General features: G+C 41.7%; 17 protein-coding genes and 1 long non-coding RNA gene across 40 annotated transcripts; 11 read left to right on the forward strand and 7 right to left on the reverse strand.

Annotated features, from left to right (window-relative positions):
• Positions 1 to 2,219: 2,219 nt before the first annotated feature.
• On the forward strand, positions 2,220 to 24,948 carry dtx2 (deltex 2, E3 ubiquitin ligase). Of its 7 annotated transcripts, none has more exons than XM_015367812.2 (11): positions 2,220 to 2,385; positions 2,845 to 3,302; positions 6,254 to 6,827; positions 10,356 to 10,417; positions 11,960 to 12,007; positions 15,706 to 15,843; positions 19,083 to 19,150; positions 21,150 to 21,308; positions 22,031 to 22,192; positions 22,735 to 22,824; positions 23,747 to 24,948. In XM_015367812.2, the coding sequence occupies exons 2-11, from the start codon at positions 3,020 to 3,022 to the stop codon at positions 23,972 to 23,974; spliced, it is 1,812 nt and encodes a 603-aa protein (XP_015223298.1). In that variant the 5' UTR covers positions 2,220 to 2,385; positions 2,845 to 3,019; the 3' UTR covers positions 23,975 to 24,948. The 7 variants fall into 7 exon arrangements, with proteins under 7 accessions (XP_015223298.1, XP_015223301.1, XP_015223299.1 ...); XM_015367815.2 differs by having other exon boundaries at positions 10,359 to 10,417; XM_015367813.2 differs by having other exon boundaries at positions 2,941 to 3,302.
• A 4,095-nt stretch (positions 24,949 to 29,043) lies between these two features.
• LOC107075324 (uroplakin-3b-like) lies at positions 29,044 to 33,851 on the forward strand. The gene is made up of 6 exons (XM_015367386.2): positions 29,044 to 29,282; positions 30,286 to 30,444; positions 30,981 to 31,212; positions 31,694 to 31,776; positions 32,263 to 32,392; positions 32,571 to 33,851. The coding sequence occupies exons 1-6, from the start codon at positions 29,216 to 29,218 to the stop codon at positions 32,716 to 32,718; spliced, it is 819 nt and encodes a 272-aa protein (XP_015222872.1). The 5' UTR covers positions 29,044 to 29,215; the 3' UTR covers positions 32,719 to 33,851.
• Positions 33,852 to 38,945: 5,094 nt separating this feature from the next.
• LOC102684290 (uroplakin-3b-like protein 1) lies at positions 38,946 to 56,539 on the forward strand. Of its 5 annotated transcripts, none has more exons than XM_015367278.2 (7): positions 45,428 to 45,518; positions 45,974 to 46,111; positions 50,985 to 51,155; positions 52,750 to 52,981; positions 53,149 to 53,231; positions 54,408 to 54,534; positions 54,924 to 56,539. In XM_015367278.2, the coding sequence occupies exons 1-7, from the start codon at positions 45,512 to 45,514 to the stop codon at positions 55,051 to 55,053; spliced, it is 888 nt and encodes a 295-aa protein (XP_015222764.1). In that variant the 5' UTR covers positions 45,428 to 45,511; the 3' UTR covers positions 55,054 to 56,539. The 5 variants fall into 5 exon arrangements, with proteins under 5 accessions (XP_015222763.2, XP_015222764.1, XP_015222765.1 ...); XM_015367279.2 differs by having other exon boundaries at positions 52,753 to 52,981; XM_015367277.2 differs by lacking the exons at positions 50,985 to 51,155; positions 52,750 to 52,981; positions 53,149 to 53,231; positions 54,408 to 54,534; positions 54,924 to 56,539 and adding exons at positions 38,946 to 39,092; positions 42,770 to 42,937; positions 43,977 to 44,208; positions 44,886 to 44,968 and having other exon boundaries at positions 45,389 to 45,518; positions 45,974 to 48,116.
• Positions 56,540 to 59,135: 2,596 nt separating this feature from the next.
• Positions 59,136 to 91,547, forward strand: rasa4 (RAS p21 protein activator 4). Of its 2 annotated transcripts, none has more exons than XM_015367850.2 (21): positions 59,136 to 59,490; positions 65,103 to 65,159; positions 67,010 to 67,123; positions 67,485 to 67,546; positions 73,021 to 73,150; positions 77,162 to 77,243; positions 77,373 to 77,507; positions 79,764 to 79,855; positions 82,556 to 82,673; positions 83,145 to 83,298; positions 83,392 to 83,456; positions 83,712 to 83,824; positions 84,653 to 84,845; positions 85,051 to 85,188; positions 85,843 to 85,987; positions 86,698 to 86,870; positions 87,006 to 87,146; positions 88,092 to 88,227; positions 88,498 to 88,618; positions 88,751 to 88,809; positions 89,121 to 91,547. In XM_015367850.2, exons 1-21 carry the CDS (start codon positions 59,426 to 59,428, stop codon positions 89,246 to 89,248), a joined length of 2,421 nt encoding a protein of 806 aa, XP_015223336.2. In that variant the 5' UTR covers positions 59,136 to 59,425; the 3' UTR covers positions 89,249 to 91,547. The 2 variants fall into 2 exon arrangements, with proteins under 2 accessions (XP_015223336.2, XP_006641032.2); XM_006640969.3 differs by having other exon boundaries at positions 59,137 to 59,490; positions 87,009 to 87,146.
• A 461-nt stretch (positions 91,548 to 92,008) lies between these two features.
• On the reverse strand, positions 92,009 to 95,387 carry prkrip1 (PRKR interacting protein 1). Its single transcript, XM_006640970.3, has 6 exons — positions 95,225 to 95,387; positions 94,773 to 94,851; positions 93,706 to 93,806; positions 93,377 to 93,462; positions 93,022 to 93,086; positions 92,009 to 92,731 (listed from the first exon to the last, which is right to left on the reverse strand). The coding sequence occupies exons 1-6, from the start codon at positions 95,351 to 95,353 to the stop codon at positions 92,628 to 92,630; spliced, it is 564 nt and encodes a 187-aa protein (XP_006641033.1). The 5' UTR covers positions 95,354 to 95,387; the 3' UTR covers positions 92,009 to 92,627.
• Positions 95,388 to 101,562: 6,175 nt separating this feature from the next.
• On the reverse strand, positions 101,563 to 120,822 carry vps37d (VPS37D subunit of ESCRT-I). 2 transcript variants are annotated; one of them, XM_015367268.2, is made up of 4 exons: positions 120,500 to 120,822; positions 114,057 to 114,222; positions 105,784 to 105,866; positions 101,563 to 104,312 (listed from the first exon to the last, which is right to left on the reverse strand). In XM_015367268.2, exons 1-4 carry the CDS (start codon positions 120,623 to 120,625, stop codon positions 103,806 to 103,808), a joined length of 882 nt encoding a protein of 293 aa, XP_015222754.1. In that variant the 5' UTR covers positions 120,626 to 120,822; the 3' UTR covers positions 101,563 to 103,805. The 2 variants fall into 2 exon arrangements, with proteins under 2 accessions (XP_015222754.1, XP_006641034.1); XM_006640971.3 differs by having other exon boundaries at positions 114,057 to 114,228; positions 120,500 to 120,817.
• A 745-nt stretch (positions 120,823 to 121,567) lies between these two features.
• Positions 121,568 to 133,619, forward strand: nup88 (nucleoporin 88). The gene is made up of 17 exons (XM_006640823.2): positions 121,568 to 121,826; positions 122,506 to 122,675; positions 124,667 to 124,792; positions 125,763 to 125,849; positions 126,118 to 126,294; positions 126,588 to 126,774; positions 127,594 to 127,747; positions 128,499 to 128,597; positions 128,739 to 128,829; positions 129,010 to 129,114; positions 129,564 to 129,716; positions 130,600 to 130,725; positions 131,320 to 131,385; positions 131,811 to 131,891; positions 132,120 to 132,246; positions 132,537 to 132,655; positions 133,190 to 133,619. Exons 1-17 carry the CDS (start codon positions 121,599 to 121,601, stop codon positions 133,251 to 133,253), a joined length of 2,160 nt encoding a protein of 719 aa, XP_006640886.1. The 5' UTR covers positions 121,568 to 121,598; the 3' UTR covers positions 133,254 to 133,619.
• On the reverse strand, positions 123,495 to 126,159 carry LOC107079943 (uncharacterized). Its single transcript, XR_001480835.2, has 3 exons — positions 126,007 to 126,159; positions 123,823 to 123,912; positions 123,495 to 123,667 (listed from the first exon to the last, which is right to left on the reverse strand). It is a non-coding gene; the product is annotated as an uncharacterized lncRNA (long non-coding RNA).
• Positions 133,620 to 134,647: 1,028 nt separating the features above from the next.
• On the reverse strand, positions 134,648 to 159,782 carry rabep1 (rabaptin, RAB GTPase binding effector protein 1). 2 transcript variants are annotated; one of them, XM_015367615.2, is made up of 19 exons: positions 159,608 to 159,782; positions 153,289 to 153,408; positions 152,518 to 152,721; positions 151,311 to 151,471; positions 150,919 to 151,038; positions 150,093 to 150,228; positions 149,100 to 149,278; positions 148,524 to 148,628; positions 147,310 to 147,771; positions 146,892 to 146,996; positions 146,118 to 146,234; positions 145,521 to 145,619; positions 145,067 to 145,207; positions 144,523 to 144,712; positions 144,064 to 144,075; positions 142,516 to 142,571; positions 142,034 to 142,132; positions 141,339 to 141,455; positions 134,648 to 141,144 (listed from the first exon to the last, which is right to left on the reverse strand). In XM_015367615.2, exons 1-19 carry the CDS (start codon positions 159,651 to 159,653, stop codon positions 141,043 to 141,045), a joined length of 2,571 nt encoding a protein of 856 aa, XP_015223101.2. In that variant the 5' UTR covers positions 159,654 to 159,782; the 3' UTR covers positions 134,648 to 141,042. The 2 variants fall into 2 exon arrangements, with proteins under 2 accessions (XP_015223101.2, XP_015223102.2); XM_015367616.2 differs by lacking the exon at positions 144,064 to 144,075.
• Positions 159,783 to 161,701: 1,919 nt separating this feature from the next.
• On the forward strand, positions 161,702 to 170,525 carry LOC138225135 (uncharacterized). Of its 5 annotated transcripts, none has more exons than XM_069184286.1 (7): positions 161,706 to 161,851; positions 163,400 to 163,486; positions 164,898 to 164,982; positions 166,286 to 166,397; positions 167,078 to 167,126; positions 167,291 to 167,412; positions 167,734 to 170,525. In XM_069184286.1, the coding sequence occupies exons 4-7, from the start codon at positions 166,286 to 166,288 to the stop codon at positions 167,940 to 167,942; spliced, it is 492 nt and encodes a 163-aa protein (XP_069040387.1). In that variant the 5' UTR covers positions 161,706 to 161,851; positions 163,400 to 163,486; positions 164,898 to 164,982; the 3' UTR covers positions 167,943 to 170,525. The 5 variants fall into 5 exon arrangements, with proteins under 5 accessions (XP_069040391.1, XP_069040389.1, XP_069040387.1 ...); XM_069184287.1 differs by lacking the exon at positions 161,706 to 161,851 and adding an exon at positions 161,879 to 161,900; XM_069184288.1 differs by lacking the exon at positions 164,898 to 164,982 and having other exon boundaries at positions 161,703 to 161,851.
• Positions 170,526 to 170,726: 201 nt separating this feature from the next.
• Positions 170,727 to 175,335, reverse strand: derl2 (derlin 2). Its single transcript, XM_006640824.3, has 7 exons — positions 175,198 to 175,335; positions 174,474 to 174,539; positions 173,923 to 173,996; positions 173,509 to 173,602; positions 172,384 to 172,579; positions 172,002 to 172,092; positions 170,727 to 171,440 (listed from the first exon to the last, which is right to left on the reverse strand). The coding sequence occupies exons 1-7, from the start codon at positions 175,288 to 175,290 to the stop codon at positions 171,335 to 171,337; spliced, it is 720 nt and encodes a 239-aa protein (XP_006640887.2). The 5' UTR covers positions 175,291 to 175,335; the 3' UTR covers positions 170,727 to 171,334.
• Positions 175,336 to 175,586: 251 nt separating this feature from the next.
• On the forward strand, positions 175,587 to 177,350 carry mis12 (MIS12 kinetochore complex component). Of its 2 annotated transcripts, none has more exons than XM_006640973.3 (2): positions 175,587 to 175,667; positions 176,449 to 177,350. In XM_006640973.3, the coding sequence occupies exons 1-2, from the start codon at positions 175,649 to 175,651 to the stop codon at positions 177,087 to 177,089; spliced, it is 660 nt and encodes a 219-aa protein (XP_006641036.2). In that variant the 5' UTR covers positions 175,587 to 175,648; the 3' UTR covers positions 177,090 to 177,350. The 2 variants fall into 2 exon arrangements, with proteins under 2 accessions (XP_006641036.2, XP_015222873.2); XM_015367387.2 differs by lacking the exon at positions 175,587 to 175,667 and adding an exon at positions 175,690 to 175,864.
• Positions 177,351 to 177,703: 353 nt separating this feature from the next.
• Positions 177,704 to 181,479, reverse strand: ift22 (intraflagellar transport 22 homolog (Chlamydomonas)). Of its 2 annotated transcripts, none has more exons than XM_006640825.3 (5): positions 181,181 to 181,479; positions 180,847 to 180,929; positions 180,174 to 180,263; positions 178,989 to 179,191; positions 177,704 to 178,434 (listed from the first exon to the last, which is right to left on the reverse strand). In XM_006640825.3, exons 1-5 carry the CDS (start codon positions 181,217 to 181,219, stop codon positions 178,286 to 178,288), a joined length of 564 nt encoding a protein of 187 aa, XP_006640888.1. In that variant the 5' UTR covers positions 181,220 to 181,479; the 3' UTR covers positions 177,704 to 178,285. The 2 variants fall into 2 exon arrangements, with proteins under 2 accessions (XP_006640888.1, XP_015222760.1); XM_015367274.2 differs by having other exon boundaries at positions 181,384 to 181,469.
• Positions 181,480 to 181,740: 261 nt separating this feature from the next.
• LOC102685481 (gastrula zinc finger protein XlCGF57.1-like) lies at positions 181,741 to 187,450 on the forward strand. Of its 3 annotated transcripts, none has more exons than XM_015367271.2 (2): positions 181,741 to 182,206; positions 185,277 to 187,450. In XM_015367271.2, the coding sequence occupies exon 2, from the start codon at positions 185,311 to 185,313 to the stop codon at positions 186,415 to 186,417; it is 1,107 nt and encodes a 368-aa protein (XP_015222757.1). In that variant the 5' UTR covers positions 181,741 to 182,206; positions 185,277 to 185,310; the 3' UTR covers positions 186,418 to 187,450. The 3 variants fall into 3 exon arrangements, with proteins under 3 accessions (XP_015222757.1, XP_015222759.1, XP_015222758.1); XM_015367273.2 differs by lacking the exon at positions 181,741 to 182,206 and adding an exon at positions 182,245 to 182,387; XM_015367272.2 differs by lacking the exon at positions 181,741 to 182,206 and adding an exon at positions 183,944 to 183,974.
• An 801-nt stretch (positions 187,451 to 188,251) lies between these two features.
• ftr82 (finTRIM family, member 82) lies at positions 188,252 to 212,888 on the reverse strand. Its single transcript, XM_006640975.3, has 9 exons — positions 212,691 to 212,888; positions 204,377 to 204,456; positions 194,896 to 195,530; positions 192,591 to 192,686; positions 191,558 to 191,791; positions 191,276 to 191,435; positions 190,386 to 190,442; positions 190,057 to 190,122; positions 188,252 to 189,547 (listed from the first exon to the last, which is right to left on the reverse strand). Exons 3-9 carry the CDS (start codon positions 195,472 to 195,474, stop codon positions 189,027 to 189,029), a joined length of 1,713 nt encoding a protein of 570 aa, XP_006641038.3. The 5' UTR covers positions 195,475 to 195,530; positions 204,377 to 204,456; positions 212,691 to 212,888; the 3' UTR covers positions 188,252 to 189,026.
• Positions 200,904 to 209,970, forward strand: ftr83 (finTRIM family, member 83). Its single transcript, XM_006640827.3, has 8 exons — positions 200,904 to 200,996; positions 201,500 to 202,285; positions 203,721 to 203,816; positions 204,179 to 204,412; positions 204,941 to 205,100; positions 205,205 to 205,261; positions 205,789 to 205,854; positions 208,332 to 209,970. The coding sequence occupies exons 2-8, from the start codon at positions 201,707 to 201,709 to the stop codon at positions 208,856 to 208,858; spliced, it is 1,719 nt and encodes a 572-aa protein (XP_006640890.2). The 5' UTR covers positions 200,904 to 200,996; positions 201,500 to 201,706; the 3' UTR covers positions 208,859 to 209,970.
• Positions 212,889 to 214,202: 1,314 nt separating the features above from the next.
• Positions 214,203 to 222,634, forward strand: ruvbl2 (RuvB-like AAA ATPase 2). 2 transcript variants are annotated; one of them, XM_006640828.3, is made up of 15 exons: positions 214,203 to 214,308; positions 215,831 to 215,885; positions 216,836 to 216,891; positions 217,273 to 217,414; positions 217,630 to 217,759; positions 218,030 to 218,096; positions 218,409 to 218,515; positions 218,705 to 218,798; positions 218,920 to 219,043; positions 219,161 to 219,255; positions 219,743 to 219,861; positions 220,494 to 220,613; positions 220,900 to 221,029; positions 222,023 to 222,137; positions 222,439 to 222,634. In XM_006640828.3, exons 1-15 carry the CDS (start codon positions 214,297 to 214,299, stop codon positions 222,462 to 222,464), a joined length of 1,392 nt encoding a protein of 463 aa, XP_006640891.1. In that variant the 5' UTR covers positions 214,203 to 214,296; the 3' UTR covers positions 222,465 to 222,634. The 2 variants fall into 2 exon arrangements, with proteins under 2 accessions (XP_006640891.1, XP_015223160.1); XM_015367674.2 differs by having other exon boundaries at positions 222,442 to 222,634.
• A 1,636-nt stretch (positions 222,635 to 224,270) lies between these two features.
• Positions 224,271 to 231,488, forward strand: LOC102685892 (taste receptor type 1 member 1-like). Its single transcript, XM_015367308.2, has 6 exons — positions 224,271 to 224,307; positions 225,611 to 225,894; positions 226,529 to 227,278; positions 227,917 to 228,126; positions 229,111 to 229,231; positions 229,777 to 231,488. Exons 1-6 carry the CDS (start codon positions 224,271 to 224,273, stop codon positions 230,709 to 230,711), a joined length of 2,337 nt encoding a protein of 778 aa, XP_015222794.2. The 3' UTR covers positions 230,712 to 231,488.
• The last annotated feature ends 8,394 nt before the right edge of the window (positions 231,489 to 239,882 follow it).

Raw genomic sequence — 239,882 nt, forward strand, 5'->3', positions numbered from 1 at the left:
AGGTGATATAAGCAAGCAAACCACAGGGAATTGTAGTGCTGTATCACAGAGCAGTTGCCATATGTACAGTAGATACAACCCATGTCAGAGCATCCCTAGGGTTTTCAGTCAAATGTCAGATAAAAAAACACCCTGAGGTGTAAGGAATTTAATTCAACATTTAAAGCTCAGCTACATCAGTCTTTATGTAAAAACCTCTTTCGTAGCTGAGACTGGAGGCTGTAAATAAAAATAAAGCACTAATACAGGTAAAGAAACTATTTTTACCACCTAGTTAAAAGTCCTTGATAATAATATCACTGTCTGCCATACACATGAATAATTTATGCATTCTCCCACCTTTCATGTTTTTCCTTTTTTTCCTGTTTTTTAAAATTTGTGGATCGCTCAGAGACAGACACTCCAGTTTCTCAAGCTAATGTAACAAAAGTGTGAGGTTTTCTAAAGTTACTGATATAACTGAAGTAGTCATTTGGGTTGATACCATTGAGAACTGTACAATTGTGGATTAAAATCAGTTTATCTTCTGTTTTCAGAGCTAACAAGATATCCCACTAACCTCTGTGCCATTGCTCACTTTTCCCAGCAGGCATTATTCCTGCATTTTCGTATCTTTCAAGTTCCCATCCCAGTGTTTTATTTCCTGTACACCTCAGTGCTTGCTTTTCCTGATTTTTGCATGAACATTTTGTCCTTTATGCAATACTCCTTGGAGAGCAGCCATGCATGTGTCCTGAGATTCCCAATACAATAGGGTTTAGTTATTTGCTCTGTCTGTTAGATTTTGAAAATGCAACATTTGACCTGAAATCTCTGAGGCAGGAATCTGCAGAAATAGGTTAGACCATCCATGAAAGAATGCGTTTGTCCAGGTTTTCCATATATAGATATAGATATTAGTAGTTCAGGTGGGTAGCTGCGTCAGCATGCGTAGGCTGCAAAGGAACAAGTAATAGGTTTATTCCATGCTGAAAAAAAGAAGAAAGAGAACACAACGTTTCAGCCGTGGAGCCTGCTCGCCTGAAGTTCATACCTGAAGAAGGCTCCACGGCCGAAACGCTGTGTTCTCTTTCTTCTTTTTTTCAGCATGGAATAAACCTGTTACTTGTTCCTAGATATAGATATGCCTAGAATAAGCCTTTCAGAAAGAGATGATTGTGAAGACACACTGAAATGTGGGAATTAGTGCGCAGTTACAGTATATTCCTTACCTTAGCCCTGTATCTGATACGTGTGGGTTCACAGAACTGTGCTGCAGTCTGTGGAAGCAAATGAAGTGGACAGAGTGTGGCTTGCACAGTGAGTGCTATTCAATCGTCCATCCAGGGCAGGGAAACAAGTTCAGGAACTGCAGACAGACGTGGACAGAGCGAGCCCATGTCTGGGACTGACGCCTGCTTGAATGGAGCCTTATTCACAGATGTCATTTAATCTGCGCCAGAAACCCAGACACACCGAACACTCAATGAGAATGAATGTGGAAAGGCTTGTTTCAAGACCGCAGGATGATTTTTTATGCACTGTTTTATGACATAAGCTGATACAGTGTTTGAAATCATGGAGGTACTGACAAAACATCTGTAAATACTACAATCTTCTTAAACTGATTAGATTAGATTAACAAATAGATGCAACAAGGTTTTTTACATCTAAACTCACTGGATTGAGCATATACTCTCCTTGTTTACCCTGTAGCTGTCAATCTGTTTGCTGATGTATCCAAACATGGCCTTAACAAGTTGCAGCATGTTAAGATCTCACCTGCCTGGGTCTTAACTAAAATTAAAATGCATTTTTTCAATGGAAAATTGAATTCAATTCTGTTTAATTTGCATGTTGTTCTGTTTAGTCTACACTAATTAATTGATATGTTAATTAGTGTACACTTGTCTCTGTAGTTGTAATTTTATCTTGTTATATTGTAAATTCGTTTCCATGATGTTACAAAACACACTTGATTGAATGAAAACTCTTATTCTAACACTATTTTTCTTTTGGTAGCAGATGTTAATGTCTCTCATAGTGGGGACAAGAAAAGACAAAAGGGTTCTGAAATAACTACAGCAAATAAAGATATGTAATTTATCATTGGAAACACCAGAGCCTAATTTATCATGATTCCTCATACCGCTGTCCTGGGGGTAACACAGCAGTGACGTACTTTTCCTGCGCCGTTGCGACTACAGTCGACTACAGTTCTACGACTACAGTTCCCAGAAACCTCTGTCTGCAGCTCGGACGGGTGTTTCCGATATGAGATCCGTGAGAAAACTGGAAACGAGTTTAGTACAGCTGTCGGAAGAGCTCGCAAAACGACGCGTGTGTTTATTCCTTGAAATCAGCCTTGTGTTGGAAGCTGTAGTTTTGCATTTCGTTTTATTAATGGTATATTTGTGTTGTTTTTTTTAGTTAAGGGGGAGACTTCCTATGATACTGCCTGTGTAAATTGTTTACATAGCTACAGCGCTACAGAGACAGGAGCTCAGAATGGATAGCATTGAAGTTGGGTATTGGGTGTTTAAATTGTTGTAGCAAGTTTAAATCTAGGTATACGTGCTGTAATAGTTTCTATTATTTTCCGGCTGTGGCGTGCTTGAGTCACTCGAGTGATGACAGCCGTTCAGGACGTGTAGGGTAACTTGCTGTTTCCATTTAAATTGAGTTTCGGTTCGGTTCGCTTGTGGACAGCACAGGCGACAGGGCAGAGGTGTCGTGAATAGCGCACTGGCTATTTTATCGCATGCATTCGACTGAAAGGGCAATACACGATTAACCCGGTGAACAGTTCTAAATGACGTTTTATCCTAAACGATTAACCAGGCTGTTTTTTTTTTAATCTGCCAGTGAGCTACGCGAAGGATGAGCAGTTTCGGACGCGTTGACGGTGTCGCAAGTTGGGTCTGGTCTCGGTGATCTGCGACTCCTGTTTCATGATTGCAGCGCGTAGTCCAGCTCAGCGAGTCTTGCACGGCCGAGGAGGAGAAGTTGCCGTCTGTACCGCAGCCCGGCTCGGGTGGAGATGGCGGCGGCTTCCGCTCCGGGCGGTAGCGGGTCGGGACCCCCAGCCGACCGGGGCTCGGCGGCGCAGCTGCAGCCGACGGTGGCTGTCTGGGAGTGGGCGGACGACCTGGGGTACTGGCGCCCGTACAGTGGCCAAGTGAGCGGGTACATTGAGCGGTGCCTCCTGACCCAGCGGGGCGGGGGGCCGGCGAACACCAGCATCTCCCTGGGACAGGCTGACCCTGCCCTGGCGCCCTACATCATCGACATCCCCAGTCTGAAACAGTTTCGCCAAGACACGGGTAAGTGGCTGTGGTTCTTCATTTAGAAGCGTTGGTTAGTGCCCCTGCGCCTCTGGGTTGCGCCGGAATGTGACCAACCTTTCTCTTGGCAATTCGTGTAATTTGGAATTGACTGAGTCTCCTGGGATTCCCCGTCCTTTTTCTTCTCAACGTTACTGAGTAATCGTCAGTGACGTAATGACTCTGTCAATGTCTTTTAGCTCTGTAGACGTTCAGTGTGTTTTTTTTTTAAATTTCCAGTGTTTAATCTTACAAATCTAGCACTTCATCAGCAATGGTGCCCGTCTGTAGGTACAGCAGCGTCAGTGTATACAAGGAAGCAGGATCCTTTACTAAGTTTTCAGCTCAGTTGAGAAAATAGTGCAGTTAGTTCGGCAGGCTATACAATATAGGCCTACTGAGTGGTGTTTGTCAGTTTTAACTTTTGCCCATCAAAGAGCCAACTGCAAGCTGAAAGACGGATGGAAATTAAAAAATAATAAACCAGTCGTATTTCTCAGCTATAAAATCTATTTCAGCTGAGATTCCTGTGACATCGGTAACTTTCAGGATGGCAAGAGATCACCAGACTGCAGTCTCATCAGTGGGGAAGAGCTCAAGAGTGCATATTTCACACACATCACTGGAGGGACCCCAGCTGTTCAAACAGATCAGTTACTATGGTGTCCAAATCTGATGGCCCAATTTCTTTGTTTTTCTAAATGGTGAAGATTGCTTAAGGTGCTGACTTGTTCTCATCTTGTGCATGTACTGTATGTTTCTTGTTAATGCTTTCATGTTGTGTTAAGTGTATTGTGTGTTGTTATATTATGTCTTCTACCTACCCCCAGAGCATATTTCCTATCTGGGACAACAAAGGAAGTATGTAAGCAAATGTGTTAATTAGTTAAGATTCCTTAGCAAAAGAAAAAAAAGTCCCAGAATGTTTAGTTCACCACTGAATGGGTGGAGGTATGATGGAAACTGCAGTAAATGCACAGAGGACCTGAAACAAAGAGGCCTGCGTGTGCTGGCGAGGAGGCAGTGTGCAGCACTGGAGTGCGTCTTTGTTCTGAGGGCTTGTTACTGGCACACGAGTGGCTTGGAGCAGGGTGCTTGCTGCCACCTGCTTGGTGCAGACGGGAAGCTACAGAAAAACCGCAGGAAATCCAAACTACATTAACTTCAGCATCTGAACATAGCAGGAAGCCCAAAACAGTCTATTGGTGGGGATCAGCAGCCTTTCGCACACTAGAAAGAGACGATTCTGCAAGCACAGGCAGCTTGTATTGATGGAAGTGTAGATTTTGCAGCCTAGGAAAAGACTCCCTCTGACCCCAACATTTATGCCATCAAGTTTACTTTTTGCTGCAGCATTGGTCTTGGTAATTTCTGCTTTCCTTAGGTTGAAACAGGATTACAACCAATGTCCTTTGATTTTTCTAATCAGTGCCATGATTGCAGAGGATTAGTGTTGTGGCTTGTTTTAGTCCTATTGAACACAGCACTTGTCCAAAAAGACCATCAGCTTATACCAATGGTCAGTCCTGCTTGATCTGACCATGTGGCTCTTTCTGAGTAGAAGCAGAAATTTGTGAGGCAGTTGACCTCTGATTAGATAATAAGAGTTTCAAAGATTGTGTGGGTGGAAAAAACCTAGTAGCAGGTAACTTTTGACTGGGACCGATAGGTGATGCACAATAGTGACAGTGCTCAGAGCAGATAATTGCATGGGTCTTAATGTAACACAACAGATAAGTTCCCTAAGCCTTTTAGATATAGAAAACCATTTCTGATATGCCTAAAAAAAGTGAAAAATGTCTTCAAAAACAGAAGATAGCATTTTTATCATCTTTTGAAAGGTCATTTTTTGGTTGGTTTCTTGTTCCTGAAATTTGAAATCATTAATATGAGGAAAGAAAAACAAACAAACTGCATGCTTCATTTTTTAAATTCTCATTAGATTATTAAACATTTAATATCCATCCACTTTTTTTTCTTTTGCCTTATCCAATACAGCGTCTAGGGGTGTACAGTAGCAGAGCCTAACCTGGCAAACAAGGGTCACAAGGCAGGATACATCCTGGATGAGATGCCAGTCCACCGTAACACACACATTCACACCAGGGCCAGTTTTCCCAGAAGCCAGTTAACCTACCTCTGTGTCTTTGGACTGTGGGAGGAAACCCACACAAACACAGGCAGAACATACAGTACAAACTCCATGCTGAATTTACCCCAGGTCCAGAATTGAGCCCATGGGCCCCTAAACTGCAAGGCCGCACTGCACGCATTTATTAGCAGATCATTTAATAATGACAAATCAATGAAAATAAGGTTTGTGATGGCCTTATAGATGTACACTAAAGAATCAAGAAGGGCTGTCCACTTAACTGAAGGGTGAATGACTGTCTCACACCCTGCATGCAGGCGTAACGGGCAGAGATGGTACAGCTGGGGAGGTCAGCTGTCGTCATGGGGCACCTGGATTCCTCTGGGAAATGAGTGGGGAATCTTGGTGCCCAGCCAGTGTGAACAATATTACCTTCAGAAGGGTGTTCATTATTGGGTTTGAGCCCAGGATCCCTGGTGTTAACAGGCAACGATCACGAGCATAACGTGCCACTCTGTCACCTGTTTTGAGTAAAGTAAAACGTCTTAGGCTATATGCCACTATTTCTGAATTAAGAAGAAAGATGAGAAAGGTGTGTGTTGAGAGGACTGTCTGTTAGCTCACAATTCAGGTTTGCTGCTCTTGAAAGGGAATACTTTCTTCAGAAAGGTGTACTCCTCTTCAGTGCTAGGAATGGCATGGGGACAAGGCCAGAGATTCAACAACTAATAAAAGGTGTTTTTTTATCAGGCTTGGTATGCTCTTCTTAAGTGCCAGTATTGCTCTTTGTGCTTTCAGTTGGGGATTATTTCCAAAAGGTCTAGTTAGCCTTAAGGATCTTTTCTGTTCTCTGTCCCAGGGAAGATGCGGTCAGTGCGGAGGAGCCTGTTCCCCCAGTGTGGAGCTCTGGGGAGCGGGGTGTCCTGGGAGTGGGCTAATGACGAGGGCGGCTGGACCCCCTACGAGATGCAAACAACCATCCTGCTGGAGCAGAGCTACCAGGCCCGACAGCCCTCCGCGGACCTGGGCCAGCAGGGCTACAGCTACGTCGTAAACCTTGCGGCACTCGTGCAGGTCAACAAGACCACCGGCTTCAGGCGCCAGATCCGCAGGAAGACCTCCGCGCCCTACCCGGCCGTGGGCTCTGTTATCCACTCGGGCCCGGCCTGCTCCTGCCTCCAATGCATGGCTAACAGCGGCACCGGCCCGATGCCCAGCCGCACGCGCCACTCCTTCTCCGCAGCTCAGAGCAGCAAACCCAGTCTGCAGGTCTATGGCAGGGCTCCGGCTGCCAGCCCCACCCCTGCCTACTCCCCCTACCCCAAGCGGCCCCTCTCTGTGGGTAATATGTCCTGGGGTGGCCCCTGGCACCCAGTGCCCCCTGGGGGCCAACCCGCAAGAGCCTATCAGCCCAACGTCTCCAATGGCTTAAGGTAAGCATCCCACTTTGTTTTCTCTGCTAGCGCAACTGCTGTATAATATGAACATCAAAAGAAAAGCTCTGTAGGGGTTCCCTAGTGGGTCAGTCACTAAAGTTGCTGACTTGGATCTCATCCCAGTACTCTATGATCCAGACCTCGCTAGACTGAGCATGGGTCTGTCTGCTAAGCAGCTGGGTTCAGGACTCGCCAAGCCAATAGTTTTGGTGAGCTGGTATTCATTGAGTAGAGCTTGGTTCTAGCTAGCTGCAGGTTCTGTAGCAGGTTAGATGCTTGCAGGTTTGCACTGACATCTGCGAGAGAAGCTGCACTACCTCCCCTATCGGGTATTGTAATGGTTCTGCACGTTGGTATATAGTAGGAGCATGGCCACATGCCTCGTTCTTTCAGAATCACTACCACACCAGAGAGCCAAATGTTAAAAAGCATTTGGCCTTTCCAAAATATTGTAAAAAGCGTGCATTTTACACCAGGTACAAGAGTCTTTCAGTCACAAAGTCTGTACTTAGTTTTTCAATACTTAAAGTTGTCCAAATTGAAATAAACCTAAGCATCATCAGACCATATGATAAGGAGGAGAAGAGCAAGGTATTACCAGGGAGAGCTTTACAAAGACATAAAAAGCTACTTCCTGTCAATGTCCATTTTGCAAAAAAACTTAATGCTTTCTCATTGTAACTATATATAGATGTGTAAATGTTTCAAAGCTTTATTTGATTATTTTAAATATAATTTTTTAAAATGGCTATTGGACCAGTATTCTCATTTGGACAGTTTCTTCATCATTCATAAAAAGTCCTACTGTACATATACCTCAGAATTGGAATACAAGTGTATTGTCCCAATTGTTTGCATTATCTGCATCTCAAGAAGAGTTCATCTGTTATCTTTCAATGTATCTAGGCCATCGCGATCTGTCATCTGTCAAGCAGCGTGCTCTAACTGACCACTGCATGCCCACACGTTTCCTGTTCTTTTGAGAGACAGCACACCGTGCACGCACAGCTGAATATACTGTTTGAGCTGCTTAGTACCTTTAGTTTCGGACATCAGAAATTTGAGAGACGAGCTACACTAGCTTCCTTTCAAACCGGTTGTTTGTAGTGTTACTGGAAGTGTTCAGCCTGAAATCTGTGTGTTTTCCTGCACTTTAATCTCATGTTCTTTTGGAATAAATGTCTGATTTATAACTAAATGCTGAAGGGTTCCAAAGGCAATCCTTGTTTATCTCTTAAGTGATTTGTGCCCATTTGTCACAAATTATAAAGCAAAGCATAAACATTACACTGGCAAGTTTAATACTGAGTTTAACGATACGTACTTGACTCATATCTGTATAGCTCGGTTACGCTGATACCCCATTTTTCACGGTAATGAATAAAAGGAAGATTTAAAAACACTAGTTACATCACCATTTGACCTTGCAGTGCCTGCATACAAATCTCCCTGCATCAAGGTTTTGTTTTAGGGTGGAAGAAACGGAAAGTCCCAGATTTGTAGTGTCCATATTGAGGTAAAATTATAAATCTTTTAATAATGCAAATCCGGGATTCCCTGCTTTTTGTGTTCTGTTACACGTTATTTGTGTGGGTTGTCTGAAGCTGGCAGCACTCCAATGCCTACAGGCTGAAGTGTGCAGACGTTTTCCAAACAATTTCCCTAAAAGATAGTCGCAGAAAAACCCCTATCATGGGACAGAATGAAAATCAGTAAACCATTTGTTCATGCTGTGGGGGAAGAAAGTATTTTTTTTTTCGTGTGAGCAAATACAAAGATATGCACATTCCAATATTGATAGTGGGAGAGAAACCATATTGCTTGGAATATAAAGTGCTTTCAATGGTGATTTAAAGCTCAATGAGAGTAATTGGGACAGTTTCAAAGCTTTTTTCGATTACAAGTGGAAGAAAGACTTGATTCCCTGTAAAACAATGGAAGTTTTGCCTGACTGTTGTGTCTGTGGCGCAGTGGTAATCTGCAGTACAGTCCTTGAGTGCAGCTCTCTAACCTTGTCTTCTTGCTGCCACTGCTGGCTGATAATTCCAGGAAATGAGGAGGACTGAGACAAACAGGGACCGCGCCATTGTTTCAAGTGGAAGAGGAAGGGGTGATTTAGGGTCCCATTGTTCTCTTTTCTGTTTATACTGAACTCTGAACCAGGAACAGCCCATTTTCGCCTGGCCTACGGGGCGACAAATCAGTCAGCAGTTGGTCCAGCAGAGAGCAGGGTTGACAGCTCGGATCCCTGTGGCCAATATTAATCCGGGAGTCCCTGTCCCAGATTCCCAAGACCTGACACAGGTGTACACAAAAGGCATGAGAAAAAAAGTCTGTTTTTCCCAAGGGTGTTAATGATATGCTATGCAGAAACCTGTAAAATATTGTACAGTTCTATCTAAAATAGATCTTAATTTCAGAGTGATTAAATATTTATTCAAAAAAACATTGTAGCCTACGTACTAATGATAAAAATAAAGGTGACTAATCTAAGGCTTACTAAGAAACTCATCCTAATTCTATTGTTCAGATTGAAACAAAAAGCAAAGTGACGTAAAACACAGTGAAGATTTTTTTTAGTTATAAATGCATCCTTGTTATTTCTCAAGCTCAGGCTGGCATTGCTCACAGTCTCCTGCAGTGCTAAGCACAGCAGTTTTGTGTGTTTCCCCGTGCTTGACGAATAAGTTGTGCTGATGTGGCTTTATTTTGATTTTGAGCTCATCGACGGCAATATCACCTGTAGTACAATTTTCGCTTTTGTTAACCTGAAATCAGAATAGTGGGCTGAAAGCCACAGGAAAATCTCTGTGTTTGTACCGGATCACTTTGCAGGAGTAGTGTCTTGATTGGCCACAGCTTTCTTTATCTACCTCTGTTCAGAGTGCCACTATATCAAAACTGTAAAGAAACCTCTTTTCTAAGTGCAGCAACCACATAAAATGTTAAGCCCCATTGGTGAGAAACAAGAATGCTTGAGTACCTTCTCTTTATTCTCTTCATTTATTTCAACATGATTGTTTGCTTATACTTTTTGTTTATGCTTGTTTATGGCCTTCGTGGAAATTAAGCAGGACACTTCATTTGGCCGCTTGCAGTAGGCACTGGTTTTGAGTCAGTAAGCATGCTGAAATGAGCAGCCTCAACACAAGCTTAATTTTCTGGCTAACTGCCAAAAAAGTGAACTGTTTGTGTGCTAATAAACTGTTAAGAAAATGATTATTATGCCCCAAAGTGCCCCTTCTTTTTGATTACCTTACAGATAACTCCATAATGAAGTAAATTGTGCATTGCATAGTCCAGTTCTAAGATCATGTGGTCTTCATCATAAATCATGCTGAAGCCATGATCACAATATTCTTTTGTGCTTTACTGTATCCAGCCTAGTCTAATCTAATCTTGGTATTCTTCCAATATCAAGTGTTTCATTGCTATATCACAAAATGGCCTCTTCCTTGCCTTAACAAAAGGGAGACCTCTTCCCCCTTACACTTGTGTTTTTCTAAAAGAGCCCTTGTTTTTCAGCAGTATTCCTTCTGTTCCCGTGCAGCTGAATGGACCCAGTGGCATCAACTCAGCCTTGGCAGGTAAATTCATCACTTCCATTCTAGCAATTGCGAAGCGGATTAGAAGTCGAATCATTCACGCTAACGGCATCAACGTCTGCGATGCTCTTGATGCCCAGTCACAGTGGGTTGTTCTGCAGAGTGTGCCATATAGTAGTCATTTTGGCAAGGGCAGATATGTCCTCGGCTAAGTATATGATGGAGAAACATATGAAAATTGATACGTACAAATACACAGCAAAGCATGCTATTGCAGCATTGGTGAAAAACAATTTCAGTGCCAGTCTGTCTGAAGCTGGAGGAAACTGTCTGGTTTTGCACTTCATTCTCTCAGCAAAGCTGTCAATAAGCATTTGGCCCACCTCTTTCTTTAGGATGGTCTGTCTCACACTTGTTCCTGCTACATTTTCTTCTGTCTAGTTGCAAGTTTCTGAAGAAATTTGTTTTCTCTTCCAACCTTGCCATCCTTCCAAGATGGCCTTTACCAGAACAATTGACAAATAAAACGTTGTTACAGCTTGCATGTAGTGAAGAAAAAAAGAAAATGCCATGCTTAATAGTGCGTAGGGTCATTCCAGCGTGTATGCACTGCAGTACACAGCCTGCAAGCATCTGGCACTTTGTAGGGGGGGATGCAGCTTCATTTTTCCATGGAAAAAGTCAGTCGTCTCATGGCAGGCTGAAGGCTGAAGGTTGAAGGTGGTGGAAAGCCCTGTCTCAGGTGTTGTTCCACAATATCCCAGAAATGCTCAAATTGTTTTTAGACATTGTGACTGAAAAGAGAAATCACACTCCTTACGCCATGGGATGACCACATGTGCTTTATGGACGGGGACATTGTCATTCAGTAGCTCACCTTTATCGCTTAGTAACATGACACAACATGACATGACAACGTAACATGATAGCTATTAATATCGATCTTATCTTAGGAGAGAATGAGTGCACCCAAATTCTGTCAGGAAAAAGCACTCACCAGCATTAGAGAACCACCAGAGCCCTTCACAGTTGGAAACACATGCACTGTTTGTGGAGAACATGGGGAGGGATGATTCCTACCCATATCGTATTTCTCCACTGCTCAGTAGTCCATTGCCTGAGTCCATTCCACCACTGGACTCGCAAACATGCTTTTCCAAGTATGATGAGCACCGCAATCCGACTATGATGTCCTGCCCTGTGAAGTTTTTTGCTGTCCTTTTTAATGACGCTGGCTGCCTCAGTTTAAAATGTGCAGTTAATTGACCTGCAGTCGTCCTGTGCCATCAATGTGATATCTGTGCAGTGGGCGCTTCTGCCAAATGTTATTTGTGAATGATGTCTTGCCCTCCGAGTTCCATGCTGACATCACTTTAATCACCGGTGGTGGCGAAACTTCAGCAGGTGGAGTAGTCGTGATCACTGAAATTTCAACCACATGCTCTTCACCAATCTCCCCTATTTCACTAAGGTCTGTTCTTTCTAGCCTGTAAGTAACAAAATGGGCAGCAAGGCCTGTCTAGCATTTTTATATGCAACCTGAAGTATGTTGGGATGTCTGCTTAATTATCGTATACTCCACAGGTGTGTGGAAGCCATTGCTTCCATATACTGGGCGACTCATTTATCCAGGTATTTCCAGTTTTTTTCCCCACTACTGTATCTATATGTTTCGCACTGTAATGTAAGCTTAGAACACCATCTGTGAATGCAGTAACAGGAAGGTTCTGTAACTGAAGATAAATGCTGAAGTCCTGCTTTGTCACAGTTCTGACCTCCCCAGAGATCGCCAGTGTCTGTGGACCCAGAGCCATGTCCTTTGTTGATTCTACTGGGATTCTGGATCATCTCTATGATCTGCCTTTCTTCTCTATCCTTTTCCAATTGAATTTTCTTTCAAAGAATATTAAATCATATAAAGAATTGTAAAGACCTTAGTAGGAAGTTGTCGAAGTGTTCTTCATAACATCCCTGCAAGTTCATATTTCATTTTAATTAAGATGGATATGATTAAGAGTATGACTTTGCAGTTCTTTTAAAGGCCTGTTTATGAGATTTTAAATTTATTTGAGTATAAGATGCTGAACAAAGTGGTTCACCATTAAATAGACTCGCTTTAGTCATGACAGTACTTTAGAAATCGAGGACTCAAAAGTCTGTTTTTCTGTTGTGTAATGGTTTTGGTTTTAGAGATATCAAGGATCGTGGAGAACATACTAGGAGAGACTTGGAATATCTTCAGACAAATATTTTTCTTGAGTAATTTCTAAAGTAAGAGTGGAACTTTAGGGAAACTTTAGTTTCTCACCAGAGCTCTGTAGTCATGAGCTGTTACAATAGCATGTGTTAATATAGCTTTAACATTAAATTAACACATTTTCTGATTTAATCTGTTAACACCTTTCTGAAAATAATGTTTTGGTATAAGACAAAATGAGGAGAAAAGAGGTGATAAGCAGTTTATTTTTAACACAAACATATCTTATCAAAAGACTGTATGCCTCTGTAGTGACTGATTTATTCATGAGTATACAATGAGTTATAATTAGATAAGGTGTTTTTTCATTAAAGCATTCAAGTAATATTTTTAACCATTTGACCGAACTCGGGATTACTTGAGTTATTAAGTTGTAATGGCAATTTCCTGAGGGGCATTTCCTGCATTTCTAAAAGTAGCTCATATCTCTCCTTTTCCGGAGAATAAAGGTAAGAAGTTAAAATAAAAGCTTCAGAGATTTCCAAGGAAGTCATTCTGTTGAGGACTTTACAGCAGCTGCTTTGGTGAGGTGGTGTAAAAATCATGGAGCCCCAAATGGCATTCGTGTTTATCTGATTTTTCATTTCTATTTTTAGTTGAATAGTTGTTTAAACCATTATTTACCTTGCTGTGATGTTGCATTTTGTTGGCCTTAAACTGGTGTTTAAATTCAAAATTAGTAATTACGCCATTGTAATAAGTCAGACAGAGGCATAGTGGAGAGTGTGTGCAGTTTTTTTTTAATCAGCTATAAATGTTGAGTCTTCGGGATCGCAAATTCCATGTTTCTTTGCTTGCAGATTTATTTCTATAAACCTCTTAACTGTCTGTCATCTTAAGTAACACTAGAATGTTTTCTTTTATTGTGAATTACGTTGTAACTTAGTAATCAGCACATGCAATGTAGATAGTATTAGAGAGTTTCTTTACTTTTCCAGCAGTATGGAGTGGCCAGTATCAGTCAACAACCCCTGTCTTTATAGTAGCTCAGTCTTGGCAGATAGCTTGATGGGACGTGAGCTCTTTTGTTTCCAGGGTCTCTGGGGGTGTAGGGTGAAAAGTTGTTTTAAGCTTTCTGGTGCTTTCGGCAGATAACTGAGGACAGGAAGGAAGGAACAGGCTGACGGTCAGATTCCAGTCTGATACTCTGCAATTGGGCGTTTGACCAATTTGATCATCTTCTATTTTTCGGAGTCTGTCACATATCTTGATCTATTATTTCACATCCTGTTGTCTATATCTTCTTCTCTTTCATCGGATTGTTTTTGTAGCCTTTTTTATAATGTACCTCTGGTGGAGCTGAGCAAACTGGAAAGAAACATTTGGACTTGGTTTATTTTGAGCAGAGGTTTGGTAGTGAGATAGGTGGAGTGTATTTGTATAACAATGATACATTAGTACCTGCCTTCTAGCACATCCTCAGGAATTGCTGAGAGAATCTTGTAAAAATTAAACATTAAATGGGCTGAAAGCCAGCTAATTGGTGCTCCAAATGAATTTAGCAAGCAAAAGATGTGATGTCCCCTTGTTTCCCGAGATGTCAGGAGTGCAATTGCAAAAATCAGTCATCAGGTTGTTTGCTGTATCAACAAAGGTGTTTGAATTTGTACAATTGAATTTTATGATGACCGTCTTTTAGGAATAGCTTATGCTTTGGACAACTGTGAGAACAGATAAAACAGAGCAGGTCATATACACATTAGTACGAAGGAAGGTAAGGATTGTACATGCCCTGGCATTAGCATCTCCCTCATCTGTTCTTATTTTGCATAACTTAATACTTTGGCAAAGGTCCCTTGTTATGCCTTCATCTATGTATAAAATGCTGTATGATTAGTCTTTGTAACTCCTGGAAGATTGTACATGCATGTTTGAGGCACCTGAGGGGGATTTCTTTGGGTTTGTTTTCATTTACTCTTCTCACGGTTTCTAAGTTGTTCACAACCTTTGGAAGCATTTTGGTGCACGTGTAATGAGTGTGTGTCTGGGAGTTGAACCACAAGGTGGGAAGAGGGAGATCACATTTGTGCCTGTACAGCCATTACACTGATCTGCATTTCTCAGGCAATCTCTGTAGCTGTAAATCACAGTGACTCTTAATAAGATGGTCTTACCACATGAAGACTTTGTTTTTTAGTGAGAAATATTCTAAATACTTTAGCTTGTAAAGGGAGCTCCTGTATCATACATTTCGTGTTTAACTATAGCTGCATCAAGTGTAGTCTGTCTATTGTGGCCCTGCAAATCTATTAACAGAAGTAGTTGCTTCCTAATCACGTTTTAACATTAAGAAAGTTTACAGGAGAGAGAAGGCTATTGTATCCAGTTTTCTGCCCTAGGATGTTTGTTTTTCATTTTTTTTCTAATAAAGTTATGACAGTAGTTTCCATTCTTCACTGATGTGAGAATTGATAAAATGGTGACTGGGGTTAATCAAGCAGCAGTGCAGAACTGTTTTAGCTCCTCCGAAGGTGAGGTAGAATCAGTCAACCGGGGCTCTCAACTGGCTGACCCCTGTGGCTTCCCAGGTGCTTACAGGCACATGGTGCCGTCAGTGCGAGACACTCCCCTCTCAGTAAAGGGTTGTGTTGCCTTTGTGTTACAGATGAATGGGTCCAAAGTGGGCAGGACTCTGCCTACACTTCCTGTTTCTCCCCGTGCGCTGTCTGAACTGAGAACTGAAAAACACAAAATATGTTGTTCCAAATAAATAATTGGCCGTTCTAAATTACTAACCCACTCGTTATTCCTAGTAATTTTCCAGGAATGTCTGGTCCATGAATGATCTATGTACACGCGTGCTAAAGATTTGAAAAGGCCAAAGGTGAAGCACTCCCAGTCTCCCAGTCTGTTACTCCTAAGCTTCACAGGTTGTATAGCCAAGACATCCTAGACACGCAGGGAAATAGAGTATCTAATGTACTGCAACAGGGATGAGATTCACCTCACTCCCCCCAACACCCCCCTGCTCAGTTGTAACACATCCCGTTTTATTCATTTGTTTTTCCTCTTCCCTTCCTCTCCATTCCACCTCTCATCCTGCATGGCTCCCCCCCGGCACTGCCCGCTCCAGGCATGGCGTCCATTTTGATGTCGGCAGCTGGACTCCGCGTTCGCCTCACGAGCGCACCGCCACCCCAGCACCCCTCCTCTGGCAAGGCCAGCAAATCTCACAGCGCCTTTAGGAAGGCAAAGAGTCAGCCCGAGACAGGTAGCTACTCCACTCTGCGCTCCGGTCCAGCCCTCTGGGCTTTCTGTCGCTCTGCTGCTGTGGGAACCCGGGCACTGGCACATGATCACTCCACAGCAGCCCGAGCTCCTTCCTGTAGGCCCTGTTCTGTTGAGGCTGCTCCTTAGCTTATTCCTCCTAGAGCTGAATGTCAGCGTTGGTGCCTTTTCTGATTCTGCTGCAGTTTTGCTGCATGGAATGCCAATCTTGTGACTCTGTGAGAGGCAGACTCTTTAGCTATTTTTAAATGTAGACTTAACATCTATGGTTGTCCTACAGTTTGTCTTGTGTTTTCTTGTTTTCGTTTTTTTTTTTATTGGATTTTTACCATTGTGTACAGTGTCCTTGGGGTTGGAATGGCTCTATATAAAAAAAAATATAATTTATTTTTGCTCATTTCCAGCTCTGCAGTATTAATAAACCAGGGTGCAAAAGATACTTCAGAGTCTGCACGTCTTACTGTCACTGTACCTTAGGGTGTTGTCTAATCCCAAAGTCTTCACACTGAACGCCAATACTTTATTCCCAGCAGTCCTGAATTTTGAATATGAAACATTGCATCTTATGCTCATCAGGGATAGGTTTTATTGAATTTAGTGTTTGGTAACAAATATATTGCCTCCCATCTCCTACAGTGGTTTGACACTGAGTAAGACAGAGATGCAGAGTTTTTTCTTTGAGCTTTCTACATTTGGCATTTAGTTCTGAAATATTAAGAAGTTTTAAACAAAGGTAACTGGTATGTTTTGGATGTTGGAAGTAACCCAATTTGAGATGATGTCAACTATTTTATGAATGAGCCAAAGTGTCTTGAAGTTGAACCCGAACAAAATATATTAGCCATGATCTGTACTTATCCTACATTTCTTCTTTGTTCACTGTGATAAAATGCTTCACAAATTACAGTATGCAAAAGGGGGAAGTCCTACACCATTATTCAAGTATGAATGATTGAGGATCACCATTTTTCAGTCTCTTAGTAAGTTTTAGTTTTTTAATGTTTTAAAAACAACTTCTGCCTAACCTTATTTGGCAACATCTATTGTATTTGCAACCCTACATTTAGGTGCATTTAAATGAAACATGATGCACAATTCACTTTAGAAGAAATGCTGATAGTAACTGTAGCTTCTGAAAAATCATCAAGATTCACCTACAGTACCCCATCCTGCTCTTTTTAATTGCTAGCTTCCTTGTTCACTAGGGTATCTCACAGACAGCACAGTTTCCCCCTCCAAATGCAGAAGACAATAATCCAGTCCTGAGAATATCCAGTGTTGCCCTTGTCTGATGTCTACCCAGTTTTTTTACCTTCTCTTAATGTAAGAGCAATCTTGTGTTGCATGCCCCTGTACAAAGCTTTTGACCTTTGCTTTTATTTAGCTGCCTACTTATGTTAGTTGCAGCATATTCAGGCAATACAGGTTAACTGCGGCCAAGTTTTTTTCCTTTATTATCCTACTTGTCCTGGTTCTGTCTAGCTGTACCAGTTATTCTAACTCTGCTTTTTATTTTTCAAATATGTAGTGGTTTCACCATGTAGGTATACTAGGTATTCAAGTGTATATTAGAACCGCTGTAGATTGCATGAGCTACATTTAGTTAGAAATAAGTTTCTACTTGTCTAGTATATTCTCTCTGATTTTACATCCTTTTCTAAAAGGGGATTTCCTTTTATGGAGCACCTGTTAAGAGGATTTAAGCAGTTTGCAAACCCTTACATGAGAATGTTTTAAAATCTTTACATACAGTCATTTAGCAATAAGCATTTGAATAATTGGCCATTAAAAGCACAAGATAATGTTATGTCAAGTTTATTCGGTACTTAGAAAATATCCATGGAATTTAAGATGACATAGTGCCAATTGTTTTAATTTGTCATGGATAATTTCATGGTTTCTTTCTGAAGGTATGGAACATTTGTACACTCTGATGGAGAGTGACAAGGGGAGTAAGGAAGATTTTGGTTAAAGGCTGAGCTTCAGTGTGTAGCAGAATTATTATATGTGGGTCATTTTGTGATGGTCCTACCCTTCTTTAAATTCATCTTGACTATGATTGGATGTTATCAGTTGTATATGGCTTCTCTTTTGTAACGTGGCATGTTGTTTTTGATGAATAGGTAGAAACAGGACAGCTATAGTAAGAAACACCTTACTCCCACCACTAGTATTTAGTTCACTCTTTTTTGATAATCCTTTTTAGAAGCTTACTCACTGCTAATGTTTTTCAGTCTAATCATGTTGGTTACTGTGAATTTACAACACTTTGCCCTGGTTCCTCGCTGTTTGGATGCTTTATTTATCTCTTTGCCTTGCTGTGCTTTTGTCTTAATTGTACAGTGCTTGATTACACTTAATTGTGCTTTACTATGGTATTCCACAGTAAACAATTGTAGTGCAGGTGTTGCTAGAATAAGCAGAAGTAACATGAAATAAGATGTGGAAACAATTCAAACAATTTAGAGAAGTTCCCTGTGCTGCAAATGAGCTTGTTTTAGTCTCGTTAATGGAAAACAGACTGCTTAACAGCTGTCTCTAAAGAATGATTTATTTTTTAAATAATGCTGAAGTCTTAATTATACCTCGTTACTCTTCCTCCTGCCCTGTGTGTCAATGTCTTTTGCTGCACTGAAGTAAGTCAGGTCACCTATTTCAGGCATTAAGCAACGTATAACAAACAAGAAAGCTAACATCGGCGAGTTTATTTTAAATTGTTGAGCATCTTCCCTGCTACTCCGTTTTTTGCTATTACTATTAAAAAAACTTTACTATTAAAAAAACAAACTCCATTTATTTTTTTTATTTCACTGTAGGCATGCATTTATTATAAAATGCAGATATAAAGTATGGATTTTATTTTATGCAGTTTTATTAAACTGCCTGTGAGTTTGCATGCAGATCTCTTTGTGTTATTTCAGTTGGTGTAGGCTGAACTGTGATTGTCTGTTGTGCATTTTCATAAAATATTTACTGCCTAGCTATTTGTACATTCATTTTTCTCAAGGTTAAAAAGAAATGGTGAGGTGGCATGGTGTGACACAAATCTTTCAAATTGTCGGTTTAGGAGCCCTTCCAGGCCAACAGTGCACAAAACAGAACCTAAAGGGATGCCAGTTAATTACCACATACCAAATTTGCCTACGCAAGTCAAGTTGTTAGATCCTTTCAGCCATCGGATGTGTTTAAATTATATTCAAGTTTTATGCGGTCTTTTCACAGCTCCGGAGCAGAAACCAGAGGATGTCATCCAGAAATATATGGAGAAAGTTGATGTGCCCCCAGAAGAGGTGAGATTGCAGAGGGTCTAATTTAACATTTACAGCTAAAAAAAAAGCTTAGCCAAAGTTATTCAGAGCCTTCTTGTTCAGTTTAAAAAAGTGCGTCATTTTGTAATTTTATTTGGTTTGGAGGGATGACTGTAGACTGTGCTCTCAGGGATATTCGGAAATTTCAATAATTCTTGTATCCATCTCCCGATCTTTGTTTTTCAGTGATTTTATACCTGACTTGCTTCGAAAACTTAATTGTCATTATGGTTAAGTCTTTGTCAGGTTCCTTGGTCTGTTAGTAAGTTTGAAACAGGAAATCAGAAAAACCACTCTTATTGTATAAGGAGACTAGACAGCTGTTTGTGTGGCTCATTAAGTTACTTTTGTGGGCCAGAATTTAATTTGAGTATTTATGCGATCATGCCTTTAACATTTTTCAATCATAATTTTGTATTTAATTTTTTTGTATTTTAATTTGAAAGTGTGGAGTGTGTATAAGAAAGTAAAAATTAACTTCTTCAAAGTATTATGGGCACACAGTGAAAATCTATATACTTTTCCAAGGCCCTGTATGTAAATCATAGGCTCAAACCCTCACCACGTCTGAAGCTTGCATTCTTGTCATACTCTAATCTAAGTGATTGTAGCATCCTAGCCTCCAGTGTAGCTTGGTAGTTTTTCTGCATTATTCCATTTAAAATTTGGTGTGAGACAGACTAATTTCCATAAATCTCAGCTGCTGTAAAAATAGAACATTTGTCTGTAAAGCTCCTATTTTGGGAGCACCTTACCCTCCCCCCCCCACGCTACAGAGTCTCAAGTCTTTTTAAGTTTTCTACCTAAAATAGGAGCATATGTGTGAAGACACAGCAGTCTCGCACTCTGTCAGCTGTCTATCCAGTCTCTCAGTGACGATACACCATCTGGTTCAGTTACAGAGAAGGAGGCGTTTTCTGTGGCCTCAGTGAGGGCAGATCTTACTTCACCTTAGGCCTGGGCCATCACTGACTTCGGAGATTGTGACCCCATATTTCCTTCGCAAGCAGTGAAGAGTTGTGCTCAGCAGAGCATTGTGCTCAGTCTGCATTTCCTCTTGCTCATCACACATACTGTAGACTGCATCTGTAGTGATACTTTTTTGTGTCCTTGCCAAACTAGGCTTTTTGGCATTTGTACTCATAGCAGCCTGAGTTGGTTTGCCTTATTGTAGTGGGTAGGTTTTTTTTTTACAAAATTAGGTGGAAATGTTCTGGTTGGGCTTAGTTTTTCTTGGTTCAATATTGGTAAAGCTCTGTTGATTGGGTTCACCCACATGGTCGTTTCAAAGTCTCATAGTCCCCTCCAAGAAAAATGTCTCATAGTGGCCTTTTTCCACCTACTATTGTTTACCTGCCTGTGTTTCCATCTGTGTAGCCTGTGAACTTACTGACTTGGGTGGATGGTTAGAGTTCAGTGTCAATGTTGAGCACAAGACTTTATAACCAGCCTGTAGTTGGAGAGGTTTGAGGTTGGGATGCATTTGTACATGCTTTGTGAGATAATCACTTCTAAAGTTGTTTAAAAAACCCAAAGAAACTGCTTTTAAGTATGTCTGTGAAAAGGTGTAAAGGCTTTATGAGGGTTTCGAAAACAGGGAATCATGAAGATCTACTGTTAATACTGTAGGTGTCATGAATGTGAAAACTCATATGAAAGAGGACACTTAAAGGACATTTTATGATGCTTTTCTTGGCACATTTGTCTCCATGTACCTGCCCTTAATATTCGTTTGTTATTCTTTTAATGATCTAATAAGCAGGCTGTGTACATTGGTTGCAGTTTATTAAGCAGGTTGTTTTTAAAGCAGGTATTTCCTGCAGTCCAATCTCTGTTGTGCGGATGGCCGCAGTTGGTGGCCATCGCACTGGGGGAACAGCTGTCACAGCACCGTGCCGTGGGACCAGTCTTTCTGCACAACTTCCTTGTTCTCCAGCCCTTTCCTCTGGGGTTTCTCAAGCCCGTCCCTTCTCGGTTTCAGGACTGTCTCATCTGTATGGAGCGGCTGAGCTGTGCTTCGGGCTACGACGGGGTGTCGGAGAGCCCATCGGTGTCACCCGGCGCCGTGGGCAAGTTCACCAAGTGTGGGCACTTCCTGCACCTGCTCTGCATGCTTGCTATGTATAACACTGGAACCAAGGTGCGCTACTGAAATGCTGCTGTTAAATAAGAATATGCCTCTGATCGGACAGTTTGGTCAAAGCTTGCTGCCCGCTTCTCCGGTTGATGCATTTTGTTTCCAGCTGTGGTCCAGCCTGTTTGGCGATGTCCCCATGATAATTTGTTTAAGCTGTTTTTTGCCAGAAATAGCTAAATAGCTTGGTATACTTGAAGCTGAGATAATGAGGAAATAGTGTGTGAAATGTCATTAATATAGTGTACTGCTCTTTTAACCTTATTAAAACACGGGTATTGTTGAAGCAGTGATCTAATACTAAACCGTAGTAAGTGGGTGCATTAATATACCTTAGGAACAAGTAATAGGTTTATTCCATGCTGAAAAAAAGAAGAAAGAGAACACAACGTTTCGGCCGTGGAGCCTTCTTCAGGTGTCACACCTGAAGAAGGCTCCACGGCCGAAACGTTGTGTTCTCTTTCTTCTTTTTTTCAGCATGGAATAAACCTATTACTTGTTCCTTTGCAGCCTATGCATGCTGACGCAGCTACCCACCTTAATATATCTTAGCTGTCTTTGGTCGTGATCAGTAATTGGGAACTAAATATAAAAAAAGATAATGTATTGAACTTTAATGGAATTGTACTGGAGATCTTTTCACATTCCACATTCATTTTGCTTCATTACTGGCTTTTGGAGACAAAGAAGCTGGATTAATGTTGTGATATTTTGTTAATGGGCATCAGGATGGCAGCCTGCAGTGCCCATCGTGCAAGACAATCTATGGAGAGAAGACAGGGACGCAACCAAAGGGCAAGATGGAAATCTACCGGATCCCCCAGTCGCTCCCAGGCCACCCTGATTGTGGTACCATACAGATCATCTACAACATCCCACCAGGAATACAGGTAAGCAGGGCGGTTCTGGAGAGCCAGGTGGAAATACGTCTTGCATGTGTAGAAAAGTAAAGTTGCTTTTCTTTTTAATGTGAGTAAGCATAGACTTATAAATAAAAGACCTCCTGATCTTAAATTTAAGGAAAAAACTTCATTGGAAGCACTTCTAAGCAACACCTCTGGTATTTGCTGCTGGGGTGCAGTAATTATTTCAAGGTTTCATTATAAATATGGAATGAATCAGAGATGAGAAATTACATTTCTTTCAGTGGTAGGATTAACACAGCTATTGATAGGGTAGCACTCCACAGACAGGTCAGAGTTAACCAAGAATCTCCCAGGCAGCTCTTCTATGTCTTGGCAGGGCTGATGCACCTTAGGGGTGCATTACCCTGTTGGTAAGAAATTCAGTCTGGACCTCTGAGCTGTATGACTCACCTGCACTCCAAGTGGAGCTGTCCAGCTCCCGAGTGACTCTCTTATTCCCTTGCTGTGCAGGCTATTCCTTTGTCACTGTTTGTTTAAAGGATTGTCCTTCCACTTCTCTGCTCTAGGGGCCGGAGCACCCCAACCCAGGCAAGCCGTACTCCTGCAGAGGGTTTCCTCGCCTGTGCTTCCTCCCCGACAGCGACAAGGGCAGAAAGGTGAGGCCTCGGGGGTCTGCCTGGGGGTGCAGCGCTGCCCGTCCAGTCACCTCCCTTCAAATCATCGGAACAGCTGTGTCAGGAGGGCATGCTGACAAAATTAAAAAAGGTCATTGATCACGAGTTTGGACTGTATCTAAACTTCAGGCAAATTTTCCTTGCTTCTCAAGGCACTAAGTGCCTTATCAAGCCCGCTGTTGGAACGAAGTTCTTAATGTCGTATTTTTAAATTAGGAGCCACAAAAGACTTAATTTATAGGCAGGAAAGTTCTGAAATTAGATTATTCCAAACTTACTCCCTTTCGTACAGTATGTACCAACAAATCAAAACTCTGCATGCATGGGTTTTGTGTGATGAACTGGATCCCACGATTGCCACCTTTTTTCCACGTTTCTTACTAGAGGTGCTAATTGCTGTGAAGGTTCACAGCCTTTCTTCAGTGTAGAGTGTGAAATCGCCCAGCTCAGCATTGTTCTTATCCCTGCTCTTCTTCCTGTGTAAGAGCTCATCACCCCAGCTGTGACTCACCCAAACATGCAGTTTTTCTTCCTGATGTTTCCGCCTTCGGGGATTATATTGTAATGTGGAATCCTTTTCAGATCTAAATTGCATTCTTCAACTTTGTCCTGGTCTCTTTCTTTTTTCTTTAAGAAATCCAAGCTTCCATTTGAATACCAGTATACTAAGCAACTGATTTGCTCCTCAATTAATCTGAAGAGATTTGCAGGAGCTGCTATAATTTTCTGTCCTTGGCTTTTAACCAATTCTGATTCCCGTTAATGATAGTCGGAGTCCATCACTGACTCCAGCTTTTCTCTAGGCTTGTCGTTGCTGTTTCTCTGTTGGCATCACAGCCATTGTCTCTCCATACCCCCAGCAGGGGAGACGGCCCTCCTCTGTAAAGCTCCTCTGTGCCCACAGGTCCTGGAGCTGCTGAAAGTGGCATGGACTCGTCGGCTCATTTTCACAGTGGGCACCTCCAACACCACTGGGGAGCCGGACACTGTAGTGTGGAACGAGATCCACCACAAGACGGAGATGATGTCCAATGTTTCGGGCCATGGCTACCCTGACCCCAACTACCTGGACAATGTCCTGGCTGAGCTGGCAGCCCAGGGCGTCACCGAGGCCTGTCTGAAGCAACCGTGATCCACTGGGCGGACAGAGGTCATGGGGTTGATGGCTGTGAACTGATAGGAAAGGACACGCGTGGACAGGGAATACCGCCACTGCTGACCTATCCTGCTATTTGCAACCACGTCTTTTGTCTCCAAATCAGGACTTTCTTTAAGAAATGAGCCAGTGAGAAAGAAGTTTAGATTACTGATGAAACCTGTTGTTCACAACTGTTCAACTAATAAATGTAAAAATGTTCGTGGAACACATCTTCAGTAGGTAAAATATAAATGCATATATGGGTTGCCTTACAATGTTATTAGGTTTTATAGATATGTACATTATAGTGTGTGTTCCATGTTTTTATACAGCTGTCACGTGTTGAACTTCTAGAATGGCTCTCCTCCTACCTATGCATTTTAACCAAATGTTTCCCCCCCCCGGACTCCTTAAACTATTTTATTTTCATTAGAGAAAAGGGGGCTTTTTATGCTATCCTCAGAATGTTTCCGTCACTTGAGATGCTGCTTCACGGAAAGTTGGGCTTGACTAGGGTCTTTTCCTCTATTGCTCAGAGGTTCATAGTTCTCTCAGTCAAAGAGCACTTTGTCTTCAGCTACTGTGTCTTGGGCTGATTCAATTTGCTCTGGCTCTTATAAATGTTTTGCCTTTTCCCTTGTTCAGTCTTGTTTGTGCTGCAAACCCAACTGAGCAAATTAATCCCAGCGGCAGTGCATTCTGTATGACCTTGTAAAGTAGACAATGTGTATAAGTGATTGGCAGAGTGGAGTGCTGATTTTGGATGTGGATTGGTGAATTGTCAGTCACTACTGATAGATATAAAAAAACCAAGTGCCGATACACTGAATTCAGACAGGGTGTTGAATAGTCACAGACACATAGAGGTACAGATACATAAATGTTGTGAACTACTGCAGAAGATGATGTATAATGAAAAAGCTTTTTTGGAATATAAGATAATAAAGATGAAAAGAATATAAAATGGATCTCCACTGTTGCTTGTGTTTGTAGTAGGGCACCATATGTCTGTAGGTCTCTGGTAGTGACTTGTGTGGAGTTAATGAGATTTTACTTGGTGGTGCCAATTTCATTTTTCTCCTTGTACCATGATTGTAAAACTGGAATGACCAGACCTAGTGCTGAATGGCCAAGTCAGAGTTGACTTCAGTTGATCAGAAAGCGCAAGAGTCATGAAAAAGGCAGTGAATGACCACTCATCTTGATACCTGGCCAATGTTCCCTTCCCTGGTATCATTGGAAAAAATAAGTAAGCTGCACTTCCTCATTTAGAGCTCTCTACTCGTCTGAGCCATGGTGTTGGGGGATATGGTGTGGGTTTGGAGTTCTACTGCTGATGTGATCAATTACTGGACAGCATTTCTTGCGTGGTTGGCTGACTTTATTTTAGGAGTCTTAAATTATTGTGCATCTGAATCCCAGACAATGTAAACCGGTCTCTTCATATATAAGAGAATATGGGCAAAATGCATCTTTAAAATCTGACAATAAACACAAGACAATTTGGAAGATTGTAGCAGGGGGATGTGTGTCCAGCTGCACTCATTTCTACTACTTCTTTTTTCACAAGTTGTTTAGCCAGGGGGAGCTTGGTGCAAGCATGGTTCTGCATCAGTTACATCACTGTCTTGCCTGAAAACCGGAAAATTGTGGCCACAACCAACAAGTCATAGAGAGTTCATCATCATTCCAAAGAGTCCATTCTTCAGCTTGTGGGTGAAAAAGGACTGCTTCTCACCTGTAGCTGAAGGACTTCCAGATATCAGTGCAGACTTTACCGATAAGACAATGTGGAAAAAGGGCTCAGGAGTAAATGTGAATTGCTTGCCACAGTGCCTGGGGGACATCCCTTTCTCCAAAAGATCATCTTCTAGAAAGGGAATTGTAACCAACATTGTTATGTTTCAGTGATCAGCATGGATTTGAATCCTACATGATCTAACTGGCCTTACTGTACCCAGATAAGTGTAGCACTTAATTATTGTGGCACTAAGCTTGGTACACGTATGGCAGCATTGTTTTAATCTTTTACAAGCTGACAGTGTCAATTTTCTTTAATTGCACACACTTTTCAATTTCAATATTCACTTGAAGTGGTGTTGCAGAATTCCCAGTGTCCTCTAGGTGGTACCCCATCATCAGACTACACTGAGGCACTTGCTCACATTCCTCATCTGCCTGTCAGTGTGGAGAACATAGTCAAACATTAATCTTGAATGTTAATTAACCCTGGAAAGGATCCTATGCGTGAAATTCAGAGCAGAAACAATAAATGCTGAACTAATCATATGGGTAATTAAATTATGGAGCATAATGGATCGTAATTTCATGTTTTCCCATGGTTAGCAGCCTTTTAAGTCATTCCCAATTTTAACTCTTGTCATTCAGTGATATGCATGTTAAATAAGGCTGAATAAAGAGCCATACAGGTGGAAGTAAAATACTAAAAGGCCTTGAACACAAATCTACATTGTTGGGGGCTTACTGCCCTTTTAAGTAACATGTTGAAACTGTGAACTTCAGATCTGAGCTTTCCACAAACACCATTGCAATACGGTGAGCAAACAAATACTGAGACAAGATCAAGGAGAGTGATTTCTTACTTGGCCTGTGCAATGCTTGAGCTGACCGCCTTTGCACAAAAAGAAATATAATCTGTTGCTTCTGCTCTAGCTAGCATTCCATCTACTCGACAGAGACAAATTGTCTCTGAAACGGCCTCTGAGGGCTGAATAAACTGCAGAGCCCTCGTCATGCTTTACAAATAGACACAGAGCCTTGTTCAATGTTGAACTGTACAAAATCAGGCAAGAGAATCACGCTGAAAGCTTCATGTTGAGGCTTGTTAATCTCCAGGAACCATCTCAAAATCATATAACGCCTTCTCTTACTACCTTGAGATTGGTTCCAAATACAGTATCTCATTACTGTCTGCAGTAGAAGCATTAACATATTGTAGCTAGTTCAATTCTTGCAGTAAAGTGTTTCTAGTACTAAGTATTACTTGTCTCTTTGTGCTGTCAAAAACCTCTACAATAGGGTGAAAAGCCTGCCTGGTAGATCTGAGTGCATGTTCTGCATCAGGTTGCCAGGATGACTATTACAAGAGCAAAGTAAAGGACATTTATGTCTTTTGTGTGTGGTGTCTGTTTATGCCCTTTGTCTGCGTGTTTAGATTGTTCTTCCTCTGAGCTCCATGCTTGTGGTTACACGCCTCTGGTTGAAGATCTATGCCACCAGGTAAGATAAGGTTTGCCTGTTTGTGCAAGAGCCCCACCTTTTAGTGAATGTTCCAGTTGTGGTCATATGAACACTGTACCTGTTTTTCTACATGCTGTCTAGCTGGATAATTGTGGCCAAGATTCAGGTTTCTGATCTCTGATTTTCCTAAGCTTTTTTATGAATTTGCTTTTAATTTTTGAACAGCCATATAATGTGAAGAACCTAGAATTGTGTTGATATTCTAACACAGATAACACCCTTCAGACTCTTTGTAAAGTGTGAAAGGCATAAATAAAAGCAGATTCCTAACACTCAACAGAACACTGTAGCCTCACAATCTCCAAAGTGATGAAGATTCCCACTTGACCCTGAAAGAGAAAGCATTCACACTTTTGAGCTGGAAATACAATTTATTGACAAATTATTGACAAGTTTTTTTTCTGAAGTGGGCTGTGATTGTACAATGGACATCGATAACAGAGCACTTGTCCTTAACTCTCCTTAACTGATGTACAAATGGGTGGTACCTTAAAATTAATAGAAAAAAATGTGCAAAAGAAAGAAGTTAGTGCTTCAATTCCATGGCACCCAGTAACACAACACTTCTCAGCTGATTCCTCGCTGACATACCCAGTTATGGCTGGCACTCGTGGTGTTGGGAACAATGATAGACCTGAATACCACTCCATACCTTGGCTGACGCTGAATGGCTCTGCTCAGTTTCGGCAAGGAGATTAAGTGTATAACCCAAACATGGAGTGAGTCACGTCCTGGAAAGAGCTTCAGCTCATTGTTTCAGTTGTTTTGCAGTCAGTTTTTATTCAGAGTGGGATAGGTAAAGGAGAAGTAGTAACCTAGATCTTTTTTCATTTCTTTCATGTGGGGCATGATTTCTAGGACTGCAAGTGTTTTTAACCATGTTTGTTTCACAGACCGCAGGATGCAGACAAGATGAGGAAGTCCTCCCCATACAGTTTTATGTGCAGAAGATCACGGTTTCATTATATTAGTGCGGGTGATAATTTCTGCATTTGTTGCCTAAAACATTTACTTATCTGGACCACAAAATCTGTCTCCAATGCTAAAGGACACCTATAGAACTGGAGATTTGGGTTTAGAAGAATGGAGGGTTAAGGCAGTGAAATAAAAGCATTAGGAATGAGCAGGTATTTAGCTTGATTGCTTAAAGTATTAAAGTGCTTTTTTACATCATCAGTAAACTTCTGCAGCTTCTTCAATCTCACCTGGATGGGGTCTTTTTAGATGTACTAACCATACTAACAGCAGTGGATGATAAGTGTTGTTTTTATTTCATTGTTCTTTGAGTAATATTGTGAAAATATTGAACTTTTTAAATGGGTTGTGAGTCATAACATCTAAAGAACGCTAAAATCTAATGTGTAAATATGAAATTGAATGTATCAAAAGAAAAGGGATACTGGCTAAAAATCTCAAATATGTATATATCATGTGTATATATACATAGTATTACTTGATCTTTGTGGCAAGGCTAAGCAAATATCTTCAAGTACTGCTGTTCTAGAAATACTAGGTTTCTCTAAATAAATACACTACAAATGTAAATGTGTAAATTTTAAATAATTTAAATATTATTATATAATTAAATATTAGTTTCGTATTGGGTTTTAAAAAGAACTGGAATGTATTGCTAACTTGAAAAGGGCGATTGTCCAAAAGCTTCCTAACAAATTTCAGGTACAAGCCTCCTTAGATGAATTTTCCTGCATTTAAAGAGGTTAAAACTCGAATTATGTGACTTGAAATATTCAAACACATATCACAACTTTTCCAAGAAGAACCTGTTCTGTGAGGTTTGCTGTCCCGCCTTCGGGTTCGACGCCTCAGCTAAAACATCCACCACATCGCGAATGAGCGACACCCCACCCTGTCTTTTCAACCGCTCCTATTTGCACCCTCTCGGACTGATCTACCGGATTAACAACAATTAATCAAATTGATTTATTGTCTATCCAGTCTGCAGCTACCGAAGCCATGAGCTCTGTCCTTGTGGTCACCTTTATGTCCGTCTGGTTTAGAGTGGCAAAAGGTCTAAGTACAGGTAAGGTTGTCACTTTAAAATTAATATCAGTTTAAAGTTTAGTTTGTGCTGTTATTTTCACTTAGTTTTCTGTTTTCCTACAGGAAAACTAAAAATGTTAACGCAGGTGGCGTCAGTGAAAATTAATTTACACTGTACTGAATGGCGCTAATTTAACTTAAAAGCCGTAAGTAATGCATGCGTATCTGGTAAAGGACTTTCCTTTTATGGTGCTCAATTTAACAATATGTTTTATGCACCGTTATCTAAATGCATTCGAAATAACATTTGCACCGGTCGCCGAAGGGGTAGGTACAAACAGTAGAAATTGGCATTCTCATATGAGGGATTTTAACTCTTTCAGTAGTATGTCGCTATTTTAGCAGAAAATGCACTGGGCATCTGTTTGTGCAATCATGCTTTCTCGTTATGACGATTAAGTCAGAACCGCCAGAGAAAAAGTTAAACCTGAAAGAATCTAGGGGGAAGTTTACATAAGATTTGACATATTAATAGATTTTTATAACTGGTTTAACGTGACAAACTCACGAGGAAGCGCCGTAAACCTACGTTTTGTAAATAGACAGTCCACTGCCTGTATTCATTTATCCCAACACTGAAATTCTGCGTCAGACTTGATTTTTCTGTACTTATGGTTGCCTTACGGGAGATGCATTGTATATTCAATGTTACAAAGAGAAATTGAAAGGTCACACATAAGGGGCACCATCCATTTCTCCATTTTCTGTGTTGGACAGTTTATTGCTGTGTTTAAAGTTCTTAATTTTACATGTCATTTATCTCAGTTTTCCAGCTAATTTATGCATTGTTCAGAGGCTAATAAATGTCTATTTGATAGCAATCAGAGAAGACCTTACCTCATTTCCTTTATCCCCTCCTATAACTGGCTTTTTCTTTGGTGTCTCTCTGGAATGTCACGATGAACAAGAAGCGGGAGGTGAATTAGCCAATCTAAAGTACAGAACATATTCCTAAAGATGACTTCCTTCTCTCTTGCTCTCAGTGCCGTATGCCCCAGAAGTCACTCCCCACAATCTGCTGGGCAGAGTCACCAGCACAACCCTCACACTGCAACAGCCTGTGTGTTTCTTCAACAACCTCAGTGGCCTCCCCTGTGCTCCAGATAACTGTGAAATCTGGCTGGTCATTGCTAGAGGTGATGGTGAGTAAAAGCCAGTCTGAGATTTCCTTTCTTGTTTGTATGACATAGAAATGCTTCTGGCTTAGCATCCTTAGTTGGCCAGTCACTGCTGGTCCAGTGTCTTTGGCGAAACACTGCTTGTGTGGTCATATCTGCAATGAGCCGGAGCCATTCATGATATGAGGACAGTTACAGTTAGTGCAGAATTCAGGGAAAAGGAGCTGTCTGGGAAGGTGGCGGTGGGGCTTCAGTTATCTTCAGACTCTGCACAGCAGGAACTAGTCTGGGTGACACGGTAACTTACAGTATCATTTGCCGGGTTTATAAAACAAGTAAATGTTTGCCCCTGATTATTTGTGGTCTGTGAAAAAGGAAATAAATGAGCAACATTCTGTGGATTACGTTTTGAAAATCTCCCCACAGAAGCAAAAGATCATGAAAACATGTGGTTCAGGTTTCTTCTTCTACAGTGTTAAGTTATCAAGTCCAGTATAAGGGTTGTTCCACTGGGGTTGTGGGCAGTAAAATGACGTTAGATACTTGTTTCTCAAATACAGGAGTCCCAAAATTTGAAGCCATTAAAGGAAACACCAGTGTCTTGATGAGCTCCCCCTATCCAGATGCCTTCAGAAATAACTCCTCACCTAATTACTTCTTGACCAAGCTGGGTGTTCAGAATGCGTTTCCCTGTGCTGAGTCCACAGGCTTCAGGTTTTTCAGAGTTGGGGATGAGGGCTTGTGCTCCACCAGCAACTGCAATGGGATCTTGCCTGCTGGCTCCACTGTCAGGTAACGAGACAAGGTCACTTTCGTCTGCTGTGACGTATCTCTTAAAAATGGTCGTCCTGAGGTTATAAAGCACAAATTAAGATAAAAGATAAAAGGTAATTCCTTCTGCTTCATTCAATTGCAAATATTCTGCCACTGTGTGCATGTGAGGGCTCAACCATATAATTACAATCAGAGAACCCTGTCTTTTTGCTTACTCCAGCCTCCTCCCCTCCTTACCCAAAAGTTTAACATCATGAGCAAAAGCCTATACTTTTTAAAGGAAATCCAAGCCTACTATTTTTATTAAATGAGATACAGAAATCAGTTAGAAATGATAAATTATGTTTAACTAGTTATTCAGACTTAATATTTCAAAGCTAGTGGACCTCAGCTCCTTGGTATAACACTAATATAGGATAATTAAAATGTTCCCTGAAGTATCCTAATGTTCTTCATTATTTAATGTGGTAAAAAGTGCTGTTTCTCCTTTTTGTTTCAGAGCAAAGTATGTTCTCCTGGATCCTGGTTCAAAACAGGTGGTATCTGAGTCACAGTGGTCCAGTCCCATCTCTCTGATAGCGTGTAAGTATCAGTCCATGTAGGGTTATGTCCCCATGATCCACATTTAGGTTTGTGTGAATGCTCCCTGCTCTTTACAGTCTGATTTAGTTTAGTTTATTTCTTTTAGTTTATTGTAGGTAGCAGGGATAGCTCACCAAACTTTGCTAAAAAGCTCATTTACATGTGCCCCTGGGCAACACACAACTAACAAGATACAAGATCGACACATAAAAAATCTACAAAATGCATACTAAAATAGAAAATGGATATTCCATATGGTGAGGAGTACAAAAATAACAGCATGATACAATGTATGATGTGCTTGAAAAGGGTGTGAGTAATTTAAGAATAGCATATGTTTATTTGCATTTCTTCTTAATCTGAAACTTTATGAAAAGATGGCTGCTTCTTTCACATAATAAACACATGCAAGTCATTGGCAAACCCTTTAGCACAAAGTCATGCTTGGGTCTGATGTTCTACTGGGCTTCATGTGTCTCTTCTCAGTGAGCGACTCTGCTGGTATTGATGAGTGGATCGGAAAGCGATCGGGAGGAATGATCGTGGTGACGTCCATCCTGTCCTCTCTGCTTGCCATCCTGCTGCTCTTTCTGCTCACGGCCTTTGTCCTGAGATGGTAAGATATCCAGTAAGGTTAAGATCAGACAGCTGCTATATCAACCTGCAATTCACAACTGGCAGCCTGCTGAAGCTCAGCTTTATCATTCCTCTGTCTAGTATTATTGATTTATTGAATTCTTCAGTCTAGGTCTGATACTTTGTTGATCCCCCTCCAACGATCTATTGTTTTGCAGTACTGGCTTCCAAAAAGTGAAGCAGGATGTGACGATGCCACCTGCTCTGGGCTCTGTTCGTGTTAAGAAGTACAGCACCCATAACGTGAGAAACGCAGAGGCTGTCCACAGTCCGGGAGTGACTCACACTGTGACCACTCGTACATGAGCCCCTCAAGTCCTTCAGCCTAGTCCAGCTGCCCCCATGTCCCTCCCTTCTTCCAAGCTGCTGCTCAGCACTGGAGAGAGTGTGGCATTAAGCAGCCACATGCAGTTCGCTACGCGCTTGAGGTGTGATTTTTTTTCTTCATTTTCTTTTTGCTCCTGAGGACTCAAAATGCACATCAAAACCCATCGAAACTGGGCAGCTGAAAGCTAAGAGGAGGAAATTGGTTTGTGCTGCACAAAGCCATGGAAACTCTCAGCAAACTGTTGTGATTTATAACTGGAACCTTAACATTGCCCCATAAATTGATCAATATTTGTATCATGATTTTTATTCTCTTATCTCTTTCACTCTTGGGTTGTGAGATCTTTTCTCAGCATGTAGTGTATGTTTATATTAAGCATTTCAAAAGTCATACTCATTTCATTCTTTGTGGCAGAATATTTATTATAAAATTCCTTGTATTTTCTGTTTTTTGTTTTCATTTTCATTGACAACCGGGGATATAAACAGAGGTGGTGGGGAACGTGTACACATCTAAGTGGATTTGTCATGATGGAATAATGATATACAGTAGCAGAGGAAGCAGTGTTTATCCTGCATTGAGAATTCTCCACCTTGTCGTGCAGAATTCACCTCCATCCTTTCCCATAACAGCTTTATCCTCCAGCAGGATGTCCTAGCTCTGGCTCGAGGGACCCCTCACTGATTGGATTTTGTTCCAGTCAAGCCGACAAGGAACAAAACCCACCAAAATCTTGGGGTCCCCAGGAGTAAAACTGGGACCCCCTGTTCTAGAGGATCACAGTGGGTCAGAACCTGAACAGGGTGCAAGGTGGAACCACAGGGGTTCCACACGCAGGTCTCACACACGCATATAGGAGACAATCCAGAGACACCAGTTCACCTAGACAGGATACGTGTAGATAGCGAGAGGAATCAGGCCGGCCAGGTAAACCCCAAGCAAACACAGGGTGGACACGCACACACTACACACCCAGAAACCGGTAGCTGTGAAATGACACCGCTGCTCACTGTGCCACTGCAGAATATCAGGATGTTGATTTACTGATATTGTTTCAAGCAATGGCAATAACCAATTCATTCTAATGTAATAAACAAATCTTTGTATGAAATGTGTGTGTACATATGTAATATTTATGTTGTTTAAATAGCCACAGTTGTTTGTTGTTAAAGACAACTGAGACTGAATGTTTAACATACACTGATGGGCAAAATTCTTATAAACCCATTTATAAAAGAAAGGGATTTTTTCTGGGCCTCCTGAAATCATTCCTCATGAAAAAGCTCTGTCCTTGTGGGATGAGTTCAGGCTTGCATTTGCCCTTACCAGGAAAATTGACTTTCTGGAGACATTAGCTGATTAGGAGTGATCTAAAGAGATCCAGAAAACATGAACAAGAACGTGGTCACACCTGTGCTGATGCACAGACAGCAGCAATGCCAGTGACATCTTAATAAATACGTCCACAGTTGTGCTTGCGTCTGTTGTCACACACACAGGGCCGTTGTGACCAGGGCGCTGTGGACTGCCTCAGCTGTTTGGCTTTGTTTTTGTTTTTCCTGCACTCACACCTGTGAAGCCCTGGGACTCAGATAATCCTCCCAGCAGATCTGCCGTATCTCTCCCTTTGAGCTGGTTCCTCCGGTTCTGTGACTGCTGTGGAAGATTGGTTAGTCAGGGCTGGGCAGAAACACCTGACATAGCGGGTACATTCCGGGGAAACTGGCAATTCTTCCGTTAGAATTGTCAGCCGGATTCCAGGCTTCATAATTCATGACAAGACCTTCCAGGGACAACTGGAACAGCCAAGCATTCCACAGCCACTGCTGTTGTTCTCAGTGTCTTGGCCACACGTCAGTGATGAGGGTAAGTAGAGATTTTTTTCCTCCTAGTTCGTTTTCTGGGAGGATTCCACTTGTGCTGTGTAATCATCATTAAAGGCATTATTATTTTGTTTTAATGGTATTATAATAGTAGTGCAGAATGGTGGCACAGGGGTTAGCATTGCTGCCTCTCAGCGCTGGAACCCTGGATTTAATTCTACTCCTGGGGTGTTGATCTGCATGAAGTTTGTATGTTCTCCCCCACGTTCACAGGGGTTTTCTCCAGGTGCTCCTGTTTCTTCCCACCGTTCAGAGACATACTGGTACTGTAGGTTAACTGGCCTCGGGGGAAATTGTTTCTAGGTGTGAGTGTGCTCATGCCTCTGTCTGCACTGTGATGGGCTGGCATCCCATCCAGACTGTATCCTGCCTTGCACCCATTGCTGGTTGGAACAGGCTCTGGCTCCCGGCGATCCTGAATTGGGTGAAGCACTTAGAAAATAGGTGTATAGATGGTTTTCATAATAGAGCGAGACCATTTTATTTCCATAGCAGCTATATTGTTTCGCTTGAAAAGCCCATTATGTCTACAAAACTGGTGTTTAAGTACATTATTCTCACTGCAGTTAAGGTGGTGCTGAAGCAACTGGAGGCTCAGCTAGAAGATACACATGCCCCATGACCAGGACCGGAAAGAGCTTGGCTTTGCGTATTGGAAGTGTGTTTCCAAATTACAAGAGAGAGGATTGCAAAGACCTTTCGCAATCCGGTTCTAGGAATTATTCAGCTTGTAGGCTATTAGATATAGTCATGCAAAAAGTCTTACTTTTCAGCGAATTTCTTTCAGTTTTTTAATTGAAACCAACCAACATTTCAACTAACAGAAATCTTTTATCACTGTTGCTACCCCAGTCTCAACTTGTGTAAAATACCTCTTATCTCCTGAAACACCGCTGCGCTGTATTCTTTCTTGGTGGTGTTTGTTTTTGTTGTACAGATGTGTTGGACTCTGCTGTAAAACACATTTCCCCCAGAGGATAAGAAAGCCTGAATGGATTTGAAATCTTCATCAGTATAACAGGGGCTGAGTAACTGTTTGACTTCATCTGTTCTTTAGGAAATCTTGTGATACAGATGTGGAACTCTTCATCCAAATACATTCATCCAGAATGAAAGCGTGCAGACCTAATAAACATCCTTGCAAAATTAGTGTGCTTGATATACTGATATAGTCACAAAGCATCCAAGAATCCAAGTAGCTCATAGTCCCAGGTTGGTACAGGTTGACAGCAGCCCTGTGCCATGTTGACTGATACCCAGCATATACTGTACAGTGCATATCACTGGTATCACTGGTTTCTCCAGCATCATTATATACCTACTCAGCTTGCAGGCGTTGGCTATCTATCGTAGCCAGCTTCATAATTACTAAACTGTATAGAGTGGATCAACAGGACCATCTTTTTGGAGGTGTAGTTGTATTAAAGCAAGTTGAAAGGTTTACGTGTTGAGTTATCGTGTTGTAACGTGTGAGGAGAAGTAAAATAATGATGTAACACAGCGTCAAGTGACCTCAACATGAGGTGTGTTCACTTTAGGGTTGGGATCGAATGTACTGCACCCTGATGTGTGAAAATGTTGCTTTCTGTTGGTGACAATGAAGGGTGCAGCAAAGGTAGGGCTTCCTATGGTGTTTCCCAAGAATTATGCTGTACAAGAAAGTACTGTAACATACATGCTGTACATTCTATCGCTCAGAATTATGTCTTAAATAAGAGCTTTAAACTGGGATAGTGAAGCATATGTAAATCCTGTTATTTTACATCCCTGAGGCTCAATTTAGAATATCGATTTCTAATCAATCAAATTCAGTCTTAAAATAAATGGTGTCAATTAGCCATGTATTTTGTCACTCCTTGATTGCTGTTTCGTCTCTGCTTTTTAGCATTTAGCATTAATAACACAGAAAAAAATTTAACCCAATTCCAGGTGAAGAAGGCTCCAAGGCCGAAACATTGTGTTTTCTTTCTTCTCTTTTCAACATGGAGTAAACCTATTATTTGTTCCTTTAAAGGATAATAATACCTGTACTGAGCTCCCAGGAATGGATATTTCCAAATGGGACCTGAACACAGCTGCATCACCACCAACGGCAATGCAGTACTGCTCAGAGGTTCCCGTCAGGTAAAATTGTGACAGCTGTAAGCTCATATGACTAGATGTCATATATCTGATTGCTTTTACTATTGGGGTGTTCTATCAGCTAGGTTGTCTTTTAAGAGGAGTATTTGGTACTGTAACAAAAATGTAATCCTAGATTTAAAAAAAATCTTTTTGTGTAATTGAGCAGTTGCTAATTTCTTGATTTCCTGATTTCAGGGTGAAGTATGTACTGATGAGCCCAAGTACGAGGCTGCTGGTGCTGTTTGTTTTGTACAGTATTTATATCACAGCTTCAGCAGGACACTTTTTAGGTCCTGTATTCAATACCCTTTCACTAAATTCTAAAGGCAGGGCTGGGCACAGACTGCCCTCTATTGTTTCTTTCTGTGTTGTTTTTAAATAATGTCAGAAGGCAGGGCAACCAATCAATGTTAAAAAAGGAAGTTTTCTCATTTCACATCACAGAACAGGTCAATCGTCACAACCAGATAAGGTCCAACTTCAAAAAACACAGCCATACTGTGCTGTTTGATTGCAGGGAAAAATAACCACTGCCATGGACTGTACACACGTTTAATGTGCCAACATCACAGTCTTTGCTGGTGTGGTGCAAGAACCATTATCCTGCCTATTACACATGCTAATAAATGTCACGCTTTTGTCTGTGATGGGCTGCTTTAAAATAATTACATTCTCTTTTTCTTTTGTAAATCATAAATAGCCAGTTTGTTTTGTTCCCTCCCTTAGAGATGAGACATTTATTGTTCAACCCCACCTATCTCTAAAGTGCTGGGTACGTGTGAAACAGGTCTTTGACCTCTGAAGATAAATACATGTGCTCGTATGATCACTGCATCAGATATCTGTCTGTAGTCTCAGTGGCTTGCGAGTACCTTAAGTCCACATTCTTACTCCATTGACTTGTTCTGTATGATCATGAAATCCACCTGTTATGCCAGTGTCAGATAACTGGTTTAGACTCGGAGATCACTCACAATGTGTGACCAGCAGTTCCTATATAATTCCTGGGTGCTCTGCAGGTGGGTCTGGTTTCCTCAGAACAGTGTTGGTACCCCCCTACATCATTAAGTTGATGTAACTCCGCAGCACTCCGGCCCCTGGGGTGTTATCTTCATGGAGTTTGTATGGTCCGTCTGTGTTCGTGTGGGTTTCCTCTGGGTGCTCTAGTTTCCTTCCACAGTCCAAAGACATGCTGGTAGGTCAATTAGCTTCTGGACAATTTTGGCCCTGGTGTGGGTGCGTGCGTGTCTGAGTCTGTTCGTGCCCTTCGAAGGAGTGGCGTTCCACCCAGGGTGTACCCCGCCTTGTGCCCATTTCAGCTGAGATGGGCTCCTGCCCCCCTTCAACCCTAAATTGTTAAAAGTGGTTAGAAAATGGATGGATGTAGTGCTAAGCTATAAAGGAACAGTAATAGTTTTATTCCATGCTGAAAAGAGAAGAAAGGGAACAACATTTCGGCTGTGGTGTCTTCTTCGGGTGTCCTTGTTCCTTTCCAGCCTACACATGCTCCCCACCTGAACTACCTGAACGTGTTAAGCCCTAGTTCTGCTATATGGTGGCTGAGCATGGAAACTGAAGATTGCTTGTCGAATTTTGGCACTTTTAGGAACCATTTTTTGTTCACTTGCATTTAATAAATTCAATTTTTGTAGTGTAGTCTTTAATAATGAATTGTCACAGTGATTTCACAAATTGTTCATCCATCCATCAGTATATCCAGGTAGGCAGGAAAGCCCCTAGGCACAGAGGAGAGAAAAATGAAATAGCCCCGGAGGAGTTACTCATCACCAGTCAGAGGGACCAAGGAGAGGGCTGAGGTATTGGGAGATGGGCAGAAGTGTGTGTTTGCTGGATAAGTGAGGATATATTGTGAAATTGAAACACAAGGCATCAGGTTTCGGTCCTCATGTATTAACCTAAATTATCATCATCAAGAATTAGGAACTTTAAAATCTGTCATTTATCATACTGGGAGCCAGGGAAGAGACACCAGTATGGGTGTATCTGATGGGATGTTTTAGCTGGGACCACAGGCTGACTGAAACTTCTGAGAAAGGTATTGACTTTGATGTCACCCAAGGCAGTTCTCAGAGCGTGTTTGCCACACCCACCTTTTATTATTTTCATCATTCCCCCAGAGAAGTAAGGGTTAAGGAAAAAGGGAGGGGATGCCCTGTTTTAAAGAAGGCAGCTGGGAGTCTGTGCATTTTCTCTGTCAGGACGGCTGGCTGTGTTCAGGGAGCCAGGACCTCGAGGGAATAGGGGTTTCCGTTGCTTCCCAGCGATGGCTTTGCTGACAGCAGCTGTGCTCTACTGTGTGTCGGTCTGGACCGTAGCAGGAAAAGGTAGGTCTAGTCCCTCTCTCAGGCTGACCTCCCTGTGCCCTCAATATCGTCGCTAAAACAAAAAAAGCAGTGTGATTTTTTAAAAGTTGGGTAAGAATCTATATTTGTATGAACCTGCTGAGCAGCATAAGATACCTACTTTCCAGGGCAAAGCAGAGCTGGAATTCTGTATCTTTTGTTTCATCTCTCCTAGGGTTCGACGTGTGCATCGATCTCTGAATAGGATATAGCTTTTGTGAGCAGCCTTTGTTATTAACAGAAACTAGAAGAGGAACAAGTGCTAAGCGATGTGGTACAAAAAAAAGTTTCAATTACAGACTCTGATTTTTAGATCTAAAATCAATTTTTTTTGTGTGGCAATAACCTGGAAACCGATATGCACATCTTCATTTGGATTTCACTCTTGCTTAACATCTTTGTCAAATGAGAAATGAAACAGAGTAATGGACAATTATTAGGCACACTGGAATAATTACATTCCATTTCATCTGATGTGTGAAGATTGAAATGTGTCTCCTGGTAATGTATTATTTCTACTACTTTGTTTTAACCTGATGTCTGTCAGAAGGACATTATTGTGTCTCTGAGAAGTGTTTTTCAGAAATCTGGAAAACAGGTTTAGATTTGCAGTGCAAAGAAACAGAATAAAGACTGAATATGGAAAGCCAGTTTGGAGTCAACAATATTATTTATTTTTTCTTATTCTGCTGATGCTTTTACTTGAACTGAGCTGTAAAAAATAACGTTACAATGTGTATCATTCAGCATGTGTGGCATAAAAAGAATCCAACAGTATACAACATGAAAATAATTTAAAAATATGTGGTACGACACCTGCAGTATAACAAATACACAAAAGGATAATAGAACAGCAGTATGAGGAGGTGAGTCTCAAGCAGACCTGATGTGTGTCTGCAGTTCCATCAGGGGTGAGAATGAGGACAATGAGCAGATAAGAGTGATGGAACAGTGAAGGTGAGGAACAGTTATTATTGCTGGAATCTGGATGGGATTTAACCTAAGTTAGAATAAGGAATGCAAAAGGTCTGATAACTGTGAAAGGGTGACTGTTCTTAAACTGTCCATGGTTCTCTATTTGCAAGGACAGGAATAAGTGGTGAAAAGACGCTTGGGCAAAGGTTTTTCTTATTAGAAGTTTGATAGATAGGGTTCAGTGGTTTAGTGGGGTTCTGTGGCAAAGGCATTCATTGTTGTCAGGCTGCATCAAGCCATCAGTTTTCGCAGTGAAAGAAAAGTTTCAGAGAAAGATCAGTTTGGCACAGAAGATCTGGGAGTGGGCAGAAGGAAATAACGTGAGACTGGACTCACACCTTACACCTGCCTGCACATGTCTCATATAACAAAGAGGCAGCCCAACCCTATACTATGTGCAGATTATTTTAAACATTATATTCTCTCCAATGACATCCTCAACTCTGATGATGTATCTGAAAAGGTCATCAGAAAATTACTACTACTCACACCCTGATTAATCTTGCATTCCTTCTTCCTTTCTAAGCATGGGTGGAGATGGTACACTAAAGCAAAATCATTTTTAAGCCCTATTGTGATGCAGTTTTGAGCAAAACATAATGCACAATGAAAAGCTAGGTGTACCCTCAACAATTTACTTTAGTTTATCTCCTTGTTGTATTTTCTGTTCAAACTGATCTTCCACCTTGAAGCTTGATCACATTATTGTTATTTTGTATCACTCAAAACACAGACAATGCCATCCCCTGCATTTCAATGGTTTGGCGGTTGAGAAAAAGTCTGTGGGTCACTAATACACAGGTAATACCCTGTTTCTCTCAGATGTCTCCCAGTCCCTAGAATTCATGGCGAATCAGATTTGATATCCTCAACATTTTACACTTGGTCCTATATATTTGCACTGGGTCCTGGGGAGGTTTAGATGTGATAGAATAACAAAAACTGTGGTTTGCATGTGCATTGTGCCACCCCAGACGATTCCCCTTTTTATAACGATGCACAGCAATCATTCTGCAAGAACAGCCCCACCACATAGTTGGTCAGGTGAAGAAGTGATAAATCATGTCAGCCGTTGAATTAAAGAAGAAATTTCTGTGGAGGCATGCCAGAATGCACAAGCCCAAACAGGAATTTAGTCAGTTCACCTCAGTTTACACCTCTACTTACCTTAAGGAAAGTAGATTGTGTTGAGTTGTATTTGTTAAATAAATGCAGTCTTATTTGTGACTGCGAGCAGACAGGACAAGCTCCTCTGTGACCCCTTGTCCTCTCACACACACACTTCTCTGACACTAGGTGTTTTTTGCCATAGTGTTTGTTTTTTTTGCTGTAGTTTTGCTGTTTCTCACATCTCTCTCGCAACAGTCTCTCTAACATGACTGTACGCGCTACTGCAGCACCTGTCGGTCCTGTGGCGCACCCACTAACTAACACACCTGTGTATTGTGAGCTGCACCTGTGTGAAGACACTGATCGATAATTACTCTGTGAGTGGAGTTACACATGTCCTGTTTAACAACAATTCTTAAATGGTGTGGTTGCCTATGGCTCACAACAAAAACAGACAGAAACAAGTAACAGAAAAGTACAATTTTACCGATCATACAGGTTTATCAACAATCTAGTTATAGAATCCAAAGAGCATAACATATTTTCATTTGAACTTCATATATTCATTTATCTTTCTTTTACCAGCGGAGTTTAAGGAGTTTCTCTCTCAGACATAAGGCCAGGCTGGATTCAATGACTTTCAAAGAGTTTTCAGAGTTAACATTTAGATACATCATCATACACAGAATCCTGTTTTCTTTACAACTCAATAGCCAAGATGCATGATTTATGCTATATAGTAAAAAAAAAACTTTTCCCTTTGTTTTTCTGTGATACTGAATGATAATGGGCTCAAATTCAGATTAATGATTTGTGGCCCAGCTGTGTTCACGTGTTAAAGCCCTTCCAATTAACTCAGTGGAATTTATCTGAGCTGAGCCTAATTAATCATATGTATCTAAAATCATTTTTGTTCTTTGACTAATATACAACTTTCAATACTCCCCATTGTGCATCTACACAAAGACAATTTCTGTTTGTCAGTCTGTCTGTCTGTTCATCCACCCTCTGACCAGATAAAATCAAATTAAAGGTAGGTTAACGTTAGGATAGCTCAACATTGTTAGTTATTGCTTGGTATGGTAATTAAATCTGAAATCTAATTGTAGAGTGAGTCATGTAATTGTTAAGTGTTGTCTGTTTTGTATTAGCCTTCAGAACCTCATTAATTCACTTCAGTTAAAATGAGGTTACACTCTGATTAAAGGGTCTTTTCTGATTTACCTGGCAAGAGCTGTCAATCTTCTATGGAAACACGGTAATTGTCTATTTCCTACGGTTTTGGGTGGGACATAGTGGATCCCACGTCCATGTCCTCTGATACAATCACCATTATTTGTAGGCAAGGAACCGCTGCTAAGATTTTTCACAGTTGTCTATATGAGATACTCAGTTATTGGCCTTCTTGTATCTATACTGTGTCTGTTGTAGAATGCCCATCACCTTCTCCCATATCGCAGTGTGAGAAGGTGGAAGTGCCAGCAAATGTAAATGGATCATTGAAGGCACGGAAATTAAACACACAATGAGAATTAACTCAGTATGCAAGCTGCTTAAATCTCTGATCTTTGCAGTGACTTCAGTGGAGTACACCCCAGAGATCACCGCCTACAACATGGCTGGAAGGGTTACTGGCACCACGATGGTAATGAAACAGCCCAGGTGCTACTTTGACAACCAGCTCCTTCTGCCCTGCACCCCAGATAAATGTGAGATATGGCTGGTGGCCGCTGTAGGCTCAGGTGAGTAGCGATCCTGCTTAATTTAATCTCTTGAGTATTCCAGAGGAATGAAAAAATTGAGTGTCCACCAAGTTAGAGCAAGCACTCGCCATGTAAAAGACACTCTTCACGAAATGTGTGTGGATTTTGCTGCTGCAGGAAACTCCCAGGGCCAGCATAGACTAAGGATGAATGGGAAAGGTTGCCATTTCAGAAAAAAAAACACATGTAATGGTCTGTTTAATCTGACATGGACACAGGCTGTGCAGTCAGACCACCTGAATGAACGGGTAGCACCCAGAACTGGTTCACTACCATACAGTTTCTAAATTTCTAGAGGATTACTGTTTGTGTTTGGGAGTAGAGTTCTGCCCCAGTGGGCAGAAATCGGAGTTTGGAGTTATAGTTAGGATAACGGTAAGGATGTATGTGGCCTGTGAAATAGTATTTCCTTGTACCGAGTGTCAAAGTCTCCCTTTCACAGAGCAGTAGGAAGGATGGAACTCGGCTTGAAAAATCAAAAGAAAATGGATCTAAACTTATAAACAGGGGAGGAACAAAAGAAAAGATGAGCATAAAATAGGCAGCAAAAAACTCTTTTTTGCGATTCTGGTACTCATGCGAAGTGAAACTACAATTTCCTCCAGGAGTTTATTAAAAAGATCCAGAGTCTGGCCCGCTACAGCTTGGTGGGGAAGCCTGTGCCAGTTACCAGCAACTCTTTGTGCAAAGAAGTGTTTCGGATTGTTTATAATAAACAAATTCCCTTTTAGTTTCCAATTGTGACCTGTGTCCCCCTCGCACTCCTGACTTTGAAACAGTCCCCTGGGTTGTCTGTCTCTGCATCACTTGGTATTTTGCATCTACATAAAATCTCTTTTCAATCACCTTTGCTCACCAGATTTTACACCTCTAGCCTGTCCATGTATGACAATGGCAGACGTTCCGCCCAGGAATCATTGTCCCATATACATTACTGTTGTTATTATTAATGTTCAGTCTGTAATAATTAGATGCCACATATTCACACAAGTACCTCTTTTTATCTTTTGGGAAGCAGGAATCCAAAACTTCGATGCAGACAAGGGAAAATCCACCATCCTCAGTGAATCTCCCTATCCCACTGCTTTCACCGGCAGCCCCCCCAAGAACTACTACCTGACGAAGGTGGGACGTCAGCAGGTATTCCCCTGTCAGCAGTCCCGTGGGATTGTATATTTCAGAGTCGGGGATGAAGGAAACTGCACCTCGGCCAACTGCAATGGAATATTGCCGGCTGGCTCCACTGTCAGGTAATCTGCTCACTGGGCTCCAGTCAATCCTTCAAACCCCTATTCCAATCCAGACACAGAACGGCTCAGTAAAGCTCTCTTACTGTATCTCCGCTCACTCTATCTGGTAAGCAGCATCCCTGTGGTGCTGCCAAGCTTCATGTCTATAATGCATCACAACAACACTGAGCTCATCATATATCAATCAAAGCAATAGATTCCACATGTTGTGCTTGTTAGCGGTGGTATTGATCTCTTTCGGGGCCCACCATGATTTATGTGAGTAAAACCATGGATGCACGGTGCTTTAATGTGCCACAAGTAGGTTTCTTGTCATTGATACTAAAAATAAAGATTAAGTAGTATACTTAAGTGAATGAAATGTAAACTAGAAGACTGCACGGCACCTTCTGGTCATTATATGACAAACTCTGCCCCCTAATGGGATCTAAGTAAATTGCTTTTACTCGAGGTTAGAGTGAAAAAGAACACTTTGGTCTGGTATTCATTTTGAAACTTTTTCATTTTGGTTTTCGCCCCATGAGGTAGTGTATTAATATTTGTGTGTGGAAGAGTAAATGGATCTTGCTTTAGAATTTAATGTCTCTCTCTGTACAAGACAGCCAAGTTCAAGAGTCTTTTAAAATCATTAAGCAAAGCTGAAAAGAACTAAACCATTACTCCTTTGTCGTTTCCAGGGTGAAGTATGTTCTCGTTGACCCAGCGAGCAGAAATGTGACCACAGAAACCTATTGGTCTCAAAATATTACTCTTTACAGCTGTAAGTCCTTTTTGGTCTTTTTCTTATTCATGTAAATACATCTTTTAAAGCTACATATGTATCTGTGCTGAATACAGAGCAGGGAGTGGACTGTGTTTGTGATTTCTGCTGTGCTAAGACATTGTTTTATTGGAAGAGTAAAATAGTTGCAATTAAAGCCCATTTAGTTTCATTCTTTTTCTGTTTTTTTTTAAGAATTTAAAACAAATGTTGTTGTCATGTCAATTTAGCTTTTTGACAGACCTATTTCAGTTGAACTGAACCAGTTCAACACACAGTTGTACTGCAAGACAGATTCTGCTCTCGATGTAGCCAGGCAGTCACTCTAGAAATTAAGTGAGGTCATTCATAACCACAAAACCCAACACCAACAGGGTAAATGTGCACAATCACTGAATCCTGGCCTTCATTTCTCGGCAGCGACGGATCCAGTGGTCATCTTTGATGGAATCAGGCAACGCTCTGCAGGGATGATTGTCATCACCTCTATCTTGAGTGTCCTTCTCTTCCTGCTGCTGCTGCTGCTCATTGCAGGCTTGATCTATGCCAAGTAAGTTGGATAAATCGCAGATCTTTGAAAAGTCTTTCATTTGCAAAGTCCACATTCTAGTTTTATTGCCTAAGAGTTAATCAGGCCGTTATTCCTTGCACCAGTCTTAGGGCTGCGGTTATAAGATGATAAAATAATTAATTAAAGGAAAAATGTACTCCAGTACTAGGAAGGAAACTGATGAGTGATAGTTCTCCAGTTTCTAGAGTCATATTAAACCCTAATGAAAAGAAAACATCTGTTTTTTTTAAAGAGGCTTAGCACTAATTATTAATCAAAATCCAACAATCAGCATAATATGACCTGATGTACAGTATGCATAGAGGACAACATTGGCCAAAAACATCACTAACCCATTGCAGAGAAAATGAAAGATGTCTTTTTTCAAAAACTAAAAGCACCTGTAAAAGTATAGCCCAAGCACTAGCTTAACTCTTCTGTCTCTATCTTTGCAGCAGACACAGGTGTTGGAAGCAGCACAAAGAAGGTATCCCAGCCAAACTGGGCTCCTTACGGATCAAGAAGTATGACACACACAACTTACAAAGAACCCAGCCCCAAGAGTCCCAGAAAGTACAGGATGGAGTTAAAAGGTACATTGAACCTGGCATGCCCAACCAATACTCCTTCCCCGAAGACATTCCAGAGCTTCAGGACTCCAACAGCATCCAGAACTATCAGACACATAACTTGCAAAATGATGGCCTTTATGCCAACCCTATTTAAACCAGCCGACAAACAACTCGCAGAGGTGTCGTTTTGAGAGGTTGCCTTGATTCCGCACAAATGCCGTTGAATTTTCAAATTGATAAATTTGTAATTATTTTTACCCATTTACCACCCCATGTCTGACCATCTAGCTGTAACAGATTTCTAAGTCACTCACAAAACAGCCTCTGAAATGAAAGTCTGAAGACACAGAAGCCCTAGATGAGTATGATACAATGAGGCATATATGCCACCCAGAGGACACATCTCACAAAGTACCGGTCAGTCTATGGTTTACAACCAGTGTAAGAGCACGTCCCACTGACAGACAGTCCAGCCTGAACTGGAACCCATCTCTGTGAGCAATCCAGCAATCTGTGAGATTGGAGAACATGGAGAACATGAGCAAGCAAATAATGTTTACGACTTGAAAATGAGTTCTTTCACTTTGTAAATCTTAAGGAACTAAAGGGTAAACTGGTTGTGCGATCTTTTATATTATGAAGGATGGGCAGTGAGAGGTTTTTTGTATTAACCTTCGACTGGAAATCTGTATAAATATCATTATTGAGTTGTGCGTTATTGTTGCAGTGGGAAAATATTTAATCTCACAGTGAAAAAACTGACATGTGCACTGAACATAATATACATTGTTAAAATCCCCACTTGAGGGTTCCATTGTCCCACAGAAACATTAGCATCATACAAAGCATTACACTGAATAGTTTAAAATAAACCTGGGGCACATCATTTGAAAATATTTTTCACACCTTGATCCATTATTGATTGTTTTTGTATTTAAGGGGTTGTTCTGGGATTCTGGGATTTTTATTTACTCCACTCTCAGCTGTCTCATTATTTATTCAGTATTTAAACCTTGTTGTCTACTGTAGGGAGCTATGCTGAATTTAAGTTAAAACCTATGTGTATTTTAGTATTTTCTCCACATCGGGTATAGGTTTATATAAATGTAAATGCACACTCGGACTACTTGATATGCCATAATACAGTGTATATCAATATAAGATAAAAAAATGTGTCCTGTGTTTGTGTGTCCCTTCGATTGTGTAGAGAATATGTCTCACTACAAACTAAAAGTTGATACTCTGGCATCTTGAAATGTAATTGCTGGAAGAGATCCTTGGATCAATTAAGTATTAATTACCAAACAGGCTTGTTCCTTTGCTGGACCACATACTGTATAGTCATACCTGTGTTCAAAACATCTGCTTTTTGCATCTTCCAAAAACTTGCTTAATGCATTAGCATTACATTTCACGTTTATTCACAGGGCCCATGCTACTCCTCTTAGGAGAGTTCGGATGAGGTTATAAACAGATCCTGGCTGTCAGCTCTGTAAGTCCAGGTAACGGGAACAGGTTTACACGTTTTTAGGAGCGTCTCAAAATTAATACATTTTGAAAATATGCGGGATCTGTGTAGAGCTATAACTTAGGTATTAGTCACCTGACTGTTACGCTCTGATCTCAGTTAACGATAATCCAAGCGAGTTCTCTTAGCAGGGATGATTGCAGCAAAGACTATTCAGAGAGGGTGGATACAGCCTGCTATTAATTGTCTTGTGTTTGGATGGGAATTAAAATTCTATTTTGCTTGGGCCACAGCTCGTCAGCTCTCTGTCTCTATCAGTACTCGGGCGATTTGGGACCCTCGTAAAGATGCGATAGTGGTGTCTGGCGACTAAGTTTCTTATTCCCCTTGTTTATTTTTCATACTTTTGTTTTGACTGAAACACTGTAATATACATTGTATCTCTGGAAGAAGTGTATGTTTTTTTAATTATGTAATTGTCTTTGTTTCCTCCCCCGTGGGCTTGGGGTAGAAATAAATCAAAATAAATTAATCGCTAAAAAACATGTGGCTTTCACCCCCTCCGCCACCCTGTCCTGTTGTACTGTACTCAGGTGACGCTGCAAAGCAGTCAGGTAGAAAAGAAATTCTAGAAGAAGGCGAGGCCAAGCATAGTTTAACGGATACGGTGCGTAACAAGTGTTACTTCAGGTGTCGCCTGTCTAACGGAACTGTCATTTTAAAAGAAGACCTGCGACATTATCCTGTACCTGACTTTCCTGGAGAGAAAGTTAAAAAAAAGTGATTGTCATGCTTCTCCTGGAGTTGTGTTTTATCGCCGTGCTTTTTGGCAGCCAAGCTCAAAGTAAGTAGTTCATCAGCTCCAGCTGCGTCTTTGTGTCTTGATTACCGGTTATATTAGTGTAGTTATTCAGTACCTAAATACTGTACCACTGCTTGACGTCAGTCGGTTGCCTTTGGTTGGTATATTTAAGAACTACAAACATAACGACTTGGACCCTGTTTATAATTGCTTTTTAATTCCTCATGGACTTACAGTATGAAGTCGTGGCAGGATAGACGAGGTTCGGGGGGGAGCTTATTTTAGTCTTTATCCGAGAATAGTGTTGTTAACAGACTACAACGGAATGTGTTCTTTATGGATGACTAGCGATGTCCTGTTTTATTCCTGCCATACCAGGGACGTTGTAACTAAAGCACACTTCTCAACAGTGGAAAGAGATACAGTAGCTATGGTGGTATGTACGGGAGGACTGCGTCTAAAAGAGTAACTTTACCATACAGTACCTTATTAATTCTGCCTGAATGGTGTCTTCTGAATTGAGAGGTATATAGATACCATGAGTTATAAGCTCTAGAGAAATAGAGCAGAGGACTTGCTGAATACACTTCACAGTGTTGTAGAGTATACTGTACTGAAGGAGCAGGACACTCTGAAGGTTTGCTATGCTAAGCTGGTGTGCAAGACACAGTTGTTCTAATTTAAACGAACATGTCTGTTTGATGTAGAGGGCGGGGTATGTACACTGCCCAGAGCACTAGGCCATGTTATGGTCAGTACAACAGAGAGCATTATTGCAGAAACTGAAACTCTCAGCGCAGCTATTCCTGTAGTCAGCCAAAATGCCCAATTCAATGATGGTCACAGCATAACACACGCATTGAAATCTAACAGTTGGTTATATTAAAATGTTACAGCTACTTCTGTGAAGCTCAGTCTTGACATTGTTTTAATGCCACAGATCAGTGTTCAGTCAGTATTAAAGTAGCAACAGAATGCCAGTTAAAACATTGCTGTAACGTGAGATTTAATAAGGAAAAGGGCCTCCTGTATAATTAAATCAGCCGCTGCTCCTCACAGCAACCTGAGAAGAGTATTGTTCTGAGCTGACCGAATGCAGGACAAGCCACACTGAGTTTCTGTGAAAGACAGTCTCCGAGGACGTGTGATTGGAGTCTGTGTGTTGGATTAGGGAAGACAGTTCTCGGAAAGAGCTTGGAGGAAAACAAAAAAAAAAGGGCAAACTGGTTTTTCCGGCCTAGACAGTCGTTTCTTTCTTTTTTGTGTCCTTCAGACAGAAGCTAAGCCCAAATTCAGTACAACACTAGCACAAATAAACACCCAAGAATCATAGGATTCAGGTAATTAATTTCAAGATTTGTTAGTAAAAATGCAGTTCATCATAATTTATTTACCCTCAAGAAATGTATGTATGTCTTTGGTTCCTCATAGTCTTGTTAGGTCATAAATCATGAAGTAGTTTCTTTATACCTTATCTGAAGGAATTGGAATACTTAGTCTTTTTCAAAATCTGTGTTGAAAAGAGAAAACAATGGTTAACTCAAGTTACCATTACCAAACAGTATCTGTGTCAGAACTGGCAATGTGTTAGATTTGTCCTAATGCTTTATAGCTCATTCGTACAGCATTAACAATAGATCCTGAAACATAACAAACATGGTTTCAAGATCTTGTGTTGTATAAAACAAGAAAGGTAGTTATCTTGTAGCTAGGATTCAGGAAGTTAAAGCTGAAATAATGTAACTGATTGAGGCAATGTCAAAACCCTCATTAGAAATCGTTCATTCACAATATTTTATTGTCATGAGCAAATCCTTCCTTCTGTTTAAATCTTCAAAACAGTTACTGACAGATCTGCAAAAATGTAAGTGACAAAAAACAAAATTGAATCTGATATTAGTGTTAAGGCTTCAAAATGTTTTATCAATGTGCTGCAAAGCGTTGTGCATCATAAATTTAATTTCTCCTTTCTCGCCCCAACACCTTCAAGGAGTCTGTTCAGAATCGTACCAGTCCTGTGTGATGCTTTTGCCCTGATCATGCATTGTGCTCACCTACTCGCCAGTTGCTCCAGCAATAATCATTTCTGACAATATTCCCCGAGGTATAAGTGGGAGAAAACGTGACAGGAAACTGAAAGACAGCGCAGTGCTTTGTGGCCCACTGCTGAAGCGCTGAAGCCAATATGTGCAACAGAGAGATATATCTCCTGTCTAATTAACTTACGGTAATTCAGCACTGAGGAGTCTTTTCATATATTTGTTTTATAGGATAGAAATGTCACAGAAAAATCCACGCAGGAAGATCAATATAGGTCCTATATTCCCTCATATTAATAGCATTGTAATGTGTAGTGAAATTATGCTGAGATGGCAAAGCACAGAGTAGTGCGATAAACCCGAATTAAACTATGGGAAACCATACTAAAGCAAACTTGAGCTGGTGAACACCTGCAAACATAGCCAAAAGACCATGTCAGGAGATAAACATGTAAGAAGCAATGGACAGAGTAGGTGGCACAAATATCCTTTTCAAGTGAGGTCTGTTTGTTTTCTGAGTGGCCCATATCACAGACTATCGTCACGTGCGAACTCAGGTCTGACTGTTCCTGCCTCTTACTGCAGCAGTCCCCTCAGTGGACTATGTGCCAGAGATCATTCCCATGAAACTGGCTGGCAGGCTCACCGGTACAACCTTCCTGCTGAGGCAGCCCCTGTGCTACTTCAGCAACCAGCAGGGCCTGAACTGCAGCCTCAGCACCTGTGAGATATGGCTAGCTGTTGCCAGAGAAGCAGGTAAGTGTTACCTCAAATTACACTTTTTGGCAGAAATAACCCAAAGAGCGCGAGTTCCTTGCCTGGATTAATCTGAATCCCCTCCCCCATCCCTTTAAAACAATTCTGCTTATATCCAATTGGATTTGTTTCATTTCTTTTTGATACCTGCAGAACAGGGGCTCAGAAGTGCCAAGTATTATCCAATATAAATGTTTATTCTGTTACACCATGGAAAGTGTAACAAATGATCCTGTAAGCCATGTGGTAAAGATATAGTGAAACACGGAAGTATGGCAAAACTGTGTGAAGAGTTATCTGGGAGAGTTATCTGGTAAAAGAATGCTAAACCTGGGAAACACCCTGGGGAATTGGGAAAAACTGAGATGTTTTATTGTGCTTAACATTTGCAAGGAGTTTTGCATTTGATGATAGGTGAACAGCTATCTCCAATGAATTTTGAGACCATTTAAAAACCAACTCCAACTACGTGGTTCACTGCCACAGAACCGTGACTTTTATAATTAACTAATACCATGCCTTTACCTGATTGAACTGTCAAGATAGCAGAACTAATTTCAGTGGGTTCTCATGAAATAAATTTGCTCTCTATATCCATGGTTACAGCGAATGTCTCATTTTACTGATAAGGCAAAGGACATGGGTTCCTGTTCAAGATGCGTGCTTGTTGTTCATGGATAGCCCAAAGCAAAATATTTAATAATAAACACCCCTCTGAACGATATTGTTATGAAACAAGATTTCATCAGGAGAAGTGTGTAGGCTGGAGTGTACCCTGGTTGTTAGAGTACGAAGCGCACAGAGTGTGTGTACAACAGGGCTCAGTACACTGATCGAGTTACAGAAGTGATGTCACTCCTTTTGAAATAAGGACAGTGTGAATTTCTGCTAAAGCAAAGGACCTGGTTTATTGGTATGGCACGGAGTAATCTGCTGTCCAGGAAGTGGCTCTGTGCATACTCGGAGACGACAAGGAACGGGGATCAAATGCCAGCAGGGTCAGAGGGAGCTGTGGGATTGAATGCTAGTGTATTGCAAGGTTGGTACCAAGCAATGCAGTTGGAAGGAATGGAGCAAGCAGAATCAGATGCAGAATATCAATAGTGAGAGCTTGAGTTCAAAACCCCCTGGTTTGGGTGTCTAGATCCTTAATTACTACTTTGTGCCGAACTAATTCTGATTTAACAGTAGAGTAATCATTGGTCTGGGTGATAAATTGGCATTCTGTCCAGTATGTAGTTTTGCTTTTCTCAATATGTTTCCAAAACAGGTTTTGGGTTATAATCCCCGTCTTCTGGAATAACCAGCCTGTTTCCTTGATCTAGAGACTATAAAGGACCCTCATTGAAAGAAAACTGTAAAGGTTTAAGTAATGTCTCTGATTTGTGTGTGAAAGAGCACAGAGCCAGGCTGCCAACACAATAAAGTACCCCTCTCTGGAAATAAGTAAAATAAACTGTCTTCTTTTATGTGAATCTCATACACAACAACTATGAAACTAGCAAAAAAAATGTTTTGGACTGTTTAACAAAGCGACTTCACCTGGGGCTATTGGCTTTCCGCACAGCTTGTGTTTGCTCTCTGCGTCCTTAAGCAGGAGTTAACAATTTCGATACGGACAAGGTCCAGCCCTCGTTCGACATCGTCAGCGCTTCTCCATATCCCGAGGCCTTCCAGAACAAGAACTACTACGTCACCAGACTGGGGGTCCAGAACAACTTCCTCTGTGCTGAGCTCCCCGGCATCAGGTATTTCCGAGTGGGAGCTGAAGGCAACTGCAGCACTCCCACCTGCAATGGAATTCTGCCTGCTGGCTCCACTGCCAGGTAAAATCCGTGTGGGATATTTCCAGTGTCACCCAAGAAGGGAGCACTGTTGTGGCTGTTGTGGTTAACTGTTCTCTTGTTAGCAGACCAAAATCAGGTCTGAAAAAAGTTAACCACACAGCCACAAGAGTCAGTAAGCTCATATGTGAATTTCTTTGTGTTTTCAGAGTGAAGTATCTTCTCATTGACCCAGAAAACAGGAGAGTGTCCTACGAGACAAAATGGTCCTTTCCTATCACTCTCATATCATGTAACTACCTTTTTCACCTTATCCTACCTGTATGGTTGTTTTTTACCTCAGTGCCTCTCCAGTATTCCGTGCACTAGATACACCTTGACTTGTTGTGGCCACTGAGACACAGTGTTTCCGAAATAGCAAATGAATTCTTCCAGTCTCTTACAGGTCGCCTTTTGCTGTAGAGCAATTCGCAGAGTACCAGCAAAGCCACAGTGTGTCAAAAGTACAGTAGGACAACCACTAGATGGAACCGATGAGCAGTATTTAGTCTTTCTTTACATTCTGTCCAAGCCTATACATCCACATGGCAAATAATTCCGTATATCAGGAATCTCTAAACGGCTACAAAGAGCTTTATTGGCATGACTGATGAGATACATTGCTGCCAAAGCATATACCGTACATTTAGCACAACATTTGCTGTAAAATTACATTAAAACAGACTGTAAGCATCCAGAAATATTTTAATCCACAGGAAACATTTTTGTCCAAAAAAGTAGATTTTCATTTGTGTTAAAAGTCCTTCTTGGTCTTTCAGATTTATGTACTGTACAAACATGCTCGGTTACACTAAGACCAGACACAGACAGTGTCTTTTCCAGAGGCTGTGACAGTAGATCACATACTGGGCTGCAGTTTCCTCTCCCCTCCCCTGGTAGGACTGGAAGTTGTTCTGGGTTTAGATTTGTTATTTTAGGAAAGAATGTTTGTCTAATGCCAAAGTATTTCTTGCAGTGTAGCAGAAAGTGCATCTCTGTTTATGCTTCTCCCTGTTGGCAGTGGGAGCACAGTCTGTCCTCTCTGGGCAGCCATGTCTGTCTGTCGCCCAATTTCTATGGCCAGACTGTGGTCACTGAGCTTGTAGTTCGTCAGGGTCTGTTTCTCTCTGCTGTCTCTTAGCCTGGTCAGATACTCAGCTAACATGTATTGTCTTTTCTTGGTCCTAAAGCATTCCAGTTGTGTGTTGTGTTTGTGTGTGTGTGCGTCCCAGTAGGTAAGGCACTGTTGTTTGGCTTAAGCCCGGATTTGGTTAACGTTCATTTGTGTTGTTGCAGCTGTGCTGTCCTGGGGTTGGCTGTTGTCAGTCAGCTTCAGGATCAGCTGGTTAAAGGGGCTCTTCTCTGGGCTCAGCAGGGCCTTGTGGTGGTAGATGGTCATCTCTCAGCAATGTGTCTGTGTCTACCACAGTGATGCCCAGCTCCTCCATTGATGATTGGACATGGAAGCGCTCTGGAGGGATGGTGGTCATCACAGTCATCACTTCCTGCCTGCTGGCCATCCTGCTGCTGCTGGTGGCAGCGCTGCTGCTGGGCGGGTGAGTCTTCAAGCTCCACTGCTCAAATGCTCACCCTGGTCTGGTGACTCAGCCCCGGGCTTGACCTGAATCTTTATGGTTTGAAACCAGCTATGTACTTTCAACAAGTCCTCATCATTTTTTACACAATTCCATTCAAGTACGCACCACTTTTTAGGGTGGAGCTTGTCGTTGTAACAACTGTCTGATGATGTGATACTTGCTCATCTATTTTCAGGTCTGTATTTCTGCTGCATCTGAACTCCTAATATCTGCAATGTGCCTGGCTCTCGTAGTGACACCATTTTTTTTTATCCAGGTTTACTAGTGTCTGGCTTTAGGATTTAGATGTGAACTTCACTTTTCAATGTGCTGATCGTACTCAAACTTCACACAATCTGTCCCCACAGTTCAAGCGTCTTCAGCAAGAAGCAGGACATCACAACAGACCTGGTTCCTGGCTCATTCAGTGTCAGGAGGTACAGCACCCAACATAACGTCTACTCACAAGCATCTGGTATCTCTCCTCATCTCATCTGAACCCATCGCCTCATCCCCCAGGGAAGAATGGTGTGGTCCTCCAGCCTCCATTGGAAAGATGAGCTGTGTTCCATGGGATCACTGATCTTGTTTGGTTTAGTTAATCTTTGACTGGACAGTATTGACTGAAGATCATTCCCTGCCCACACTACATTATGTTAAATAGACAGTAGTTTATAAACATTTCCTTTAGCTGAACAACACTGCTGAACAACTCAATTGACATTTATCTTTCTCAGTCTATTCTGTAATGAACTTTCACCCCACTGAGTGACAGGGTGAACACTGACATTAAGTCACCATCAGTCATTGCTTATCAAAGCAGTTTTGGAAGTCTTGAAGCATGCTTTTAGCACATGCATTATTTGCTAACTATGTCAACTATGTTGCCAGTTTCTCAGTCTGTTGAGTTTCTGTCGTCACATGAAAGCACAAAAGATTGTGATGAGCAGGAACACACAGCAACGCTGCTCTTGATGGAGGAGTTTCCATGGTAACGAGAGCAGCAACTCTTGCTTCTTTTCCCAGCAAAATCCTGAGACTGAACCTGAGGGTTGTCAGCGTTTATCCCCTCACAATCTTATCTGCAGCCCTTGTAAAGTAGCTGCTTAGTGCCACTGGTTTCCAGTAATTTTCATTATTTTACTCCACTTACTCAAAAAAGAACCAGAACAAACAAGGCTAATGACAACAACCAACAGCTGAAGACATTTTGGCGCAAGACAGTTCTGAGTTGGACCAGTGATGTTAATGGAGCTCTAACAAACATCTGGGAGGGACGAGGGCAGCCAGATTAATTCAACTCCCGCAGCCACACGTCACCCTCTCCTCTTCCTCACTCATTTTGCAAAACTCCTCCACCTCATCTCCATCTTGCAGATACCCACTGGGGCATGGGGGTCCCGTGCTATAGCCGGCTAGTCGGCCCTCAGCCAAGCTGGTTAAACCAAGCTTCCACAAACTCAATAAACGATTGTACTTTCACACAATTTACGGCTGCTCTCATTCCTCGTGAACACAAAGTTATTCCACATATCGGATAAGACTCCTCTATGCACTACAGATACATGCATATTTAAGTATGCTGTTGCCTATCTCAGCTTTCTTCCTCTTTGGGTATCTTCAGAACTCAACTTCTTGCCTAAGACAACCTTGGAAGACATTCCATTGCTGTTTCTGGATTGCCAACTGTTTTCCTAAGGCCTCTAATATAAAAAAAGGTTTTTAGGAATGGGTGAGTGATTTTAATCAGTGCATGTATCAATCAATCCTGTTGTTTATCTAAGTACTAGTCTATACCAAGTACCATCTCAGGCAGAAATTGTATCCGGTTGTAGATAGAGTACTTTGAGGTTGCCAGTCAGACCATGTGTTCCAATGCCAGGTGGTCACATGCTTACAGATAACATTCAGATGCTTTATATTGTTTATTTTAGGAGCTGTAAATAATGTCCTTTTAAATGTGAATAAATATTTTTCAGATTTATCTAGTGTGACTGTTATTCAAGGCAGAATGTTTCGGCTTAGGATATTTCCTGATTCCTGTTTTAATATCTTCGCCAGGCGTCATTTCGAAATCCCGTCCTTCAATCAGCAAAAGAGGGCAAGATTTATAAACCCGTGTATAATGAGAAAAGAAAGCTCTCCCTCCCAGTATTTAAATTAAGCCCTTTAAAGTCTCAATACCCTCATCTACCGTATCACTTCTTGTAAAGTACTAGGGAAAGATTTTAATTCTCATTAGAAAAGAAATGACTAGACTACCTAAAAGATACCTACTGAATGTACAGTAGCCCAGACTTTTAAAATAATAGTTTTACATTGAAACGAATCACTTTGGGGGTGGGGAAAGGTAAAGTTGCAGGTAAATGTTGATTTTTATTATTTCTATGTATTTTTATGTGAAGCCGGCAAAATGTTTTTCTTCTTTTCCAATCCGGAATCGCCAATTGTTAATCTCTTTACTCTCTGGCAAGGAAGATGTTTCAAAATGCAAACCCATTTCATTCATTCAGATGTGCACCGCAGTGAGCACCCCCTGGAAAAATGGCCAGCAGTTTGCTCCAATAACCCAGCCCACCTTGAGCTTGCTTTCCTTCCAGATCTCATTTTGTTGCGAGCATTTCCTATTGGTCCCATTTGTTCAGGCACCTTATCTCTGCATTCACATGGGCTCTGTGTAATGAAACTGTCTGAGCCTTAGAAATTCAAACACTCACAGCCTCCCTAAGGCTTCCCCAACAGGGCTTTGCTGGAGTGACTGAGGCCTTTTTTTAGTGTTAATGAGTCTCCTGTCTTGACAGATAGACCTCAGGAAATCACATGTTTTTTTTTTTTGTCATGATTAAATTGTGTACAACAGTGAGACGTGAAGGACATAAAACTCTGTGTTAGCAGCCCCACTGAACAACATAAGTAGGCTGTTTCTGTAGGACTGAGATAACTGTCCTGTAAATTTGTAGTGACTCTTGATTTGGAAAATGGGTTACTTGTGAGTCTGCCCTGATCTGCAGTAAAAACCATATTACAAATCCAAAATAAAGCATTTTTCAGCAAATAAAAGGTGTACTCAACAATTTTTTATAACAAGGAATAAAGCAGGAGATATCTCCAGAATTCTACACCCCAGGGCAAAATACTTTGGAAAACGCTATACTTTCAAATAGCTGTGACTCATTTCCCAGAACTCCAGAAACCTTCAGGATGACATACAGTACAGACGTTGTCTGAGAAACGGTCCGCGAAGAAAGGCAAGACTCCACCCAAAAGGCTGCCTTCCCTTCGGAGAGACACGCCCGTGCGTATTTGTAATCGTGCTTGCGGCTGGAGAGTGGAGGTTGAACCGGCGGCTGCGGTCTGCTGTGCTCTCCTCCTTCCCCGGAGCAGTCTCACAGCAGCCTCGGCTCGCGGTTTGTGTGGTAGAGCGAAAGGTCATGCTTTTGGCACCGAGCTGTGCTCTGCAGTTCCAGAACGCCCTGGCCCGGAACACTGGAAATCCTGGCAGACCCTCTGCCTCCCTTCATGGGATCAGCGCATATACAATTGCTCACCTGTTGAAAAACATTAAATAGCACAAACCTCCTCTTATCACAGAAAAGCACACGAGCAGGTTGGCTTGACAATAAGGTAGCTCCTGGTATTTATTTTTTTTTACTAATGAGACCTGTAGCCCATGTCCTGTTGTACATTTGAAGTTTGGGATTATCAGTATAAAATCAGCTTTGTCTTGGCGCGGATACCTTCCCCTGTCCATTTCCAGTCTGCTCGTCCTTGCAAAGAGAGCTGAGCTGTTGGATGAAGGACTGTTGGACACGGCTACCTCTGGATCCGTTTGTCCCCTGGTCCCCCAGTAGAAGGAGCTGGCCTTAGCAACTCTAAACGATGCACACAACACAGAGAGGTCAGCCAAGGAGGGAAGGATCTCTCGCAGTTCGCGAGAAGCGCCGAGTTCAAGTGCGGACATTTAAGACTGAGCAGAGGCCGCGACACAGGTGCGCCTCAACACTGCTTGTCAGATTGTGCTTGCAATTAAAATCGAGAAAAGCGACAGGCTGTCACTGGGTTCCTGTCCGAACTCGTGTGATAGACCGACAGTATTGTTCAAAAATGAGTGTACCGTTCAGTGGGAGAGCCCTCTGTATGAATTTGAAGTATAATACTATCCATGTAATCTATGATCTTGTTGTGAAAACTGTTTTAGAAAATATACTGTAGTCACACTTTGCCATTCTCTACTTAAGACAAAATGAACAAACAGGCTTTTGCGATTTACTTAATTTTGTACGATTTTATGTAGATTTGACTCAATTACAGTTTTACAAAGGGCAACAAATATATTCAACTAGATAATTTCTTAAATGTACTGTACTTTTAATCGAGACATTCTCCTACATTGAACAAAATTGTTACCTTGACTAACGGGATTTTTATTCTGAAAGGTTTTCCTCCTGTGAAATAGGAATCGTCAAGGCTTGAAACGTCAGGGAAATGGCAGAACTACAAATCCCAGCATGACCAGCGCCAACGTCAGAGCCGGCCAATCAGATTTCTCACAGGCAGAGCGGTTGTGCTGCGATTGGAATATTTCAATGTTTCCTCTGGGCATCAGCCGCAGTGCTAGTGGAATGAAAATAATTTGACACATTGAGCAGTATAGTCCCAGCACAGCAAATCGCTACAGTGCGAGAGTACGGAGAGGACCTGTTTCTGGAAGACAGCATCCCATTAGCAAAGCTGTTGTTTCTCTTGTCTTTATAAAGGGGTGCACTGCAGCCCTGATATCGTTCCACAAACCGCACCAGACGCACCAAAAAAGTAGTATTTCCCCCCAGGTAGTGAATTTCGGCTGCACGACCATACCGGATTAGTACAAATGGCAAAACGCAGTACTTTATTTATCCGAATTGTGGAAGGGAAGAATTTACCTGTGAAGGACATGTAAGTAAATGACGTCCGTTCTTCTTTTGAAAATTAGTTTGCGTAGTCAAATGTTATTTGACATGGAAGCTAAACCAATTTATGTCGTTTTTGTCTACCCCAGAGTGCGTTTTATTGACACACCTTCTATAGTGAAATGCACGGGACACGTACAATGAATAAGGTTTGCTGAGACAAGGGTCAAGGTGCAGATTTGCGGGTTTATATCGTTAAATCGCACTTTTCATCAGGAGAAAATCATGTACTGTAGGTATTATCCCGTACATGTTATCCTAAGGTAAAGGCGTGATTTAGTGCAGGGAATCTTGCACTTTTCGTGCATAGCAGAATTTATTTCCACGTTAGTGCACCTAGGCAAAATGATAATAACAGAAACAAAGGCTTTATTTGATCTTAGAAGACGAGCTGTATTACATACGAAACACGACAAAAACCTATAGGTTTCTAATAGACAACGAGGACATCTAGGATATTCTCTTAAGGGCAGTAGAACACGGAATATAGAAATACGTCGAATACGTGCTGTAAGTTTGTTTCAGGCACTATAATGTATGGTGATTTGGTATGGAATAAGTACGTATATATTGATTTTCTCGTGCTGTAACTTTACATCTGGGTTATTTTACCGTTATTGCGATTCTGTCTTCAATGTCATGCGAGATGAGGGGCGCGCTGCCGTTTCACTGTTCTTTCCCAGTTTCATGTTTGTCCGTGTGCATGTCGGGGTGTCTTGGACATTTCTTTTGAGAACAGGTGTACTCTCCCAAGACACCCCGATTTTCGTTTGCTAAGGGAACCACAGTCAGTGGGTGAACATTTAACGTCTCAGCAATAACGCTGAAAGTTCAATGGATTGGATTTACAGTAGGTGACGTCCGTATGTGGCGCTGTACTGTATAGTACCTTTTTTATAATAAAATAGCCAAGTCTGTTACCATTGCTAGTTTTTTTGTTGCTTCCTTGTGTCTAATCAAATTACAGACACTCCTGTAAGTACTACAAAGCATGAGGTTGCTTTTAGCTTTCGTCTTGCGTTCTACGTACACAAAGGTGGCTCAGTGAGGTGTTGGGGCACGGCAGGTTTCGTACTGGTTCACATACTGCACTGAGAAGTACTGAAACAAAGCAGTTCGTGTTTTTGACGTCCTGTTGACTATATTCTTTAACTCTCCCTATTCTTTAGGTGAAAGTGTTGGCTTCCACCGCTGTTTGTGTGTGGAGGTGGGGTATCTGATTATGCAGCAAAACATGAAAACTGCTATGCTCTTGATTATGTTTTTTTATATGTTAAACAAAGGCCTTTTTGCTTTTGGTGCCACAAAAATCTTTCTGTATGTACAGTATTAATCCAGTCTTAATTAGTCCCTTTATTGGAGTCTTTTGTATGCTGTGTTGCAGCAGTACGAAAGGGAGTCACCTGATTACATAGGACACCAATTGTGGGGTTTCTGGGAAAGATTCCTCCATGATCAAGCCTTAACATCTGTATAGCAAAAGCATGTATCTTTACTCAGTGTGACTCAGTAGCACTGATCAAACAGAGATTCAGTCTCACTGTTTTTTCACACTCTTGCAGGATTACAAATACCACTAAAATGTGCCAGTATCTTCACAATGTGCTCACTAAACTAAACATCACCCTCAGTTTCTAAACCATACCTTTGTTTTGACCACTGAAGCAGGTGAGTTGTTCAGTCAGGTAGTTTAGAGATACACAGCAATTCCCAAGAACCCCACAAGGTCATTCCAGCCTTAATTGAACAAATTAACTTACTAAATTGAACTCACACAAACCCAAACCTTTACACATTGATGATTAAGGGTGACTTGGTGTTTGTGTCCCCTAGTCTGTGAATATGTTCACAGCAGAGGTGGTAACCTAGTCATTACATGCTATTATATTGGGCATTTGTGAGAAGAGATGTGGGCATAATGATTTTCACTCCACATTCCCTTGGCACATCGTTTGTCCCTCTCCTGGGAGCATAGTCTGGTGCGGCATTTCCCGACGTCCTCCAATCTTTGTTAAAGAAACAATTAGCGCAGCGAGTTCTCTGTGAATCACCAGGCTAATTTATGTGTGCTTTATTACTGTCAGGGTGAACCATGGAAATGAGGTTATAAATCCTTCTAATGACTCCCACAGTGCACATCCCAGAAGAATAAGATTTCACTTGGGGAGAAACGCGGCATTTACAATCCCTCTCCCAGACTCTTCAACAGACATGGAATGAGACGTAGGGAGGTTCTTCCCCTACTTCTATGAGGCTGTGCTTCAGGCAGTCTGTGTGCAGGCGAGTCAGGTTATGTGGAAGCATGTCATCACTTCCAAGGTACTGATAAGCAAAATCATCCTTTTCATCAGAAATACTGTCTTATTACTTGGAAGTGCTAAGATGCTGTGTTTTTTATGATGTGGAATCCTGTGAAACTGACATTTTCCAGGGAAAACAAGGGACACCTTTGTTTTAAACCGGAATAAGTTTAGGTAACTGAGTTCGTTATTCGGAAAAAATCCTTTACCATTTTAACTGTGGAGTTAATGAAAAACTGTCATCATGAATAAGGTCATACATTTTCAAGGGGTGGAAGTGGTAACGATTTATTTTCAAATGTTTCCATAAAAAAAAGAACATCAGCTGTTTGCTTTCCTTTGGACTCTCGGGGCCTTACACCAAAGTGCCTGAAGTATGTCAGTGAGCTGTTGGTGAAAGGATGTGTCTAAATCAGCACTACTTGCTTGGTGTGTCATTTTACACTACTTTTCATATCCTGTTTTGCATGTCCTGTTTGATTTATTTGTCCATTTCCTTCCTCAAACATAATTTGCTCCCATTAAATAATAGTCTTAACTATTATTTGAAGTTTAGGAGATAAAGAAAGTAAAGATATTAAACAGCTCCATACAGATCTTGCAGACCCAAAAGTGGAGAGTAACGTAGGGAGCTCTACGTAGGTGTAGAGCATAGCATAAGTGTTAAGCACCATTTAAAGGTTTGATTCCTGGCCGATAAACTTGCTCTGTTTGAGACATGTTGTCTTCTTTGTCAGCTGCTGTACGTATGTGCAAATCACCTGTTCTGGTTTCCTCTTGTAGTCCAAAGGCAAACTGGTAGGTTAATTGGCTCCTGGGAAAGTTGTCTCTGGTATGAGTGTCTGCGTGCCCTGCAGTGGACAGGCATCCCATCCAGGGGGTATGTCACCTTGCACCAGTTGCTTGCCGGATTAGGCTCCGGCTCCCCCAGCACACACACCTGTACTGGGTTAATGGATGGTTGGATTTATGTGTTGTGATATGGGGACAAGAAAGAGAACCAGCCAGGAATAAGGTGCATGTGGAACTGTGAATGCTAATGAGCTGCTCCTTTAATTAAGAGATTCATTCAGAAAACAGCACAGCAAACTCTTGGAGTTTATGACTGCAGACCCAAGGGCAGTGCCTGCGATTTTTTCACCCGAGTTTGATGTATAAACACATGATGCAGTCTGCCTTTTTCTGTGCAGCCAGGGGAAAGCGGGGGTAGGGGAAGAAAAGAGGAGACAGGGGGAGAGAGCTGAAAGAGCCTGCCTCCCTGGGCTGACCTTTCTGGGGCTTTAGAGGAGCAGTGTCTGGTGTCCTGGGTGTGGCTGTGAAGTTCAGCAGCGTCCAGGTCTGACTTTGAACTGCCAGGCTGCAAAGGCCGCTCTGATTCCCACTGCTCAGAGTGGAGACACGTACTGTACAGTCGGTGCCAGGTGCCCTTTCCGCACATTCCCGGAAAGTGAGATCCATACAATACCGTCACTTTGTTCCTGGGAGATCTGAGAAGTAGCCTTTTCTCCAGATATTAACTTCGCCATCATCTCACTGGTAGCAACACCCTCCAGAAAATCCCTGGCAGAAAAGACAACTCACCTTTCCTTCACTGCTGTTGAGCCAGTGAGCAAGAAGGGTCATTTGTAAGAACGGTTCAGTTTATGTGTTAAAGAGGGTTGAAAGCAGAGACTGGCTGAGCTGAGCCCAGTGCCCATGGGGCTTACCACATCTGGAGACTCAGTTACCAGTATATTGGAAACCAACATATCTGCTGAAAAACTATTCTTGAATTAAGTAATTAACTGCAAAACCGTTTTCTCGTTCATATTGGCTATGAGTTTTGTAGATGAAGTCCACCCACACCTACAGTGTAGCATCTGTTTATAACAGTTCCTGTTATTTTTACCTATGTAATATTATACTCATGCTTAACTACTACTGGAGGGTAGAATCTTATATACATTTTAAAAGTAGTTTTTGGCATGATTAAAACCTATGGGTACAGAAAGGAAATGTTGCCTTTTCTGGTGTTACTTTATTAAAAATGCTTTAGTGTACTGTTTATTTCTATTGTTTATGTATTAATATTTTTACACAAATACAAAATACTAATAAATTAGATATAGGTATTTATAAATTAAATGTGTTACTACTCTATCAATATTGAATGTTCTATTGATTTGAATAGCTGATAGAAGTCTGGAAAGAGTGAACTGTGTGGAGTTGTGGGGCAGTACATTGGACTTGCCCCACCCATTCATTGGAAACTATTCACACAGATAGCATTGCGTGTCTTCACTGAGATGAGGGGTTATTAGGGGTTATCAGGGATACTCACTCCAGTACAGCCCTGACATCATTGGTGAGCTCAGCCTCATAACAAGGGTGCGTTTAGGGACCTGGAGAGGTATAAAAGAGCTATTTGATTGGTTAATTGATGAATTAGCCGATCGTTTGGTTGGGTGGTTGGTTGGTTAAATTGTGAAAATATATTATATTATATGATTTATATAATCATATTCTCTAATATGTTCATTTACAACCACCTTGCTGTGTATATGCCCAGAGCCTAACATTGCCTTAAATAGCGTTAAGTGTCACTAGAACTATTTTCTGCTGAGATCTGAAACCTTATGCTTGATTCTTGACAATAAGGCAGGAAACTTGACGGAGTGTCAGAAAATGAGTATTTTCATGTGTGTTGTGAGCTCTGGAAGTAGGCACCTCTTCTCTTTGGAAGGCTGACTCAGAATACTGTCTCACAGTTGTGCTCCCAGCTGTCTGAACACCAGTTATAGTGTTGCTAAGTTGCTTTCAGTCAGAAGTGATTCATGTCATCAGCCATTTGACTGTGAGGTCTAAATGAAAAAGCAGAAATCAAACAGGAATAACAAAAACCTATCCATTTCATTTTGTTCTCCATCAGTTCCTCTTAGTTTTTTTGTGCAGTTGTATTAGCTCGAAATTAGCACTTGGTGGAAGCCATCAGACAGTCATAAATAAAAGTTCAGTTCCATTAAGTGAGAAAAATATGTATCATTCTTTAAATAAATCCACTTTTAAATCTACTAGATGGATCTCTGTGTTTTGCCCTGTGTTTCATTTGATAGCTGTAGTCAAAATTAGCTGCTTTGCTTGCTCTTCCCTAGGCAAGATAAGTACCAACCAGATTTTAATACTTTGGCAAAAACTGATACAACATTTTTGAGCTGATTATTGGACTGTGAGTGTCCCCCACTGGAACTGGATTTTCACGAAAGACAATGACGAGACTGACCATTGACCAGTTTCTCATTAAAGTCTGTTTTCTCTGTAGCACTGGGAGCAGTGATCCCTACTGTGTTGTACGGATCGATAATGAGGCCATTATAAGGTAAGTGTAAGACAGGGGATGTGGTTTGTGTGTATTGTTGTGATGCCTAAACTCACCATTTCCTTGGTTTTCGTGATGTGGTGAATCTAGTTGCACAATACAGTTCTCACATAGAATTTCCTGTGCCTTTAATTAGATCTGAATTAAGGGTAGCAACTTAATCAATGAAAAGCATTTCCTAAATGAAATAAAACAATATATTTAAAAGATCTATCAGAGTTCATCAGCTTTTGAATATTTCATTTAAGAATTAATGTAAGAAGGTAAAGCTGTGTGATGGTGCAGTGGTAAGCATTGCAGTGGTGGGATCATGGATTCAGTTCTGGCCCTGGGGTGCTGTCTGAGGTTATTTTCTAGCCCTTTATTATTGAGCTCTACTAGACTATTTCTACTATTCTGTTCTACTCTATGCTTCTGGTTTTCACACTTTACACTGTACTTGGGTCAATTAATAAATAAAATATTTCACCTGCTGAGAATGTTTCCCTAGAGGTGTGCTCTTAGGTCAATGAAGCTATGAGCACACACTCAACAATGAAAAACACTAATTCAGCAGTTTGTGCTGATTAAACTTTGAGCCAAACAAAGTAAGCAAAAAAAACACACTCCCTCTTCATTAATGGTTAACTTATGACCTCTCTAGGCATTACTTGTGTTGTTTGCTAATGTTAACTAGAGTGTGCTGGTAGATTCCGTACTAAATGGTTTAATAACATTTTGACTTTTCCATTCATGCTCTTTTCCACATTGATCCTGTTTATGATGAAAGTTTACGAGTAGACATTAATTCCTTAATGAAAAAGCTGCTTGGAATGTAGTTTCAAGCTGCATCTGTGCATTTTGAGTTGCCATGGCTTGAACAAACAGATAATAAAAACATTTCAACCACTGCTTTCTTGGAAAGGGGTGAAGATGTTGTTTAAATGCCAAATACAACATAGTGCGGTTGTTAATAACTTATCGGCATAGATTAAAGATATGTCATGTCCTTTTCTGACCTCCCCACAGCAAAGATTGAAAACCAGAATTTTTCCATTGGCATGTTCACTTGAGTGGAAAACTGGATAAATGCGCTCAGGCTTCCCAAAGTTTTCCAACTTGTGGCTGCGACTGTTAGTGTTATTTCTGGGATTCGTCCATTGACAAGGTCCTTCCATAGCTCTGCATGGATCCCACAGCTGCTTGGGAAAATCGCAGGTTCAAAGCCAGGCTGTGCCACCAGACAACAGGAGCCCCCATGACAGGCCAAGGACTATGTGTGGCAGGTACAGTGTAGAGTTGACGAAGAGGTCTGAACCACAGTTGTCCACCTAGGCCAACTTCTGTGAGTCAGATGTTCTCCCCTTTATTCCAAGCTTTGTGCCGTCAAGGCTCACACTGGGAAGAAAACCATGGTTTAGTAATCAAAGGCATTTGTTATTCTCTTTGATATTTTATCCATCCATTTTCTAAACTGTTTTATTCAGTACAGGGTCAGGGGCGAGCCAGAGCCTAACCTGGAAAACAAAGGGCACAAGGCAGGGTACACCCTGGACAGGAGGCCAGTCCATCACAGGACAGAGAGACACCCCCAACCAGGTCCAACTTTGCAGAAGCCACTTATCCTGCCAGTACAGTATGTCTTTGGACTGTGAGAGGAAACTGGAGCACCCAAAGGAAACCCACAGGAACACAGGGAGAACATACAAACTCCACACAGACAACACCCCAGAAATGGAACCCAGGGCTGTAGGGCAGCAGTGCTGACCACTGTGCCACTGCGACACCATTTCATATTTCATGTGGAATTTTGCCATTGCAGGCGGTTTCTCAAATTTGCCAACCAGCTTCATTCTCTCTCTTCCTTACAGGACGGCAACGATTTGGAAGACACTCTCTCCGTTTTGGGGCGAGGAATATAATGTGCACCTTCCTCCATCCTTTCACACAGTGTCCTTCCACGTTCTGGATGAGGATTCCCTCAGGTACGGCCTCCACCCCTGGCCACCGATTCCTCGGATTTAGCCGAGCGTTGTACCAGAGGGCATTTGAGCAGGGTTTTTGTGATGTAACCTGTCAAATAACGATGGAGGCCATAAACAATAAAAGAAAACCACTGCAGTGTGGTAGTTTATGGAGTATCTTACCATTAGGGAGGATTCTGACTTAGAGGTGTTCAGGATTAGTCCCACAGACAGCAGCTTCACAATTAACCTACTGTTTTGCCTTTTTTTTAAATTAGTGTAGTGACACTTTAATTTAACATAGCAATAGTTATTTAATAAACATTAAATTAGAGGTACCCAGACTGTGATAGTTAAACATCTGATTCATTTTGTCTTCCAGCCGAGATGATGTCATTGGAAAGGTGTCCATCACAAAGGAAGCTCTGGCCGCCAAGCCGCAAGGTGAGGATGTCCTGACAAAGAAACTTAAGACGCTTAGAAAAGGCCACTGGGTCAGCCTGTATTTTTGACTGCTTATTGACCCAAGAGCCTCATTAAGATGTACCTTCACCTGTGTCATTAAGCTATCCTGTGGATTATGGAGGATGACTCAGTAGCTCCAGAATCTGCCTCTCCGTGCTCGTGCCCACCATGCGATTTGCTTTGTTCCAGTTTCCAAATGTGAGTTTTGTGTTGGTCACCAGTGTGGCGCAGTGATTAGCATTGCAGCTCTGCGGCTCTGGATTCTATTCCTGGGGTGTTGTCCCACAGTCCAAAAACACACAAGTAGATAAATTGGATCGGGGAAATTGGCCCTAGTGTGAGTGTCTGCATGCTTGTGTGTGTGTGCGTGCCGTGTGGTGGACTGGTGTCCCGATCAGGGTGTGTCCTGCCCTGCTCCTATTGCTTGCCGGGATAGGGTCCAGCTCACCCATTAGCCAAAATTGGAAGAAGCAGTAAGCATATGGCTGGAGATTTGTGTTGTTATTTTGGAGGCTGGCAGGCTGAATTATTTGAAACTTTTCTGGAGTATTTTGTTGGCTTCATTTAGCCCCATTCCAAGCAAAATCATCCAGTTTCTCTGAGTCTGAAGCATATAATTAGGATTGATAACCTACTGAAGACCTTAAGGTAATAGAAGTATAGTGATCCATTTTCCCTGAATCATCCTGTGTGGTACAGGGCAATAATTGAAGAGACTGTTCTAAATTCGGCATGACCTTTCCTTAACTCGGTTCAGTGCCTTGAGCCACTTACTGTATGTCTCTGTTATGCAGAGTCTGTATTATTCCAACAGTTGTCTTTAAAAATCTGGTATCATTTGAGAAAATCTGACAGAAGGTTTTCTTATGCACCCAGGTGCACATTTTTCAGGCAGATATCTGCTCCAGCCGCTTCTTGAAGGAACCCAGGGAGTCGACTTCAGCAGCATGGCTGTCTAGGTTGTTTCATACTCCCACAACCCTTTGGGTTAAGAGGTTCCTCCTGTTTGCAGTTTTAAATGCACTTCTGCTGGTTATCCTTTTGTTGGTGTTTCACTGTTTGTTCTGAACAAATCCATGTTGTTGATTTTGCCCACACTTTTGAGGATTTGAGGATGTGAGAGGCCCACATTTGATTCAGTGTTGAAGGTTTTGAACTGTAATACACAGCTAGTCATTTTACACCCTTGTGGTTTATTATAAGGTCACTTCAATTAGGGGACTATCTTGGGTGATACTGAATGCACATAACGGTGCTCATACTTCGTCAGAAAAACAACAACAGTTTTACTAAATCTGTTCGCGTTTACCTCTGAGTGAGTAACCGTCGCTGACAAGGCTAGGAAGTGGTGACTCACTGGGATTAAGGAAGCAGCAGTGTCAGATCTTGACCTAACGATTCCTGCACGCTGGGACTGACATACCGACTGACTCAGGCCACAGTGGGGACATCCAATATCGTGACGAGTTTGGAAAGAGAAGAATTAGGGCATGCTCACAGCTATCCCTCTGGTGCTGACTGGAAGTGTGAATGTGTCTCTGGCTGGGATAAATGTTTGTTTTTCCCCTAATTTAATCCGATTTGTGCCACATATGTCATTAACACTATGTGCTATGTACCTCTAATGCATCAGCTCTTCCAGTTTAACTAAAGACACTTGTTTACACATAAGAATAAGATTATGCGCTAATCTGAAAAATTAACTCTTTGACTTTGCTGTTTTATCTGAAATTACAGGGTCCTCACTGTGCTGACTTGCCTGTAGTGTTAAAAACACTCTCCTGTTCATACAGTAAATGTCTACATTTGTTTGAAACAGTAAACTACTGTATGAAAGTCACCCTTTTGAGCTGGGTCATATTAGCAGGGTATCCAGCTGTTACCACAAGCGCCGGTTGCGAACGGAGATGGTGGAGCTGCAGGTGTGCCCTTTTGAAGGGCACCCAGCTGGGGATAGCTGGCGCTCATAGTTACCAAAGGTCATACCCAGTGTGCGTGAGTGGGCGAAGTTGCTCATTTCATTTGAACATTTTTAATGGAAGACTCAGACAACTCTGAAACTCCGATCACCCCACCCATGTACAGAGCCTGTTCATTATTATTTTTTAATTTATTTGGCTGATGCTTTTCTGTAAGGTGACAAAGCATTAGAGTAACCAAAACACATTATTTATACGAGGTAGAGCAGAATGGTGGTGAGGTTGTTTGCTCTGCTGTCATAGATCTTGGATCCTAAATGGAAGTTATTAACTATTTTCTGGAGGGATAACAACGACAAGTCAGTCTTACCTAGCTGCACCTAATCACCAGTATCACCAAACTATGTAGACTGATCTCAAATGCCCCCTTTCGCATTCGTCTCAAGCATCTCTCCTCTGTCCCATCTCCACCCAGCTGGTTCTCTCAGTCTGAATGGGTTCAAGCCTCCTTGTGCTGTGGCCATTAGGCTGCCCATTAACCAAGGGGGTTAAGACAAGCTTTTCTCACAAATTAATCCAGCCATTCAGAAAGCATTCAATCCTTGAATGTTGTTGTCCCTCGTGAAGATTTGGTCTCCCTGTATTCAAGTGGGTTATTGCCACTGACGTTCGAACATGTAAATGTCGCACATCTCCAGCATTACAATATTACCACTTAACCACATTGTGGAAGGTGTTGCTGGGGTATTTCAATTTAGCCTTCAACAAAAATTATGCTAGGATGCAAAAAAAATGACTAGCTTTAGCAACTCCAGCGATGTAACGCTAGATAACAAAGGGCAGATCCAACACCCATAAACATGCTGTACCATAAGCAGGATTAAGCAGATCAATGTCTGCTTTATTCTGACCCTATGTAAGTGTTGGGAAGCCCTTGCAGTGTGTGTTCTGTAGGGCAGACACAGCGCATGTTGCTGTCTTTATTGAGCTCAATAAAACTGAATCTGCACAAGACTGTTTTCTGCTCCTCTGAGGAAGAATTTCCTACAACACCAGGAGATCAAGTTGCCTCTCACCCTCCACAGACATGCTAGCTCATTTTAATGCTGTGCCTCAATGTGTTTGTGTGTTTCCCTTGCAATGAACTGGAAAAAGCAGAACAAAGAGTAGTGTACTCGTGTCTAATTTCACAGGGATTTTGTGCACCAGTTTACTGAGATTTTTAAAACGCTATACTTCACAGTACTCGCTAATTAACACTGGACCCATTTTTCCCAGTAGCTACTTAAACTGCTGTAAAACCTGCGGTCATTTACATTTTATTGTTATGTGGTCCAGCAGGTGACCCTGCAAGGCACAAAAAAGCGAGAGAAAAGGGAATCCACATGACACTCCCTCATTAAAAGTGGATAAAATATTGTTTTCTGGAGTAGGATAAATTTGGAATTAAATACTGTTCCCACATTTAAAATGTGAATGAATGTTGTGATGCATAGGGATTTTTTCTTCTGGCTTCATTTTGTGCAGTGATTGCATACAGATTTTATGACGCATAGTTCATTAATCTCCTAGAATCCCATCTCTTTGCCTTTTGATGACAAGGCGATCTGATCATCCCATTTGCCTTTGACTTGTTCTTTGCCTCGTCACAGGCTTGTCGCTAAAAAGTGACCCATTCAAATCGTTAATCTGGAAAGAAATGCTTCTCGGGAGAAACAGAGTGTGGCAGATCAACACAAGCTGCTGCAAGTTAAAACCCCCATTGAGATCAGACGTTGTGCGCATTCTTTATTGCATAAAGGAACATGGAAATGGCATTGCGGGAATCAATTTCATTTTCTTTGTAATGGAATGATACCAATCAGCTGCGATCACACACAGTTAATAAGGTGATCTTCAAGTGCAGCCTTTAAAATCAGCATACACACAGAGGACTTAAATAAAGTCCAGTTCTGCAGAGAAATAGCCCTTTCATATTAATCCATATCGTGTTCATTTACTTTAAGACCAAGGACCAGGGTTCAGGGTGGTTCACCAGTTCAGGTCAATGTCCATATTCTGCCTCTGTGGTCACAACAGAAGCTTGAATCATCTCTGTTGGATTCTGCCCTACAGCACAGGGCGGGCTGAAGGCTTTGTACAGTTTTTCCACTTACATGGTGGAAAGTCAACTTGTATCTGTAGACTCATAAATAACTAACTTTGAAGCGATTTATGTCTTTTACACGCAAGTCCATGGAAAAACACTGTTTGTTTTCCAGTCGAGTTTTCCAAATAAGACGTAGCCTGACAGGCTTCCAGGTTGAGGCTCACAAGCATTTATTTCACTGTGGGCATTCCATAAAGAGAACAGGTGGCTGATCTCCCACTGGAATAGACGATCAATCTATTTACGGCTTCACTTAAAAGAGTAAGGAGGTGTGACAAATGTGGGTTAATTTTTGTTTTAAACATGACTTTATCTTAATATACTTCTCATTTGTTAATGTATTTTTTCTTGACCACAGGTAGCTTTTGGTATAGATTTCTTGGGTGCATTTTTTTTGGATTTAATAACCAGTCAGTGGGATTGTTAGCCAATTCTGAATATTATGACAAATATAGACAGTAAAATTATTTATACTGGTCTTCTTTTTTATTTCTGAATGCACATAAATTGAGTAATACAAAAATATGTTTATAGCAGACTGTGAAAAATGTACAGTGAAAAGCATAAGGTTTGGGACAGTGAAGTAAAATTTGTCAGTTTTGCTGTGTTGTTGAAATTTGTATTTCAGATCTCAAATGACAAATGAGGCAAAATTACAGAATGTCAGCTTTTATTTCTGGATATTTCTGTGCCTACATGTTTATCCATTTTAGAACAGTGTTATTTGAAGTGTTTATTCCCCCCGTTTCAAAATTCAGGTGAGCATAGGTATTGGGACAAATAGGTAAATGGTGTTGCAAAATAATACCTCATAATAATCTTTTTAACTGAAATACAAGCTTCAGTGTCATCCATCCATTCGATTGCTAAACACTTAACCCAAAAAAATGTGAATGGGGAGAACATACAACCCCCACACAGATAGCACCCTAGGTCTGGATTTGAACCCAGGGCCACACTGCTGTAAGGCAGCAATTGTATTAATAATAATAATAATAATAATAATAATAATAATAATAATAATAATAATGCTTACACTTATATTGTGGTTTTCTGGACACTCCACTCAAAGCACTTTACAGGTAATGGGGATCCCCTCCACCAACACCAGTGTGCAGCCCCACCTGGATGATGCGACAGCAGCCATAGTGCGCCACTCTGCTCATCACACATCAGCTCACCAGCTAACCACAATTGTAACCACTGTGCTATCATGCCACCCCTCTAGATTTATCTTCCGTACATTTAGTATTATAGTTTCAGTGTTATTATTAGTACACAGCAAAAATCACAAACCCTTTCACTTCCCCCAATACTTGTGCTTTTCACAGATTCATACTCATCGCAAGCTTAGTGTTTGTGTCCTAACTGTGTTTTGATCTCAGGGCTGGACGGCTGGGTGAGTCTGACTGAGATCGACCCGGATGAGGAGGTGCAAGGGGAGATCCACTTGCAAATTGCAGTGCTGGGGGACCAGGGAGCCCGAAAACTTCGCTGTCAGGTCTTCGAGGCCAGGTTTGACCTCCCTGACCCCTTAAAATAAAGCATTTTAGCAAACCAAGGTAGAATTAAATATAGCATATCTTAACAGAGAATGTCTATTTTGAGAATTCAGTGTTAATTTCTTATGAATTATACATTTTGTAATAGTTATCAGTATATCACTGTTCCTGCCTACAGAACTGGGGCATAGTGCTTTAATATTTTTCCTATGTTTTATATTATATATTGTTGGTCCAATAAATGTTCAGATATTTCCAAATAGTCTGAGGAGCTACCCTGGACTAAACTAGTTGTGGAATCTGATATACACTAAAAAGGCACACTAAAAAGCAATAATGTACTGATTGTGCGTTATGATTCTGTGTACTGTTTGGTGTAATTGTATGGTTCTCCACTTGTGTTACCTCACACGGGGATTTTCAGAGATTTTGCCCTCCTAAAAGCTTTCTGCGTTTTCCTAAAAGCTGAAGTTAAAAATGGGCTGCATACTGTATCTACCAGGAGAAAACAGAGTCAATGGGGAAAAGGGACTTTTTCCTCCTGGACTGCCGTGTTGGTAACCTTACCTGGAGTTCATGTAGAGTCAGTTATAGTGGAGCAATCAAGTGCTGGAGGCCCTTTCCTACTGTTGAGGCTGAAGTCGCACTTACTGTTGCTGCTGGAGTGTAGCGGTGAGAGCTAGTGTAGGAGTGGGCTGCTGTGCGGTCTCTGTACCCTTCCTGGCAGGGAAGCTCTCCACCTCAGTGCGATCAGTTGCGCGTGGGAGTCGCTGCCCTGCTCAGTTTCCCTCAGAGACTGAGAAACGTTACTGCTGTGGATTTCTGACCCAGCTGTAGCGACTCAAAATGTTTTGCCCTCTGCCATTTACTAGATTCAGATGATCAGCCAACTGATACATTTGTGTTCATCTTAAATTTCACATTACAACAGATATTTCAAACTGCAGGGAAACAGGAAATGTATGCATAGTGTAGAAGCTCAAAACACTTCAGGTTTAATGAGTTGCAGATTGTGCTGATAAAGCAGAAAAACATTGTGTTGGAAATAACTTAAAATCTTCCTATCTGCTTATGCACATTTCCTCAAAGGAAGCTTTAAAGCATGTGTTGCTATGCAGAAGGTGTCTTAATTGTTTTCCCTGAACAGGAATACTCATGCACTTTGTTCCAAGGAATTTTTCAAAACTTTGAAAAGAGAATTTTCTAAATGGACTCCCAACTTTTACTTCAGACACAACAAAGAGAAAAGCTGGGATATTCTGTGGAAATTACTTCCAAGTATTTTAGGGACTGAAAATAAGTGACGTTTCTTTTAAGTAGTATAACTTAATTATGTGTGCTGTTGGGTTAGGACTCCTAAAGAAACAGCACAATAAGTTTCCTCTGTGAATAAGCTGGTACCGATGATACCTTATGTACATAAGCCAATTATCTCATATTTTGACATCATGATAATTTTTTTCTGTCCCATGCAGGTTGCATATTGTTCTTTGTGACTTTGTTACAATAGATCATTTTTATCTGTCCATATGTTAAACTATGGACAGTATTCTGTATATAACTGATTGAGCTCATGTCTTGCCTTCTGCTTAAGGTCTTGGCTAGCGGTTATTATTTTGATAGCCCCATAGATCTGAGTAAGGATACAGAATTCCTCCCTGAGAGAAATGGCCTGGGAATCTCATAGCTCATCCACTATTTCAGTCAGTGCTACGGGGTTTTAAAACCATCTGCTGCATCTGGGGAGTTAAACAGCTTTGTGGTTGTGTAACCACTAGAAACATGGGCTGTTAATGGAAATTCATAGTGTGGCTCCCTCCTCTCTCACACAGGCCTCCAACTTTCTCCTTTAAATCTCAGTTTACGGTTGAGACAGATTGTTTTAAATTTATTTTTGCTACTTTTGTTCCTTGTCTGTCCAGGAAGCTTACAGAAATATGTTTTGATAGAACATCATGGAAGTCTGAGCTCCTGAAGCTAGCTTGTACCATAACTCCTTGTTTCTTCTTGCAGAAACCTTTCCTTCAACCTTTATTTGGTTTCATATTCGAAAGCTCAAACCATCTACGAAAACACTTTGCCAAGTTTTGAGTTTGGCTAATGAACTCTCAAGGCAAAGGAGGCCTTAAAAGGTTTTGTTTCCATTTGAAATACAAGTAGCTCAAGCCAATAAACTCTCAACATAAGAGACACAATTTATGAGACCTGGGTTCAAAGAGCAACCAGTTGCCAGTGTTAATAAGTACACATTTAAGCACTACATTCGGATAATTTGACATCAATCTCTGAACTGATCATCTTATACTGTACATAAAGGAATGAATAAGTATTCACGCCTACTGTATTTTGCCTTGTTCCCTGATTACTTTTGGTGGGTGGAAATAAAATTCTAAAGCAAATACATTTAACATTTAATACATCCTTATCAGATGCAAATGACTGTTAATGGTTATGTACATTGTTTAAGTTATTCTAGTTTGCATATTACACTGGGACTGACTGTCTTACAGCTATACACTTATTGAATGGTTTTTGGCAGATATGTGACTAACCACTGTGTCTAGATCTTAAAACACACCTTGAGACAAATGCTCAGGCTTGAAACGTTGGGTGAGATGGCAATGCTGTATAGGAACAAACAGCAAAGAAAAACAAATACAGGAAACCCAGTGGTTATGCAAACCCACTCCCAGCTGAGATAAGAGCCCTTGTTTGTGGCTACTGGAAAAGAGTTTCACTTTCACAGCAGAGGGCTGGGAGTCCACTGAGCCAAAGAAGAATATCTCCAGCGCCATCTTGCGCCATACAGATCCGCACTCTGACTGCCAGGCTCCCAGCCACTGGAGGGGATGCGGTTCTCCCTTCTCTCAATCGATTGCTCAGCGGTTGGCAGAGGAGGCTGCCTAGTGAATGACTCACTCAGGCACTGATTGCCATTATCAGGCGAGCCCTAATGAGATCAGATGACTCTCTTTTTAATGTAAAGTCGGTTCACCTTAGCGGCTGTAAACAGGAAGAGGCGATACACTGATGAGCTCTTGCAGTAGTTGGTTGCCCACCAATCTGGGAACAGGACCTCAGAGGCTGCTTGTTTTCTTCTTTCTCTGCTCTTCTTTCTGTCTTTGGCTGGTATGCACTTCTAAACCCAAGGCCTGCACTGGGGCTGCTCTTCTCCTTCCTGTGTTTCTCCATCTAATCCCCAGAAGGGGATGTTAGCTTGGCACCAAATTCAGAATATACTCACAACACTGATTATAGAATATAGAAATCCAGGCACTTAAGATGAACCCCCCATCCGAGAGACTCAAGAAGAAATGTCAATTACCTGCAAGTGTCTCATAGTTTTCCACCACTGCTGTGGTTGGATTGCCTTGTGTGTCTCTGGAATTCTTTTAATCTCCTGTTTTCACTTGCCAGACACTCTGGTCTGAAAGCCAGCCCACAGATCTGTGCAGCATCAGGCTTCCTGACAGGACGAACAAACTCTGATCACCCGACTGCATTTCTCAGAGAGTGTTTGCTTCGTTCTCGCTCTGGTATCACGTCATAGTACACAAAGTAAAGCTTAGGTGCCATCTGTGCTTACTCCTCTTGTGAAGTTAAAGAGATTTGGGGACCTTGTTTTAAAAAATAAATGAGTTTGTTGAAAAAGAATAAAGCTGTACTCAGAAATCTGCAAGCTGTTCGTCTTTAGAAAGAATCACAGACACTTGATACATCCATCCATTCTATCCCAGCGAACAGCAGGTGCGGCGCAGGGTATTAATGTATGTACACCCACTCCTTTTCGTTGTTTTTTTGTAAAGCATCATGATGTATCAAGATACTATAGAAGAAAAGTATGATTTTAATTATCATAATACATACCAGTGGACAGTAGGTAAGAATATAATAAAAGTATAGGAAGTAAGATTGTTAGAGTTACAGAGCTGTTGAAAAACATTCTTTATTACATGTAAGGTGCTTTATTTTCCAATCTCATCCATCCTCTAATGTGTGGGTACATATTCCTCTCTTCCAACAGAGACCTGGCCAGAAAGGATCGCAACGGAGCCTCTGACCCCTTTGTAAGAGTTCGTTACAATGGCAAAACACATGAGAGCACGGTAAGTTAGCACTCCTGAGATAGCCTCCCGTCTTGTAGAGCAGCCCAGGGCAGAAGATCTGCTGAAAAGACATTGATGGTTGTTAATATTGAGGCCTACGGTGTGCTTGTGGTGTGGTGTACCTTGCAGGTTGTGAAGAAGTCCTGCTACCCTCGCTGGAACGAGAGCTTCGAGTTTGACCTGGACGAGGCAAGTGCTGACACCCCTCTGAGCGTGGAAGTGTGGGACTGGGATCTGGTCAGCAAGAATGACTTCCTGGGCAAGGTGAGGCAGAGTCTCGATGGATCTAGTGTGCTGTGTTTTACTGGTCCTCTGTTCCTTCTACTGTTGGTTCTGTAGAACAGCACTGATTTTACTTTAATACCTTGCAGGATTGTGAATATGTCAATCAAATACAAACATTGCCAAGAATGAGTTCTTTTAGCCTGATGCATACAGTGCCCTCAGAATGTATTAATATTCTCATAGCTATTGGAATTAACTATTGAAGTGTCTTTAAGAATCTAGATATAATGATTTACCCTGTCCAGGGTAAACATGTGATGTTCTAGGAGGTGCAAAGCAAAGGAAAGAACTATGGTGTTTACTTAGTTGTGGCACATGCTAGTTTATTTTGGTTAATTAAGTTCTGGGTAAATGATTAAGTGTCAATCAGGATCACAGGGTAAAACAGGCAGGTATAGAGAGAGCAGGGGAAGACAGAGGAACACAGACAGAAGGACAGAGAGCTCCTTGTTCTGATGAGCCTTTAAAACTGGATTCAAGATCAATATTTGAACCTTGTTACTCGTGAGCTTTATACAGCCACTGTATATATTTAAATAAATATATTGGATGAATCATTACATTCTGCAGTTCAATGTTTACAATATTCTGCAGCTCGTAGCACTTAAAGTGAATCCAACTGTTGTGCAAAGGGAGACATTTACTTCCATTACTGCATTTCCTATTGTTTGTGTGATTCATGGTTTCTCAATTGCCGTTTCTCTTTGCTTTCTTATTTTCTGTGCTAGCCAGCAATTGCATGAAAAGAAAAAGCTTTTTGAAATGGCCTGTTGAAGATCTGGGGCAGTGATGCACAGCATGTGTTGTTAAAGCTCTTTTTCAGCAAGGTGTCCTGTTCGCCTGTATATTTCTCATTGGATACATCTTTTCAGAAGCTGCAGATCCCAGAACAGATAGAATAAAGAATTGCTTATAATACGAAAACAGGGGCTTCCCCAAGTGGTCCAACCATACCAGGTTGAACTCTATGAGCTTGAGCCAGGCTCATGTCACTAGCTGAGTGTGGCTGGGATCCCCTAAGCAGGGACATAAAATTGGTTGAGCGTCCCTAAAGATAGGGTGTGATCAAACTCTCACAGCTCTCAGCGTTACAGTAGGCCTTACAGCTTCCTGGGCTCTTCTTTATTCATAACAGTGATGTAGGTTCTGGTACTGGCAAACTAGTCAAGTCTGCAGATGATACCAAATTAAGATGGCTAGTGAACACTGTAAAAACCGTAAAAGAATTTCCAAAAACATTTAGATAAAAATCAGGACTGAGCAAACACCTGGTAGATTATATTATGTAGATAAGTTCAGGATTTTGCATGCAAGTAGAAAACACATAAACTATAAAAATAAAATGGAAATCATTTGAGACTGAAGAGGCAGTAATGCCGAGACATCGCATACATCTTCCAGAATATGTGGCGAAGCAATAATAAAGGCAAATATAGAGGATTTTAGGTTCAAGTGCATATTCCACACACTGCTGCTAGAACTTTCAGCAAGGTACTTTACACTAATTGTTGAGGACATACTAACAGCTACCAGCATTGCTAGAGGGTAGCCTTGTGATTCAGGGTCTTTGTAACATTACAGAAACCAGAACACACTCCGATGAGCCTCGAAGTAAAGTATGGACACGAGGATTTTACTGCTCTCTCTGTGTAAATAAATCAAGTTTATTGGAGCCTAATTTGCACCCTCATCAATAAAGAATGAGTAGCAGCCAGCATGCCTGCAGAATTTTGAAATATGCATGGGTAGGGGATTCCCATCTGCAAGCTACCATCAGAATGTGTCAGAATGTGTCATTGTATAAGGCCAGAGCAGTTTGAATGTATATACCTACAGTAGATGTTTTTGGAGGGGTAACACATGTTTCAAAACCTTTACAGTGCTTTAAGAAGGAGGTTTCAGACTGCAGTGTTCACTTGTTATTGTGGGATTCTGTAGCCTTCTGTGAAGAGAGCAATGTGTATAAAACATCAAGATCTGGCTATAACATTACATTTGAAGATCTGAAATACTCTAACAGTGGCCTTCTAGTAACCTAGGACAAACCTTGCTAATGTGTGTTGTGTAACATAAAACCACAACCTTTCAGTTATATTTAAGAGTAATAAGAGATAATAGCAGAGTGCAAAACTTTAGCAGAGCTCCAGCTGGAAGAGGGGGATGTCCTAAAAAGCTAGTCTTCCTCTGAGTTGGTGTTATTTGAGCATGACTCTGTGTTACTCTCCCTTGGATCAGGTGCTGTTCAACATCAACAGGCTTCAGTCCGCGGAGCAGGTGGAGGGCTGGTTCCGTCTGAGCCCAGACAAACCCAAGCACAGCCAGTACGAGTGAGTCCTCGGACTGCCTGCACATCACACCTCTGACTTGGGCAACAGCTCCCTGTCGGAGTTAATCACATGACCCAACATGACCCAACATTTAAGGGAAGACACCAGCTCATCCCCCTTTCCTCTCTCTTTCTGGCTATCTGTGCATTTCCACATGCTAACAGGAAGAGCAAATCCATTTCACCAGCTCTAAAATCCCCCTTTTCCCTCCCACAGAAGATCATGTGGTAATGTGGATGCTCAGAAGAGATTAGTGTTCAACAGCAAAGGGGGCGAGTTATGTAACAGGTGAGGGTTCTTACAGTCGACCCTGTAGGTTTAGTGATAAAAGGGACCGCCCACTTCAAAATACAGCAAAAAACGAGGAATATAGTCAAGTGCAGAAGAGATTGGAGTGGTGTCATCCTCACTGTTAAAGCTATGATATGATTGATACAGAGCTGGATGCAGATACAGACTTTTGGATGGATAACAGCATACAATCATTAGGGATGTGCCAACTCCAGCTATTCCAAATAGTTTTGGAATGACGTTTTTATCAAACCTAGTTTCAATTTTGAGTGTCGCCATATTGAATTCAAAAGTATATTCAGTACGAAAGGAAATTACTTGTTACAGCTGGATTAGATTAGACTACTAATTAATATATAACTGGAATAAAGGAAGCTTTACTCTTGAGCAAAGCCTTAGAAAGTCATCTTGTTATTTCCTGGATCTTCTCCTTTTTTTTGACTGGAAAATTTGGTCACATCATGGTTCAATCGAAAAGCCAGTCATGGTCATTTAAAGAAAAGCGCTGCTACACATTATACATGAGTCATATACTGATTGCTATCCAGACAAGGAGTATGGAGTCTAATTTCCTGTTAGGAAAGTCTGAGTGGAGGTTCCTAAATCACAGGCCGTGTTCTTGAAATGACAATTACAAGGGAATGGCTGATAAAACGTTCCTTTTCAAACAAAATAAATAGTTCATCTCTTGAGTGGGAGGTCTTATGAGTTATAAACAAGAGGCTTAAAATATTATGTTAAAAAAGGAGAGACAGAAAGGAATTTTCTTTCCATAATCATAATGCCAGGCAGGGGTCCATGTATTATATTTAGAGCTTACAATGGTAGAAAATCCTGAGGATTGAAAGATTAAGTGGAGAGCATCTTTTCTTTATTAGGAACCTGGGCCTTTGCTTCTGTATTCAAAGTAGGACTTGAACCAACAAATCAGTTCAATTTCTGATATTTTGTATCCACAGTCATTTTTAGTTGGGCCTTTTTAATGGAAACAAAAGGTCTACAAGCACTTTAACATAGTCAGATAACTACAGGGCACAGTAATAATACATTAGAAGTGCTCAGGACATTATTAAAAACACCACTATGCTCCAGCTTTGTGTGTGTCCTAGGTTTTAAGGGGAGGCTGTCAATATTAATAATTATTTCTAAACTCCTTTCTCCAAAAAATATATTAAATTTTAAAATGTTGTTTTACAAATGAGTAATACATTTCCGACTACCGAATGGCATCCTCTCACTTGCAGTCTTTCTGACAAAAAATGCTACAAGGAAAGTATGCAACTACATCTCAACTCGTGAAGTAGGAAATGCTCCTTCCAGAGGTGGAGAGGCAGTTGCTGACTATTAGTTAATTAGTACTGTGCTGCAGAGAGAAGGCACAATCATGCTGGAGATGTAAATAGCAAACCATTTAAAGACCAGCATTTAAAGACCAGCAGCAATGTACGAAGCATTGAAAGACCTAGGTCAACCAAGACCAACTATCAGGTGGTTATTTAAAAAAACAAAAGTATGCACCACATAATGTGTTCTACTGTAAATGCATTAGAAAAGGAGAGTGTGACTGTTGTAAACATCCCCTTATACTGAACAGTGAAAGTAATGTTGGGGAAACTCAAGTACAGTAGCTGGAGGGAGAAGAAAATAGACTTGTTCTTGCTTTTAGACTTTCCTGGCTGGAGGCTTTCACTTTGATTGAGCAAGGCATTCCTTCCTCTGTGGGTCCGAGCCTCATTCTCCTTGTTTGAAATCCGAACAATCCAACTGCTTTGTTTGTGGTTCGCTTTGTTTTGCGTTTTATCTCCTGTACCGGGAGTTTTACAACAGCTTCCCATCTGTCGCTGTGTGTCTGTCGATTCACTGCTGCTTTTTTGCCAAAGAAATGCTGCCTTCTCTTAGAACACACTACCCCTTAAAACCAAGGACATCTGCATGTTATGTAGTAATTGCAATACAAATTCTAGTGTCTAATCAGTGAGGCATCTTTTTAATATTTATTTTTAAACTATGGGAATTCATTGAACTATGATCACTTCAAAGCTTTTCATGTGTGACTCTTTGAGGTGAAGTGAGAGAGACAAGAAAAAGGTATTTTTGGACACATTGACAGGAATGTACTCGAAATTGACAGGAACTTTTACAGCGCTGGCTATTTTACATTGCTTGGCCTTACTTGTGTGACTCATACACATGGTTAGGTAAAAGTACTCTACTCTCATGGGAATATACGAAGCAGTGCATTACTTTGTAGTGTAGCTGTGTGTAAAAAAACGTAGAACTTGGCTCTAGCAACCAGTTTATTTCCCTTTTAACCCACTTGGCTATAAACAGTAGTCAGCAGTTGTCCCGTATCAGAGCACACCGAGCGAAACTAGTGATTTCTGGTGTGTAATGCAGTGCCTCTTACAGAGGGACTCTGGGATCGCTGAGACTGCAGCTGAGGCTCCGAGATGAGACTGTCCTGCCCTCCAGCCACTACCAGCCTCTCACCGAGCTGATGTGCCAGTCTGTGGGCACAAACCTCAATGTGAGTGCCCAGTCCTACACACTGCCCACTTGGCACTCTGCTTATTTATGGCCCAGTACAGGTCATCTGGTTTGTGCCAGATCTGGTCATATTATCAGTGTCATTACTGATGAAAATAAATGTTGTTTGCTTTAGGATTTACTATATAGCTTGGAAAAACGGGTGACAGAAAGGCATACTTTTCTTACTCGCCATTCCAGGCTTAACTTATTAGTCTTCTCAGCTTTAATGTTGTTAGTTTGATTTCTGTTCACCCCCTCCTGAGAATTAAACTAAGGTGTAGTTTGAGAAGTAACTCTTGTTGGAATAGTAAGTCAGTGTAACAAATTATGTTCCTGTGACAGAAAACTTACTTCCAGCAGCCAGGCTGGGGCATCTGTAGCCTTGGCTTGGCCCAGCCAGTTGTGTACATCATCATCTTTCTAGTTATTTGTCTTTACCATTCAGCGGTTTCTCACTTTTGTTACCCAGGGCAACCGGTCAGATTTGATCATGCTCATTGACGAGACGACCACAGCTGAGGGTCGACAGGAAGTGGCCACCAACCTTGTCAAGCTCTTTCTGGGCCAGGGCTTAGCCCTGGAGTTCTTGGACGTTCTGTTCACCCTGGAGCTGGAGAAGACCAGTAAGACAGTAGTTCATACCATGGAGTCAAATAAAAATGTCCACCCAATTGTCTGACCTCTCCTTTTTGCTGTTATTATGCTATTCTTTGCAGGTGAACCAAACACCTTGTTTCGTAGCAACTCACTGGCTTCCAAGTCTATGGAGTCTTTTTTAAAGGTAAGGAGGGCTTTTTTTTTCTTGGTATTAATGTTGGCTTTAGTGTAGCACTTAAAGGTATATATGTATAGTAGAGGTCTCATTTACTTAACTGAAGTAATATATTCCCCAGTAAACGAATTAAAACTTTGCTTTCTGTTGTCCTGAATTGGAAGACGTGATGAGAGGGTGGCAGAATGGATGAGTGGAAGAGTAGCCAGGTGCACCTGCAGACTTCCTCTGCAGCCCTGGGTAACTCTCTGTTGTGTCCACTAGGTGGCGGGGATGCAGTATCTGCACAGGGTTCTGGGCCCCACCGTGAACAGGGTCTTTGAGGAGAAAAAGTACGTGGAACTGGACCCCAACAAGGTGGAGCTGAAGGAGGCAGGGTGAGCAGCTTCTACCAGCAAAACAAACGTGGAAGACAGGCGGGATGGGCTCCTGTCAGTCAGAACACTCCTCATGTTGTTATGTAGAGAATGAAGATCAGCGGTGCCATTTGTAGTTAGGGATACACACCTAGGAAGTACTTTCCCATCCTTTGTCTTGTCTTTTTTCTACCTTAATCTACTTTTTTTTACTTTCATCTGGAATTTTTTTGAGAAGCTGTTTTTTTTTCCCCATCAGTCTTCGCCACAGTGCTTGGCAAATTATTTTGAAAAAGCAGAACGGCCTGTTGTGGACCTGAAAGAACGATCACATAAAGTTTCAGACGGACTTTCACAAACCTGACTAAGGCACAGTCTCTGAGCTAAGAATATTAAGCCAGTGCAGGTCTCTTTCTTTTTTTAACTAGCTAACTGTCAGTTGGTATTAAAAGGGGGGGTGGGGGGGTTGAGCCAGCTGATCTGTGTCGGTGTGTGTCGGTGTGCATTTTTGTGTGTTTGCTTGTCTGATTGTGTTTCTGGCAGGGTGTGTGTGATGGTGTGCATTTTTATGTGTTTGGCTGTCTGTGCTTCTGGCTGTGAGTGCAGCACTCATAGCGCTAGAGACAACACTTTGGGTGCCAGTGAGAATAGATTGCCAAAAGAGTTATTTTGGTGATCCCACATGAATTCATGAATGTGTTGTGGATTCGATTCAGTTTGAACCATCTGGACATTTATTCATTGAGGTTTCATGATTATTAGAATAGTCAGGCCTTCCAGCTGAACTCAGATCTCGGAGCAGTTTGAATGTGCACGTGTCTGTGTCTCTGACTGTTTGACTGCGTGCAGGTGCACGGGGCTGCACCGTCTCCAGACAGAGGCTGACGTGATCCAGCAGAGCACCACCCACCTGCAGTCCTACCTGACCGAGCTGCTCCATGCCATCATGCTGTCTGCCAGCCACTGCCCCCCTGCCCTGCGCCACGCCTTCCGCCAGCTGTACCAGCGCGTTCAGGCGCACTTCCCCGAGAAGGAGTACCGGGTGAGTGCAGCTGGGTAGATGGGCTCTCTGTCACGTACCAATCCTAGATATCTACCAGATCCCTCTGTACTTCTTTGAAGTCCAGTTACCATCAGCTCTGTTATGTTATGTCATACTGTTATGTCGAAGGAGGAGTGTAGGACTAGTCTCTCCGCTGGCACAACTGAGCTCTGACGTATTTATCCTCTGCCTGCTGTCCCCACAGAAAGTGAAGTTCATCGCGGTGACTAGTTTCCTCTGCCTGCGCTTCTTCTCGCCGGCCATCATGTCCCCCAAGCTCTTCCACCTGAGGGAGAAGCACCCCGACGCCCGTACGAGTCGCACGCTGCTGCTGCTGGCCAAGGTGCAGCTCTCCTTCTCTGGCTCCGGGACGGAGCCCGCCAGCTCTTATCTACCGACACTGTCCTCCGATCGACTGGAGCCACATTGGCTGGCCTGGTTTAAGAGCCTTCTGTTCCATACACTTCACCCTGATGAAGGCAGTCGCTGGGTTGTGGTTATAGCATGCACTTTTTTGGCACCCACTTCCTTCATGCAAGCTTGCTTGCAGCAAAACTTAACATTTTTAACATGTACTGTAAGTAGTAGTATTACTACTGAGTTTATACAGTTTTATTTTTGTAATAATTATTATTATTTAAGGGCTGGCGTGGTGGTGCAGTGGTTAGCATCAGGTTAATTGAGCTCAGGGGAAATTGGCCCTGATGTGAGTGTGAGCGGGTCTGACTGTCTGAACCCTGTAAAGGATTGGCATCCCATCTAGGGTGTATCCCGTTATTTGCCAGGCAACCCTCAACTGGATGAAGTGGTTAGAAAATGGATAGATATTTCATTATTCTATAAAATACACACAATGGGAAAAATATTACCAGATACCTGTTGCACGGGAATCTAGCAGAAGAATTATTTCCTACTGGATGTGATTGGTGGGTTTTTGGAAGTATCTGGGAAGTATCTGGTGAGGGAATGACTGCTGTGCTCTGTGCCAATCCTGCAGGCTGTTCAGAACATTGGCAACCTTGACACCCTGGCCTGCCGTTCCAAGGAGCCTTGGATGGTGCCCCTGCAGCCTGCCATCCAGCAGGGCATCTCCCAGCTCAAGGACTTCATCACCCAGCTGGTCAGCTGTGAAGAAGGGGACGGTGAGCACAGCTGGAGAAGCACAGAAAAAACTGTCCTAATACTGGGACCTTCTTCTCTTACCACTATTGATCAGGAATCTCCAAGCCTTGCCCCCAGAGCTCCAATTAAGCAAGTGATTTAATCAATTAAATAATTTACTTGTGATACACTTCAGCATTCAAAGGCCAGAGCTCTCTTAATTGAAAAGATTCCTTTCCTTAATTTAGCAATTAAGTTACAGATGTTGCTAATCATCAGAAACAGGTGACTATCACAGCCCACTGCGTCAAGAGGCCATGTGGGCTGTGCTATAATTTAATTTCCTCCCAAAAACCAAGCGTAGACTCCAAGAAAAGACAGGCATGCCTTCAATTTAAGAAAACCATCTGCTACTCCCTTTCTGTCAGTAAGGGTCAGTAAAGGGTAGGTGGTTGGAAAAGCTCACAGGTTCAGGTTCAGTAGCATTAACTCCACTGGAAGAGACAAACACCCTCCCTGCAAAATTTAAGCAAACTAATGGCCTCCACCAACACCACTGGCTCTAGACCTTCATCTTTCCAGGGCGATTCTCATTTATGATCTCACCTACATCTTACCTGACAGTGTTCCTGTCACTGTAGCTTATAAAACTATCTGGACTGGGGTTCTCCAGAACCAGGGCTGGAGATAATCTGTCCAGAACTGTTGAGACTCTATCTTTATGACGTACATCTCTGTGGCTGTGTTTCAGACCCGGACCTGCAGCACAGCCTGAGTCTTCAGAGTAGCGTCATTCTCAAAGAGGGCTTCCTCTTCCTGCACAAGACCAAAGACAAGAGCATGCTCATCGCCTCACCGTTCAAAAAGTACTACGTCAGCCTTGCCAGGGACACCCTGTCCTACACCAGGACGCAAAACTCCAAGGTCTGCCCATGTACCCATGTCCACTCCACCTCTCAGCCGTGTGCCACTTCATGTGTGGGCGATGTTCTACAGCAATGTGGAGATGGAGACCTTGGTGCTTTAATATCAAAGCCTATGTCTGTTTCATCTCTCAAGCAGAAGATCTCGTTCATCACCCTACAGAAGATCAGGGCTGTGGAGAAGGTGGAAGAGAAGAGCTTTGGCAGCTCCAATGTCATGCAGATCATCTCCAGTGAGGACAATGGCCAGCTAGAGACACTCTACCTTATGTGCAAGGTCAGCAGAATTATTGATCCCTATACCTCATCAGTACACTGTTTAAAGGATCTTAATGAATCGGCATCCAAGATGAAATTTAGGCCGTTTTTTTTCTTTTATACAAATGTCTAAGAAAATGTGCCACTTACTTTTGGTCCAGAAATACATTAGAATATTTAAATTTAACAAATGTATCTTCCAGATTACCCACTTACTGTTTTTGACTTTTGAATTGAATGCACAGATTTGTCCTTTGTTAGGAATTTGACGATTTAGGACTGCAATTTGATGGCATGTTAAAGGTAGAAAGAATGAGTTAAAGTAGTCTAGGTAGTTTTTAGCATTTATATTTGTACTGTGCATGAAATATGGCAAAAGAGTCCTCTTAAAATCGATAATTTTCTTAAAACTGACTTTGAAATTTGTTAAAAGTTGTTTTAATTTAAATCTAATCAGAGTCTCAATTTAATGTAATAACTTGTTTATTTTTGTAAGTCTTTATGAGACCTTGAATTGCTTGATCTTGTCACAGAAGAAGGGGATAAGGGTGTTTCTGGTCTTTGGAGTAGAAGAGGGGCATAGCAAAAACAGAAATGTCAATCTGTGCTTATTAACTAATCTCCAGAATGGCTCCATCTGCTAGAATGCTTGAGGTCCCTTTTTGCTGGATCGATGTAGACTGGATAGATTCTTCAAATATATTAATTTTCTACTCATATTGCTCAAGTCACCACCTTCGTGCATCCTGAACATTGAACAGAATCGTCATATCTGGAAAATGTGCAAGGAAAGGACTTTTGGTGAAGATTTAGATGTATTTGTTCCTGCTTTTCTACAGAGGTGGAAACTAGTTTTTTTCACCAGCTGAGCACAATATGAACACAGCACAGAAAATAGCCTTAGGAGCAAGAAGCTCAAGCTTGTGCCAGTTCTTTCCTGATGCATCTCTCTTTGTCTTGTCAGAGTGTTAATGAGCTGAACCAATGGCTCTCTGCCCTAAGGAAGGCCTGCATTCACAATACAGAGACCATGAGCTCCTACCACCCTGGAATTTATAAGGGAGACAAGTGGAGCTGCTGCCACCAAAAGGACAAAACAGGTACTGCACCATATAAGCACTATAAGATATATACATGGTTTGTGAAGGTGGTATTACTCAATCAAGTGGATTTCTAGAAAGGATTAACCCCCGGTACTCATTCGGAAAGCAGGCTGAGTGGAACAGGCAATAGAGATGTATGAAATACTTGGACATCTACCAGACGGTATAATTACTTTTCTCTCAGCCTCTGGTCTCTATTCTTTCTGTATTTCTTTTCCTTTTTCTGTCTTCCTCACTGGGTCTTTCTGCGTTATCTCCCCTTTCCAGCTGTGGGCTGTGACAAGACCCGACATGGAGTCACTCTGCAGGAGTGGAATGACCCTTTAGACCCTGACCTGGAATCCCAGCTCATATTCCGGCACCTGATGAGTGTCCAGCAGGCCATGAGGTAGCTTTCACTTCCTGGGTCCTTGAGATCCCCTCCTTCGAACCACCACAAGGAAAATCGAATTGTGAATTTGCAACGCTAATTGCGGCAATTGAATCAAAAACAAAGACCTGTTTTATTTCTGTCTTTAAGAGAAAAGCACCAGGAGAGGATCCAGCAAGAGAAGAGTAATGATCAGGGTTCTACATCAGGTGAGGGTTTCTAGGTATTTATGAGAGACTTTGAGCACTACAATGTGTACTTGCATTTTGTACATTATACCTACATATTGTCGGGCTCACTAATACAGATGAATCACAACTATTAAGAACTTAGATTTAATTGCAACGCACCTGCACCGTAGAGCAGGCAAGGAGTATAAATCTTAAACATTTAAGTTTTTAACAGACTTTGCAAGTGTTTAAAAGCTGAAGTGTTAAATTGATGAGCAGCTGGGCACAGAGATTGCACCAGACAGATCACCAGGGTTGCTAACAGGGCCTGTGTTTGTCCCTCTGTGCAGAACTGGAGAAGCAGGATGTGGCAACCAGGCTCTTCAAGGTCCTGCAGGACCTGCAGGAAGCCCATGCAGCCGTGGAGCGTGCAGAGCAATCCAAAAACAAAAACTTCCTCCTGGAACTACAAACATAATGGGTCTAATCACAGTGGAAAATGTGATGGGATCTCTCCAGACATTTCATTTTAATCTGCCAGAAAGAGCTGCTCACTGTGCACATACAAATGGCTCTCACAGGAGCCGATGACATTGTCCATCCTCCCATCTTCATTTGGCTTTCAGACCCAAAGGACTGAAGAGGCCAGGGCTTTCAATTTTAGCTGACAAAGGGCTCCAGCGTGGAAGTCTCGCCTCGAACCACCCCACTCACCTCATCTCAGCTGAATGTTAAACACTCCCCAGGACAGATCGCTGGAACTTCCCATGGGCGTCAGATCTGCTGGCAGGTTTCCTCCTCACACCAGGGCAAATAAAATGACTGGAGAAGACAACTTTTCTATGAGAGGGTAACTGGTGCTGCACTGGAAAGAAAAGTGTATGCTAGAAAGTGTAAGAACACCTCAGTGTTATATATAGATGATGATACATATAATTTTATATTTACTGGACTTTATTGGGTTTCTTTTAATATCTATGACTGACAGTTCTGTGCACGGTGTAAAAGTGGGGCTTTTGCTCAAATATTTCTGTCCTTTCCACTGCTCCTAACAGCGAACAATGTTTTGTACCAGCTTGCCAGCAGTTCCTGTCTGTGATTATACTGAGGCTCCTGTTCACAAAGGCACCTATGTCTGGTCATGTGGGCAAAATATGAAGAAGGAAGGCCAAAGGGAAACTGTCTTGGATGACATAAGGTTTATGCGGTTTTCTCACTTTATAGAAGTACGTAAACACAGGTGGCAAGGGGATGCTTTGCAAAAGCTTTTTACAATTTTTAGGAAAATGCTGAACAAACTTTTGAAATAACTTAAATCATGTCGAAATCATTTATAGACAATCTCGATTACAATCACAACAAGAAGGGAGGGTTGAGCACAAAATGGAATTGGTCCTTACAGTTCCTTTCCTAGCCCTTATGACTCAGTCTTTTCAGCCGGCCAGACTTCATCTGTTCTGTTACTGGGCTACTGTTGTATTGACTCCTGGCCATTTTAGAAGCGTGTAGGAATCTTTTCACTCAGTGCTGAATGAGTGGTATGCATAGTATATGGAATGATGTGTCCAACATCACAAATCAGCTTATTCCAGGTGATGGTCATGGCAGCTTGGAACCTTTCCCAATATCACAGGGCACAAGGCAGGACATCCTGGATGGCAAGCCAGTCTACCATACGAGATTCAGATGGGAACAATTGAACGGGGCAGCATAATAGAGCATAACATCATAAACATTTCAGCAAACTGGCACACAAATATCCCATGAAATCAGTCAGCTATACCTTTGTACTGTGCTGTTTTTTCCAGCCATTTTACATGGTTGGTTTGTGTTTAGTAGGTGTGAGGAAACCAGAGCACCCAGAAACACACCAAGCAAACGCAGAGGGAACATGCAAACTCCATATAGAAGCTACTCACACACAGCAGCTGATGTGTGGGGAGCGTTCTGGCGCACTATGGCTGCCGTCGCATCATCCAGGTGGGGCTGCACACTGGTGATGGTGGAGGGGAGTCCCCATTACCTGTAAAGCGCTTTGAGTGGAGTGTCCAGAACAGTGCTATATTAAGTTTAAGCAATTATTAATTATTATTATTATTATTATTATTACTCAAGAGCTGCGCCAACCACCACACTGTGCCACCCCTCTATGGAATTATTTTAGAAAAACAGGCAAGCTGCATTTTTAAACAAAAACTAAAGTAAACTATATGTGTATACAGACAGACATCACATGAAACTTGAGTGTGGCAACAATTAAAGGTAAGAAGTTGTTCCTCTGCACTTGAACTGCAACTGGAGGCTCAGGAGGGATAGCAAAGAGACACCGGCAGATCTGTGTGTTGATAACGAACCTTATGCTCGGCTGAAGAGACCCACAGAAGACAGGTTAGGGTTGCTGCCCCAGATTTCTCTTTAAAAAATAAAAATATTTTAAAAAATAGGTCCATGCCTAGAACTAGTGACTGGTGTTGAAGATTGATGTAGCAGTACAGGGCAGGAAAAAAGGCAAAATAATATGAAAAATCATGCAAATGGTGCCCAGGTAAGTACTTAACATTCAGAAGTACAGAGAATATTTCAGGGAAGTGTCCCTGGGAATGTGTCCATGTCCTGTGTTCATCCTAGCATCACACCGCTTTGTTTTGTATCCTGATTCAAGTGTATTGTCTTGTGCATATACATCCTGCAGTGTAATTCAGCCATCGACTGCTTTCTGTATGTTGCCAATTAATGTTACCCAATGGCCAATAAAAGCTACTGGAAATTGAATTTTATTACCAGGGTTTAGCAGCAATTTTGCCAGCTCTCTGCAGTGTTTCTCTCTGATCAGTAGGCAGGTAGGGAGAAGAAGTTGGTTTAACAACTATATAGTAGCACAAGCGGGCACGGACAGACTGGCATGAAGTCCTCCTATACATTGTCACATGTTAGAGAACAGATTACAATTGTAGATTAAAAAAAGGGAATTATTTTAAAGCTTGAACATTTCTCTTCAAATGTGAATTGCAGAGTAACCCAAGCAGAGCAATCAACAGTTTGCCATGAAACCATATTTTCCTAATCCATGCAACTGGACTATGATCTCATACATTGAGTGTTAAATAACACTAACAATATCTCGGGTGGAGTCCTAGAATATTAAAGAGGACTTAAAAAAACTTCTGCAGCTGAAGAGGTCTGACAGAGGAATTGAGCCATTACTGGCACAATGGATGGTCTTTTCAAAAAGCAACCCTTTGTTTAAAAAACTTTTTTACAAATCTTTATTTTAAAAATATATATACAATTTGGGGAGGAAAAACCAAGGACAAGTGATTTTATTAGGAAAACCCTCCATTAAGCTAGGCTATCTGGACCACAGCAAGACTAAGTGTTGTTGGTATGCAGTGCATCAATACCAAAATAAGTAATGTTCAGATTCCTTCATAATAACCAATTAGCCCAATTAGTCTGTCACTGTTCATGTTTGATTGGCAGCCACTTCCCATGTATCTACAAGATGCATCTCACACATTTAATTGGACTGTTTCCTTCTTGCTGGTAGATTAACTGTGACAGTGCTGCCCTCCCAGTTCCATGCGAGCAAAAACTTAATTTTTTTAAAGCATTAAAGCAACATGACCTTTCTAAATGAGTGTAGGTTTAAATTGGCATATCCCCCTAGCTCATATTCCACTACCCCAGATACAGGAAAACTTGAAATTATATTTTATGAACAGGGTTTCTGAACCTCCACACATTTTCCATTCCACATTTTTCTGGTTACCACGTTATTTGTTCCTTGAATAAAGAGTCTCAATGTCACTGCATGTTATAAATCCAGTCCTCATCCCCCCTTGCACAAGTGCAGTGTTTCACCTTCCTCCCATTACAAAGCTGGGGACTTCAGCATCATCTTCAGCCTGTCCTGCCTGCTCCTTGTTCCCCTCATCACTGCTGGAGGATGTCTTTTCAGAGTCTGACAATAAAGAACGTCACAATGATGAGATCACGGGCGCTCATCAAATTTGTCCTCACATGTTAGGGAGCTTTCACTGTGATCCTCCTTGCTGTACAAGGCTAGGATGGAGGAGACTGCACTTGGGTGTTCAGGTGTTTATGCTCAAGCACACTTCTGTGCAAACAGCTTTGTAAACTCAGGACAAACTACACTTAAATCTATGCCAACCACCCAAATGTAAACTCATTACACAGAATACGCAAATATCCTTAGAGAATTAGATCACATTATTTCAAAGAATATCTTACCTTCATCTTTGTCATTCTCCAGTTTAGCTTTCTTGGCCATTTGTTTCTTTTCCTTTAGCTTTTGTCTGGGAAGAGAGATACATCTTGAAATTCTTACATTTGCCTTGATGCAATATTTCTTCACTTGATTTATTGTATCATCTGGCACAGTCTTTATCTGGCAAACTGCATGGTCAGATAAGCTTTTAAGAGACAGGTACTTGGTAAAAGGATTATATACACAGCAGTGGATAAGAATCTAAACTACACACCTCTGAAGATACCCGTACTAATGTGTAAGGTCTCTCACAGAGTTTCTCTCTTCAGAAACTCTGAACTACTGCACTTTGTGTCTGACAATCTGTCACCCCCTCACCTTTTCTTCCTGCGTTTCGCTGTCCTCTCCTCTGCCATGTGTCTGTTTTGTTCCAGCTTCCACTGATATTCCATGTCCTGCTTTTGCTGTAAAGGTAAAGACAATTGTCACAGCACTGGAAATAAACTCTACTCATTTCTAGTACAATATTAGACTCCTGACAGTGAACAGGAGAGCAACTGGGATCAGAAGGCACTTCTCCACTTCAAGGATTGTGGGAGAATGTAACAGGCTACTTGTTATTGAAGTCAATACCCTGGCTATTAATTTAACACCATCTGCTATGGTTCCTGAAGAGTTCTATAATGAAAGGATGAGACTATACAGACCTTTTCAGACATGCGGTCCAGGAAGTCCTGTCTCTGGTATTCTCTGCGCCGGAGGTGTCTGTAGACATGGAACTCCCCACTGCCTGCCCCAGCACTGGAACCTAAATAAAACAGCAGCATTATCACCTTGTAGCTTGATCTAGTCAAATCTCAGAAGCTCAGCAGGGTTGGAACCCGTCGTTACCGAGACAGCAGAGTTCTAAAGAAAACCAGCTTGCTGCTATAAATAAGTGTGATGGAACAGAAGGTGGTGCTCTTCCTTCTGGACCACACTGTCCAACCAATATCCCATCATAGTGACAACAGACACCGTGCTGCAGGAGGTGCTGTCCCTCAAACGACACGTTAGAGACCAAGATCCCACAACTCTCTTTGCAAAAGTAGTATTTAGCTCCCTTCCGATGTTTCTACTGAAGGACCCCCCAAAACACAGCCAGCTATAATATTGCAACAGCATTCCAAGCCTCCACCACCAGCCCTAACAGTCAAAGCCCTTTATAATATTTCTTATGAATACTTATAGGAGCTTCATCTGCTGCTCTGTGAGCACCACAGCGGCGCAGTGTTTAGCATTGCTTCCTCACAGCACTGTGCCCATGGCTTCAAGTTTGCATGATCTCCCTGTGTTCATGAGGGTTTCCTCCACCTGCTCTGCTGTACACCCACAGTCCAAAAGCATACTGGTAGGTGGCAAAGGAACAAGTAATAGGATTAATTCCATGCTGAAAAGAGAAGAAAGAAAACACAACGTTTCGGCCATGGAGCCCTCTTCAGGTATGAGCTTCGGGTGAGCAGGCTCCACGGCTGAAATGTTGTGTTTCCTTACTTCTCTTTTCAGCAGGAATAAACCTATTACTTGTTCCTTTGCAGCCTACGCATGCTGACGCAGCTCCCCACCTGAAATACTTGTAGGTGTGTGTATGTGTGTGTGTGTGTCTGGGTCTGGGTCTGGGTCTGCTCTGCAACAGACTGGTGTCCCATCCAAGGTGCACCCCACCTACTTGCCGAGACAGACTCCAGCTCCCCACGACCCTGGATTGGAGGAAGAGGTCAGAAAGCGGTCTCACCCATGACATCTCGCACAAACTCCGGGGCAGCTCGGGGTTTCCATTCCTTGGGTCTCTCTGGGATCGGGGCAGGTTTGTCCTGCATCACAAATCAACACAAACAAAAAGTCAGGGGTCTCCAACACTGGTTTCTCGGCTCTCGTACTCTTGAAAACAAAAACATGGCTTGTACATGAAACAGGACCAGGTAACAACATCAGCGTTGCATGATGTTACAGTGCGTTAGATTTTCAGACGTTCTGCTCAAACGCATGCTTAACGTCTAAAAAATAATAATAATAACTATTAACGATATGAATTATTGCAATAATTAATAATGCAAAGCAGAATGTAAGTAAGTTCGATCGTTTTCTATTATATACCGGTAGGTGTTGTTATTGAAAAGGTAACTCTTTCATGGCGTTTTACACCCGACCCTTAAAAACGTCAAGCATTGGATTTCACAAACTTACGGGATTTCGCATTAATCTTTCCAGCTTGAGCCGCTGCTCCTCAGCCGGGGTCTTAGCTATGACGAGGGGCTGGGTCTCCTTACCCATTCCTTTACCCGGCCGGGAGTCGCTCTGCTTGGCGTCCGCCATCTTTCGTCTCCGCCACAACAACCCCAGCGGAAGTGCAGCTCTGGAAAGTGTTCTCTGTGGTGGCTCGAAATGAGCCTGGCGGACGATCTCCCCCTACTGGTGAGGCGTTGTTTATGCAGTTCTGTTAATCTATAACTTAAAAGTCCCGTAATTCAGAGAAAAAAAATCAATATGATGTTACGCTGAATTTGTACTATTTAAAGAATACTGATATCATACTAAACAATTCAGGAAACTGATGATACAATATTGGGTCTTCAATTTTTACATACAATAACAATCATTTAGGGAACTGGGAATTCTAGACTTCAGGGAATTCTCAGGCAAATACAACCTTTCACATTCGTATTTTATATTCACTGCAAAAACTTCCCCTTGAAGAAAAGCTGACATATTTGATCCTTTTGATCTCTTCTCTCAAATACACCCTGGACTTGACTATGCTGTAGGCAGAGACAGTGCTTACAGGGAACAGCAGTGTTAATGGAAAAACAACACACACCCTAGGATTACCTGTTGGTGTACACGCACTGGTAAATTCTTGACAAGCACCAAAACAGCTGCAATTTTTGTGCTAGGAACACAAAAATAACCTACTCGAAAATAATGAAAACAGCATCAACATGTTCCACCACCCTTGCAACGAAAACAACATTCAAGCACAGTCGACTAACAATGTCTGGTTATGCAAAAACTATGTTTTTTAAGAAGATAAGCATTAGCACATCCGATGTTCTGCAAAGCATGCTTAATTTGTGTTTTTCCCGAGACTGCTAACTCACGTGTACACTAATGCATATGTGTGCTGCACAAAATTTATGAGCACACAATTACGCTCAGCGATGCAAGTCAACCCCGCCCTCCCCACAATCATACACGTGCTTGTTACTTCAAACATACAGAAATTCACATGGACATGCACAGCCATGGACACACACATGTGCACACAAGCTCTAAATGCATGCTCCCGCCCACACATGAAGAGTCCCACTGGTGCCAGTTGAGTGGCACAGTCTTGCCAGGAGTACTCTATATGTGAGCTGGACTAAGCTGGCTTGATTCTGCTGCAACCAGAGCTGGTGGGGGGGAGAGGCCTGGGAGAGTGGGGGTTGTTTCTTCAGCAGACTGTTTCCAGGCTGCCCGAATGCACCTGCAGGCTGTCTTCATTAATGCGGTCTCACGTCTTAATAGGCCCTGGCAGCTCGCTGGCTGCCAGTGACCTTACTGCATGTAGGCTGAGGTCTGCGGGTGCTTCTGCCTAGTGAACATGAGATTGTGTGACACTGGCTCCACACGAAAGGCTTTAGTGAAATTTATCATTCACACGATTGTCTCTTTCTGCTCTTAAACACACATACTCCACAGACACAGCAGCACCAACATCCTGTAAGTTCATTTCAGACCGGCTAGAAACTCACAGATCTGTACTGTCCAGTCATTGTGGGACGGACTATATAATTCTGAACTCAGATTACAGATTAGGGGTAGCTAAATTTAGAAGTTTAATGTTTGGATGGAATTTTTCAAAGTTCAAAGTGTCATCTGCTATTGTACACCTACAGTGCCTTGCGAAAGTATTCGGCCCCCTTGAACTTTTCAACCTTTTGCCACATTTCAGGCTTCAAACATAAAGATATAAATTTTTTATTTTATGTGAAGAATCACCAACAAGTGGGACACAATTGTGAAGTGGAACGAAATCTATTGGATATTTGAAACTTTTTTAACTAATAAAAAAATGAAAAGTGGGGCGTGCAAAATTATTCGGCCCCTTTACTTTCAGTGCAGCAAACTCACTCCAGAAGTTCAGCGAGGATCTCTGAATGATCCAAAGTTGTCCTAAATGACTGATGGTGATAAATAGAATCCACCTGTGTGTAATCAAGTCTCTGTATAAATGCACCTGCTCTGTGATAGTCTCAAGGTTCTGTTGAAAGCGCAGAGAGCATCATGAAGACCAAGGAACACACCAGGCAGGTCCGTAATACTGTTGTGGAGAAGTTTAAAGCCGGATTTGGATACAAAAAGATTTCCCAAGCTTCAAACATCCCAAGGAGCACTGTGCAAGCGATCATCTTGAAATGGAAGGAGTATCAGACCACTGCAAATCTACCAAGACCTGGCCGTCCCTCTAAACTTTCAGCTCAGACAAGGAGAAGACTGATCAGAGATGCAGCCAAGAGGCCCATGATCACTCTGGATGAACTGCAGAGAACTACAGCTGAGGTGGGAGAGTCTGTCCATAGGACAACAATCAGTCTTACACTGCACAAATCTGGCCTTTATGGAAGAGTGGCAAGAAGAAAGCCATTTCTCAAAGATATCCATAAAAAGTCTCGTCTAAAGTTTGCCACAAGCCACCTGGGAGACACCCCAAACATGTGGAAGAAGGTGCTCTGGTCAGATGAAACCAAAATCGAACTTTTTGGCCACAATGCAAAACGATATGTTTGGCGTAAAAGCAACACAGCTCATCACCCTCAACACACCATCCCCACTGTCAAACATGGTGGTGGCAGCATCATGGTTTGGGCCTGCTTCTCTTCAGCAGGGACAGGGAAGATGGTTAAAATTGAGGGGAAGATGGATGCAGCCAAATACAGGACCATTCTGGATGAAAACCTGTTGGAGTCTGCAAAAGACCTGAAACTGGGATGGAGATTTATCTTCCAACAAGACAATGATCCCAAACATACAGCAAAATCTACAAAGGAATGGTTCACAAATAAACGTATCCAGGTGTTTGAATGGCCAAGTCAAAGTCCAGACCTGAATCCAATCGAGAATCTGTGGAAAGAGCTGAAAACTGCTGTTCACAAACGCTCTCCATCCAACCTCACTGAGCTCGAGCTGTTTTGCAAGGAAGAATGGGCAAGAATTTCAGTCTCTCGATGTGCAAAACTGATAGAGACATACCCCAAGCGACTTGCAGCTGTAATCGCAGCAAAAGGTGGCTCTACAAAGTATTAACGCAAGGGGGCCGAATAATTTTGCACGCCCCACTTTTCATTTTTGTATTAGTTAAAAAAGTTTCAAAAATCCAATAGATTTCGTTCCACTTCACAATTGTGTCCCACTTGTTGGTGATTCTTCACATAAAATAAAAAATTTATATCTTTATGTTTGAAGCCTGAAAAGTGGCAAAAGGTTGAAAAGTTCAAGGGGGCCGAATACTTTCGCAAGGCACTGTAATTGATTTGCATTCCATCCTGAGGTTTACATCCTTCTGATCTGACATGTATGTTTCTTTCTTAAATATACAGGTACAGCATGAGCTGTTGTTATAGTTCAGTACTATAAATTAATATTTATATTTCAATACTATAAATATATCAATAGAAAATAAATATAAATCCCCATCCATGTCATATACTAAAGTGGTTTGCATTGCACACTGTGGTTAAATGTTATATTCACATAAAATATGGTATTGTTTTTGTGTACTGGTACAGCATGAGCTGTTTTATAGCTCAATAACTGTGCTGCTCAGAGACATCTAGCTCAAAGGCACTTAATGACCCGCTGACGGAAGAGAAAATTGCCTAATTTGAGCCGCTGGTGACAATGGTTGGTGTTGACACTGATGTAACAGAAGTCTGTTTCAGGGACAAAAAGGCCTGCTGCCTCACAAAGCCTCTCGTGTCGCCCTTTTTCTTTGCCCTTTCTGTCTGGCTACTGTCCACTCTCCCAGGGCTAATTAGGGCGATGGGTTTAACTAGAAGAGCACACCCTCGGCTGACCTCTTGGGGTATCAGATGAATCCAGCAGGGGTTCTGATGCAGATCTGTAGATACTCCATGACACACAGTAGACAAGGGCTAAAAAATGATCGCGCAAAGATTTTGCCGAGTGTGGGTTAATAGTTAATAATCTCCATTTACATGTTATCATTATTTCTTTCTCTGTTAGAAGACAAATGACAACATGACATTTTGGAACGTCCATGTCAAAATTAATTTGAAGACAGGAAATTAATACTGTGCATACACAGCCATATTATAGTTGCTGCTGTTACCATCGTTGTTGCTAAAATATTTGAAAAATATGTGATGCCTTAATTGAATCATTATGTCATTCTGGGCTCTTGAGCTTCAGAATTTTATGAAGTAAATACACTACAGTCAGGTCACTTGCTCTCGGGGAAACTTGCTAGTTCACATTTCTATTAAGCAACATTTGTCTGTAAGTGGAATGTTTTCGAGAGAGGCGAGAGAGGTAGAATATGTACATGTATAAGGCAATTTAGCTAAGGAAGCTAAATGACATTCTGAAATGGGATACACTGCCCAAACCAGGGATTTTGCTGCATGGCGCAGACTTGGAGGGGGAAAGCACCAGAGACAAGCGAAACAAAATCCCGGGTGCGAGGTTTATATGCGTAGGCAAGCGGAAGTGTGCGAGATTAGGATCTAACCCCCTTTCTGAATTTTTATTATAACTTCACTATAATTTCATTTACAATTCTGTGGTCTCAAGATTACATCTCTCCTTTTTACCGACCAATTCCTAATTTGATAGTGAAGCATTTGTACGCAATCTTTTTTTTACAGTCGAGCTAACTTCCTTTCTGCTGTTCTCTTCATACATTTGTCACAGAAAATAAAAGCAAACAGTCTGAATAATAGTTCCACCAGATTTAGAGTTAGTGTACCACAGAACAGATCCTGGCTGGCAGTGTAAGGAAGTCAACGTCAGGAAGGAAGACAAAAAGATAACATTTAGCGTGTGCTGTTTGGACAATTAAACAAGGGTCTTTTTTTCCTGTTCATTGCCAATACTCTTCCTACCTCCCCTGATGACTACAGGGCTTGATAAAATAAAAATAATGTCTCTGGACACATCGAAACAGCATTTTAGCAGAAATGTTGAGGTCTTTTTTTAAAATACATTAAGGCAGCTGTGGGTTTCGGATGGTCACTCTTATTACTCTACAGCAGATATTAGGGGCATGGATGTTCTGCCTCTATTTATTATCACTGCTACAGGAGATGACCTGTGTCATGACAACCTCCGAGGCTGCTGTCCTGCCAATAAAGTGACTATCACTCCAGAAGCAAAAACACTTTACATAAATACAAAAATCCAAAGCATTCTTATTCGGCCTGAGTAAACCACAGTCAAATATCATTTTTTATGACAAAAGGCAGCCCAATTACACTTTGCTGGTGGCATGCCATTTGATGGAAAATTAAACACAACCTCCTGGTGAAAAAGTGTTTTTCTCTGCATCTCAAATAACACAGATCATATACGTGGACTTCCATAACTGTCTGTTGTGTGTTCCTGGGAGGTCTTCTTAATGACACTGCTGCTATATTCTACGGCATCGGCTTGGCTCATCTGGTTGCATGATTTTGGTCAGGACTGGCGATTTCAAGGTTAATTTGTGAGGCTTCGCCAAGAGTAGCAGAGGGCACTCAGTGGTGTGACTCAGTTGGCCTCAAAGCTATCCTGACATTTGCATAATGTGCAATTTATTTGGCTGTGGGAGTCCTCATCTGGTTTCCTAGCGTTGATTCCTTCGCCATGTGGCGAGAGTCATGTGAGCGCTAACAGCACTTCTGCTCTCTTGTTTCAACCCAAAGGAGCTTCACCCAAACACCAAGGTTTGGAAGATAATCCCTGTTTAGCTTTGGCAGTGTTTCAGGCAAAACAGTGGTCAGTTCTTCCATATCATGGATGTTATGAGGAATACTGATTCTTGATCTTTTATGAATGCATTATGTGTACATTTCTGAGAAGTACCCTTCAGGATTACACACTGTTTCCCATCAGCCGACTGACCATATGATATATATGGCTTGAAATGTAGTATCCTTGTTACATATGAAATACATGTAGTGCCTAGATCTTCAATTGGGAGGGGTGCAGAGAGGAGGCAAGATGAGGAATATTACATCTGCCATCTGATGATGTAATATTCATCAGATGAGTTTGAGGTGTGAATACACTATAAATACAATATACCGTAATATACCTACACATAAAATATAATACCAATATACTGGAAATATACCTTCCTGGGACTTGGGACTTGAACAAATGGGGTTTCAATAATATACTCTATAGTTATAATATAACAAGTAGTATAGTTACCAGCAAACTGTTTTTTGTTTTACAAAAAAAAGGCCAAAACTACTGTTTAAGATGACACACTGACACAGCACTGTGTGAGAAGATAGAAACAAAGAGCCACACCCAAACAGAGCTCAGTACTGGAAAAAGTGTCTCATTTATTAAATACAAATGTTTTTAAACTGAACCCGCACTATTGCAAGAACAACTTTAGCCACAAAAATGAAAATCACAGATTGATGCGATTTGAAACCCTACACAACAATGCTGTTTCTTCAACAAAGTTTCTTTGAATCGCTCTCAAGTATGTTTCTGTGTTGAACAAAGAAATGAACACAGAGATCCAAAATAACTATTAATTTTATACTTGAGCCACAACACATTGAGTGAATTAGCATGTTTTGCATCAACAGACCTAGCTATTTAATCATTTTTATTAGGTATCAGTATTATTCATTCTAATTCAGTTCTCCCTCCATATATTATCGGTCTGTGGCCACAGCGTGGTATGAGAGGCATTAAGGAGGAATAAAGAGACGTAGCTATACAGTGCTGAAGATGAGCATGTGAGACTTACAGCACAAAGGATGCCAGACTATAGTGACTGTTACATCCTTCTGTCCATCCATTTCCTAACTCCTTCATCCAACACAGGGTCAGAGGGCAGCCTACCCCTGAGGCAGGGTCCACCCTGGACGGGACACCAGACCATCGTAGGGCACACAAAGACACAGACACACCTTTCAATTTTCTCAGAAGCCAATTAACCCACCCGCATGTCTTTGGACTGTGGAAGGGAACCGGAGCACCTGGAGGAAACCCATTGGCTCACGAGGAGAACATGCAGACTCCACACAGACAGCACCCCAGGGCCCCAGAACTGCGAGGCAGCAATCCCAACCACTGCACCACTCCACCACCACAACATTTTATATATTATAAATACTTCAACAACCCACTGTACAAGATGTACAGTAGGATGCACATCACATTTTGAATTCCCAGTTCTGTAGCTCACATTTTCCCCTTTTCATATTTAATATCTTATTGAAATTTAGACGATTTGTGGTTTCTCATTACTTTCCTTATGCAGTCTTCATCAGGAGCATAAACCACAGGAGTGACTACATATTTCTTCTCACAAGAGACTTCTCTTAAGAGCATTGTGCATCTGCACACAGACAGCACTGCAAACCAACACAATTACTATGTGTAGACAGCTTGCAGTGCCTTTATTTGATTAGCAAATGTCAAAGATTCCACGGGCACCTGTTCTTGATTGTGGGTAGAAAACATTTTTTTCTTCATTCATTATTGCAAAGGGTACTTGTGAACACAGCTTGGGAGTCTTTGCTATATTATGTCTATGCTGTGGAACCTGATAAATCCTCAGAAAGTGAAATAGGGCAGAATGGAAAGATCTGAAAAGGCTTTGCCAAATTTAACAGAAGCATTGAAATGGTCCAGACATGAAAAAGACTGATTGTGTGAAATAGAATTGAAATCCAGAATGGACTGAGTAGCTTTGCCAAGCCAGGAGGTGATACAGGCTCAAAAAATTACATCAAGGCAGTGCATTGTGTGCAAACGCTAGTTAACTTGTCTAGAATATACATTAAGACATGTAGCTTGTTATCTTCTGATCCAATGAAGACATACATACCAGTTGTTAGAGTTCACTTCTAATTGCAACCAAAACAAAATCCTGACGCTTCCAAACCAAAGCTCTTCTCAAATCACACCAAGACACAATCACACGCTTCTGACAAAATACAGCCCCCGCCTAATATGAAAGACTATTAGTTATACTATCTGTGGCACACACAAGGGCTTGATGAAGTACTTTTCAAGTCAAAAGGTCATAGCGTCATTCAAAGAATATAGGAATAAATAGATGAATGATGTCTAGTTTTCATTCTTCACAGTTCAGTGGTGAATTTTATACCTATAGGTAAACCACTTCTATGGCTTCCATATGAGTTTACACCTTTTTGTGTTTCTTCATATGCTATTGGGACAAATGTATCATTGAAACCCTAGGTTTTAGACTACCAGGTGATTAATTGGCTAGAATTTGTTGGAAAAATGATTATGGGTAAATCAAATACACATAAGCACATTATTTCAAATGTTAGATCTTGTTTTCACTTTCAACAAAAACCCTTTATGAACAATTTAATGAAATTCAACTTAATTTATTAACTTCATTAGTGCCAGCTGTGGAAGAATATAAAAGTTCGGAAAAAACCTTTTCTGTCAAAACCTTGCCGATAACAGGAATCCTTCAAGCTCCTGAAAGTGTCTGTTATAAACCTGCGAGTCTCAATGTGGCGACTATGGCAGTATACTGTAAGTCCAGAGTGGGGTTGCTAAAACATTATCGGTATGGGGGCTCTGGCTGGTGGTGGTTGTGTTGCCGACAGATCTGTTGCAAACGCACAGGCCTGGCAGGCCACCCAGGAAGCTGTCCAATCACTCTCAGGCCCACTGGCTGGCCAGGGATAGAATGGGGAGCACTAGGCCCCAAAGCCTGGGTCTGGCCTGGCTGAGAGTCCAGAGGAGGTAGGCTTGCAGCATGGGCTATGGCTGAGGTGGAGGGGAGCGGGAAATGGGGCAGCAATATGGCCGGGGTGAGGCCGTAACGCAGTTGGAAAACTCGGGGTGGCCCCTGAGCAGAAAACCCATTGGAAGGGGGCTCCTGCTGGGCTGTTTTTTTCTCTTCTCCAGAGTTTTTGGGTTTCCTGAGATTCTGGTTGGGTTTCAGCAGCTCCTGGATTTTCTCAGCCTGAGCACGGCGGATGTGGCAGATCTTCCGGATGCTTTGGAAAGAATCCAGAAACCCTTCAAGGGGCAGGCTGCCTTCCATGAACTTCTCTAGAAGGTCCTGTGGAAACAAACACAAAAAAATAAAAAGACATTAAGAGATCAAGTTAAAGATTGCACTCATGATCTAAGAACACTCTGAAACAGGGCATCAACTAAAGATGAAAATATACAACACAGGAACAAAGTGTATGATCCTTACCACTGATTTAAAAGTTGATCTCCAGGAAGGAAAAGCAAAGACGCCTTGCAGGTATTGACTTTTAATTTACTAAATTATACAAATATTTATCATTTAAACGACAAAGTGCAATGCAATTATAGGCAGGATATGCCTTTGATAAGGCAGTTTCTCTAAAGCCATGAAGAAAAACCTGGCAAATTAAGCAATAAGAATTCAAATCAGTTAATCAGTGATTTACCTCCACATACAAAAAAAGATGATCCATAGATTCTCCCAGCTGAGTGGGACTTAGAAATAGATCTAGTCTAGGGCCCCATTATGGGAGAGAGCACATGACTTATAGCATTCTCTTCTGTGCTGTGTTGCGCCTCAGTGCACAATGAGTACTGCACTGCTCAGATGTTTAAAAGCCATAAATTAACACTCTGTATTAGACATGGACCACCTGGCTTTATAATCAGTGCTTTCCAGCTCAGCCCCACCATATCTCAGATGTCAGCCTGATATCCATCCATCCATTTCTGAAAGCTGATTGCTCCTGGTAAGGTTTGCAGAAACCTGGAGCCAACTTGGAACCACAGGGGAGTAAAGCATTCTTACTTGAATATAACCCAACACCAAAACCAAGTGTCAAACGATTGTTCAGAAATTTTAAAATTACTCTTGACTATTAGATTTACACTCTTTGATGGAATTTACACCAATTAACTTTAATTTAATCACTTCAATCAGTTAAATCCATTACATATGTGTGGAAAAAGGGGAAATAAGCTAACAAGAAAGCTAACAAGAATATTTAACTCGTGCAGCAATTTTCTTATTCGTAGTTTGCATTTCGTGTTTTTGTTGGGGTTTTTTTTTAATGCAGGGTGTAAAAGTACAACCTGTAATGAAAGGTCAGAGAGAGAAAGATAATGATGTGTCAGAAAGCTTCTTGTGACAGCCCATGCTGGCACTCAGTGGAAATGCTTGGCTGTTGTTATTTGCTGGATGTCAGCCTTGGGCTTGTGCTGTTTTATAACTGAAACATGGTTTTGCATCTACATTTGTAAAAATAAATAACATATGTTGCAGATTATACCCTAAATGTAATAATGCCAGGCAAATGTTGACACAACTTCACTAGTTATGTTCCTGACATTTGGTTTATAAGACAATGCTGGATATGTGTTACTGTGCCAAAGCTCCTCTCAAGTGGCAACATGAAAGTAGTTTAAAAGTGTTGAAGTGTCCAAGTGGTCTGGCAGAGCCCGTGCAAGCTCAACATAGTTTGTTTATCAAGGGGGTTTCACCTCTGGAGCAAGTTTGAACAGGAGGCCAAAAGAGGCCTCCCGGACCACACACTCACCTCAGATTCCTCCTCAGCTCGGGACACCTCTTCCTGCAGAAGAGTCCGGGCCACCTGGGGGCTCCGCTTCTGTATGTAGGCCTCTGGAAGCAAAGAAAACAGCAAAGCTTAAAAAAAATTAAATCTGATACTGTGGAATGCAATTAATCATTATCCGATCAGAGGCCAGTGAGCTATGAAATTTGAAAGAGAAAATACATGGAATTACGATTTTAGCAAGTCTGCAGGCAATATCAGGCCAGTATAGTATTGCATACACCGTATACTACATAATTATAATAAACGGATATATCTCTTAGAGCATTTGGCTCCTTATTATTTTCCCTTATTTTCTCTAACTCTGTAAACCTGAAGACATTACTCTCAACACATACAGATGTAAAAGAAGAAAAAGATCTAAAGAGAGAATCTTAAAAGTTGTTTTTTCTATAGAAAAACAGCCATTCGTGGAGGGCAAAATTGATACGAGGTAGTTCCACAATGAACCATTGCTGGTACAACAGTTTCAGAGCTCTTCAGTCCTGGGTGGACTCCGAACTGGGGTGCCTTCTGTGTGAATGCTGGATGTTCTCTCTGTATTTGTGGGGATTTTCCACAGATGCTCTGGTTCCCTTCCACCTTCCAAAGGCAAATGCTGTCTAGGTTTGATTGGCTGTCCTAAACTGTCCCTTCCTCGATGACCCTGCGATGGCCTAGCACACTGTCCACGGACAGAGCAGTCTGGGCTAGGCTCCAGGCCACCATGACTCTCTCCAGCACAAACCGCTTTCTGATCATGGATGGATGGAGATGAAAAATAGGGACATTTCCCAATGCAAATGCCCTCTCTTTGTGCTACATAAAGTGTCTACAGTGTCATTAGTGAGCCTGAGGGAAGGATGGAGAGCAGTCAGTTTCTATCAGCTTAATCCATCTGGAAAAAAATGGCTTTGTCCCTTTAAGAGTCGCACCCTTGTAGCTATGGAAACATGTGTCATTAAGCTAATCAGTGACCCTGTGTGTGTCTGAGGCTGGCTGGAGGGCAGCATTTCATTAAAGGCCTCTGTTCATTTACAACAGGGAAACACTTTGACAGTGACACCACTGCAGCTGCAATAAAGGCAGTTGTGCTTCTCAAACACAAAGCCTACAGAGCCAAAATAGTGGACACCAAGTCACTGCAGAAGCCCCAATACCACTGTAAATACTTCAAGTCAATCACACGTCATAATTGCCACCTTGTTCTAGTCTCTTTTCATTTTTAGAGTTAAATAAACCACAAACTCCATCCGTTTCAGTCTTATTCACTCCCCTTATCACTCACATTCACAAATGTTCTGCTTGATTTAAAGCTATTATCTTCTCTCCTCACCTGTAGAAAGCACTACACTTACAAGAAATGCTTGCAAATCTTCTTAAGTCTCTCATACCTATTTTACATAGCTGTGGCTGAATGCCATTTTGCCTCACCTTTCCATGCACCAAATGAAAACCACCAGCTCAGCCCCTTTGACAAAACAGGTACCGGTATCACCACCTGTCTTTCTAATCCCTGCCCCTTGAATCTTAATAAAAAGGGTGTGCCCCACAAGTGAGCCAAAACCCAGGCATTTGGAGAATAATGGGAGGAGACAGGCGGCAAAAACACAAAACACTTTGGGGACAACAGCAAGTGACCTACATTTGGGAAAGAAATAATTCAGGAGCTCAGGAGCCACAGACACCAGCAAGAGAGCACCCTGGGGAATCAGTGGCGCAGTGGGCTGGGGCACTAGTTTCCAGGAATGAAAGGGTATCCTGGCGCTTTCTGCATCAGAGCTCACAAGGCACAGAGCAACGCCACACAAATTTATGAGGCTCCGCGCAATTTCTGTAAGTGGCACAAGGAAGCTGTTTGCTGTATTAACACATGCCACACAACCAAATGGACTAACTTGATTTCCAGACGGTATGAAAAAAAAATAGCTGTAACCATAGTTCAGAGCCAGAAAGCAACATATTTCTTGACTATGCTTATTGTTTGTGGTGGGGGAAGGGTGGGCTTTGTGGTTTGTTACCATGACTGCAGTATAGCATTGCCAACGAAGGCCTGACTGTGATCAGTATTGCTCTACAGCCTTTCAGTTCACAAACTCAAAACAGATGGTGTGCGTAACCAAAAAGAGAAATCTGCTCAAACCAGTCTTCGCTCTGCCTAGCTCCTATCAGGTGTGCTTGTGGTTTTTTGGTTGCTTGTCTACGGGGCTGGACAGGGTTATTTAGTGGTTGCCCTGAGAGAAGCTTCTCTGATTAACAGACCGACACAGTGGCTAATTGACTGACAGCACAGTGCAGGAAGTCAAAAAAAAAATGGCACCACATTGCTCGTCTGTCAGAGACAACACACACTTCACACACATCTGAAGAAGGCACCAAAGCAGAAACACGTTGTCTTTCCTCGTCCTTTCTTAATTTCTATCTGTTCCTTGTCACCATCTACAATCTGCATAGAGGTTTCCACCACTAAGTAGCTCACAGCATTTCACAATGGTGGCAGAGCAAAGTGTGAAGGCAGGTAGTGGGAAAAGTAAGCAAACCGAACAATGCCTACAAGGGACACAACATCTCACACCTGGGCCTGTTTATTTGGAATAACATGGGAAATGCAGGCAAAATAAGATACACCTCTGAACCCTGTTCAAATGGTTTTGCTAAAAAAATATTTTGTGGAATTATCTCACATGATCTCTCTGGTCTAACAATACATGGCAAATGCCAGCCAGAGAATCAACTTAAAAGTAGCTGACAATAAGCTACTGTCAGACACTGTTTCTCAGTGTTTCTCAGCTGACAGTGTTCAACGGTGTTTCTCTGTCTGGGGATTTCACAGAGATGACAGGAGGTAGCAGGTACTGCGTGGAAATGTCACGAGTGCTGAGTGGATGAAAACAATGTCCTCAGCTCAAACTTGGCTAAATACTTTGGATTTGAGGAAGAAAAATGGCTTTCATACCGCATGTGTTTTGTTTTTCCATTCCTGACAATTTTTCTCTTTTTTTTTACAACCCTTCTTGAAGCATCACTTTAGTTTGGGAGAAGGACATGGAGGAGATGTGACTGAGGTCTGAAAATCCCCACAGGAGGTGAGGAAGTCAATATCAATACCAAAACCAGCACTTCAAACTCAACCCACAGACCAGTATCAAAGAACTTAAGTTAAGTGCAAACAGATTGAGAACAGAGAACAGACCTTTTTATAGATTTAAAAAAAAAAATAAAATGAAGTGAGAAGTTTCGCAGAAAACAAGATGAATTTCTGTGGTCAATGTCTGGTAAAGAGGTTTAGATGCTAGGTTATTTAAATTGTGTTTCTAATTTAAATATTTACAATTTTCTGTTTATACATACATATTATTTGCAGTGTGTTTGTTCCTCTATTAAATATCATCATATTATAGAGCAGCATGAACAAATATCACAGCCCCTTTCAGAATCTGTTTTAGAAGGTGGCTAAAGAGGTGCATTTGTACATTCATAAAACACTGACAGTGCTAAAAACCAAACATGTCTTCCCAGATAAAGACTGACTTCTAGGTCATGAATTAGGTTTCTTTGTTGGTCAAAGGCGTCTGCTAGACAAAGAGCCAAATGCTGGTTCATGCTTGACTAACAGACTTTCCATTTATAGCATAAAACAGTAAGACAATGCACTTTGACCCAATTCCACGTGAAGCACAGGGCAGGTGTTGCACCAGTCATTAGTGTGTCAGTGTAGAACAGATGTTGCTTCATCAGTAGAGTTCTGATGCACAATATCATGCTGGATTAGATCTAACAAACCAAGAGAATATGAGGTGCAACAGGATGTGGTAAAGGCACTGAGCGGCATTCCCGCAGATGAAGTCAGGTTAACGGAGGATACATGAGCACAGTCTGCAACAAGTGCAAAACCACACACTACTGAGGCACTGGGGGACAACTGCAAACACCTTGAGACCCACACTGAGAGAAGCACTGAACTTGTCTCAGCGTGGCCCTGTCTACTCTAACTACTAACTACTGCATATTACACTTTTTACTAGCATTCTTCCTCTTCTACCTATTATTAAACCTGTACACGTTGCTTGTTTCATGCATTGTCAATGCACTGCTGTAAATATAAGCATGTTCATAAACAGTATTCCCACATTCCAGTTTTTAACCCATTCAGAGCGTGAACATCATTTCTTCATCCCCTTATTTCTGCACAAGCGTTTCATTTGCTTTAGTGAGCAAACTACACAGCCCTTTGCAAAATACCTGCATCTCCAAAAACCTGCATCTTCATCTACATCTGAGTAAAAAATCCTCAAATATCAGATATGTACAGTATGTGAATGCTGTGCAAACTTGAATTCATAATGATTGAAGGTGCCCCTCTATGATCACTCTATTCTCATGATTTTTTTTTTGCTCACGGTTTCCTTCAGATTTTACTGCAGCAGCTGACAAGGAATGTACATCGACACCTCTTAAAAATAGAAGTAGTTGTAATCAGTTGCACTTGTCAGGACATCTCACACGCCGCAAGCATGATGTCTCTAATTAGCAAGTAGTAATTGTTCCTTGAAATGCTGTGTACATTAAATTATCTGTATAGCACTGTCTCTGAACTGCTGTATACATAGACTCCCGGACAGGGTCACCTAAAAATGTTGAGTCATATTTGTGTTGTATCTTAATTATTAACAAAGCGACTCCCAATAACTCAAATGACAACAGTTTCTTATTTCACTATTGTTGCACAGATGTCAAAGCAGTGAAGGAAAGAAATCAACAAACAACTTAAAATTTAGTAGCACTGTGGCGCAGTGGTTAGCATTGCTGCAATGCAGTGCTGGGCCACTGGGTTCAATTCTGGACTTGGGGTGCTATCTGTAATGATCCTGGAAGATTCTGCTGCAATTAGGTTTCACAGAAATTAAATACCAACACCTTAAGAACAGGAGAATGCTACAAATTGTTCTAACTAGGCCAATAATGTGCAAATCTGGGTCATGAAGAACATTAGAGCCAGATGTTTGATGCATGTTTGTGTTGGAAAGTCTAGTCTGGAGGCCCGTGTTCAAACACAGATACCTACCCCCCAACACCCTTTTCACCAGCGTAAGAGGAAATGCAGTGAGAACTGTTCCAGACCAGTCAAATTCACACACAAGCCCCGTCTTGGCTACAAGTCAGTCAGCAGTAATTGAAAACAAATGCCAGCAATTCTTTTTCATTTCAAAGAAAGGCCAGCAAATACATTTTTTTTTTGTTTCGTTCTTCGTGTGGCCAAATCTCCCCACCCACCACCCTGTCATTGTTGTGGCTCCAGATGGTGACATAAACGGGGCTCACGGCTCGCCTGCTCCGCAGGCAGGAAGGGTTTCTCTCTCGGCAGGGGGTCCTGTTTCCTGTCAGCCCGCAGCTGTCCAGGTTGCTCAAGCCCGCGTGGGAGGACGGCCTGTCCACACTTTCTCAGGGCTCTCCAGAGAGGGGCCGTGCAGATGAAAGGCTGCAAGATATTTGTCCACAGCTTCGACCGAGGGGCTTTTCTTTTGGATCAGCTTCCTCTGTTGTTTTTATTTATACCCTGGAACAAATCGCCATGAAGACACTCATCTAGATAAAAGGCTCCAGAAGAGAACAGTGTGCTGCGAATTATTATTTTTTAAACTCTGCCTGTACATTAAAAACTGAACTGGGAATTGATCTTTTATGCTTTGGCATTCTTCAAAAGCTCCAGTCCATTACTTTTTGACCAAAGTGTAAAGATTCCTCTTGTCTTGTTTATAATAGTGCAGTGTGATTATTGTCATCCATCCACTTTATAACTATTTTATGCAACGCAGGGTCGTGGGGTAGCCGGAGTCTATCCTGGCAAGCAACAGGTGCAGGCAGGATACACCCTGGATGGGACAACAGTCCATCACAGGGGACACAGATACGAACACACTCACACCAGAAGCCAATTAATCTACCAATATGTCTTTAGACTGTGGGAGGAAACAACAGCACCCAGAGGAAACCCACGTGAACACAGGTAGAACACACATACTTGACGCAGATAGCATCCCAGATACAGAATTGATCCCACGGCCTCAGAGCTGTGTGGCAGCAATGCTAACAACTGTGCCATCATGCTGCCCTGTGATGCTTTTCATGTCCGTGGAAAAATAAAGTTGAAAGACTTTGCTCACAAGCAAAGGATGATTACAGGACTCTAGGCTTTGCGTTATTATCCTGAAGCAAACCTGACTTACACGGTAAGGTTCAACAATTTAAAAAATATATAAACCATATAACAGCGAATTACGAGATAATGTGGAGTAATTAATATTTGTTTTGCACCACTCTCTACATTTTTAAATCATCTACATACAGCAAGTTCATTCAGAATCTATTCGACGGCTGACCGAGGAGATAACACTGGCAGACGGGACGGTGACGCAGCTAGGTGTCCGGGTCCACTTGCAGTCTGGCGCAGGCTGCGGGTGTGGGGATGGGGTACGATGAGTGGACAGGACACCGTAAGGACCTCCCTGCAGCGGGGCGCTGGCAGGACTCTGCCTGAACGTGCCTGCACACTCACAGCAAAAGGAATTGCACAACACCTCGCTGAGCGGGGCCAGGGTATGTACCGCCAGCACTGCGCCTTCCCGATTCCCAGAGCCGAGAGGCGTGCGGAAGGGGGTTCTGTTTTTCCCAATACTTGTTTCCCACCTTTTTCTAAAATGAGAATCAGATGTGCGGCGAGGAAGGAACTCACGCCCATCCTGTCTGACAGTGCAGCGGGGTGCCTGTGCTGTTTGACAGGATGGCCGATAGTCCTCCCACTTTCCATCAGCGAACATCTGCTTTATCCATAGAAAGAGCAGCACGTACTGTAGGTCCCAGCTGCAGAGACACACTCATCCCTGCAAAGCGCAGGGCTGGGCTGTGTCACCTACAGCCTGATCTCTCAGTCTCAAGTCAGCCTGCTCTCTTACCCCAGTCTTCTTTTGTTGGGCAGGTTAAAGCTGCATTTTTAGGGAAGCCGTAAGCTGGTTTAAATTTTTGTTTGCATCTCATTCATTTATTGATCCTCCACTAGAAGAGGATCTTTATGAGTGGCAGGATCAGGTCTCCATTGGGAAAAAAAAAGGATTGAAGGATTTTTCGCATCAAAAACAGCTAAATGATTTTATTCTGACTCTGGGTCGAAATAGCTTGATCTTGCCAAGCAGTGAGCCAAACTATTTCTACTGCGTGGAATGCATATATACTCTTCCTGACCCACAGTTAATCAATCAGGTCAATTACAATTTTAGATTCATAGCTATCCATTAAGTTTACTTTTCTACCAAACTTTACTTTTCTACTTTCTGCAGGTGTTCACTGCGTGGACAGGCCCAGGCCACAGCAAAACAAGCCGATTATAAACACAATCCTAGGTTTTCCAAATAAAAATGATAACATGGAAATCCAGAAAATCACATATACCCCCGTTATTTTTTCAAAAGCAACATGTCTGCTGCTGAGAAAGTTTCTGGACATTGCCATTGTGGGAAAATGGCACCACATGTGCTTTTCGTAAACCACAATGTAAACGGAAGGCAGTCTGGGAGTCACTGTTTGCAGCTTTGAATAGAAAACTTTGTTACAAAGAAACAAATTCTAATTCCAGCGTTCCCTTATTCAGCCCTTTGAGACTGTGGAATAGTGCTCACCAAAGATGACTTGTTCTTCAGAAAGTGTGACTAAGAATAAAAAGTTCAGAGACATTCAGAACAAAGTCTGAACGATCATTTTCCAGAATTACATAAATAATCTAATTTCTTTCTTTAAAATATCTACTTGGCTTCTACAGTCTTTTATACTCTTGCCTTCTATACATAAAAGAGCCAGCTGTTTTTCAAGCTTTAAGCTGCACCCCTCAGCACATGCCTGGAAGAAGAGAAGACTATGCAGCCAAAAAACCCAGGATATGAAGCCAGAAATGGCCTAGAACCTAGAAAGGAATTCATTCTGGAGAGGAGACAGGAAACACATCTTTACACAAAGATGTGGATGTCTGGAACAGGCTTCTCAGGCAAGTGGTGGAAACTCTGGACGCCCTCAAGAAGTGACAGGACAAATTCACTCAGCTACTCCACGACTCAATCAGCAAGATGAGCCAGATGACTGAGCTGGTTGCAATCACCCTTTCTTATCGTCTGATGTATACCAAGCTGTGAGCGTGATGTTTTGGGCTTTTTTATCAACAAAGCATGTCTACATGATGAAATAACAGTAGTGGAAAAGCCAGGACTCACCCAGACGTCTCTGCTTCTCCTGGCACACTGTGGCCAAGTGCTCCAGTTTCCGGTACTTGTCTGCCAGCTGTAGTTTGCCGTTCTGAAGTCCTGGCTGGCGGGACAGGCTCTCCTCAGCCAAGCTGCGGTTGGTAGTCAGCATGGTCTCTCTGTCCACCTGCAGCTCCTGAAACTGGACGCAGTGCGATGCTGAGAGAGGCCAGTTTTGTGTGAAAAGGCTGTTTTTTGTCATGTAAACCTTTTCTAAAACTCCTTTCCATGGGGAACCTTGTCTATACAGAGTCATTGGTGTGAATAAGTGTCACCTCAGACTGAAATAGAAGCTTCAACTGAGTTTCAAAGGACAATACACCTAACTTAACTTTAAATGTTCTGACACTTGCACACAATGCACACAAAGGCTGAAAACGTTTATATTTGAAAACACAAAAAATAAGGACGGTTGACAAAGAATTTTATTTCTTATTATTTAACAGTTTGTGGGCAATGCAAATGTGGGCATTGGGAATCTCAATTGAATTTTAAATAGGTTTATAGGATTATCTGATGGAAACACTTCCGGAATTGTTTTTATTTTATTGTGTCTTTTCCCTGATGCTGATTTTTTTTTCTTTTAGGTGAATAAAAAGTCAAGGACAATAATAAATCTCTAACCAAAGAAATTTGAAAACTAAATTATCGAGATTTCATGTCTAAAGCTCAGCAAACCTGGATTGACTGTCACCTTTTAATTACAAATCTTATATGCCACCACTCTTTTTATATAGCACAGAGCTACAAATGCCTTGGCATTAGTGGTCAAGTTTGGGAGGAGGGCAAATTCTTATCTCACCCACTTCCTCTCTCCCACACATAAATACCTCTCCTGCTGAGCCCCTCCCCCCTGTGCTACTTTCTCACACTCCTCTCTCCACCTCATATTCACTCTTGCAGCAGCTCCCTGACTCTTTCCTTGTGAAGAAAGAGGGGGTCCTGTCAGCTTGTCCTCTCAGGAATATTTTTTTAATTTATTTTGTATATCTTGTTTAAAATGTTTGTCATTGCAACACTTTAATTACGATGTGGCTGAGCTACTGAAACTATACCAGCCCAAGTATTCATATGTTTTACAACATAGTTACATAAAACATCAGAACACTGCTATCAAGAGGAGCTAGTTACTACGGTAAACAGGAATCTAAGTATAAAATGAGAGCAGAGAATTATGGAGAGCTTATAACAGGCCTTTACGAGCATGAAATCAGAAATGCCAGAAGGATGCATTTAAAACACACTGCTTCTTTAACTTCATTTTAGTATTCCTTACAATTTCATCCAAATTTCTGGAGGGATCTGCCATCTACTGTGAGGAACGGAGACTTTTGAAAACGTTTTTAAGAGTTTCTAACTTGCGTCTGTGGTTAGCTTCTTTATAAAAATATGCACGGTTCTTTTAATATTTCCTTTTTACTTCCTTTTGACATTCTTCAGTGATCAAAGGGGACCACCGAAGTGTTAAGGGCCCGGCAGTTAGAATGAGCAGGAAGGGGAAAAAGAGAAATTGAACAAAAAAGGACTAACGTGGCAGGTCTGCAGACTCTGGCTCCACATCACAGCCTGTTTGTTGTTATGGTTGTCAGAGAGCACAAGAGCCAGTGTAGTTATCCACCCTGTCCTATCTACGTATCACACATGCACTCGCCTTGTGTGGAGCGCTGATTAGGGCTCAGGACTCATTCTCAGAAGGTTATGGGCTCAAGTCTGACTAACTTTGCCATGGCTGCTGTATCTCTGAGTAACATCATTAGAAAAAAGTAGGAGTCTCGCAGGAGAGGTTGACACAGAGCTGCAGAAACTGCAATACGCCTCTGCTCTGTTATCCATTTTGATCACGGAGGACTTGTTTCACAGCAAAAATTAAAGATGGTTGCACTGAACCAAGCAAGGCAATTAAATGAACACGATGTAAACAATATTAGAGCGATCAATTAAGATGCTCACTTAAAATATGCATTTTAAAAAGTAGTTTTCTGCAAAAGCCTAATTCTAGCCATGGCTAACAAAACTTCCCAGAGTATGACATCAAGAGAGGTGAAATCGGCATTAGGAATCCTCCTTGGTCGAACATAATGCAAAAAGAAGACGGACAAACCAGTGATAATAAAACAGACAGTCCGCAAGCCACAAACTGCAGCTCAGCAGTGGAGAGAAACCCGAGTCAATGAGTAAGAGTTTCTGTCGGGCTTCTCTCAGCTTTGCCATGTACTCCAGATGAAAAGAAGATCTTTTCTTCTGAGACATTTTTAATGCGTTGGTTAAAAAGTTGTGGTCAAAGAAGAGAGAGGCTTCCAAAAATGCTTAATGGCAAGCTTTAGCGCCATTCCAACGTCACACAAAACCACAGAATCAAATGTTGACTTTGTATGTAATTGTCAAAAATCCCACAGCATCTTCTCTGCTATAACGGAATTCAGCGGCAATCCAGATTTTTTCTGCCTCCCAGGCTCAGTGTCAGGGAGATTTCTGAATTACTGCAATACTGTGTGAGACTCAAGAACTTGGCAAGAACGACTCTGCATAGCTGTTGATGCACAGCATGAAAACACAACACTGATGTTCCAGGCTGCTGGCTTTGGAAGGTTATCCCTTCCGAAATGATGTCTTTAGATGCCAAAATAACTCGATTAACAACAAAATCGACTTCAGAAGAAAATAATATCTCAGCCTGTATCCATAGTGTGCACTGACAGCAATTGGATTTCCACCCGTTGGTGAAGAAACAAAATAAATGTTTTCATTACCTCTTGTGTTTTATCATTATAATTATTATCATTGGCAATAGCCCTTGGATGTCAGTCACCTTCTTTATACAGATTTATTGGTATAAGAAACCGCAGCAAAAGAAATGTAAATTTTAGAAAACAGTGATAAAAGCAATCAAAATAATAAGATATATAGTTAAAAGCACATAATTTTTATCAAGGGATTTTATGTTAAAAATGGTATAATATGCTTGCAAAGCTTCGTTTAGAATCCTGTGAACAATTTTGGTCACCGTGTTCCAAAAAAAGATAGTATTGCCCTGGAGTGTGTCTGGAGAAGAGGAACCAGATACACTATGAGGTTTCAGGAAATGTCCTACACTGACAGACAGAAGGAAATTAATATTTTTGCTTTGAACAGAGAGGATTTCAAGAGGACATGACTCAAGTATTCAAAACACCTAAAGGCATCCACAGTCACCCCAGTGAATTTCTTGAGAATGCACAGCGAAACACGAACCAGGAGACTCAAGTGGGATTACATGGAAGTGCATTTAAAACTGGGTAAAGAACTGACTTCTGCTCTCAAAGAGTTGTGGGGGTGTTGAACAGGCTACCCAGCTATTTGGTTGAAGTCTCTTAAAAAACACATGGATGAGTTCTTTAGACCAATTAGCTACTAACTACCAAACTGTAGCTGTTTTATGTTCTTAATTCATTAAACAGTATGACCATGGTATAACCACTGCAAAACTGCAAAAATACCATAGACTAGCTGTGGCAAAGTTGCACATGGATCAGAGGATGGACTTCAAACCACTTCTCTGTGTTTTAATTAGCCTGGAACAAACCATTGACCGCTGATAATTATCACATCATTGGTTTTCCAAAATGTGCTTAAAATGTCTTAAGAGCAATTGACATTACTATATAAGAGTTCATCTTAGTGTTGCATTTTTAAATATTAAAGACACATTTTAAAAAAGAACAGGGACCTCAAATATTCCAGGGCCATGAGCCAAACAGATTTATAAATTCTGAATTGCTTACATTCCCCCAGCCTGAATTACAAAATGTCCATTTCCTGACCCATTCCCTCTCCCAGCTGTTCCTGCTATTGTTTACCCAAAAGGTTTTTTTTACAAACCCCTCTCGGGGATTTTGATCTTTGATTGCAATGAAAAGCCCTTCATAAACCAGAGTTGATACTGTTTGACAGCCCTGGACAAACATCTTGAACATCCTGTGTAAAACAAACACTTGAGCATATTTCTAACCCTTGAAGAAAAGACAACTGTGCTTTGAAGAGGCTGCTTTGCATTGCAGGAATGGCTGTAAATTCATTCTCAGTCTCTCCGCTCGGAACCCTAGCAGATCGGCCTCCTGGACAATTCGTTTTCATGGGAAGTGTGAAATGTGTGAAGACAGGAACTGCGCAAAGAAGCTGACAAACCTCTGCGGTGGTTAATGGCCACTTTTTTTCCCCCTTTAATCTGTATTGAAAAGATAATTCCAGAGAAATCGATTAGCGTCCTGAATCAATCTTTCTCTGCATTTCAAAGGACAAGCCCTGAAGAGGTGTTAGACAGCCGTACAAATACGCAGCAATAAAGAATAGAAGATTATAACTGAATCCTCCCAATCTGAAAGGCTTCCAGTCTTACATCCTATTCAACCAGCAAATGTCTATGTCTCTCCAGCTTCCACCACATTGTTTTGTGTGCTGAGAATTACATTAAAAGTTAATTAAATGTGATTTTTAAAGGCGACAGTTCTCACAGAGGGATATGTCACTCACACCTATGCTTCGCACAACTGACTGAATTACAGCTCTTTCAGCGGCGCCCCTGAAAACTGAAAACCACACTAGCCCTCATATTGTGCCACAGTCACATCCTGTGACATCTCTTGGAGGATTCTTGATCTGTGCACAATTGTAGGCTGATTACCAGTAATAACCTTCATTCGACGCAGAATGCCTGGATGTTTCTAAGAGACATGGACACAAAGCTCCATTGACTTTCTGTGAGCGGTTTTTGAACCAGACTAAGCGTTCAGAACTGAGCACTGGGTCTCACACAAGCATCACCGCACGGCTGCTGTTGGACTGCGAGAGCAATGATTGGATATTCCACATGTCTCTGGACCGAATCTGATCTTTTAGGGTTTTGGAATTTCTGCACCTGAGCCTAAAGAGACTGTAGGACTGCGCCATTCTGTGAATATTGTTTCGTCCGCTAAAACAGACTGACAAAGCAAAAATGTGCAGTAAAACTAAATAAAACTTGTGTGAAAGGAGCTTGGTAATACCTACAGGGGTGTGGCTCTGTCTGGGCTGTCTTCTCTGTGGATAATAGGAGGACAATAATACAAGGACAATGATTTTCTCTATGGAGTCTGCATGTTCTGCCTGTGGTTTCCTCCCTCGGTCCAGAAACATTCTGTCTCCATTTAGTCATCTTTAAATACTGTGTGTGCCAATGATGGGATGGTATCGCGTCCAGTTAGGTAACATTATTAAAATCCCTATTGCATGTCTATGTCCTTGTCAAGAGTATTTATTTTTCGCGTTGGCCTCCATGTGAGACATAAAACAGACTTCCGAATTGTTCTACATATCTTGAAGATCGGGTACTTCACTGCTTCCTGGTCCAGACCTGGTGCTAGCGTGCTAGAAACAAAGGTGGCCAATGACTGAGGTCACAGGAGCTTGACATTGGCCCCGAAATACACTCTTCTCACGCTCGCCTGGCATTAATGTAATACTTCCTACCCCGACAGAATCGGTTTTACCTACAGTGAACGCATTCTACCAGCGCTGTGGCGGTTACAATATTACAGTCTGCACAGTACTTCACACGGTCCAGCGCAAAACCGAAACCCTCACTGTCTGACCCTCCTCATCACCGTGCGATTCGAGGCTGCAGCCGTTTCCTCTGCACATTTTGCAGGTCACCATTACTGCACCTGCTAGTTCTTGCAAGAAAACCGCACCATCAACGACCGGCCCCGTGTCGTCTTCTCACAACTTCTGTTGTGAAATCTACACAGACGGCCAGCTAACCCTTTGAAACCCTTTTGAGCTCGGAGCGCTCTGCCCGTGAAGGTTCTGCTTAATCCACACAGCAAGGTGTAGCTACGTTAGTCAGCCGCTGTGTGCCAATAATACGAGGACAATGACTTTGAGCTCAATACTTTCGAAAACTCCTGAAATTTTCTCACACTTGTTAAATAAATGCATTTGCGTTTTCAGATATTGCGAATGCTTCAGCGTTTTTCCATCTGTTCCATTATGTAGTCTTGTGTTTTTGGGACACGCTCATAAAACACATCCGAAGTGTGACTAGGAGACATGCAAACCACTGATCAGCTGACAAACCATATTTGAACATGCACGGTTCAAATGTTGAGCTGTTTAGTTCTACTTCGTGATACACCTGGACATCCATGAGATACGAGAGTGATTGAATCATGCTGTGGGATTACATTATTTAAAACGTCAGGCTCCCCGCATGTGGTATAAAACCCGAAGAAGGCTCCACAGCCGAAACGTTGTGTTTCGTTTCTTCTCTTTTTAGCCTGGAATAAACCTATGGCTCCTAAAAGACTGTATAACCCATAATTAAAATAGAAACATATAATAATAATAATAATAATAATAATAATAATAATAATAATAATAATAATAATAATAATAATAACCTTTGCGCTGAGCCGGACAATCTGGTGCATTTTGTCTTCATCGTCTAACAGATCCCGGAGCTCACTGGTGCCGAGAACCAGAAACCCGTCAGGGTTCGAGTTCTGCTCCCGTGTGCCGCGCGACATAGTGCTCCTGGACGGGTGGGTCAGATGATCCGGCGGGCTAGTCCGTCCGGGTCCATGCCGAGCGCGGCGGACAGCTGCTCATTGTGCCGGCGCTGGGAGCAAGTGAGCTCGGCACGCCACTCTCCGCTCCAGACAATGCGAGTTGGTGTGACACGGTGAATGAAGCCGAACTGCCGCTCACGGCCACACGGGGGCGCGGTGTCCTGTTAACCCTCCAAGAACCGGACATTTTTTTTTTAACTTAATTAGATCCTATTGAAAAACTATGGAGGCTTTGCTATTACATTAACATTTCAAGACCGTCATTGACATCGGTGAATTCAGAGACGTCTGCTTCAAGATTAATTGTCTAAATGAATTAGTACTGAGACACAAGCTGCTTTTAGTGGAGGAAAACCCAATGGATTGTGCTGCTATACCACCACGTGTTAGTCAGAAAGGTTTTTGTCTAGGGCTAAAATGGTCACTCGCCTAATTCAAACTGCTGCAAAGACTTAACGGAGAATAACACCCCCATTCAATGCAGAGCAGTGCGGACAGAGAAACGGGCAAAACCGTTAAATGCTTGAACTTTAAGTGACATTATATACATTAGGAACTACTGAGGTTTTCGATGTAAAGTATTAGAAAAAAAAGACTCATGAATTTGCTTTTCTGAGCCACATATCTGGAAAAATAAAAACGCAAAAAAAAATTCTACGTCTTCTAACACAAGTTCTATGCCAAACAGTCACGAAATACACACTTATGCAGCGCTTTCAGACAACCCAGCCATACTATGCTGAAATAAATAGTTGCCGCTCCTATTGGTCGGCGCGTAGGATGACGTTTCCAATAAGCCATTTCTTATTGGTGAGATTAATTTCGAAAGGACCCCGCCTTTAGCGTGCAGCTGGCTTTCATTGGTGCTTTCAATCAAAACGTCATAACCCTGAGACGAACTGTAGGGGGGTACATTTTGACAGTAGTAGAGATGGCGACGTTCGTAGGAGAGCGTTGGAGGAGCGAGTTGCCTGGACATGATTTATTCACCAAACTCCGTGAAAACCTCGATCGTGACTTTAGAGGAAGCGGTAGGACGCCAGCCAAGAACCTGGCCTTCTGCTTAAATGGAGATTTATTTGTGTGGGACGAAGCCAACAGCGTTTTTTATACGACGAACCTGCGACAGCTAGATGTTTCGGATGGAGCAAATTATCAGGTTCGGCTTGGATGGGAATGTCTTCACTGTAGTTATCGATGACATCTTTTAGTTGCTTTATGTAAACATAAAGTTATTTTAAAAAGCTACGATAAGACCAATGCAACAGGTTTCTTCCAAGTACTCGGGGCTTCATAAACGACACAATGAGCTAGCTGCAGTAGTTCATCTTTCCGTTACGTTACGATGCCTGTTTTCCTCGGTGGATTCAAGTTTACTCCCTCATCACTCTAGTTAAGATATCATTGCACGTTTTTGTAATGATGTTGTAAGCTGCAATCCTTACAACACATTTTAACGACTGAACTGTGGGTTTTAGCAAAAAAATTCACAGTGTGAATCAGGGTAATATCATTGCTGTATTTTACAGCCTGTTGGTATTACACTGTGTAACTTTTGTACATGTGGAACTTTGTGAGTTTATACCATTCCTCTTATTTTGTGATGTTGAATTATAAACAGCTGGTTGCACCGTGTAACTACATCTATCAGATTATTGTATTGACATCATGTACATCCATGATGCCTATTACTCACAGAGTAAGTAGCTGTATTTGCTGATATTTAGCACAGAGAATCAGTGATGCATGAGGGCGGAATGTAGTGGCAGAGATGTTGTACCTAGCAGTGCTGGGCAGGATGTATCTCATTGCGGTTAGTTCCCTCTTTTCCTCTGCAGACCCTGATGTGTATCAACCCACCGCTGTTTGAAGTCTACCAGGTGCTGCTGAGCCCCACGCAGTACCATGTGGCTCTGATCGGGCGCCGGGGAGCCAGTGTGCTGGAGCTGCCCCAGCGATGGGGAAAGAGATCGGAGTTTGAGGGGGGCCGTCCACGGATTAACTGCAAGTGGGTACTCCTTAGTTTGACAAGAGTACAGCTGAGGGGTCGTTTTCAAATTAGGTGATGTAATTAATGGTGTACCGCAAGGACCTGTACTAGGATCACTGCTCTTCCTAATTTATAGAATTGATCTACATTCTAATACAGTTAGTAAAGGTGTCAAGTTTTCTGATGATACCAAATTAGGAAGATTAGTAAACATTCTAGAAGAGGGAATTACAATTCAAAAAGATTTAGATAAAATTCAAGACTGCTGAACACCCTACAGCTGACATTTAATATAGATGAATGCATGCAGGTCACAAAAACGTAATCTTTAAATAGAAATTGGGGAAATGTGGAGCTAGGAGAGGCTAGGAAAAAACTTGGGTGTTGATGGTGACACATTCGCTTACATCTTCTGGACAATGTGGGAAAGCAATAAGAAAGGCAAATGGAATGTTAGGCTGTATTGTGAAAAGTGTAGAATTCAAATCAATGGATGTCAAGGTGAAATTGTATAATGCACTAGACAGGTTAAAAACTAGATAGTTTAAAATACTGTGTACAATTTTGTTTGTCACAATACAAAAGTTGCTGCTATTCTGAAATCCATCCAAAGAAGAGCAACCATATACATTGAATGTCCTGCACTGACAGGATGAAAGAACTGAACCCTACTGAAGACTACCAGAGTACACGATGAAAGCATCACAATTCTCAAAGGCGTTGACAGGCAGCCCGTAAGACATTTTCAAAATGGAGTTTTCACAAGTGGAAGCTACATGAAAGTGCATTTAAAAGCAAAAATAGAAGGCACTTCTTTACCTTAAGGCATAAAGACTGTGGAACAAGCTTCCCAGCCATGTGGTTGATGTTGATACTTGGCTTCATTCAAGAAACAGCTGGATGAGATCGTTGGATCAAGTAACTACTTCTGATCAAGATGTGTTGTGACCAGCAGGGTTAGATGGTCCGTGAGGTCACAACACAGCTTCTGCAGAAAGAGCTGTACTGGGCTGCAGGGAAGCAAACAACAATATTCAATGAGGCCACTATTAATTTATTGTATTTTACAGTTCGCAATTCAGCTACTTATAGATGGGGGCTTGGAAATGTATAGGGGTATAACACAAATCATCATGGAGAAACACAACATCTTGAAGGTCCTGACCTGTGCATCACCCTGTCGGGTTCCATCCGCAGTGTCTTGCAGCTGCGCTTCAGAGTTGTGAGAATCTGCTGAAATAGCTGCTTGACAGCCCTGCAAAAATGCAAAACTGCATGGAGTTGTGGCAATCTGTACTACAGAACAACCAATCAGACTGAAAATCATGTATGAACAGCAGCACTTTAAATTTTCTCACAAGTAATTCAGTGGTTGTCCAGTTTCTACAGGTGCAGTTTTTCATTTCAGTAAAATTTAAATTTAGCAGCATCCAAAAAGTATATAACCACAAATGCTATATATCTCACTCTCAGCACACGATAAAAACTTTCAGAAGAGGGTTTTCAGTGTTGGGCAATCTTTTTGTGACCTGACATGCCTCAATGACCAAGAATGAGCCTGTGGCTGTAATAATGGATTAATTATAAACTGCAAAATTCCTCATGTTTGTACATAACACTGACCATCAAGACCTAAAGAGCCATGCAGTGCCTCTGGAGGAGCTGCCCAAGGCTAGTCAGGCTAGCTCTGCAGTGCACAGTGTATAGCAGAGAGCTTTTCTCTTGGAGTCCTCTTGGGAGGAAATTGTATAACTCGTTGAAGGAAGGAATGACGCTAGATTGTATTGTCTGCACGGCAAACAGGCTACAGTCCCTGGAGATGGCTAAAGTTGTCTGAAACAATTCCAGGGTTATAAAAAGAAAGCACACCCACCAGCAATATTGCATTTGTTTACATACCTGTATAAGGGCATTTAAATTTGATCTGAGGCCTAAACACGCAGCTACAACAAGTTATTTAGTTGTTAAAATGGAGGTCCTGTTAAAAACACTGCTCCCTGTCTGCTCAGGACCATTCCTGTGGCTGAGCGCTTCTTCACCAGCTCGGGCTCCGTGATCCTGAGAGACGTGGCCTGGTACCCCAGTGAGACCGAGGAGCCCCACCTGGTCCTGCTCACATCTGACAACACGCTAAGGTAGGGGTCTCCTTCAAGAGGCACGAGGCGGGAAGCCATTCTGCTGAGGCTCCCCGAGACTGCTCCAGTGCAGAACTGTCAGTACTGGAGCTGGGTATTGATTTGTTAAGTAGTGGCATTGCTGCCTCGCAGTGCTGGACCTGGGGTGCTGTCATGCGAGGAGTTTGTATGTTCTTCCCTTGTTTGTATGGGTTTCCTCCCACAGTCCAAAGACGTACTGGTAGGTTAATTGGCTTCTGGGAAAATTGACCCTGGTGTGAGTGTGTGTGTGTGAGCCCTTTGATGGACTGGCTTCCCATCCGGGGCGTACCCTGCCTTGGGCCTGCTGTTTGCTGAGTTAGGCTCCCTTTTGACCCTGTTTTGGATGAAAGTGGTTAGAAAATGGATGGATGATTTGTTTAATTTTAAATAATGTTCCTTGTTGCTTATAACTCTTTTTTTGTCTGCACTCTCTTCTCAAGATAAAGATAAGATATGATTTATTGTATTAGGATTTTGTCTTTTTGCAGACCCCAACTTGCTCTCCATGAGACACACAGACAGGGAGAGAAGCTGGGGGTCAGAGCGCAGGGCCGGTCATTTATACGGCGCCCCTGGAGCAGTTGGGGTTAAGGGCCTTGCTCAGGGGCCCAACGGAGTAGGATTCCTCTGCCGGCCGCAGGATACGAACCGGCAACCTTCCAGCCACAGGCACAGATCCTGAGTCACAGAGCCACCACACCGCCCCAACGGAATAGTCAAAATATCATTTTCATAAAAGAAAGCAATTGGTAGAATGCGAGTGTTGATCGAAAAGAACAGATTTAAAATTCTTACAGACAGCAATTGACATTGAACCGTGGGTGTTTATTGGAATTTGCAGTGTTCAGTTTTGTAATGGAAGTGTCAAGGTTGACTACCCATCAAGTGATGCAGGTCAAGAGCTCTAAATTCCTCTTCCTTCAGCTGCCTGCCAATGCTCTTTCCACAGGTTCTACAATCTGAAGGAGCCCCAGTCTCCGGCCCGGGTCCTCTGTCTGTCTCAGTGTGAAGAGGAGAATGCTGTCCGCACACAAGGGTACCCCTGCGTTCTGTAACTCCTCATTAACACCTGGAAAACTGCTCTTGTGACGTTTAATTAGCTCAATTAAGTCATTAAGGTCTGAAGTGGTGGTAAGAAAACCAGTAATAAGTGCAGCATTTGACTACAGTTGCCTTCCTCTGCTTAGAAGTACCTTCTTGTCCTCCAGAGGTCTGTGAATTTCCATTCAGACAGTAGCTGCATGAGCTGATCCCTCGTCTCGATGGCAGGCTTGTCAGTTTCTCTTGGGCTCCTGGTGTTGCAGGCGGTCCTACGCGGCCTCGCTGGGGGAGATCGCGGTGGCGTTTGACTTTGGGCCGCTGGGCTGTGCTCCTCGCCAGCTCCTGGGACAGCGGGTGAAGGAGGAGGTCCTGGCGTACCCTCTGTACATCCTGTATGAGAATGGGGAGACCTACCTGACCTACATCAGCCTAGCGCACAGGTCAGTACTCTGCAGGAGGAGAAAAGAGTGTTTTATGCGATTGTCCGGAAAAGCGCTAAGTGTGAGGATCATCATCATCATCAATAAATTACCCTCTACCCTAGATGTATAGTTAATTCTGAACTGGCATGTCCTTGTTTCCTGTTCAGTTTGGAAGGTCTGGAACTTGTGGAGTGAAACTCAGTTCCCCGTGTGTGAGATTAGGTTCTGATTGTCCAGCCTGAGTGAAGAGTGAGTTTGTGTAGTAGGGCTCCAGCGCACTGGTCACCACGTGTCATGCTTGTGTCCTGCAGCGGGGGCAGTCTGGGAAAGCCCCTGGGCCCTCTGCCCATGCACCCCGCGGCTGAGGACAACTACGGCTATGATGCCTGCGCCGTGCTCTGCCTGCCGTGTGTGCCCAACATCCTGGTCATCGCCACCGAGACGGGCACGCTGTACCACTGCGTAGTGCTGGAGGCTGAGGAGGATGAAGAGGCTGGGGTGAGTGCCCGCAGCGGGCAAGAGGGGCACGTCCTAAGTGTGTCAGGCAGGGGAGTGGGAGGGGGGAAGGTTGGGTAACTTCTTGCAGATGACAGAGCATGAAAGCTTTTAACTTCAGTGAGATTCGGCTGGTTATATTGTAGTTATATACAGTGCCGCTAGAAAGTCTACACAACCTTGGCAAAGTAACACATTTGACGGCCTAACAGCCAGAAATCAAGACGTGAAATCAGAATTGATTTCACTTTATGTACCCGTTGTCATACATGACCTTCAGGTGAAAAACAAATGCTTGAAAAGTAATTGCAAACAAAATCTCGAAAAATGGGTTGGATAAGTGTCCATACTCCTTAGTTGGTACTTGAATTGCTTGAATTTTGACCATAAATCAATTTTACCCACGTACTGCAGCTCACCTAGATTTGGCAGTGCTTGTCCCTGCCTTCTCACAGAACTGTTCAAGCTCAGTCAAACTTTGGAAAGGGTGTGTCGATTTTCTATGGAATTTCAAGTACGGAGCTGCGTCAGCATGCGTAGGCTGTAAAGGACCAGGTGAAGGTTTATTCCAGGCTGAAAGGAAAAGAAAAGAGATGCAACATTTCGGCTGGAGTTGCCTTCTTCAGGAAGAAGGGTGTACACTGTACTCGGGAAGAGGGCTCTCCAGCTGAAATGTTGTCACTGCATATATGGTGTGCAAGAGAAAACGTTGAAAGATGTTTTAGTGGAACTAAGTACTGTGCATTCAGACACGAGGTCTGGGAGTCAGTGTGGTTGGGAAGTGCGTGGCCGGCGCAGTAATGGCGCGTCTCGCCCGAGCAGGCTGGCGAGCGCTGGGCGCGGGGCTCCGAGGCCGTGCCCTCGCTCTACGTGTTCGAGTGCGTGGAGCTGGAGCTCACGCTGAAGGTGGCGGCGGGCAGGGAGGAGGAGGAGGCCCTGGAGTCCGACTTCACCTGTCCGATCAGACTCCACAGAGGTGAGGGGCGAGGTGGTTGGGATCTCGTAATTCTGGAAGCACTGAGCTGGTTCTGCTGTTGGCCAAGCTCACATTTCTCACTGCAGGGTTGCTAGACGTCCCACGCAGTTCGGTGTGGCTTGGAAGCAGGTTTATTAGGAAAGGCCCTCCGGAGAGCCAAGCAGGGAGACCCCATCATTTTCTCAGAGATCAGCTCTACAGCTCGGGCATTTCTAGGTGCTTTCTTATACCCAAGACATACAGTAGTTTGAACAGCCTCCCTTGGTACCATGAAAGTGGTGTTGGGGGAAAAACACATTCTACTGGTTATCTCTGGACTTTGCAAACATCACTGAAGTTCAGCTGCCAGACTCTCTTTAGCTTACATAAACACCCATCACTGCAGAGTCACACAACAGGAGGGCTGTCTGCTTTTCTAACCCTAAAGCAACAAATATCTCACTGAATTTTACATTCTCCTTCCAAACCCATGTTGCCTCCTGCTCTGCCATTTTTGTACGGGTTTCCTAAACTTGAGAAAATAGACAGATCTTCAGCACTATATGAATTCTTGAATGTTCTCAAGTAAGAATACCGACTAGCCTTAGAACATTTTAATTTCATTTTCAGTTAGCGTGTGGTGCTCAGCTGAACTGTCACTGTCCTAAGGTGGGCAAAGATAAATATGGCATCAAAACGAGTAGGTCAGCCTGATCAGAAGAGTTGCTTAACCTCCAAGTCTTTGACAGCAGTGTCTGTCTGGTGTTTGCAGACCCTCTTTGCCAGCAGAGGTACCACTGTACCCATGAAGTAGGTGTCCACAGCGTGGGACTCACCTGGGTCAACAAGCTGCATAAATTCCTCCAGTCAGGTGGGTGAAATGGTGGACAAGGATCTTGGTTGTAAAACACTACGTATTTTGGCCACTGTTCTGTAGACCTTGAATGTGAGCATTAGCAGTAGTTTGGGCCGGTGAGGCCTTACGAACTGGGTTTTCTGGCTCTCCTGGCAGATGAAGAGGACAAGGACAGCCTGCAGGAGCTGGCGGCTGAGCAGCGCTGCATGGTGGAACACATCCTGTGCACCCGGCCGCTCAGCAGCAGGTATGGGAGACCAGGAAAAGCCTCTTGGCTTGTCTGTTGGCAAGGAAAGGGCGATAGAAGGAGCGACGGTCATTTCACTTAAATGATCTAAATCTTAGGAGGAAAAACTAATGCGGCAGATTGTTTTGCTTCATGCATTTCAGCCTCTCTAGTGATCTGTTTTCCCCTGTCTTGCTCCAGCTCTTCAGCTCCTGTCCGAGGTTTCTGGATTGTGTCAGACCTCTCCCTCGGAGCCACCATGATCTGCATCACCAGTACCTACGAGTGTCTCACACTCCCCCTGCTGTACGACTCACACACTGCACCCTCCCGATGGGGATTTTCACACTTCTTTCTTTCATGCTTTGGAAATGGTGTATACAGATCAACCCAGCTAAATGTTGATTTGATCTATGAAATGCCTGTATCTGTTGCCACAAACTGAAATGTAAAGCAATTACCTTATGAAAACATGCAAATTTATTGAAAATATTTTGAATGTAGTGTGCATTATTTGTGCCAAATGCCATTACAAGCAGCACTCTACACTTTTAGACAAGAATATTGCATTGCAAATACTTCGATGTACAAGTTTTGCATGGATACATTATTATTATATTATTATATTATTTGTATGTTGAATGTATTGCAATAATATGGAAAATAGCAAGACAGTATGAAAATAGGTTAAATTTTGCAGGTGTTCTGCTGCACTCAGCTTCCAGGAGAAACACTTACTTTGTCTCTTATTGAAGGAGCTCCATTCGGCCACACTCCCCTCCCCTGCTGTGTTCCCGCCCAGGGGCGGGGCTTGGCAGCTCTCCCTTGCGCGGATTGGCTGAGGATTCCTTCGAGCAGCACATCCGCAACATTCTGGCTCGCAGCTCAACCAATCCCTTGCTCCTGAGGTAAGGTTGAACTTTTTTGTAGCAAAGGTTTGATGGAATTAAACTTAAGCACTCTTACAGCAGAACTGGGAACAGGTAGATATAGTCAATAGAAGCAGGAAAACATGTTAAAGGTGCAAAACTAATATTTTAAATTAAAAAAAATGGAATATTGGCATTTAATAAAACATTGACAAAACCAGGACACTGGAAAAATGTGGTTTGAAAAAGTCTTAAGGACAGTTAATAGATGAAGTAAGTGACATAATCTATTTAGTCCCAAAAAGCATTTGACAAAGTCTCTATTAAACGCTAATTCTTAAATTACAGGCTACAGGAATCCCAGGTAGTGTGTACACATGGATTGAGAAACAGCATGTCAGCATGTCATCTTAAAGGCCATAATCTCTAAAATATGAAGTTTGGGCACAACTGCTTACAAGTCTAAATAAGGTCTTGCTAATGTTTTCCATACCATGAAAACAATGTTATAGTCTTAAAAGCATTTCAAAATTGTAACTTCAGTTTAGAACAAAGGGGATTTGCAATTTTCCCAAGTAGAGAAACTCTGATACAGTAAAGGTTGATCCAAAGGGACCACCTCAGAATCCCAACCAGAAACTAAAGCGAAATGTGTTTCCAAGAAATGGTTGGATGAATCTTTAGATTCATTTTGCTACTTAATTGGCAAACATGCAAGATGATCTGAAATGCCCCCTCTCATTTTCAGTCTTCTGTGTTGTACCAAATTGTTGTTCTTGGTTAATGTGTGCTCGTACTCATGCAGACAACTGCAGTAGCCCCAATCCTTGTAAAATAAATGCATTTTCCGTACACGGAGTACGTAACGACCTGCGCTCTGGGCGCCTCTCTGAGGTGAGTTACTGAGGCGAGTGTTTTTCAGGGCGGGAGAGAAGGACTCTGCTCCGCCTCCTTCCGAGTGTCTCCAGCTGCTGAGCCGGGCCACCCAGGTGTTCCGGGAAGAGTACATTCTCAAGCAGGACCTGGCCCGTGAAGAGATGGAGCGCAGGTAGGCCACAACAGGGCCCGGATCAGACCTGTGGTTCCTCATCCTGGCCTGCAAAAGCCCACATTTCCCTTCAGCTGAGCTTAATGACTGAATTGAGCTCACAAGCTGCTTGATTGAAAACAGGGACAAGTTTGTTTGTTTTTTTGTACTCGGAAGTTTGTAATTCTGCTACTTAGGAAATGCAGTTGTGAAGAGACCACCTCCAGTGTTTAAGATCCGAAAGCAGTTGAAATCAATCCCATTATTACATCGAAGAAGGAATCAATTGTGTAGTTGAGAGCTTGGCTGAACAAATACCAGCCATTTGCCAATACCATGAACCTTGTTGGACCTCAAGGATCAGGACTGAGAATCCCTAAACTCCCTTGGAGTCTGATCAGCCACTGGGAGGCTTAACAAATATTACACATATTGTACACTTGTAAACATGTGTCATGCTGGATTTTGCAGACTTTGGTCACAGTTGGTATTGTTTCATGCAGGGTTGTCTGCATTGAGGCTATGGATGTTGATACACAGGTCTGTACGCGCTAGCCCTGCCTCCATAACTGTGCATCTTCTCTTTCTCTCGCTTGCCCTCTCCATGATGATCAGGGTGAAGCTGCTAGGCGAACAGAAAAAGAAGCAGCTGGAGGACCTGGCACTGTGCCGAGAGGAGAGGTACACTGCATCTGTGTGCTTGTGCACAGGCATGCGTGGCACCAAAAGGATGACTGTGTTAGAAAAGACACCCATTGGATCTTGCACAAGCAAATGAGCGTCACGCGTGAACATTAACAAATCTCAACATTATTAATGCTTAGAAAAGCAGTAATTCACCAGGAAATTCTTGGTACCTACAGTAAATGAACATTCTCAATTACACAATGGGCATGCTTTACTTCAGAGCTGGCTTTGTACCTACTGGGCGCCTCCCTATTATATGAAACAATCATGCAAATGGAAGAAAAATCCATTAATGATCTATGAAAAGTTATTTAGAATTCATATAATGCAGAACGTCTGTATTCAAGGGTGTAGATGGGATGGAAGAACAGCAGACGTTAACTGATTAATGGACTTACCAGTCCCTCTGTGTCCTTCAGGAAAAGCCTAAGGGAGATGGCAGAGCGCCTGGCTGAGAAGTACGAAGATGCCAGGTATCGCCAGGAGGCCATCATGAACAGGTAACAGGCAGCACAGCTCTCTCAAAATTATAGATCAGTGTCCTGCTGTTTTCTTGCCATACAGAAGTCAAGTCAATGGTTATTGCAGACCACAGGCATCCAGGCAAGAGCTTACATGTGGGAATGATGAAGCACTGTAATTAACTGGGAAGTTTAATTCCTATAAAAAGTTTGAACAGGCTTTGCCTGGTGATGATGGTAATGGTTTCCTGTTGCTCACTGTGCCAGGATGAAGCAGGTTCTGGGCAGCCTGAGATGCCAGCTGCCTGTGCTGTCCGACAGTGAGAAGGACATGAGGAAGGAGCTACAGACCATCAGTGACCAGCTGCGCCACCTGGGCAATGGCATCAAACAGGTCAGACAGCAGAGAAACACCCATGAGGCTTTCTCTACCCGACATTATCTCACCTTACCCCCACGGCAGGGACCGACGGCACTAAACATCGATTAAAACAACCGAACCAAAATTACAGGCACTGCTTGACTGTTGAAACATCTACCACATTTTAATGAGGAAAATGTGGATGTTTGGTAATCTTGACAGGCCTTTAAACTTAATTAAACATCTTTTGGAGGAGGGAATTTCTCCTGCGTGTAACATTATGGAGAGCTGGGCACAATGAGGCATGATGCTCTCTTCCTCAGGTGACAATGAAGATGGACTATCAGAAGAAGCAGATGGAGAAAGGAATGACAACCCCCAGGACTAGTCTTGCGCTTAACGCCAACCAACGGAAATGTGTCCAGTCTGTGCTTAAAGAACAGTAAGTATTGCAACCTGCCGTCAACATGGCTTAATTTCTCAGTTTTTATTGTCTTGTTCCTCTAAATCAGTGGTTCTCCACCCTGGAGCACCAGCATATCTGTTGGCCTGTAACTGCTCTGCTTGCTCTTCTAGGATTCTTTTTGTACTCAGTCATTAATTGTTCAAACTACAAGATATATTTATATATGTTTGTATGCATGGTTTTGAATTGCAGCTTAAATGGGTCTTTGAATAAGCTTTTGTGAATGTAAGTTTATTCAATTACAAATATCAGTCTGATTATGCACATGAGATCTTGCCTTCCCACCCTACAATGGAGAACAAAACTAGTGCAGCCCAGGCAATAATGACTTGCAGAGTAAAATTTAAAATCTGCAGCAGTCAGGTTTTACTGTTGGTGCATGTTGAAAATCCAGATGGTGTGACAGTTTCAGCATTGTACCTGGTCCATGTGGAACCATGAGTGCTTCAGTGTTGCATGACTTTACATACCAGGGGGCTCCTGTTCTGAGGGGTTGTCTTGTTTCCACAGGTCAGAGCACATCGCAGACATGATGAAACAGATCAAAGACATCAAGAACCACTTCAGCTTTTGATGGGGGAGGGGGTATTTCAGATCTTAAACTCAACTGCTCTGCTAGGTTGTACAAAATGCATCTCAAAGGGCTCCAAACCTACACTTGTCAAGGTAGTGTTTTTTCCAGGCAGCAGGCTTCTATCCATCTCTATTATACTACAATAAGTTAAAACATTTTTAAAGGCTTTTCTATTTGACTTGTCTTTGGAGCGGAACAGGTCAATGCCAATGTCTTGAACATGCCCTCTTTGCACTGGACTTGGATTAACCAAGACAAAACTGGAATCCAGATGCAGTGTTTAAGTTCTAGTTTGTACACCATGTTTTTATACATGAACTTTATGTATATTGATCTAACAACAGATTAAACTTTTTTGTGACTTTCTGTTGCCGAGTCCCTTTCAGTGCTGTGTTGACAGGGTGTGAACTCGCACAGGAAGGCACTGCAGTGCTTTCCAGTGTCTTTACAGACCACTGCACTTCTGTTGAAGAATGTTTTTTTAATTGCAAAGAGAAATGTTGCACATCTCTTCTCTGTGCACTGCATCTCCTAAACCTTCCACCAGTGTCTTGGTGAGAAACAATCACCTTCTGGTATAGGATATACTCAAAGGTCATAGGACAGAAGATACAATTTCTGTAAATAAGATGTTTTTTTTTGTTTTAATTGTTTAACTTTTTTTTTTAGCACCTCTCACCTCTGATCGTTTTCAGTATAATCTGAAGTTTAAAAGGAAGTGCTTAAAGATACAATAGGCTAGGCTCAGAACAGTCACTGCTGATTTTCCCCTTAAGATTGACTGCAACAGATCAAATACTTGCTATTTATGCAAGTTCCTGATGGAGGCGATTCTACATTGTGTCCTGAATGGTACAGGACTTCTTCCACTATGTATATGGTGTGGTTACCGGTGTCCTATAACGTTTCTTCACAAAGAACTAAACACTTCAGTGTAAAAAGTAATGCTGAGCTTTTTTTTTAAAGAACCAACTTTAGCCTTTCCATAACCCAGGCATTCCATGAAGCAGGAAACTTTGCTATTCCTTCTCACAATGTTAATGTAATACTAAGAATACTACAGGGCTATATTGCACTGCTGAAAAGATAAGAACCCATCTTGAAAGCAGCAAAGGTTTTTCTCAGTGTAGAATACCTACCCCTGTTCATGGCCTGATGCTCACTCTTCTGCTTTCACCCAGATGCTTCACTGATAAAGTACCTCATAATCCACAGATTAAGGATGGACAGGAATGCCCATCAGGATGCTTCAGTAAATAACATCTTTGTTGTGCTGCCGGAGCCAGTAAGAATCTGGTTCTTGCTTCAGAATTGTGCCGCTGATTCTAAACCATAAAAATGTAGATAATGCAAGGCCAACTACATATTAAACACATTAAAACAAAATAATAAAATGCCTTAAATGATGCTTTTATTAAACATCACCCCCACCCAAACAGGTTCACCTGAATCTTAATACCATTATTTAACAATGTTATCATAGGCAAAGGCATTTTGAAGTAACAATCCAATTTAGACTACTTTACACTGTGTGCCTTCATGTTCTAGTGAACCATGACAAATAAATGAATCCTGAAACCTTTCAGCGCTGTGGATGATGCCCAAGCTGCTGGTATACACTTATTCATCTGCTTTAGTCAAGATGAATCCTATCAAATGCAGGTACACTACCCTATTACCATGATCCTTATTTCAGCCAAGTCATTATTTAAATATAGCACAGGTTAAAGTTTTTTCAGTGGTTTAAAATATTAAAAAGTTTTTAAATACCCTTAAATGCATTCAATACACTGATAAATTACAATCTGGTTTATTAGCTATATACACACATATGTACACAGTATATACGCTTGCAAATGGCTCCTGCTGTAGAAAGAGTTAGCATGCAGATAGCACTTGGATAACAGACATGGTTTGATTTGTTTGAAGCTAAGCTTCCCAGAGGATTTTCTGAATAACTGGGAGAAAACTTTAGCCTCTAATCCAGTGATTTAGTGTACATTTTTTCGTTACCAAAACATTAGTGTTGTGCTGTTGATTCCCATAAGAGCATACATTTAAATCACAACGTTCTCATCAACACTCTCTCGGAAAGAAAAAGGATGTAACCTGCTTTTCTCCTCAAACTGTCAGATAAAGTAGCACGATAGTAAATTCTTCCCTGTACAACAGGTTTCCAAGTGCATACAAAGCAAGAAACAGGAAAAGGCAAAGCACATCTACAATTTTGATTTGGAATTGGCATTCTTTCTTGAAAAATAGCATAAAAATCTAGTACTGACACTCAAAAAGGGATGCAAAATGTCAAAGGTAATTGTCTTAAGAAAGGAGGTTTTTAATATGACAAAGATTAACAGTAAAATCTTCATTCTTTAATGTGTCATTGAAAAACAACCTTCCTAGAATTAGTAACAGTGTTCAGAGTGAATGCAATGTTACTAAATCTGAAACAGTGATCACCCAAAGCATAGGAACACAGCTGGAGAGCTGAACCCTGGTTTGAAACTGCAGGGGTAAAAACAGTTAAACAATAAACAGAGGCTACAATGAAGCACAAGAAGAACATCTAGGAGCAGTTTTGTCTCACTGGAATGCATCCCCCCCCCACTGACAATTTGCCTATTAAATGTGCTTTTTTAAAGACTCATCTTTGTAATAAGGATCAGAACAATATATGCAATTAATATCACAATCCCTCAGTGCCTGCCAGAATCTTGAAAACAAGGAATAAAGCGTTCGCATTAATATTGTTTTTATGATATTCAGCTTCAGAATGTAATGACAAGAAATACAAACACTTCAACTAAAATGATCCTTAAACCACACATGAATGACCACCAGTTAGTATTTCAGATTAGGCCTTGTTGTGAGGTGAAGGGCTATTTTCTAATCCGATCGTACCACGCCTCTGCAGCATGATTTACATCGTGATGTAATGGAGATGTGAAAATGAACTGTTTTCTATCACTAAAAGGTGCCTAGACTACCTGAGAGGTACATGTATTACAGAGGGGGCTCTAAACCAAGTTCAGATGACCTTGTCTTGTTCACTCGAGATCTCAGACAGACAACTGAACAAATATTTTATATTTGGCTGTACCATCCTGGTCTCAACATAAACATATGTTTTTGAAGCATCAGTGATCAGTGAAGCATTAAGAAAAAAAAGATATAGTGCTGATTCATAATAAGTCACACATTAAGAGTATTCTCATTCTTCGTATGCGATACCAGTTCAGAGAGAAACAGGTGCTCTCAACTGGTCGCTGCTGACTCCCGTATCTTCTAGGTTTTGCCTGAGATAACAGACCACTATAATTGATTTCAATTGTAACTGATTGTAATTGAGAATCTCGCTTCTACTCTTGGAATCTGTTTCTTCACCCATTCTTTGGTTTTAGAAAAATACCCTGTTGCAGGAGTTTTGTTTACGAACAAATGAAGCAAACAAGACTCTCTCATCTCTTTCAATTTCACTATTAAGTGTTTCTTCTTTCGGTTTAAAAAGCTCTTAATAGGAGTCCAGTTAGTGAAAAAAACAAAACAAGTGTGCTCTGCAGAGGTCCAATTCCCCAATTCCACAAACCTGAATGAGGGTTGCAGTGAAACCCACAAACTGGTTCAGGGTTGATGGTAATTCCTAACCCTATCCAACTTCTTAATAAGCAACTGCAGGTCAATTGGTCTACTTGAGTTCAGTTGGTTCAACAGTTCAACAACATTGGTGCTCCAGGACCAGGGCTGAGAATCACCGAAATCAGTATGTATATTTTGCCTTAAAATACTCCACAAAATATTTCCACAAAAAAAAAACAATCAAAGGGTGAAATGTATATATTTGGCTGGTTTTAGATTGAACTTGCAGAGAAGAAAAGAAAAGACTTCTAACTGGGTGCCGACGTTTGTTGTCAAGAGGAAATTATGTTATTTTTGAAGTTTACTGATGCAAAGAAAAGCTGCTTTGCATGTTAAGACTCATTTCTCAGGGGTTTTTCATAATTACACTCTGCTTCTCACTAAATGAAAGATTTTTATTCTATATATAAATATTTGTAAGCTAGTTGCGATGTTACAATCAAGTGCTTTTATTTGATCCATCTCTGCAAATGAATCAGCTGTTAGTATTACCTCATTTTCATTAATTTTACTCGGAAGCTGAAGACATAAATCAAATCACCACAGAAGTGGACTATAAAATGGAGTGTTAGGTGGAAAAGGACTAATGTAGAGCACAATATTATTAAATCTAGGAACAATATTTTGCATTCCAAGTATGAAGGACTTAAAACTGCAAAGTGAATCTGCTGTACTTGTGGTAATTCTACAAGAAAAGGCTCTGCTCTGTAAGCTATATTTTGTAGAGTGAACAGCTTTTCTATACTGCTATCAGTTGAACACCAGCTCTCTGAACACTAGTTTGCCTTATTTACACACACACACCCTGCAAAATGATGGAGTCCACCTCCATCAACTCAAGCCATTTAGATTAAAGTCTTGGCTTCAACTGCCAGTGCGCTTGTTTAAGTCACTGTCTGTGACAGGACAACCATTGTTCGCAAGGTGCAAACACGAGATGGCCATTAAGCCATCTGGTTCTTCTGTTCTGACCTGCGTGACCCCCTTTGAGTCCTGTGGGCAATGGCTAGAGGCTAGCAGCTACTGCTGCCTAACTTCACCATGTTCTTCCCTTGAATTTTCCTCCTGCAGATCCATTACATGATGCAGGTGCTGCCCTGGCTAGCACCTTACCCACAGGTCCAAAGCCACTGCTTGATTTTTATCCCTCCCCATTTTCCAGAACCGTAGTCACTCCTTTAACTGCAGACTGCCATGGGGATTTCCCAGCACATTGGACAGTCAGCCATGCGTCGCACTTTTGATTAATCTCAATACTGAGAGTAAACATCAATACTCAATCTGGCGTGGTAATACAATCCTCATAAAAAGGTTTAGTGCATAAATGGCCCATCCAAACCCCACAGTAATGAAACATGCATTTTCGCACTTTCTTTGGCACAACACACATTGTCTGCAGCCTTGAAGAGATATTATGTACACTAGCATCTGAGAATATTTTTAAGGAGGAGGAAGTTTTGGCCATGGGAGAATTCAGGTGCTGAAGGTCTGTATCGGCTGTAAAACACAGCCACAGTTCAGCAAGAAAAAAAGCCCTGGAAACAAAAATTCATTATTTCCCTCAAAATATGCATCTAAGTTTTTATAATAACATAATTAGAGCTGTATTTTTTTAGCATTTAAACAAAACTTTAGTGTTTTACTTGTTGTATCTCTTATTGCATGTAATATGTGAATTAAAGCTTCTGTTTTGACTGCTTTGTCACCTACGGTAATTATTCTATGACATCTACCTTTCAAAAATAGCTGGTCAAAACCAAACAGATTAATTAACCAGTGCAGAGCGACAGATTTAATTTCCCTAATTAAACACATGCTTTTCATTTGGCTTGGGCTCGTTCAATGAGACATTTTCTTCTCTAAATGTGCAAACTTAGTAGGAACAGCGTCATAGAATAACCCAGGAAACAAATCAGACAATACACACTTTTCAGATGATTCTTGTTTTTCATCAGGATGATTTTTTAGGAAAAAAACATAAAATACCTTATTTTTTTGCTTCTTCTTGCTACTGTAGAAAATAAACATCCTTGTTAAATGCCTTAAAGATCACAATCCAATATTATGAGCACAAACCAGGCCAGACAATTACCTCAGCACCACAGCATTTTTACTTGAAACATTTTTTAGAATGCCAAAACTTTACTTCTGAAGACTAAGACTTGATTTCCCAGCAAAATGTACTCTCTGCTAATTATTAACCAGAGTCCCATCTCTACTGCTTGTGACATTTATGGTTGAAAATCTGGTATATTTAGCCAAGTGGGGCACAAATACATCTGAATGTTTAACCCAAACACCCCAGTATAAAACAGTCTTTTATCTGAATTGTCCTGTTTTTCATTGTACATGTTGTGCAGAAAATATTGAGGAAAAGGAGATTAGTGTTGAACAATGCCTGCCATTTGAATAATGTTAGGTCTATGATATGATCCATGTTAATTCATCTGAGCTTTGAAAAGTATTTTCAGGAGGTATATAGTTTGCTAGATAAGGTGGGAGATGTTCATCTCTGAAAAACAAGAAAATACAGATAGGACTTCTTTAAAAAAAAAGCTCCTGATTTCCAAAGAACTGTAAAACCTGCAGGATCCCAGTCACTGAAGTCCAGAGTTGCACTGCCCCACTAATTTAATCATCTAATTTAGGGTCTGTATCCACAACTGTTGCAAAACTGTATGAAACATCTAAACCAGGAAACTGCTTGATGATGAAAATAATACATCGGCAACGACACAAAAAGTTGGTAAGGTAAATACAAATTTTCAGGAGTTCTTTGCTCTTTAAGTGCTTGTCAGGCTTGACAATCTATTGCAAGACATTTCAAGAACATGTACATTCTATCACCAGTTTCCTTACAGAGGACCTGCTGTATAGCAATGTTAACGATGCAGAATTCAAGCTCCAATATCTACTTGTCAGAATGTCTCCTCCATGAGCACAGATCTGACAGTCTGGACATGATCCAGTGTGCCCTGGCCTCTTGCTAACTCGAGCTCCAGTTCCCACTTTTTGTCCTAATATGTCTGTTAGCATATCAGAAACAAACAGATGTACATACTACTTGTGTGAAATGCAAGGACTGTGCTTCCAAAGCCTGCTTCACCAGATTATGTTCAAATTTAAAACTGATAGTAGTCTCAAAGTGGACCATCCAGATTTCCCACATAATTAAACCACTTGAGAAGTGCACCAAATTGGAATGAACATCTGAAATATTCCACATTAGGACTATTTATGCACACAACATTATATGCCTGTCAGTATTTAGTAGAGACAAGAGCACAATGAAGGGTAAACCTTCTTAATATCTGTGCTGATACCATAACCCTAATACTCTAGGAAGGCCGTTTATTAATGTTAGTCTTAATGTGGACACAGAGACAACTATAAGGGAGAGGTATACAAAACCAAACCAGACATATTTTCTCCCTGGCAATTGAGTTGTAATGCAAATGCGACTTTGTACGACCGGTCATTTCTGAAATGGACGTTTAAGACAAAAAATGCATAATAGAAACCTTCTTAAATCACAAATGGACATTATGGGACATGAGAGAGTTCAGTTACGTTTTGTTTGTAGAGCAAAGTTATTACTTCATCAAAACAATATAGCATATAGATTTTTTTTTTTTACAAGTGTTCCGTTTGGGACTCCTTCATTAGCTGGTCAGTTTCGTCTCGTGTTGTCCTCTTTCAGCAGGAGCCAGACAGCAAAAGAACTAAGATTGAGAGAGATGTGCCAGTCCATGGAACTCTTGCTTGCACAAAAGACAGAAGAATTACAGAGCTCCTGTGCTAAAAACAACACAGCAGAGGAAACTCTCACCAGAGCAGCCCACCGCCACTTCTCACAGACACACAGGCAGGTTCCAACTGCGCCTGTCCTACCTTATTTCTTATTCAAACATTGTGTCTCATTAGTGTTCTCCGCACCACCAGCCTGCATTTCTCCTTTATTCCGGGACAGGGACAGTTGTGTTGCATTTGTTTTTTTCCTTTTGTTTTAACTTTGTTTAATATTGTTATTTTAAAAATCTCTTTCCACCAGGCCCACAAGTGTCAGCTCTGCCCCCCCGGTTCCTCTAAAAGGAGAGAAAGGGTACAATACTGGGGCAGGCGGGCATCGGTCTGGAGGAGGCCGAGGGCAGCATCATGTCTCAGGAAGCTGGCTGATGTCCGTCAGGTTGGTATCGTTTAGGATGGCACGGACTCGCTCCAAGCAGTCTGCCTGGCGGATACGCTCCAACTGGACCTACCAGGAACCAGGGACATCATGGTACAACCAAAATACAGCGGGAATCTGTGACACATTACTTCTCACTTTACACAAAAAATGTCATAACATTATACAGAAAGGAGCCACAAAACAAGACAGAACATATGAGGGTCAGTCTACACTACTAAAGAAACAGGAACAACCTGAACTTTCAAAGTGTAGGAGGTTACCTGTAGAGTCTGTGAAAGCTTGACAAAGTCTCTCTGGACCTGTTCACTGACATCCAGTTCTGTTTGCAGCCTCTGGGCTTTATCCTTCTCATCAAGCACCTGGCTCTCCAGGGCTGCCTGAAACCAACCAGCACACCACAGTAAGGCAAGACCTCTCTTGTGCTGCATTGCTCAACTGCTATAACATGCAGTCTGTTCATTTGCAAGAGAGCTATAAAGATCTCCCTAATAGGTTATTATTATGATTTATTAATTTAAGTTTTTTCCTATTTGACCAACACCCATAATATTTATTTCTCTTTTTAATTAATAGCAAACAAAATACTTGGTTTCCAAAATCAAAATGAGGTCCAGGGGAGATGTTCAACCAACTATTTATTAAACAGTAAAAAGGGAAGGGAGAGATCTGGTAAATGTGCAAACTGCTCTTCTTCAAGTCAGCCCATGAAGGAGAGGCAAATTCTTCTGCACACAAACAGCGACAGAAAATTCTCAATACAATATGGAAACAAAAAACTTTTGAGCAATTACCTTTTTGTGTTTTTTTTTTTAAATAAGTATGATACCAAAACAAATCGACAGGAAGGCCTTTAAAAACTAACGGCAGAAGAAATGGCCTTGTCTGCTCTAGGGTCAGGTGTGACAACTCCACTCTTACACAACTCTGTGCAGCCACCACCTTTACCCACACTGACCTTTGTGCTGTTGGCTTCCTTCAGCTGCTCTTCCAATTTGCTCCTGAGTCCCTGAAGTTTTTCCAGTTGCTGTGTCTTCTCTGACAGGCTGCTCTCCAGCTGCCAGGAGACAGACAGAATGATCCCTAAGAGCTTCACTTCAAACACCACAATAATGAAATAATGAATTATTACTTCTTTAATTCATTAATACTTCCATTACAGGTTGTAAACTCAAATCCTTCCAACTGGCTTTCGCTGCACGCAAGTTCTGTATGACATTTCCTATTTCATTAATATCCCAATGTAATATTCATCTCTCCAGTCACTACATTTTCATTTTAGACCTGCTGTAGCTTGAATCATCTGTACCTTTAAAAATCGACTTTAGAATAGTTGGAATAATGTCCAGAATAATATAACCAATGTTATAGTTGGACATTATTCCAACTATTCTAAAGTTTTTCAGCCTTTAGCAAGATACTTCCAGGGAATAGCCTCACCTGCCCCTTTTCTGTTTTCACTCGTTCCAGCTCCGTTTTCAAGCTGGAGAAGGAGGCTGCAGAGTACAAACAAGAGTGAAATGGCAATTTTGTAAGATGTTCTTTTTGAATGTTACTGAACGAAAAAGTCATCTACTCTACAGAGTTTGGGATGCGAGTTGTTAGTCCGTAACATATCGTAAACTGCTCGGCCCACTTGCAAAACGGCAGTGAATCTTAGAACATGAGAGCAAAAGTTACTGGCGTGTGAAAGAAGTGTGGAGATCCTCGCTGTGCACTTAACCCCTGCGCTGAACACAAGACAAACCAAAGAGATGCACAGAGATGTGTCATCTAGTCAATTACAGTGCACCCTGAACCGGAAATAAAGCCAGTAACCCTAAAGCATAAACAGGTCAGGTGCCCTTTGGAGACTTTTTAAGAAGTCCAGCCCATCAAACCCCTGCTGAGATCCACCGGCGCAGGAAGCACTTGGCTACCGCTACCCGCGAGTGGAACCTGGACCCCCGCTCTGTACAGCACTCACCCCACTCTTTCACCCTTCTCCTTGTGCTGCTCTGGATGGCTGCTGAATTTCTGTGTGCCTCCTTGTTTTTAAATAAAAATAAATTCCCATGCTGTTGGGAGTTCTTAAAGTCCTTTTCCAACATTGCTCAACACACACAAAAAAAAACTTTTCTTACACAACTCAACTTTTTCACAAGGTCCTGACATTGTCAGATCTGTAGAACTGTTAATGTAAACAGGTTTTAGAAACAAAGAGCAGTGACAGAAGCACAATGAGGAAGTGTCTACTGGTATTTTCACACCCAGCACATGGCATTGAAGCCCATGTGTACAGTTCTGTATTTCCTCTGAAGCTGCTACTATGCATGATCTGAATCAGAAAGCAGGTCATCCAATCTTGTAGAATTCACTTCTAATTCTGAAGTTTCAGCTGGCTACTTTTCTGGTTTTTAATGTTCACAAGGAAACAGCTGATCAAAGATATATAAACCCAGCACTTCAAACAAAGAAGTGTCTTCCTTCCCTGTTTGAGACAGGGATCCACATCAGTTTGGTCGTTTTTATTGATTTGATTTGCTCACAGGGGAAGAGAGCAGCCAAGGAAATATTTCTTTCAAGGTGTGTTTGGCTTCCTGGAAGAGAAGGGAACCCCCTTGCAATTTTGTTTTTAGTTTCTAGGGAAGAAGGGGGGCTGAAAGCAGAGACAAAAATACCAATTTGTCATCCTTGGCTTGCTCAACATGTGGTACGCCTACACAGAGGAAGTCAACACTGATACACATGAGCAACATCATTTATCAATGGGAAACAAAGTGACTGTCACAACAAGTAAAAAAAAAGAGTCAAGACTGTAGTGAAACAGAGGCAGCTTAGTGCTCCACAGTGCACAGGGTGTGAAAAGACCTTTAAGGAACTCAGTTATGATGTTTCTTCCAACAGGAGGTATACTTTGTTAATTAGGTTATTAATAGCAAGATGCCTACAGTCTATGGCAAAAACACACAAAGCCAAAGCCAGTTTCAGTGCTGGCTTGGTTCATACCTTCCAAGATGTCTGATCAAGAGTCACCAAGGGACGGAAAGGAAAGGAAAAAAAGAGATTTTAGGGAAAACGATAAAAAGATGAAGAGTTTAAGAGATGTAGTAGATGACCAAGGCCCTGGTGACATTATCACAGGTACCAGGAGAGCTACACTGTACAGAACTAGACTATTTACTTCATTGGGAAATCACTTACTACAAAGTATTGGAAGTATTGACATTTATTATCGCAAAAGAAGAAATACACACTGTCTGACAATTTGAACTGAATGACGTAAGTATAGCTATTATGAACACTAAAAAAGAAGAACACTAAAAACACAAGTGAGGCTCACAAAGCCATACGACTCTTTTCCCTTTGTTTTTCCTTGTCTGCAATAATAATCCCTGTTCTCTTACAGTACAACTATCCTTGCTAGTGTGACACCTGCTCTTGAAGAGAAATCCCGTTTAGACTCACCAATCTCTTCCTTGCAGCCCTCGATTTCTAGCTGCAGAGTCTCCTCCATGTTTTCTTTGAGGCACTGCTCTGCCTGGATTTGCTCCTTCAGGAAGAGAATTTCCGCCTTCAACTTCTCCTCCAAGTGATCAGCTGCTGTGCGTGCTGCCACAATGTCCTCCCTGTACTGCAACACCAGAGCCTGCAGGTCCTGAAACAGCGGACAGACAAGACTTGATTTTCCTTGGCGGATGGTGCATTCATGTTTTTCGATCAAAGTCTCAATGTCTTAGCTTTTGCCCTTTCCTTCCACGCCTCTTAGTTAATAAATGGATCTAAGTATCTAATTAGCTGTATGAATGTGTTTGTTCTCTACAGGTTTCCATGTGTTTAGGATACTATTTGAAAATGCTTGAGTCAACAGCATCTTTAAGCCCTTACCTCTAAAAACACTGTGTCCAATGGAAACCATGAGAATAAATTTCAGTGCTTCTCTTCAGTTTTTATTTGACCCTCTGGAGCTCGTTGTTCCTATGTTTTAGAGCTGACAGTATGAATGGCGTACCTGCACTGACGAGGGCATTCTGAAGTCCTCTTGCTGCTGAAGACTCAAGTGTAGCCGGTGCTTCCCCTGCAAGCTCTCGTTGTCTCTCTGCAGTCGACTGAGCTCCTCTGCCACCTGCTCCCGGGACTGTGTCAGGACAGCCTGCGTGGACAGACAGCGCTCACAGAAATTGCTCGTACCACTACAGTCATGGGACTATTCAGTGTGTTCCATGTTCTTCATGTTAACATATTTTTAAATGTGTCTTGCATTTAGCAAAAGCATGCTAGCAGTCAGATACCAAGCTTACAACTATCCATTTTTCCTCGCTGGGAGATTTTTGGTGAGTACAGAAAATGCACAGAGCAAAGAGGAAATTAACAAGCAGACAAATGTTGACAGTAAAATTAATTTCAGGTTTTTGGAATAACGTACTACTCTCTCCGTGATAAGATGATAAGAATCTGAAACTCACCATTTGGTCCTGCGTGCTTCTCTTGGCTTGTACCAAAGCCTGCTTCAGATGGCTTAGAACTGCCTCGGACTCCTGGACCTTCTGCATTAGTGTGGAGACCTGCAAATCACCCCGAGGTCAGGAAAAGTCAGCATGAGAATACGCCATCATGTTTCCACACTGAATTACATGCCTACAACACAAGACATGAAGAGGTAGGCAGCACCATCTGGAAACCAACTGCAATAGCTGAAGCATAACTGAACTTTTGATTTCTTGTTTTACTCTTCAAAAAGAAAGTTTCCAGTAAGTAAAACCTTTACATTATATTCCAACTTTTAAGCCGATAATAAAAATAATAATACAAACATACTGTAGCTGTGTGTGAGACAAGTGTTAATGTGACTGACATTAGTAGTGACTAATATTGCTTTTCCTCCAGACTGTGGATACACCGGATTAGATGTGACATGATCTACTATTTGTCAAGATAACAATGACTAGGTACATTACATACACAGTTAACAAGTACTTGTCATTAAATACTACTGCCACCGCATAGAACAATTAAGGCGTCAGAACACATTCTGCAGGAGTGCACAGGTGACTGGCGCTGACCTTGGCACTGGTCTCCTCGCTGCTCTGTTTCACAGATTCCTCCAGTTCCTGCTTCTCACTCATGGTTTTCTCCAGTTGGTCATTGGCCTGTCGAAGCATCACCTGTAACTTCTTCACCTAGGATTAAAAGTGACAGAAAGACGTGCAATGAGATCAATTTTTAACTTGCGCACTCTTTGAATGGTATTAGGAAACCAATCACTCTCAACTAAAGAGTTCGTAAAGCAGCAGTGGTTAAATCTTTGAACTCATAACTGTAAAGTTTAAATCATGTTAATACTGTAAGGTGTGGGTGGCAAAAGATACTGGAAGATATGAATTTGGACATTAAACAGTGGGGGATAACATTATGCAACAGCATAACAACACCCCAACCTCTGAAAACAACAGGGTTGTGGTAGTATGGAACGGGTCACCCAAGAAATGGCTGGATTAGATCCTCAGATCAATTAGCTACTAACTACCGAACAGGCAAGACGGACCAAATGGCTTCCTCATATTACTAACCTATCTTACACTTTTCAAATTCCATCCTCCAGTAAAAAAGTGCAGAACAGGGACACATGACAATTACATTAATTTAATAAGCGAGTTATTTCAGCATTTACATTTAATGTTAACTCTGAGGAAGTGCAATTTCCTCTATTCTAGTGCAGTATGGGTGCAGGGCTGTAATTACGCCACAGGTGCAGTCTTTTTGTTGGCTATTCCAAGTCACAGAAAAGGCAACTGCAACTCTCAACGATGAAATAAATGCGGTGAGGTGTGGCGGACCTGGTCACGTGTCTCTGCCTCTTGACCTTGAATGACCTGCAGCTGCTTTTCATAGTTAGAACACATATCACAGCGGCGGCCCAACTTCCTGCCAGCATTTTTCACCTGTAAGAAAAATGCATTGCAATAACGATTAATATACCATTCTGGTGTCAACCAAAGCGTCCAACTCTGCTGCACTATAACAGACGCACACCAATTAACTTCTGCTCTTTCAACCGACCCTTGCTTTCTACTTTTCAGCCAATACATGGTTGACTCCACAGGTGACATTTCTGCCCGATCACATCACCTATTTAATTTAACTAGCTATCGATTTTGTCCACATCACAATAGTCTGCATTCCCAAACTTTCTACACTTTCCGTATTGCCTGTAAAGTGCACAAAAAACATGAATCAAGAAGAGAGCAGTCCAACCTCTTGCTGCAGCAGGTTCCACTCGCTCTCGCTGACCAGCCTGTAGCCAGAAGCGGGAAGGTAGGCGGTGTCGGGAGCCTGAGAGATACTGGAGAGCAGGGAGGCGGTCTCCTCCTGCTCGGGGGTCATGGCCTTGATGGCCTTTTCCTGGTCCTTGGTGAGCAGGAATGCCCCCGTGGAGAGCTGAAAGGAGCTCAGGGAGGACGTATCAAGGTTCTCCAAGCCCCCACAGTCCGCCCCCACCAGGGGCCCAAAGTCAGACTCGTCCAGGTTGCTGGCGGACTTGGCCTTGTGGTTGCAGCCCAGGCCACGCGACTGGAGGGACCCACCGGAGGACCCCAGGCTGTCCGTGGACTGTGCTCTTCGCAGGCCCTCCTTGAAGAGATCGGAGCCATCCAGAGCGGTCATGGGCTCCATGTCTAAGGAATGCAGGGAGCTGTGGATGCTGTGGTTGATGTTGGACTGTGGGAGAAAGAAGCAGGTGACTGGGCAAGAGCACAATGGGGATTTTTAAAGAAAAATGTGCCTCATGTGCCTCATGTAACTAATAAAATTAGCTTAAAAGAAGATACCCCTGATTATAATGCATTAATGCCTCCTATTTGTCCTCTCCGCTGGGACACTGAATGGGCCATCCTAATAAAGAAAAGTACATAATTCACCCAAGAACAGTCCATCACATCAGGTGCCCTCGTATTTGCGTTCAAGCACACCTCAGGTTCATATCCCTGGTTTTTTTCAGCCTCCACTAACAATATGAACTCCAATCCATTCCTTCTGAACAAGCAGATTTGCCTTTCCGTCACTCTTCAATGCGCTACAGCGTTTGCTCGCTCTCAAGGTTTATGGGAGAAATATTACCTCTCTGCCCAAGCGTATTATCATTCCGCCTGTCCACCCGAAGCTGAAAAAAATTACCGGTACTTAGAAGTATTGTTAAAGAAGTAGTTAGAAATGCTTAGTTGCCTTCATCTGTGATTTAACTCATTTTTAGACTTGGAAACAAGAGTAGGTTCAGCCTGTAAACCCAGTGGTTAGCCAAAACATTCCCAGGGCAAGCCCATGCGCGCTTGTTGTTCATTCGTAATTTAAACATGAACAGTTCACCAATCGGGGGCACCACTCCTTTCCAACAAAAGGTGGTTCAGTACTGTATAACTTTTCAAAAACTCCATGCCATCAGTTTTCTACATCCACAAAGATTCTGATTTTACCTCGTCATTAGGTAGAGTAACGAGAGAGTCTTCAGCTGGTTCTGCCTGTTCTATCCCTGCTTCGTCTTTCAGACCCTTGGCTCTCATCTGCTGCTCATCCTCCTCCTATAATAAAACATCATGCCTCTAAAAGGATACTGTGTGTGTAAATTAAGATAGCAAATAAGCTTAAGACATAACGAAACATTAAAAAAAGCTAGTTTAAGAGGCTGATGGGCCCAAACTGATACCACTACTGCTGTTGTATTCTTAAGAGAGGTATTTTACCCCATTTCCTATAATTAATCCAGGTAAATAGACATTCATTCAGGGAGAATTTACCAGTCATGGACTGGCCTCAATCAAAGGGGAGCTTGGTATCCATCATACACTAAATAACACAAAAGGCAGTATAATCGGTGGTCCTGTACACTATTGAGGTTAGCAGAGTCTGTTAATCAAACTTTCCAGTAACTCGATTACATGTCCTGGCTATAGATGTGGGGTTTTAATGCATCAAAATGAATGTATTCTTGGCACTCTAAACTGGTGGTGCCCAACAAGAGGAAGGGTCTGGACAATTGTTCTGTAACATACCTGGTCTCTTTTCTTCATCTCCTCCACCTGGCGCAGCTGCTCAGAGGACAAGACGCTTTCGATGCGCTGCATGTCCCTCATCAGCAGCCGCTGGGACTCCAGGAACTGGTCATTAGCGCGCTGCCAGGTGTGCTTGAGCTGGTTGTGCTGTTGCCTCTCCAGCTCTAGTAAGTGACAAACTGTGAAGGAGAATTCCCATTAGACTGGTGCTCCAGAACGAGTGACACTACGCGGAAAAAGATGGAAAGTTTTGGTAGAGCAAGAGAGAACCATCCATCCAATTTTCAAACCGCTTCTTCCAAGGTCAGGGTCGCAGGAGAGCTGGAGGCTACCCCAGTAAGCAATGGGCACAAGGCAGGGTGCATCCTACACAAGATGCCTGTCCATCGCAGACATGCACAAACTCACACCACTGTCCCATCTTCCCAGGAGCCAATAAACCTAATAGTTTGTTTTTGGACTGCGGTGCACCTGGATGAAACCCGTGCAAACATACAACTCGACGCAGATTTCACCCCAGAAGTAGAACTGAACCCTGGGCCCCAGTGCTGCTAGGCAGCGCCACCATACCGCCCCAGGAGCTGGCCATCCATTCAGCACAACTATTTGAATAAGTCAAGTGAATAAGAATAAGTGTGTCTACATGGAAACGTATCTAAAAACTTATCTGCCAAAACTTCTCATTCCCCACCTTCTGTCATATAGCTGACTTGAAGCAACACTATACCTCCATTCTGAGATTAGTCTAGAGCTCTTGAGGAGATGAAGTGTATCTCAGTAAATCTGAATGGAAGGCAGAGGGTTGTTATATGTTACAATCTGCAATAATCCCAGTGCACCATTTGTGCATCAAGATACCAGAGCGGACACTTCCTGCTCAGATCCAGTTTTAGAACGTCTAAGATTTACTGTAGTTGGCATTCCCAAACAAGAGCAAACATCAACAGTACTATGAGATAAGAAATACTCGTTTTCTATTGCATTTTTACTCACCTTCGTGTAGTTCTTTGCGTAGCTTCTCTGCATCTTCTTGCAGAACAGACTTCTGGGTGTTCAGGACTGCCACATACATCTCCAAATCTGTGCGACAGGACTTCTCCGCTTCCAGGACGTGATTCATCTCCATCACCTAAGACGCATGAACACAGGGGTGAGGTCATGGTAAAATCACATACCTTTATGTACATCCCGTATATGTCGTTTCTGAATTAAATATCTACCAGGGAAATAGTCAGAAAATGACAAAAACAAGCTAAGCAGCCTTGTCTAATTTTTAACCTCTTTCATGTCAATCTAGGCATCACTTGAGTTATCAATTATAAAAAATCCCACAAACTACCCTTTGTCTTTATTTCAAGTAAAAACACCCTTATAGTAAGCCCACTATTTACACTTATTTGAAGCATTAAAAATACACAAACAGAAGGCACATCTACAAAGATTAAAGAAATTATAAATTTAAAACTGTTATGCTAATTCTAATCCCAAATGTGTGTAGTACACATTGGGCTTCGTGTGGAGCAGTGGAGAGGTTCTGGACATCGAACTAGAAGATTTGGGTCCAAATCCCAAGCAAGAGAACAGCTGTACCCTTCAGCAAGGTACTTCACCCAGATTGCTTCAGCAAAACACCCAGCTGTATAAATGGGTGTAAATGTATGTCTCTTTAAAATAAAAGCAGCAACCAAATGTACTGGTATTAACAATGATAGTTTTCTGTATGCATTCAGCTGCAGCTGCTGCCAGGGCCAACCCAGCTGTCAGAAGTGCCTTGACACAACGGCTGCCAGATGCCTTCTTCTTGCACTACCGTTCTCACCTTCGACGCCTCCAGCTCCTTCACTCTGTTTTCTGCCACAGTCAGCTTCGCCTTGAGGGCGGCGATCTCCCGTTCCATCGGCATGACCACGGACCGAAGCTTCTCTGCATCCTCCTGGGCCTGAGGCAATCAGAAGTCAGGGCAAAACTTTATTTAAAAAAAAAAAGGGCCCCGATGTCATGAAAGACAACAACTTCTCCTCATCACATGGGGGAAGAAAGAATGCCAGCTACTCTTCCAACAACGATGTCACACTGCACAAAAAACAGGGTTTCACAAATAAAAATAATATTAATGTGTAGTACAGAAAATAACGTGATCAACGAAGGCGACGCTGTCGTGTAAGTAACACAGTAATTCAGGGTTAATTAAGAGAGCGTTGCTAAGCCAACCTTCTTCATCTCGTTCTCCAGGTTCTCCTCCTGCTGCCCCTCCGACAGCCGGCGGCGCAGCTCGGCCATCTCCCGCTCGGCGGCCTCGCGGTACTGCGCCCACTGCGCCCGCTCCTGCTCCAGCCGCTGGCGGAACTGCTGCTCGTAGTCCCGCACTGTCTCTGGGGGGCACAGGCACCCGGCGTCAGGGGGCAAACTGGACCAGCTTCACCCGGGCGGGTGCGAGCTCACGATTAACTAGAGCGGTCTAGTTCGACTGTAGGCCGAGCGCCTGAAGATCACCATCTGTTCCAGGCACACCCATTACACTCATTAATGTCCATGCCATCCAGGCAGTGGTGAAGTCATTATTTTGCTTGTAAAACAAGTTTTCAGGCTTTGAAGATAGATTTGCAAACATCCATCCGTTCATCATCTGACAGCTTTATCCAGTGCAGGGTCGCAAGGGAACTGGGAGTCTATCCCAGGAGGAAGGCGGGATACTCCCTGGACAGGAGGCCAGTCCACCGCAGACAGCACCCCAGGGCTGGAATTGAACCCTGCGCCCCTGTGCCGTGAGCCAGCAAACGTAACCACTGCGCCACTGGGCCGCCTTAAATTTGTCAACGGCAGTAAGTAAATTTTGCTGTAAAGGACTGCGTATTTTGGAAAATCCTCGCCTGTTGTAGCAAGCTTCGAGGACCTTTGCACATAATTAACTCCAACCTCTGATGCAAGAAAGGTCAAGGATGTTTCGTGGCTCTATTTTACAGATATTTCAACAATCAGATATAAAAATAGTACTACAAAAAAATAGTACTACTAATCTTTAACTTAACATACAGTTGTATGGTAACAATAAAACAGATAAAAAACACCTTTGTGTTCTGTTTTGATACAGAAAGTCTTTGAACCACAGGAAGATGGATACCTTCCTATGTTCTCCTGGTTACAGAAGACAATGGTGCGATATCAATAAGTATGGAGAAGGACCAGGTTGATCTTGGCGCAGAGTGGAATCCTCTGGACGCTGCTTTTTGCAAATGTTACTTTCTGCCCTCTGGCATTCCATGTTGCATTGAGTGAGCTTGCTACAATAATGCACTTAATATAAATCTCGAGAAAATGATGCTGCAAAACAGATATGACAGTGGAGCACTACTCATGCTTTCTACTGGGAGATCCCTGCTACAGTGCTGGCAGACAGACAGTGGGACAGCTCCAGTACCTTTCATAATGGCCTGAAGTGAGGCCACCTCCTCCTGCCACTGCCTCTTCACCTGGTCAATGGCCTCCTGTTTCGTGCTCTCAGACACAGTGGCGACGGCCTTAATATTCTCCATCTCTGCCTGGGCATCTGCTAGTTTAGCTTGCAGCCGGCTCAGCTCCACCTGGGATGTCTCCAGGGAAGCCCCCTGCCTCTTCAGCTCCTCTACACAAACCCAGAACAGTGGGGAAAGGGATAAGAAAAAAAATAGTGAAAGAGCTGGGGAATCAAGAATAACACAACAGAGGGGGGGAAGATGTTTTAAAGAAAGCGGAGATTGCACTGAGAATTAACAGAGGCGTGGACAAAAGAGACAGTGTGAAAGCAAAAGAGTTAAAAAGACTAATTGCTAAATTCTGATTCAACCTCCCAGGAATAAGGCGAATCAAAGCATCACACTACTGCGGCTCATATTGACCCAATGCCTGATGAGTCCCAGTGTACAGATTGAGAATGCAAAACTCCAGTTCTGGAGGCAGGTTGTGTCTGTAGGATTTCATTTTCACACACACCAGCTTCCAGGTTTTTAACACAACCAGACCAATCTAACTCTCTCCTCCATTATGTGTGTGCTGCAGGCATAAAGAGACATACCAGGCCTGCCAGCCCTTTGGGTGATGCACCCCAGTCTACACGAAGAGGGGACCCATGTAAGAAGACTGGAAGACATTTGCTTTCAGGCCACTACCACCTCTTTTACCTAAGCGTGTAAAAAAACGGACAGCGGCGTACCTTCCTTGGACAGGTAGAGCTCCTTGAACTTGGCTCTCTTCTGATTGAACTCCATCTCCAGCTGCTGTTTGAGCTTCAGCTCCTGTTCAAGCTCCGCCAGGCGCCTCTGTAGCTCTCCCACTAGGGAAACAGGGAGAAACAGCTGTGTGACTGCACTGCAGGGAGATCAGACTGTTAACACTGGGAGCTTGTATTTTTATGTACACATGCACACTAGTTGGCATGTTATTTGATTTGACATGTACAGTATGTAAAGGCCCCCCAACAACTGTCACTAAACCTTCCTCAACGTATCATACGCCATACATGCACAAAATTAAAAATAACATAAAAGAAAGTCACAGAGTATTTTAAATGTACAAGGTTATGTGGTCTGAAATATCCTATACTTTGATATGGATAACAGCAGGAAAACAGAATATTGAGATAGAGAGTATAGCAGTTGAATGGAATAGGACACATACTGTTGGAATCAGATTGGACGGCAGTAGTTTAAATACTGCTTCCGAGTCACCCCAAGAGTAAGCAAATGAAAGGCTAGAAAGCAGGGACCCAAATGACATGAATAAATCTACAATGAAAAATAACCTGAAAAAGACAGCACTTTATTAAATGATTAAGAAACAACGTGACCTAGATAAACATGAAGTGTATAATGAGTTGGCAAAAAGGTATAGTACAAAAGCCCACAGTTAGGGTATAATATTATAATGGAGGCTAAAAAAACAGTTTTTTTTCTGTATTACAAAAGTGAAATGACTGTGTCTCAGGAACAGGAACACTTGAGGTGATAAAAGAGAAATGGCTGAAGGATTAAACGAATATTTCACAGAGGCGAAAGGACTTTGTCAAAGAAGATAAAGTTCTATATTCAATAATATCATTACTGAAGCGGTACTCGAAGCACATAAGATAAAAAAATCCTCCAGGGTATGATGATATTCTACCAACCGAACAAGAGAAGTTCAAAGTCCACTAACAAAAGCCTTCCAGCAGCTTCCTGAGTCGGGAGCAATTAGAAACCGAAGAGTACAGTCATAAAAGGGTGGCAACACCAAACCAGGTAATTATATACAAACAGCCTATGTCTTATTTCTCTTATATGCAAGGTTATGGAAAGACAATTAAAAACAACCCAGAGAATCACCTGTGCAGCATGTTAATAAGGGTCTGGAGAAAAGACAAAAAGCATGCTTAACCACCTTGTTAGACTATTCACTTAACAAGCAATAGAAGAAATGGCTATAAACTAAGAATACAATAAGGTACTGTATATTGAGATTTTCTGAAGGATTTCGATAAAAGTTCTTAATGAAAGATTAATTCTCAGAAGAAGGCATGCAGAAAAACTTACATTCCTGGAGTGTAATTTCAATTCAGTCAGAATATGTTTGGAAGCAATAAAAAAAGGTAAACACCTTAGTTCAATCTGTAGTATGTAAGTAAAGGTATGTTATGCTGAAATTGTAAAACACAGCAGCAAGAAAAATACTGTGTCACTAGAAAGAAAGATAGTGCTGGTCTGGTATCAGTCTTGACAAATCCAAACAGACATAAACCCAGGCTGAAAGAGTACCTATACTGACATATTAAAAAAAAACCTATCACTGCAGTCGTGAATAGAGAAGACCAGACAGACATCTGATTCAAAACAATGACAAAATCAACCCAGTGGTTTTCTGAAGAATCAACAGCGAGACACAAACCTGAGGACAGGTGAAAATTACTAGGTGCTTTTAAAGGGTTGTAAGAGCCTGAAACAAGCTGCCCAGCAATGCTAGTAAAAAGGATGCCCACGCTGCACTCAAGAAATGTCTGGATAAGTCTGAGGACTTGTAATCACAGGCTGTGATGTGATATGGACAATGGTGCAGGCCTTACTACATTAATTCTGAAAAGACATGGGTATTTCCCTCATCATGGAAAAAGATAAGAATGTGTAAAGGTTCTCAAGATTTTAAAACTACCAAGAGAGCTTAAAATAATTTACATTTTCCTGAATGTGTCTGTAATAACTAAAATGACCCTTTATCACAGCACCTCACATTCTCATTGAAGAATGCACATTGAAGTGTCTCCCAGATGAGTTCTCTCTGACTGGAGAAGCCACACATCTATCACCAACATCACTGTAAGCCTGCTGATGTCCAGCTAGTCACAGGAGTTGCTGTCATACTAAACAATAAAAACAACGGCCAACAAGCTCCTAACCTACCCTGGCAGAGCTCATTAATTGCACCGCATTCAGTGACAATGTCAGTCTCAGTCTAGTTATGACAGCATCCTTTCTGGTTATGTGTGTTTTATAAAGAACAACCCTCATGAGCTTGTAATCTCACGGCAGCCCTGCACAGACTGGGGATCCCTAATTGCAGGCCAACCTTAAGCAGAATGTATGTTGATAATGCAAGTAAAATAGAGCTCAAAACAGTCACATACTGCTGAATATGATCCCTGACCCCTGGACGTAATTCTTGCTGTTTATCATATGCTAGAACGTTCCAGGGCCTTTAAAAAAAATAATGATAACACTCCTGTTTGGCAATTCTCCTAGAAAATCTAAATTAAGAAGAAAATAAACAGAAGTGAAATTTCAATCCAGAAGGAAGTGGGATTCCTCATGGCAGTCCGAGAAGTAAATCATGACATTACTAACATTTGCATCATGAAAAACAGTGATTCTCCTTCCCAAATGTAGATATCTCACATCTCCATTTTAGCACAGGGACATTCCACATGTACTCTGCCCCTGAAGGCAGCAACAGCCCACCTAAAGACAATAAAAGACCAATTCCAAAAAGACTATAATCAGAGTAAAGGAGAGTTTTACAAACTACTGTTTTTTAACACAAGGTTTCCATTCCATATCACGTATTCTAGACCATTAGCTTTAATTACAGAATTAAATATAGCAAAAAAATCTTGATCCAAAGTCTGTCTAATTCAACAATTTTTAATGCATCTGCCCCGAACAAACTGCCTCTCTGTGATCCCCCAGGGCTCTGCTGAACGTACATACAAAGCACAAACCTTTAAAGACAAATCAAAAACAAGAAAAACAAGATGTAAGAACACAGGAAGTCACAGGTGAGAGGAGCCCATTTAACCCATATTTTGCATAAACAGAGGTGGAGAGAAGCAAAGACAAAGAACGTCAAAAAAATTCATAAAATGAGCAGTAAGAAAGCTTTTTGTAACTTTTTGGGGAATAAACAGCCCTACGATGGTATTTAAAAAAAACAGCAGCAGGTGCTCTGCATTTGCTATAAATGAAATTACTACATTTTTAAGAAAGATGGGAAAGCCAAAAAAATGAAACTTTCCACTCTGTTTGAAAATTCACCTCCTTTAATATTCCTAATGCATGATTCCCTGTGGATTTCCAAGCCTTTTGGAGGTACTGTTTAATGCATACAATGTACAGCATGTTACTGACACTGTGGTTTAGAAGACAACCGTCCTGCAGAAACACTGAATTATTTAGCATGGCTGGGACCAGCAGTTGGGAGCTGACACACGCAATGAAAACAGCAACAAACTGTTGTTGCCTACTCCACTAAGACTGAACAATGGACTAGAACAACATCTGTCACTATCATTACATTTATTCTGAACTCAACTGTTAAAAATACACCTCAAAACGCCTTCTGAGGGTTATTAAAAACTCTAAGCATTTAAAAGTTTGTCTTGTTTTTGATTCACGATTATATAGAGCAGAGGACCAAGTGAATCACCTGTGTTCCTGCTGTTCAATGTCTTACAGCCCTGGGTTTATAACCCTTCTCTGGCTGGAAGATACTCAAGTTAACAGCACATAAAAATACATAATTATTTTAAGAATGGTTATTTTAAATTATAAAATTAGAATCAGAACAGCACAAGAAAAGACTGGATGTAAATTTTATTAGATAAGAACCTTTAACAGACCAAAACAGACCACAACACTAGGACTAATATTACGCACAGATAGTTTTAAGGTTAACAAAATGATTCTAGGGGCCCACTGGACAATCCATGAGGAAGCAGAAGTAAGTCTGACAGTAGCTGTTCATTTTCTTAAAGTGATTCTGCTATTACCATTATATTCTAATCTGAATAGTCGAACCCAGAAGCTTGTTGAAAGGTTTAAGGCTCAGGGAAAGCTGTGAAGACGTACATGAGTCATGCACATTGTGCTCCGAGTACAACGTGACACTTATTTGTGACCCTATAGCCTCCCCCCCCACCCCATTCAAATAACAAAAGCAGAAGCAATTGTATCTAGGTTTCACTCTTGAAATATCAGAGCTTATTCCTGACTCTTAACTAAAATCAAGATGCTCTAGTGCTGTGATTCACATTTACTCTGTAGAGATTCAAATTCTCAGTCAATCATTTACCCACAGGACAAGCAACTCTTTCCAACAGGTAAGAAAAGGTTGACTCCTTAACTTCAAGTGCTTCAATGCACAACTACTCATTATCAATAAATGTTTTCTATGTGACATAATTCTCTTCTCAGCAAAGCCCTGATAAGTGCTGAAGCAATCTGGAACCTAACCCAGCAGTACAACGTGCAAGACAGGCCTGCCTAGCATAATGTCCAGAATGCAAATCCTTCAGCACAGGCAAGCATTTGCATTTTGAGCTGTATTTCTATACAGGTAATTTAGAAACACTAATTACCCTAGTCAGCTTGTTGTTGAGAGGCTGGAGGAAACAAGAGCACCCTCAGGACAGTCAGGGAACATGAGCTGAACATGCAAACTCCACAAACCAGGTGTTCCTAGAGTCAAACACTATGAGACAGCAGTGCTAACCGTAACTCACTGTGTTGTCTCTTCAATGCGTCTATAAATGAGTAGAATCCCAGGACTGTTTAGGGGCTAAAACAATGGATCATCTAATAAAAAAAATGTTTTTCACTTTGTAAAAATCTGGTTACTTTTTTCCCCCCATCTAATCCTGAAGGACAGCAGCACTTAGCCGGAACAATATCCAATTCCCTTAGATCCTTAAAGATGTGTCTTTTAATTTGGGAATCAACAGTTATAAGGACTTAAATACAAAGTTAATGTAATCCTTCTAATCATTTCTAGCAATGTTTTAGCTATTAACATGAATTGAAGATAACAACATGATTCCTATACTGTATATGCAAATGTTTTTTTTTTCTTTAAAATAATCTTTTTTATTTATGTTGAAACGAGAGCAATTGCATTCAACAACCTTAACTTCTAAGGGTGAAAAGCTATAATTTTTGCAATTATAGCTTTGTTACCTTTAGTTAACAATTACCCTTCAGCTCCTAATGTGACATACTGTACTATTAGGCACTGGAGGAAAATACTGTAGTTCACTGTGGTTTACAGCTTGTAACGTGAGTCATTTTCTATGCCTGCAACATTATAAAACTTGCCAAAACTTCTAGTAGCTGACAACCTGCAAGTGTATAAAAACCATATTTTAAAGATCTTTCCCTTTTTAAAAGGAACAATGTCTCTTAAAGCTACGCGGTATATCGCAATGGCTAGGCCGTACGAATCTCACAGGGAATAAAAAGTGTTAACTTCTTTAAAACTGCCAACTGAACAATTTGGTTTTGCACCGGATCGTAACAAGTGTAAAGGAAATGTTTAAATGTGTGCTTTTGACGCACAACCAAACCGCCTTTCAATTATTTCCGACATCATGAACGAAAGGAAATTCTGCAGACAGTGCTCTACACAGGATATCGCAGCATGGATCAAGCATTAATCAGCGTGTCTGCTGGTTCTATGCGGTAGCAGTGCATGGTGTCGCCCTTATAAACACACTTGACAGGGGTCGAGTCACGCTCCTCTGTCTTCAGCCCGTTCCCTCAATCGCATTACTGCCCACAAGCACCCTGCCCCTCGGGGTCACAGAGAGGAGCGTATCGGCCCGCCAGTAACGGCATCTGCCAAATCTGACAAAAACAGAGCATCTGAGAAACCGGGAAAGAGGGGGGAACCGGAGAGCCCCGCCAGCGACCCTGAACCCCCCCGCCAGCGTGCGAGCAAGACCCGGTGACAGGTCGGTCCGTTCAGCGCCACTGCCCGCAAGGGGGGTAGACGGCTTCGCTTGCCCGCCAGGCTCCCCAAAACCTCCAAATCGCGTCAACATCTGAAAACATCAGGTGGTCGAAGCCCCACACGCGACTGTCACACAGGGAGAGGATGCGCCTAGCGACGCGCCAGCGAGAGCGACCCAGCCGGGCGCGGGCAGCAGGGCGAGCCCGGGGCTGTGCAGGCCGCTGGCCTGATTCTCCACGGCACACGCACGAAAAGGGAAAGAGCCTTTAAACACGGGGGGTCGTTACCGTCGTGCTGGGGAGGCGGGGCGGATCCCGGGCCCTGTTCAGCCATGGTGTCCGGGGTTTCAGATCGCAGTGCCCGGCTCACAGGGAGAGAAAGCTGGGAGTGCCCGAAAGCGCGGACAAGCAGCTGGGAGAGACACACATCAAAACATCAGCGGGACGGCCGTTCGACTGCGCATGCGCGGGCGGGGCGCCGCTGACCCGGGGCGGGGGGCGGGGCTTGTGCTCTGGAAGGGGTGGGCTTGAGACCTCAAGCCTGCGTGTGATGCCGTCTGCTTTACTAGAATTTGCAAGGTTATTTAGCGAGTCGAACGGATGCTCATTTTATTATGGTATAGGATTGCATTTATTAATAAAGTCGTTAATGCAAAGTAACTTAATGTTTACCATAAGGTAAACGCTAGGTGGACAGATGGTCAGCCCAGACGACTTAAATCTTAAATCTCAATTTGTCATTTTACTGATTTAAGACTAAATAAGAATTTTGACCAAATAAAGTACATGTTGCCACCCTTGAGACGTGGCTGTGGTTGTGTTTCTTGACAAATATGGACAATAACACAGCTTGTATGGGTCTGTTGGAGTTTAAAAAGAGGAGCCAGAAACTGTTTAACATATTACTGTTATTTATTGATTCAAAAACTATAATCATGTACTAACTCAGCCATGTCAGAAAATATATTAGCCAATTACTAAGTAATATCAGTTAACAAGACTCTGTAGTCCCATCATAATTGGAAGTACAGTATATGTTACTATGCCAGGCAACACAGTGGTGCTGTGGTTGGCATTGCTGTTTCACAGCGTTGGGGACATGCATTCATTTCCAGGGGTGCTCCCTGCATAGAGTTTGTGTGATCTCCCTGTGTTCGCTTGGGTTTGCACTGGATGCTCTGGTTTCCTCCCACAGTCCAAAGACATGCTGCTGGGTTAATGGGCTTCTGTGAAAACCGGCCCTGGTGGAGTGTATGCGTCCTGTGATGGACTGGTGTCCCATCCAGGGTGTATCCTGCCGTGCGTCTGTTGCTTGCTGGGATAGGCTCCAGCTCTGCAATAACAATAAATTGGATCCAGCAGTTAGAAAATGGATGGACATGTTTTGACAGTATACCATGGCTTAACTTTACTTCACACAAATAGGAAAGAGCAGCCCGGACAAAGTCTAATTCCAGACCTTGCGTTTCTCAGATCCTCAAGAAAGTAGCCTGGGGGAGGGAGACCTAAAGCAATAGATCCCCCACAACCTGTCAAGCTCCTCAAAACCTGCCCTGAAATGTCAAGGTGTGTCTACTCCCCCACATTCCCACACAGCACTTCAGCCAGGACTTCCAGACCTGAGATGTAGCTGCCCCAGCTTTCATGATGGGGAACTGCTACAGGGGCCAACATAGCCCAGATTGCACCTTCTCCTCGCCCAGTTTACACAGGTCTGACCACGAGAGGAGCTCAGCACCTCTGCAGAGTTTATCCTGGCCCATCGTCAGCAGCAGCTCCTGGTCAGTAATGGGGTAGACTGAGGTGTCACCCCAGTGCTCTGACACCACCACAGCCAACATCACTTTCTCCAGTCCTTAGTCTCTAAGAAAATAATGAAAATATAAGAGAAAGATGGACCCCATTAGAAACTAGGGAAAAGCCTGGCATGGTGAGCAACTCGATTTGAGTATGGATTATGAACCATCTTGATGTTTGTACTTGAATTTGCAGACATTTGAAACAAGCCTTGCTCTCCTGAGTAACACAGCAACAGTTCCTTCAAGAACGGGGCATTCAGCCCATCACAGGTTCTCATTTCTTGCACCCTAAGTTGACTTCTGTCTTCTTCCCCAGGAGAGTCAATTTTCTGGTAGTAAACGTCATGTGGGACTCCCCGCCATTTCCATGCAAAACATGGAGAAAGAGCTCAGCGGCTTAGCCCACAGATTGACTTCAGCTTCTTCCTCCGAATCTCGCTTTCTTCATCACAAAAATCAGGATGTTAAGGAAAGCATATTAGTTTGACAGCAGTGTTGAGTGTGCACAGTGAATTGGGAGGAAGGGTGCTGCTCTCTGGAGCGTGTTCGCCACAGAGTCACCAGATAGCAGAAGTAGTGATGCAGACAAAGAGGAGTGTCCTGAAATAGAGCTGATGCTGGGAGGAAACTAGTCACCTCGATCGACAGAGAGCTCAGCGTGTTTTCTTGTAAAGGCAGCACACACGACTCTGAGGAGAACAGTCACTATCTCACACCACTCTCCACAGGACAGGTGAGGGACTACAAATTCTAATTCTTTGGATTTAGAATCCTTGGAAAATGTAAGGAATCTAGTAGCCATTAGATGTTTGCACATTTCTAAACTTTTACACTGTATGTCATCTTCTAGGTTAATGGGTGGGAACATAACATTTTAATGGTGGAAGGATTAGCTTTTGCTATATTATTGATGAAAAACACCTAGCAATATTCATGGATGGTCATGTAAAGTTATAAGCAAATATTTTATGGTGCACAGTGATTTTTTAATAAATAGAAGTTTATGGCTTTTACGTTAAGTCCTTTAACCATGAAGAAAGTACAGTATTTATCCCACCCTAGTGGTATTTGATTTTAAATGCGTATTTTTACTGATGAAAAAAATCTACATGTAAGGAGTTGTTTTTCTAAGATTGATTTCTGTTTCTGCTAACCAGTGAGAAGCTAAAAAACCTCAGGGGAAAAGTCTGCTTATGTGAAAAAACACAATGCCCTGTGTTTCAATATAAATCAGTTGTTGTGAACGTTTGTCAAGAACAACAAATTGACTTTTTTTTTTAAATATCAGCATCTACTGTCAAATTTCAGGAACTGTTCGATTTTTTTTTTGTTGAATTTAAATATTGCGCTCTTCAACAGAAACTTAATTCTTACACTTTTTGGACCTTATCCAAATGTCAGCAGTTTGTAAACCGAAGCTCTATTAAGGTTCTGGTAAAAGGCTTCACGCTCACAGCAGATAATTAGGACAATGCATTAATTTACATAGATTTCTGTAATCTTTTCTGCTCCTTTCAAGAAAACAGAAAAAGTTGTATACCAACATGTTGGAGAAACCTGTACTCAAACGTCACAGTAGATTTTAAAAATCAGATAAATAAAAAAGATCTTGTTGAGTTTGTTTAATACAGTATATGCTCAGGTGGGGAGATTTGTCAGTCTGTTAGTCTGAGGGCTGCAAATGTACAAGTAGAGGTTAATTCCATGCTGAAAAGCAGAAAGAAAGAAAAGTCAGAATGTTTCGACTGACGAGCCTTCTTCAGATGTCACACACCGCTGAAATGGTGTGATCTAACTATGGCAGCAGTGCCTTACAGTGCTGGGGCCTGGGTTGCTATCTGGGTGGTGTCTGCATGTTTTCTCCCACAGTTCAAATACATACTTGTAGGGTAATTGGCTTCTGAGAAAACTGGCCCTCTTGTGAGTGTGTGAGTCGGTATCTGTGTGCGTTCCCTGTGATGGACTGGCATCCAATCCAGGCTGTATCCTTGTGCCTGCGACTTGCCAGGGTAGGCTCCAGGTCCCCTGTAACCCTGAATTGGAAAAAGGAGTTAGAAAACAGATGGATGTCAATTATATGCAAAAAACTCAAAAGTTTGAGAGGAAGAAAAAAATCTTTACAAGGACTGATGGTGGGGGAGTAGGGCTTGTTCTTCTTTACTATAAATTCCATGACTTACTCATATCCTGTCATCCTCGGTCGCAGTCTAAGTAGCAGATAACTACTGACACAAGAGGAAGTTTTTTTAAAACCATTATGATGTGTCTTTCTTTTTTTCAGAAAAGCTGAGCAACCTATGAATGTTTTTGGATGAACCTCTTGTACAGTAACTAATGTACAGAATAAGAGGCCATTTCAATTCTTAAGGTAGGAAGACCTCTCCTAGTCAGTCTGAATGTGGGTAAGCACTGTAGAATATGTATCTTATGACAGACAAGACATAATAATAAATAATGCCCGGCCACACATTTGTGTTACAGGTAGGAGGAGTGTCAAGATCTCTTTGTGTCAATGTGGCTCTCATGCTTGAGCAGGTTTAGAGACTAAGTGGAAAAGTGAAGTATATTTTGATCTTATTATTGGGCATTGCAGCTTTATTATAATGCATTATCAGGGGAAGGTTTTTTACTTTTTTATTGAAACACCCTTGTATAAGTATGCATGTCTATTAAGATATAATGTATATACATATGGATGTGAGTGTTTCTCTATATATCCTGCTGCCTTTTCGGAGGTTGAAATTAACTTTGAGCATAGGGTAAATTGAGCATGAGCTCAATGGTGAAGATCTTGTAGCAGTGATAGGTCTTTGCACACAGTCATGACTTTGTTGAAACTAGGAATTGACGTTTTGAACTTGAAAGTGTTTTCCGAACAGTGGAGAAATCTTTACCTTTTCTAAAGAAAGCTGAAACGGGTGACAGTATTTGATGTGGCAAATTGTGTCTACACTCTAGAATGATCTTTGTTTGAGGTCCACTGTGTTTAGGTCTGGCTAGAGAACAATTTGGCAAAGTTAATAATTGGCAGAACTCCCGTCAAGATGCAGTATTGGATATTGCACAGAAAAAGGTTCTGCCTCTTTTACAGGTCCATGTCACTGTAATGTAGCCAGTAGGTCTACAGCAACTGAAAACAGCAGAACATCAGCTATAGCAACACCAGTAACCTCATGTATTTCTAAAAGAATATCTCACTACTTTCTATCTATATTTTTAGAAGCAGGAAATGATTTCAGCCAAAACATTGCCTTCTGGAGGAAAGAGACTAGTGTTTATGAACTTATCTTGGCTGTGTTTAAACTATATATACTGTATATGCTAAAATGCACCACAGGCACTAATTTCTAATTTTGAGGTCTATACTTTGCCTGGTCTTGCAAAGACTGCAAAGAAACAGCATCACGTGTCTCATCAATAAGCACATGAAATAGCCGATTACCAAGGAATTAAAAAGAACCCTTAAAAGGCTACATAGCAAAAATGTGCTATATTTAATGGACTTAAATCCAGAAGGGTTACAAATGAGACAAGTGCATTTGACTCTCCTAGCACATTTGATTGCTAGTAACTAACTGACCAAGTCTGGGCATCTTGTTACACTCTCCTACAAGTGTTTGTGTAAAAACATCTCTCCATTTTAAGTCTACTTCCCTTTACAGTCCACACGTGTCCTCTGGTTCGGCTTTCACGTTTGAACTCTTTGATGCATGATTTCTCTCTCATCGTCACATTTGAAAATGGCTGAACAGCCATAAAATTGTTTTTCTGTCTTTCAGCAAGGAATTAATCACTATGTGTTCATCTGCTAATCTTGGCGGCTGAAATTCAAGCACTGCTCAAAGTTAATGTACTCATGTCAAGGTAACCCTGAACTTCAAAGATAGATAAAAAAAATCTCCATTTTTGTTATAATTGACAATTTTGAGAATTGCATAACAATTGTAAAACTTGTTTAACACCATTGTAGATAATATAGAATAATGCACTATAGTACAGGGCCAAAACACAAAAATAGGAAGAGCTGTACTTCAGACTTAAATTAAATTAACGACTTTAACAAAATGACTTAAATCACTTATCAATTCCACAGATATTCACTTGCTGATACTAGAGCAAGTTATTTATGACACCGTTATAATATAGGATAGTTCAAAGCTTGATTTAAGCAAGACAAAATATGAAACACTACAAAATGTCTTAATTGAGGTTTAATTGTGAACAATTGTTGAGATTGTGCATAGCAAGTGTACAGTAACAGTTTTCTGTCTCAAAAGTAATTCTGTTGAAAATCCACTGAGAGGAAGTAGTGGGAAAACATTGAAAGTCATCACTTCTCTATTTTCTATAAGGTTATTTTATGAGAAGTGAAGACCTTAAAAAGAAATAAGTACTTTTATTGAGCTCACAGGGCACACTCAACAACGGCGTTAAATCAGATCTGCAGAATGAACAAACTGTCAAAGTTTTCTAACTCTTTTAATACGTATAGCGTCACATATTCTGTGATAGTTTGGCCTGTTTCATGATCCTCTTCTTTGAAGTTTCTCTGGACAACTTCATTAGGAGCAGATCAGTTCCTATTGTTTTAACAAAGTCATACTTTAACAGACCTTGATGCAGTGTGGTGACCAATACAGAGCTGTATAGTTAAAATTGTTCAGTCAATATTCCATTCTTATTAAGTATTAACACTACATAACCTTGAATACATGTTAATTAACCTTGAATACGTGTCACACTTCAGGGGGGAGTTTCAGTGGTTTAACAATTTATTCTTTACTCGTGACCAATGACATGTACTTCCTCTTGGCAAGTGGGGAGCGAGAGATCGTTAAATATCAAGACAATCAAGACCATTTCTCTCTCCAAGGCTGTGCTGGGTTCTCTGCTGTTCAAACTAAACTTTTCCTGATGTGGTTCAGGTGGGCAGCTGCGTCAGCATGCGTAAGCTGCAAAGGAACAAGTAATACATTTATTCCATTCTGAAAAGAGAAGACAGAAAAGACAACGTTTCAGCTGTGGAGCCTTCTTCGGGTGTAAGAAAGATAGGGCAGTCAGCAAAGATAATATAGCCTGGGAAAACACAAGCCAGGAGAGAGGATGAGGCGGGAGCAGGGGAGAGGCAGGGCAGCCTGATGTGTTTTCTTTTGTATCTAACCAACAGATGGAGCTGTTGCGCTCCTACTTCTGGCTCTGGGTGACTTTAGGAATGGTGTTTGTCTCCATTTTCCTGTGTTTTCTCTTCTTCCTGATCAACAAGTGTATCGCAAAGAAAGGTACTCTAAATACTTAAACCACTTTACTGTGTTTTTTAAGTCTTTTGGGCTTCAGTGACATTGCATGAACTTAACCATTATTGTTTCTGTTGCTCATGTTGTTTTGAAAGAACAAGGAATCATAATAACACCTGTACTTCTTCAAATGTTCAAAGTACCACTGCATCTATAAAAATGTGTGGGCTTTATTAATGCACTTATTAATTTCTATAGCATAATTGTCTGCACCACTGTTTGTTGAAATGACATACAGTAGATGCCCCAGTAAATAAGATTAGGCAGCTGATATTGAAAAGAAACTGCATCACCATTGAAGCACATCTCAGAGCTCACAAAAGGACTTTTTATGGACTGAGGACCAAGAGGAAGGATAAAGATAGCAGTTGAATTGGAGTATATAGTGCTAGTCTCATGTATAGTCTTAATTGGCTTTTGGCTACTGACTATCATAATTGCAGTTCATAACCTGTTCACACTAGCCTTGAATTTGTACCTACATGCTGCATTGCTTTAAAAATACACTGAAATACCCCCTCTCCAACTCACCTTTTTATTTCCATATTCATCTTTGTGAAGAAGAAATAAAGGCAAGCTCCATTATTTAAGTTGAACTCACAATCACCACCAATTTCCTCTTCATCTGCCTGTCCTACCTTCTTATTTTGTCTATGTCTTTACAGAACCAACTTTTTTTAAACCAGATCCACAACCCAACAATTATTATGCCAGGTAAGTTTCAGAAGTCTTATCGGCTTGGCTCCATATTGCATCCTGCAGTTTATGAAACTGTTTGGCTTTCTACTGCAAGACGCAACAGATTTCTTACCACTGATCAGTGGTAAGTTGCATTATCCACTATGTCACATAGAACTCGGGTTTATTTTACCTTTCAGGAGTAGTCAGTATCACCCTAAAGACCTGGGAGAGGAGCTACCCCCACTTCCTCCAAGAGTCCTAGATTTTCCATCATGTCCCAGTGCTGTTTCACATTTCTCAGACTGCTCCATGGAAAAAGGTGAGATCTGGTGGCGTTTCTTCTTATTAACAAGATACAGATATCTCTCAGCCCTTATGATCTATGTGCCACAACCACTGTACATCAACAGAAATGTTTTACATTCTATGAACACTATGAAGAGTGACTTTATTAGAATCTAGTGGTCACTCAATATTCTCCTAAGTCGTCTACATGCACCTCTTAGAAATAGAAATTTGGGAAATATGAATAGGGACACCTGTTTTGCACACATCGTGAGCTGCTCAGTGCCGCTTTTGAAATGGGTATATGTGTTGTGGGAATGTGCAGAGCTGACTTCACATGTGTGTTCACATGCAGTCACCAAATGTCCTGAAGACACCGAAAAAGTTCCAGACTACGTGAAAGTGGTGGCGACCCCACCCCTGACGGAGCGCAAGGAGGTGGCCGTGGCCATGGCCGTGCCCGTGCCCGTGCCCCCTTGTGCCCCAGAGTGCCAGGACTCGGAGGAATACGATGACGTGGTTTCGCCGGGATACGTCAGTGAGGACTACGATGACGTGGTGTGAAGCAGGTGCTGTTGGAGTCCCGGAGCCCAGAAACCAGGACAGAGAGCTTGTCCAGCTGCCTGTGGTGTTTTTACAGCATTGCCTGGGGACCAAGGGAGTCCTAAATGTTGGACTTTTTTAATCCTCCTGCTAGAATTGGTGAAAATGGCTTTTTTCCAATCAGACAGTGGCCGTGAAAAAGTTTCCTTGAATAGTAAATCTGAAGACTTCATAGACTTTCATAGAATTACGAACTACTGCTATCGGCATTTCAGGTCTCAGGTGTCCTGACCTTCAAGAATGAATGTCTAATGTAGGTTCTTACCTCCACATTTTCTCAAATTTTCATAAAGCTGATGGATTGCATTCTTTCAAACCTATGCTGCAAAAGCAATAGCAGGCTGTTCTGAAACTGGAGGGAGTGAAGAGTATCAGAGATTTTTATACAGTTTTTATACAGGGTATTTGCTCAAATCCATCCTGTTTACCTCACAGTTAGTCCAAGGCCCTGCACTGGAATCTGTCTACCGATCTCTCTCTATGAAAGTGTCTGCTTCCAGTAGACAACATGGCAAAGTATTAATTCCACCAAGAGCTGCACTACAGATATAGGAATCTTGGGAAGTGAAAAGAAGAATTAGTTCTGAGATAAGCCCAGATAAGCCCCATGTTTGGTTTTAAAAGTAAACAATGATCTACTATGCCACCTGCTCAAATGTCTTTGATAAAACTGCTAACACCTGGAAAATGTTCAAATTAATACCCAGTCTACAGTATTAAGTGCTATATGGTTTTCAGATTCATCACGTGCCTCAAGCAATTTCCATCTTCTTCCTGAAGTAATATTGCCCTTGAGCAGAAGAGGGAATTCTGCCTGTGATTTGACCCCTGGAGGTCAGATGGCAGCACATGACTGAGGTATAAAGAAGATATAAAGTTTACAATTTCAAAGTTAAAACATGACAGAATAACTAGTCACACTCGGCACAAGGTAGGAAGATCACAGTTTTAAGAGCAGTGACTGAGGCTAAAAGTGAAACTATCTTCAAATTGGGGACAAATGTTGCTTTATCTTTTTAAATATTACGCATTGGAATCAAAAGAATAATTCTAATTCACTGTGAATACATTGTGCAGAGAAAAATATGTTATAGACATCTCTTCAGGAACTGACCTGTATTATTTTGTATTCAGATTATTTTAAATATACTATTGGATTTGTGCATTGGAAACTCATACAACCAAGCTTGGAAAGGCCAAGGAGTTTTTGAAAGGGCAGTAAGAGAGAGATGCTTTTGTTTCGTTTACTTTTGTTATAAACTTCAGTCACAGAGCATACTTTAAGGAGTAGACCTCTCACAGTATTTTGAGCATATGGTTAAATGACACTCCAAGACATCCCATCTCTTGTTTTGTATGTGGTTACAGTTAAAATGGCCTGTTTCTGGACTTATGCTGTTGAGAATAATTGCTATAGGACTTGTTTTTCATTAAAAGTAAAACTTCTAATTTCATTTTAAAAGGTAATGTTTTATAATGAACTCTGGTAAGAAGTACTAAATAGGTTCAAGATTTTGTAGCAATAAAGCATGTTGTACACTGCCTACTGTGCAATTTTGTGTTTTTCCCTCCCACCTCCAGTGTGGCTTTGTAAGAAATGCGACAGAAGAAAGCCGGCTATTTCAGCCAGCCTTGCTCCTGTGAATGGCCTTCATTATTCAAGCTCTTCTCAAGCTGAAGAATTCCACTGAACTGGCTTCCCACATGCTGCAGAAAAAGTCTAATGTCTAGCGTTCTGTTCAGTTGTGGGTTATTTCCAATACACAGCATTTAAGTGATCTTTATGGAATGTTTCTGCTTAGCGTTTCTAAAAACAAGCTGCTTTTGGGGAACTGAAAGAGAAAATAAAAGAAAAACCTGCAGGCCTTTTGCTCCACAACAAAGTGAAGTGCTATACCCAGGCAGCAAAATTTTTTATTGCTATGGCTTTACTCTGAAAACCTGCTACATTAGACCCAGTATCCAGATTGATTTGTAGATGCTACCAGTATTTCACATGTAGCATTTAACCACATAAAAAACAGGAAGTAAATTGCAGCAGACAAGCTAAAGAAAGTGCTGCAGTTACAGAAGCTCTGCCACTAGAGGCCACTATACAGCCTCTAATCTTTGTCAACTGCCACAGGGGGTGTTAATTACTCATTCAATAATTGTTGAAGAGTTCAAAATGTCATTCTCGCAAAGGTGTAATTAGGCACTTTTGGCATATAAAGGGCATACAGTGATGGCTGTAAAACCTGAAAAAGTGATTGAGTGATTAACATTGCTGGCTCTCAGCCCTGTGGCCCCGAGTTCAGTTCCTGACGTGGTATCTACATGGAGTTCGTATGTTATCCACACGCTTGCATGGGTCTCAAGACATACTACTAAGCTAACTAGCTTCTGGGAAAATTGGTCCTGGTGGGAGTCTGGGCCCTGCGCCCGCTGCTCGCCAGGAGAGGCTCCATCTCCACCATGACCCTGTACAGGACAAAGCAGTTCGAAAATGAATGGATGGATAGGCAAAGCCTGAAAAAGTCTGCAAATAAAGCTTTCCAGACTTCACTTCATGAGGGTCTTGTGTTTTTTTGAGTGCTGACCATTTGACCACCATAGTCAAGTGTAAGGTTTTGGCACATTATTATTCAGCACTTAGACAATTATGTTATTGGATGGCTTAAGTGTAATCGTGCATCTGTGCAATTCTCGAACACTGGATTTGGCCAGCAGTAACCTATATAAAGGAAATACTCGCTACTAAAGTGATCTATACAATTATTTTTATCACAACCAATAATTAACTAATTTTAATGTTTGCATTATTTAGGCTATTTTGTTGTGTGTACTCAAAGACATTACATGGATCCGAGCCCAAAAATGAAGTGTCAGGAAAGAAAAACACCAACACTTCCATTCCTACATGTAGATCTTCAATATAATTATAAATACAAAAATGTAGAGTGTAAAAAAAAAAAAAGAGACGGCTCTGGACATCAGAAACAATCCAAGATTTTGTTTTGCATTTTGTTTCCTCCCTTCTGATCGGTGTTACTCATTTGATCAATATAATAAAATTAAGAGAAACAAGCGGTATTCCAGCAGGCCATGTGCTCCCCAGCAGCAGTCACTTCCTGGAAACCCAGGGGTGTAGGTTTGTGCACTCGGAAATGGTCTCTAGAGACAGTCCGGCCAGTGAAACTCTCTCGTCAGGGGACTTGTCATGTATCAGCCAGCAGAACCTCCATTAACTGGTCTCTCAGTATAGAGAGGGCTTTCACCCTCTAAATCCGAAAGAGAAATGGGGTGAAAAAGGTGTTCCACAGCTGTCCGAAGAACCTGTCCTCCCATGATGTCGCTCCTGGGATGTGGACAGACTAACCCCCTAGACGCTGGCCCTCTCCCCAGGGAAACCCGCCCGGTCGCTCCTCGGGGAGGGGGTTGTAGTTCACATCGTCTTCCGGGGTGTCAAACAACATTTTACTATGGGGAGATTAAAGAAGTATGTTAAAGAAGTAACTGCAACTCACATCTGGCAGCCCGCTGAAGCTCAGCAGGTGTGAGCCTGGCCAGTACCTGGATGGTAAAGCTAAGGCTGCTGCTGGAAGAGGTGTTAGTGGGGCCAGTAGGAGGCCTCACCCTGTGGTCTGTGTGGATCCTAGTGCCCCAGTATTGTGATACACTATAATGTAAAAAGGCACCATTCTTCAGATGAGAGGTAAAACTGAGTTCCTGACTGTCCGTGGTCATTACAAACCCCAGGGCATGTCTTAAAAAGAGTAGGGGCGTTAACCCCGGTGTCCTGGCCAATCTCCCCCATCCTTTACCAGTCATAACTTCCTGACAATCCCCACCCATCACCCAGCTGGGTGCTACACAGTGGTGATAGAGGGGAGTCCCCATTGCCTGTAAAGTGCTTTAAGTGGTGTGTCCAGAAAAGTGTTCTATAACTGTAAGGAACTGTTAAACAAGATGTTCACAAAGAAGGGTTGAAGCCTTAACCGTCCCAGCCGGTCTCATAAGCAATCCCTCCCAGTAACTCACAGAATGGCAGGAGTCTTGAGCCAGCGAGTGCCCCCAGGCTGGTGAGGGAAGACATCCTCCAAGAAGAAATAGACATGTCCCACCGCGATGCCTGGGAATGGGGATAAATAAGACCAATCAGGCCTTCAGGATCCCAGACAGGAGAAGTGTTATACCAGTGCTACACTGAGAATCTAACCGCTCGCCTTCTCAGTGAGGCCACACGGATTAAGCAATAAGCCATCAGTAGTTCTTGACATGGAACTACACCCTAGGAAAGCAAAACTGCGATCTCTTTCAAATCTCAGTGTCTACTTTTGGTCACCACTCCCCACACAAAAGGACACGGTTAACAGAAAGAGTTCAAAGCAGTGCATCCATTTCTGAGGCGCGGTCGAGTTACCCAGCAGATCCACGATGATGGAGTTACCAAGCAGCAGAGAGAAGCCCATGAGCACCCAGGGCAGGAATGGCGCCTGGAAGTTGAGCAGGCCGAAGAAGTTCATGCGCACGTTGGGATTACGCCGGCTCCATATGTACACCAACATGATCGTGAAGGCCTGGCCCAGGAACACCAAGCTCACAAACATGCCAAATATCTGAGCATCAGTGAAGGAGATGACGGGAGTCTGCATGGTCGCTAAAAGTCTTGCAGGTTTGAACTACAGGGAATGAGAAGAAATGGAATAAATACTGGGTGGGACCCCGAGACTGGGCTGTAAAGCCTGGATGTTTAATAAAGTACATGTCAAAAGTCTGTGTAATCAGTTAATTCATAATAGGACTGCCCCCTCACACCCCTTGTCAAATCTCCCATTGTAAAGATATGTAGCAAGTAAACAATCTCTGCTGCCACTGACTGGTAAAAAAAATGAACACATTGACTTGATATGACTTGTCTATACAGGGTTGTGAGGGAGCCACGGGCACAAGACAGGACACACCCAGGATGGGATACCAGTACATCGTAAGGCACAAACAGACAAATACAGACACCAGCTCCAACTTTCCCAGAAGCCAATTAACCTACCAGGATGTGTTTGGATTGTGGGAGGAACCTAAAGAACCCAGAGCCCCAGCGCTGCAAGGCAGCAATGCAAGCCACTGCACCACTTTGCCACCCAAACGGTAAACATATTAAAGCAAACCGGTGATCCAGGTTTATCAGAGTATTCCCCTGTACAAGTCAGGATTCTGAACAGCAAATATGTTCTTAATGGAAAGAAGCAAAACAAATATTTGAAAGAGTGATGATCATCACTAGTAGGCATTATTCTGCTCTTCACCTCAGTGGACTTTTGAGACGTAACATAAATTAACTGTCTTCCTCGGCAAAGAAGCACATCTTGCCGCTTCAGTAGGAAAACCCAGCATTCAGGGTCTCGACAAAACACTTTATACCACACAACCACTCTGTGAGCTTGAACTGAAAAACCAAGCCCAAAGCTAAAACATCTGATCTGAGCCCACTTATAGAGCGCAGACACGGCAGACAGCGCCCTCCACTGGACAGGACAGGAAAGGATACAGTCATCAGGAGCCCACCAAAGAGGAACATGAAGACAAAGTCAGCGGTGCGTCCCCGAAACGATCCTTCCTCCAGCATTCGGCAATACCTGTATCTGGGAGCCCATGGTTAAGGACACCTCTGAACAGCACACTCTAACCCCTGCTGGTGTAGGATTTACATGATTCAGGCCCTTATTTTGTATACAGTTGTTTGACCTCCTGTGAAATCTAGAGAGAGCAGGTGGTCAGGCCCATATAATAAATTGTACCTATTCTGTTATTTCGCTTCAATGAGCGGTCTGTGATTTTTTCTTCCTTTTGTTACGTCATTCTGAATGGTAATTTTGCTCTCCCCCCGATCATCTGTGCCTGCTACCCAGCCAGAAAGTCAATGATCACTATATTGCAGTTTAGTTAACCAGGGAAAGGATACAAAAAAATCATGTTGAATAAAAAGTTAAACCCAACGGGACCAAAGAACAGGAAATTAGTGATTAGGCGCCAGACCTGAAAGAGAAAGAAAATGATTATTGATGGAGACACTATCCTGCATTTAGGGCAGTAGAATGTTTCACATATTTAGACCTAAGGGAGCCACAGAAGTGATGCAACACAATTCCTTAGCTAGTTTCAATAATCAGGAAACATGTCACGGCCTCCAAATGGGCTGATGGAAGGAGTGTGGCACTGCACACCACTGCTTTTCCCTGATCATTTTTATCAAATCAGGTCCTCGTATGCAAAGTATTGAGGCTTAAAAAATGGGGGGGGGGGGGGGGGGGGGGGCGGCACACAGAACAAGAGGCAAGGAAACCAAAAAAAAAAATAATCCTGGACAGACATTTGGTCGTATGTCCTTTCCGGAAGAAAGTCAGTGCTACACCAATCAGTCCAGCTCACACTGTGTGCGATTATAGAACCAGATGCATGAAAAACACTTAGCAGCTATAAAAGATCATGAGGAGTATTTGAAAACCCACTCACCTGATAATGCTTAAATATTAAATCTGGGTTGAAATAGAGCTGAAAAGGTGTGATGACCTCTAATTGCTGGAAGAAGGAAGGAGAGGAGTTATAACACAACCCCATACACAAATCCCCTCCTAGATAACAGGCAGAGAAGATCTGGGTCACGTATACAGTCATTACTAATAGTAGACCAATGCCAAAACAACACTATAACTATAACTAGTGGTTTTAAATCTTTCATTAAACAATTACTATCTGTACAAGAAATTAGCCCTCTATTGAAGTTAAAATCAAACATTGAACTGTAATGGAATGAAAAGACCAAATTAAAACTTTTAAAGGAACAGGAGTGTCTTGGTAAGTGAAAAGTGCTATCCATTGCAAGAAAATAATCATACACACTCAGAGATATATATATATATTGTTTCAGTGCTTTTAGACTGAGAAAACTTTCTACTGATGAAAATCAGTTGGGTGGACAAAGCTTTACAAGTTTCGATCTGGTTCAGTTACACTTTCATAGACAAAGTCGTCTTCCCATTTTCGCGTCTGTTGTAGACAGGGTAAATTTATTTAAAACCATTACACAATAACTTAGGAAGTTCGTAATTAAGCTTGACTGGGAGCTTCCATTTTTAAAATACCTAGATGGCAACAGGAGAAACAAATAAATTGAGGCATTTGCTATGTCCACAGGGCTAAAATGTCTCGAATTAAATCTGGGCTTTCATCTACTTACCACGGCAGCAGTGGTGAATACACAGGCGGTGGTATAAGCCCGAGTTACTACAGGAATCTGGAGATATTCCTGATGGAAGGTTTGGTAAGCCATCTTGAAAGGGGACTGGGCGCTTCCGGCACTTTCCTGACACGTCAGAAGAGGAGTACAGCAAAGGGTGAAGGGTCGGGCCAGGCCAGTCGCGGTTTTTCATTGGACAGCTCAATTCCAGCGCTGCCCGTGATTGCGCCACGGCCATGTCGATCACTAGCTCAAGGGGGGCGTTTCCACGCTCTGGCGAGTTTTGATTAGTCCCAGAAAAACTAAAGGCGTGGTTTCTGTTCCGAGTCTACGTTTCGATTGGATAACCCAGCAACCCTGTTTACATGCCAGTGATTGGGTGGCGGGCGCGTGTCTACATCTGTGGGTGGGAGGAGTCCGCCGGTCCCTGCTTGAGCGGGAGTTTTGGAAAATGGCGGTGAACGGAGGAGGTAACAGGTTTTTTTGTTTACTACAATATATTTCTGTTATAAAAAACCCGCACCTTTCCTCCAGTATCTGATAAAGCGACTTTTTTCTTAGTTTCATTATTAGCAAGTGCACAGAAAAGCAGGAAGGAGGAAGACCTCAACACGGGACTTGCATCTGGAAAATGAGAATGAATGTAGTATGATATATTGATGAATGGGTAATATTGTGTTTATGTGTGTAGCTGCGTCAGTATGCGTAAACTGCAAAGGGACAAGTAATATGTTTGCAGATTAGAATGGCATGTGTTTAGCAATAATATTTATGGTACCTGAAAGTTTCAGGTTGTTGCACAAAGCTAAGGTATGCGTATACGACAACTGGAATCAATTTCCTGTTGTTAAACTCTGTTTATTTTTGGAAGAAGGCTCCACGGCCGAAACGTTGTGTTTTCTTTCTTCTCTTTTCAGCCTGGAATAAACCTGTACATTTTAAAAGTTGTTTTATGCTTGAACGTTATGTTGCCTATTTACATTCAGTATACAATAACAAGAAAATAAAAATAAACTGAAAATTCGTCGTAGGTGTTGCCTGTTCTACTTGTAGTTAAATTACAGTAATTCAAAAGTTTAGAACAAGTGATAATCCCGTGGGTTAATGCGAAAGCTGCTATCTTCAGTAACTGGTCCTGTATTTAGACGTATAACCGTGGAAATGCCTGAATCACGAATTATAAGCAAGTTACTTCTGTTACATGAAGGGTGTGATTTTTCTTCAAGACCCTATGTTCTGTTTTGACTCCAGCCGGGCCCCTGCCCTCAGCTCTGGCCGAGTCCCTGAAGCTGTACGAGGCTCAGTTCTTCGGCTTCACGCCCCAGACCTGCATGCTGCGGGTGTACAATGCCTTCCAGGACAGCCTGTACGAGATCATGCTGATCGTGGAAACCGTCCTGGTGAAGAAGATCAGGGGGCCCGAGGCCGCCGGGGAGGTGGACAGCCAGACGAGGCAGCGCACGCAGAAGCTGCTGACCTTCCTGCAGAAGCGCGTCAGCCGCCTCACGGGCCGCATGGAGCGTTTTCTGCAGAGCAGCGTCCTGCAGGTGCCGGCCAACGTGCTGCTGCCCGAGGACGCGGCGCACCGGCAGCACCCTCAGGGCCGGGAGCGGCTGGTGAAGCTGGAAGCGGAGCTGGCCGCCTTGCAGCTGCGCTACCAGGCTGAGGTGGGCGCCAGGCAGGCCCTGCTGGCGGAGCTGGAGGAGCAGGAGGCGGTGCAGGCGGAGCTGGCCGGCTTGCTGAAGTGCATTTCTGAAGTGCGGGCCGCCTACGCGCGGGGCGGGATGGGTTGGGTCCAGGAGAGCTTCACCTACGTGCTTAAGACTGCCAGGCGCATCCAGGACGCACTGAAGGAGATCGGCAGCAAGGCTGAAGGGCTGGATGAGCTGTGACACCTATTGCTTCGGCTGCACGCTGTGGGACGTGTCCATGAAAAGGTCGTTTCCCGTCTAATGCAATTTGGAAAAGGAACAATTTCCCGACCGTCTCTGCAGTAGATCTTGGACTGATCGGGTGGGAACACGGTCGCATAAGCTTTCCCTTACAATTGGACAGTTGTTTTCTACTTGATGTTTTCTACTGCTTTCAACTCTTTGTTTCTTATTGTATGGTTTCAGTTTAAATTAAATAAAGATGATTCTTTTCAGCTTTAATGTAGAACAAGTTTTAAGACTTAAATTGTTAAACAGAATTATTTCATTCAAATGACCTGCCAGATTCCTGATTTGTGTGTGATAATGTGGTTCTGCATAAAATTGAGGTTTCATTTAGTCATTACATTTATAGACAAAATATTTTACATAACTACCTTTTGTTATATATGCACATACAGTATATTTTAATTGGCTGCAAACTTGTCACAGTAATTGTATCTTATTCAAGCTAAACACATGCTTTTGAGAATTCAAAAGGAAACAACTGACTATGCTTAATTGTATGCATAATTAAGAATATTGAGTTTGTGTAAAACTGGATTTAGTTTAACTTCTAAAAGATAGAAATCCTCTTCTTTTAATGTTTTTTTTATTGTAGATGTTGTACTGAAAACATAGACTAAGATACATGACATTTACAAACTTTTTCAGTCAAAGCAAAAAATGAAACCATGCCTACAGGTTATAGTCTGTTGAAAAAGATGTAAAAAAAAAATCTCTTTTGCAAGACATTTGCAGTGCTTTGCTAAATTGTAGACTTCCTAGTTCTATGAGAAAAGCAAGCATTGTTGACAAAAGGAATTAAGGAAAGAGGATGTCTAATTAGTACTGAACTAGGTTTTTATATTATAGTATGGTCCATATGAATATTAACTCTGCTTAATGCATCTATACACTCTTACAAAGAAGGCTTGGCTTTATTCAAAGCCATACAATGGCCAGCCTGCCAGCTGTATAGGAACTCTGATACGTACCATATCACACACAGTGCTCTCCCAATATGAGGTAGACACTAAAGTTGTCTTTGTGTATTACCAGTTATACCTAAATCCCTCATAAAAATAACTAGTGAGTTTTAATTTTCACTGAAGAGCCTCAGAGTCATATTATAGCTGGTGTGATTAATCTTCAAAGTGAAGATGAGCAGCTGAGCTCTAGGTGATGATGGACATCTCCTCGCGCTCTCGGCTCTCAGACAGAGTCTTTGCTATGGTGCCCAAGTAGCGCCGAAACACCTGCCGGATCTCTTCAGGGTCTTCCTCTAAGTTTGAATGGACCAGGTTCAACTTGTTCAGGTGTGGAGCTTCACAGAATAAATAGGTGAGAACAGTAAAGGTGTTAACTTTATTTTAACAGATGCAAGTTAAAAGAGCAGACTACCATCTGTATCTGAGAAAAATATGATGATGGGAAATGTATGAGATGAATGCTATTTCTAAGACCTATCTATAATATCACACTATAACAAATGCCTACCAGAGCAGAGTTCTTTATATTATAGATGGTAGGAAAAAAACAAAGGCAAAGTAGCTTTTGTGGTAACGCAGCAGAATCTCTAACCAGTGCAATAACAATAAAATAGATATAATTCTCAATTTCTTTTATATTTTTAAGTTAGATATGATAGAAGGTGTTGTTAATATGTTTAATTTTCTAAGGCTATGAATACTTAAAAAAACATCCAGGAAATACAACTATAAATTGGGTGCAATTCAGGTAGTAGATTTGTCTTCAATATATTTTTTCTGTTTTACTTATCACCTTTGAAAATATAACTTAATAAAAAGTTAAGTACATTTGAGACTAAATAGCATACAGGCTATTTTGTATTTCCCAAGGCTAACTAAATGATCATACCTAAAGCTGGCTGTCCATTGTTGGTTCCGCAGCCTGGTTTGTGGTGAGCCATCAACAGACATTGGCTATCCTGCATCCCTTGTGCGGAAATAAATGAGGAGTACCAGGTCTCCACTTCTTTTAAATGGCTTGGCATGTCAAGGTTAAACATAATGACCACCCCATTGGAATCCTTCATCATAGCTGGCCAGCAGGACTCAAATCTTTTGAGCATAAACGAGATAAAAGCCAGGGAATATAAAATGGAAACATATTTCTATAACCATTATTATCAACAGGAAGTACAAAAAGTTACAAGGTCAAGCCTAGTTTGAATGCTTACTCCGTACAGCACAAAAATAAAACCAGAGACTTGGAGAGCACATTTTTTGAGACTGGAACTGAACAAGTTTAAATGTTCAATACAATCAAAACCCTGAAAAGCAGATGCTTTATCTCCAGTGTGACTTTCCTCTGCTATAGCAGCATGGTTCAAGTGCATACTGCACAATTTGTTATTATACCAATCGATGGTTACATTGTGAGTTTTCAGCACTGATTATGAGAAAGACTTTTTATTAGTAACTAAAAACACAGTTTTGATCATTAATGTGGTACTAATTATAATGATTCACAATTTACAGTTTACCACATCTCAAGTTTTATAGGATCTACCTAAAATAAATACAGAATTTTTAGTTATAATAAATAAAGCTCTCACTGTTGACACAGTACATACAACAGTTCTCTAGCTCAGTTTCTTTGTATATAAAGTCAAAACTAGGGACACCTGTTTCACCCTTGTAAGTGCTGGTAAGTGGGACAAAGCTAAATGACTACCACAACAGGTCTATATAGGTGTGGCTTACAAGAAAACACCCTTTAGAGTGCATTTCTATACAGTATAATGTATGCTTGCATGTACAGGATCAGTGATTTGCAGCACAACCCACTTTCGGTTCAGCTTCAGCTGACAAATGGATGACCTGATACTCTCCTCCGGAATTCAGGAACCCATGAATGAAGTTAAGGAGACACAAGTTAAGGATCTCCCACAAACAAGTCTGACTACCAAGTATAATGATGGTACCTCACGGGCCCACTCAGTACTGACACACGAGATTTCTACCCACTGCAGCACAACACAGACACACAAGAGCTCATCCTGCCAGGACTGCAGATTTCCAGAAATGACGTTGTCCTTACTTTAGATCACCAGCGCAGTCCCAAAGCTCCACTTCACATCCCACATTTTTTCCAGAACCTCCAAGACTCTGGCACTCAAACTCCAGAATCCTACAAGGGTGATCAGTTCATGAACAAAACATATTTTAGAAATTGGTTCACATGTGAAATACTGTGCTAACAACTGTTTTTAAAACCTAGCAGTGATTTACATTTCTCAAGACACCATTTTCCATTCATCCATTTCATAAAAGTTTCTTCAAATTAAGGGTCATGGAGGGAGCTGGAGCCTATCCTGACAAGGAACAAGCACAACGCACACAAGTTTTCCCAGAAGCCTATAAATCTGAAGACACCTGTACTTGAATAATAAATGTCTGAGTCAAATAGCTCAGTAATTGAAACACCTCTTTCCAGTGCAGACATGTATGATTAATTTTACCAGTGCATTTATGTAATGAGTTTACCAGATTGGATTCTTCTTAAATGACTAAGGGTCTTATCATAAGGTTTCCCAAAAAAATTTTCAGTTGGGATAACTCAGTTTCTGTCATGTAATTAACTTTACATTTGATGCTTAGATTGCAGGCTTCTTGGTTTACTTTGGTCAAAGCCAGAACACAAAATTATACATAACTTTCCCACTGAAACGTTACCTAGAATCTATGCAGTTCTCAAAAAACAAGATTGTTACCTCACTCCCTGAGTCGGATTGTACTCTCCTCCCACTGTTTCTGTGGTATCCGAAAGAAAATTTGCCACCACGGATTTTCCACACTGTGAGGGGGAAAAGTAACCATATTGCAGCTATATTAATGTTTAGATTTCACTTTAAGTTTGACATTTTTATATACAGTCAATTCTTAGTGATCCATACTTCAGTAAACTACAAGCCGCTTAAACACTTGCAATTGCATCGTGTAAATACAATATATTTGTAATCGATGATTCGATAATTTTAATGCATTTCATTTATTATTAGCTCTTATGTAATGTATGTGTTTTAAGAAAATTCGATTTCATCTTACCTCACCTGGTCCAACTATTAATATTTTCATTTTAAACATTTTTCTCTTTTCCTGAAACCTAAACCTAAAAAGTAAAGAAATGTAGGAAGCGGTTGCACACCACTAATTATCACTGTCCCGATACAAAACAAAAAGGGTCACATGATGTCAGACAATAAAAAAATAAAGCTGAAAATGCTCACAACTAAAAAATTACGACGTACATATTTCTGTACAGATTTACAGGACAACAGTACCGCGCACAGCTCTTCCATTCACAAAAATGTCAACAAACTCTGTTACTACACTCTGTTCCTAGGCACTAGGTATATCTATCTTGCCTTCCGATTAGCCCATTTCTAAAATAAACGCATTTAAGATATTTTAAAAACAGTTTCAATTTACACTATTTTAAATGAATAAAGTTATAAAATGTTTGCATTATACAATTTATATTTAACAGGGCAAAATTAACCGAGTATCGGGGGAATGCTTATATAAAATAACGTTTACTTCCTAGTAACCTTTTAGGATGCAATACTTAGCAGGGTCGAATAGTGTGGCAGATTCGTCATTTTCAGACAAAAAAATTATAAGGACAATGATCAAAACATATTCTGTGATGTGGATTTAGGGAGTTTTATGCATTCCTGTAACGTCTGAATCTTAGGATGGAATTGAAAAGGAAATATTTTCAGCGTTACACTTCTGCATCTCTCTAAAAACGGGTTTTTACCTGCACTACAGTGCACCTCACTAACATTTAAAACGGAGATTGATTTATTTCCCCGAGAAACTGAAAACAGCCTAACCGATGGCACAAACCTCACTACGTTTTCACAGGACTCCGAAAACATATTAAGTGCAGTCCATTTACTAGGAATGATGCCCTTCACGACGAAATGAGGAGGATCCTTCAAGAACAAGCTGAATGTGAACCTTCATTAAGTTATCCACTAGCAAAACGAGCTGGAACTGTTGAATGGCTCCTCCCATTTTCAACTTCATCGCTCATATCATTTCCTGCTCATGATGCTAATGTTAGAAGTAAGTAAATTATTATTTTTGTTAATACACCAGCAATCACTGCTGTAGCTACAGTGGAGACTTCCTATACTGAAGGAACATGTAAAGGTTAATTCCAAGGTTATTCCAAACATAAGGAGAAGAAACATCGTTTTGGCTGTTCAGCCTACCTGAGGTGGCGTGTATTTTTGTTTTTGTGCTGGTAAGGTGAACGCTTAATTTGTTTTCAGTTTCATGTTTAATTTGGTGTCGGATGTGGAAAATGTGCAAAAATGATGAATTTGGACTTAGTGCCTTGCGTTTGGTAGGAACTTAGATGACACGCATAAAGACACAGTCAGCTTTCTTTATTTTTCAGCACCACAGCTTTCAGCAAACATTTGGGAGATTGAGATTAGTAAAGGGATTCATGTGATGTAATTGGTCCAAATCAAAGAAGACGTCCCTAGAAATTGTCCTTGTCAAATCTGTCAGTGTTGAAAAAAGAGTCATGTGCCCTGGAATCAGTTGTCAAATCTGAAGGATCAGAGCTTGAGGGAACATCCGCTCAACAAGAGAGGTGTGAAGACCCGCACGTTGTGGTGAAAGAGGAGGAAGAGAACCATGAACCGGGCTCAGGCTGGCACAAACACAGCCCCCCTCAGCTGGAGACCACTGGGCAGAGCAGGAAGAGGGCATCTGTGTGTTTGAACCCTGAATCCGACTTCGGCTTCGGCCACAGGACCAGCTTCAGCAGCCCCTGGCAGACGGCCGTGCTGACTGTGGGAAAAGCTTCAGCCATACCTGAAACACCTGCACCTGCGAGCTCACTCTGGGTGAAAGTCATACCAGTGCCACCAGTGTGGGAAGAGCTCCATTAGCATGCAAAGCCTGTTGACCCACCTGCAGCTGCGCAGGGGAGAGAAACCCCTCAGTTCAGCTGCAGCATGTGAGGTGTCACGAGCACATTCACAGGGGAAAAAACCCTTGCAACTTTGGCAATTTTTTGTCTTTTTTTTATGAACCTCTATACCTCTGTTCTAATTGTCTCTGGTTCAATGAATTGGAAGTTGTTGTTTTCTGTAACTACTATTACATATGCTTTGTGGATTGTAGTTTAGGGTATCTGTATACACCGCATGGTGTTCCGATATTCAGTACATAAGGCTTCTGATAAATACCTTTGGTGGAGATACCTTAATACATCGCCAATCCATACTTCAGTGTGAGCAGACGGCCAGCAGGTAGCGCTCTTCCCTATGGCGCAGAATTGCCAAATCAATGCTCCACAACTGCAAGTTCGGCTGAAACTTCTGACATTTACACTCTTATTGTAGCCTCTAAAAATGCAGAGATATAATTTTAGATAATCATCATTTTCAAAAGCATAGAATAAAAGAACTCTGCATTGGCAACTCTGCAAGAACCCCAATGGGAAGAAGATGTATTTACTACAGTGCGCAAGGCTAGTTTGTGACTGAAGTTCTGTGCTGAATTAATATGTACGAATTACATATAGTAGTACCTTTCTTATTACTTCAGATATAAATATTGGATTAAAATATCTTCCGATGCTTGGGCAAATTTTAATAATCCGTTCAAAACCCCTTTCTTTTAGGCAGCTCCGTGACGTTGCCACGGTTTTCGACTTTAAATTTAACATTTTTCAACTTGTGTCGACTTGAGTTGTTGAAACCAGCTGTGCTGCTATACTGTACTTTGCTGGCAATGAAACTCACGGTCTTCAGAGAAGGAGTTTTGTCCCGAACTGCTTCTCGTAGGAGACTGGAACTTGAAGTAGGATCGAGAGGTGGATCTTAAATAATAAAAATATTATATGGAAGAGTATTGTTTATGTTTATTTCAAGCCATTTTAAAATTGATTTCGGAACTTAAAAGGGTGTTATTGGGATTTCGAAATGTAATTTATAAATGTTTTGTTTCCATTTTTTTCTTAGCTATCGAAATGGGTTTTAATTCGATCCGTGACGTACAGTCCTGGTACGAATCGTTTAAGAGTGCGATAACAAGCGCCTAATACCGAAACTACCCATGTACTGTACCTTATCTGCTGATTGTGACTGGTGCCAGATTGCTGCAGTGATGTTTCATACCATAAGCATGTAGACATCTTTTTCTCTCTGTCTTCAAAATATCCTTCTTTAACTAAAACGACATAGACAAGTTAGTTCAGTTCGCTTTCAGAAAGGCGAATGGTCTGGGCTGGGATGCTACCGATGGGATGTTTTTCAAGGCCAATCTGTTGGAAACTCTCTGGAAAATAAACTGATGAAGCGTAAATACAAAAAGCAGCATACGAGGTCATTTTGTCTGTGAAAGATATTATATAGAAGCTAAAAATACATTCAGTCAGGTTATTAGTAGCAAAGCTATTTAATAATTTTGTGAGCAGTATATTACATTATTCACGTTAAGTTTTAGTTTTACTGATGTTTTGATCCATTGAGATTTAAGAAATGTACAAAATTCAGTAACTAGCTTTTAACATTTAACATCTGACTAACATTTCACCCTGCGTGTGTAAGACCAGAATGCAATGAAATGTTATCTCAACTAAAGGTCAGTCCTCTCTTGGATAAATGTGTAAGGGAAATTTCCACAACAGTAAATTCTGCTTTCTTTGTCTGAACTTTGGATTGAGCATCAGGTAGCTGGGTTGTACAACGTTATTAGAAAGAAGAATTAAGTCATGTGATTTTAAACAGCAGATAAAGTGAGCATTTGTAAATATGTGTATTCCTAAATCATTTATTATTAATCATTCCTTAAGGTTTTAAGCTTTTTAAATGGTATTGAACCTTTGAATAATGATTATCAAGTGAAGCTTTTACTTACCAAAATTAAAAACTTAAAAGCAGTATTATAAACCTATTATTGAGCTAGTATGGTATAATAGATGCTTAATTTATAGTTAAATATTTTTGTTTCTGTCCCTAAGATTAATTTTCCCTAAACATGCATCCTGCAATTCATTTAGCCAGAGGCATGGCCTGCTAGCTGCACCCCTAAGGATCAGATGTTTAATTTTATGAAAATGTCACTGTAAGTATATATGTGAGTGTAATAGTATTGTAACCATTGTCTTTTTCAGCTCTGTGGTGTTAAAAACACGTCAGCTGATTCAGATGACCTGGATGATTGACATGATGGAGTCTGCCCATATTAACAAAGAGGTCCCAGAAACAGCAGGGTCTTTCACCACCGAGACGTTATCTGACTTAAAACCGCTCCACGAGAGGTCTGGAGGATCAGATCTCGAAGACAGCTATGCGAAAGAAGAAGCCTGCGAAGACCTGCGCATTATTGTGAAGGAAGAGGAGCAGGAGCTGGAGATAAATGGGGATAAAGGGGAAGCCGAAAAGCCCCGTCTGTTAGTGGACAGTGGAGAAAGAGTGTCTTTGTCCTCAACGGCTGTGGTTTCTCTGGACTGTGATCCCCGTTCCTGTTCGAATTCCGGGAAGAAGAAAAAGATCCATCATTGCACTGAATGCGGAAAGTCCTTCAAGTTCAAGGGGATTCTCGAGGAGCACCAGAAGACTCACACAGGCCAGAAGCCCTTCCGCTGCACTGCATGTGGTAAGACTTTCAGCACAGAGAGGTACCTCCAGCACCATTCCCGCTACCACACAGGGGAGAAACCGTACCTGTGCCAGGACTGCGGAAAAGGTTTCTGCCACCTGAAAGACTTGAACATTCATCGGAAAACTCACTCCGGAGAGAAACCGCACCGCTGCGGAGACTGTGGGAAGAGCTTCGGCCACTTAATGTACCTGAAGAGGCACCGGCGAAGTCACACCGGCGAGAGGCCGTTCACCTGTAAGGTGTGCCGGAAGACTTTCGGCTGGTATGTAAGCATGGTCAAGCACCAGCGCACTCACACGGGGGAGAAGCCCTACCAGTGTAACCTGTGTGGCAACAAGTTCACCGAGAAGCAGAGCCTGACCACTCACCTCCAGCTCCACACCGGAGAGAAGCCGCACGTCTGCAGCTACTGCGGCAAGAGCTTCGGTCTGGTGCACCACCTGCGGCGGCACGAGAACATTCACAAGGGGGCCAAGCCGTACCTGTGCCAGGTCTGTGACAGGGGCTTCAACCAGCCCGGGAACCTGAAGTCTCACCTGCGCACTCACACGGGGGAGAAGCCATTCAGGTGTGACCAGTGCGGGAAGAGCTTCACTCACAGGGTGAGCCTGAAGAACCACCTGCAGAGCCACTCGGGGGGGAAATCCTAGTTCCTCTGCCGGTGTGGGAAGGGGGAGAAGAGAAATCGGAGCAGGAGATTCTGCTGCTTGGAAAATCTGGTATCCCACAATGTGGAGAGCACGGGATGAATTTAGCAGGTGTTCGACTTTTCAGATTTACTATTGTGATGGCAACTCCTTTCAGGAGGAAAGCTCAGTGCTCAGTGCTGTTTGGATGCCAGACTCCGGGATTGGCTTTGTCATTAAACGTTTGTGGATGTGAGCTTTTTTTTGTGTGCTAAATATGCAGTGTCTATGCTTTGCATTGCTGTCAAGACAATGACATTAGTGTTAGTGAGGTCGTTACATTGTCATAGGCTTGACTTTTGCAGAAGTTAAGACGAAGGTACCCTTTAAATGACATGAGGTTAGTGGTGTTTCACCTAGTATGCTAGGTGTGTCAAGGCACTTTTAATTTTATTTTTTTCAATCCAGGTAAAGAATAGCAAGAGTGGAAAATCTAGCCCCATTAAATGCATGATTAATGTCCATGTTGCATATTAACGTGAGTTTTCCAGTTCAAATCCTTTATGATTCCAGCCACAGGGCCATATAAACCCATCAATCAAACAGATTCTGTGAGCTGTGTAAACTGCAGGTAGCAATTTAATGACTCTTGTTATTGCAGTGCAATTCAGCTGTTGTGCTAGTATGGATATCTTTGATATTATAGCATCTTCAATTACACAGTAATATATACATTTATACAAATCCCTGAATTTCTTCTGAAGTTCCTTAACCTTTGTGCCTGTTCTTAAACAGGCAGTTGAATCTGCAACACTACTTGTGAAGTTGTTTTTCAGGTAAGATGGGTGAACAAATCAAGATTGGATGAATAAATGTGATTTCTCCTCATACTGAGGACAGTTCCACATTTTATTATTAGTATAAAATGCATGACCTTGTCCACTAAAGTGGTAATGTGCCACAGAAAAGATATTTGGCATTTTCATGTAATTAACTGGGCGTTATTAATAGCATCCTTCATCAAGATGGCATCATTTTTAATAAAACCTAAATCATTTTTTCCAGACTCTGACTCCTTAATAATCTAGTCTACTTCTCTCCTTAATACATTGGGTACTGAATACCAGCAGAACAGTTTGGTGAGTGAAGCAACTAGTATTTTGCATTAGAAATGTAAGGTCAGTGTAATCATTTTGACTGAATCAGTGTTCTAATATGCTTTTTTTTAAATATATTTTCATAACCCAACTTTAATGTAATAAGATCTGTCAGATATATCATTTGCATCGGTTCGCAGTATAGCCAAAATAGTTTTTTCGTTTTCTGAGGGGTGACATCACTACAAATTTTTTTAAAAGGCTCATGCTTTGTTGTCCCCTAGGGGAAATATTTTATGGACACACATTGCTTCTGTACATTTGAATATATTACAGGATGAATATATCATTAAGGTTCTGCTGTAGAAAGCTCCAGTGCTGAAACTCTAACCATGAAACTATGTGAACCATGACCAAAATCATACTGTAGAGCTGATACTGCTATATTCTGTATTCTGAGTGGTTTTCTGTTTCTTACTAGCATTTGTCCAGTGATCAGAATCAGGTACTTAATGCCATAGGCTAAGGCAAGGAAAATATCATATGACTGGAGTTGAATGACATTTACTGTGCAGCATGGAACAGACTAAAACAGAGGCAGGCAGCAAACTAGTGAAGTATCCTGTCATGACCTAATTATATATTTAAGGAACAGACTTCAATGTTGCTTGAAGAAACATTAAAAATATAATACTTTGAAGGTGTATGTAAATATCACGTCTAGAAAATGGCTCATAGAAGCAAAAAATTGTTAAGTTTGCTTTAAAAAATTTATTTAAAAAAATCCATCTTTCATTTCCATATAAAATACATGATTTGAGTTAAAAGATTATATATTAATGAATGTGCATAACTGTCACTATCTTCAATTCAATTAATAAAGTACAGAGTTGAGTATAAAGAATTACACAGACATAAAAAATAGGCAATACTTTAAATGTATTAAATGAACAGGCTGAATAATGAGAAATAAATTGCAACAAAGAGAATGAGGGCATTTGAACATTTTAGGCATGTGAATGCTTGTCAATAGCTTTTAACTGCAGTGTCCCGGCTTAAGTTCCACTCTGGGTTTGAACAATTGGGCTTCTGGAGCTCCACTTCTCCCTTTAACTCAATTCAAACAACTCCTCACTCCCCCTTGCTGAAGTGCAGCTGCGGGGGCAGAATGGCTGCTGAAAGTCACCCTGATGGGTGCAGCACCTCAGCAGTGCTGAACTGGATCCTTCCCTGTGTGTAAAAAGGGCTTTGGGATGAAAAGCACTATACCAATGCAAGGGATTATTATGAGTATACCTGGATGATAACAGTTAGAGTCTGTCATCTTGTTCCTGGAGAGTTTCAATCCTGTGGGTTTTCTAGTGGGGTTTGGAGACTTGGAAAGACGTGTTTGTTAACTCAGCGCTGATTTAGCAAATAGCTGGTTCAAGTGAATCATTCCTGAAGGTCAGCGTGGCTCTCCAGTTAAGGGGTCGCAGGTATCTCGGGTGCAGGGCTTCAGGGGGTAGTTTATATTTTCACGGTGCACAAGAAGATTTACTTGACCTGGCATATTTTAATGGAGGTACCGACCCCAAAGCCAGGATACAGTGGCTCAGTGAAGGTGGTCTCAAATCTGTGAAGAAGGGTCATTGTGTCGGAGATGCTGTAAAAGGACAGGGTGCCTGCAGCGTGATCCAGGTAGACCCCAATTCTGGGGGAGTGTGCAGCTTTGATATATACGTCTTCCCTGTTGTGCCAAGCAGAGTAGCCTGAATCAGAGCACAGCAGACTCCAGGACTTGTCATTGTATCCCAGGAGGCACAGCGAGCCCTTCCCTTTCCTACTGATTCCTTTGTATGTGACTCCGATGGAGAACTCTCCGCTCCATTCTATCTCCCAGTAAAAGCGATTATTTTGCAAAGCCTCCCGGCACAGCACTTGGGCGAAGCTGTCAAATCTCTCTGGGTGATCGGGATACGGCTGGATTTCTCGGGTCCGAATCACCTTTCGGCTCCCTTCCGACAGATGAAGCTCTCTGTAGGCCGTGTTGGGGTCGAACCTGAGCTGACAGAAGTCTGAACGAAGAGGTGAAAGGGAAAATGGATTATCCAGAACAGTCACATTCCACTAATTTACTGATTACTGATTTATTTTAGTATTTGTGCTCCGCTGTTTCTTACACTTTTCTGTGTTTAGATCTAAACCTTCCAGCCTATGCTTTGTATGTTTTACAGTATATTGGATTAAATCACATAGGAAAATCAGAATCTTCTATTCCCTAAAGAAATACAGTACAGTAGTGCACAATTACTGCTCAGGGAAGCTCTGGATGTTTCTGTTGATATTTCTGTTTAAATACTATAGTGATATAATAACATTATTGATTACATAATAAAATCTGCTACTACTTTAATAACAGTAGTAATAACTACAATTGAGTTTAAAATATGTAAGATAATTTTCTGCTACATTAAAAGGCATAAAGGAATCTCTTCCTAATGCCAATTCACATTGGAACTGAGTCTTTTAATGGTATGGAAAAATCAGCTTAAACTACAGTATTAAATTCTGTATAAATATTTACATTTTAAAAAGTCCAGTCTTGTCTTCGGTTCTGGAGCTGGAATGCTGTCGATTGAAACTTCATTAGCTGAAAATAAAAAAAAAAGAAATCAAATTAATATTTTGAATACATTCATCTAAAAGTCTCCAAATAGGCCTAACTATTGAGCGTATCATGTTACAATAAGGACCAGGCAAGGCTGAAGCTGTTAATAACTTTTATTTTTATAGCTCACATTAGTCAAACCCACAGTTGGACATCAATAGCTTACCGCTCAATATAGTCAAAGCTATCCTGGTCCAAACACATGAGAATCTGGTCATTTACTTCTCTGGATTGTAAAGCTTTACCTTTTATTTGCCTTTCTTTGATCCTGTTCTCCATATGGTAGACGGGGGTCTCATTCACTACAAACGAGATGCGAAACATACAAGTGTATTATAACCTGGTATGTGTGTACTCTGTAAATGTTTTCCTTTAATAAAATGAAGTTGACAAAAAATAGGATGTGTTTAAACCACAAAAATGTCAACTATTTCCAGAATGAGATTCCACTCACTATTCACAGCCACTGTATACAAGGGAGGTCATGATGTGCCAGTGCCTAACCTGGCAGACGCAGGGCAGAAGGTGGGGCTACTAGTCCATCCCAGGAATCACAAGGACACAGGAGCAAATCAGAGATGCCAGTTAACCCCTCCCACATGCCGTTTTGGAAAGTGGGAGCAAATCTGTGCATCTGGAATCCAATTCCTACCACCGTAGGGAGAGCACCCAGATTCCTCAGCCTGGAACTGAAAGCCCATACCCAGGCTGGAATCGTACCCCGGATTCAAGAGTTGTTAGGCAGCAGAGCTGCCACACCACCACGCCGCCTCCAGAATAAGCACCCAATCCCGAAACTATCTGGCGATCGATTCCCTCTCACCCATTCATTTCGCACATTCTGTTTGTTTGCTCACAGACCTCGCAGAAGATAAGAAACATTACCAATAACACAGGGACATTGGGCCCCTCAGCGCTCATTTGGATCTGTTTCTCTGTAGTCCCACAGCCCCACAGCTAGAACAGGCTGTACAGGTAACAGCCCATGCCGAGTATGGAATCACTCAGTACAGGGATGATTTAGAGCACTGAATCAAACCTCATGTGAAAATACACTGAGGGGCTGTGAGGCACTGCTGACTCAGACACAGCTCAAGAGCCTGTATAACACCAGTATCTATCAACTCCTACACACCTGACTTGGAGATCCTCAGTAGCTCCTCCCGGCTAATTTCTTCCAGGCGCTCTTTAATTTCGGAAACGGCTCTCCTCACAGCTCCAAAGGAAAAGTCGGGATTGACTGTCACTCTGGGTATGAGTCCATCTTCAGTTGGAGTGCTCAGGGAATTGAAATTCTACAACCGAAAGAGCACACAAGCGTTTTTGTCAAAAATGTTAAAATATGACCGATGTTTTGGTAAAAGTAGGGAACGGTTAAAAGCCAAACTTTTGTACTTCCAAGACCTGGTGGCACTACCTGTAAGAAGTGTATATGATCCTCCGTGCTGTGCAGCTGCTTCACACTCATCTCCCTCCTCTTGAGCTCTTCGATCTCCTGCTCCAGCCTCTCCACCAGCCCCTCCGCCTGATTGAAAGCTGCTTTCTCGTTAATGCCGATCAGCTTTGTTACTTCGGAGCGCATCCTCTCGATGGAGCGCAGCATCTCGGTGAACATCTTCTCACTTTCGGCCATGGCTCTCTGGGCTGAGCTCTGATCGAGGGGACAACGAACAAAGAACCATCTGAGAACGCACCCTGACGAGGACTCACCCACACATCGTGTAGGGATCAGACATGCTCGTGTGACACCAGAGCTCAGATGCTTATTTTTCTAGGCTTCATTGAATCGACTTCCAAAATGTTTACGTCGACTTTTTCAATGTCAACCAAATAGACTGTTCCTGTTGCAGCACAGGAATTTAAGAGAAGTAGATCCTACCAAACAGAAGGCATGAGTTCTGAGGTGTATCAGTGTACCAAGTCATGTTAAGGACGTTGGTTTAAAAATGTTTATGGATCCTTTAAAAATGAAGGAAAAATTATTGTAGTTATTAATTGGACCTAGTGACCTAATTGAGTTTGAATATTCTGTTTCAGATTTAAAATGTTTCCATTCATTCATCCATCCATTTTCTGACCCTTTCATCCCCTTCAGGGCTGCAGGAGAGCTGCAGACTACCCTGGAACGTTATGCGCACTCAAGGCAGGGTACATTGCAGGGCAGACAGAGACAGACACAAACATGCACACACTCACATCAGTACCGAATTTCCCCAGAAGCCAATTAAGCTGCCGGCATGTCTTTGGAATGTGGGAAGAAACTGGAGGAAACCCACATGAACATGGGCAGAACATACAAACTCAACACGGTGAGCTCCCGAAGTCTGGAACTGACCCCAGGGTCTCAGCACTGTGAGGAAGCAAGGTTAACTACTGCACCACCGCCCCACCCACTTACAATTGAACATTTTTCTCATTTACAAATCTGTCTTGGTTCTGGTTCTGCTCACCTTGAGAGAATCCACTGCCCGTCTCAAATCCTCCAGCTCCTTCACTCTCTCCTGGCACTTGTGGTAGATCTCTGCCTGTTTCACCCCCAGCTGTTTCTGCAGAGGTGCAAACGACACAAGTGGGTGGTCAGGTGCAGTGATGCACAACCTTGCATGCAAAGACATCTCAACATGTATCACTCTGGAAAGATTTGCAGCTGACTTCTGTAGCAGCTTCTCTGTGATTTGGTGCTCCCTTGAAGCAAATCTATTTTTTTTACTCTAAGGAAAAGTTAAAAATGTCTTCCAGCTTCAAAATACGGTGAGATATTGGGTGATATAAGCTATTATAAACAAGTAGGCGTCCGTAGTCTGCAGCTCTTATAGTTCAAAACTTTGCATTGAGAACTCAGGTGCTTAGGAGTTAACTGAAAGCACAGGAATAATAATACTTTGTTGGTTTGTGATTGTAACATAGTCCACCCTCCTTTACATAGGAAACCTGTTTTCAACTCTAATGTGAGTTTTTCTTCTTTTTTTTTTGTTTCATTTGTGAAGAATGGCATGCCTGCTGACTGGCAAACATTGAAGGTTCAGAATTGTAAGTACTGGATTCTTGAGGCTGGTATCTGGGTCTGCCAGGCGCAGGTGGGTGTATCTCTGCACAGCAATGCTGACAATGAATGGAATGTGAGACTCTCATTGGCTTGGTGAAAAAGCGGAGATAAATCAGCCAGAGAGCCGTAACAGTTAAGCCCTTGTGCAATGTGACTTCTACACAGAAAGTCATTAAGTTCTTCATCCAAGTATGGCAAATGCCCGTTACCACTGTAACATGAGAATGGTTTCTGTTCAGCCCTTAGGCTCAGTGAGTGACCCAACATTAGAGATAAGCTTTAGGAATGATAGGAATCTGATGAGTTATACAAACGTGAGTTATAAAGCTCACGTTCCCCGCATGTGTCCTATTGTAGTGCTTACAAATTCATATTTTTATAAAGTACATGCATTTTGTTGCTTTTGCAGGATCATGATTTATTATTTCCACACAAATGTCCTTGGATGAATACCAAATGAAGGTTTTTTCAAGGTCATTTTCAACAAAAGTGTGAGATACAAAAGCGTGAGATACAAAAGCATGATTTGCAGTCCCTGCGATTTGCTTCAAAACAGGTGATAGGCTTTCAAAAAATATAATGTACACATGGCCCATAGAATGCAACCTTCCTTTGATGCTTAATTGCATCTCATAGTGAAGTGCTCTTGACAGTTTAAGCTTGGGTAACGGTGGGAACTTTATCGGATGACAGGACATGTGGCTATGGAGTGTACCTGTGAGAGTAAATCTCTAAGGTCATGTGAATTAAAAAAGAAAAAGCTCAAAGTGGCCTTGTAATGTGTCAATGGGACATGTTGACTTTATTACTCAAGGTATTTATTGTTTTATTTACTGAGGTAGGTGGGGAAGAACTGTGCTCATTCAGTTTCGCCTTTTTTAGATACTCCATAAAGCTCCGAAAGCATTCCTTGCCTTGTCTTCAGGTACAGCAGTTCCCATTTTAAAAGCAATAAACAGTACTGAAGTGCTTTCCCTTGGGAAAATCAAACTTGATGAAAAAAGACCTTGGGGAATCACCCATTAAAGATTAAAACGTGATTGATGAGTCACCTTTAAGCAGGTGGAGGGCTGTTCTTTTAGTGATCAAACACCGTTAAAATTTGGCCCCACAGCTTTTCATTGGTTACCTTTCTGTGCTGTATTAAATTGCCATAAATAGCTATGTGTCATACTGTATTTTGCAACCGAGAGTGCTAGTTTCCTTTTTTTCATATCATGCACATTACAGCTTCTTAATTCATCAAGGTACATAATATTAAACTTATATTAGATTAAGGCAAGAGAATCAAATCTGAGTCCACTTTGCAGTGACCTAAAATACAACAAACATACAGTAATAAATTGTTTGGAATCAACTCTTATTTTATGGTGCCATAAAAATGAAGAGAGAATTTGTCAAATCACTGATGCAGTATAGTTAATTATTTTTATCTCACATTACAAATAACACTCTGGAGTCAATGTGTGTCCACTGTAGGATTCTCATTTTACAAAATAAGCTTTATATGTTCTTTACAGTTAAAAAAACTTGGAAATACATCCCATGCCTTTCTGATATTCATGATATTCTATCTCTCCACAAATGAGTGCTTTCTAAAAGCAGTTTTACACTTTAAGGAGCTAATAACTCTTATAGAAAGACCCCCAGAATATGCTTCTACTTTGCAAAGTACTTTTGTTTTCTCAGAGTTGAGTCAAAGCCCTTACCTGCTTCTCAGCCCTCTCAGTTTCAGCAGAGACTAGGTCGTGTCCCCTGTGTTCGCTGACGGTACACAGCGCACAGATGCACATCTGGTCAGTGCGGCAGAAAAGCTCCAGCGATTTTTGATGCTGGGGACAAATCTTACGGTCCAGGTTCCCCAGTTCGTCCACCAGCTTGTGCCTTTTGAAAGTGGCCGACTCGTAGTGGGGCTTCAGGTGCTTGTCGCAGTAGGAGGCCAGGCAGTTCAAACAGGATTTCACAGCCTTGAACTTTTTCCCAATGCAGAAATCGCACGGCACGTCTCCCTGCCCGGCATAGCTGTTACCGGGAACTGGAGTCGTCTTCAGCTTCTCGGCCACTTTACTCAGCAAGGTGTTTCTGCGCAGGACGGGTCTTTGAGTGAAAGCCACCCGACACTGTGGGCAGATGTAGTCACCTGTGTAATCTGCCTCATTCCAGAAGTTATTGATGCAGTCCATGCAGTAACTGTGTCCACAGGGAATTGCAACAGGATCCCTCAATATGCCCACACAGAGAGGACAGCTGAACTGGTCTCGAGCCATGGAAATGCTTGCTTCAGCCATTTTCTCTAGTCCTGAAGGGAGAGGTTGAGACTCCTACAACCTGAAAGTCAGAGTGCCTGAAAAGAGACAGGAACTGCCTGTATCTGTGAATTCCAGTAGTTATTGATTGAAAGCAGGCGGGGCTTCTTCTCAGTGAGGGAGGCCAAGTTAAGATAAACCGGTTGAGCAGGAATGTTGAAATAATGTGTAAAAGGGTGGGGAAAGAACAAGGAGGGTAAGGTAAGGGATTGGAGAATTCATAAATTGTTCTTTAGGGTTTAGTCCAATCAGATGATTTAGTCACAGACTCAAGTTTGAGATAATTCTGTTTACAGTTTTATGCATTTGGTATTACTGGAATGGTATTTTTTGACCATTTAAACTACATATCCCGGAGTCAATAGCTCTGTTAATCATTTATTATTTTGACTTTTAACATTGTTCTGTCAGTGGCTGGGGTGTTATAAATAAGGATGTACAGTATGTGATTGCAGTTACCCTGGCTTTTAAACAAGCTTCTTTGTAAACAATCTGTTAGATTTGCCATACAGACCACAGGCCTCATTCTAAGGTATATTTATAAAAATTAGCAGTTGTGCTCAGAAAATCACATACATATTGTTGTACAGCATAAACCAATCCATTAGGAGTTTTGCCTTTTGTAGCCGCAGGGTGTGGCTGAAGAGTGCTTTTCTTTATTGGCTGCTTTTGTATGGAAACTGAGAGTTTACTGGGAACCTCAGTGTGGGCAAGGTTCAATGAGTCTGGTAGGAATCTATACAAATGCAGATAAGATGAACGTTTTCCTTTCTGCCCAGGGAAGAAACACACACGCAGTTTGGATTGCTAACACCACAGTCTGAAGCTGCTTGAAGGGAAAATGTTTGAATTGCAAAATGAGAAGTAACATAGCAGAAAAATCAGTCTCCCACACTTTTCCCTGAATTTGCATCAAAATACTTTTCAACAGGAATTAACTCAGGCATGGGAGATTTTGCACAGTACAGCCAGCAGTTCACCCTAACCTGCCCCACCTGCCGGTCAGCATATACAGTTTACTGTACATCAGCTGCTTACAGCACCAGCCTGATTATTTAGTGCCCAAATTAAATCTAGCCTTTGGCTCAGAAGTGAATCACATCTTCAAAGTTGCAAATAATAGTGGTTTTCTGTTTTCCGAATGGATTTTGGATTTACCTTGAGGAAATCTGCCATTAATTTTTTTAATCTAGATTTGCAACTGGTGAAGGGGCAAGAAATTTTGATTTTATCTGGGGGGGATTGGTAGGCTTTTAAGTGAGAATCTCTACATCTGATAACTGTGCTCTTTCCACAACCATGAGTAAACACAGGCAATATTTGAACTGGGTAATAATTACTCTAGAGGTATTCAAATCCAGTCCTGTGGATTTCACTTGAAACTTTGAATCCCCATTTGCTTAAAATTAAAGTTTTGTATGTTTTATCAATACTTTAAATTGTTCTATTAAGAGAGGGTTCAAACTGGAAAAAGACTCCCTTGAGAACAGAACAAGACACCCTTGATGTATGTCAAAATATTTTCTTATTTGCTGCAGAACAGACTTGTACAGTATTCAGCACTTAGTGCCACAAGTCAAAGCTTCTAATCAATCCTGTTTGAATGTTCCCTATTTGTTATTAATGAGAATTACCTTAAACACATCCTAAAAAACACAATAGAAAACAACTGAGCTCCAAAACAGTGAACGGCGAGGCTCCAGTAAGTATGCTGATCTCTTCTTAGACATAATGAATTGATCTCTTTTTATGCATAATGATTTGCTATAGTGGCAGGAATTCAAAATGTGCTTCTTGTTGAAAACACGGACACAAAAGTGCTTTTATATTATGCAGATATTTGTGCTTCTCTTTCCATAAAGTATAAAGTATAAATTATCTTGGAACAGTATGTGTGAGACATGCACTCAGTCGGTTGCCAGTTCTGCTGGTTCTGTGACTTCCCTGCAATTCATAGTAGTAACACAAAGGTGATGCAATTGTGATGAGAACCATTGCTTGGTGGACAGTTCTGCGTGTTTGTCAAGAGCTGAGCGGATCCCAGAAACACCTCAGCAAGCCTTCACAGATGTGAACGGGATCGTTTCTCAGTGCATAGCTGAAGAATGACTTCATGGTGTTTTGAGGCAGCTGCTACAGTATATTGTGTTAGAGGCACACATACCTGATATAAAACAGACTTTTTGAAACTTTGTCTATTTATACAACCCAGGCATCACTCGCAAACAATCCGATCGTCAGTGGTAGCAGGTCCCCCAGATGGAAGCACTATCTGGTGCTCAGCTAGTCAACATTAATATCCGTCACATTATTAGGAAGGAGGACTTGACTATCTGATCGTAAGAGCTAGACAGGGTCTGTAGATGGATGTGGCTAAGCAGGCCTTGGAGATTGTAATAAAAGAAACTCCTAGCCCCTCCCCCATTCACTTTCTGAGAGATAGGTGCATTCATATAAGGAAGAGAAGGCTCTGGTTACGCAACATCAGTTTCTCCCTTTACTACAGTCAGTTTCACAGCTCTTTTTCTGTCACTGCCTGGTTTCTGATAAGCCAGTTTTTGTTGACTAGAAACCAAAATAAATACTCTTTGTGTAATTTGCTTCACATACCTTCGGGGGGGGCTAATTAACAGTGTTTGAAAAGGTAGCACAGTTCCTAGTGTTAGACAAGCTGCACTGCAATACACTGTCCAGTTTTGTCCAATAAAATGTTATTAGAAATAATCTTTTTAAATAATACAGTTCTTTGCATGAAGTATGATAAAATCAGTCAGGCATGTAGTGTCTGATAGCCATCATTCAGGCAACGTATAGTATTACATTTTATGCAAATATTCTAAACAGTGCTGCATTTGTCTGGATGTCTGGATGCATAAGGGGAAAATGTAAAAAAACATTAAGCTTAGCTGATAAGCTAAATGAAGTAAGGGACCATGTCTGCTATTCTTACTCTTGTTGCTCCTGCTAGAAGAACATACCTCTGTCTATTGTATAATATCTGACAGATGGTAAAATTGTTCTAATTGTTTTTTTTTCCATTTGTATTTGCTTGGCTTCATTGGGGTCCAGAACCATTTACTGTGATTGTCAAAAGAACAGATGCGAAAGATTTCAGATGATGAAAAATGAATGTTTCTGAAGAAATTAGAGTTTGAATCCTCCTAGGACAGCCTTTTCCCCAGTAATGACCTGAGTGCTTTGAGCTGTCTGCAACAATAAGAAAAAAACAATGATAGGAGATCATTACTGGGGAAAAGGCTGTCCTAGGGTAGTCGAAGATACAAAGGGGAAAAGGAGACCACAGACATCAATTAATCTGCAAGGTCAGAAGTCAGCATTTTTCTGCTCATGGACCCTTGAGGTGCACTGCCAGACCTGCTACTAAGCCAATCACATCTGATTCTGGGTGTTTATAGAGATTTAAATACATTGTGACACTTTAATCTGTGTCAAAATCAGTATATTAGGCTTACATATCAAGCTCAACTGAACTAGGGAGGTGGAAGCCGAGTCGGATGGCACATGGAAATGAGGCATTTTTTAGTATTTCCTAAGATCGATACTTCCTTTGTAAGCAACCTCAGATACTCGGAGTACTGTAAATAGGAGTGGCCTGGAATGAGACCAGACTGCAGCAAAGAGGATGAACAAAACGCTGCTATAAAAATCGAGGAAGGGGCAGGTCATTGAGGGTAGAGATCTGCTTGGCCTTCTTCTTAAACATGTAGGGCACTACTAAGAAGAAAGTGTTTATTTGTAGCCCATATTTTAAGATGATGAAAATCGAATGTGTCATTAGCATTGTACAGTGCACTGTTCATTAACTGCACTCCTGCAAGTGGTCAGGCTGTACATTTCGTGTGTGCTATTGCTTCCATGCACCCGTCTGTTCTCTAACTGCTTCTTCCCATTCAGGTTTGCAAGGGGAGCCGGAGCCTATCCCGGCAAGCAGGGGACGCAAGGAGGAGTATACCCTGGATAGGAGGCCGGTCCCTCACAGGGAACAGGAATGGAGACAAATGTCAATTTGATTAAAGAAACTGGAATATCCCCACAGTGCATCAGGATTTAAGACCAGGGATTGTATTTTTTTTTTCGGCACTATCCTTGTTTTCATTTTCCAGTCTCCTCGCCATTACCGTGCAGTTTGAGTAGCGCTGCGATCGGGAGGATTGGCCCAAGGAGAATACTGATGTATATCACACATCCAGTGCAGCACGAAGCGGCTTGATTCTGTGGTTCTCCTTGCGCACACCATTGTCCCGAGAGGCAAATCATTGATTGTTGATTGATAATTGGCATCCAATACTTGCAACTAATTAAAACATTAAGAAACCTACTCTGTCTATGGACTTTTTTCCCTCGTAGACTTTGAAGTATGGTGCATTCTTTTCTCACAAATTCAGGGTTTGGTGGTTTCAGAGTCAGAGAATGAGGACTGGAATGCAGTTGAGCCAGATGTGCAAGATAGGACTCTTTCCATTTTGTTAGCAGTTCACTACTTACTGTATTCATAAAAGAAGTAGACAGCTAACTTAAAATGGTAACTTTAGGCAAGCTGTATATAGGATCAGTCAAACAGATGATATAGTGGTTTTGGTGATGTTTTCGGCTCTCCTACGACCCTGTACTTGATAAAGTGGTTAGAAAACTGATCGATTATCTTTCTTGCTTTTCCAAAGAGCACAACATCATGTTCCAGAGAAGAGAAAGATGACTGGAAAATCTGAGATTACAAAAAACATTTCTACCTCGGTAACATACAGTACACTGCTATACCTACGCGTGTGGCTGGAAGACAGCACATGGCTAGCAAAATTCACATTAACATTGATGGTAAGAAACACAATGGACTGTTTGTGTCTTTTATCTGCTTTCAATTAGTTTTTCTTCACAAGCAAAGTGTCCAAAGTACAAATTCAAGAGAAACAACTTAATGGATAGATTAGCAAAATACCTGCCTCCACTGAAGTGTTTGTTCTTGAAATATTTAAGTAAGGGGATGTTAATATACCTTGATAACATTTTTTTCAGTTGGTTGGTACAGTATAAAGGTTGACATATGGACTTGGTGGTCAAAAGTTTACCCGCATTCCGTGCTAAGGAAATAGTAAGGAATAGCCATTTCCTGCACATTTTGTGATTCTTGTTTATTATTTAATGGAGCTACTGGAGATAAAAAAAAACAATTTCCAGTCACCAATCTTTGCTGGGGGTGGACCAGGGAGGTTGTTGTCAGATAATTTTTTGTTCTGCTCAAGGGAGAGCTGCCATCAAGTGTGGACGTTGGGGATCTGGGCTGCAAGATTTAATCCAGACTTTAACTCATATACAGGGCCCTCCAATCTCAAACAGCTCAGAAGATCAAACAGAATTGATGGCAGCTCTTCAAGACTTTCATCACCACAACACCAGGTGGATTCTGCACATTGGTGGTGGTGGAGGGGATCCCCATTACCTGTAAAGCGCTTTGAGTGGAGTGTCCAGAAAAGCGCTATATAAGTGTAAGCAATTATTATTATTATTATTATTATTATTATTAACACACCTGACATCTGCAATTCTGTATATTGCACCAGCACCATTAAAGCAATGAGTGTTGGAGGAGTGCTGAACTTGTGCCCTTAGCAAGACTTTTTCTGAAGCACAGCCATATGCTAGTCTGCCAGCTCATAGCCTAAGATCTCTCTATGTTGCAGGATAAACGTTAAGCAGTGTTTGGAGAGAGGGTCATTTGTGTGCTTGGAGCTCATGCTCAAACACGCAAGGGTAAAATAGGATGTGAGAAGGTAGCATGTTTTTGAGGGGTGGTGGGGTTAATTCCAAAATACTGCACATACTGTAGCTTTGCCTTGGCTCAGTGTTGTGTGTTTACATATGAAACTCTGTTTACTGTAGCTGTTGTGGGTTATGCCAGACTGGATTGCACAAGGCTGAACCGGACTTTAAATCTGTAGGTCTTCGCGTCCACTCCTGTGCCCTGACACAAACACCTTTACTTTCTTAGGCTCTGCTGGGGCTTTCTTCTCTTCCACCTGCCCCACCCCCAGCGGTTTCTGCTCAACCAGTTTACCTCCTCACTTCCTCAGTCCAAAACCCTCCCTGTTTGCTCGTATAAAACTGCTGTAGTCACGCTCGTTTTAGTTCCTGCTGAGCTTATCAGGCTGTCGGGCTACCTCTCTCTCCCTGGGACTGGACAGATCTCAGTCTAGCGATGTCGATGGAACAACACGACTGTCCCCTGTGCAGGGAGTATCTACGGGATCCCGTTTCCATTCCCTGCGGACATACCTTCTGCTCAGTCTGCATTAAGACCTACTGGGACCATGCAGACCATACTGGGACCTACAGCTGCCCTCACTGTAAGGTGACCTACAACAAGAGGCCTGCCCCACGCAGGAGCCAAACCCTGACGAGAACATCAGAGCGAGTGAGGACCTCAGAGCCCTCTCCGCCTGCTCCTCCGGCCCCTGACTACAACTACGCCGGGCCGCAGGACGTCCCGTGCGACATCTGCACGGGCAGGAAGTACAAGGCGGTGAAGTCCTGCCTGATGTGCCTGGCCTCCTACTGCGAAAGGCACCTCAAGGCGCACTTTGAGAACACCACTTTCAAGCGCCACAAGCTGGTGGATGAAATCGGCCACCTGGACCGGCAGATCTGCCCCCAGCACCAGAAGGGCCTGGAGCTGTACTGCAGGACAGACCAGATGTGCATCTGCGTGCTGTGCACCGTCAAGGAGCACAAGGGCCACGACATGGTCTCGGCCGAGACAGAGCGGGTGGAGAAGCAGGTAAGACCTTTCAGCGTCGAATAAGAGCGTTCAGGGAGACACGCTGTGGAAATACTATGATCTGATTTAAAGCTGACCTCCAAACTCTGGCAGAATGGTGAAGGGGTCAGGTGAAAGCATGAGAAAATTGTCCTCCTTGTACAATAAAATGAAAATGCAGCAGTCGTTCTGTGAAGTTAGAGGTCTGGTCCCGTTTCCCTTGGCCTGTACATTACACCTGCGCAAACATCAGTCTTACATTTTAGCCCAGTGTAATTTTGTCATGTACTGTTAACATGAACATGCAACTGTTCAATTGGCTAAAAATTTCATGTGTGTAATCTATAGAAAAAACAGTCACACATTAGTCACAGATGTCGGATAATTTGAAGCTGTTAAAACATACACAATGTCTTTATCTGTTCATTTGTATTTCATTCATGTTAAATGTGAATTTGCCAATTTATTTCTGATTGGTTCTCATTATCACCAGATTTAGAACCTTGAAAATGGTTCCACAACTGAACATGCAGTCGTTGTTGTTTTTATAATATAATCATGAAAGTATGTTTGAAAGTTTTTTTGTAGTATGGCTCAGATTATTTGCCATTGTTTCAAGGTTGTTGTTTGTTTTGTCCTTTGTGTCCTAAACTAACTTATGCTACATTGACAAACCTGCAGCTCAGTATCAGCTGGGCCCACCCACTTCTCACACACAGTTAGTGGTGATAACCATTGGCCAAGCTGTGCTGGAGGGACTAGAGCTGCACTGTGCTATTTTTCCTACTGACCCATTACTCATTCTGGATGCAGTGGCATCTTGTGCTGTTCTCTATGTCTTGCTAAGACACTTGGGTGATAGATGTCTTGGAACAGTCTGTTCTTCCGTGATGTGACAGTGGGCATTGACGGACTCTCACAGACATTACAAAAATACCCTGCTCTCCCCAAACCAGACTGAACTGTTTTAAATCCGTAGTGGGGAGCAGCAGGAAGGATTCTGACTTTCTAATAGGAAGGGTGTGGTTTCCTGTCCCAAGTTAAACACTCCTGCTGTGATGTGTTTCACACAGGCTGCTCCAGGAGAATGCCCAGCTGTATGAATGGCTGCTTTGCATAAAAACATCAATCACATAAGTTAGAAATTTGTTCTTGAATTCAAAATCAATAGTTCAGGCTCCTTTAAACTCTGCTTTCCAAATTCTTATTAAGATTAGTAACCTAAGGTGGAGAATTAACCATATTCTATTGCTTTTCTAAATATTAAAATGTATAAATATAACTTAAAATTTTGTCAAATTGTAATATGAAAAGGCGCAACCTCTATTATTTGAATATACTTTACTTTAAATATTTTTATGACGGAATGGAACTCCTTTCGACTTTGGACTCATGTTTTAAAAGGCGACTGCATCCCTGAGCTGAGGCCTCTATGTGGTGGCACTCTGTGTTTCAGAATCTGCTCAGCACAACACAGGCCGAGATACAGCAGAGGATCCAGGACAGAGTGAAACAGATGGAGGAACTAAAGCATGCGGTGGATGCACTCAAGGTATGCAAGAATTATTCTGACAAAATAACGTTTTACAGATTGATTTCATTTGAACAATCCGATTTTTAGAACTGCTAAACTTGGTGTAATGCCTAAGTAACACTTCATGTATTAAGACATCGCTTTTGAAAAGTATTGTTCCAGTATGTTGAAAGGCACTACGATGCATTGTTACCACTTAAGTGAATTGAATTTTCTCACAAGCATCCATAACTGGAATGTAATCCTTAGGATTTGATTATTTATTGAAAAAATTCCAGAAACAGAGCAAAATCATGGGGAATGCGATGCCTTTGCTCCTGGGTTGGGGCACTAGCGGAAGCGTGCTTACTCACACAGCGCGCCACCTCCTTGTCGTTCAGACCTCAGCGCAGAGGGCGCTGGCGGAGAGCGAGAAGCTCTTCGGAGACATGCTGCGGTCCATCGAGAGGATGCAGGCCGAGATGAGCAAGCTCATCAGCTCCAACAAGAGGGCGGCGCTGACGCAGGCGGAGGGACACCTGGAGCGCCTGGAGCAGGAGGTTGCGGACCTGAAGAAGAGGGACTCAGAGCTGACCCACCTGTCGCGCACGGAGGACCACATCCACTTCATTCAGGTAGCAGCGCCTGGTCAGCTGCAGGGCCGACCCTTGATGTTTCCCTTAAAAAATAAATGGAATCACATTTCTGATAGCAGCCACTTACCCTTACTTAAATACATAACCCCTTGAATTAACTACCTCCAGGACAAGCTGGAATTGTTCAACTTCCCCACAACATCCCCACCTGTGCATGGATGAGACACACAGGCCTGCTCTGTTTCAGTGCTCGGCTGCTCTGACACTGTGCCAGAGAGGCGATGGACGAAGAAACAGGCCTCTCTAACAATACCAGCAAAAAATCGTCTATGAAAACAACCCTTTACTTTTATCTGAATTTGGCCCGATGGCTTCCTAGTCTCCACTGAAAAAAGGAGACTATTTTGAAGTGACTGTCAAACTTTTCTTTTGTATACAAATATCTATAGAAGCAGCACAATGTCACCTTACAGACAAGGCTGACTCCTATTAGTTCCTATCAGGCACAGGGCTATCCCTGTTCTCTTTTGTGCTGCACTAATGCCAGATTTTGTCCTCTTCCTGTAGAGCTTCCACACTCTCTGTGAGCAGACTGAGGCCGAAGAGCTGCCCAACGTCACAGTGAATCCCTACTTCTCCTTTGGAGCCGTGACTAAGACCGTCTCGGAAATGAAGGTGCACCTGAACGAGTTCACCAACGAAGAGATGGTCAAAGTTACCAAAACAGGTGTGAGGCTGAGCCAAACTTCTCAGCACCTGTATGACCAGGGGCTTGCCTTCCTGCCCCTTGTCTTTTCTCAACAAACCAGCTTTTACTTCTTTTTTTTTCAGTGAATAAAATGCCCTTTTGCCAGCTGGAAAATCGTAAAAAAAGAAGAACAATGAAATGTAAGTCCTTTTAAGTATTTGTTTCAGTTGCTTTTGTTTGGTCAGGTTGCATTACTTGCCTTTGTGTGGGATAGTATAGGGTGTTATCAAGTCAGGAATGTTACAAAACCAGTAAAAATGATAGGGGTAAATACTTGCCTTTGTGTTATTAAAATTACATAACACTAGTAAGGAATGTTCTACACATTATTCTAAGGACAAACAGGTTAAATTGAGCTGCTTCATATCAGAGCCTGTTGTTTTCTGCCTTAAGTGCCTGAAGTTTTCAATGATATCCAAGGTTAGATAGGCAGAGCTCTCAATTTTCATACAAGTCTTTATTTACTCTGCAAAGTGCTGTTAGTACTCTGCTTAATGAACTTTATTGACTTTTGGCAAAGGGGATTTGCCATACTTCTGGAGCATTTCAGCCTCTTTCACAAGGTCATAGATACGGATTTATGACATCAATCTCAGAATAATGTTTGTTACATACAATGGGTCCTCGTTCGTGTTCTGTACTTCACTAGCATGTCTTTCCTCCCCAGCCAATGAAATTGGACTCAACAGTGCACCAAGTCTCCAACCCAGGCAAAGAGGAGAGTTCTTAAAATGTGAGTCTTAGATTCTGCTTTCAAGATGTACATTTTCAGTGTTCAGAAATACTGAACAATGCATCTTACAGATCATAGTAGGCTCCTGTGCAAAGAATTGTCAAGAAGTGGAAACTGCCAGATCAGGTAAACATCCTGTATGTTTCTATTCTTGCTGATGACATAAGAGCAGGAGAAGAAATGGACATTCAGCTTGTCTAGTTCGCTTGGTTGTTAGTAACTAACCGAGCCAATGATGTCAACCAGCCATGTCTTGAAAGAAGATGGGGTATCAGCTTTGACAGAATAACTGGGCAGCCAGCTCCAGACTCCCACACATTACTCTAGGCCACATTCCAGGAAGATCATGACTGAGTGGCTCATCCAAGTTACAGTCTCGACAATGAATACTCAAGTCTTGTCAGTTCAGATCCAGGTTGTGCAATTAGCCAGACAAGGACAGGTAATCAAAGTCCCAGGAGGAAGATTAAAATGGTAAGGGGAATTCCAGGTTCAGATAGTTTGGATAAAGCAGGAAGATCCATGCATTGCTCCTCACCTGCGAATCCAGGAAGAATCAGCGAGCGCTGTGCCCTTCCTCCAGCAGATGAAAAAGTGAGCAGATAAAGCAGATAAAGGGTGATCAGTGATCTCTCGCAGAACCCACCTGTGCTGCTTTTAAAATCTTCCACAGACAAGTGTAGTGTTGTCACCACAGGATGAAGTGCCCAAAAAATTGGTTATTCCAAAGTAACAATTTAAACTGTTAAATAAATTGGTAACTCTAAATTTTTAAAAAAGAATCAGTCTTCTTTTCTTTACTGTTTTTGCTACTGGTGTGTGGCACTTCTGGCTTTCCAGATCAACGCTCATCTTCTAAGAGTGAAATCCTGGAAGTATCCCATCACCTTTGACCTTCAGGAGAAAACACTTAACTATTGTGCAGGTGACATTTTATATCATATTTTATTTGCATGGCTCATGGAGGTTAACCCAGTGGATTGGCTTTGGTTGGTGCTGCAAAGAGACAAATTTTGGTCTTTTCTGTTCTGTCTGTGTAGCTGAAGCTTATATGGAGCAACCCTGGTCCTGCAGAACCATAATCAATCAGGTTACACAGGTCACCCTTATATTTGTAAAGGCTTGGAACTGGTAGATTAATTGCCTTTTGGTTATATCGTCCCTGGTGTGAGTGTGTGTGTGTTTGTGTCTGTGTGTGCCCTACGATGGACTGGCGTCCCATCCAGAGTGTATCCTGCCTTGTGCCTGTTGCTTGGTGGGTTAGGCTCTGGCTCCCCTATGAACCTGGACTGGATAAAGCTGTTAGAAAATAAGGATGGATGATCTATTTAAATGAACAATTCTTCTGTGATCAAAATGAAATCATTCCAAGAGTTCTGAAGCTCATTAGTTAAGGGTGATTTAATCAAATCTGTTGGATTGTGACTCCCCAGGATCATGGCTGGCCAAACTTGATATTAAATAAAATCAGACTCATTAAATTTCACTGTTCGTTACATTTTACATACACAAATGTGTCATGTAGTTGTCACAGTTCCCTTCCGTATCTTCTGCAATGGATATACACTTAATGATATGTAAAGCTCAAGGTCTCAGAATCTGAACCCAGGACTTTTTATTTCTCCAGTGGGACCATTTACTTTTCTTACCTCTGTAGAGCTGCACTAATGTAAATCCTGTCATTAAATTGTATCATCACCACATGGTCAATAAACAACTCCTAGGCAAAAAAACACGTGACAAAATATCGAATAGCATTTCAGACAACCCCATGTATTGTGATATAGTTGATTTACTAAATTACTGCAACTCTAAGAGGGCCTTGCTTTGCATAAACTGGATACAAAAATCTGCAACAGCAGCACAGAGTTATATAGATTGTGTACAGAAACAAAAAGAAAGACTGAATTCTGAGATGAAGAGAGTGCTATATTAATGACAGAATCAGCAAAGGGATAAAAAAGATTAGTATAATCTAGCATTATCCACAGTTTGGTCTATATGATGAAATTCCTGCCTTTGGATGTTGGAGTGCTACTTTTCCTGGAGCGGATTCTCAGCTGTGCTTTGGAGTTTTGTGTCTTTTGGGGAACTAAAAGTCGCTTCTGTGGACCAGCAAAGAACAAACATTTACTGCAACTGAGAGATCGCTTTTGCTTTCCTAGAACAATGATGCCAACACTTAGATCTCTATTTCCAGGCTCGTACCATGAGAGAATAAATAAATGTGCACAGGAATTAAAACTCTGAACTAGAAACAGGCAAGAGCTGAGGGAAGGACAGAATCCCCCATTGTGATTCCAAAATCCACTGAAGTGACTTGATCAGATAAAGAAAGAACAATCCATCTATGATCGCAGGGCACTGCACATGTATAGGAAGAGTTAGACCAGAGAATGAAAGGCTGCCCTTTGGCTTTTCTGGCATGTTTGTTTTAAACAACTGATCTCTCCTCTGACCACTCTCTCCTCAATCAGATGCCTGTCAGCTCACCCTGGACCCCAACACAGCCTACAGGCAGCTGTACCTCTCCAGAGGAAACAGAAAAGCGGCTCTGAAGAGAGACACCCAGCCGTACACCGACCACTCCCAGAGATTCGACTGCTTGCCTCAGGTGCTCTGCAAGGAGCCTCTGTCTGGCGGCTGCTATTACTGGGAGGTGGAGTGGAGCGGAGAAGGCGCTTCCATTGGAGTCGCCTACAAGGGCATGAAGAGGTCTGGGTACGGCGACAGCTGCCGCATCGGATATAACAAAAAGTCCTGGAGCCTGTTCTGCTCCGACTCCAGCTACTCCGCCCGGCATGACAAGGACCCAGTGGAAATTAGCGCCCCCTACTGCTCCAGAATAGGAGTGTTCCTGGATCACAGCGCTGGCACCCTCTCGTTTTACAGCGTCTCCGACACGATGTCCCTGATCCACAGGTTCAAGGCCACGTTTAACGAGCCCGTCTACGCTGGATTTTGGGTCTGGTATGAATCGGCTGTAACAATCTGCCAGCTGTAAACGGCATTCAATCATCCCCATCCTCCCGTTTGCCTTCTCTTCTCCTAAAGTTCACAGTCCTGCAGGACAGCCCCAGTCCTGGCGCCTTGTCGATTCTCCTACCACTGTAACCAGGTGTTTCAGAACACTTACCCTTCAGTCATCTTCCTTCTTTTGCCCCTGTTGTTTTACTGTTTTAACTGTTCTGTAATAATTCTGTACAAATTGAATTTACTTTCAACCACTGCAAAATCATACTGGTGAGAGGGATTAAGAATGTTTGTTCTTTCTTTAACGGAAATGAAATTCGTGGTACATTGTGCTATTATATCATATTTTTAAATGAGATATAATACATGGCTATAACTAAAGGATATATTTTAAGGCATGTGCCCTGAACAGCCATTTTAGTTTCTTTTTGATCTTTTTTAAGGGGCTGCTAAGTGATTAACCAAAATGGAATTCAATCAACAGCATCAATTTGGCTGAGTTATAAAAAGTATATACACATATGGATTCACAAACACTTAATTGGCATATGAGGTATGTTCAGACAAAAATAGCAAACAGGCAGTAGAGGTAAATATCACTGTTTTATGTCAGACCTTGCTTTAAATGTGTATACATAGGGTCATTGTGCACAATGTAGTATGAACCCATTTTAGGGAGGTTATTTAATTTGAAATTTTACAATCCAATCATTAATACTTCAAAAGTAATATGTAGAAAGACAAATAGTTTCAATATACAGACATGAGGTATAATTTTAAAATTAAACATTGTAGCAACAGGTAAGCAACAGGTAAGAATGTGAAGTAGCCCCTATATCAGCACTAGTGAACCTCCAGTGAAGTCTGTTTCTTTATTTCAATGTGACCTGCTCCTTTATTGATCATTCTGCTCCTTATTTAGATGTTCAAGTAGTTGCAGCACGCTTGAGTAATGGTGCTGACTAAAACAATGCAAGTTGAATAGCCCAGTCTGACAGAAATCCAAATATTGCTTGGATATATGCTTCTTTTACTTTTAAAAATGGGGAAAATTTATTTAAATTTAATTTTGTATGCAGGTTATGGGAAATGCAGAGGTTGTGTACTTACAGCTCATCAAAAAATAAATATTTTACAATATAAGTACATGCAAAAACGTTTTCTTGATATAGAGCTCACAAGGACTGCCAGGACTAATGTAGACTGTACAGTATAAGAGGTCTTGGCGATTAATGCACCAGTTTGGTGACAGGGGACACTGCAGGTCTCAAGTGCCATCCATCAGAAGAGACATTAAACTGAACTGCTGACTGCTTGGTCATTTGACCTCTCCCAGCACTGCGTCCAAGTCTTTAGCTATTGAGCAGTGGTGTGGCTGTGCTGGCTACCCATCGCGAGAGCACAGCCCTGCCAGGACCACATTCACCAGGTTCCTCTGGTCACCTGACCAGCTGCCGGAAGTTAATTGGTTGGTCAGGCGACTGTTTAAAAAGCAAGAACCAGAAGCTTCCATGTCTTCCAGAAGCCAAATGCTCCTGTCATGCCTGCAGGCTGAGGGGCAGAGGGAAGGACTGACTGGTGTACTCACTGTGGAGCTACAGTCTATGGTGGTAAGCAAGGGGCACAAGGCAGGATGGACCCTGGACAGATCAGTCACAGGGCAATTTCCCCAGAAGCCTGTTAAGCTGCCAGTATGCCTTTGGACTGCGGGAGGAATCTGGAGCACCTGAAGGACGCTTACATGAACATGGGGAAACATGCAGACTCCACACAGAGAGCACCCCAGCTCTGGAATTGAACCCAGGGCCCCAGCGCTGTGAGGCAGCAATGCTCACTGCTGCACCACCATGGTGCCACAGTAGATGATCACTGTTAGAAAACATACTATAACATCTTTATCTCCTAAACTGCGACAGTTAAATAAGATGATTACTAGTCATTCTCACATCTAGTCACCTGGGAAGGAGTGTTGAGTAGTGGGAAAGACTAGGAAATCGCAGGTAAAAGTCTGTGTGTTCAAACCTCTTGAGCAATATATATTCTTTATGGTGCAAACTAACAGCTGTATTCAGTAAATGGGGACAAATTGAAGTTGCTTTGGAATAAAAGCATCAGCCACCAAAGCAGTAACTTAAAACCCACTCAGGAGCTCTGTGCTGAGAGCTAGTTTCTAGTACGTGTCATGGAGAAAGATCAAAACCTTCTTCCACAGCTGCACTACAACAGGCCCTAAAAAGGGCTTCTGTCCTTCTTCCCTGTGGTGACAGATTTCAGTTCAATCAAGTCTTCAACTCGGCAGCTCTGCTCTCACTTTGACAGAAAGCAGCCCTGTAACCTCCTTTGAACTATCAAAACATTCCTGGCTGAGTGGCTCTTCAGGAATAGGACTGCATTTCCCTCTTAATATCCTGTGCAAAAGGAACATTATGTCAGTGGTGCTGTCTATCTTTATCCTGTCTTGCACAGTCTTTAAAAAGCGAGACACACTAGTATTCAGAACTGAGGCACGATCCAACGCAAAAAAAACAAACAGTAAAATGATCAATTGGGAGCTTGCAATTCTCCTTGAAACTCAACATTTTGAATTGATTTGGAGCTGATGGACAGTGCTTATTGTTTAAATTGTTAAATTTGTATTGAGAAAGAAGAGGCTAACATGAACTGCGTCCTTATATGCAAAGTGCAGTTATTTAGAAATTAGACAGCTTTGGAAACAAGAACAACAATCACATTGCTATGACACTGCTTTTGCTGATACATTAACTAATAACCCACCTATTATTATAAACATGGCTCCCTGGTAGCCCTGGGTTCATTTCCTGGGGTGCTATCTGGATGGAGTTTGCATACTCGCCCCGTGTTTGTGTGATTTGATAAACAAGTATTCGATCACTCATCTTCTCTTACACTGTCCATTAAGTAACAAAAAAACGTAACTTAATGTAACCAACTCGTTACATGTTTTACCACGGCTTCTCCCCTGTGTGGGTAAGCTGGTGTCTTATGAGATGCTCTTCCCGCACTGGGTGCAGCAGTTCGGCGTCTCTCCCGTATCAGTGCGCTGGTGTTCCTTGAGGGCACCCGACTCGCTGTATCTCTTTCCGCACTCGGAGCATTGTTCAAGACTAAAAACACTGTGGACAGGCAGCATAGTAACGAGAGAAGCTGCCTGTATTACCGCCTGAAGCCACACGAGGGCATCAATGTCCCCCAAAATGAAATGTCTTGATTGCTTCCCAGCTATGCCCGCATGGAGAAGTTCACACGTGGAATTCTTAAAAAAATGACTACAGGTCTCCCTCATCCTAAATAATTAAAAATCCAGATGGCAATGCTGAAGAACAGTTTTTTTGTAACCCGGAAACTAAAATACAGTATTAGAAATCTTAATGGACTGTTCAAACTCCACGTAATATTACAAATATTCAAGCAGTAAGCCTTTATTGCTTCTCCAGCATGTTCAGAAAAGAAAAACGTCAACCCGGACGCCTTTAGCCTCTATAGGTAGTTCAACCTCAGCATTTCTCATCTCTTATACAGTACTTCACGTTTTTGCTACTTGAATTGTTTACTGAAGAAAAGTCCCATACCAGGTTTATGCCCAATACTTAACGTTATTTATAGCTGTGAATTGCTCTTGCATCGCTTGCGGAGTTACTCCTGTTAATTATAAAATCTGAATATCTGTCAGTTTTTATTAAAGACTAAGCTATACATTCTTATAACCGATCAGTCACAAATGTTAAATGTACCAATAAAAACACAGTTTATCCGTGTGTCATTTATTTCTATATTTTAAACCCGGTTCATGCATGTAGTAAGGCATCATGATTATGATTTCTGCTTCTGCCAAAAATACTCACCAGTAATGGAGCGTCGTCATGTGCGGACTCTTGTGGCCCGGCAATACGGTGTGTTCAATATTTGCACGGTGCAAATCCTCACTACTTTCACTTCCTGCCTGGCTCTTGCATACCGTGGTTTTCTCTTTCGGCAAGCGGTAATGCAAATCGAGCCCGTGGACTCAGGTAGCCTCTTCCTGGATAAACTACTGCGGCTGTGTTACCTGAATACGTAAAATGCAGTCGGTTAACAATTCCTTCCGAAATATGGATACGTAGCACGGAAAAGTGAAACGCATACCCAACCTAAAACTGCGGCATGTGTTTTTTTTTGTCAGTGACACCAGCTTCTCGATTTCTGCCATAGTTAGCTGGAACACGGCACAAAAATCACACATTTGTGATGCCCGAAAGTTTTGTAGAATCGCGGATTATTCAAGGAGACGGGCAATCTAAAAAATCTCAGCAATAATAAAAAAAAACAACTTTTTGTGAACGTACATAAGCTTTAACTTTAGTATTCACATTTCAGAAAAATGTTGCATTTCCTTTTTTTCCCATCAGTACATATACATCTCCCCGTGAGTTGGAACAAAAGCAAAATACAAAACTCTAAATGCATTCAAACACCCCAAATCAAAGGAGTTTTTTTTATGTTGGTTTTACTACAGATAAATTCTCAACTTTTAACTACGTTTCTTTTGAAGGGGCAATATCCAGCTGTATTAATTATTAACCTTATTAACAACTATTTGTGTTCAATGGCAGTGTACGAATACGGTTTGAAAGTGCATCCTTACTGCTACAGATGTGAAAAATCAGAACCTACTTTATTGTCCACATATAATGGAGTTCCCAAAACATCCAGTGGTTTTTACGAAAATATACAATCAATGTAATATTAATAACAATACAATACATAAACAAAACATAAGTACAAAACCATAAGAGTAGAGAGTGAATATTAAGATTAATATAAGTCTAAACTGCATGCATATATACGCTCTGAAGGGGCTCATACATTAGGGTTTAAAAGAGTGAAGGCACTCGGAATTAATAACTTCTTTTAAATGTTTTTTGTAACCTTTGATACTCTGAAACGCCGTCCGGAAGATATATTGTTTTAAATTGGCAGTGTAGTGGATGTGAGGCATAATTTGTTACTAAAATAATAATAAATGCTTTCCTTTGAACGCTTCTAGTATAGATATGGTTGAGCAGGTTCTGTGTCTGAACACTAATGTTGCTGCCTGTGTTTATTATACTTGAGAGCTTGGCGCTACACCTTACATCGGATTCCTACACCAAGTGGGGATCTTAAAAGAGGGCGCTCTGTCTGTACCAGACTTGAGTAGGTGAGCTTTGGGATGTGTTTGCGTCCAGAGACTGCTAATATTTGTTAAGATAAATAAATCTGTAATCATTAATTTCTTAATCACATGTATATAACTATATATTTCGGACTCATTCTATTTTTCTTCACTTGATTTTTTAAAACTTCTTCAGACAAGAGGATCCACACGTTCACACAGTTATTCAACCGGAACACTTACTCAACTCCGTTGTTGTTTCCACATCGGGAGGATTTGAGAGGCGCGACCAGACGAACGGCCGCATTTTCGAAAAGATGGCAGCGCAGGTGAGTAACATGCTTATAAAAAGAGAAGCTTACAAGTGTCCGTTGCCTTTTGAGTTAAAAAAAGTGTCTCTAGAAAGGAGTAGATTTAAAGCCATCGTACTATTATGAGTTGCTTTTTCAAAATATGGCTTTTATTAAGTTCAACCCAGAGATGAGGATGAGTTGAATCTACCCGCGAGAGCATGTAAATCGCCGCCTAACCAACAGCCCACTAGAAAACAGTATAAATACGATACTTGTTAAGCTCGTACGTGTCTACTCATAACGTACCGTATATCAGAGTGGATGATTAGGTTTTCAATTATTTGTTGGCCACACTGGAATGAGCAATTCGGCCATATTGATTGTTGCCGGTGTAATTTCATCCCGAGTGGTTACAGAATAGTGGCGGCAATGTTTCTGCGTTTATACTTTTCTGTAGACCGAGGTCAGTTGTTATTTCGTTAAAATACTGTTCTGTACTCCAAGGTTTAGCTGATTTGGGGAGAGTGTAGCCGCATGTTAGTTTAATACAACAGTACAATATTCTTTTAACATGTAAACTTGATAATCACGTGTTTCTACCAAAAATGTGGCAAAAGCGCTCCAAAATATAACCGCCTAGTTAGATATATTAGTATTTATTTTGACACAAAAATAAAACAATCTCTATGGTTGTATTTGAACCCTACGTTTTACTTTTGACGTTCCCCAGAGTAGCTCCCATAGCAACGTCCAGGAAAGCCAAATCACTATGGCAACAGTGCAGGCTTCAGTTTGGACTCTCGGCCTTGTTTACTGTTAGACTCGTCATTTATATTATAGGTTACTGTTTATGCTGTCTTAATGGGATTAAGTCAAAGCAGATCAAATGACAATTCTGTTTTTTTCTTACATAAATGTTTAGAATGAGTTCTAGTCTTCCTAGGTTGTAAGTGAAAAGCAAGTACTCCTGTCTTTAGTGTTAGTGGTCATGTTGTAGAGCTTCTAACTTGATCACAATTCAAGGTGCAGACTGCCAAATGACATGCAGAGAACTTTGCAAAAGCCAAAGGTTTTTTTACTGTCATTTTAAGTTTTATAATGGACAATACATAATGTAGGTGTCTGAGCAATAAAGAAAACAATGTGTATGTGTATGGGCGTGTTCAGTTATGTGTCTATTTTAAAATTGCATTATATTATATGTTTTTGTTTGGGATGTTTTTCCTCTTTTTTTAAGTACCGGAGGATAATTAGCTACTATTAATATTCAGAGATGTGTTATTCTTCTTCACTTATTTATATTAAATCCAGGCCCTTATAAAGCAAAACAAAGTGGCTGGGCACTGTGCATTTCCTTCTTAAGCAGGACAATTTTCTTTGGCATATTGTAAAAACATCTTGAAAGAACCAGACATCTAAAGAAGTAGCTCCCATTGAGGTTCAGAGATATGTTAGATATCAAGCCACTTTTTTCACGTATACAGAGAACAACTAACTTTCAGCAGAAGGACTGATTTGCATAAATGTATGAGTTAGTAATACTCTGTTATTCTTGTAGATGGCGACAACAAAGGTTCCTGAGGTGCGTGACATCACCAGGATTGAGAGAATTGGTAAGTCTTTAGAAGTTTTCGATGAATAATTGAGCTAGAGTATGAAGGTGTATGTAAAATGTCACAAACCATGAGAAAGTAAGCAGCTGGCCCCATAGTTAAAACACAGTTGGCGGGTGATGTTAAAGAGCAGTGGTGCACAGTTCTGATCCTGGGAGAACACTTTGTGTGCTAGTGTTCATTCCAGTACAGCTCTCCAGTAGTGCTCATTGATGACTTAATGGAGCCGCTTACTTTTTAAAAACTTTTAACATGTTTCTTTGGTCAGTCCTGTGTTTCAGAAATATACCCTGTATATTTTGCCATCGGCCTACAGAGCTTTAAGCACCCTCTCCTAAACTTACTTTCCATTAGTTATGACTAAACAGTTCTTACGTGTTGAACAATTGATGAACAGATACGCCCATTGTAAGCCTTTTTTCCTCATGCAGAGGTCCTATTGGTCACATGTAAGCCAAATCATCTGAATTACAATGTCAATCCCATTTGACCTTTTACAAGTTATTAAAGACAGATTTATTAATATACCACAGACTGAGATCAATTAGCCTTTGCTTAGGAGCACAACTTTAGGATAAACCAGAATATTCAAAGCTCCTTCAGGACTAGGGTTAGGAACCACTGCTGTAAAGTACTGATATTCACTCCTGGTCATGCAAGGCTACAGATTGGGATGATTTTCATCCCAATCTGGACTATTTGATTTGAATCATTTATTTATATAATTAGTCTGTATTAACACTGGTTCCCAGTCTTTTTGTTTTTACTCATTGAGGATTGTGAGTTATCTTTAAAACCTGGTGTACTGTGCCCCCCCAGGAACTGGAGTCAATAGTGCTCCTGTAGAGTTATTTGCAACTGTGCAGTGATTGCAGTCCTTATATCCAACTTGTGCTGCATAAATACCTTTAGAGTGATAAGAGGACCAATGGTATGGTCATTTTCCCTAGGGGCGCACTCTCATATCCGAGGACTGGGGTTGGATGATGCTTTGGAGCCTCGACAGGTAAGTTGTATCATAGCATGTGGGATTTAGAAACTGAAGCATGTGCTTTGGAATGAAGCAAGTGAGCACTGTAAAGCACAGATATTGAGTGGTTATTCTAATGATACTGGTAAAAAACTGTTTAATTCTTTTGGCATCTTGCGGAATTCTCTTAGCAAAACACATCTTTTCTTCATTTTCTGCCCAAGTTAATTTTCTTTTAGTGCTGTTGTCACACTGCAACATAAACCGTGTTATAATAACCCATTTAATCTCATAATAATCTGGTATAGGTTTTAATCTGTCACCCATATGTAAAAAAATAAATTCAATCTATAATGTACTTTTTCATTTTTGGTGGAATCCATGCTGTTAGTAATTCCAGATTGAAATGTGTCTTAGGTGTCTCAGGGAATGGTTGGTCAGTTAGCATCCCGTCGAGCCGCAGGCTTGATTCTTGAGATGATTAAAGAGGGACACATCGCAGGGCGAGCTGTTCTCATCGCAGGACAGCCTGGGACTGGCAAAACAGCCATTGCCATGGGTATGCTTTCTGTGTTCTGTTTCTAAGTTTCTGAAGTTAGGAAATTATAGTGGTAAATCTCACCGGCTGTATAAAACACTTTGGCAAGTTTAACTACTGCATGTAACTTTAAAACAGAGCACTTTATACGGAGGGAGTTGTAACTCCTTTGTCTGTACCAAATTGTATAAATCTTCAGTGTGCTCGCATTAATGAGTTACCCTCTGTCTCTTTAGGTATTGCTCAGTCTCTTGGTCCAGACACTCCTTTCACTGCACTTGCTGGGAGTGAGATCTACTCTCTAGAAATGAGCAAAACTGAGGCACTGAGCCAGGCCTTCCGAAAAGCCATCGGAGTTAGGATCAAGTGAGTGTGAGCATGCGGATGGGTGCTGAGGCCCTCAAGAGCTTTGGTCATGGTGGCAAATGAAAGACATGAAATTTTAAAGACAATCCAGATAGCTCCTCTTTAGTCGCTATAATTTGTATTTAGATTAGGCTTGTCCAGTATGTCTTTGTTTTATGGCTTTAAGGCTTTTTGTTAGATTGGAATAAAGACAACCGTACCCATTTTGAAAATGACCAGTCAGAATTATCAGGGGTTTAATTTCTGGGCAACTATCTTTTCATCTTGCAGGGAGGAGACCGAGATCATCGAGGGAGAGGTTGTTGAAATTCAAATTGATCGGCCAGCAACTGGAACTGTGAGTGCAGTGATTAAAATTAGTGATGCTCTATCAATGTGCATCCTACATGTTGACATGAATGTGTCTGTTGTGTTGTATGTGATTGAAGGTATGGTGCGTTTAAATTTTTGTTTTCAGGCTTAATCTGAAGACATAAATACAAAACAATACACAACCTATATTTCCAATTTAGAGATGCTTTTTTATTGCAGGTAATGCATTGAGTTTTAAAAAAAAGTGCTTGGTGTTGATTTAGAAATAGAAGAATGTAGTGGTAGTAAGTCGTGTTCTGTCTGTTTATATTCATTTTTATATGCTTTTTTCTCTCAGGGATCCAAGGTGGGGAAATTGACCCTGAAAACAACAGAGATGGAGACTATTTATGATCTGGGAAGCAAAATGATTGAGAGTTTGAGCAAAGAACGCGTGCAGGCAGGGTAAGACTTGCTGATTTAGATCTTTATATGATGTAGGTTGGTAATCTTGCTCTCATTACATTGTTGTGGACCTCAGCCTTGCTCATTATTCATTGTGATTATGCTGATCGCGGTTCAATCAGTTCACAAAGACAAGGGATCCCATTGTTATATTGATTGGAATAACCATGGTGCTCGTTGTTTCTTCAGGGATGTCATCACAATTGATAAAGCCACAGGGAAGATCAACAAACTGGGACGTTCCTTCACTAGAGCCAGAGACTATGATGCTATGGGAGCACAGGTACACTTATTGTCTTTTATCTACCGTGTCCTTTTGCTATTAGTCTTCAAATGGTACGTCCCTGGTCTTTATGTGACTGCGTTTCAAGCACAGGTTTAGCCGAGTCTCTTGTTTGTTGCAGACTCAGTTTGTCCAGTGTCCTGAAGGAGAGTTACAGAAGCGCAAGGAAGTTGTCCACACTGTCTCCCTACACGAAATTGATGTCATCAACAGTCGAACCCAGGGCTTCCTGGCTCTCTTCTCAGGTCTGCCCTTAACATCATTTTTAGTCTGTACTGCATTTTTCCATTTGGTTGGATGAAATCCAGTTTCGAGGCTGTCGTGACTGATTTGCAGTGATATGTGTTCTCGGTGGTTGACAGGTGACACAGGAGAGATTAAGTCGGAAGTCCGAGAGCAGATCAACGCTAAAGTGTCTGAGTGGAGGGAGGAGGGGAAAGCAGAGATCATTCCTGGGGTCAGACATTTTTGTTTTATATGCACTGCATGTTTTTGTGAGTTTATGTTGGTTTCTAGTAGATATAACTCTTATTATCTGCCAATAAATATAAAAGAAGTACTTAATATCAGGCCTGACTGACATGCAACACCTTTAAGGTCCTAGCAGATGCCTTGTAAGATGAATTGTCCTCTCCTTTGGCCTTCACATACTATTGATGAGTTTCTGTGACCTCCAGTGAAAAACATAACCACACCACTACCATTGTTTCCTTATATATTTAATATTAACTGGAATGTTAAGAGGAAAAAGTTAAAACTTTTTACATTTTTATTTTTATTAAGGTAACTTTCAATTGCCTTTTCTTATATTTTTGTACATTTTAAAGTCACAGTGGTCAAAAGGTACTGAAATGCAAATTAAGTTAATGAAGTGTATCTACTTGCCTAAATCAAGTTTTTGGCAATGAAAAGAGGATTTATGGTGAATATGTAATGACCTGCAGGTGCTCTTCATTGATGAGGTGCACATGCTGGACATGGAGTGTTTCTCCTTCCTGAACCGAGCTCTGGAGAGTGACCTCTCGCCCGTCCTCATCATGGCAACCAACCGAGGCATCACCAGGTATGAGATAACTGCTCTTGGCAAACATGTTCTGTGGTGAAGACCTGAGGGTGATTGTACTAGTAAAGGAAATGGAGATTAAAAATTAAAAAAGTAAGAGCAATTATGATCAAGTTGCAGGTTGTAGAACACAAGACCTGAGGAGTAGCACTAGATGACCAGACATACAACAAATAAGATCACTGGAAAGCTAAGATGAACGCAATTCCATGGGAGAAAGCTCTCGCTTCAAGCCACATGGGCAAACTTTCCGGGCAAACCTTTTCTTATAGTCCCAGGATTTTCCATATTTACACTGTTCATATACATGGGGAAACAGTTCCCTATATACATAATTTCTCTATATGTTGTGACTTCCTGGTCACTCACCCTGATGTATATTGGGCACCACCTGTATCGTTAGTCCCTGGAAACTGGAGAACACTGCAGCTCCTTGCAATATCCTGCAGGGGCTCTCTAGTATTACAGTCTAAGGATTAAAAGACTTGGACCTGCATAGACTGTTGGTTCCAGGGCCTGTTGGGGGTTTGGCCCCTTGTAAGCAGTTGTACGGTACATATTTTTGTTTCTGATGGGGGAGGATATTTCATCCCCTTTTGCCATTTGTTGAGCAATGTCTTTATTTTTTTTAGAATTCGTGGGACAAACTACCAGAGCCCACATGGGATCCCACTAGATTTGCTGGATCGCTTGCTGATCATCGCTACTTCCCCCTACACTGAAAAGGAGACGCGCCAGATCCTCAAAATCCGGTAAGACTGACTATTAACAAACCAGATGATTCCGTGTAAAAAGAGATTTTTCATGGTATTTCAGGAATGTACAATTTTTTTAAAATGAGGATGTTAGAGGTTTATTGTGTCCTGGTTTTAACTACAGTTTGTTCATCTAGAAGAAATCTAGAATAAGTCGGAACAAGTCCTAACACAGTACATAAAATATTTTAGCTGTTACATCATTACCATAGCTCATAATGCCTTGTGCGTTGGATTGTACACCTTAGGGTCTTCGCTTTTCCTCCTGTCTGTTGTGCATCAGGTGTGAAGAGGAGGACGTTGAGCTCAGCGAAGAGGCCCATACTGTTCTCACCCGGATCGGCCTGGAGACCTCCCTGCGCTACGCCATCCAGCTCATCAGCACTGCGGGGCTCGTGTGCCGCAAGCGCAGGGTCTGTAAACCCGCTTTCGAGTTTCTCTTGTGCAAAATTGCTGAAATCTCTTTAACTCTGTGACTGTCTTCTTCCTCCTTATGTTCTGGTATGTTTATGTATAGCTTTTGTATCCTAAAAAACCAGGAGGTCCATCTTTGTATTTTTGTTTCATAGTAGATGGCTTAGTGAGTTTTGGTACAGATGCTAATGGTGCTGTGAGGTAGGGCTTCCTGACACTACTCCCTAGGACTCCCTGACTTGCTGGTCTACGTCTCAGCTGAGCGCTGTTATATAGTTGACACCTTATTTGACCTAATGGCCTTATGCAACAGAAAGCATTTAAAATGTTGGAGGTTACAATTTGAACTGTTGTTACTTAAGACCTTCCGCATTTGAATAGGTTAAAGTGGTTCTTGCCAGCTCATTTGCAACTGTTTAGTTCAATTATATGAAGTGTTTGGAACCAAAACCGGCAGGGGCGTTGGTCCCAGGACTAGGGTTGGGAATCTGTCTAAGTGAACATGTCCTCATGGACGGCAACTGTACCCAACAGAGGATGCTGCTTTGGGAGGTGTGCTGGTGGTCTTTTACAGAAGGCCTAATTGATGAACACTGGTGATGTAAATCACAGAGCACTAACAATATCTTTGCTCAGTGGAATGTTTCCTCTACTCTGTATTTCTGTGTGCACTGCTTTCATAGTTCCAGCTATCCAGTTACTGTCACTGTGCAGTTCATTGAATAACTGTTAATACAGAAAAATGAGAATATATTTCGAAACCCAGAGACTCAAAAAGAGAAAGGTTTCTCTTGATAAATCCATTGTGTTCCTTCACAGTTATGCTGTCACAAATCTGTCAATCCTTCAATTTTAAACCCTGAAGAAACCTTAAAATTTCACCCCTAAGCATCAAGGAAGAGGGTGTTTTGACAAATGCTCTTGAATACAGACAGCTTTCCTGAGGGTGTTGCTCTGTTTTAAAGCATCATGTATTATCTGTTTGTTTCCAGGGCACAGAAGTGCAGGTTGAGGATATTAAACGCGTGTACTCTCTCTTTCTTGACGAGTCTCGTTCCTCTCAGTACATGAAGGAATACCAGGACTCTTTTCTTTTCAACGAGACAAGTAAGTTTAAAGAATATCAGTGATAATGGGGACATGTGGAAAGGATTATTATTACAGAAACATGACACGTCTATGAAAAACATGATGCGACAGTGTTTTGCACCACAGTTAAAATACACTTCTGCCTCACTTTAAATTTAAGATGGAATTTATTTTAGAAAAAGAGAAGTTGAGAAACACGGTTTGCATTTTAGTATGGAAAAATTGTAACAGTACCCCTCTATGGTACAGAGTTTTGTTTTTCAAACTTGAAACTGAACATGTATTGATATTGATCTTATTGCTCTTTCTTATTTTTCAGAAGGATCTCAAATGGACACCTCCTAATGAAGTGGACTAAATGTATATATATTTTTTACCAAGCTTGCAGGAACTGAAACGTTTGCTTTTGACACCATATTGCATTTTAATTTTATTTGAAAATAAATCCCTTTCCATGTTCAAAACTGATTGTCGAGAGGTCAGATTAGAGGAAAATAAAGAGTACTGCATGTGTCTTTTCTGCACTCTTTTGTGCCAAAAATGAAAGTGTGATACTCTGTTACACAAGAAGAGTTGTATGTACCTTTTGCTTTTTCTCACAGTTAATGTGGCATTCCAGTGCTCTTTGTCTTGATTGGTTTGGAAGCATCTCCAAGCACATAATCTGAGCAAGAATCAGCAGCAGCGGAGATGGCACATACAGACAACAAAAATAGCTATATGGTTGATGGGGATGGTATGAGAACATCCAAAATAAAAGCAGGGAAATGGCATCCTTCACAGATATTGTTGGTGATCTGGTGTTAAGACTGATTTAAGCACTGACCAGGTGCACGTTAGCCTTTACGTGCTAGAGAGAAAAAAGGCAAGGGCAGAGTGATATTAACACCTGGGGAATTTCACAAACATGAAGTTTGTCATTGAACCCCCAGGTGACCTTATGTACCTTGTCCAGCTCAAGGAATTTTTACATGACTTCTGTCTGTGATGTCTGCTACTTTTCGAGCACGCTTTTTGTTTTTTGAGCACTTTACAGCTCTAATTTTTTGTTTCCATTGACCCTTTTGTTAGGGGGAAAAAAGCCTCTCGCGTCTCTGTACATCTTTCTGTAGTTGTGCATGTTCGTGTCTGTCTTCGCTAGACTATGAGACGATGATACTAGGGGAGACTGTAAAGGAACATATTCTTCAGTCTCCCCGAATCTGCACTGCTCTGTTCCTCAGCCTGTTTCATTTTCCATGAGCTGCCTCTCATTTTCAGCCTGTACACTCCCTCTGCTCAGTGTTCACCTCCTTTTCCAGCCCTGTGACCTTGGCACACATCTTTTTCAGCTCACTCTGTGACGTCTTTGCAAAGATTGTACATTTAAGTATCCGTGAGCGTTGGGGGAAAAAAAGACTGATACTGTAAAATCATATCCTAAACAATGGTTTACAGATCAATCTGCTCATTTCTGTACTGCCCACTGTATCCAAAAGACGTGAAGTAATTCTACACCAGAGCAAAATTCAGAAAGACTGACAACTCAAAACTCATCATTTCTTTCCTGAATTTATGTAGCCCTGCTGTTAAGTCTTAAAAAGATCAGATGATTGCAGTAGAGCCTCACAGTGGTCAAAAAAGGAACTGGACCGTATTTTGCATTTTTGTTTATTTTTTTTTGCATTTGGGCATTTTGCATTTTTGTAAAGTAAACATTTGACTTTAATGAACACCTGTGCTGCAGATTTGACTGTATCAAGATAATGATCTACATTGGATTGTGTTTGGTTTGGTTTCATTACCAGTCTGAGGGCTATCCAAGCACGGAACCCTGCGAGAAATCAAATGCTGTGGTTGGAACAAACCAGGATGTGTGGAAAGCTGCATATATCCTGGTTCAAACAAACCAGGCTGTAGGGAAATCTGTGCCATGATATGTGCAACCAAGAGGAAGGGCTTGCAGCTTGAACTGAACGTGCTGAGAAGAAAAATAGGGAGGACGCCAAATTGTCACAACAATGAAAGGCTTTGTGATCCTATTCAACATCTTGCCTTTGTCTTTTCTCAAGGCAAATGGTGGGAATGTTTGTGGGTTGTCTGACTTCAGGTTACATGGTGATTATATTTTGGGAGGACTGTTTAAAGTTCATGTTGATCGTAAATTCAACCATGTACACAGCAAGCCAGAAGCAGTACAGTGCAGAGAGTAAGTATGGCATGCATTGTTTTAACAGTATATGTGGTTATGCAGTTTTAAAGTATGCATTTAGGTAATTATCCAGTTGCATACAAGTGCATATATAAATGTGAAATTGTTTTTGTTCAAATTAAACCATCCCTGTGTTATTACAGCCACAAATCATAACAATAGATCTGCAAATATTGGGTCTCATTTTTGGATTTCTTTTTATAAAGTAATAATTTAATGTATTCAAATTAACAAGATGTTTTGAACAGTGCAATCAGTTCCTGTGTTTCATTCAGTTTACGGATGGAAGCAGCAGAGCAGATAGATGCTGGCTTGTTCTGCATAGTCCTAATGACAATCACAACCAAAGAGACTTAAATAGTGCCTGTAAATCACTCATAGCTTCTTGATGTCACTTTTTCCAATACTTTATCATTTAATACACTCCACATCTACACAATGATCAAGACTCTAAAGCTAATTCTTTAAATAATTCAAAATCGGTTCAGTTATACAATTAATTTGTACTAAAGGCCAGTACAATCACTTTCAATGGGTCTTGTTTCCCACACGTGTTTTATAATCAATAAACCAAAGAAAAAGTATGACACCCTTCCACTGTCTTACTTTAAAGAACATCCTCAGGTGCACTATAAAACATGTTGGTTTGAAAGTTTTCATCTCTTCTGTTCTATAGTGGTTTGACTATTGAGTTCATATCTCTTGTGGGAACTTTTGTGCATTTATTCCAAGCTATGTCATTGTTGCTTGGATTGATTTGAAGAGTTAAACCACCACAAGGGGGGGCTTCAGTGTTAAGGAAAGCTGTTGGAAACTCTTCAACAGAAGACCAGGAGAGTTGTGCAGTTCTCGCCTTTATTGAGTTCAGTACACACAGCAACACAGCACTGGGACTGTGCTGCAGAGCAGGCAAGCTGCTAAAGGTTTTCCAACTCTTTTTATACTGTACAGCCTCATGTAGTATGTGACAGAGGTTGGCTTGTTGATCCTTTCTTCTCTCAGCATCCTTTTAGGTGCTTATCCAGTTGCATACAAGTTAGATGTACTGTAAGATGCAAACAATGTATGTTCGTTTGGCAAAGTCAGTTCTTAACTCACTTCGACACATCTTAAGGCTTTTTTGGGAACTGGTACAGGAGATACATTGCCAGATAAGCATATGCAGTAACATTCTTCAGTGCACATAAGCATTAATGCTATAACCTTGAACCTATGCTGATGTTTGTTTCCCACTCCGGAGTCTGCTGAAATCGTGTCTAAATGGTTTTTCCACCTCTCAGATTCGATTTTTCAGCCTCAGGCTATCAGGAGCTCCAGGTGATGAGGTTCGCTGTGGAGGAAATCAATAATTCCACCAGCCTCCTTCCCAACATTTCCCTGGGCTATGAGATCTATGATTATTGTTCCGATTTCCTGAATTTCATGGTTGCCTTTGATTTCCTTTCCACAAACTTCACTGGATCCCTGTATGTCACTAAGTACTTCAAGGACTATCAGCCCAAAGTGACAGCCTTGATTGGCCCTTTTGGAAGCACTGAAAACATTATACTCTCACCTGTGTTCATGGCCTACCTCCTTCCTGTGGTAAGTACTTTTTTGTATCTTGTTTTGGTGACATGTAGCAATAAAACTGCTTAGGAATTGAATCTCTTGCGGGTATAATCAACTGTAGTTTCTTGTGCACATTGCTCTGATGAAGCAGAAGTGCTTATTGGCAGTTCCCACCCTCAAGAGTCCTTCAGGTTTTACTGTCTCTTTTCAATTAGTAACTGATTATGACCTAGAAATCCTGGTGATTTAACTTCCTTTCCACATAACTAGTTCAGTCATTCAGGTCCGAAGTAGAAGAAAACCAGAAAACTTATCCTTATTATTCCATATTATTGTAGCTTCACTCAGACTGACCTATGGTGTGAAATACCATAATCTGATCTTGACTTTCTTACTTGTACAGTAAGAACCTGCAGCTCAATCAAATGGATCGAACTGCTGTACAGTTGTTTAACTGGGTTGATTAGTTATTTGAATACTAGGTCGGATTTAAATTAAATGAAATTTAACAAATTTAAAGATTAGCAATATTTTAATAATTCTTTAAAACAAAGTTTTTTTACTGGGTTGATCAGCATACTTTTTCCCTGCATTTTAATCATCCTAGAATTGTATTTAAATAGGGAGTAGGCAAGTGACCCATCCAGGTTTTTGTTTCTACATTCAGATAAGTCACGGAGCGTCAAGCATTTTGCTAAGTGACAAACAGCGTTATCCCTCCTTCCTCCGCACCATTCCCAGCGACAGGAATCAAGTGCGGGCCATCCTGCAGATCCTGCACCGCTTCGGGTGGCGATGGATCGCGCTCATCGGCGGCAACGACGACTACAGCCGCAACGGGCTCCAAGCTCTGAAGGAGGAGATGAGCCCCTATGACATCTGTGTGGCTTACGAGTCCACCATCCCCACAGAAGGCCCCGCTATGGGCAGCTTGTTTTCCAACATCACCATCCTCAAGATCAACGTGGTCATAGTCTTTGCTTCTAAGGTGTCCGCTGTCCCGTTTATCAAAGCAGCAATCTCAAACAAGATCTCGGACAAAGTGTGGATAGCAAGCGAGACGTGGTCCTTGAACCAGCAGCTGCTTCAGGACACACAGATCCATACTATTGGCACCGTGATAGGGATAACTATCAAGGTGGTGGCTCTGCCTGGGTTGAGAGAGTTTGTCCACAGCACCATGACGCGGGGCTGGAACGGCACATGTGTCAACTCACCACACAAAGGAACCTGGGAAACATGTAACCAGGTGTGCCCAGAGTGTTCTAGCACAGATCCCCAGAGCATTGCCGATGAAGACCCCATGTACAGCTTTAGCATTTACTCTGCTGTGTACGCTGTTGCTCATTCCTTGCACCAGTTCCTGGGATGTGATGCCGAAGGCTGTCGGAAATCTGGGACAATTATCCCCTACCAGGTACCAGTTTTTTTATATAATAATGTTTGGATTTTCTAAAAAGAAGAATACAATTCCTGGTTGGAAGGAAAAGGAGGTAGCAGTCCTGGCATGTTGAAGATGTCATACTGTACAATACTGTATAAACCTTCACTGGATTTTATATCACACTTCTCTTTTCACGCTGTGAAACCCAGCCTGCAAACAGCCAGCCTTGTGAATGTGTGATTGCTTATCTAAAGTCACTGTATTTCCATCCAGTGTCAGGGTATAAGGGAGTCAAGGATTTCCCAGTGATAGATAACTTGTATTCTTCTTCCTAGGAATTCTTGATTGTGTTTTAAAGGCAAAGCATGGATTTGAATCTGTGTAACGCACAAGAAGGATTCTAAACAGTGAATAAGCTTACTCAAAGTTAGTTAGTGCATACATGGGGTACAAACTTGTAAACTAAAGGTTCAATTATTAATTTACTTATACTGTCTAATTGATTTCCAGCGTATGTTCTGCTTCTTTAATACTGCAGGATGGTTATGTCTATTGTTCACTGAGAAACAGGTTGGCTTGAACGAACTGTAACATTAAATAAAGTGTACTGTAAAACAATGTTTTGTGGTTGAAGAAAGACAGCCTTTTCACCTTTTTATCTTTGAATGCAGCTTCTTCAAACACTGAAAAATGTGAATTTCACACTCAACAATCGTACTGTCTCGTTTGACAAAAATGGAGACCCAGCTCCCAATTATGGGATAGTGGTTTGGGACAAGACATTGCCTTTGTATCACAGGGAGATTGGTTCCTATGTCTCAGATCCATCGATCGCTTTCCATTTGGATGAAGAGCTTATTCGCTGGCATAGCAATGGAACGGTAGGAATGTGAACTTCAATGTGTTAGCAGTTTCAACAGAATTAAAAGCATTGGTGATATTACATATTACAATCGAGGAAATAAGTGGATATTTTCCTAGCTAAATCCTAAATCTAAAATTGCTGCACTGCAAATGATGTCTCTACTGAATATGACTCTTGTTGATTGTCATTTAATCTTAAATAGAATCCAACATAGAGTGAGTTAATTTTTTTTCTGTTGTATTTAAATGCTGAGCAATATTTTGGTTCTTGGTGCCTTGCAAATTAAAACATTGGGTTAGTCTGGGTGGCAGAGTGTGTCGGGTGTAGGACCAGGATTACTTGGACAGGGGATTTTTAATTCTCTGCTCACAGGAAGTGATGCTGCTTCCCAGGCAGCAGATTGGTCATAATGTCAGTAAGAGACTTGCTACTCCTCCAAGAAGCTCTAACTCTCCTGTAAAGCACTGTGGAGCTTGTAGTACATTGTAAAATAAGTGGGGGTAATTATTGGTTAGACTAGTTTGTCTGCCCTCTCTCATTCCATCTGGACAGCACAGGACTCACTGTTATGAGAGCTCACTTGCAAAGAAACAACTGATGATTCAAATTTGGGTGATAAAATGAAAAATACAAAAAGGTTTTCAAAAAAGGGCTGAATGAGTTGTCCCTGGTGTGCAGCCTAAAACAAAGGCAGTACACTAGTATCTGCTCTCTTTTATTCTTCTCTTCCAAAATCACAGTATTCACTATATCTCACAGTGCAGATACAGCTCTCTCGCACAGAGCCCTGGTGCATGATCTCTGCCTTCTCTGGGCTACCTCACACAGCTGCTGACAAGAGGCAGGGCTTCTAAATATGGAGCAATTCACCTGGTAGCATATCACCACAGCATAGCAAGCTCCTGGTGGGCAGTGTCCTGTTGTGATGGCCTCTCACAGTCCAGTTTTTACCTTGGAGGAAAGCTTCTGAGTGCCCTTGGAATGCCCTGTTTTCCTGCAGGTTCCCACAGCCCTGTGCTCCTTGGAATGCAAGGAGGGTCACAGGAGGAAAGTTAGTGGAGTTCATACGTGCTGTTTTGACTGTGAGATCTGCCCCAATGGAACCTATGTCAACAAGACAGGTACGTCAGGCCTGCTAGATGTTTACCAGTAAGGGCTTCCAAAAGGTTTGTGTGACTCTAAGCCAGACGTTCTGACTCAAGCTGGTGCCAAGACAGCCTCTCCTTTATCCTCTCTGTCAGCTGTAATTTTCATTGCCAAGGGAGGAACTTCCTTCATGAGCATGCCTTGCTAAGGGGTGTCAGGGTCTGGAATCTTCAAAAACATCCTACCATTTCCTGATTATGTTTTGTTGTAGTCATGTAGTGTCTTGGGGCAATTTGTTCAGTGCCGAAACAGACAAATAAACCTGTTTTCCCAGCAATTCGCGGATTAACGGAAGTATTGCGATTTGGCCTGAAAAAGTGTGCCTTGGATCTTTGTCAGTTAAGAAGTTCCACACCTCTGTGAAGTTCTTAAGGGGCACTTTAACACACAATTTAAGTCTGCTGACAGCTGTATGAACACACTGAGTTTGTCTATGATGTCCATGCAAGCAGAAAGTACTTACATATCTTCTCCTTGCATGCTTTTCTTTGAGTTTCCAGATTTTTTTCTCACTTCACAGACGATCCCTATACCTGCCAGAGTTGTGAAGACGATGAGTGGTCTGACTATGGAAGTACCCACTGTAAGAAAAGGACCCTGGAATATCTCCATTACAATGAAGGCATATCCATCGGAATTCTGCTGTTGGCGGGGCTGATATTCCTTCTGTCAGGAGCCATAGCCATCGTCTTCGCCCGTCACCACGACACCCCTGTCGTCAAGTCCGCGGGGGGCAAGATGTGCTTCTTCATGCTGAGCTGCCTGAGCGTGTGCAGCCTGAGCATTTTCTGCTATTTCGGGTGGCCCCAGCGGGAGAAGTGCACCCTGAGGAACCCCGTCTTCGTTGTGTTTTACACCGCCTGCATCTCCTGCCTCGCCGTGCGCTCGTTCCAGATCGTCTGCATCTTCAAGATGGCCGCCAAGCTCCCCAAGGCCTACGACTTCTGGGTCAAGAACCACGGGCAGTGGCTTGTCGTGGCCACCGCCATCGTCCTCCAGATCCTCTTGTGTGGCGTCTGGATCGGCAGCCAGGGTCCCCGGCCCTTCAATAACTCTGCCCTCTTCAAAGACCAGATCATCTTCGACTGCAACATGGGCAATCTTTACACCTTCGTTACAGTGATCGCGTTTGTGGCCGCCCTCAGTGTGTTGTGCTTCATGTTTTCCTACATGGGAACTGACCTGCCCAAGAATTACAACGAGGCCAAGTGCATAACATTCAGCCTGCTGATCTTTTTCTTCTCTTGGATCCTCTACTTAACAGCCTACATGGTCTACCAGGGGAAGTACATTGCTGCGATTAACGCGTTCTCTGTGCTGGCCAGCCTGTACGGAATTCTCTTGGGTTACTTTACTCCCAAGTGCTACATTATCCTTTTCAAACCAGAGCACAACACGCCTGCCCATTTCCAAAACTGCATTCAGAGCTACACCAAGAAAATTAGTAGCGAGTGAAGAGTCAGACAACAATGTGAGTCAGATAACAACAAAAGATAAAACACACATAGATGCATTGTTTTTTTCCCCCAAAAAACATTTTGAATAATCTTATTTTTGCCTGTTGTTGTTAGGTAGGTCATTTTATTCACGCTACACACAATGTCTAAAGCTTATCCTGTTTTCTAGGCATTGGAAAGCATATGCCTCCCCTCAGGGAGGGAGTTCTAGTACATTACAATGCCTGTTCCCAGCAATTGTGTTCACATTTACACAGCTGGACGGACTGCAGCAACTAGCTACCTTGCTCAAAGCACATTACCAATATTTGCAGGAAAGACTTGAACCCAAAACCCAGCAGTTATGAGTCTAGAGACTTACTCACTAAGCTATGCTGCCCACTTGTTTTTGCAAAATGGGCTGAAATGTGTTTTATGTTGTAATTTACTAATTATTCTTGCACATGAGGAAACACTTCTTTTTGCATGTTTGTAATTTACATCCAATCGTGGCTTTCTGTGCACTGTGATCAACAACTTGAATCAGAAAGTGTAGCTATAGAAAATCTAATCACTCATCTCTCACTGCTGTTCTCTGTTTCTAGTCGTTTGAGACTGATCACTTTATTGTCAGGGATTTACATGAAAACTATAATGTGGTAGCTGAGGCAGCATGATTTGAAATTGATTTGTCAAACTGTATCATTCTTATTGTTTGATGATTGCTATTGATTAACATGAGTGATATTACATTGATTTTATTAAAAAAAGAACAAACGGGGATAATAAAGAATATGATGACTACACTTAATCTGTCCTTTCCTTCTGAGAAAGCCACTTAATCCTTAGCAACCCAGAGCCTATGGTGAGAGACTGGAACACACATTGGTCAGGATGTTCATCACTGGTCACACACACATGCAAGCTCACAGGGATGATTAAGAGAGATCAATTAAACCTGCATGTGTTTGAAATGCGGTAGGAAACCAGAACACATAGAAGTTGCCCACTCTAAAAATAAGCCCAGGACCCTGCTGTGCTGGCTGCCATTGATCTAGTGGCAATATTAATTGCATAGTTCAGTTTTAGACTTCTGCGTACCACCTCATCAAGTCTAGAACTAGTGTTTCTAATATGAAATAAAGCCATGGACTAGGCTGACAAGATGTCTACCTACTGTACTTGCCCTCTTAGTAAGTACAGGAACAACTCTTTTTCCAGTTAACTGTGGTACTGGTGAGAAAGAGAACTGTAATTGTTTCTCAGCCTTTGAAAACATCATTTTGTTAATCTTGTTCTGTCATATTTCTTTGCAGAATACAACACTGTCAAAATACAACTTGTCCATTAGGGTTTGCAAAATAATTGCAATATACAAATGAAATAGGGTAAAAAATGTTAATTGTTGAAACAGTTTTTCTATATTCCCATTTGATTGATTTTCTTCTTTAAACCCAATTAAAATCCTTCATGAAATTCACGACGCAAAATTATATTAACTGCAAAGATGCAAAAAGAGTCTGCAGCTATTGTTTTTTGAGCAGGTTATGTCAGGAGAGGTCACTATTCCAGCCTTGCAGCTCCTTGTCTGCCTTGAATGCCTTTTGAGTTCAGTTATAGAAACAATATGCATGTAGAATGCTGATTGTTCTCTTCTGAAAGTCTGGATAATTGTCTCCCCGGGCACCAAAATATCTTATCCTGCTGAAATACTAGCTAAGCAGAATTCAGACAATGACTGATTTCAGTTCTGTTTTCTGTTAGGTCTGCCCTAATCTGTGTGCGATAGCTTTCTCTTGAAGGAGAGGAGAGCATTGGGGTGACACTGGTGTGGCTGTTAGCATCGCTGCCTCTTGAACCTGGATGACCTGTTGTGTGGAGTTTGTATGTTCTCTCTACGGCTCTTCAGGTTCTCTCTGGGAGCTCTGGTTCCCCCTACAGTCCAAAGACATGCTATCCAGGTTACTTGGCTATTCTCCCCCATATGCTTGTTTGTGCTTTGCCCACACTGGATGCCAGGTTAGGAAGCAGCTCATCATAAACCAGCATGATTCCTGAAATGAATGGATTTAAGAATGGGCAGCTGTGATCTGCAGTACTGCCCATATGTCAATAGATGGCAGAGTTGTATCAAGGCATCAGTCAGATCTGCACTGTCAAGGCTGTGTGCATCCCATATCGTTCTTCATATTGTCCACACTTCATAACAGCTACTAAAGTAGCGAGATGTTGCTGTTAGTTAAAATAAGCTTAGGATATTTTTGTTCTTGCCTGATTTATGCAGAAACCCTTTATTATAAACTGATAGTAGAACATGCAGCTTCTTTGTGGGTCATAAACAACCTTGTAAACTGCAGGATAAAAAAATGTGTTTCTGAAGCCATATCATACTGTTCTATAGATTAGAACAAGGCAAGAAACATCTATCATGGCAGTTTCAGATATATGCTAGTCTGTATGTATGACATGAGCTTTAAGGTGCCTCACATTTAATGTGATAAATTGATACAGCTGAATGCTACTGGGGCCTGTTATGGATAAAATAGCTCAACAGTCCCGCTCTCTCATGTTTTTATAAAAGCAACTAGTCATCTAAAAGTGGCTTCTAGTTTGAAAACCTTTCTTGCCTTTTTTTAAAAGTCATCCCTGGACAGTGCACTTTAAAGTAAAACTCCTTATATCACCAATCTTGCTCGTATGATGTTAAATCAAACATTAGGGCCAAAGCCTCTTAATTGAATAAGTCATCTGTGTCAGTGATCAAAGGATCACAGTTCCATGTGTACAGAACATGATTCATTTAAGGGAGACCAATGACACCTGCTGGACTTCGGCGCTCCAAGAACAGGGTTGCCACCCCTGCAATTGATCGTTTGATTTCACATTTTAACGTACTGTAATATGGTTCAGCTGTTTTAAGAGGAACCACTTGGACCCCTCCTCAGCATTATTCTCTATGATCACAGTTAAAAAACAATACATAGGCTGGAGCTTTCCAGTCGTGAACTTGGAAGGCTGGTGGGACTGCATGTTTCTTAGATCTCCTTAAAGCAGAAGCACCTGAACACCTGGAGGAGTTGCCAATTGTTAATTAAGTTGGTATGTACTGCTTTATCTTGTTAAAAGCTGGTCTGGAGTGAAAACCTGCAGATACATTGGCCCTGTAGGACCAACATGGATCTTTTTAAATCTAAAAATGAAGAAAAAGCATCACTAAGTTTCATAATATTAGAATGGGATATTTTAGTACTACATTTTTGTGTATACTGAAAGCATTACATGTTGGTATGGAAGTAGTTACATGCTTTTATTTAGTGTGGAATTAATCATCTGCTTCAATCTATAGATTTTCCCCCACTGAGTGTCAGTATCCTGTTTTTTTTATTTTCTTTCCAGTTTGTCCCTAGTGGGTTTCCTGTTTCTTAAGTGAGCTGTGTGTTAAGACAATTGGTATACAGTATGCAGAGGAATTAATCACAATGATTTGATCATTTCAATTGGGTTGCTGTGGGGAAAAGCTGACAATGAGAGAGAAAATAATTTATCACTGCAGTGAAAGAATGAGGGTGTGGCTCATTGCTAGTCATTTTTTCTGCACATGTCTGCAGTAGGACAGGATTTCAAATCTCCTGTTAAGTGAGAAATTAAGGCAAATAATTTTTCTTTGTAAATGGACCAATATTCACAGCTTCATTCCCAGGTGTATCAATGCCTTTTCATTTCTTTGCACACAGCAGGTCCTAATACAGATTCTGGCAGCTAAAAGCTCAATATCATGATTAAAATGGCCAAAGGAAAGTCTATCTAAATTATTGAGTGACCAATCTGTGTTTGTACTGTGAAGGGTCAATACCAACGTCATATCAGAAATGCTCAAAAACTCTGGATGGGCTTGTGCAACTATTTGAACAGGGTCGTCTTTGTTATCTTTGGGAAAACAGTGGTGGAACTGGAGCCGTTGTGCTAATGTGTGCAGGTATTAATAAGATGCCAGTGTGGAAAAAAAATAATGAACAAAAGACCAAATTGTCGAGGGATACTGAAAATGGAGATGTTTCTGGCTCTGTGAGCCTCAGAAATGAGTTGGAGATAGAGTTTAGAAACAGAGAAAGGGCTGTGTTCAGGACACAGAGTTTTCCTTGTACACAGTGAGGCAGCTTCAGCAGAAGAGGCCTGTTAACGCATGAGATTACAGAATCTAGAAGACTGCCTGTGACTTCTAAACCTTTCAATCGCAAATGAGCTTTGACTGAACGGGGGAATAACACGTTGTCATCAGAGCACCTCGATTATTGGACCATGAGAAGAGGTTTTTGTTTTGGTGCTCTAAAGGTGAGGAGTCTCCTAAAGGGACGTGCTCAGAAGCCTTGCGTTTTCTCCAGGTATTCAAGCTCGGCTTCACCTCTGATCCACTTGCAAAATTTTTTCAAGGAGAGAAAATAAGATATGAAATGTCTGCCCTGTTGCAACACACATCTTAGATGTTTTTTTTTTTCCTGTCTGGTTAGTTGGGTTGGAGTAGAGCCGGAACAATTAATTTTAATGGATGGTCTCTCTCAAATTAAACTTAAAACCAAAATCAATGAATTGGCTGAATTTTTCTGCCTTTGATACTGACATGCAATCAATTTTGAGTCTGGAGTTTTTATTTGAAATTCTCTTGATGTTTTTCGTGCTTGCTTGATTGATTGATTACAGGCCGACGTGCAGGCATATCAAATAAAGATTTTTCCAGAGAAGATGTTTTAAGAGGATTTAAAGGAATGCAGGAAATCCTCTGTAGCTGTCAGCTGGCTCTCTCAGCCACAGCTCTCCACACTTTGCAGGGCTGCCAGATTTCCAAAGAGCCCTGTGATTAGATTAATACATTACTCGTAATTGTCACATGAAAATTTGTTAAGGAGACACATAGGGTGTCTTTTGGAGGGTTTTTGCTAATAAATCCTATGGTGTTGCCTCTTGAAACGCAACAAGAGCCATCACATCCTTTTGGAAAAGCCTGATAAATTGCTCCTCTGCTGCATTTATTCAGTAAAGAGCTGAAGATGCAAAAAATTGATTTTACGTAAAGGGAACACAGTGAGGGCTGAATGGGGGGTAGGGTTCTGTGCTGGAACAGCTACTGTATGAATATCAAGAAGGAAAGCTGTGTCACTGCTGGGGTGGAAATAATGTAAGGACAAACGTTATGTAATACAGAGCAAAAAGGAGCCTTTTTGCATGGTAACACAATCTACTCGGCACATGCAATGCAAGTAGCACATGGTCAGCAAATGTAGACATGCAATCTGTGCACATTGAAGGCGTGTTAAAAGTCAATGTGAAAATAAGGCAGTAATGTAATTGGGAGTGTATTAAACCACACATAAGAAACAATGCAGTCATGTTGGAGAAACCATCTCGGCACATTTCGCTAACAGACAACAAACTGACACGGGAGATAAGAGCCCGGCAGTGGAATTGGAATTAAAATTGAGATTGATTGCAAACTTAATCTTTGAGCAAGGGTTGCCAAATTTCATGACGGGTTCCATCCAAATCGGTTAATTAAGGTGCTTTCGTTTAGCTGAAATGTCAGCAAGCATGATAAAGGAAACTGAAGCAATGCAAGATTTTCAGACTGCTATTCGATACACTAATGTCATTTTGATGCATATGTACTTAGAGTTTTCTTGCTATTTGTACTATAAACAAAACTTAATCTTGCTTCATGCTGGCACAAAGATGGCCTAGGTGTGTACCTCAAAACCCATAGCATTCCTGAGCGATTTGTAACTTCTACAGAGAAGACTAATAACACCGACTTAACTGTATGATAGCAGAGACAGATTCTGGGGCACTTTGCCAGCTTTGGTAACTGCAGTTCTGTAGCGAAACTACAGACGCCAAAGGCATGCCAAGAGAATTCAAACTCGGCTCTTCGAATTGGTATGTTTTCCTATTGCCTTCTAACTCTCAGAATTATCCTTAAATATCACATGTTGACACAATGGGATATCTCTTCCCTTTATCCTAACAGAAACTTGACTTAACACTTTTTTTCACAGCAATCTTAGAAAGGGTTCCTCCCTGAGCTGATCCCATTGGGCAATGAATTCCTGAACAGGTTTCCAAAATAATTGTCACTCCTGAGCGCACTCAAACTGCTGGAACACCTACTGTAAGCCTCTGTCAAAGGGATAGACTATGGTGATTACCCCTTGCTAATAAGGGTGATTAACCCATTCCCCGCCCAAAACAGTGAGAGAAAGCTCTGGTGAACACCTCAAAGACAAAAGTGAATTCAAATTTAAACATGTCTAATTGGCTGCTAAATATTTCAGAAATAACATGCATGCAGCAATATTGGTATTGTGCTCTGTTGGCATTTGAGTGACAAATACAAAAATGAGTTTGCAGTTTAAATGTATGGACTAATACTGATGGATCATTCTGTGTCCCTTTATAACAACAGAGTAGGCAGCTCAGTATGTGATCTCCTATCACAATTTGAAGAACAGACAGTGAGCCTGTCTCACAATAATGTTTTATGTGATGTATGTAAATGTCAAATAATATGTTTGTAGATGTCTGTTAATTGTTTTTGCTTTGGCATCAAATCAGATTTATCAAACTGTAATTTATCAGTAATGTCAAGAAAGCTCTTTGGAAACAAATTTGAAATGTTCCATAGATCTGCCCCATATTATAAGTTGCTATATTTTACCATTCAATATAATGCAGTGGTTGTGTCGTTCATATGTGTATATTCATAAAGAAAACTAATATCATTCTTAATAAATTAGTGCCTCAAAAGGACACAAGCAGTCAAAGCAATAAGCAACTGCAGGCTGTTTGCAGCTTGTAATTTTTTGGTACGTTTGGATGCAAGTTTAAGTTGGTTATTTCTAGTGGTCTTCCCCAACAGCACTAGCCACAGAAAACAGATCATCATCCAGTTTGAGAAAGGAGCTCCCAGCTGAGATATTTGGATTGCTTAGTATTAGTTCGTAATGACAGTAATTTCACGGCTTCATGCTCGTGTGGACACAGGGCTTGGCTACAGGTGTCCCTGTAGCACTGTGAAGCAGTGGAATACAGAGGCCCAGGTCCACCTGGTTAGTTGTTTGTTTTATTCCTACTTGTCCATCACAGGTCATTATGTTAGGTCACTGCCCGATTGCCTTCGTTTACCTTGATCAACTTGATCTCACAATATGACTACCCAGCCTTTAAGGTCTTTGTTTGGTTTGGTGAATCTGTCATCCTCGTTAATTCTCGAAGGGGAGTTATTTTTTGTTGATCCCGGACAGTGACTATGTGCTGTATATAAACTTGATTTTGATGGGTTTCAAGCTGCTGAGCCTCAGAATTCAAGAATGGGCTCATTATGCTGAGTGCCCTTGTGTGGGGGGGCTTAAAAGATGCAGCAGGCAGGTGAATGTTTAGGTTTTGCTTCCTCTCGAAGAACAGATAACCGAGTTGCCATGCAAAAACAACTTTTAGTAGTTTGACTAAACAATTAAATGGCGGCAACGTGACCCCATGCCTTGTGGCTGATGATAAGATTTACTGTAAACAGGAAAAAAGATTAACCAGTACCCATTTGAAAATAAGCATGATTCCAGCAACTTGGGATACAGTATTGTACCCTTTTCTAATGACAGCTGAGCCTAAAACAGCAAAACAAGCCTCCTCTTTTTATATATAGGGATCATTTAATTTACTTCCATGGAAACTAGATTTTTTTTCTGCACAGGAGTTTTTAAAGAAGGTAAATGGGGGGGCTGTAGTTAGAGTAAAAAAATTGTGATGCAGATTATCCTTAAAAACAGGCATACAAATATAATCATGCAAGAGTGTTTTTTTTTCCTAGTGAAAAAAGCCTTATTATCTTCTAGCTGAATTGTCCCGTTCATGAAAGCGATCGTTAAAGATTAATATAAACAGTGAGATAGCCTTGGGCGTCGAGACAGGCGGTGAGAGAGTGAATGGGCTCTTCAGGCAGGTGTTGCAGTGCACAGAATGTTCACTCCCTGACTGTAAAAGCAGTTTCAATGATGTGTTCACAATACTGGGCGTGAATATCTTCCCCAGCACTGTTCCTGCACAGCTTCCAACTCCATTCTTGAGAAGCAACAATCTTCTTATCTCATGGGTTACAACAGAGTCATGGTAATGTGCTCCTCAGGGAATGTTTAAAATTCACATTGAACACCTCTTCTGATCAATAGCCCAGTTTAACTCAGGGTTTTTTAGCATTAAGACGGGATCCTGAGAGAGCCTGTGCTGCATTCCTGAAGGCAGAGGTATGCAGATGTGAGGATTGCTCTCAGCTCATGGGTTAGAAAGATAGAAAAGCTTATAGTTTCCAGAAAGCAAACTAAAAATGACTCTGGGGGATTATGTTGCTTATTGGTGAAACCCAGACACTGGTGCTCCACTTTTAATTTCCATTTGCAGTTCTCCCCCACAAAGATGGTGAACTCCTTTCTAAACCCGAGAAATGTCAGGTGTTAAGTACAGACGTTTGGAGCTTCATTCTCTTGGCAGAGTTCCAGTAAGGGAGGAAGGAAAGTGCCCGAGGTGGCTGAGAAGTGCACCATTCACAATTCGCAGGAGAGGCGATAGACAGACGGAATTAAACATGGGGGGGGTGCTGTCGGGGGAGGGCTGTGTAGCCGTGTAATGTGTGCAGCCGCCCAGGTCAAGGAGCTCCAGTCGCGGATCAATGATGTCGGGAAGCTGTCGCTTTGGGATGTCCCACTTCGACCACGGAACGACTGTTTCATTCTCTCACTTCCAGAAATGAATTTGCGGTTTTAGAAAATGTGGCAGAGTTGAAAGTGAACTAGGAGAATAAGGACAGAACCGTCTTAGAAACTATGTGAAGTTGGAGAAAATCCTGAATAGCCGGTAGAGGAATTTATTTATTGCTTTGGCCTCAGGCTTCACCCATCAGTTAATAACTCACAGCAGTTGTTTTTAAATCACGATTGATATTTATTACTGCTTTTTTCATGGAACATCTCGGGGAAGAAGATGATGTTGTGGGGAGGGGAAGGCCTGGTGTAACACCAATGTCGGCTTCATGGACTTTGAGGAGTGTTTTTGCTGGAAGTAATCATAACAGCCCATACAATATTAAACTAAAACCCAGTTGGTGCAACAAGATGGGCAACAGGAATGGAATGAAAGGAAATTGAGAAAG

The sequence above is a fragment of the Lepisosteus oculatus genome, chromosome 26 (assembly GCF_040954835.1).
Source record: "Lepisosteus oculatus isolate fLepOcu1 chromosome 26, fLepOcu1.hap2, whole genome shotgun sequence".
Taxonomy (NCBI): domain Eukaryota; kingdom Metazoa; phylum Chordata; class Actinopteri; order Semionotiformes; family Lepisosteidae; genus Lepisosteus; species Lepisosteus oculatus.

Excerpts from the sequence above, each read along its gene's own strand:
- ift22 (XM_015367274.2), bottom strand. The coding sequence starts at position 181,434 with ATGGAAGAGCTGTGCGCGGTACTGTTGTCCTGTAAATCTGTACAGAAA. Across the intron at positions 180,930-181,383 it reads GTAAATCTGTACAGAAATAT|TGTGGAAAATCCGTGGTGGC; the intron begins GTACGTCGTAAT and ends TCCCCCTCACAG. Across the intron at positions 178,435-178,988 it reads CAATGGACAGCCAGCTTTAG|CTCCACACCTGAACAAGTTG; the intron begins GTATGATCATTT and ends TATTCTGTGAAG.
- ftr83 (XM_006640827.3), top strand. The coding sequence starts at position 201,707 with ATGTCGATGGAACAACACGACTGTCCCCTGTGCAGGGAGTATCTACGG. Across the intron at positions 203,817-204,178 it reads ATGCGGTGGATGCACTCAAG|ACCTCAGCGCAGAGGGCGCT; the intron begins GTATGCAAGAAT and ends CTTGTCGTTCAG. Across the intron at positions 205,855-208,331 it reads AAGAGGAGAGTTCTTAAAAT|ATGCCTGTCAGCTCACCCTG; the intron begins GTGAGTCTTAGA and ends CTCCTCAATCAG.
- rasa4 (XM_015367850.2), top strand. The coding sequence starts at position 59,426 with ATGGCAAAACGCAGTACTTTATTTATCCGAATTGTGGAAGGGAAGAAT. Across the intron at positions 65,160-67,009 it reads GATAATGAGGCCATTATAAG|GACGGCAACGATTTGGAAGA; the intron begins GTAAGTGTAAGA and ends TCTTCCTTACAG. Across the intron at positions 73,151-77,161 it reads TGTCAGGTCTTCGAGGCCAG|AGACCTGGCCAGAAAGGATC; the intron begins GTTTGACCTCCC and ends CTCTTCCAACAG.
- LOC102685892 (XM_015367308.2), top strand. The coding sequence starts at position 224,271 with ATGTACACAGCAAGCCAGAAGCAGTACAGTGCAGAGA. Across the intron at positions 225,895-226,528 it reads TGGCCTACCTCCTTCCTGTG|ATAAGTCACGGAGCGTCAAG; the intron begins GTAAGTACTTTT and ends TTCTACATTCAG. Across the intron at positions 229,232-229,776 it reads AACCTATGTCAACAAGACAG|ACGATCCCTATACCTGCCAG; the intron begins GTACGTCAGGCC and ends CTCACTTCACAG.
- ftr82 (XM_006640975.3), bottom strand. The coding sequence starts at position 195,474 with ATGGCTGAAGCAAGCATTTCCATGGCTCGAGACCAGTTCAGCTGTCCT. Across the intron at positions 190,443-191,275 it reads ACTGAGGATCTCCAAGTCAG|TGAATGAGACCCCCGTCTAC; the intron begins GTGTGTAGGAGT and ends TCTCGTTTGTAG. Across the intron at positions 190,123-190,385 it reads CAAAGAAAGGCAAATAAAAG|CTAATGAAGTTTCAATCGAC; the intron begins GTAAAGCTTTAC and ends TTTTATTTTCAG.
- ruvbl2 (XM_006640828.3), top strand. Across the intron at positions 216,892-217,272 it reads ATGCTTTGGAGCCTCGACAG|GTGTCTCAGGGAATGGTTGG; the intron begins GTAAGTTGTATC and ends AATGTGTCTTAG. Across the intron at positions 219,862-220,493 it reads ACCAACCGAGGCATCACCAG|AATTCGTGGGACAAACTACC; the intron begins GTATGAGATAAC and ends TATTTTTTTTAG.
- LOC102684290 (XM_015367277.2), top strand. The coding sequence starts at position 39,032 with ATGGCTTTGCTGACAGCAGCTGTGCTCTACTGTGTGTCGGTCTGGACC. Across the intron at positions 44,209-44,885 it reads CCGGCTGGCTCCACTGTCAG|GGTGAAGTATGTTCTCGTTG; the intron begins GTAATCTGCTCA and ends TGTCGTTTCCAG. Across the intron at positions 44,969-45,388 it reads AAATATTACTCTTTACAGCT|CGACGGATCCAGTGGTCATC; the intron begins GTAAGTCCTTTT and ends ATTTCTCGGCAG.
- derl2 (XM_006640824.3), bottom strand. The coding sequence starts at position 175,290 with ATGGCTTACCAAACCTTCCATCAGGAATATCTCCAGATTCCTGTAGTA. Across the intron at positions 173,603-173,922 it reads TTATTCAACATGATTTTTTT|ATACAGGTATTGCCGAATGC; the intron begins GTATCCTTTCCC and ends ATGGGCTCCCAG. Across the intron at positions 172,093-172,383 it reads CATCATCGTGGATCTGCTGG|GCATCGCGGTGGGACATGTC; the intron begins GTAACTCGACCG and ends CCCCATTCCCAG.
- LOC107075324 (XM_015367386.2), top strand. The coding sequence starts at position 29,216 with ATGAGCTCTGTCCTTGTGGTCACCTTTATGTCCGTCTGGTTTAGAGTG. Across the intron at positions 31,777-32,262 it reads TCCCATCTCTCTGATAGCGT|TGAGCGACTCTGCTGGTATT; the intron begins GTAAGTATCAGT and ends GTCTCTTCTCAG. Across the intron at positions 32,393-32,570 it reads ACGGCCTTTGTCCTGAGATG|TACTGGCTTCCAAAAAGTGA; the intron begins GTAAGATATCCA and ends ATTGTTTTGCAG.
- LOC102685481 (XM_015367271.2), top strand. The coding sequence starts at position 185,311 with ATGACCTGGATGATTGACATGATGGAGTCTGCCCATATTAACAAAGAG.
- rabep1 (XM_015367615.2), bottom strand. The coding sequence starts at position 159,653 with ATGGCTGAACAGGGCCCGGGATCCGCCCCGCCTCCCCAGCACGACG. Across the intron at positions 145,208-145,520 it reads GAAGCACGCAGGACCAAATG|GCTGTCCTGACACAGTCCCG; the intron begins GTGAGTTTCAGA and ends CTGTCCACGCAG. Across the intron at positions 142,133-142,515 it reads TGAAAACAGAAAAGGGGCAG|CTGGAGAGCAGCCTGTCAGA; the intron begins GTGAGGCTATTC and ends GTCTCCTGGCAG.
- LOC138225135 (XM_069184290.1), top strand. The coding sequence starts at position 166,286 with ATGGAGCTGTTGCGCTCCTACTTCTGGCTCTGGGTGACTTTAGGAATG. Across the intron at positions 166,398-167,077 it reads CAAGTGTATCGCAAAGAAAG|AACCAACTTTTTTTAAACCA; the intron begins GTACTCTAAATA and ends ATGTCTTTACAG. Across the intron at positions 167,127-167,290 it reads CCCAACAATTATTATGCCAG|GAGTAGTCAGTATCACCCTA; the intron begins GTAAGTTTCAGA and ends TTTACCTTTCAG.
- dtx2 (XM_015367812.2), top strand. The coding sequence starts at position 3,020 with ATGGCGGCGGCTTCCGCTCCGGGCGGTAGCGGGTCGGGACCCCCAGCC. Across the intron at positions 10,418-11,959 it reads CATCAACTCAGCCTTGGCAG|GTGTGTGGAAGCCATTGCTT; the intron begins GTAAATTCATCA and ends TATACTCCACAG. Across the intron at positions 22,825-23,746 it reads ACAGCGACAAGGGCAGAAAG|GTCCTGGAGCTGCTGAAAGT; the intron begins GTGAGGCCTCGG and ends CTGTGCCCACAG.
- nup88 (XM_006640823.2), top strand. The coding sequence starts at position 121,599 with ATGGCGACGTTCGTAGGAGAGCGTTGGAGGAGCGAGTTGCCTGGACAT. Across the intron at positions 126,295-126,587 it reads TACATCAGCCTAGCGCACAG|CGGGGGCAGTCTGGGAAAGC; the intron begins GTCAGTACTCTG and ends TGTGTCCTGCAG. Across the intron at positions 131,386-131,810 it reads GCACTGTGCCGAGAGGAGAG|GAAAAGCCTAAGGGAGATGG; the intron begins GTACACTGCATC and ends TGTGTCCTTCAG.
- vps37d (XM_006640971.3), bottom strand. The coding sequence starts at position 120,625 with ATGTCGCGCGGCACACGGGAGCAGAACTCGAACCCTGACGGGTTTCTG. Across the intron at positions 114,229-120,499 it reads TTGTCCGGCTCAGCGCAAAG|TTTCAGGAGCTGCAGGTGGA; the intron begins GTTATTATTATT and ends CACTGCGTCCAG. Across the intron at positions 104,313-105,783 it reads GAGCTGAGGAGGAATCTGAG|GACCTTCTAGAGAAGTTCAT; the intron begins GTGAGTGTGTGG and ends TTGTTTCCACAG.
- prkrip1 (XM_006640970.3), bottom strand. The coding sequence starts at position 95,353 with ATGGCGGACGCCAAGCAGAGCGACTCCCGGCCGGGTAAAGGAATGGGT. Across the intron at positions 93,807-94,772 it reads GTTTGTGCGAGATGTCATGG|GTTCCAGTGCTGGGGCAGGC; the intron begins GTGAGACCGCTT and ends TGTTTTATTTAG. Across the intron at positions 93,463-93,705 it reads TGGACCGCATGTCTGAAAAG|CAAAAGCAGGACATGGAATA; the intron begins GTCTGTATAGTC and ends TTACCTTTACAG.